The sequence below is a fragment of the Lithobates pipiens genome, unplaced genomic scaffold, assembly GCF_037356315.1.
Source record: "Lithobates pipiens isolate NorthernLeopardFrog02 unplaced genomic scaffold, aLitPip1_a1.2 Scaffold_8, whole genome shotgun sequence".
Taxonomy (NCBI): Eukaryota; Metazoa; Chordata; class Amphibia; order Anura; family Ranidae; genus Lithobates; species Lithobates pipiens.
The window spans coordinates 74522939-74811296 of record NW_027507903.1 but is presented as its reverse complement, the minus strand read 5'-3'; the positions used below and the strand labels follow the sequence as shown (position 1 = coordinate 74811296).

Genomic DNA, 288358 nt, shown 5'->3' with positions numbered 1-288358 from the left:
GGTAAACTGGATATTTTTTTTGCTCTGACATTCCTTGAGGAGATGTCAAATAGTTCCAGCATGTACCATGGTAAAAATGTCTGAAGAAGCATTTTTTAATACAAATTCCATGCTATTAACTTGGATCTAGATCCCCTATAAGTGGATGTTACTGTGTTGCTGGAAAACCAAATAGCATATCCCATTGGGTCTCCATCTTGGTGATGGTGGCTTTTTATATTTGGACTAAAGTGTCATTAACCGCTCAGCCAGATTTTTGCATATCATGACAAATGAATATACCAGTATAGGCATTTGTAAGTAGAACTGATAAAAAAAATTCCAAATACCTTATTTTAGTCTCTATATATGCTGGTCATGTGACTTTTGTTCACATGCTCTGCTCTGTGCAATCGGTGGGCAGAGCAACCATTAAACCTTTGACATATCCTGCAGAAATCACTGCAGGATGTTTTTTTTTTTTTTTCCCGTGGCTGCCCAGTGTTGATTGGCAGTCACATGGTTTAACTGAAGTTAGAAAGTATTCTAAATTAAATGAAAAAAATGTATAAATTAAAATGGTGTTAAACCTTTTTTATTTTTTTTAATGGGCCCTTCAGTGGTTTGTGCCATAATGTGCTAGTATGCACCACATATTAGCACAAACCTGTCAAACAATGCCCTCTATTGCTGCACTGTCATTGTTGCCGTTGGTCCTGGGTGCTTCCATCTTTGTTCCATTTTCCTTGCGGGTTCCATCTGTTTCTTGATTGGCCGGGCTGTGATGATGTCACTCCCCCACATGTCCACAGGGAGGCACATCATTGCTGCACAGATCTGATGCTGTACATGTACTCTGAACTGCCCATGTGTGGCTTAGTGTACATATAAGCGGACAGGCAGAGGGAAGCATTTATGACAGTAAAGACCAATAAAGTGTCTTCTGTCATAAAATCCCTATCTGGCAGCAATTTTTTGAAAATTGCATTAAATACTTTAAATAATATTTGTTTTATAATGGCAAAGCTGATTCTGAGCCCCAGTCATGGAATGATATGGGACAGCTTGTTAGGAATTAGGAAATGAATGGCTTCCCAACAGGCACCAAGGGGAGCATGCACAATAAGAGTAGCAATGTGGCACTGGATCGCCTGCAATGGTGTAGTCACTGACATTGGGCCAGTGCATAGGCATATTGCAAGGCAACCAGGTATTTCTAAAGATCAAACAGATGGATGGTAGCATGCATATGCACACTAGCATAGGACCTAATTTTAAAGACACATATACAAATAAATGTTTTGGTTTTAATGACACTTTAATACATTACCTCTATATACTCTATTAGGTTTGATGCACACTCAAGGCCCCACATAAACACCAATTTCTATATTTTAAATGTAGAACTTAAAAGATGCGGAACAAAAGAAAATGAATAGTGTCTCACATTATAAATATAGATATTGGACTTGTATTGTAATGGAATGCAATACTCCAGTTTTTTAAAATCAATAAATTATTATTAGTTTAATACATTTTAGCACGGTTTCAATCCAATCAGTGTTCTAGCATATAGAAGCTTCAACCTGTAGACTATGCAAAGCTTGCAATGAGGCTATAGAGTCAGGAGGGGTGTAAAGAAAGTAACGATCATAACCAACATTTTAAGTCTTCTATCTATCAAAAAAAAAAAAGGTAGCTGGAGTTAGGTTTTAAAAGAACAATGGACTTCTGGGAAATATGGTTTGCTAAGACCCATTTCACACTGGAGCATTTTGCAGGTGCTATAGCGTTAAAAATAGCGCCTGCAAAAGGCCCTAAGACAGCTGCTCCATTCACTCAAGTGTGAAAGCCCAAGGGCTTTCACACTGGAGTGGTGCGCTGCCAGGGCGTCAGAAAAAGTCCTGCCAGCAGCTTCTTTGGAGCAGTGAAGGAGCGGTGAGCTCACCGCTGCTTCCCATTGAAATCAATGGGGCAGCTCTGCGATACCGCCGGCAAAACGCCGCTCCGGCTGCACTTTGCGGGCGGACTTAACCCCTTTCCGGCCACTAGCGGGGGGTTAAAGCCGCCCCACTAGCAGCCCAATAGTGCCGCTAAAATGATGGTAAAGCAGCGCTAAAAATAGTGCCGCTTTACCGCTGACGCCGGTGGTGGCTCAGTGTGAAAGGGATCTTAGTAGGATAAGTCAATACCCCTTACAATGGGTATTTAGGACACAACATATCCAGACTTTGGTCTTCCTGGTGTGCCGTAGAGTTCTTTTGTTATAAATGTCCTCTGGTTTCTGCATAATTACAGTTTGCACATTTCATTTGTATTACAGTTGGTCAAATGGAGAATGTGTCTCCTGGTCAAATAGTAGATGAACCTATTCGCCCACTCAATATACCACGTAAGGAGAAAGACTTCCAAGGAATGCTGGAGTATAAGAAGGAGGATGAACCAAAACTAATTAAAAATCTTATATTGGGTAAGTATATGCAAATAGTATAGCTAGTATATAGCATAGTATATCTCCTATCTAGAAATTTAGAACTGAAATTGTCTACCAATATAGTCACTGTGAATTTGAATAATTAATGGAGAGTTGCCAAATTAGCAAATTGATCAGAAATGTTCAGTGTGTGGGGAATGGTCTACCTCATGTCTGCTTGGTGATAATGCACAGCTGTTATCATCTGCTTTGTCATTTGGAATAAATTGAAGATGATTTAGTAAACCTAGGCTACCTATACACTGCCCGCTATGTTTTAGCAGTAAGTAATTGACCTTTGCTTGTGATACTAAAGCAGTGAAAAGCTGGCCATAGATGAGTCCATTTTTTTTTTGTTTTTTTTGTTCAGCGAACCCCGCTGTGTCTTTGTACTGTGACAGCAGGGAGACTTTCACCCATCAGATTAAAGATTGGTGCTGCAAGCTATAGCCAGCAACACTGATCATGTGGTTAAAATCTAACAGGGTGGTTGATCAGTAGATTGACTTCTGTTCAACCACTGTGGCCATATATGGATTGAAATGTGGTCAGTCCCTGCTTCACCAGATGAATTTCGGACCATGTACGGCCAGCTTATGAGTAAGGCCTCTTGCACACAATACTCCTGTTTGAGCATCTATTTTTTCTGCCGTTTTTTTTTCGTATGCATTGCTGCGCATTTTCGCGCATATTCTTTTGTGCAATTTCGTGAATTTTCGCACATATGCACGCAAACTTATTCTTGCGTTTACAATATGTAATGGACATTTGTGTGCAAATGAGGAGTAAATTACTGACCAAAAATGCAGAATTTTCTATTTTTTAATTTATTTTTTACTGAAGAATACACAGTGCTTGTTTACGCTCATGTGTGCATAGGCACATTACAATTAGTGGGCTGTATTTTAGCTCAGTAAAAAAATAAGCTGTACTGAGATTTTTCAAGCTGCAATATGCAAGAGGCCTTATTGAGTACATGGTAATTGCAGCGAAACGCATATACATTGTCTGAGCCTTAACAAACATAATAGAAATTGCATAAAAAAAAATGACTTTAAAAGTTAAGTATGACCAAAGCTTTTTTGGGCACACTTCTCTTCCGCACTCCTGTGACCCAGAGTCATCCGACAGCTGACTTCACAGACCCGGTCCAGGTTCTTCAAGGATCCCGACTTTAAAGTCAAGATCCACCGGCGTGCTGCTGAGAGCCTGGACCAGCATCTCCTGCCTCCTTCACAGCCCGGCGTTCAGTGAGTGCTGCAGGGGAAGAACAAAGAGCGGATGACTGACCATTATCACTCTCTGCTCAGTGAACACTGAGGACTGAGCGATCAGCGGTCATATGATTGCTCAGTTCTCTGTTTTAGAGCCGGTGGGGGACAGCTGCACCCAGCCATATAGGTAAGTATGTACAGTATCTCACAAAAGTGAGTACACCTGTCATCACATTTTTGTAAATATTTTTTTCTCTTACGTTCACTGACTGACACAGCTCCTTTATTCTTGACCATTGGGGTTGTTACGCCACCTTCACGAGAGGACTAGGCAGAACATGTTAACATGTACAAAAAACAGAACTTTCTAGTTACACTCAAGGGGAGGTCCCTTCAGTAACAACCCCCCAGCCTGCTTCCTGCAGCCTCAGTTTTTTTCTGCCTAGTGAAGGAGAAGGACCTAGGAACCCTGCGGGCCCATCAGTCTGTGGATTTTTTATGCAGAAGTTTGCCTTTTGCGCAAGATTAAGATTCTGTGATCTGCTTTCAACAACCGGCAGGGTGAAAGGCTGGATACCATTATCCTTGTAGTCTCCCCAGCCTGGCCAGTGAGCGTGTGCAGACCAGAGCTCTGTACTGGGTTGGCCACGACATGCCCCCCAGGTTACAGGGGTGGCCGGTGAGCGCAATATTCCGGGGCACACATATGACTGGGCTACTGATGTCTACGTGGCGGGCCAGCAGCCACCCCGTACTGATCGGAGAGTGGGTCTGTGATGGAATGTTTCCCCAGTTGGTCAGTACTGGTAAGTTCAGCTCTCCCATTCTCGGTGGGGCTGAGCAGCTGGGCATTCCCTGGGAGGTCGATTCAGGGGTCCCTCATCTCCCTGTCCTCTCTCCCTGTCCCTATCTTCCTCCCCCCCGGGGGATGCTGTATGGGCTGTTGAGCGGTGTTTGTGCCACATAAACAGGGGCTCCCTGGGGGGGCTCTCACCTTGGGTGGGGGGCTGCGCTGGGTGGCTGTGCCCTGGATGTCTGTCTCTCCCCTGGAGGTCTGTGTCTGCTGATCACTGTAGCGCTGTTTGCTGCTATTTCCTCTGCCTGTGTTTCACTGTCCCTCTCTGTATACAGTGTTCGGCGGCTATTTTTGGTGTGACCAGGGAGAAGCATGGTCAGTAACCATCTTTCTGCAGTTCGGCGGCCATTTTCCCTGTGATTATGTCCTTTGTCCTGGACGCTCCGGCTATTTTGTTGTAGCCTAAACAAGTTTTCCATGCCTCAGCGTTGTTCCCTGAGGCTCAGCACAGCGCGGTTTTCTCTCGCAAGCACGTGGGAGCTGACACAGGCACACCTAGCTGGACAGCGCAGAACTTGGACAGGGTGGTGAGTCCTGCAGTGGGGGCCCCTCAGCCTGCAGCAGTTAGAAGGGTGGGACCATCACTGTCCTAACTCCCCAACAGGTGGCAGACAGGGTAGGGTCAGCATGGATTCAGAAACTGGTGTTTCTTCCCCCCGAAATCCAGGCAATTGCAACCAGTTCACCTGCAGACAGTGCAGTGCCTCTGGACGCTTGTCGGTGGTCCTTAACACGTTCGTTGCCAAGATGGAGGCGGGGTGGAGTACTGCGAGTACAGTCGACCCAGGTCAGGTGAGGAACCCAAGTTGCCGATCAATATGCTCGAATTCCAAGTGATCAGGCTTGCCTCTCCACATAGTCGATGAGACTACGAAGGCGTACGACCAGTATCCACTCAGACAACGCCACGGCAGTGCCATATGTCAACCATCAAGGAGGAACAAGTAGCTCGGCTGGAGCACGGGAGGTCACTCACATCCTTCAGTGGACAGAGCGACAGGTACCAGCCTTGTCGGCTGTTACATCCCGAGAGGAAAAAACTGGCAGACGGACTACCTAAGTCGCCAGATGTTGGGCCCAGGAGAATGGGCATTGCATCCAGACATGTTCAGCCTATTGTGCCTGCGGTGGGGCACACCAGACGTGGATTTCCTGGCTCCCATCTCAATCAGAAGGGGCTGAGATTCGTATCCAGGATAAGAGATCCTTGGACAGATGTGTCAATCGCGCGGGTGGCTCCATGGGATCAGTACCGGCTGATCTACGACTTTCCTCCACAAAAGCTACTACCATGTCTGCTCCGCAGAGTGGAGGGGGTTCCAGTAATACTAATGCCCCGGATTGGCCTTGGCGTCCCTGATGCACCGACCTAGTACGCCTGGTTGCGAAGGCTCTCTGGCAACTGCCGTTGCGAGAGGACCTTCTGTGTCAAGGTCCGATTCTCCATCTTGTCTTGCCATGGTGGTTTTAACTGTATGGCTGTTGAGAGCCAGATGCTAAGGTAGCAAGGTCTATCAGACTCTGTGATCTCAACTATGTTGAGAGCATGGAAATCTTATTGGAAGATATACCATCGTACCTGGGAGTCATACATCTCTATGTGTGAGGAGAAAGATGGCATCCATGCACCTATTCAGTTTCCAGGATCCTGCTGTTTCTACAGCGAGGAGTAGACCAGAAGTTGGTTTCAAGCACCATTAGGGGACAAATATCAGCCTTGGCTGTCTTTTTTCAGCGACCCCTGGCGTCTCACTTTCTAGTGAGCACTGTTGTTCAGGGGGTCCGACTAGTAGTTCTTCCAGTGAGTCCACCGTTACCCCATGGGATCTGAACCTGGTGTTATCGGGGCTTCAGAAACCGCCATTTGAGAACATCAGAGGAATTCCCTTGTTGACTCTTTCTCAGAAAAGAGGTCTTTCTAGTGGCCATTACATAGGCCAGGAGGGTTTCAGAACTGGCAGCCTTGTCTTGCAAGTCACCCTATATGGTTAACCGTAAGGATAAGGTGGTGTTGCATTTGCAACCTTCCTTTCTGCCAAAGTAGGCATACTACTGGTACATCAAGCCATACCAGAAAGGCAGAGGGAGATTAGGGAAGTAAACAAGTGGCTGAGGAGCTAATGTAGAAAAGAGGGGTTTGGGTTCCTGGAAGACTGGGCCGACTTCTCAGTCGGTCACCAGTACTATAGAAAGTACGGACTGTACCTAAATGAGGATGGTGCAGATCTGCTGGGAGTAAAGATGACCAAAAAGTTAGCGGTGTTTTTAAACTAGGCAAGGGGGGGGGGGGTCCAGAGGTAGAGATAGTCAGCGTGGAACATATTCCAGAGGGTAGTATTGGGGGCATTAGTGGTAGGTTGACTAAAGCACATAAACCCAAGGTAAGTATAATAAGTTCTAGTTGCAATCTCAGAACACCCAATAGAAGATAGTATTCAACCAGTCTAAACTACCAATGCCAGGAGCCTGGCGGATAAGATAGGTGAACTAGAGATACTATTGTACGAGGAGAATTTGGATTTTGTGGGAATTTCAGACACTTGGTTTAACAGCTCTCATGATTGGCTGGCAACCATTCAAAGGTATACACTTTATTGCAGGGATAGAGAGGGTAAAAAAAGGGGGAAGGGTATGCCTGTATATCAATAATAATGTACAAGTGAATGTGAGAGATAACATCACTAAGGGAGCTAGGGAGGAGGTGGAATCCTTATGGGTAGAGCTCCGAAGTGATAAAGCTAAGGGGAAAATAATACTGGGAGTATGCTATAGGCACCCTAACCTGAGGGAGGAGGGGGAGACGAACCTTCTATCACAATTTGATTAGCAGCAAGGATGGGAAGTGTTATCATAATAGGGGATTTTAATTATCCAGACATAGACTGGGTGGAGGGAACCACGCCTGCGTCTAAGGCTTGCCAGTTCCTAAATGTCTTGCAGAACAATTTCTTGGGTCAGATGGTAGACACACCAACTAGAAATAAAGTGTTACTAGATCTACTGATTACCAACAATACAGACCTGATCACGGATGTGGAAATACGGGGCAATTTAGGAAACAGCAATCACAGGTCAATTAGCTATATATCACACAAATAGGAAACCTAAAAGAAATACAAAGACACTGAATTTCAACAGAGCCAACTTCCCTAAACTACGAATCTTGCTAGAAGATATAAATTGAGATAACATCTTAGCAACAAAGAACACGGAGGAGAGATGGGTTCGCTTTAACAGCATATTAAATAAGGGCATTAGCCAGTGCATCCCATTGGGTAATAAAATTAAAAGAGCGAACAAAAGTCCTGGATGACTTAACGCCAATGTAAAAATGCATATAAAATCAAAAGAGAAGGTCTTTAAAAAATACAAGATTGAGGGAACATCATCAGCATTCAAACTTTATAAAGAATGCAACAAGAAATGTAAGGGTGCTATTAGGGTGGATAAGATAGAACACGAAAGACACATAGTGGAGGAGGGCAAAAAAAAATCCCAAGAAATTCTTTAAGTATGTAAAAAAAAAAGGCAGGACAGACCATATAGGCCCCATAAAGAATGAGGAAGTTCATCTGGTTACAAAGGATGTGGAGATGGCGAAGGTATTGAATTTATTCTTCAGTAAAAACTGCAGTGTTTATCCTCGTGACACATCACAGGAAGCTCCCTCATGGCTAACAGAGGACAGAATTAGAATTAGACTTGGGAAACTTAACATTAATAAATCACCAGGACCGGGTGGCTTGCACCCGAGGGTACTTAGGGAACTCAGTCAAGTATTTGCCACACCATTGTTCCTAATTTTCTACTAACTGGAATGGTACCAGCGGATTGTAGAAAAGCCAATGTAGCACCAATATTTAAAAAGGGCCCAAAATACACCCCTGTGAATTAGACCAGTTAGCCTAACCTCAATAGTATGTAAGATTTTAGTAATGAAAATTAATTATTAACAGTAATGAGCATGGATTCATGAAGAATTGTTCTTGCCAGCCCAATCTATTAACCTTCTATGCCATCTAGATAAAGGAAAGTCCGTAGATGTGGTGTATCTGGAAATTGCAGTGACATCACAAGTTGGAGTTTTTTTTTGCCAGCTTGCAGTACGCGGCCTTAGATCAGCATTGCATTCATTTTGTAGTAGTTGCACCATTTTATGACGCCCAAACTTTGAGAAGGTAGATCAAAAACTAAAATTTTTCTAACTCTCCTCCATTGTTTATACTGGCCTGCATTTTGTTCCCTTTCTGCTCTGTTCACCAGTCAGAGCAAAGTAAAACATAGTCCTGTGTAAGCTCTAAGTCAGTCTGAGCTTATCAATCCCCACTTGGCAGTGCTTGGGAATTGTGATTGATTACTTTACCGCCCAACACTGAATGGTGAGAAGGAAGGGTAGACCGTTACATGCACCTCATACACAAGAGTGCCAAGTATTTCACTTTATTTCAAAAGGCAAACAAAGGGTTGGAGGGAAAATATGAGCTTTACCCAAGAGAATATGCGCAGTAAATAACCAGGAACTTTAAATATACTTTTTAGTAATCGCTTTGTATTTCTTTACCAGACCTAAAGCCCCGCGGTGTTGCTGTGAACCTTATTCCAGGATTGCCGGCATATATACTGTTTATGTGTGTGCGCCATGCTGATTACCTCAATGATGACCAGAAAGTTCGCTCTCTTCTCACATCAACAATCAACGGTATTAAAAAGATCTTAAAGGTGAGTCTTTCATCCTTTCCCTCTGATCTGATCTATCTGATCCTTTGTTTGATTCATAACTAATATTTGAAATACTGGCAAGCAGCTAAGAATTGGATGAGATCTGGGAAAACTTGATATTAATTAAAAGTAACTTTGATTGCAGACGTGTAGTCTTTTAGGCCCCTTTTACACTGCCGCAACAGGAAAGTTGCACAATTTTGCAGCCAGTTTTATTGCAATTTTGCGGCCACAATTTAGCTACGATTTTGCAGCGATTTCCGGTAATGTCTGTGTAAACTTGAGGTCTATGGACCTCAACTCGCATCAAAATCGTACCAAAGTAGTACAGGGACTACTTTGAAGTCACACAGATATAAATGGTACCCCTTGGAAATCATGGGGTACGACTTGTCATGCAACTTTGCAGTCCCAAGTCGCAGGACAAGTGTGAAAGGGGCCTTAAAATGTTACAAATATAGACAGAAAGGGTGTGATCCCAAATCGTTGTTCCTGTCTCTTTAAGACAACCTTACCATCATACAATATAAAGTATATCTCAAATTATAAATGTCCAAAAATCGTGATCCAAGCAGTGGTTAACCACTTGCCGACCAGCGCACGACGATGTACGTCGACAGAATGGCACGGGCAGGCAAATGGGCGTACATGTACGTCCCTTTAAATTTGCCACCCTGCCATCGGGCGCGCTCCCGCGCTGGTCGGGACCCCGTGAGTCCGGTCGCGGGACCCGCGGACTCGATCGCCGCGGGCATCCCCGCAATCGTCTCACGGAGCGGCCAAATGAAGAAATGCCTTTGTAAACAGCATTTCTCCATTCTGCCTAGCAACTAGTGACACTGATCTCTGCTCCATGTGATTGGAGCAGAGATCAGTGTTCACTAAATAAAAGCCCAACCCCCCCACAGTTAGTAACACACCCCTAGGAACACTTAACCCCTACACTGCCACCCACTGGTTAACCCCAGTGTCATTTACACAGGAATCACTGCATTTATATAGCAGTGATTACTGTATAAATGACAATGGTCCCAAAAATGTGTCAAAAATGTCCGATGGGTCCCCCACAATGACACAGTCACAATAAAAATCGCTGATCGCTGCCATTACTAGTAAAAAAATTAAAATAAAAAATTATTAATAAAAATGCTATAAAACTATCCCTATTTTGTAAACGCTATAACTTTTGCGCAAACCAATCAATAATCGCTTATTGCGATTTTTTTTTTACCAAAAATATGTAGAAGAATACGTATCGGCCTAAACTGAGGGAAAAAAATGTTTTTTTATATATTTTTGGGGGATATTTATTATAACAAAAAGTAAAAAATAATGCGTTTTTTTTCAAAATTGTCGCTCTATTTTTGTTTATAGCGCAAAAAATAAAAACCGCAGGGGTGATCAAATACCACCAAAAAAAAGCTCTATTTGTGGGAAAAAAAGGACGTAAATTTTGTTTTGGAGCCACGTTGAACGACCGCGTAAGTGTCAGTTAAAGCGACGCAGTGCCGAATCGCAAAAAGTGGTCTTGTCTTTGACCAGCAAATTGGTCCGGTCTGAAAGTGGTTAAATAGTCTTTAAAATGTCCTTTGTTATATATGTGATTATATAAACCAGCAATTCCAGCAGTATCGTAAGAGGAGTTGGTATTTTCAAACGTGCACCAGCATAAATAGTGTTCCCCCTCTATGTGATCAAACATTCAGCATGCATAGGTGACTATCCCCTCACCCGATGTGCCCTCACCTGGGGGATAAGTCTAAGGCCCCTTTCACATGGGCTTTACAATCAGGTCCACTTGTCAGTTTTTCAGGCGGACCTGATACATGTCTGCTGACATCCGCTGATATCCGATCCTGTCTGTGAAATCCAGATGGACTGAGACCCTATTTTCCATCCGTCTGGCAGGTCGCATCGCATGGCATCAGATGAAAGTGGACAGGCAGTCCGTTTTCATCCAATCTCCCCATAGAGGACAACGGGGCTCTGACAGGTCTTTCTCAGCATAGTGAGCAGAGATGGACCTGTCATCCGCCTGCTCATTAGGGATCAGCGGATCGATCCCCCAGTGAGCAAAGCGGAGTCCACCAGGCTTACCGCCCATGTGAAAGAGCCCTAAAGAATGACCTATATGCTGAGGATCAGAAATGATGTTCCTCTCCTTATGGGTACCTCTGGATCTGGGTCCTCCTCTCCTATGGGTTCTCTGCACTCATCCACATCACCAAAAGAAAACGCTAAACATAGTGCTTATCCTTTTCAAAACAACCGTTTTTTATTTCAAATGCATCTATAGTAAAACACTCACATTTACCTGGTGCTGTAAGTGCACCAGACTGTAAACAACATAAAATCAGTATTGTCAAACTGCAGTTATCTATCCACCAAAATTCACGTTTACCGTAATTCTCGTGTGGTGCATGCCATGGCGTGACGTCTGACCCCAGGGAGGGAAATGGCTGCATTGTCGGACAGCCATTATGGGAGAAGCTATTCCCTGTCCAGCCTCATAGATAGCATTAGACAGTACATAGGAAGATGGGATGGAATGCTTTATATACTTTGTCCCCTGGGGATCATAACACAATAAAAATGGAAGAAGGGAAAACTCTTTGTAGTACGTTTCAAAAAAATAATAAAAGGTAGGTATTAGACTAATGTCTTTCATATAGTCCACCATTTATAAGAACAATATAACATCTCAGAAACTAACATTTTGAAACGTGAAATCTTTATAGAGTATATAAACCCAACAGTCATGTTCCTGATATGTGCCTGCTGTACCATGGACTTACCGTATATACTCGAGTATAGGCCGACCCGAATATAAGCCGAGGCCCCCAATTTACCCCCAAAAAACTGGAAAACTTATTGACTCGTGTATAAGCCGAGGGTGAGACATGGCTGTCCATCCCTGTGTGTCCGTCCATCCCTGTGTGTGTGTCCGTCCATCCATCCCTGTGTGTGTGTCCATCCATCCATCCATCCATCCCTGTGTGTGTGTCCATCCATCCATCCATCCCTGTGTGTGTGTGTGTATCCATCCGTGTGTGTGTGTGTGTGTGTGTGTGTGTGTGTGTGTCCATCCACTCCTGAGATTTTACACGGTTTTACCATATAGCGCAGACAGACTGGTGACCTGACATATATGTGTTGTAGTTAAGAAATACAGATAGGTCAACTTCCTGCCCTTAGCCTGTGAAAGGATTGTACAAAAAGCTGTAATAGTTCACGGTTCCTCCTGTTTTCTCCTCATCATATTTCTTTTCAGCACATGTACTGCTCACAACTCATTGGCTCTTAGTTCTACCCTTTCCTGTATCAGTCTGCAGTGCTGGGGACCACAAAATACCAATATCATGACCAATGCATGTACTTGCACATTGGTTGCATTTAAAAATACATCCATCCCTGTGTGTGTGTCCGTGCAGCCTACCTGTGTCCCGAGCCTCCGTCCCGAGCCTCCTCCGTCCCGTGCCTCCTCCGTCCCGTGCCTCCTCCGTCCCGTGTCGTGCCGATGGATCGCCGCTCTTCTCGGCGGCCATTCTACAATTCAAAAGCCGCGCCTCCGCCTCCGCCTGTGATAGGCGGAACACTCAATTTCCCAGCAGCCTGTGTTCCGCCTATCACGGACATCCTCTCATCGTCGTCCGTAGTATGAGAATGAGCGGATGTCCGTGATAGGCGGAACACTGACTGCTGGGAAATTCAGTGTTCCGCCTATCACAGGCGGAGGCGGAGAAGGAGGCGCGGCTTTTGAATTTTAATGTCCGCCGTCTGTCTGCTCGATACGCTGATCGAGCAGTCAGACAGCGGTGACTCGAGTATAAGCCGAGGGGGCACTTTCAGCCTCAAAAAAGAGGCTGAAAATCTCGGCTTATACTCGAGTATATACGGTATATGAAAAAGTATCCTGTTATCCTCTTTGTATTGCTTCCTTTTGTATGAAATCCCTGGTGCTTCCTATTTAAAAAAAAACTGACCACACAAGGCATGAGAGCTCAGCCTGGTCAGTTTTCTAGCTGTGTTGAGAACGCAGCCCCCTCTCTTTCAATAATCAGCCATTCATTGGGAAGATCAGTGAACTGCTGCTTTCGTCTCCCCCAGCTCTCTGAACTGTGTATGCAGCTAAAAACAGAGGCTATGTGATCACTTAAAAAAAGGGTATTTATAATGTTTCTTATATTTATACACAAATGTTTTGCCTTGCATATCTATTTTAAATTGAATGGGTTGTTTTGCAAGAAGAGGGTTTACCAAAGTACACCTCTATTGGTGATTCGTAGTAGTACACCGAAAATGGAATATGTATTCCAACCAGCGCTCCTTCTCAAACTGTCACTCCACGAGTAAGCTTGTAATCCACATGGTAACTTTGTAAGCAAAATATCTGATATTCGGCTCCTCCGGGGTAAACAATTTGACATGTTTTAAAGTATATATGTCAGTCAAAATGTGTGATGCCTCCTAGTATAACCAGAAGTTTGAAAACAGGAGTTACCACTTCATGGATGGCCTCGGGTGAACAAATTAAACCGCATTTCTATGCATCTAGTAATCTGACACAGTAAGAGAAAGCTGGTAATCAGTCATTGATTGATTCATAATTAGCGGTAATTACCAGCTTTCCTTATTCATAAATGTATTCCCAGATCTCATCTGGTTCCTTACTATTATCTTTTTCAAGTGGGATCTATAGTTTTGTTTGCAGATACTTGCTTTGCATAGATCGTGGCCATATAAGTGTTTGAAATATATTGGACTAAATAATGAAATTCCTTTTCTTGTGAAAAAAATAAATAAAAATGAAATTCCTCTTTAAACAAAGCCTCTTCAGGCCAAAGGTCTCAGTGATCTGTAAAGGCTTCTACTGATCATCCCCGCACTAGACTGAAAATCGAGATCAGGACTCGTCGGACCAGGCAACAATTTCCCAATCTTCTATTGTCCAATTTTGGTGAGCCTGTGCAAATTGTAGCCTCAGTTTCCTGTTCCTAGCTAAGAGGAGTGGTCTTCTGCTTCTGTAGCCCATGTGCTTCAAGGTGTTGTGCGTTCAAAGATGGTTTTCTGCATACCTTGGTTGTAACAAGTGGTTATTTGTGTTACTACTTTTCTATTATCTCAAACCAGTCTGCCTATTCTCCTCTGACTTTTCACATCAACAAGGCATTTTCCTCCACACAACTTCCGCTCACTGGATATTTTCTCTGTTTTCGGACCATTCTCTGTAAACCCTAGAGATAGTTGTGTGTGTGAAAATCCCAGTAGATCAGCAGTTTTTGAAATACTCAGACCTTCCCGTCTGGCACCAACAACCATGCCGCGTTCAAAGTAACTTAAATCTCTTTTCTTCCCCATTCTTAAACTCAGTTTGAACTTCAGCAAGTCGTCTTCACCACATCTAGATGCCTAAATGCATTGAGTTGCTGCAACGTGATTGGGCGTTTAGAAATTTGTGTTACCAAGCAATTGAGCAGGTGTATCTAATAAAGTGGCAAGTAATTGTATATTCAATCACTTGTGTTAATCCACTACTTTGTGCCAATAATGCTTAAAGTGTAAGTTTACCTTTAAAGAAAAATCTGTAAGGTGAGCTTTCACAGGACCTCCTCCTCAGCCCCCCATGTCCAACTGACCTGCAGCTCAGCGATCTCCTGTTCTGAGCCCCGGTATAGCCGCCTGGGCTGGGCACTGATAGGTGGTGTTTCGTCACATATGGCGACCCATCACATTTGGATACCCGCAGGAATGCGCACGCACAACGCCGCCATATGCGTTCCAACACTGTGGCGATCTATGCTTACGCAGAACTTTGTGGCCACACCCCTGAGTCCAGGTTCAAGCTCCACCATCCAAGTGGACATAGAGTTAGATTATAATTATGGCAAGCAAAGCTGTGCCCGAAGCGTGGCGAGCAAAGCAAGCCCGCGAGGGGCCCTGTGGCAAAGTCGTCTTACAACAATGTTGGACCGCATATGGCGGCGTCGCACGTGCGCACTCCAGCAGGCAGCAAAATGCGATGGGTAGCCGAATGTCATGTGACAGTGGCACTGATGGACACGTATAGGTGGCACTTGAGGGCACATATAGGTGGCACTGGTGGGCGGCACTGAAGGGCAGCACTGATCAGAGGTGCTGGCAGGCATCACTGATGGGCACAGAGTGCCATCCCTAATGGACAATGATTGTCATCCCTGGTGGGCTTACCTTGTGGTCATGGGTAGGCATCCCTGGTGGCCATGGGTGGACATCCCTTGCCGTCAAGGGTTGGCATCCTCAGGGGTGGGGTGACTGCACTGATAATTAATCAGTGTAGACCCCCCATCCCCCACCAGTAGAGCAGCTGATCAGCTCTCCTCTACTGGCATCTGTCAGCATGAGTAGAGGAAAAGCCGATGAGATGATCAGCTGTGAAAGGACATAGCTGATAACAGTGCGTTAGACTGACGCACCACACCGGCAATCGCTGCGCGCTCCCTGCGGGCGATCGCTGCGCGCTCCCTGCGGGCGGGCAGCGATCGCTGCTTATCCTGCTGGATGTCATATGACGCCCAGTCAAGATAATTAAACCACTTTCCGACTATCGTTTTGCTATTTGGCAGGCAGGAAGTGGTTAAAGTGGTTGCAAACCCTTACATATACCCAGTGAAGTGACTGGCTTTAGGCGATGCACAGAGATTAAACAAACCCTCCTACATAAGTTGCAGTCTTCTCTTCTCTACATAAGTCCAGAATTTATACAGCTTGTCTGAGCTGTCACAAAAAATGACAGAGAGCTCAAGTTACATTCTGCAGAGCTCAGTGAGGAGAGCTTTCTAAGCTGATTGGAGGGAAGGGACACGCCCCCTCCACACAGGAACAGAGCTAAGGCTGTCAATCACAGGATGTGTTTTGGAGCTCCCTGCCCTGTCACCTTTTTTCTCTTGGTGTCAGGAAAACTTTTCAGAAGTGATTCTTGCTGATAACAGAGGAAGGAAGCAGCAGACATAAATGACAGTTACAGTATCTTAATTGAGATCAGCACATACTATAGAGGGATATGCTTTGTTAATATTACATGTTTGAGGTTTACCATCCCTGTAAACGGTTCCTCCATCTTAAAAATGATAAGAAAGACTGGTGCTAGTTGTTTTAATCTAAAACATGTTCCAATCCACTAAATGGTTAATGAAATAACAGTGGAAAGTGTCATTAAGTCACATGATGTAGTGTTCACTGGACTTATTTAAAGCCATATACTGGGTTGATGATTTATGGGTTGTTACTATAAATCTGTTCTCTTCCTGCATGCAGAGTTTGCTTGTTGGCGGGTCTGATTGTGTGCCTTGGGATGAACATGGCTGTATGTGTGATTCATGTATGAATTCAGTCTTAGGGCCTGTACCAGGCTGGGCGCAGTGCTGCATGTCCACGGCTACAGGGAGTGAGACAAACTGTGGAGCCGAATTCTACCGTCTCAATGACTTCTGCCGAAATGACATGTTATGCATGATGGCTTCTTTCCACTACTGAACAATGGGCATGGTTGTATAGAGCACGCCTGCCAAAACGGCCTAGTCTGAAGTTACTCCCTGCTGTTTAACTCTTCTAGACGTTCTTCTGTAACATAATTCTTTAGTATCTGGGTTCTGACACTGAACAATACAATAGATTTTATCAGGAATTTATTCTGAAATTCTGTTCTGCCCACAAGTAAAATTACTGCAAAATGTTTGTGAATATGACAAATTTAAAAAAAATGCCAGGTTCAAGAGTAAAGTTGTTATGACTGCAGGATTTTATTCTTAAAGCGGTTGTATACCACTGTACGTTTTTTTTTTTTCCTTGAAAGGTAATGTCATAATATGCTAGTATGCATTGCATACTAGCACACTATGTGAAACTTATCTGAAAACAAAGCATTCCAGCAATGCGATATCATGGATGGAGGCCGCTTCTATCTTCACCCGTATTGCTTCTTATTGTTCAGAGACTCCGGCTTTGTGACTGGCCGGAGCTGCAATGACATTCACGGCACAGGGCTCTGAAAGAATGGCACAGGTGGCCCTTCAGAGCGCATATGCCAGTGATGCCACTGGCTGCATGTACAGTAAACAGTGGCGGCTGGTGCTACAGCCAGGGTGGGAGGCAAACAAACCACCCCCCAGCGACAGCAATCAGACCACCCGGACCCCCTTCCACCACCACCACGGTGGGTGGTACTCACGCAGTTGGGTGGCGTTGCAGAGCAGAGAGAACCCTCTGCTTCCAGATCTCCCCATGCATCCTCCCGTCCCCGATACCAGCCAATACTATTGCTTCTCCTCTTGGCCAATCGCGCTCCTCAAGTTTCCTGATTGGCTGGGAAGAGAAGCATGAAGACAATAGTGAATATTAATAAGCTATTGTCACACAACTGGGTGGCCTCGGGGCGCAGTGCTCTTCGCCCTGCGTCCACCCTTTTTTTAAGCCAATTATAGCCCCAGGTTCGTATCGCGTGCTTCAAAAAAAAAAAAAAAAAACCCCCATTGGAATCCATGCCCTGCATGCAGATTAGGGGGGCGGTGCCCCTACGCCCCCCGTATATAGCGGCCGCCACTGACAGTAAATATCTCCTAAATGTTGCCTGTTTAGGAGATTTTTACACTACCTATACGTAAGCCTTTTATATATATATATATATATATATATATATATATATATATATATATATATATATATATATATTACTCCTACTCTTAATGCCAAATATTTTTAGGAAAATAACAGTGTTCCTTGTGCTCCTAAATGTAATCATTCCTCTTGTATAATATCAGCTGCCCCTTTAAAAGTGTACCCTTACACGTATATACTTTGTGAATCAAATGAAAAAGTGTCACTATATACAAGCTAACAGTTACAGTGTGCAATAATCTCACAAAATACTCAACATGATAAGATGTTTTACATTTACATGCGCCCAGTTGGAAGTGTTGCCGCTCTGGTCGCACCTAGAGGCAGCTATGCGCTCCGAATACCGGAAATGATGTCACTGGAACAGAAAATGACATCCAGAAGTCCCGTCTCTACACATTTTGCCTATATGGTGTCCTCAGAAAGGAGTGGGGGTTCACAGCGGCGGAGGAGACAACATACAATTTGACACATTTTCCAGGACTTGTGTTGCCCTATGGATATTTGAATTAAGTGTTTGCACAGATATATTTTATTTCACAGTTTGTACATTTGAGTATTTTGTGAGAATATTTTATTGTTACTATTGTAACTGTCAGCATGTATAGCTCCAACTTTTCATTTGATTCACCGAGATTTTTACGTTTTTGATTGTCAGACATTTTCACATCAACGCAATCCACAAAATCATATTTACAAAAAGAGATCTTTTTTTTTCTTTCTTTTTTTTTTGTACATAATTACACCAAAAAAAAAAAATGAAACACCTATCATAAACAAAAGAATAGGCTGCCAATAATTTGTCTCATGACCATCATGGCTTTAGACAGACATCTTGTTTGAAATGCCTCAATCTACGAACATCTAAGCATTCTTGAAATGCTCCACTTCTTCAGAACTTATGGATTCATCCATGGATTTCATAATGCCTGGTACAAACATTCAGGTTTTTTTTTTTTCAACCCAGCGTGCTGAACGAAAAAAAACCTGAGAGATTGTACAGCGAAGTGATGTTAGTGCAGCAAACTCTCCACCCTCCCACCAGAACACACTAATCGGCGCTTGCAGCAATTGGCTGAGCTGATGCTGGTTTTCCAGCACGTTCCTTCGACAGAAGCTCTTCCTTAGACTGGCTTCTGTCAGATGGACAGCTGTACACATGGTCCAACTTTTTGCTGGTTCCTGCTGAACAGGCTGATATTCAAACTGTAAATACCCAGCTTGAGTCTTGAGGAAACGAGATTTCCAAACGAGGAATGTTTGATTGATTCTAAACTATTGGAACCAATTGGGAGGTCAACTGTATCACTATAATCCTATGGCTACCACCATATCACTATTCTCACATTGTCACACATACAATTACTCCTTAATGTATTTGTGAATATTTTATGCAGCTAGTTAACCAAGTTGGTGAGATTCAACTATTAATGAAACTTGTGTTTTGATTGAAGCTTGATGTATTTGTTTCTCTTACACAGAAAAGAGGAGATGATTTTGAAACCGTGTCCTTCTGGCTTTCCAACACCTGCCGATTTCTCCATTGCTTGAAGCAGTACAGCGGAGAAGAGGTACTTCACTCCCAAATGTTCTCTGTCCCTCCTGCTGATGCATCGTGCAACCTTGACCTCTTCCCACCCAGCTCCGACATCCCTTTAACAAGGTCTTTACACCCCGGGGGGAACGGGAAGGACTGCCCAATCATGTGACTACTGTGATCGACTGTTATAGTAGTCACATGATTGGGAGCCGATCCTGCTGTCTCCCAAGCAGTACTAGAGACCAAACAAACCCCTAAGAATTACAGTTGCCATGTAAACATTAGCTTGCTTAGTGTGTACAATGTAAGAATTATAGGAATTTGTGAACAAATAATTTTAAGGGCACATTCACATGCAGTGATCTGCATTTTTTCACACTAGATAAATGCAAGTCACATAGAAAACAATTGCTTTCTATGTACCCCGTTCACACCACAATGCTGGTGTGATGTGCTTTGCGTTTGCAGTGTGGAAAAATGCAACATGCCTGCATTCTTCTGCACCACGCTGGAGGGCCCTGCATGTCACTGGGCAGCAGTGCATTGACATGAATAAAGTGTCACTATATGACATGTCAAATAAAGTTGGAAAAAAAAATAAAAAAAAGCAGGCCGTGCAATGTACTGAAATAGCCATTGCACAGCTCTCTGCTGGAGCAGACTTGACACCGGCCTGCATAGTAAAACGTTGCACTTTACCATTCAGACTAGTGTTAACTTAGGCTAAAACTTACATTTTTTAGTTGCTTAAAAGCTAAATTCACAGCTGAGATGCCTGCCAAAGAATTTGTAATGTTGTGTTGCCAGTTCTGAAATTTACACAACCCTTCCAGACAATACAGTACAGTATTAGATGATAAAGCTAGCAGTGTTGCCAATCAAGCAGATTGAAATTTACTGGCATCGCCAAGTTTTTACTGGCATTTCCAAAAATTACAAAATTACAGTTTTAAGTATTATGGTGTCCTTTTATGAAGCAGTGAAATCTATTCACTGCTTCATTCTCCGGCATTCACATAGGAGATCTTTCTCCTCTGTGTGCCACTATATGAAGCGGAGTAGATCGCTTCACCCTTGGAGGAGTGAAGCGATCTACAAACGCTTCTAACACTGGAGAACGGCCCCTAATACTGGAATCTCGTGAGACTTTATGAGATTACAGTACTAGAAATTCACTGATACACAGAGATGTCAATATATTAAGCAGTGATAAATTATCACAGCTCAATACACTGACATGCGGTGTGATTAATGTTAGTGAAATAAAGCGTCCCCCTACATAATATATACATGTATACACACAGACATTATATATACATGTATATACACACACATTATATATATATATATACATATACACATTATATATATATATATGTATATATATGTATACACATACATATGACAGGGGGACATGGTTACAGTGTTGGGGGGTCTGAACGAGGCATAAGGAAGTTAATTATCTTCCTCTTTCCTCCTCAGATCCCCCCGATTCCCTCTTCACTACCCCGGTTCTCCACCTCTGAGTTGGTGAATCGGGGCGTGTGAATTCTGACACAGATCACCAGTGAAGCGCTGAGATCACAGCTTCATAAAGTGACCGTTACTGTGTCAGTCTATGTGGATTCTCCATGTGCGGAGATAATCGGCGGGAGAACAAGTTCAAACACATCTCCCCCCGATTATCTGTGGTTTATATACTGTTTATGGGCTGTGATCAGCGGCGATCCTCTGGATCTCCACTGATCATTGCTTCATAAACGGACACCTTAGGCTACAGACAAGTACAATATGCAATCAGCAATGTGATTTAAGGGAGATATTTAGGCAAAAACATATTTCCTATTTTATTTTCGATATAGTAAGTAGCTCAGGGACAGGACTCAGGAGGGTAATAAATTAGAATGGGCGGCACACATGAAGCTGACTCTCACAGTGACAGACAGCAGATGATGATGACACTTCCCCGACAAAACACGTCCCCTCCTGAGTCACAGTGATCTCTCCATGATTTCTGTCCATGCCAGGTGGTCCCTTCAGTCAAAACAGCACTGAAAGTCCCACTCCTGGCTTGCCTTACTCCCGTTCCGCAGACCTGCACATGAGACTCTGGCTGCTCTACTCCGCTCCCTTGCATGATGCCACACGACACACACTCGAGCACCACCTCTGCCAGACCCTCCCCCCTGCTGGCGCCGCTCAAACACACTGTAGCAGGCACTGAGATGGTCTTGGCCAGCTCTGGACTGGTACTGCGCATGTGCAATTCCAAGCCAAGCATCACAGCCATATTTTTTACTGGTAACCTTTTCCTGTTACTGGCATATACTGGCAGGAGAAATGTTACAATTTTTTACTGGCTGCCAGTAAAAATACTGACGGTTGGCAACACATAAAGCTAGGTCACCATTTTATGCCCAGCCTATGACTGGATAGTGAAATAGCAGCAGACCGATGAAAAATCAGCTTGTTCCCTGTCAGCACATATGCACGTGGCAGAGCCTGGCTAAGTACTGACCTTCCCTCTCTCTCTCATATCACTTACATTTTACCTTTAAAAAAAAAACCTGTGAAATAATTTTTTAAATAAATAAAGTGGATAGTACAGCTCTTTATTCATTTTTCCTCTTGCATTGGTTACACTCCTGTAGAAATATCCAGGGTCTTCCTGTCATAGCTATGATTGGGCTGATGTACGTCACTTGTTCTGCCTGGTCTTATTGGTGCAATAAAAGAAATGTAGAGCTATTGCAGACTTTAGGATACAGGTCTTTTTTGCTGAATACTTTTGGTATTTTTTTTTAAAAAGAGATGTATGGCCAAAACTTTTTTGGTCATACTTCTCTTGTGGATAAAGGGAGTAAACTTACTTTTGCCTTCCTTGACCCAGAGTAAGCTGATAGCAGGCTATTGCCTGCTATCAGCTGAAATGGCAAAGTTGCGCCAAGCTCTAAAAGGATCCTGTTAATATTGATGGGATCCACCTGGCTGCCTAATTGACAGCTGGCCCCACCTCTCAGTGTGCAGCTGAGAGCCGGAGTCAGCTGTACAAACCCCTCCCATGCCTGGTACTCCAGTGAGCACCGACTGACAGTCACCAATTTCTGCTATGAGCAGAACAAGAACTGAGCGATCAGTAGCCAACATGGGGCAGCTGCGGCATCACATTGATGCCTCAGTGTGGGGGGGAGTATGTGTGTTTATTTTTTTAAACCCGAACTTCTCCTTTTAAATAAAATTGATAAAATGTACTTTATTTTATATCTGCCTCAGTTAAGGTTTAACAGCTTCTTATTATTACTGTACTGTTCTTAAAGGCAGTGGTCATCAACCCTGTCCTCAGGGCCCACTACAGGCCAGGTTTTATGTATTACCTTGGGGAGATGCAGACTAGAATACTGCAATCACTGAGGTGCAAATGATATCACCTGTGATGTATTTCAGGTATCTTGCAAACCTGGCCTATTAGTGGGCCCTGAGGACAGAATTGATGACCACTGCTTAAAGGAATTGTCTGTTTTTACAAAATGAGAATTCTAAATTGTGTAACAAAGAGATATTGTGGGTAGATGCTGGCATTAAAAGTTGCTTATGCCTCTATGTATCTAAGAAACATTTTCAGATATTAGAAACCTTTGACAAATCTGAATAGATCAGCACCAATAGAAGATTCACTTTACTATGGCATGCAACAGTCTGGTTCATACACATTGAGCCATGACTTCCTTCAATCAAGTCACCCATGCACACTTAGTAACTTTGTTTCATGCAAATAATGGTATTACATTTCAAGTTATATCTGTCATATACATATATTAGGAAAGTTAAAATGTATGTCTATAGATTTGAACTAAGATTGTTTAATTGAAGCATTTGAATCAACATGATATTGTTTCTCTACAGGCATTTATGAAGCACAACACACCCAGGCAGAATGATCATTGTCTAACAAACTTCGACCTTGCTGAATATAGGCAAGTGCTGAGTGACCTGGCCATCCAGATATACCAGCAGCTTGTCCGAGTGCTGGAAAACTTCTTGCAGCCAATGATTGGTGAGTAATGGGGGATTTATAGAGCTCCCGATACCAAATATCTGGCAAATGTGAACCTGTTTTTCCACTGGGAAACTTGAGTCACTTCACTGAGCAAAGCAGATGATGAGATATGAATACACGGGCCAATTGTCTTTCTGTACATATTTATTTTTACATTGTGAGTAATTTGCCAGAAAAGACAGGAAAGCTGACAGGCATCCTCCACCCTTCCTCTCGACCCAATAATACATTAATATTTTATGCCTGTATCTGTCATCCTCTGTCTTCATTGAACCATGCCCATATGTCTGCTGTGGGACAGTATATCTTTATATGATGTGCCCAAAATATGTGTAGCATATCTTTGTACATTTCTGCCCTGCCTTATATCAGACAGGGCCATGACAAGGGGTGGGAGGGAAGGGTGGCTGCCCTGGGTGCAATGGTTTACTGTAGAGATGGAGGCGCCTGACAGGAGTAGTGATTCTGACAAGCGAGTGATAGCAGGGCGTAGAATCCCTTATGCTTGCAAATGAATAGTGTATATGGGGGGTCGCAGTTTGCCATCTTTGCTCTAGGTGCTGGCTAACCTTGTTCCAGCATAGGTATCAGGTTCCATAATACCATTGTGACATATTGTGACTGCCTGTTCAGAACATGCTTTAATCCATCATTGCTTGTTATCATGGTTTTCTTATATAAGTTTTAAATGAAATACTTTACAAGCCATTTTTTTCTGCTAAACATTGCTGTGTATGCCCTTTAGTTTCAGGAATGCTGGAGCATGAAACTATTCAGGGTGTCTCAGGGGTGAAGCCTACTGGTTTGCGGAAGAGGACATCCAGTATAGCTGACGAAGGGACGTATACCTTGGATTCCATAGTAAGGCAGCTGAACACTTTCCACTCGATAATGTGCCAACATGGCACGGATCCAGAGCTCATCAAGCAGGTGGTGAAGCAGATGTTCTACATTATTGGTGCGGTCACCCTCAACAACCTGCTGCTGCGAAAGGACATGTGTTCATGGAGCAAAGGGATGCAGATCAGGTAAGAATGATTTAATGCAATATAGTTTTGCAGATTTAGTATAGTCCAGTGGCATACCCAGTATTTCTGGCACCCAAGGGCAATTATTTTTCAACGCCCTGCCACCCCGCACCCTCACGCACATAAAAACAACTAAAGAAATAAAGTAGTAAATTGTAGGTGTTGCGCTTACAGTGGGTGGAGCCATGGTTAAATAAAACCTGTGCCTACTCACCGTATACATAGTACACATATGCCACAGTACTTGTACATCGACTCTCAGGAGTGAGAGAATGCAGGGCTCCAGTGTGCGTAACATAGAGAGTGTAACACACAGAGTGCAGAGCTCAGAAGTTAATAAAGTACAGGCCATAGTACAAAATACAATCAAGAATTACCCCCTCCTGCCAGTATGAATTTCCATCCCACCGAAAATTTTGAAAAGAAAAAGTTGTTTTTCTTAGTTTCTGTTATAACATTTTGCAAATAAATAAGTTTTCTCCTTCACTGACAGGCACTAATGAGGTGGTACTGATATGCAGCACTGATGGGCACTGATATGCAGCACTGATGGGCACTGATAGGCACTGATAGGCAGCACTGATGGGCACTGATAGGCAGCACCGATGGGCACTGGTGGGAACTGATAGGCAGCACTGATGGGCACTGATATGCAGCACTGATGGGCACTGATATGCAGCACTGATGGGCACTGATATGCAGCACTGATGGGCACTGATATGCAGCACAGATGGGCACTGATATGCAGCACTGATGGGCACTGATATGCAGCACTGATGGGCACTGATATGCAGCACTGATATACAACACTGATGAGGAGGCATTGACTGGCATTACTGATGAGTGGGCATCGTTGATGGGGCTGCACTGATAATCACTGCACTAATCAGTGCAGACCCTCCCCCCTGTCAGGAGAGCTGCTTATCGGCTCTTCTCTACTCACGCCCTGTCAGAAGTGGATAGAAGAATGCTGGTAACCAGCACTTCCTGGTAATGCTATGATCAGCTGTGATTGGACACAGCTGATCACATTGCAAAGAGCCTATGTGGCACTTTACAGTGTTTGGAGATACCACAATTGGAGATACTGCACTACCAAGAGTTGCGTTGCACGCCCCCTGGGGCGCCCACGAGTGGCTTGTTCTACACATGTATTTTAGCATCAGGGTTGAGTGACACTTTAAAATGCTTTAAAAACAACAGCTTCAGGAGGAGCCCAGTAAAACTGATGTTTCTCAATACAGTTTTTTGTCGTGTGATGCCAAAGATTGCATGTGATTTGCACCGCATTGCTGTGCAAATCACGTGTGATGTCTGTGCAATGCAAATTCAGCCATACAAACTGTATGGCTGAATTTGCATCGCATTTGGACCAAACTCGTGCAGGACCCTTTTTTTTTGTCCTCACCAGAATCAGATCTGAATTCCTGTCCAAATTCACAGTTCACCCTGCGATCTGCGAACTGATCTTGGGAGGTTGTCATTATCTTTGTATTGATACCTGCAACGGTTCACAGAAGGCATTGTGAACTGTGAGGTGGGCTTTAGAGAAAAACAGAAAAGGAATTGAGATCTCTGCTCCGTCCACATCCCCGGCCACCACCAGAGTACTTCTTATACAGGAGTTTGTCTCTTGCAGTTATTCATGTAATCTGCTAATCACACCAGCATGGTTACTATAGAAGCCACCAGTGTGTAGAGAGTACAGAAGACCCAGCAGTGCTCTGCTTTAATGGTAAATTGCAGTATGCCCTAATGGCTTTCCAAGAAAGGCTGCATCTTTCCATTGGTTAATGATTCATTAAAGAACTGTATAAAGAAGAGTGAATAACCCCTCTTTAAAGGTCAGTAAACCCAATGAGTATGTTAGTTTATGTTTAAGAGCTGTGAAGGGATAACAGAAATACACATATTTGGCAACTAAAACAGTTGATCAGTCTATTTTGGTGGTTTATTTAGCTTTTGTTTTATGTTCAGCAAGGCTTAAATCTCCTTGCTGCATTGGATAGTTGTAGACAATACTGACAAGTGATCTCACGGTTGAACAATGACAGGTATAGAGATATATGTTTTGGTTCAAGTTAGGACTTATAATAATGCCGACTTGCACATTATGGCTCCTTTATCCCCATTTAGACAAATTGGTAGATAGCGGGGTGCAGCAATGTATGCTTAGTTGTAATAAAGCTAATAACAAATATTCCAGTTAGGCATCTTTTGAAATTATGGTTTTTAAAGTTCTTTAAAGACTTTTTAAGTTCTATTACTTATATTTATAATATTCTGTGCAATTCTAGTTATTCCTGGTGAAAATAAACCATTTAAATGAAACCAAGTTTCAGTGTTACTTGTGCAATCACGGTTTTTAAAGAACCAAAACAGTGTCTATCTGGGCATAGGAGGGAATGGGATATATTGTTAATGATTAAGGAAAACCTGCAAACAGGATATTACGGATCATTCTTCCTATAAGGAGTTTGGGTGATTTTTATGTTTTTGGTTTTTATTATTATTTGTTACATTTAGGCCCCTTCCACATGGGGCGGATCCGTTTGATGGACTCCGCTTGCTTGGCGAAGGATCACTCCATTGATCGCCGCTGAGCAGGCGGATGACAGGCCCATCTCAGATCACTGTGCAGACAGTCCCGCTCTCCTCTATGGAGCAATTGGATGAAAATGGACCACTTGTCTGTTTTCATCTGATCCACCAGATAGGATCACCAGCTGTCTGGATTTGGCAATCAGGATCGGATATCGGCAGGTTTCAGCGGACATGTCACCGATGACATCAGCCACTCCATAGGGGTAAATGGATGGTCCGATGAGGTCTGCTTGAAAAACTGACAGGCGGATCTGATTGGACAGCCCATGTGAAGGGGGCCTTAGGCTTGTTTGACTGCCGTGACACAATTGTTGTGTGACTTTGATGCAACCTTAGGCTTGGTTCACACCTATGCAGTTTGGTTTTTATTCGTTTCTGCAGTGCATTTTTGCTCACAAGTTTTTGACGCATTTTTTGCTAGTTCTTTCAGTGCATTTTGCATTTTTTTAAGCATTTTTTGGCCAATTTGTTGTTGGGTGGATTAAAAAATACAAATTGCTGCATAATTGCAGCAAAAACGCACTATATTTTTTTTGCAGCTTCTCCATTAAAGTCTATTGAACCAAAAACTCACCATTTTGCTTTAAAAAAAAAGTTCTTGACCCTTTCCAAAGATGCAGCAGCTGATAAAAGCATGTGAACATGTCCCATAGGAAACCATGTTAAACGGATTGTAGTTCGTTTCTGCAAAAAACATTAGAAAACGCATAGGTGTGAACTAAGCCTTGGAGTCCATGGGACATAACAGTGCATCAGAGTAGTGCAGGGACCTTCTTTGAAGTTGCATAGATTGGAACGGCTGCATTTGAAATTAATGTGTTTCGAGCACTCAGAATCTGGTGCAGCTGTGTATGGTGACCAATCTGCTTGTAACTTCAGCTTGTTCAATTAAGCTTTGACAATAAAACCTGGAAGCTGATTGGTTTCTGTGCAGAGCTGCAGCAGATTTTGCACTCTCCATTTTTAGAGAATAAACCCCTATGCGTCACAAGTCGCATTACAAATTGCAGCAGTGTACACTAGGGCTTATTCATTGGATCATCTGTTGCATGTATTTAGAACAACTTTTTCCAACCAGGGTGCCTTCCGGCTTCTTCAGGGGTGCCTTGGCAAAATGCCTAAAAATTGCCTCAAGTTCCCCAAAAATTGTCAACAAGTAGATTGAAGAATATTATTATTGTCTAATATTCTGTATCTCAGAGGCGTTTTCGAATCAATAGCATTGATAGTCAAACTGACTTAAAGAAAGTGTGTGTTTATTTGTCACACAGTTGGCATCATAAATACAATGTAAAAAGTATAATAGTTCAGTTCAGTGTAGGTAAAAATATATAAAATTGAATAGTTGTCAAGCTGTAATAAGCTTATGGAAGCATGTGTGCTTTAATGGCTGCTGTCTTGCTGTCTTGAGTGTCCTTCAAGAAGAAGCAGGAAATGACGTTCTTAGACTTCTGGCAGAATTCAGCTGTCCCAAGCCATCAGTCTCTGTGTGAATATGTCAGGGTGTGTGTGTGTCTGTGAGAGTATGAGGGTACGTGTATGTGTCCGTTAATGAGTGCCCTCCTTCAATCTCGAAACATCTCGGCTTTTATGCTACATGTGAACGTCATAACCTCACAAATTTAGTACCTTGTATGGCACACATTCATATCTGCTAACTTCTGCAATGTAAGTAGATACTCAGAGAGTCATATGGAGCTTGATTGACAAGCTCACATGTAACACTCCATACGTGACATAATGTGCTGTTCATATAATGTCATAACCATACATTTACATAATATGAACACATGTTAACAACTTTACATTAAGTAACTATATACTAATATGTATTAACATGACTGAGACTACTCTAAACTTATTTTAACAAGATATAATCCACAATGTATCATTTCTTTAGCTACGTAGACACATGTCTATTTTTTGTCTTCTCATGACATTCTGTACCAAGATACCATATATGTCATACTCAAATTGATTACATCAGAAACTTATTACTAACTCAGCTTTCGATGAGGATATGTTTCACTGAACACTTGATCAAGGTCATTCACACATACTATTTATTATGATTAATCATAAAACCAAATATGATTTGCAAGCTTGCCATAAATATATTATAATACCTATAAGTGCCGAATTATGAATTTGGAATAATATTCTAACATAGATCAAGCCTGTCTTTCTGTTATACAAACCACAGATTTTTTTTGCTCATCATTACAATTTTGGGCACTCTGAGGTCCAGACACTGGCATCCTAAAAACTGATGATGTAATTGGTTGATAAGGAAGACATCCGATGCCTTCATCTTTGTTTGCCCTTCTCCGTCAGCACTGGGGGTCACTTTAGCTGAGTGAAGGGGAAGAGGAATACTGGAATACTAGTTGGTATATTTGTTTTGTAAAAATAAATCACCTCTAATGTTGGATGTCCTTGTGTAGCTGTTGGTCCGTTATGTAGATCTATTTGTTTAGTTTTACATTTTAGAGTGTGGTGCTTTAAGATTGTGTGGAAATTTAAATGGTGCCTTGACGGAAAAAAGGTTGAGAAACACTGACTTAGAAGATTGTCCAAGCTGTCAAACAACGTGTGTTTTGAAATAATATGAAGTATGAGATGACTGTACTGAAACTGACCCGGAAGGTGATGTTTTGTGTTGCACTGTACAGGTACAATGTAAGCCAGTTAGAGGAATGGCTGCGGGACAAGAATCTGATGAACAGCGGGGCCAAAGAGACCCTGGAACCCTTAATTCAGGCTGCCCAATTGTTACAAGTGAAGAAGAAAACAGATGAAGATGCAGAGGCTATCTGCTCGATGTGCAATGCTCTGACCACTGCTCAGGTAAGAGGAATGTATTTACTGTGAGGATATGAGTCCATCCAGAAGGCTGATGTTTGCCATATGGTCTCTGTGCTTTGTAACTTAAAGGGGTTGTAAAGGTAAAAGTTTTTTCACCTTAATGCATTCTATGCATTAAGTTGAAAAAACATCTGGCAGTGCCGGCGCCCCCAGCCCCCTCCGTTTTACTTACCTGACCCCTCGAAAATCCCACGCTCGACCCCGACATCCTCTTCGCCGCTCAGCCTTGCCGTTGATTGGCTGAAGTGGATGGATTGAAAGCAGCGCAGCCATTGGCTCGCTCTGCTGTCAATCACATCCAATGACGCAGCGTTCCGGGGGCGGGGCCAAGTGATACAGTGAGCGGCTATAGCCGCCGGCTATATCACGGGAGTGTGCCCGCAAGTGCTTTTCACCATGTGAGGGAGCTCGCATGAACGTGAGAAGTACTTGCGGGGAGAAGCCGAGACAGCCGTTGAGGGACCCCAGAAGACCAGGTTCGGGGCAACTCTGTGCAAAACGAGCTGCACAGTGGAGGTAAGTATAACATGTTTGTTATTTAAAAGAATTCCCTTTACAACCCCTTTAATGACCAGCTGCAAATTGATGCCACACATTGCTTATACAACCAGAATTTTACCTAGTGACGTTAATAGTCATGTTATTTTACAGTTTTTTCTGTATTGTTTTAAGTTATAGAGTTTGTTGAACCCCCCATTCCAAAACTATGCTCACTAATAGTGAGTCCCCCACCCTCCTTTGCAACTTAAAGTGGTTGTAAAGCCACTTTGTTATGTTCATACAATCCCCAGTGTTCGATAATGTTATGTGCCCCAGTGTATGTGCTTTATTTAAAAAAATGCCATTTTATACCTTATTTCATAGCGCCGCTCAGCACTCACGTGACTGCCCGCCTCTCTCCTCCCCAAATCTGACAGCTACAGTGGGAGGGGCTGAGAAACCCCTGCTGACGTCAGCCAAGAGGAGGAGCGTAAGAGAGCGGTGGGCGGTCATGTGTGCACAAACATTGGGCACATGGACAATGGGGACTGCATGAAAATTACAAGGTTATTTTAGCAGCAGGAGGGGAGGGGCGGGCAATGTCGAGAGCTGGCAGGGAGGGGAGGGAAAGGAGGACCGAGGAGAGACAGCAGATGACAGAGACACATAAACTAACCATGGTATCAGGGGCACAGCAGCCATGATAAACATGGTCCGTTTACAGGAAGGAAGGCTGAACCAAGCAGGATCAGCCAGGTATTTTAGATGCTAGAAAGAGTCAAATTACACAGCACAAGCACTGTGCTGTTATTCATGGTTTAGGATCCATTTTTTTTAGGGTAACCAATGCTTTAACAGCCTGCACTCTTGTAGGAAGGCTATGCCCATTACAGTACAACTAAAGTCAAAACCTTTTTCTTTTTTTGTTTTCTATACATATAGAGTAGAGATGGATTAGAACATCTATCAGTTTTTATTGCTATCTGTGCCCCTCTTAAGGAGATTCACCTTCTCCATTTGTCCTGTTTTTACCATTATCATTGAAAGTGAAAGTAAAAGAAAATCCCCAATTTTGGGTTGTCTCCACAAAAGTATTATAGGCGAAATCTTCCAATGGGGACACTAGTTCTGGTGATCTTGGGGTCCCTATAGGATTCCCCTAATTTGCAGGAATTTCCTCTTGCTTCCTGTTTTGGCTATGGGACAGGAAGTGTAGGGAAATCTCCCCAATGGGACACAGATGGCAGTTAATAAACTGACAGGGGTTATGACCCTACCTTACGCTATCCAAAATGAGAAAAAAAAATTGCCTATAGTTCTGCTTTAAATTAAAACAGTATTTGTCAAGTTTGGTACTAATGTTGGACAAGAGGACCTGTCATTCCAAGTCATTCCAAAAGTGTTCTGTAGAATTGAGGTCATGGCTCTGAGCAAGATAGTGGAGTTCCTCCACAGCAAACCTTGTCTTTATGGAACTGGCTTTGTGTGTAGAGGCACAGTCAAGCTAGAACAGAAAGGGGCCTTTCCCAAAGTCATTAGAAGCATGTCTAAATGACTACTGGTAAACTTTCCATATGGTTTGTAAAAAATTGAATTATAATGTCTTGTCTTTTTACAGATTGTGAAGGTGTTGAATCTCTATACCCCTGTAAATGAGTTTGAAGAAAGGGTACTGGTAACGTTTATACGCAACATACAGGTACAGTATGATTTTTATTGTTTGGTCATATATCTTCCACATGTTTTGATACACTTGAGAATGATTTATGACCTCAGCATAAATTACTAATATGTTTGTATTGCTGTGTTTGAGTTGGGTACGCAGTCATAAAAGGATAACATGGGAAATAGGAAATCTCTGTATTAATGGACAGTAAAACAACAAATACAATTTTTGTATTGGTAATAAAAGTGTACAGATTAATAATACAAGATGTGGTTGTACACAGAACACCTGGTAAGACATACAGACACACATGGCATATTAATTTTATATATATATATATATATATATATATATATATATATATATATGTGTATATATATATATGTATATATATATATATATGTATGATACAGTCGATGACCGTGTCAGAAGTTAAAATTTTCATTTTTTTTTACTTTGTAGAGAGAAAAAATTAATTATTGGTGTGAACGGTTATTGTTGCTACAATCTTCAAGTTTTGGGCGTTTATAGTCTTTCAATTTCATTGTCACTGAAATTCCTTGCACCCAAATATTGCACATAATGTAAAACGCTAAAGCGAATGTACCGCTTTGGAGGTGATAGAATTGTATTAGCTTGGTCATATTTAATGAGAATAATGGTTCAATCAAGTGGCCAGTGTCGGCTGTGTTTTTGGGGTGCACAAGACATTTTACTTGACACAATAGGCTTGCATGGAATCTGGATGGACACTCACATTATCCAAGGTCTCTGCCCAGTAACACTGTCTTTATCGGCAAGTGTCATGCCCAAGCATGAATATTGGGATCAGAGCACCTTTATTATAAAAAGTATGAAACGTTTGTAGGTCGGTAAGAAGGATGGATAAATAAGTCTTGCATTCTCTACAGCTATCCAGTTATTATTGTTATGATGACTTAAAGTGGTTCTAAAGGCGCAAGGGTTTTTACCTTCATGCATTTTTTATGCATGAAGGTAAAAGCCTTCTGTGTGCAGCAGCCTCCCAGCCCAATAGCGATCCAGCGTTGTGCACAAGAGCCTCGGCTTTCCAGGGACTCTCTGGGGACTCTGACTCCTCATTAGCTCAGACAGTCAATCCCAGCCAGTAAGCCAATGAGGTGAGAAAGGGGATGGGGCAGAGTTATGGCTCTCTTCCTATGAGGGCGCTCGTGCGGGCCCAATCTGGAGCTGGGATGTTTGCATCTATTCAGACACACAGCCTGGCTTGGCCCCACTCCCCGCTCTCTGCTCACAGGTTTTGACTGACAGAAGCAGGAGCCAATGGCTTCTGTTGTTCTCAGCCAAGCCTGTGAGAGCCAAGAGAGAAGCTGCTGCAGAGACATGCACAGAGCTGGACTGAGATTGGGCTCAGGTGAGTGTTTAGGGAGGCTGTGGGGGTAGCTGCATGTAAAATGTTTTTTACCTTAATGCAGAGAACACATTCAATTAAATATTAGTGTTGTTTAAGTCTTGTTATTTATTTTTTTCAATAACAAACATGTTCTACTTACCTGCTCTGTTGCAGTAGTTTTGCACAGAGCTGCCCGAATCCTCCTCTTCTTGGGTTCCACAATGGTGCTCCTGGCTCCTCCTTCCTAACAGAAAGCACGTACACTGTTAGAAATGACATTTTTAAAGAAAAATTTTCCATCCTGTTTCAAATTTTTTCATCACTATAGTCAAAATATAAAATGATTTGACCCACGAACAATTAGAATATTGAACAAGTGTTCCGAAAACAAGATTTTTACCAGTGTATGGTCAACTTAAAGCGTAACTAAAGTCCCAGTACTTGTCTCCCCTTTAGGCTTGGTTCACACTTATGCGAATTGTATGTGGGTTTCCTCGCATCCAATTCGCATGACAGGAGAGTGTGCCTGGCTCTTAATGGAGCCAGTTCATACAGCTCCGGGGCTAGTACGTAGCGAATTGCACAGAGATCCTGTGCGTCATTGGCTCCGTTTCAGGTCTGAATTTGGGCAACAATTGCACAGCGGTCGCCTGTTGTCAGCTGCATCTGAATCAAGTGTGAACGTATTTTTAAAGTGTTTGTAAAGGAAAAAAAAAAATAACAAACATGTTATACTTACCTGCTCTGTGCAGTTGTTTTGCACAGAGCAGCTGCAATCCTTCTCTCCCCATTGCTGAGTGCCCCCATAGCAAGCTGCTTGCTGTGGGGGCACTCTTGCTTGCTCGTTTCCGAGCCGACTCTCTGCTTCTATAAGACAGAGAGCGTGGCTCAGCCCCACCCCCGCCTCAATAGCTGTGATTGACAGCAGCCGGAACCAATGGCTCCTGCTGCTGCATCTCAGCCAATCAGAAGGGAGAGACCTGGGAGAGCCTTGGGTCTTGTGCACATTGCTGGATCGAGATCAGGCTTGGGTAAGTATTAGGATGGGTTGAAGTGCTGCACACACACACACACAAGGTTTTTTACCTTCATGCATAGAATGCATGAAGGTAAAAAACCTTCATACTTTACAACCACTTTAGAGATCCAACATCCCTTGCCGGCATCTTCTCCCCTGCTTCCTCCATGTGAGGCTGTGGTCATCTTCATTGGCTGTCGTGAGATGATATCACTCCTGCACATGTGCAGAAGTTCAGTCATCCTGGCACAGGACTCTGTGCCAGAATGTAAACTGAGCTGTACTTGGGTGCATGTCAAAGAAGACTGCCAGGTAGGTTTATTATATTGCAGAAAAGACCTTCTTTACCTCTTCTGCAACAAAAGCACGCAGGCAGTATTCAAATCTGGGACTTTTGTTCCTTTTGAAGACTTTCGTTCCATTTGAAGTCACAGGACTGTGCCTATTCTGAATGTGTATAACCAGTGAAATTGTGAAATACTTTGCTCTAAAATGATTTTGTCTATTTTCCCACAGTTGCGTCTAAGGGACCGGAAAGACGCTCCTCAGCTGCTAATGGATGCCAAGCACATCTTCCCCGTCACCTTCCCCTTTAACCCATCATCTCTGGCTTTAGAAACCATTCAGATCCCAGGTAGTCTCAGCCTAGGTTTCATCTCTCGTGTGTAAAGAAAGCCACACTGCCTCATATCATTTTGGATGGGAATCGCCCAGACATGTAAGCTGCACTGAAAGCATTATGGAGTCCACCACTGCATCTCTACATACATGACTTGTTCACCTTCTGCATTTTGTATATCATGTATAAGAGACTGATAGAAAGATGTCAGTTGGTACGCATACAGTGGAATTGTCCTTAAAGCCTATTGTTTAGGTAATTTGCCTTTATAATAAAAACGCCATTCTGGGTCACCAGTTATGTTCCTAAAATAGCCATTCCCGTCCTAATAGGAGATAGACAAAGGTTACATGTAATGTATTTAAATACATTTTCTTAGTGTAATTCCGCGATTCACTGGGAGCAGAAAGGAAGCTACACGTTCTTGTGGTAGACTATATGGTAATCGGTCATTTCATCACTATAGGTGTATGAATACCTGTGTATACTTGTAACAATAGCCAAACCACATCATTATTTATGTTAAAAGATTAATTCTATAAAAGTATTGGACGATAAAGAAATCAGCTTTACATGTAATGTAGATGATGTTTATTTGTTAGCACCGTGGTTTACTATGCATATAAAATGTGCTGCTGTGTTTTTGTGTTGCTCTAATGTTACGATATCCGTATTCGGCACTACACAATAAAATATTCATCTCTTTATTATCGAGTATGTTTACAGTCCAATGTGATCTGTTTATTAGGGTAAGCCACAGAATAGGCTGGATTCCTTATCTCTGGAAACAAGGAAAAGGCACCTTAAGCACATATGGATTACTGATAAAAATTGCTGTTTTTAAATAAAATAAATAAAATATATATAAAAAAAAATAATAGAAGCCTTAAAGAACAAATAGGTTCTCGTAATATATTGTTAAAAGGTTATGTATAGTCCTTCCTGGCATTTTTTAAGTCTATTTGAGTGTTTCAGTTCAAAACAGTATTTTTTTTTTTGCAGCTGATGGTTTTAAAGATGTTTACTCTGTTATTGGTGTTTCTTTGCTGTATTACATATTGTTATTCAGTGCTTTTTATTTATTTATACCCCTGTAGTACAGAAAAGAGGAGGCTTGTAGTGGGTTCATTAATTCACTAATGATAATTGCGTTAAGATGAAAGGGTAGATACAGTATTCCTTGTATGTGCATCACTCACTACTATTGATCAGCATGCAGAAAAAGAGGCTGTTCTACAGCAGAAAGCATGACATGTAAGTGCATGTTAGGACACTATTATACTGGGTAATGTGGTGTAGACTTCACCTGTCCACTGCATTTACTGTCTGCATTTACTGTCTGCATTTAAACTAGAGCGCTGGTGAGAGCTTGCAACACTTAAATACATAACCTATTGGTAGGTGTCCACGTTGGTGAGTGCTCTTTAAGGATCACATAGTGCACACCGTCACCTGTACTACCTGGCACAGATATTCCATGTTTCTGATTCTAAAGATCTATTATAAAAATGCCTGTTATACTTTACATTTAAATGTAAAATAATTTGATAGTAGACAGGAGTGTATTTAACATAAAGTCACTGATCGGCTATTACCTAGGTCGGCAGGGAATGGGGTGCAGCACCAAGCCTCAAAATGTAGAAACTGTTTTCCTCATTTTGTTTTCCTGAACAGTTGTGGCTAAATTCATAAATGTATGTAGTGCTGGGAATATTGAGGAGATTCTGAAGATTGCAGTTGAAGGAATATAAAATGATCTCTCCTTTTTCATTTTGTCGACAGCTGAAAAGTAGTAGTTTTACTAAAAATATCACATGCCACAGGGGGTGGATCTTGTACATATAGGCATCATCTTATATGGGTCTTTGGAACAGCATGATATCTAAATATGATCCTGTTTATAGGTAGAGGCTTGGAGGTTCAGCCATACACTGACTTGGCAGCTTCATTGATATTATTGCCATACTTCCCGAGTTTCTCCCTGCCCACTATAGGGTATAATGTCTTCTGCTACAACATTGGATTCTCTTTTTCACTATAAAAAAAAATATATAATAATAAAACTGGAAGACTGGACAAACCCCCCCACATAATGGCTGCATCAGGTTTGCAAACCCAGGAGCTTGAAGCCAAACTAAACACACCAATATATTTACCTCCACCTTCTAGCAATGCAGTGCTTACATCCCTTGGTGGCCACTATCATCTTCTCCCTGGTCCAAAGTTTACAGCCTCTTGATTGGCTGGCGGAGGATGACCTCATCCTGAACATGGGCATGGGAGTCAGGCATTTCGGCCCAACCAGAGTGTTCCGGTAATGTACATTGAGCTAAGCTTGTGCATCTCAGTGTGCATTCAATAGAAAACTGCAAACAGGCAGGTAAGTGTGTAATAATGCAGAAGAGACATAGCATGCCTCTTTTGCAATAAAGAGCTGTCTGCAGTTTTATAAAAGTTAGGTTTAGTTCTGGTTTAAGTTCAGAGAGATGCAAGAAAAGGTGAGGAGATCTAACACTGGAGCATCTCATTTCTAGGTAGACTAAACTTTTAGGCCACATTCACCTGGGGCGTATTACAATGTACGCCCCAAGTGAGGGCTGTGTTTACTCACACAGGGATGCGCTGGTGTTCCGCTCATCCCCACTTAGCAGATGCATGGACACAGCTACTGTTCTCAATTTCACATCAGTTGAGGGTGCATGGCCCCAAACGCAGAAGGTGAGCGTTCAGGGACATGCACATGCATGGATGTCAGAATGAGAGCAGTGGCTCTGCCCAAGAAGCTACTGCTTCCCAACTAACAATATTGGGATTGCCTGCATGGGATGAATGGAAAACCTGTGCATCCCATCCAAGTAAACACAGCCCAATGCACAGTGTGGTAGCTTGAAAAGTAGATGCAAGGTAAATACATTTCCTTCTGTTTTCATGCGATTTCAGTGTCTTAATTACTGTATGTCCATCTTGCTCTAAATATAATTATAAAAAAATCTATATGCTTTTAAATCCATTTTCAGGGGTGTAAAGTAGTTTAATCAATTCCCAGTTCTGCTTTCCTTTTTTGAGTACACTAAAGCTAGCCATAGTAAGCTCAAATTGTGTTTGATTCCTGCCGAATTTGCTAAAACTTGAGCCTTAGGTGAGCCCATCAGCACCACCTGGCTCGATAGAAATCAATGTAAAAATTGACTAAGTCAGTTGGAAAATTATCTGCGGAACAGTGATTCAATCCTGCCAGATACTGTCACTGTTTGAGTAGTCGGCTAGCTGCGGGTGTCACAGCTGTCAAAATACAAAAGCAAGCAAGGGAGATTCCTGTATCATTCCTCCAGCCCTGAGGGCTGATCATGAGAAGTCTAGTGTCCCAAACTAAATGTACAGGTGCCCAAGGCTCCACCAGGTCCTCTTATGTAGCAATCGCTTGGGGTGCAGACAAGGACAGAGCTCTAGACATCTAATGGAAAAGTTCTCAAATCTCTGCATAACCCTGTAAGAAGGTGTATGATAGCCTCAGCCTGGGCTCCAACCAGGCTATGCCTCAATGCATTTCACTACCCCCAGTGGGTGCACCAGCCTAGTGCATTACCCTCAGAACCGTTCTTAGTATAAAAAAGATAAGTCATATACTCACAAACAACAAAAGTACAAGCTTGACAGACAGACTTCCATCCTAAAACCTCCAATATGTCACATATCTCAGAGGGACAACATAGGTCCAAATGGCTAACACTTTTCAAAGGACTTTACATCTTCCTCAGAATTGGGTAGGTCCCTCAAAACGCATTAGCCATTTAGACCTACATTGTCCCTCTGAGATATGTGACATACTAGAGGTTTTAGACTGGAAGTCTTATGCTGATAAATGTTTTGAGGATAATGCACTTGGCTGGTGTGCCCTCTTGTTTGTTTTATGGTTGCAGTTTGTCCAGAGAACCCCGGGCTAGAGAGGGCAGCAAAGCGTGGCATATCCAAGGAAGCCAGGATAGGAGTGTTGGAATAAGTGTCTGCTACATCTGAAAAACCATGTCCAAGTGCAGGAGATTGTTGATTTGTTTGTATCTATGAGAAATCTAGTAGAGTATGGCTAGCGTTATTGATTGCTACTGTATTTGAGATTGAATGTAACAGGATCACTGACTACCCTGCTTTTATATGCAAAATTTTCTCTAGACCAAAACAACCAGTCAGACATTTGTTTTCACCTTCTGCCTTGCACTAGACAGATAAATACTAAATGGCATTGGTTTCCAAGAAGGCACTTTAGTAAATGATCTCTGATTTATTGATTACATGTGTGCAACCAGAACATCAAATGGGGGGGTGGTAAAATAATTCATCCCCAGATAAACCCACACGTGCCATCGGTTTTTCTGTGAACTGCACGTTTTAGTGCCATAGAAATCCAGCACATTGACATTTAGGTCCACCTAAACAAAGTTACATTAACATTTAAAGTCCCAGTAACAAAAAAAGACTGCCATACTAGACAAATCTAGCTTCTTTATGGGTGACATTATCATCTTTATAAGAAGGCTGGTAGCCAGAAACTAGGCAACATTCCGCCAGTGTGTACAGCAGCCTGTCTGATAGAAGCTGGCCTAATGTCCGGCTTCTGTGGAACGAGCTTGTTGGAAGACCAGCAGCCGATCAGAGCTAACAGCCAATGTCTGGTGTGTTCTGGCGGGGGGGGGGGGGGGGCAGTCTCCCTGTCAGAACACAACAGCTCAGTGGGGGAGATCGGTGTACTGACATCACATAGTACAGTGAGCTCCTCAGATTTTTTCGTTTGGCCCGCTAGGTTGAACGGAAAAAAAATTGTATGTGTGTACCAGACATTAAGCTGTCCATACACAGACCAAATTTTGACCAGTTCCCGATGGGCTGGCCAAAATGTGATCTGTGGGTGGCTCTGGCTGGTACCCCTGCTTGACATCCTTTAATTGTAAAGTCTAAGTAGCCGGGCAGAAAATAGCCAAACAGTACTTTCATCCAGCCATATGCAGGCCGGTGATAGCCACAGACGGAAATGTGTCCATCCATGTTTAGCAAAAAAAAAAATTGTGTGCATGGCCAACTTTAATTGCCAAGAGTTTTGATATAGAAGATCTTTAAACAGAAGTTACTATACAATATATTTAGTGTTAAAATGGCATTGTGATAAAACTACCAACTGTATTGGTGTCAATTTGCAAAAGGAATTGAGCATATTCACTCTACAAAGTAAATTTTCATTTTGTAGGGGAATTTTTTACTTAGCTTGGTGAATGTGTGGAGAATTGTTCTTGTTAAATTACCATTAATTTTCCTTTAGTAAACCAACCTAATGCGTATAATGCGAGCATCTCTTGAACTCCATATTTTTAAAGCTTTGATACTTAAATTTTGATAAAGAATTCCTCCTGCCAACCTCATTAAAGCTTTCTCCATACACCTGTATCTAGATTTATTTATATCCACCCTAAGTGGCTTCTTTTAGCAGCAGATACACATTCTCTTTTGGGTGCCTAATTCTGCATATATTACCTTCATATAGTTTTGGTTTTTTTTTTTGGGGGGGGGGGGGGGGTGTTCAAACTTGCTCACAAGGTTGTCAATCAGCAGCGACAACCAATCAAAAAAGAAAGTTAGGAAAGGGGAGGACTTGCATATATGTGATTGGCAAGCAGATGAGAGAAAGTCAAATTTGCAGCTAGGGGAGAGAGACCTTTTGAAACTAAGCTCTTAAGACTCTGTAGAGAATACGTCCATTAGTATAAAAATGGCTTCCTTACCACATTTAAGAATAGTGAGTATCAAATACTGGTTATCATTCCATGTGGATTGGTTGATGGCAAAAAAAAAAGATCTTTGAAATACATTGTTCACCATGCATGATCTATTCTAGTCAAGGTGGTCAATGCACACGGTGCATGATACGATGTTTCTCTTGTTTATTTTATCATGATATTAAGATGTAACTTATTCTTTACTAAACTAGGTACCAGAATAGGACTCGTTTCTTAATTCATACTTATACTTGAAAGAAAAAGGTTGTTGTTGCTGAATTTCATTTAGGCAATAATAATAATGAAGTCCATATGCTAAGAGTTATATTCTGTACTCTGTAATGTCATGCCTAGCAAATGTTTGCATCATTAACACTGTAACTAATAAGCTATCACTGCAAACTGTATAAAAAATAAAAATAAATTCAAGAATTTGTTGTCTAGCTATTTTATTTCACCAAAATGGTCTGTTTTTTTTTTTTCATGCTTGAACTGATTTTTTTAAGAATTTATTTAAAAACAGGTGCATAGTAATGAGTGAGCGCTCAGGGGGGTCCCCTGGGGATGTTTGTGCGCACAAAACGTGTTCAGTGGGACCTGTATGGGCTGACGTCACACTGTCGACTCCACAAGTTGGATTGGTGGCCTCTGGAGTGAGTTTATTGCATGTTTATATACTTTCCACGTGGATTGCTTATTTTATGTACTATTGGTCATATTTTAGTAAAATACTATACTATATACTTTTCCTGTCGCATCATGGCAGCGTACACCTATGGGTTGTAGCTCCGCCTCCACAACCTGATAGGACCGCGTAGCTATTAAACCTTGAGAAGGCCCCCACCCCAGTATTCTCCTTTTTTTCCTCACCTGACAAGACTGGACAGCATCCCTTACCGCTATCGCCCCAGCCAGGTTCAAGCCTCTCTTGGGTAGAAGTCCTACCTGTACAGCCTCTAAATTAGCTAAACGGATGGAACCCCCAGTCTGATGGTCTCAGGGGTATGTGCAAAACATCCTCGCTTACAAATCTTAAACAGATTTATCATGCAACGGCCTCCAACCTTTGTTTCCTGTGCATCGTCAACATTTTTAAAACTTTTCTGTACCTTTTTACTCCTGCTGGACTCTGTAGTTCCTCTCTCTCCTGTTACCAGAGCTCCGAGCGTTTCAGCGATTCAGCGCATGCGCGGGCGGCTAGTGAACTCGCCCATTATCTGTTTGCCAGCTTCTAAGATGGCGCAGGACCTTGCAGAGTGCTTCTGCGCATGCGCGAGAATGACGTCATCACTACAAGCAGTGGCGGCAAACTCAAAAACAGCACTCTCCCTTGTGTTTCTGTGGCTGCTACTGCATAGAGAAAGGAAACGTTCTGACAATTTTTCTTTCAGTATCACTCCCTGTACAAACCACCTGCTAATACCTGCATCCTCTTCCCTTTCCAGAGCAATCAAGTCAGTTTTTATTCTCTTCCCTTAGTAACTCTGCATATCTCCCTAGCTGCTTTCTTGCATACTGACTTTCGTATGTTTTAGGAATCACCCTTCATGGAGGCTGCTGCCCCAGCAGACCATCTCCAGCCTATAAGGTAAGAGGGGTCGACTGGTAAGTACTACGAGAGAAAAAGAGAGCCTGTCACTAACTCTTTCTAATTTGAACAGCCCTATCAGATCATTGCACTCAAGGCACTCAAAAGGAGTCGCTCAAGCCATAGACAAAGCCGCTTAGATCGTGGCAGAAGCCGTTCAAGCTGCAGGAAAAGTGGATCAAGTCGCAGGAGGAGCCGATCAAGATCCTACTCACGGCATGGTCACTCCTACCACAGGAGATCTCCTACGCGCAGGCATTCTCCACGCGCTCAGAGTCTCCATCCATCAGGAAATTCCTGCTGGATTTGTGGCACAGTAACGCTTCCAGATAATCTGTCGTACGTGCTTCAATGAAGCAACTAAGGACAGAGATCTAAAATCAAGCGACCCAGCCAAAGAATAGTCAATCCAAATCGCAGGGCCTGAAACAAGCAGACCTATGCAAGGCACCTCATCTGCTGCTCCCTCCTCATCAAAAATGTCAGCTCCCCTGTCTAATATTGATGACATAGGGACATCCACCAGCTTCGACTTCGCACTGATCGAGCCCTTCGTAAAATCAGTGAAGGAAGCAATTGATTGGGTGGAGGAAAAAAACTCCTCAAAAAGTGAGGAAATATTTCTCGAACCTCAAAAAAGACCCAGAGACCTTCCCGTTTATTGATGAGCTTGAAGATCTAATCAAAGAGGAATGGCAAAAGCCAGAGAAGAAAGCCAGCCTAAGTAACAGGTTAGCAAAGCATTATCCTCTGAAAGAGCCCAATGTCAACCCATTGGTGTCCCCCACAGTGGTGGACTCCTCTCGGATGCGCCTTGCCTGACACGTAACACTCCCAATTGAAGATGCAGTTACGTTTAAAGACGTGCTGGATAGAAATATTGAGCTAGATCTTAAAAAGTCTTACCTATCCACAGGGGGCACATGTAGGCCAGCATTGGCACTAGCAGCTGTCGGAAGGGCTATTTCCAACTGGTCCTCCAATGCCGAGAAGCTGGTAACAGAGGGAGTGGAGCAAGAGAAAGTAATCTCAGCCCTCCAGGAGCTGTCTTCCGCAGGTGACTTTTGTCGCAGAAGCCTCTGTAGACATAATAAAATCTACATCAAGGGCAATGCTGAGCTCAGTGATGGCCAGAAGGGTACTTTGGCTGAAGCCCTGGTCGGCGGATCCGTCCTCAAAATCAAATTGGTGCAAAATCCCCTTTGACGGGGTGAATCTCTTCAGAGAAAAGCTAGACTCGGCCATTTAAAAAGTTACCGGCGGGAAATCAGGCCTTATCCCTTTGGATGGAAGGCCTAAACAGCAAAGGCCGACAGCCTCCAGACCATCTCTCAGACAAATATAGGGAGGCAAAATCCTACAGACCAGGCAGAGAGTATAGGAGGAATTGGAAAAACCCCCAGTCATCCTTCCTCAAGCTCCAAAAATCCAAGACCCCTACCACAGGGGATCAGAAGTCTTTTTGAAGGTGCGCCCGTCCAACCAGATGTATTAGGAGCCAGGCTCATGAGGTACAAGCAGGTATGGGCGGAAACAATAAAGGATCCATGGACAGTAGCTACTGTCCAATTCGGCCACAAATGGAGGTTCCGAAAGCAACCAAGGGACCATTTCCGTAGTAACAAGATTACCGGCATCTGGAGAGAGGAGATTGCTGCTGACCGAATACATTCAAGGTCTGAAACAGAAACAAGCTATAGTGAAAGTTCCACTAGCCCAAAGGGGAAAAGGGTTTTATTCCCCTTTATTTCTGGTAAAGAAAAAGACAGGGGACCTATGCCCCGTTCTGGACTTAAAAAACCTCAATCGGTCAATCCAAGTAGAAGCATTCAAGATGGAGAGCCTGCAGTCAATTCTTCAGGCCATGAACATCATAGATTGGATGCTCCGTGTCGCTCAGGACGCTTACTTGCATATTCCCATTCAGACTTCATTCCAAAAGTTTCTCCGCTTTGGGGTAGGCAGTCAACATTTCCAATTTCAAAGTCTCCCGTTCGGGATCTCTACCACTCCAAGAACATTCACCAAAGTCTTGCTACCAGTGATAGCACTATTAAGGGAACAAGGCCTAAGAGTCCACCACTACCTGGATGACATCCTTTTGCTTGCGGACAACCAAGACTCCCTCCTACTGCATCGAACAATCCTAATCTCCACCCAGCAAAAATTCTGGTGGCTGATAAACTGGGGGAAGAGCAACCTAAATCCCACACAGAGAATGATCTTACTAGGGGCGGAACTAGATACCCGCCTCAACACGATAGAACTCCCGAAAGAAAAAATTCCCATCCTGATCCAAAAAGCAAAGAGACTACTCATGGCCACCACGATTCCCGCCAGAGAGTGTCTCAGCATATTAGGATCATTCTTAGCGACTATCCCAATGATCCAATGGGCCCAATGGAACACAAGGCCTCTTCAAGCATCACTTCTAAAAGAGTGGGACGGCGTGTCAATGTCCCAGCCAATCGTGATTCAGAAGGAAGTGAAGCAATCACTCTGGTGGTGGCCCAGATTGCACAATTTAAAGAGATGCAAGCGCATAGTCCTCCTTTCTCAGGAAATAATCACCTCAGATGCCAGCATGGAGGGATGGGGAGCACACTACTGTCACCATGCAGTCCAAGGTCATTGACCATTCAGAACGCACAATGTGATTTCCAATATATTAGAGATGAAAGCAGCATTCAAAGCACTACTAGCCTTCAGCCCCTTCCTGAGAGGGAAAGAAGTCCTACTGAGAATGGACAATCAAGTGGCAATCGCCTATAAACAGGCAAGGAGGCACCAGGAGTCGACCAGTCTTCAAATGGGCACAGCTAAATCTATCGGGGCTAAGGGCAACATATGTGCTAGCAGTCCAGAACCAAATAGCCGACACCTTGAGCCGAAAATGCCTATCCAACAACGAATGGGCCTTAAGCCACCAAGCTTTTTCCCTGATAACCAAAACCTGAGGGGTGCCAGATATAGATCTGGCGGCGACACCAACCAACACGAAGTGCCAGAGGTATCTGGCGAGAGTTCCTTTCCCATCGGCGGAGGGCACAGACTGTTTGCAACACAACTGGAACTTCCGCCTAGGTTATGTCTTTCCACCAACACCAATTATTCCAAGACTTCTATTCAGACTCAAGAACTCAGGGTCTACAGTGATAGCAGTCCTGCCTTTTTGGCCGAGGCGGCCATGGTTCACAACCCTGCTCCAGCTGAATACAGCAGAGTCATTACCGCTTCCCATGATAGCGGATCTACTCTCTCAGGGACAGCTTCTCCATCCGTACCCGGAAAGACAACACCTGACCGCATGGAGACTGAAAGGGCTAGGTTCGTAGCTCAGAGCTGCTCTCAAAAAGCGATAAACACTCTTCTCCAAGCCAGAAGAGCTACCACCAATAACACCTACAAAAAAATTGGGACAAGTTCCTCTCGGTCGCACAACAATCCTGGGACCCTTCATCTCCAACAATTGCTCAGATCCTAGAGTTTCTACAACTAGGTCTCCACAAAGGGCTTGGGTCAAATACCCTGAAAGTGCATGTGTCAGCTCTATCCGCCATGACAGGCGTGAAGTGGGCACAAGAGCTTCTTATCACTCAGGGACCTTTCGGTAGTGCTGGATGTCCTATCCCGTGAACCATTCTTCCCAGTTGAGGGAGTCTCTCTATGGGATCTAACTCTCAAGATTACCTTCCTGATAGCAATTACGTCAGCTAAAAGTCTCGAAAATGCACTCTCTGATGGCAAAGGAACCATACCTAACATATCTACCCAGACAAGGTAGTTTTGAAACCTTTGGATCGCTTCATCCCGAAAGTGGCATCCGCCTTCCATTTTAATCAGGAAATATGCCTTCCCACTCTTTCCACAGAACAGGGGAACCCACGTCCACTTGATGTTAAAACCAATATTCTGGCCTATCTCTCAAAAACCAGTAACCAGAGGAAGGTGGAAAATCTCCTGGTCATTCCACACTGCTCTAGAAGAGGACAAGCAGCAACCTCATCGCAGCGTGGCTGGTAAAGATCATTAAAAGAGCTTATTCGTCTAACCAAGCACAAGTACCTGAGGGCTTAAGGGCACATTCCACAAGGGCGATGGTGACCTCCTGGGTGGCCTACTGCAGGGTCTCTTCAGAAACCATCTGCAAAGCAGCCACATGGTCTTCGAAGAACACCTTTATATCACACTACAAAGTGGACTCCGCCAGGTTGTCCACGGTAGAATTTGGGAGAGCAATTATACAGTTCATTACCTCAATTCCTTGTAAATAAACTTCCTTTTTTTCTGCTCATACCCACCCAGTTTGCGAGGTAATTGCCCACAGGTGTATGCTGCCATGATGTGACAGGAAAACGGAAAATTGTATACTCACCTTCCGTAATTTTCCTTTCCTGTTGTATCTTCATGGCAGCATACAAATGCCCACCTGTCTGAGGTGAGGTATCTATATACTGAGAATACTGGGGCGGGGGCCTCTCAAGGTTTAATAGCTACGCGGTCCTATCAGGTTTGTGGAGGTGGAGCCACAACCCATAGGTGTATGCTGCCATGAAGATGCAACGGGAAAGGAAAATTACAGAAGGTGAGTATACAATTTTCAGTTTTTCTGTATGGGCTCCATGGTGTCAGCTTTATATGCAGAGGAAGGATCACCAGCAAGCTGCGTATGGTTGGCAGGTGACGGTGACAAGCTGCATCTGGGTGGCAGGTGACTGTGACCAGCTGCATATGGGTGGCAGGAGACAGTGGCAAGTAACGTGCTGCATGTGGTGGCAGGTGACAGTGGCAACTTGCAAGTGACACACTGCATCTGGATGGCAGGTGATGGTGGTAAGTGCCACGCTGCATCTGGGTGACGTGGTGGGTGACAGTGGCACGTGATGGTGATGAACAGAATATCGGCACCTGATATCGGCCTGAACGGCGGCCAAAAAAACGGTATCGGTCAACCCCTATACTGTATGTAAGTATTTATTTTAATCTTATTAGCAGGGTTTATTTGAAAAATGTTGTGATAACTGGGTCTTCAAAAAGCAATATCAGTCAAATCAAGCTTGCCAGTGGTAGCTTATTCTAATAATTTCAGGCTTTTACCAGTTAAACATTGCTTGATGATCTTGGCATATATATGAAATTGTTCCTATTGTTGAGTTCCATTCCATTGTATTCTTATTTGGGCATTGGGTATAATTATTTTTATTTTTTATAGAAATGCAGAAGATGTCTGTGCTCAGATCCAAATAGCATGCATTATTTATATATATATATATATATATATATATATATATATATATATATAAACACATGAGGTTATATATAAGGGTGTGACCACAGCAGATCACTAGCTTGAGCAAGTATTGCAATATTGTGACAAAAAAAAAGAAAAAACTCTCCCCAAACAGTAAATTCTATACTAATTCCTAGTGTGTAAAAGCAGCTCCCCAAAAAACTGTGAACCTATCACAGTGAAATACAAATTGGGTGATGGGGGGGCGCTAAAATAATTATATTATATTTCCTATATAACATAAATAAAAGTGAATACATGCATTAAAGTGCAATATTTTCTTGTTTCATACAAACACAAAGTGAAAAGATACATAAATTGCAATATATATATACATTAATCAAATTATGTTTATTAAAGTCCATAATTCCAATGATGTGTCTGGATTAGTAGACCCACACCAAAAGCAAAAGAGAATTCCTTCATCACATATATTGAATCCACCCAATGTGCTCCAAATTGAAAGATGCTCACCAGATGGATATGGTCAATTTATTTTGAAAATGGTCTAATGTGCTTTTGGGAAATCCTGAATTGTATACCCAGATACCCATATGAGTCCTCTGTAATATGACCTCCTCTCCACTACAATATCCCATATGGAAGAAACAAAAGGATAATTTCAATGTGCCTTACAGCCTGGCACAGAGGATAGCCTGCAGAGATTATATATGGAGCCGCTGGGCTCACGTCCAGAGCCGGGGTGTGTTCCACTCATGCATGGGAGAAAGCCGGAAGCTGGGACCTGGAAGTGACGTGACCGGAAGCTCTTCAACGTACGTTTCATAATTAATACGTCATCAGGAAGCATACCGATCACTTCGCATGCTCAACTTAAATGGCTAGGAAGTAGCGGTGATTGGTGGAGCCACAAAACTACACCTTCCACATCCGCAATTAGAATGTACAGTGACCCATGCACAACAATCCACTCTGCATTACCTGCTCGTGCTGGTAACAAATATTATATCTCTGACAACCACAATATTATAATATATCACAAAATGCAATTTAAAAAAATAAAATAAAAAATTATGTTTAATAAAACGATCAATCCTTCAATCATTAACCCCAATACATGCAAGCCCAATAATCATATTGGATTAAAAGCGATTAAAAGTATACCTAAATGCCTCTCCAATAATTATATATCTTATCTATCCCATAAAAGGTGAGTAATCTGGGATCTCTGTTATGGAATATTCTAAAGTGGTTTGATGCACTATGTTTCGTAAACCCGTTAGTAATATTAGTGACGTTCTCATTAATCCTGGTCCGTAGTCTACGCGTGGTCCTGCCAAAGTATTTTATTGGGTACGGACATTCTAACACATAGGTTACTTGGTCTGAATCGCACGTAATCAAAGACTTGATTTTATGTTTTTGTTTATTTACTACAGAATACTATCTCTCTATTTTTCTATGTTTTCTCTTTGTAGTTTTGCAAGCTTTGCATCTAGTGCAATAATAAAAACCTTCTCTATCTAGAAACATTTGGGGTTTTTAGGGGGTCTGGAATATTAGGTGCAATCTTATTTCTTAATCCTGGGGCTCTTCTATATATAAATTTCGGTGTTATTGGAAGGAGGGGCCCTAGATCTTTGCCCTTCAAGAGGATGGGCCAGTGTTTTTTTAAAAACATTTTCAACCTCTGTGAAAACCTGAAATGAAGGCCCAATCTCCCTTAAAATTCTTTGGTTTACTGTTATTTAAGAAGGACACTCTATCCATGGTAGATACTTTGTTCCTACAACGTTCTAATTCTTGAGGAGTGTACCCTTTCTCTATAAACATAGTTATGAGAGTATCTGATTGGGTATTAAAATCCTCTAAACTGTCACAGTTTCTATACATTCGCATAAACGGGCTTTTGGGTATCCCCCTAAGCCATTGCAGATGGTGACAGCTTTGGATGGGTACATATCTGTTTCTTTAAAAACCACTGGGGGCTGTATAGAGCACGTACCTTGTCATGCTTTCCATAGATCACTCTGTGTCCGCAGAAACCTGCAGGCTTCCTCCGGTGAAGCAGTCCCAAGCCTCCGATAAGATGTTGGGGGTAATTTTTTTCTAAAATCACCCCCCACCTGGGCAGAAGCTCTCCCCCTCTCCCACAGGAAAGTAGGGGGAAGCCCAGAATGATTGGCCACTGCTTCTGTACTTCTGTACGGCGGTCTGTCTTCTCATCTCCACACCCCCCCCCCCCACACACACACATGCCAATCCCGTCGGATCAAAAGCCTGGGAAAACGCTCTTTTTTCTAAAAGGGGGGGGGCATGGTGGGAGGACAGAGGGGGCGTGTCTTGGTAGTAGTGTATTGCAATGCTCCATTTGACAGATTGCAACTAACGGAGGGACACGAGCAGCAGGGGGCATGTAGGTGGTGACACAGGCATTCCCTTGGCACATTTACTGAAGCATCAGGCTGAGCATTAATATCGGCAGTTGCTGGACTATTTGCTCAAGCAGTGGGTGCAAATTCTTCTGGTAGTACCTCTGCATTTGTGCATTTGGCTAGAATGGGAGGTAGAAACACCCCAAAAAAGGGCCCAAAAGAGTCTCCCTCAAGCTCTAAAAAGCCTAAACTCATCTCTACAATGACATCCTCTCCCTGAGAGTTCTGGGGTGGCTGGTCAGAGTGAGCCATCGGGGCTGTCAAATGCTGCAACTGTTTCCAACACTGCAGCCCTTGTCTATATTACCGAAGAAGTTTTTTCCTCAGCCATGATAGGTTTGGAAAAAAGGTTAATGGCTTTAATCGCATCCTCCCAGAGTGGGACAAAATGCAACAGGTCCCCTTCCATTTCCCAGGACCCTCAAACAGAGGAACTGGGGGCGGAAGAAGATAAATTTCCCTTAGGAGACCGTGATGAGGCTGATGACTCCTCTTATGAGGGGTCAAATGCAGAAGGATCAGCTTCACAATCTGAAAGATTGATGGTACAATCTCTTACTGAATTGGTCCACCCCACCTTTATGCTACCCTTAACTGAGTTGGTTAATAAGCCCACTTCTTTGGGTTCGCTAAAGCCTCCTCAAGCTGTGCATGCCTTTCCTGTCCATTCATTGCTGGAAAAGCTTATAGTAAGTATTTTGAGTGGGAGCACCCAGATAAGCATTTTTTTTCCTCCGGCGGCCATTTTCTTGTAGCCTCAGCACAGTTTACCTCTAGCGCTGGTGACTGTATGCTTCCAGAACAGCAAAGTTTTCACTCAGAAACCTCGAGACTGACACGGCAGAGTGGACGGCGGCAGCACAGCGCAGTACTCGGTCAGGGTGGGGAGTCCTGCGGGGGCCCCTCAGTCTGTGAGCACCTAGGAGGGTGAGATTTTGTGTACCTTGCCTTAAGTCCCTGAGTAGTGGCAGGTGAGTGAGGGTCAGCATGGTGTCATAAGCTGGTGCTTCTTCCCCAGACATCCCTGCTATTGCAACCAGCTCACCTACACAAAATGTGGTACCTACGGACGCTTTGTCTGCAGTCCAGGAGTCCTTTGTTGCCAGGGTGGAGACGGCGTGCAAGGGAGGTAAATAAATGCCCCCTACCCCCCCCTCGTCTTCTGGGGAAAGCTCTAATTCAGACTCAGACCTTGCTGTGACAGGCGGCCCCTGTTCTGAGGTGTCAGAGGATGCGGACCAGGACCGTTCGGACAGTGTGGATGACTCTGTGTCCGGGTTAGCGCAGGAAAAAGGGCTAGTAAGAGCACTTATCACAGCGGTGCGGGATACCCTGAAGATACAGGATACAGCAGGGGCATCTGCAGAGGTGGCGGTCCCTTTTGGGTCCCACAAACTGGCCCGCACGCCTAAGGTGTTTCCGTATTTAACTTATTTTGATAAGTTAATTTACAAGGAATGGGGAAGCCCGGAACGGGCCTTTTCAGTCCTGAGAAGAATAGTGGTGCATTACTCTTTTGAGGAGAGCCTCCTGAAAAAATGGGCATCTCCTCCGGTCTTTGACCCCCCGGTATCCAGGTTGAATAAAGTAACCACGATTCCGGTAGAAGGGACTACTGCCTTCAAAGACCCTGCCGACAGGAGGGCCGAGGCAGTGGCCTGGTCCATGTTTACGGTTGTGGGGTCAGAGTTACGGCCTGTGTTGGCCATGGCCTTGGTGTCGCAGACACTTACTGAATGGGTATAGATGTTGCACTGTGAATTGGAGAAGGAAAACTCTTCCCCAGTCTGCGTAGAACTGGCAGATCAGTTGGTGCATGGCCTTAAGTATGTCTGTGATGCGGCCCTGGATATGGTCCCCCTGCTCTCTAGAGCATCAGTATCAGCAGTTGAGCTATGGTGCCTGTTTTGGCTGAAATGCTGGTCTGCGGACGAGGCATCCAAAAAAGCACTGGCGGATTTGTCCTTCTAAAGTGAGAGGCTATTTGGAGCCTCGCTGGATGACAATCATTAAAAATGTTACCGGTGGGAAAAGTGCGTTGCTTCCACAGTCCAGGAAGGGTAAGGAGCCACGCCGTAGGCAAGGGCCCTCTTTTTCTGCTCAGAAACGGATTTTTCACCCACCCGGGTCGGCAGGTAAGCGTTCTCAGTCCGACAAGGATCCTGCCGAAGGACAAAAGCTTCCCTGGTTTCGCAAGCCAAACAAGTCTGTGAGCAAAAATTTTACCACATGAAGGTTTGCCCCCACCCAACTCTCGGGTGCGAGGTCACCTTCGGGAGTTTGCAGCTCAGTGGAACTCCCTACTGTCCAACCAATGGGTCTGCGAACTGGTTTCATCGGGATACAAGATAGAGTTTCTTTCTTGTCCACCAAACAAATTCTTTCCCTCCAACCTTCATCTGCTTCCGGCTCATCGGGAGGCCTTGTTTGGGGCAGTACAGGACCCGTTACTGCGCGGGGTGATAGTACGTGTTCCAACGCTGGAAGGGTTTCACGGATTCTACTCCAATATGTTTTTAGTCCCAAAGAAGGAAGGGGTCCATCCAATCCTGGACCTCAAGGCCCTCAACAGCTTTGTGAAAGTGTAAAGGTTCAGGTTGGAATCAGTTCGCGCCGTGGTCACTGCACTCCATCAGTGGAACTTCCTGGTGTCCTTGGACATCAAGGATGCATACTTACATGTACCCATATGCCTCAGGCATCAGCGGTTTCTGCGATTTGCATTCAGGGAAGAGCACTACCAATTTGTGGCTCTCCTTTTTGGCCTGGCACCAGCACCCGAGTCTTCACCAAGGTGTTAGCCCCAATTCTGGCATTGTTAAGGCAAAGTGGGATCGCAATCGTGTTTGGTTGGGTACTGAACCTAAAAAAGTCAGTGTTGGTGCCAACTCAACGCCTGAAGGGAGTCTTTCTCCCTTCAGACAAACTGCAGACTCTTCAAGCTGCGGTGAGGTTATTGGTGAACCGCAGGTGGTCGTCAATGCTTTTCTGCATGTGAGTCCTGGGTCTCATGGTAGCCACTTTCGAGGCGCTACCATACGCTCAATTTCACACTCGAGTCTTGCAGATAGAGATTTTGTCAAAATAGGACAAATCTCCGTTATCCCTGGACTATCAAATTATCAAATTTGAGTGAGCCAGTTGGCGTATGTCAGCAAAGAGTGGATCAGAAACTTGCCTTAACCCTTTCATGACTAAGCCTATTTTTGGAATTTGGTGTTTACAAGTTAAAATCCATATTTTTTGCTAGAAAATTACTTGGAACCCCCAAACATTATATATATTTTTTTAGCAGAGGCTCTAGAGAATAAAACGGCGATTGTTGCAATATTTTATGTCACACGGTATTTGCGCAGTGGTGTTTTAAACGCAACTTTTTGGGAAAAGGGACACTTTCATGAATAAAAAAAAAAAAAAACAGTAAAATTAGCCCAATTTTTTTGCGAAATGTGAAAGATAATGTTACGCCGAGTAAATAGATACCAAACATGTCACACTTTATAATTGCGCGCACTTGTAGATTGATGACAAAGTACGGTACCTAAAAATCTCAATAGGCGTCGCTTTAAAAATTTTTTACGGTTACCAGGTTAGCGTTACAGAGGAGGTCTACTGCTAGAATTATTGCTCTCGCTCTGACGATCGCGGCGATACCTCACATGTGTGACTTGAACACCGTTTACATACGCGGGCGCGACTTCCGTATGCGTTTTCTTTGCTTCGCGAGTTCGCGGGGACGGCGGGCGCTTTGAAAAATTTTTTTTTATTTTTTTATTTATTTTATTTATTTTTAAATGACTAAATTGTTTAAAAAAATAAATAAAAATTTGATCACTTTTATTGCTGTCACAAGGAATGTAAACATCCCTTGTGACAGTAATAGGTAGTGACAGGTACTCTTTATGGAGGGATCGGGGGTCTAAAAGACCCCCCACCCCTCCTTTACACTTCAATGTATTCAGATCGCCGAAAACGGCGATTCTGAATACCGGATATTTTTTTAAAACCGGCGCCATTGGCAGCCGAGTAAACGGGAAGTGACGTCATGACGTCGCTTCCGTGTTTACGATGAGGAGACTGGAACGAAGCCGATTACGGCTTCGTTCCAGTTCCTCCCCAGCAGCCAGAGCCGACGGATCTCTAATCGGTGCTCCCGATCGAGCGGGAGCACCGGTAACAGCGGCGAGAGGCGGCGGGAGGGGGGGACGTCCCCTCCCGCTCCTCCGGCATAACAGCCGAGCGGCTTTTAGCCGCATCGGTTGTTATGCCTGGATAGCCAATCGCCTGCTGTAAAAAACGGTACCGGGATGATGCCTGCAGGTGCGGGCATCATCCCGGTATACCCCCCGGAAGCCGAGTACGCAGATGTGCGTACGCTCGGCGGGAAAGGGTTAAGCACCATCAAGTGTCAGATATCAGCCATGGCTGTCTTCTTTCAATGTCCCTTGGCGACTCACTCATTGGTGAGTACATTTGTCCAAGGGGTTTGACACGTAGCCCCTCCGGTTCGACCACCGCTGCCTCCATGGGATCTGAATCTGGTGCTATCGGTTCTTCAGAAACCGCCATTTGAAAAAATTAGGGAGATTCCCTTGTTGATTTTGTCTCAGAAAGTAGTCTTTCTAGTGGCCATTACATTTGCCAGGAGAGTTTCTGAATTGGCGGCCTTGTCGTGCAAGTCTCCCAACCTGGTTCTTATCAGGATAAGGCAGTGCTACGTCCACAGCCCTCTTATCTTCCGAAGGTGTTTTCGGCTTTTCATCTAAAGGAGGACATTGTGCTGCCATCCCTATGTCCTAAGCTGACACATCCGAAGGAAGTTGCCTTACATTCCGTGGACATTGTCCGGGCTCTACGAGTGTATCTGTCTGCTACCGCTCCTTTCCGGAGGTCAGACTCTCTGTTTGTATCGGTGGCTGGTCCGAAAAAGGGTCTGGTGGTCTCGTTGACCACCATCTCTCGGTGGATCAGAAAGATCGTGGTTCAGGCTTATGCCCCTCCTTTCCTGTCACGGCACATTCCACCAGGGTGATTGGAACTTCCTGGGCTTTTCAACATCATGTGTCTGTTTCCCAGGTGTGTAAGGCGGCAACTTGGTCGTCCGTTCACACTTTCACTAAATTTTCCAAAGTTGACATGAGCGCATCTTGAGATGCTTGCTTTGACCGCAAAGTTTTTTGCAGGTCGGCTGTGTAAGTGCACTTTAAGTTACAAGGTTGTTGTGAATGCATCTTCAAATGCATAAGTTGGCCGCAGGTTTTGCTGGCGGCCATTTACGTTGACACTGCTTGGGGATGTCCCTAAGGTCAATATTTAAAGGAGCTGTGTCCGTCAATGAACAAAAGAGAAAATGTTTTTTTTTTTACTCACCGTAAAATCCTTTTCTCCTGAAGTTCATTGACGGACACAGCACCCACCCCTCTTATTTATGTTTGTACTGCTTTTTGACGAACTAAGCTGCAGGAAGCAGAGTGAGGGGTTATAGCCAGTAGGACCTTCCCCTGGGCGGTGCTGTGCAGTTTTTCTGTTTTTTTACATTTTTTTTACATATTCTGCCTAGTCCTATCCTGAAGGTGGTGATATAACCCTAAGGTCAAGATCTAAAGGAGCTGTGTACGTCAATGAAGTTCAGAGAAAAGGATATTACGGTGAGTACAAAAATCCTATTTTCTTCATCAGTTTACGCAATATGTATTCTGCTACATACTTTTGGAAATAAAAATCGCAATAAGCGTATATAGATTGATTTGCACAAAAGTTATAGCGTCTACAAAATAGGGGATAGATTTATGGTATTTTTATTATTATTTTTTTTACCCAATAATGGCAGTGATCAGCGATTTTTAGTGGGACTGCAACATTGCAGCAGACAGATCGGAAATTTTTTACACTTTTTTTTGGGAGCAGTGACATTATTACAGTGATCAGAGCTAAAAATAGCCACTGATCACTTTATAAATGAAGCTAGTAGGGAAGGGGTTAACACTAGGGGGTGTTTCTAACTGGGGGGGGGGTGGACTGACAGGGAGTACAGAGAGATTGCTAGGCAGATCCCCGTTCTGCCTGAGGAGTGATTGCTGGTGGCTGGCGGACATCGCGGCCACTGGAAGCCGCGCATTGGTTCCTCCTCTGTGCAGCGGGAGCCGCCCTCAGTGACTCATGCACGAAACGACATACGGATATGTCGTTTAGCGGAATAGGGCCACCCTGCTACAGTATATATGCGGTGGGCGGCCCTTAAGGGGTTAAACCGCTGTGTGGTCTTGGCCACCGTGCTGCAGCTCAGTTTCAGGGTCTTGGCAATCTTTTTATAGCCTAGACCTTCTTTATGTAGAGCAACAATTCTTTTTTTTTAGATCCTCAGAGTTCTTGCCATGAGGTGCCATGTTGAACTTCCAGTGATCAGTATGAGAGAGTATTAACACCAAATTTAACACACCTGCTCCCCATTCACACATGAAACCTTGTAACACTAACGAGTCATGTGATACCGGGGAGGGAAAATGGCTAATTTAGCCCAATTTGGACATTTTCACTTAGGGGTGTACTCGCCTTTGTTGCCAACGGTATAGACATTAATGGCTGTGTGTTGAGTTATTTTATTGACACTGTTATACAAACTGTACACTCACTACTTTACATTGTAGCAAAGTGTCATTTCTTTAGTGCTGTCACATGAAAAGATAGAATAAAATATTTACAAAAATGTGAGGGGTGTACTCACTTTTGTGAGATACTGTGCATATATATATATATATATATATATATATATATATATATATATATATATATATAATTTTTTTTTCACAGTTTGCTAGGAATTTAGCTTTATGTAAAGACACTGAGCATTACATTTGCTGTGTTCACTTCTAACAGATCAACCTTGGTGTTGGTTAGCTTTTAATTTACCGAACCTATCCTGAAATTACTAAACTCAATTCTATTTCAAACACTTCTGAATAAGCATTTTTCATATAAGAAACTGACACTATCTCTCTTGTTGCTAGTGGAGCCAAAGACAACTGTTAGACCAGCCTTTTTTCATTTTACGGACCTGTCAGCAGCTCTAACCTGGATTATCTAGTTAAACAAGAAATTCTTGCTGAGCTGGAAAAGTAACTTGGAAAGACAGTTTTTCTTTCAAAGAGAAAACATCTATTCTTAATAAAATGCAATCAAATTTCGTGCATTTGTAATCCTGCCAAGAAACCTTCAAGCACTATCATTTGGCTATTTAAACTGTCCAGAAACATGCTTGTATTCCAAAGCACTTGTATATCAAAGCAAATCTCCCCATAAGAAATAATGGAAACTCAAATGATTCGTTCCACAACCATTTATTCATAAATCCTTCAGTTAATAGTCCATATAAAATGATTATAGCAATGTAATAGGTTGTGTAACCATAAAATGCCCATCCACAATGGCAGCCTCTACTAGGGGATTAGAAGCAAAATCCATAAGTATAAAAGAGAAGAGAGGCGCCTCTAAGTGTAGCAATATGGTTACATTTAATGAAGGTACAACATTTAGCAACTCACATGATTGATGATTAAAAGAGGCACATCTAAGTATGCAGGCATCCAGGGTAAAGCTATTCACATAGACCGTCGTCCTCACCACTGGCTCTCACTGCTGTCAGTCTGTATTCGTGACCGGGAAGATTACCCTACAGTAGAGCGATCTGAAAACGAGGCTTGAAACGTTTGTGGAGCGCAGCGTGGAAGGGACAACGTCAATGGCGATGAGGAGGAGGGTCTATGTGGACAGCTTTTCCCTGGATGCCTGCATACTTGGATGTGCCTCTTTTAATCATCAACCATGTGAGTTGTTAAATGTTGTGCTTTCATTAAATGTAACCATATTACTACACTTGGAGGCGCCTCTCTTCTCTTTTATACTCAGTTGTCATATGGCACTACTTGTATATCAAGACATTGCTTGTATATCAAGTTAAAATGTATTAAAAAATGTTGCAAAATGCTCTCAACCCAAGTTACTCTCAAACTAAGGTTTTACTGTATTTTGGTCAGCATGATTTTATTGCCTGTTCAGGAGATAAAAAAAAAACTTTTTACATTTTTTTTATAACAATGTTAAAATTCTTTAAAGAGTTTTTCTATGCTTCCTGTAGACTTATCCAGTAACCCTAGTATTTCTTGAATATTTCCCATTACAATGAAACACCAGATGTGGGCATGTGATGTCTGCTGAATGGGAGACACACTGAGTATACACCGATCAGCCATAACTTTATGAACACCCACCTAATATTGAGCAGGTTGTCCTTTTGCCTCCAAAATAACCCTGACCCATTGAGGCATGGACTCTAAAGTAACATCTACATGAATGGCAGAACCCAAGGTTTCCGAGCAGAACATTGCCCAAAGCATCACACTGCCTTCTTCCCAGGGCCGGCCATACCATGGGTCCTGAGGGGTCCATTGGACCCAGGCGGCACTTTGAGAGGGGCGGCAGAGGTGGCTCTTTAATTATGCAGTCGCCCAATGCCTTCCGCTCACAGGGGCCTCACGACTGCCTAATTAAAGAGGGGGTGGGTAGCAGAGCTCCCTGCTCTACCGTGCTGGCTGCTCTTTATTGATGGATTTGCCACCTGTGTGTTCGGCTGGCTCCTCGAGATCCCTCTCTTTGTCCCTTGCAGCGTCTCTCAGTTCAGTGTTCTCCCCAGCCAGAGTCTCGCCCCCTGAATCTGCTCACACTGAACTGCATGCTTCGTCTGGGCAAACAAACTTTAAGCACACAGATGAAGCCCTTTGAGTGAGAGCCAGCTACCCGGAGGACACCACAGACTTAACAGACTTGTCTGCCAGCCCCCCCCCCCCCCCCCCGTCATACACAGATCTCCCTCGGAGATATGCTGATCGCCTATTGTGCTGCTGCTGGAGGGAGCCCGGGTAACCATGGATGAGTGCCATGCAGCTTGGTCATGGTGAGTGAGACGATCCTATAACCCATACCCCACTCCATCTCTCCTGGACAGGGACTACTCCTCCCCTGGGGACAGGGTCCCCTTCTCCCCTGCTATCTCCCACCAGGAGCTCTTCCCCTACAGGGAGTGCCGGGGGACCTATTGCTGTGCGATGGGGATGATGAGACCTCTGAGGTGGTGAAACTCGCACAGCCCCTTCTCTTCTATAAGGCCAAGCTCAAGGAGCTCTATGTGAGTACAGCCCTGATAGAGACAGAGCACTGACACAAGCACTTTAAGACTCTTAGACCCCTTTCACACTGGGGCGTTTTTCAAGTGCTTTAGCTTTAAAAAAAAAGCACCTGAATGAAGCCTCATCTGCAATCCCAATGTGAAAGCCCGAGTGCCCCAGTGTGAAAGGGGTCTCAATACATGCAATTTATAGTTTATTTTTATCACTTGAATACATTTTTCCATTACGGATGTGAGTGGGGCCTCATGTCTAAGTTATGCCTAAGGCCTCTAAGCCTAGAGTCACCTCTGAGGGGCCGTAAAATTGACGCCCAAGAGGATTTTTTTCCAGCAGTTTTGTGTGTCAGTTTGCGGCGCATTACGGACGGATTTTATTTTTGAACACAGGCAGCACAATGTCTTGGGCCAGCCCTGCTTTTTTTCCATAGTGCATCTCTTCCCCAGGTAAGTGATGCATAGGTACCTAGCCATGCACATAATGTGAAAGAGAACGTGACTCTTAAGACCAGGCCACCTTCTTCCAATGCGCTGTGGTCCAGTTCTGATGCTCATGTGCCCACTGGGTACTTTTGGCACAACAAACTGTGATGCAATGTGTGTTCTGACACCTTTCTATAAGAACCAGCATTAACTTTTTCAGCAATCTACAGTAGCGCTTCTATTGGATTGGACTACACATACCAACCTTCACACCCCACATGCATAAATGAGCGTTGGCCGCCCATGCCCTGTTGCCAGTTCCTTGGTTTTCCTTCCTTGGACCACCGTTGTTCCTGACCACTGCAGACTGGGAACATCCCACAAAAGCTGCGGTTTTGGAGTTGCTCTGATTCAGTCAGATGGATTAATTTTTGTTAAATTAAAATAATCATAGTAGATTTACCTGTTCTCTCCAATGGTTTTGCACAGAGTCGCCCCAAACCTTCTCTTCTAGGGTCCTCCGCTGGCACTCTCAGCTCCTTCTCTTCTGTGTATGTCCCCATAGAAAACTGCCTGCTATGGGGGCACACCTGCGGGCTCGCTACTGAACCAAGCTGTGTGTGTCTATACGTCGTATCTTGGCCTTAACCCTCCTCACAGGAGCATTTACATAGCACTGAATGCTACATAAATGATAATGGTTCCAAAAATGTGTCAAAGATGTCCGATGTGTCCTCCATAATGTCACAGTTACCATTACTAGTAAAGTACACTACTAGTACAGTAGCCATTACTAGTAAAAAAAAATAAAATGAATAAAAATGGCATAAAACTATCCCCTATTTTGTAAACGCTATAACTTTTTCGCAAACCAATCAATAAACGCTTATTGCAATTTTTTTTACCAAAAATATGTAGAATACTTATCAGCCTAAACTGAGGAAAATAAATGTTTTTTATATATTTTTGGGGGATATTTATTATAGCAAAATGTAAAAAATAATGTGTTTTTTTTTCAAAATTGTCACTCTTTTTTTGTTTATAGCGCAAAAAATAAAAAACGCAAAGGTGAGCAAATACCACCAAAAGAAAGCTCTATTTGTGGAGAAAAAAGGACATCAATTTTGTTTGGGAGCCACGTCACACGACCGTGCAATTGTCAGTTAAAGCGACGTAGTGCCGAATCACAAAAAGTGCTCTGGTCAGGAAGGGGGTAAATTCTTCCAGGGCTGAAGTGGTTAAGAGGGAAGTTTCACAAAAAAAAAAAAATACATTTAAAAATAAAGAACTGTGAAGCAAAATAAGGGTCAGTGCCCATCAATGCAGCCTAATCTGTTCCCATCTGCAGCCTCACCATTGAAGCCATGCATTCAGCCTGATCGATGCCCATCTGCAGCCTCGGAGGGGACAGGGAGGGGGCTGGATGAGTGGCAACAGATTACATACAGGAGAATCTCCTGTTTATACGGTGGCCTCTTTAATACAAAGTCCCACCTCCTATAATAGACAGAACAGTTGTCTAATGCTGGCCCAGGAGATGGGACTTCTTATTACAGAGGCTTCTGAGTAAACAGGAGATTCTCCTGTATATAATCTGACGGCACTCGTCCCGCCCCCTCTGAGGAACGATAAATACAGTAGATATCTTTTATGGCCCCTGCGGTGCTCGGGGATTCGTTGGGGACCACAAAAGATATATATATATCCTAATTACCAGTGGGGCCATATGAAACAGGCTGGACTTTGGAAATGCCTGCTTTAGAACCACTTTAGGAAGAATCCAGCCAATAATAACAAGGTGGGGCAGCACAGTGGTTTAGTGGTTAGCACCTCTGCCTGGCAGCACTAGAGTCATTGGTTTGAATCCCAAACATAGCACTACCTGCCTGGAGTTTGCATGTTCTCCCTCTGCCTGTATAGGTTTCCTGTGAGTACTCCAGTTTCCTCCCACACTACAAAGACATGCTGGTAGGTTAATTGGCTTCTGTCTAAATTGGCCGTAATATGAATTGTATGAAAGTTAGGGACCTTAGATTGTAAATTCCTTGAGGGTAGGGACTGAGGTGAATGTACAATATATATATATATATATATATATATATATATATATATATATATATATATATATATATATATATATATATATATATATATATATATATTATATTATATTAGCAAAAGTATTTGTACACCTGCCTTTACACGCACAACAACTTTAATGGCATTATAGTCTTAGTCCTTAAAGTTCAATATTAAGTTGGCCCACCTTTTGCAGCTAAAACAGCTTCAGCTCTTCTGAGAAGGCCATCCACAAGGCTTAGGAGCGTGTCTATGGGAATGTTTGACCATTCTTCCAGAAGCACATTTGTGAGGTCAGGTACTGAGGTAGAAGAGAAGGTCTGGCTCGCAGTCTTGGCTCCTTCCCAAAGGTGTTCTGCCGGGTTGAGGTCAGGACTCTGTGCAGGCCAGTCAAGTTTCTCCACCCCAAACTCGCTCATCCATGTCTTTATGGACCTTTATTTGTGCACTGGTGCGCAGTCAATTTTGAACAGGAAGGGACCATCCCAAAACTGTTCCCACAAATTTGGGAGCATGAAATTGTCCAAAATTTCTTGGTATGTTGATGCCTTAAGAACTTCCCTTCACTGGAACTAAGGGACCAAGCCCAACCCCTGAAAAACAACCCCACACCATAATCCCCCCTCAACCAAATGATTTGGACCAGTGCACAAAGCAAGGTCCATAAAGACATGGATGAGTGAGTTTGGGGTGGATGCTTACATTTAAAAAATAATAATTTAACCACTTGCCGCCCGCCATATAGCAAAATGACAGTGGCAAAGTGGTTTTAATATCCTGACCGGACGTCATATAACATGACCAGGATATTAAGCCGCGGCGATCGTTGTTGCGGGGTGTCAGTCTAACACCCCGCAACTACGATCTCGGTAAAGAGTCTCTGACGGATACTCTTTACCATGTGATCAGCCGTGTCCAATCAGACCACCAGGGATGCCCAGCAACAGGTATGCCCCCCTAGACCACCAGGGATGCCAGTCAGTGCCCACAATGGATGCCAATCAATTCCCATAATGGATGCCAATCAGTGCCCACAATGGGCATCACTGATTGGCATGCATTATTGTTTGGCACTGATTGGCATCCATCCCTATACAATACTGTACACTACAATGCCCATCCATGCTGCCTATCAGTGCCCATCCATGCCCATCCATGCCGCCTATCCATGCCACCCATCCATGCCACCCATCCATGTCAATCCGTGCCACCTATCCATGACAATCTGTGCCACCTATCAGTGCCTATTTGTGCCACCTATCAGTGTCTGTGTCGCATATCAGTGCCATCTATCAGTGCCACTTCATTGATGCCACATCATTGGTGCCCATCAGTGCCGCCTTATCAGTGCCAGTCACTGCGGCCCCGTCAGTGCCCATCAGTGAAGGAGAAAACGTAGTTATTTACAAAGTTTTGTAACTGAAACAAAAAATGATGCATCAGTGATTACAGAGCTACAGTTTTAGTTAAATGCATACATCATTTGCTGTAATATGTCAGAATTCACATTTAATACATGTATATAGATGAAAACTTCTATTGCTGACCTTCCCTTTGGAAACTACTAGCTCCCTGGCTGTCACACTGGTTTAGTGACTTCAGTGCTTTTGTCCTAGCAAGCAGCTTAAGGGCCCATTCACACCATATGCGGTACAGGAAACGTGCATTTCCCACACTGCATTTCTCTTGTTAGACAAGCACGGGTCACATTAATTCTGTAAGCTTTAATGAGCAGGGCCCTCTGATACCTCCTGTATTGATTTGTATTGTAATTGTACTGCCTGCCCCATGTTGTAAAGTTCTGCACAAACAGTTGGCGCTATATAAATCCTGTATAATAATAATTATGTGTTAATGGCACCCCAAACCCATCTAACGCATGGATTTGCGACCATCAAAATGCATGGTACTGCAGTACCCTGCGGTTTGGTGCAGGCGTAATTTTAAAAGTCCTGCCTACTGTATTTTTTGTGCACTCCCACATGTTGGGCAACCCATTGAAATTAATGGACTGTCAAAACGGAATGTACAAAAATGCAAGCGTTCCAGTATAAACCGGCCCTAAGAGATCTGTATTTTATCTTATGCCGTGTACACAAGGTCGGACTTTCCGGGAGAAAAAGTCAGACAGAATCATTTCATCAGATATTCTGAATGTGTGTGGGCTTTAGCTGACTTTTTTTTCCCGAAAATTCTGACAGACCTAGAAATAGAACATGTTTTAAATCTTTCCAACGGACCAAAAATTACGCAAGGGCAGCTATTGGCTCCTGGCTATTAAATGTCCTTTTTCTAGTCCCGTCGTACGTGTTGTACGTCATCGTGTTCTAAACGATCGGACTTTGGTGTGATCGTGTGTAGGCAAGTCCGTTTCAGCGGAACTCCATGGAAAAAACCGTCAGAGTTTATTCTGAAGGAAAAAACGGTCGTGTGTATGCAGTATTACTTACCTGGTGTGCAAGATTGTTCCAGAAAGGCCAGATTTCTATATAGAACACACAGGCTACAACCTAGGATAGTAAGACCGGCACACAGCTACCCACACATCATGTTGCTGACTATGTCAGTACACCAGTACTGCCAGAGCCGCAAGCCACGCAGGGGGAGGGGGGGGGGGGGTCGGTAGGCACAAGTGGCTGCATTTGTTGGGCACAAGTGGCTGCATATGATGGGCACAAGTGACTACATTTGATGGGTGCAATGGCTGCATATGATGGGCACAAGTGGCTACATATGATGGGCACAAGTGGCTATATATGATGGGCACAAGTGGCTGCATTTGATGGGCACAAGTGGCTGCATATGATGGGCACAAGTGACTGCATTTGATGGCTGCAATGGCTGCATATGATGGGCACAAGTGGCTACATATTATGGGCACAAGTGGCTACATATGATGGGCACAAGTGGCTGCATTTGATGGGCACTAGTGGCTACATATGATGGGCACAAGTGACTGCATTTGATGGGTGCAATGGCTGCATATGATGGGCACAAGTGGCTACATATGATGGGCACAAGTGGCTGCATTTGATGGGCACAAGTGGCTGCATTTGATGGGCACAAGTGGCTGCATTTGATGGGCACAAGTGGCTGCATTTGATGGGCACAATGGCTGCATATGATGGGCACAAGTGGCTGTATTTGATGGGCACCACTGGCTGCATTTGATGGGCTCAAGTGGCTGTATTTGATGGGCACCACTGGCTGCATATGATGGGCACAAGTGGCTGTATTTGATGGGCACCACTGGCTGCATATGATGGGCACAAGTGGCTGTATTTGATGGGCACCACTGGCTGCATTTGATGGGCACAAGTGGCTGCGTTTGATGGGCACAAGTGGCTGCGTTTGATGGGCACAAGTGGCTGCATATGATGGGCACAGTGTCTGCATATGATGAGCACAGTGGCTGTGTTTGATAAGCACAATGGGTGCGTTTTATGGGCACAATGACTGCATTTGATGGGCAAAGTGAGGTTGCAATTGATGGAGTTTCAGTATTTTTAAGTTTGTTTGCGCCCCCCAAAAAATTTGAGCACCAGCCGCCACTGCAGTACATGCTGGACCAAATCAGAATTTGGAGACACTTCACTCTTCTCTTTTAGGTCTACATATAGTGGTGCATAATGGGCAAACAGACTCTGCTTGCCCTGTGTGGCTATGAAGTCTGATCCAACTAGTGTGATCTGATCCCACTTCCATCTTCTTTCCGGGATTGCAGACTTCGGCTGTGTGAGTGGCCGGATCTGCAATGCTACATTCAGTGTGAATGTCTCCTGAACTATGCACCTACCCTTTGCTGTACCTACTCCAGCCCCCAAACCCTCCTTTATCTTTTCTCATAGTTCTGTTAAAGTGACTGTGTTGCTAAAATTATTAATTAAAAAGAAACGTTTCCCTGTTGACAAGAGATTGAATAGTTTTCTCTCTTGCTGCCTGTGCCCCTGAGCTCTGAAGACATTTAATATCCTGGCCCCTGCTGCCCATATTTATTTAATCTACTGGCCCCTATGTCACTACTATGTCCTGTGTCAGTGGGAGGAACCACAGCATGCAGCAGGGGACCAGGAAATTGATGCTTCAGGAAGTTTTCAGGAACTCATCAGCCATGTAGCTGCCCATTTCCCTATTTGATAAAGGTCTCCCTGTAGGCTGCGGGTAGCCAAAGCTCCTAAGTATACTCACATATACCAGGAAGCATGCTGCTATTTTTAATAGAGAATTCTAGACAATTAGGCACAATTACCATTTCTAAACAGAAAATCTTCACGTTTAGAGGTAGTTTCCACTGAACACTTGACCTACCACCCTTGGCTTATCATTTCTGAACTTTTGGCAGGGGCATAACTAGAACGTTCAGGGAAGAAAACAATAAAGGGCCCCCCTGGCCGGGGCACGGTCACAAGTGTAAACTTTGCAACCCTAGTAGTTCCAACACTGGTGTCAGTCGTTTTTTTTTTTATTATTATTATTTTGTTACCACTTTATTTCTTTTTTACAATTGTATTTTTAATTATTTTTTAAAAACATTTTGTAGGAGCCCCGTTGGGGGGCTTTGGTGAGATATCAGGGGTCTAAACAGAACTCTGATGTTTCACCTTTGAGACAGAGAAATGAGATGGGGGGCCCGACCTTCAATCTCCATCTCTCAAGCCTCAGCAGCACAGAATGAATGGTACAGAGCTTCCCGCTCATTTACAAACTGAAGCATAGTAAAGACAGTTTGTTAAGGATCACTGACCCTATTCAAGACTATTCTGGATGAAGGGGGGCAGGGGGAATCCCACACAGGCTGGATGTTAGCAGAAGGTGGATAGAAGGGCCAGCGGGGGACATATAGAGGAACCGAGCCCTTCTGTTTTCCTCCTGAAGCTGCTGAAAGGCTGCCTAAGGAAAATGAAGGGGATGTTCTAGTCTAATCTGTTCCTCTATATGCCGCCTCGCCGCCCCTCCGATCCAGGTGTACAGGGGCCGGGTTGCATTTGTGACCCCTGTACGTGCGCCTCTGCAACTTTTGGTTTTATTATTTCAGTTAATGGAATTTTCTTCATCCATTTTTAGGGGTGTAGGTTGAAATGTTCTAGACCATTTAAGTAGAGAGGGCTGCACCGCAACCACCTCACATGTAATGCATGTGGTTGAAGCATGGTGCTTTGAAGGGTAAAACAGTCATCTAGGAGGCATAATGCTTCCAGTCAGCCTATCAACCGCAAGTGTAAAACCTCATACAACTTAGGTTACATTTGCACAGGTGGTTTTCATGCACACAGAATTGCACGGGTTTTGGACACATTCTTGCACTACATTAGTCTGAATGAAACCTTACTGAGTATGCTAATGTACCCTGACCTGTATATGTGATCATTTATTATATGGGGGGGGGGGGGGTGTGGGTCCCTGACACATCTAGACTACAGTATATGAAGAATTCCCCTGGAGTAAATAAATTGGAATGTTGTAGTCCAGGGTCAGTGGACCTCCAGACTATATAAAGATTTTCTCTGGAGCAGACAGATTGGAATATTGCAGTCCAGGGTCAGTGGACCTCCAGATTCTTTGAAAAGGTTCCTATGGGATAAGCAGGTTCAATGGACCTGGAGATTATATGAAGGGTTTCCCTTGAATAGACAAGTTGGGATATTCTTGTCAAGGGTCCATGGACCTCCAGATAACATGAAGGGTTTCCCTGGAGCAGACAAGTTCTAGTCCAGGGTTTATTGACCTCTAGATTATATGAAGCATTCCACTGGAGCAGACAAGTTCTAGCCCTGGGTCCATGGACCTCCAAATTATATGAAGGGTTCCCCTGGAGCAGTCAAGTTCTGATCTAGGGTCCATGGACCTCCAGATTAAATGAAAGGTTTCCCAGGAACGGGCAAGTTCTAGTCCAGGGTCCATGGACCTCAGATTATATGAAGGTTCCACTGGAGCAGACAAATTCTAGTCCAGGGTCCCTGGACCTCCAGATAATATGAAGGGTTTCCCTGGAGCAGACAAATTCTAGTCCAGGGTCCCTAGACCTCCAGATAATATGAAGGGTTTCCCTGGAGCAGACAAATTCTAGTCCAGGGTCCATGGACCTCCAGATAATATGAAGGGTTTCCCTGGAGCAGACAAATTCTAGTCCAGGGTCCATGGACCTCCAGATAATATGAAGGGTTTCCCTGGAGCAGACAAATTCTAGTCCAGGGTCCCTAGACCTCCAGATAATATGAAGGGTTTCCCTGGAGCAGACAAATTCTAGTCCAGGGTCCATGGACCTCCAGATAATGTGAAGGGTTTCCTTAGAACAGACATATTCTAGTCCAGGATCCAAGGACCTCAGATTATATGAAGGGTTTCCCTGGAGCAGACAAGTTCTAGTCCAGGGTCCATGGACCTCCAGATAATATGAAGGGTTTCCCTGGAGCAGACAAGTTCTAGTCCAGGGTCCATGGACCTCCAGATAATGTGAAGGGTTTCCTTAGAGCAGACAAATTCTAGTACAGGTTCCATGGACCTCAGATTATATGAAGGGTTCCCCTGGAGCAGAAAAGTTCTAGTCCAGGGTCCATGGACCTCCAGACCATATGAAGGTTTCCTCTGGAGTAGACAAGTTCTAGTCCAGGTCCCATGATGGACCTCCATCCGTCCTGTAGGAGTTCTCTAACAGTCACACCCCGCTCACTGTACAGTCATCCCACAGGGCGCGCCCACCTGCTCAGCTCCCGGGACAGGTGCAGCGCGGGCACGTCTCTCCGCTGCAGGCAATGCGGACATGAACGCGCACCGAGCACCCCATGGGCAACCCGTGAATGTGTGACCGATCGCTGCGGAGGATTAACCCAGAACAAGACGTGGGGCAGAGCAGATCGGGCGGACCGTCCACCCTGCGGACACCATGGCTCTGGCCGAGCTCTACACTCAGGTATGGTCTCCTCTCCCTGGTGGTCGGACCGCGGGGGGGACTGAGAAGCGGCTGCTGTGTAATCACCGAGCGGTGACGTCATAGGGGAACCAGCGATCCCCGCACTGTGCTGTCATCACCGATCATTCATTCCCCGGGATGATTGGAAACAATGTAACAGAGCGGAGGACTTCCTGTAAAGTACTGAGTACAATAGAGGCAGCCATAGGCGATCCTTCCTATTGTGTGCACTAAACTTTGTATCCATATGGTGTGTCCACTCTGTACATGGATCCCCGTAGAACATCTTGTGTTAAAACTTTAGTAAAGTCTTTTTTTTTTTCTACATGGGTCCCCAGTGATGTCATAATGGGCCCCCAGTGATGTCATAATGGGCCCCAGCACTGCGCTGTCACCCACCCCACAGGTCCTCAGTGCTTCCATCTTCACCCCATCTTCCTTCCATATTCTGGCTGCTTGAATCCCCAAATTATGATGACGACGACAACCCCCCCCCCCCCCCCATGCGTTCTTTAGTCACAGTACCACGGCATGCAATGGGTGCCGGAAATGTACGCTGAGCCACGCATGCACAGCTCAGTGTACATTGCAGCTGATTTCATATGTTTTCCCACTGACAAAGAAATGATCAGTCTATTATTCTAATGGTATAATGGTTTATTTAAACAGTAAGAGACAGAATAACAACAAAAATATCCGGAAAAACGCATTTCAAAAAAGTTATAAATTGATTTGCATTTTAATGAGTGAAATAAGTATTTGACCCCTTCGCAAAACATGGCTTAGTACTTGATGGCAAAACCCTTGTTGGCAATCACAGAGGTCAGACGTTTCTTGCAGTTGGCCACCAGGTTTGCACACATCTCAGGAGGGATTTTGTCCCACTCCTCTTTGCAGATCCTCTCCAAGTCATTAACAGTGATGGACGAACTTCCGACGGGACGTTTCACGAACGCAATCCGCGAACGTGCCCAAATGTTCGGTTCCCGGCAGACCCCATTGACTTTAATGGCAGGTGAACCTTAAAAACCTCCGGGTCATATTTTCAGCCAAAAAATACTTACCTAGTTGTGCACACATAGTCCCACAACATGGACACTGACATAACAAAAGTATTAAGTGAATCTGGGATCAACAACAACAAGCATTCTTTTTTTATCTGTGAAATTTTGACAATTCAGGAGCGCATGAAGGCCATAGAGGAGAGGCAAGGTCAGGCCAGGCTATGAAGGGGGGTGCAGGAGATGATCAGTGCCACAGTCAGGGCAGCGCAGCCCTGTGCCAGTGTCCCAGTGTGCCAACCTGTGCTTGAGCCCCTGACCCCTCCCTTTGCCCGGCCCTTACCTCCACCTATGCAGGGCTCCACTGTGGTGGTCCGGAGGTGCCAGTCCAGTGCTGATCCTCAGCCATGGTGCTGGCACTGCCTGCTGATTGGCTTCTCTGCTGCTATCTCCCTCACTGACACCAGCACTGAGATAGAACACTGACACCAGCACCGCGATAGAGACTGAGCACTGACACCAGCACCGTGATAGAGAGCACTGACACCAGCACCGTGATAGAGAGCACTGACACCAGCACCGTGATAGAGAGCTCTGACACCAGCACTGTGATAGAGAGCTCTGACACCAGCACCGTGATAGAGAGCACTGACACCAGCACCGAGATAGAGACCACTGACACCACACCAGCACCGAGATAGAGAGCACTAACAACAGCACCGAGATAGAGAGCACTGACACCAGCACCGAGATAGAGAGCACTGACACCAGCACCGTGATAGAGAGCACTGACACCAGCACCGTGATAGAGAGCACTGACACCAGCACCGTGATAGAGAGCACTGACACCAGCACCGTGATAGAGAGCACTGACACCAGCACTGAGATAGAGAGCACTTCTGCAATTTCCCACTTTGGCTCAATCCTGTTGCTCCTGCCCTACCCCTACCACCCCTGCGGAAGGGCCTGCCTCTTCCTCTGCCTGTCATTTTTTAAATTACCCTGTGACAAAAGTCTCTAGAGAAGTGCAGTATATGTGGAAGAAGGTATATTACACCCCGCTTCAATCTGTCGTTTTGGGGGGCCACTGGTCTATCACACCAGTTATAATACTTTTTTCTAATTGTGTTTGTCACTCTTTGTAGTATCACTGCAGAACCACTCAGCAGTCACAATGCTGCACAGTGGAAATGCACTATACTATGCTTTCTATATTTGAAAGTATTTTATATGTGTATTACACCCCTATATACTGCACACCAAATAGTACACCTATACCAGTCCTTAAACGGATGTTTGTGGACCTAATAGTAGCTAGCTAGTGAATTACAGACTGTCCCTGCTCCAAACAGCAAACTCTATCCCCACACTGAGAAAAGACAGCTGCAGAATCGGTCAGCACTGCAGTGCACTATAATATGCTTTCTATATTTGAAAGAAAGTATATTATAAGTGTATTACAACCCTATATACTGTACACCTATACCAGTCCTTAAAAGGAATTTTGTGGACCTAATAGTAATAGCTAGTGATTACAGACAGACTGTCCCTGCTCCAAACAGCGTCTTTTCCCTACACTGAGAACAGACAGCTGCACTGCAGTGCACTATAATATGCTTTCTGTGTTTGAAAGAAAGTATATTATACGTGTATTACAACCCTATATACTGTACACCTATACCAGTCCTTAAAATGACTTTTGTGGACCTAATAGTAATAGCTAGTGATTACAGACTGACTGTCCCTGCTCCACACAGTGTCCTTTCCCTACACTGACAAAAGACAGAATGTAAAATGGCCGCCAGATCAGGTCTATTTATAAGGTAGGGGGTATGCCCATGTGCTGAAATGTCTCAATTGGCAGTTCTGTACCCCATGATGGATGTGTTATGGGTCAAAGTTCTTCACAATGTAAACTAATATGTCCGCCGCGAACAGCACCAGAAGTCCGCCGGTTTGGCGAATCGCGCAAAGTTCACTGCGAACCGACCGCCGGGCGAACCGCAAGGCCATCTCTAGTCATTAAGGTTTCAAGGCTCGAACCTTCATCTGCCTCCACATACTTTCTATTGTATTAAGGTCTGTAGACTGGCTAGGCCACTCCAGGACCTTAATGCGCTTCTTCTTAAGACACTCCTTTTTTTCCTTGGCCCTGTGTTTTGGGTCATTGTCATGCTGGCATACCCATCAATGGCCCATTTTCAATGCCCTGGCTGAGGAAAGGAGGTTCTTAACCAAGATTTGAAGGTACATGGCCCAGTCCATCATCCCTTTGATGCAATGAAGTTGTCCTGTCCCCGTAGCAGAAAAACATCCCCAAAGCATAATGTTTCCACCTCCATGTTTGACAGTGAGGACGGTGTTCTTGGGGTCATAGGCAGCATTCCTCCTGCTCCAAACACTGAGTTGAGTTGATGCCAAAGAGCTTGATTTTGGCCTCATCCGACCACAACACTTTCACCCAGTTCTCCTCTGAATCATTCAGATTTTCATTAGCAAACTTCAGACGGGCCTGTACATTTGCTTTAATTGCGGGAGCTGCAGGATTTCAGTCCTTCACGGCATAGCATGGTCCCAGCTGCCTTGAGATCATTGACAAAATTCATCCATGTAGTTCTGGGCTGATTCCTCACCTTTCTCATGATCATTGAAACTCCACAAGGTGAGATCTTGCATGGGGCCCCAGACTGAGGGAGATTTACAGTTATTTTGTGTTTCTTCCATTTGCAAATAATAGTACCAACTGTTGTCACCCTCTCACCAAGCTGCTTGGCGATGGTCTTGTAACCCCTTCCAGCCTTGTATAGGTCTATTATCTTGTCTCTGACATCCTTGGGCAGCTCTTTGGTCTTGGCCATGGTGGAGACATTGGAATCTGATTGATTGCTTCTGTGGACAGGGGTCTTTTATACAGGTAACAAGCTGAGATTAGGAGCACTCCCTTTAAGAGCCAAAAAATTAGCTGATTAATAGGGGATCAAATACTTATTTCACTCATTAAAATGCAAATCCATTTATAACTTTTTTGAAATGTGTTTTCCTGGATATTTTTGTTATTCTGTCTCTCGCTGTTAAAATAAACCTACCATTAAAATTATAGGCTGATCATTTCTTTGTCAGTGGGCAAGCGTACAAAATCAGCAGGGGATCAAATACTTTTTTCCCTCACTGTATGGCAGAGCAAATTAAAAGAGTCTGTTCAGTCATAAAATAAAAAAACGTGCCTGTCCACAAGTTTTTAAAAAGTGGGGTTAAAGCGGGAGTCCGCTGGGACTCCGCGTTTTTTTTTCTTTTTTAAAAGCCAGCAGCTACAAATACTGCAGCTGCTGACTTTTAAAATAGTGACACTTACCTGTCCAGCGCGCCCGCGATGTCGGCACCCGAAGCCGATCTCTCGATCGTCTCTCGGGTGCTGCCGCCGCCATCTTGGGTATGGGAATCAGGAAGTGGAGCCTTTCGGCTTCATTTCCCGGTTCCCTACTGCGCATGCGCGAGTCGCGCTGCGCAATAAGGATGGACCCGCTGCCTCTGGGATCTGTGTGTTTCCCAGCAGGCAGCGGGAGGACTTTCGGAAAGGGGCGTAATCTACGCCCCTTTCCGCAGAGAGCTATCCCGGAAGTGGGTGCAGATACCTGTACTGTACAGGTACCTGCACCCCCCTCCCTCCTGAAAGGTGCCAATTGTGGCGCCGAAGGGGGGGAGGGTTCCGATGAGCGGAAGGTCCACTTTAGGGTGGACCTCCGCTTTAAAGTCATATTAAACCCAACCGCAAACATTTATTATATTGCCACTTACCAACTCTTAGATATGATGGCTGCATTCGTTTTCTTTTTTTGGGCTTTCTTTTTTCTATTTTCATCTGGTGATCCAGCCAACAAGTCTGATGTTTTTTTCAAAAACACAAGCTCTCCAGCAGAATGAGCTTTTTACATGGGTGAGACAAACCACTTAAACTGACAAGTTCTAGTCCAGGTCCCAAACCTCCAGATTACATGAAGGGTTCCCCTAGAGTAGACAAGTTATAGTTAAGGTCCCATGGACCTCCAGATTATATGAAGAGTTCCCCTGGGGTAGTGAAATTCTAGTCCAGGTCCTGTGGACCTCCTGATTATATGAATGTTTCCTCTGGAGTAGACAAGTTCTATTCCAGGTCCCATAGCCCTCCAGATTGTATGAAGAGTTCCCCTGGGATAGACATGTTCTAATCCAGGTCCTAATATCAGTTTACATGGATGAGAAAAACCACTTAACCCTGGCAGGGGTGCTTAAAATTAGGGATGCACCGATGCCAGTTTTTTAATACAGGTACAGGTACCGATACTTTTTCTCAAGTACTTGCCAATATCAATTACCAATCCCTATATTGTCCTTGGATAGCCCTAGTTCACACCAGTGTGGCCAGATCAGTGCAATTTGGACGTCCGATTTCATTGCAGCTTGCGTCTTCATTTATTGGAGGTCTATACAAGTAACAATGAAATCGCATTAAAAAAGTAGTGCAGGAACCTTTTTTAAAGTTGATGCGACTTCAGTGGCAATGATTTGAACTATTCCATTGCCGGCAATGCGATGCGACGTGTCATTCGATTTTGAAGGGCCAAATTGCATGACAAATCGCACACTTGAAGGTATCAGTTTTAGTATTGAAGCATTTGCAGGAGTACACTTGTAGTGCTTAGAATCGGCACCAGTGCAACCCTACTTAAAATGGTCAGCCTTTTTTATTCAGGTATAATCTTCATTCCAAAAGGAACAAAAACTGTTTGCTGTAACTGATTATAAAGTGTGAGCTGGAATTTGGCTTTGGTTTGTAAGTGTATCTAAATCTGCTAATACATTTAAAACTCCCCCCACCTCAGAATGTCAAGGCTGTTGTATGCTGTGCCTCCTGTGCTCTTTCATTCAGAATGGGTACCCAATAATAAAGGAGGTGTGTTACTGGCCAGATCATCAGATAGAAACAGAGGGAAAAATGCCAATGAAAAGAAAACCAATGCAGCCACCACATCTAATGATCGGCAAGCTGCAATATTTGACATTTTTGGTTTTTGGGTTTATTACCACCTTGATATCGCTTTAAAGTCTTTTTTTTTTTTAAGCAGGGTAGCGACCCCTGTCGGGTTTTCATTGCTGTAGAAATGAACCCATACATGGATTCTATATGATTCCCCCTCATATTCTATATCACAGTGTAAGTTCACACTGACAGCGGGAATGAAATGCTGCGAGTTCAGCTGAACTCGCATGATTTCATTCCTGCATGTCAGTCCCAACTTTGGGGTCGATTTCAGAGAAATCCGTGCGGGTTCCTGCACACATGTCTATGGAAATCGCACCCGAAGTCGCCAAAAGTAATAAAAACTACTTTTGGGAATCGGTGCGGTGCCGCAAATTTATTGGCGGCAGTTGCAGCTGATTTGGCATGCGATTTGACATGTCAAATCATATGCCAAATCGCTCCAATGTGAACCAGGGCTAAGCCTAGGTTTCCACTATTGCGACCTGAAAGTTGTGTGATTTTTGCCACAATTTTGATGTAACTTGAAGCAATGCCTGTGCATTCTGGAGGTCTATGGACCTCAAGTCACATCAAAGTGGAACCAAAATAGTACAGGGACTACTTTGAAGTCGCTGCGACTTGAAGTCACACAAATATGAACAGTACTCATTGGAAATCATGGCGTACGACTTGTCATGCAACTTTGCAGTCCCAAGTCGCATGACAGGTCGCATTAATGGAAACGGAGCCTAACATGGTCACTCAAATTTTTGTTTATTAATAATTATCAGATCCATAAACTGGTGTTAGTGGTAATCTCTCAGTACAGCAATTTTTTTGGAAGGTTCAGGCATCTGTAGGACATCCTAGACTCATCAAGGGAATAGCAATTGGTTGTTCTATCATTATTATTGGCCCACTGCTGTGGCTGCATATTGTTCCTTAGGCCGCGTACACACGGGCGGATTGTCTGCCCAACTAAGTTCGTCAGACAATCCGACAGACAGTCCGTCCAAATTTTGAATGAACGGACTTGACCACACACGATGAACAGACAGTCCGCTGAAAGCTTGCGCGATGACGTGTACAGCACGTACGACGGGACTAGAAAAACGACGTCCAATACACTGCAATGCAACCTTCGGCCGTGTAAATCCTTTCTGAGCATGCGCCATACTTAGTCCGTCCAACTTGCCTACACACGAGCGGACTGTCCGCTGAAACCAAGTTTGGACGGACAAAACCAAGTTTGGACGGACAAAATTACGGAAATTCCGAAAGACTAAGTCCGTCAGATTGTCCGCTGAAAAAGTCAGCTGAAGCCCACACACGAGCGGATTGTCCGCTGAAACACGGTTCAGCGGGCTAAGTTGGGCAGACAATCCGCCCGTGTGTACGCGGCCTTAGACCTGACACTGGAATGTAGCCAAAGCTGCATGGAGGATCACCGGATCTGGAGGTTTATCACATGAGCTTTAAAAATGTGGAATTGTTCAAGGAGGAAAGTGAGAGATACATTTTGCTTTTTAAGATTTTTCAAATTTTGGCCATAGTGACATACTATCTCTTTTTTTTTTAACCACTTACGCTCCAGAAGGTTTTACCCCCTTCATGACCAGGCCATTTTTTGTGATACAGCACTGTGTTACTTTAACTAACAATTGCGCGGTCATGTGACAATGTACCCCAACAAAAATTAAATGTCCTTTTTTTCCCACGGATAGAGCTTTCTTTTGGTGGTATTTGATCATTTTAAATTTTTTTTCCTCAATTTAGGCCAATTTATATTCTGCCACCATTTTTGGTAAAATTGATTGGTTTGCGCAAAAGTTACGGCATCTAAAACTATGGTTACATAGTTACATAGTAGGTGAAGTTGAAAAAAAGACACAAGTCCATCAAGTCCAACCTATGTGTGTGATTATATGTCAGTATTACATTGTATATCCCTGTATGTGGTGGTCGTTCAGGTGCTTATCTAATAGTTTCTTGAAACTATCGATGCTCCCTGTTGAGACCACCACCTGTGGAAGGGAATTCCACATAATTGCCGCTCTTGGGCCCCTTCCACACTGGGGTGGGAGCGGCGTCGGCGGTAAAATGTTTTAGCGGTGGTATTCTGTCGCTAGCGGGGATGTTTTACCCCCCCCGCTAGCTGCCGTGAAAGGGTTAAAACCACCGCAAAGCGCTGCTGCAGCAGCGTTTTGACGGCAGTCCAGCCGCGCTGTCCCCTTGATTTCAATGGACAGGACACACCGCTTCTTCACCACTCCAAAGGTGCTGCTAGCAGGACTTTTTTTTACCATCCTGCTAGCGCACTGCTCCAGTGTGAAAGCCCTCACTGGAGACACAGCAGCGGTTGTTTCAGGTTACTTTGCAGGCGCTATTTTTACCGCAATAGCGCCTGCAGAATGACCCAGTGTGAAAGGGGTCTTACAGTAAAGAACCCTCTACCTAGTTTAAGGTTAAACCTCTGTTCTTCTAATTTTCATGAGTGGCCACGAGTCTTGTTAAACTCCCCTCCGCGAAAAAGTTTTATCCCTATGGTATATTTTTATTTATTCATTTTTATATTTTGAATTTTCACTAGTAATGGTGGCGATCAGCAACAAATCAGACACCTTACTGAGACTTTTGACACTTTTGGGGGACCAGTGACACTAACACAGTGATCAGTGCTAAAAAAATATGCACTGTCACTGTACTAATGACACTGGCAGGGAAGGGGTTATCATCGGGGGCAATCAAAATGTTAAATGTGTTCCCTATAAGTAATTGCTAGCTGTGGGGAGGTGCTTTGACTGGGGGACTGTAACGATCCGTATTCACAGAATGGCGATCTACCTTGTTTACATAGGCAGACTGCTGTTCTGTCTTTCTCCTGAATCTCTCCAATCACCGCGGGAGTTGGTCACCGGCAGCGCACACGCGCACCCTAGAACTGTCAGATTACTTACCAGGTATGTGATCGGGCGCAGAGCGGTCGCCCTGCCGCAGTAAATATATGGTGGGCGGTTGCTAAGCAGTCAATCTATCTTTTTTATTGGGTTTTCAAGTGTATACAAAGGCTGAGTGTCCAAGCCCACATGGGGTAGGGTACCCAGCAAAAAACATAACACACAAAACAGACAAAACAAACCCTCGGTGGTACGTGGCTCATGCAGACAAGTTAGATATGAGAACACAAAAAAAGGGCCCATATTATAGATATATTGAGGTCCTTCACATGGGGTATAATATTTGACTAGGAAGGAAGAACATACATGACCAAACAGCTCAACAATAAATGATCAAGTCCTGCTAGCTATGAGGCAAGGCAGCTGTAGAGGCCTCCTTAAGCCAACAGGCCCATCCCTTAGGACAATATACCAAGGTCCCCGAAACCAACTTATGTCACATCGGGATGAGCTTGTGTTAGTTCTGAACCAGATTCAGATCCAAACCTGGAGATCAGCTATCATTCCTGGTCCAATGAGCGGTGGGCAGGGAATTCCCCACTCAGCAGCTGTTGTACACAGACAGGCAAGGAAGGCAAGCACAGTTGCATGTGTTCTAGAGTCTCAACTGGTAAGCCCTGAGCGGTTGAGCTGTAGATGGAGTGCTCATTGGCTTAAAGCGGTTCTTCACCCTAAAGGGGAAGTTCCGCTAATCTGATCCCTCCCCCCTCCGGTGCCACAATCGGCACCTTTCAGGGGGGAGGGGGTGCAGTTACCTGGATAATCCAGGTATCTGCACCCACTTCCGGCCAGACCGCCGCAGACCCCCGCAGACGCCCCCCCCCCCCGTTGTGTTCTGGGAAACACACAGTTCCCAGAGACACAGCGGGGGACCATAAGAGACGCGCAGCGCGACATGCGCATGCGCAGTAGGGAACCGGGCAGTGAAGCTGTAATGCTTCACTTCCCGATTCCCTGGCGATCGCTCGTCATCTGCCACCGACATCGCTGGACCCTGGGACAGGTAAGTGTGATTTTATTAAAAGTCAGCAGCTGCAATATTAGTAGCTGCTGGCTTTTAATATATATATTTTTTTATTTTAGGTGCAGAACCGCTTTAAGGCTCGGTTCACACTAGTACGACCCCATTGTCATGCAACTTCCAGTGCAACTATGCATTGTGACTTGCTTGTGACTTTCATGCGACATTGGAGTTCATGGGACTCAAAATTCACATCATCAAAGTAGTGCAGGGACTTTTTTGGAAGATGATGTGCCCCGCCAGAACTAGACCGGTCCACACAGCCTCTCCCCCCCACATTTCAGCAATCTTGGATCCTGACATCAAGACCAAGAAGTCCGGTTCAGGTTCTGTAGCCCTGCACTGGACGTGATGATGCAGAGGGACAGTCCACTGCTAAAGTGTGTGGGGGGGGGGGGGTGCTATCTGCCGGGGAGCAGAGGATTAGGTAAATAAAATGGTTCCTCCTGTTCCCTAGACAAAATGAGCTATGAACTCTTGCAGCCCCACTGCAAGGGATCATTCAAATTTTTCCTGCAGTTGGGCTTCAAGGTTGGTGACAAACAGTGAGGCTGAAATAAGATTTGATTGTACCAGAGCTATAGAACCAATGACTAAAAGAAGAGGAGCAACCAAAAAAAGTTGACTGACAGACTGGTAGCAGAGTAGAAAAAATAATGGGATTGGAGTATTAAAGTACATGCATAGCCAAAAACGTTTTTTTTTTAAGCGACATTAAATCATTTAAAAAAAATTGATTAACAAACATGTTATTCTTACCTGCTCTGTGCAATGGTTTTGCACAGAGCAGCCCCAATCCTCCTTTTCTGGGGTTCCCCCCCTAAGTTCCAGGCTCCTCCTCGGCGAAAGCCCCTTGTAAAGTGGCACCCGTGTATGCTCACTCACGAGCTGGCCAGTCTGCGTCTATTGACACAGACCGGGCAACTCGGCCCTGCCGTCCCCTGCTTCCTTGTCACAGCATTTGATTGACAGCAGCGGGAGCCAATGGCGCCGTTGTTGTGTCTCAGCCAATTAGGAGGGAGAGTCCCGGACAGCCAAGGCACTTGTGCACATTGCTGGATAGAGATGGGGCTCAGGTAAGTATTAGGGGGGCTGCTTCACAAGCAAGATTTTTTATCTTAATGCATGGACTGCATTAAGATAAAAAAACCTTCTGCCTTTACAAACACTATAAGAGAGTAAATCTCCCAAAGTGATGGGAATTCCCCCTGTAAACAGTTGTTTTCTCAATGAAAATAATCAGCAGGTCAAACAGAAGGGTAAATTTCCCCAGTGGGGACACTGGTAGCAATAAAAACTTGCAAACAACCCCATGTGCTGAAGATAGCTGCTTTGGCAATGGCGGACTTTTGATCTTCAGCAGCTTCAGCAGATCTTGCAGCCTTACGGACTGGGAGAAGTCCAAAAGGAACACTAAAACGGTAAGAACAGAGGGCGCACCAGCCTTGCGCATTACCTTTATAAATATTTTAACCACTTCAGCCCCGGACCAATAAACACCCTAAGGACCAGAGGTCTTCTTACAATTTCGCACTGCACTGCTTTAACTGGTAATTGCGCGGTCATGCAATGTTGTACCCAAACGAAATTTGCGTCCTTTTCTTCCCACAAATAGAGCTTTCTTTTGATGGTATTTGATTGCCTCTGCGATTTTTATTTTTTGCGATATGAATGGAAAAAGACCGAAAATTTTGAGAAAAAATTATATTTTCTACTTTTTGTTATAAGAAAAATCGAATAAACTCAATTTTAGTCATACATTTAGGGCAAAATTTATTCAGCCACATGTCTTTAGTAAAAAAAATGTCAATAAGTGTATATTTATTGGTTTGCGCAAAAGTTATAGCGTCTACAAACTAGAGTACATTTTCTGGAATTTACACAGCTTTTAATTTATGACTGCCTATCTCATTTCTTGAGGTCCTAAAATGGCAGGGCAGTACAAACCCCCCCCCCCAAATGACCCCATTTTGGAAAGTAGACACCCCAAGGAAGTTGTGGAGAGGCATGTTGAGCCCATTGAATATTTTCTTATATAAAAGTTTACAAAAAGTTGTCACTAAATGATATATTGCTCACGCATGCCATAGTTATATGTGGAATTGCACCCCAAAATATATTCTGCTGCTTCTACTGAGTACGGGGATACCACATATGTGGGACTTTTTGGGAGTCTAGCCATGTACGGCACCCCGAAATCCAATCACTGCCTTCAGGATTTCTAATGCCCCGTACACACGAGAGGGATTAAGTCTGACAGACCTCCAAAGGAGTTCCGCCGGAGTTTCGACGGAGTTCTGGCGGACTTTTCGACCGAACGGACTTGACCACACACCATCACACCAAACTCCGACGGAGTCGAACGTGATGACGTACGACTGGATTCGACGTAGGAAGTTCATAGACAGTAGCCAATAGCTGCCCTAGCGTCGGTTTTAGTCCGTCGGAGTAGCACACACACGAGCGAATTTTTCGAAGGGGACCGGGTCCGGCGGAGTTCCGTCTGGAAAATTTGAAGCATGCTTCATTTCTAAAGTCCGTCAGACTTTTGCGAAGCTAAAGTCCGTTGCAGCCCACACACGATCGGATAGTCTGACGGACTTAGTCCGTCGGAGTTTGGATGTCGAAAAGTCCGCTCGTGTGTACGGGGCATTAGGGTGCAAATTTTTGATTTCACTCCTCACTACCTATCACAGTTTCGAAGGCCATAAAATGCCAAAGTAGCACAAAACCCCCCCAAATGCCCCCATTTTGGAAAGTAGACACTCCAAGCTATTTACTGAGAGGCATGTTGAGTCCATGAAATATTTTATATTTTGCCACAAGTTGCAGGAATTTTACAATTTTTTTTTTTTTTTGCACAAAGTTGTCACTAAATGATATATTGCTCACACATGCTATGGGCATAAGTCAAATTACACCCCAAAATAAATTCTGCTGCTTCTACCGAGTACGGGGATACCACATGTGGGGGACTTTTTGGGAGCCTAGCCACGTACGGGACCCCGAAAGCCAAGCACTGCCTTCCGGATTTAAATATAAAACGCTACCAAAAAAAACTGTTAGCGATCGCAGGGATCAGGCCTGACTCTGCGAACGCTGCAGTTATGTATTTGGTGTTTTGTAAGTGACAGTGATCGATCGATACTGCACTTGGGTGGGCTGGGCGGAGGGGCAAAACGCAGGTGCCAGCAGGTATCTGGGCTGATCCCGCTAACAATGCGTTTTTTTGGAACCCTAAACTACTGGGGATGCTAGTATAGATCTGATCAGATCAGATATTGATCTGTTCAGATTCTATACCACTACGGGAGGTTTATGCTTTGCGTGCGGTACTGGCACTAACCTTGCGCTGCCTGGGGCGACGCAGACCCTGACCCTAAAACCTAATTGATATCACCCGCCGGGTGATCAGGGGGTTAAACCTTTATTGGGTAATAAATGGTGGGTGCCCTGATGCTATAAAAAGCAAACTAACCAGAGTCACCCGTAACACTTATACGGTGATCACTGGTGAAAGGGTTAACTAGGGGCAATCAGGGGGTTCAAATTTTTATTAGGTAGTATATGGGGGTCCCTGGCGCTATATAAAAACCTGACGGGGAACCTAAATAACTAACTAGCTAACCAGCGTCACCAGTGACACTTATACTGTGATCGCTGGTGAAAGGGTTAACTAGGGGCAATCAGGGGGTTAAAACCATTATTGGGTAGTATATGGGGGTACCTAGCGCTATAAAAACCTGGCGGTGAACCTAAAAAAATAACTAGCTACCTAGCGACACTAGTGACACTAATGCAGCGATCAGAAAAATGATCGCTTAGTGACACTGGCAAAAGGGGGTGAAAGGGTTAACTAGGGGCAATCAGGGGGTTAAAACCATTATTGGATAGTATATCGGGGTACCTAGCGCTATAAAAACCTGGCGGTGAACCTAAAAAAATAACTAGCTACCTAGCGGCACTAGTGACACTAATGTAGCGATCAGAAAAACGATCGCTTAGTGACACTGGCAAAAGGGGGTGAAAGGGTTAACTAGGGGCAATCAGGGGGTTAAAACCATTATTGGGTAGTATATCGGGGTACCTAGCACTATAAAAACCTGGCGGTGAACCTAAAAAAATAACTAGCTACCTAGCGACATCAGTGACAGTGTACCTATGTGTACCTATGTGTTAGAGTAGTGTTTTGGTGCACTTACTTTCTGTCTTCTCCTCGTAGTCCGGTCAAAAAGACCGCCCCGAGGAGAATGATATCACTTCCTTCTTCCTGTGTATACAATACACAGTGGGAGGAAGCTTCTCATTGGCCAGGAGCGATCGAGAGGGGGTGGCCAGAAACCAACGGCCATCCCCTCATCACGGATCGCTCCTGCAGCGAACCGGACCGCCGTATCCAGCGGGAGGTGGTCCGAACGGACCCCCCACCCGCTGGAAGGCAGGCACGTACATGTACGTGCTTGTGCCTGCCTGTGCCATTGTAATGACGTACATTGGCAATACGGCGTTCCTTAAGTGGTTAATGAAGAAATAAAAACAGTAATACTGTATACTCACAAACAGCATGGAATATAAAACTCATAAAAATGTCCAATCCACAGTGTCCTACATCGCCTGGTCCACTGCCCCAATCCCGACATAGCCATTTGAAGCATCTTCCCCATGTTGGGATTGGGACAGTGAACCAGGCAATGTGGGACACTATGGATTGGACATTTTTATGAGTTTTATATTCCATGCTCTTCGCGAGTATACTACTGTTTTTATGTCTCCATTAAAATATTTATAATGGTAATGCGCAAGGCTGGTGCGCCCTCTGTTCTTGTTGTTTTAGCATTAAAAACTTCTCAGAGAATATAAGCTTTCCCCACTCTATCCAAATCTAAAAAGACAAAAATTTTGCCTAGGTCAAATCCCGCATACTCTAATGCCTTATACACATAGTCGGACTTTCCGACGGAAAATGTGCGATCGGATCTTGTTGTCAGAAAATCTGATCGTGTGTGGGCTCCATCTGACTTTTTGCGACGGAAGTTCTGAGACACAAAGTTTGAGAGCAGGATCTAATATTTTCCGACAACAAAATCCGATTGTTTAAATTCCGATCTTGTGTAGACAATTCCGACGGACAAAGTGCCACGAATGCTCAGAATAAATTACAAGACAAAAGCCATTGGCTACTGCCATCTTTATAGTCTCATTGTAGGTGTTCTACATCACCTCGTTCTGAACGATCAGATTTTCTGACAACTTTGTGCGACCGTGTGTATGCAAGAGAAGTTTGGGCATTATACTTATCCAGTTTAATGCCCATCAGTATCTGAGGACTTATAGTGAGTGACCCAGGGAGTCCATATTTTATGAAATGTATGCATGGAGTTATAAAGAATTGCTGATAGCTTTTCATTCACTTAATACTATGCCTTTTTCTTCTTGTAGGCCAGTTAGTGAAGGTGGAGTTTGTTTATCTGCTGTGTTTATGAAGGTTATAAACTTAAATCAAGCAGTGCTAAAGCCTTCAGGTTTTCGTTTCGATAAGCCTTCCCAGGAATGTTCCCATACGCTTCTGCCCATTACTGTGTATATAAGTTGGTAAACCCCAATCCTGAAAACCCCAATCCTGAAAACCCCAATCCTGCAGCGTTTGCCTTTTGGGGAGCCCCACCATATGTGCAGGAGAGGGCCCATTTCTGGCAATCCACTCTTCTTCCAATTTTCTTTGATGATTTGTAGATGGTTACAACGTTCCTGCTGTAGCTGATTACTGTAGGCAGCTACAGCAGCAAATGTGTTAATGCAGCTACAAAATACTAATAAGAAGTGATCGTTAGTTGAGATCTGGCATGTTTTGATGCTTTTCCAACATGGTGGCAATACAACTTCTGGCCGTATACAGGAAATGAGGCCAGAAGTTACAACAGGAAGTTACTCACGAGAGAAGAGTGAGAGGATCTAGGTGTAGTAGGAGGGGAATAAGGTATACAAGAGAACCAGTCACGAGTGCCCCTAGGTTCTGAAGATGCCCAGTGGGAGGTGCAAAATGCGTAAAGCGGGGACGAGATATTGACGTCTATTCAGCAGTTGGAACTCACACCGAGGTGGCGAGTCCAAACAATATAAATGCTCAAACCTTTCTTTTTTTGTAAGTGGATTTGCTTTTCATTTTTTAATAAACTAAATGGAATTATACTATGGATATCTCTCTCTTGATTGGATTGCATAACACACCTGAGATGTGAACCTGGCAATCGAAGGAGAAAAGAAGGAACTGCATCCATCTGTTAAAGAGAAAGTAAACCCTGATGGGTTTTACCTCTTCTTTTTTCCCCTGCAAAGTAAAAGAATAATGGGCTAGTATGCATAGCATACTAGCCCGTTATGTTGCACTTATCTGCAAACGTAGCCCACGACGTCCCTGCGAGTTGCCACATCCATCTTCACCCCTCTTCCTTCCGGGGCTATGGATTCTGCCTCTGTGACTGGCGGGAGTTGTGTAACGCCAGCACATGTGTGTGGGAGCCGTAGGCCATGGCACAGGCCCTTAGGGAACAGCAAGATTGTGGCCTATCTCCAGTGCACTTGCGCCGATGATGTCAGCACAAGCGTATATGGTAAATATCCCCTAAACCGTGCAGGTTTAGGATACAGTGCCTTGCGAAAGTATTCGGCCCCCTTGAACTTTTCAACCTTTTGCCACATTTCAGGCTTCAAACATAAAGATAGAACATTTTCATTTTTTGTGAAGAATCACCAACAAGTGGGACACAATTGTGAAGTGTAACGAAATCTATTGGATTTTTGAAACTTTTTTTAACTAATAAAAAATGAAAAGTGGGACGTGCAAAATTATTCGGCCCCCTTGCGTTAATACTTTGTAGAGCCACCTTTTGCTGCGATTACAGCTGCAAGTCGCTTGGGGTAGGTCTCTATCAGTTTTGCACATCGAGAGACTGAAATTCTTGCCCATTCTTCCTTGCAAAACAGCTCGAGCTCAGTGAGGTTGGATGGAGAGCGTTTGTGAACAGCATTTTTCAGCTCTTTCCACAGATTCTCGATTGGATTCAGGTCTGGACTTTGACTTGGCCATTCTAACACCTGGATACGTTTATTTGTGAACCATTCCTTTGTAGATTTTGCTGTATGTTTGGGATGATTGTCTTGTTGGAAGATAAATCTCCGTCCCAGTTTCAGGTCTTTTGCAGACTCCAACAGGTTTTCATCCAGAATGGTCCTGTATTTGGCTGCATCCATCTTCCCCTCAATTTTAACCATCTTCCCTGTCACTGCTGAAGAAAAGCAGGCCCAAACCATGATGCTGCCACCACCATGTTTGACAGTGGGGATGGTGTGTTGAGGGTGATGAGCTGTGTTGCTTTTACGCCAAACATATCGTTTTGCATTGTGGGCAAAAAGTTTGATTTTGGTTTCATCTCACCAGAGCACCTTCTTCCACATGTTTGGTGTGTCTCCCAGGTGGCTTGTGGCAAACTTTAGACGAGACTTTTTATGGATATCTTTGAGAAATGGCTTTCTTCTTGCAACTCTTCCATAAAGGCCAGATTTGTGCAGTGTACGACTGATTGTTGTCCTATGGACAGACTCTCCCACCTCGGCTGTAGTTCTCTGTAGTTCATCCAGAGTGATCATGGGCCTCTTGGCTGCATCTCTGATCAGTCTTCTCCTTGTCTGAGCTGAAAGTTTAGAGGGACGGCCAGGTCTTGGTAGATTTGCAGTGGTCTGATACTCCTTCCATTTCAAAATCATCGCTTGCACAGTGCTCCTTGGGATGTTTAAAGCTTGGGAAATCTTTTTGTATCCAAATCCGGCTTTAAACTTCTCCACAACAGTATTACGGACCTGCCTGGTGTGTTCCTTGGTCTTCATGATGCTCTCTGCGCTTTCAACAGAACCCTGAGACTATCACAGAACAGGTGCATTTATACAGAGACTTGATTACACACAGGTGGATTCTATTTATCACCATCAGTCATTTAGGACAACATTGGATCATTCAGAGATCCTCGCTGAACTTCTGGAGTGAGTTTGCTGCACTGACAGTAAAGGGGCCGAATAATTTTGCACGCACCACTTTTCAGTTTTTTATTTGCTAAAAAAGTTTAAAATATCCAATAGATTTCGTTCCACTTCACAATTGTGTCCCACTTGTTGGTGATTCTTCACAAAAAATAAAATTTTTATATCTTTATGTTTGAAGCCTCAAATGTGGCAAAAGGTTGAAAAGTTCAAGGGGGCCGAATACTTTCACAAGGCACTGTATATTTCCAGTACCTACAGGTAAGCCTTATTATAGGCTTACCTGTAAGTAAAAGTGGTGTAACAGGGTTTACAACCACTTTAAGGATATATACCATGCTGTTATATGACTTTTACTGTCAGTGAGTGAGGAATTCAGGAGGGGAGCATGGCGTGACAGCTGGATTTTCACAAGAAAGACTGTCAGCACTGGCACTTTATTTGCATTTATATACTAGTAACTCTTGTTGAATGCTCTGGCACTTTTATATATTTGTGTTCACATATATAATGTATGTGGAAGCAGCGCTGAGTTTAATCTTTTTTTTTTTCTGACAACCTATGAGGTTATATGACCTTTCACTACAGCAGCAGCTTCAACTATTATTTTTTTTTTTTTACTAGTTTTTGACTATATTTTCTTGACAATATATTTTTTTCTTACTTTATTTCAATTTTGATATTTGTAGATCATTTCTATGTTATTTAATTTGATTTATCACTAGAAGGTTGGTGAATATAGTAGTTTCTTTTCACACCTACTATCATAATAGGTGAACAAGTGAATACCACACTTCACCATAGTGCGGGGTGAACACACATCCTTTTTCATTTGTAGTTCATTCTTATGGGTAGAGTTATGCACAGCTGTGGCTCCTGGGCACCACAGATACAGGAAAATTTCCTGCTTTACATCCATATGCCCACAAACATGCCCATGTGCATGAGCCCTAAGTCAATAAAAAAAAAAGACGTACCTTGGGGGAAGCCAGATTAAACATTCATTGTCATTGCTTAAGGACGGTTTTCTGTGTATCTCAGAAAGTCCTAGGAATTGGCCAAGTTGTCTACTCATACATACATGTTATCTCTGTGTTTGTTCGAGCAAGAAAGCATGTTAATAAATAATACATGTCTCCAACAAAGCTTTGGAATACCTTATTACTGGAGGTAGTTTATCAATAACTTGGAGAGGGGGGCTAAAGGAAAGGTGATACGTGTCACCTGAGGGCACTTGCAATAACTGGAAAAAAGCGACTAGGCCGTGAAGTCCACATTTGTTCTACTACACCATTGGGCAGACAATAGGTCAGGTTTTAGGAATACCCATTGAAGATATTCTGTCTTATGTGTTACATGGCTTTGTTCCTGATATCCAGTCCTGAGAATAACCTGTATTTTTGTTCCAGATTGATACCGGCAGGTCAGACCACCCTAGAGTTGCCACCTCATCCCTTTAACCACTTGCCGACCGTCGCACGACGATATACGTCGACAGAATGGCACGGGCAGGCATATGGGCGTATATATAAGTCCCTGCCTTCCCGCGGGTGGGGGGCCGATCGGGCCCCCCCCAGGTGCCTGCGGCGGTCGGTATTCGTTCGGGAGCGATCCGGGATGAGGGGGCGGCCATTCATTCATGGCCACCCCCTCGCGATCGCTCCCGACGAATGGAAATCCTTCGTGACATCACTTCCTCTCCTGTAATGTAAACACAGGCAGAGGAAGTGATGTAATCTCTCCTCGTGTCGGTATTTTTCGTTCCGGCACCGAGGAGAGAGGATCGGTGAGTTGCAACAACACGACACTTCACAGTAGAACATGCCAGGCACACTCACACCTCCCCTTTACCCCCCGATCACCCCCCCAATTACCCCTGCCCCCCCCAGTCACAGTGACACCAATGCATTTTTTTTTTGCATTGGTGTCATTTGTGACTGTAATAACTGTTAGGGCAGTTAGGGTTAGCCCCCTTTAGTTCTAATGTACCCCCCTAACCCCCCCCCCCAATAAAGGTTTAACCCCGTGATCACCCCCCGTCGCCAGTGTCACTAAGGCTGGGTTCACATTGCAGCGGTTTATGAGAACGGATGTGATTCGCACCGCACTGCAGTGCAAATCACATCCGATCTCTGCGATTCGAGTTCAGCCATTCGCCGCACCCGCCGCAAATTCGCACGGGACCCTTTTTTTGGTCTGCAGCAGAATCGGATCGTATTGGGTGTTCACACCATGCGATCCGAGTTTGCAGATCGCACTGCGATATGCGAACTGATCTGGGGGTGTCATTAACATTTCACTGACACTGCAGTTAGCATAGGGCAGTGTGAACTGCCGCCGGGAGGCATGCGATGCGGGAACCCGCCGCGGATTCGTGGCGTTCCCGCATCGCTCCAGTGTGAACCCAGCCTAATAAGCGATCATTTTTCTGATCGCTGTATTAGTGTCACAGGTGACGCTAGTTAGGCAGGTAGGTATTTAGGTTCGCCGCAGCTTTTTATAGCGCCAGGGACCCCCATATACTACCGCATAAAGCCCCCTGATTGCCCCCTAGTTAACCCTTTCACCAGTGATCACCATATAACTGTTACAGGTGACGCTGGTTGGTTAGTTATTTTTTTATAGTTTCAGGGCACCCGCCATTTATTACCTAGTCTCACTAGTGTACCCGTAAATTTAGGGGTGTCTACTTTCCAAAATGGGGTCATTTGGGGGGGTTTGTGCCATCTTGGCATTTTATGGCCTTCAAAACTGTAACGCCCTTAGAAAGCCGAAGGCGGTGCTTGGTTTTCGGGGCCCCGTACGCGGCTAGGCTCCCAAAAAGTCCAACATATGTGGTATCCCCATACTCAGGAGAAGCAGCAGAATTTATTTTGGGGTGTCATTTCACATATGCCCATGGCATGCGTGAGCAATATATCATTTAGTGACAACTTTGTGAAAAAAAAAAAAAAGTTTGTAATTTTCCCGCAACTTGTGGCAAAATATAAAATATTCCATGGACTCAACATGCCTCTCAGCAAATAACTTGGGGTGTCTACTTTCTAAAATGGGGTCATTTGTGGGGGTTTTGTGCCATCTTGGCATTTTATGGCCTTCAAAACTGTAATAGGTAGTGAGAAGTGAAATCAAAAATTTACACCCTTAGAAAGCCTGAAGGCGGTGCTTGGTTTTCGGGGCCCCGTACACGGCTAGGCTCCCAAAAAGTACCACATATGTGGTATCCCCGTACTCAGGAGAAGCAGCAGAATTTATTTTGGGGTGTCATTTCACATATGCCCATAGCATGTGTGAGCAATATATCATTTAATGACAACTTTGTGTAAAAAAAAAATATATTTTTTTTTTTGTCATTATTCAATCGCTTGAGGCAAAAAAATAAAATATTCAATGGGCTCAACATGCCACTTATCAATTTCCTTAGGGGGTCTACTTTCCAAAATGGGGTCATTTGGGGGGGTTTTGTACTGCCCTGCCATTTTAGCACCTCAATGAGATAGGCAGTCGTAAACTAAAAGCTGCGTAAATTCCAGAAAGCGTACCTTAGTTTGTAGATGTGACAACTTTTGCGCAAACCAATAAATATACAGTTATTGACTTTTTTTTTACCAAAGACATGTGGCTGAATACATTTTGGCCTAAATGTATGACTAAAATTGAGTTTATTGGATTTTTCTAATAACAAAAAGTAGAAAATATAATTTTTTTTCTAAATTTGCGGTCTTTTTACGTTTATATCGCAAAAAATAAAAATCGCAGAGTCAGTCAAATACCTTTAAAAGAAAGCTCTATTTGTGGGAAGAAAAGGACGCAAATTTCGTTTGGCTACAACATTGCATGACCGCGCAATTACCAGTTAAAGCAGCGCAGTGCCAAAGTGTAAAAAGACCTCTGGTCATTTACCAGCAAAATGGTCCGGTCTGAAAGTGGTTAAACCCAAACACATATTAATTACACAGGTTCTGAGGCGAATTGAATGCAGGTAAGACACTAAGTGAGTTTAGCTTCCACTTTAATCAGCCATGGAACCTGTGTAATTAATATGTGTTTGGGTTTAAGGGATGAGGTGGCAACTAGGGCCGAAACAACTAATCGATTATGAAAATTAATTGATTACTATTTTCATAAAGAAAAAAGTGGGACTTTAAACTTTTTAAAGTCCCACTTGCCCACTTTTTTCTTCATACAATTTACCCGGGATGGAAGCATGCCACTGCTACTTGGTACTGCGGCAGGTCACTTCTCTCAAATCTACTATTTTCATAATCGATTGATCGGCCAGTAACATAATGGGGTTAAAAAAACTAAAATTAGCCCTTTATAGTACAAAAAGAGCAAATAATCGCTACTGTAACCAAATCCCTTATGCCCTGTACACACGGTCAGACACTCCCTGGGTCACCCACTATACGCCCTCAGATACTGATGGGCATTAAACTGGAAAAGTATACTGCCCTGTCCACACGGTCGGACATTCCGACTACAAAATCCGTCTGATTTTTTCCAACGGATTTTGGCCCAAATTTGTCTTGCATACACACGGTCGCACAAAGTTGTCGGAAAATCCGATCGTTCAGAACAAGGTGACGTAGAACACGTACGACGGGACTTTAAAGAGGGCAGTAGCCAATAGCGTTCATCTCGTAATTTATTCTGAGCATGCGTGGCACTTTGTCTGTCGGCATTGTCTACACATGATCTGAATTTAAACGACCGGATTTTGTTGTCGGAAAAATTTAGATCCAGCTCTCAAACTTTGTGTCGGAAATTCCGATGGAAAAAGTCCAGTGAAGCCCACACACGAACGGATTTTCCGAGAACACGATCCGATCACACATTTTACGTCGGAAAGTCCGACCGCTTGTATAGGGCATTACAGCAGCGATTATTTGATATTTTTGTACTATGAAGGGCTAATTTTATTTTATTTTTTTAACTCCATTATGTTACGAAATGTCTAATGCTGCGTACACGCGATCTGAGTTTTCGTCGGAAAAATCTTGGATGGTTTTTCTGATGGAATTCCGCTCAAGCTTGGCTTGCATACACGCGGTCACACAAAAATTCTCTGAACTTTCGACCATCAAGAACGCGGTGATGTACAACACTACGATGAGCCGAGAAAATGAATTTCAATGCTTCCGATCATGCGTCGAATTGTTTCCGAGCATTTTGTGCCTAGGAATTTTGTGCGTCGGAATTACTACAGACGATCGGAATTTCTGCTCTGAACTTTTTACATTTGAAAAATAGAGAACCTGCTCTCAATCTTTTGCTGGCGGAAATTCCGATGGAGCATACACACGGTCGGAATTTCCGACCAAAAGCTCTCATTGGACTTTGGGTCCTTTCACACGGGGCGGATCAGTTCTGATCCGCCCCGTGGATATCCGTTTGCTCAGCGGGGATCACTCCGCCGATCCCCGCTGAGCAGGGAGATGACAGGTCTGTCTCTGCACACTGCGCAGGGACGGACCTGTCACAGCGCCGCTCTCCCCTATGGGAGATCGGATGACGACGGACCGCAGTGCCCGTCGTCACCCGATCCGATCCGCAGATGGATGGAAAAATAGCTTTTTCCTCCGTTACACTTTTTCGGATCGGAGCGGGTCGGATGTCAGCGGACATGTCACCGCTGACATCCGACGCTCCATAGAGCTCTATGGAGCACCCGTTCAGGTCCGCCTGAAAAACTGACAGGCGGGCCTGAATGGGACGTCAGTGTGAAAGGGGCCTTTGGCTGGCAGGTTTTCCGATTGTTTGTACGGGGCATTAGGCCTGGTTCCCACCCATGGGTTTTATGCAGAAACACACTACATATCATTTAACGTTCACATCCTATGCTTTTTTCAGCTGCTGCGTATTTGGAAAGGGTCAAGGACCTTTTTTAACGCAGAACAATGCTTATTTGGGTCTACTTACTTCAATGGAGAAGCTGCAGAAAAGCATGTAGTGTGTTTTTGCAGCAATTTGTGTTTTTTAATCTGCCCAACAACAAACCGGCCAAATAAAGGCATAAAAAAAAGCAAAAACGCAAATCGCAGCAAAATCACATGCGCAAATATCAACATGCATAGCAAAATGTACTGCTTAAACTGATCAAAAGCAAACTGCATCGGTGTGTACCAAGCCTTATGCTGGACACACGGATCAGTTTTCAGATGAGAATATTCATGCGAAAAATCTTTCAAAATTTTCCCTTCACTGTGGTTGAAAACAAACGTCAATTTGACCACACTAACGATTAGAAAATCGAACAAAGTTCTTAAAATGAATTTTTTTTTTTTTTGAAGGAAGACATTGTTTTTGTATGGCCAGCATATAATATTACAGTTCTGTTTGAAAATCTCCAAAACAGACTACTGTATATACTCGAGTATAAGCCGAGATTTTCAGCCTCTTTTTTTAGGCTGAAAGTGCCCCCCTCGGCTTATACTCGAGTCACCGCTGTCTGCCTACACGATCAGCGTGTCGTGCAGACAGACGGCGGCCATTCCACTATTCAAAAGCCGCGCCTCCCTGTCTGTGATAGGCGGAACACTCAATTTCCCAGCAGTCAGTGTTCCGCCTATCACGGACATCCGCTCATTCTCATACTATGGACGAGGATGAGAGGATGTCCGTGATAGGCGGAACACTGACTGCTGGGAAATTGAGTGTTCCGCCTATCACAGACGGAGGCGTGGCTTTTGAACAATGGAATGGCCGCCGTCTGTCAGACCAGGAGGAGAAGTGCGGCACGGCACGGCTCGGCACACAGAGGCTGCAGAAGGCAAAGAGACAGGTAGGCTGCGATGGACGGGACACAGGGATGGACGGGACACAGGGATGGACGGGACACAGGGATGGACGGGACACAGGGATGGACGGGACACAGGGATGGACGGGACACAGGGATGGACACATGTCTCACCCTCGGCTTATACACGAGTCAATAAGTTTTCCCAGTTTTTTTGTGGTAAATTAGGGGCCTCGGCTTATATTCGGATCGACCTATACTCGAGTATATACGGTAACTTATTTTTTTCTTTGAATAAAAAAATTTGATCTGAGTCTGATGACATTTACCAGATTCAACCTCTAATGCCCTGTACACACGGTCTGACATTCTGACAACAAAATCTGTCTGATTTTTTCCAACAGATTTTGGCCCACTTTTGCATACACACGGTCGCTCAAAGTTGTTGTAAATTCCTATTGTTCAGAACGCGGTGACGTACAACACGTACGACGGGACTATAAAGAGGCAAGTAGCCAATAGCTTTTGTCTCATCATTTATTCTGAGCATGCGTGGCACTTTGTGCTTCGGAATTGTCCACACACGATTGGAATTTAAACGATCGGATTTTGTTGTGGGAAAATTTTAGATCAAGATCTCAAACTTTGTGGGTCGGAAATTCCGACGGAAAAAGTCCGATTGGAGCCCACACGCGATCAGAATTTCCGACAACACAGTCCTATCGCACATTTTAGATTGGAAAGTCCGACCGTGTGTACAGGGCATAATAGTATATAGAGTATATCTCTTCTGTCTGTTATTCTCAGAGTGGATTAAAGGTTTTACCCCCTAACCATATAGTTGGTTATTTATATTTACCACTGCATAGCGATATTTATGAATAAATTGTCTTTTTTTAAACTTTACATATTAACTAAATTATACACCACATTTCTTTTTAAGGCTAATAACCGTTTAATTGATCGAAACAATAATCGGCCAACTAATCGATTATGAAAATAATGGTTACTTGCAGCCCTAGTGGCAACCCTATACCACCCATTGACATTCTTGTTAGTGGTGCGCCGAAATGAAAATTCTGGTACTGAAACTGAAACTGAAACTGAAAATTCAGGATGCACGTGGCTGAAACCAAAACCGAAATTTACGGTTTAAAAAAAAAGAAATTTTTGGGGGCTGAAATTTCAGTGCATCACTAATCTATGTGCCTGAGCTCCTGCTTACCTGTTACAGCTGTCATGGGGAGGGGGAGTCTTATGCCCCGTACACACGAGCGGACTTTTCAACATCCAAAGTCCGACGGAATGATTCCGTCAGACTATTCGATCGTGTGTGGGCTGCAACGGACTTTTGATTCGCAAAAGTCTGACGGACTTTAGAAAATGGAACATGCTTAAAATTTTTCCGACGGAACTCCGCCGGACCCGGTCCCTCCGAAAAATTCGCTCGTGTGTATGCTATTCCGACGGACTAAAACCGACGCTAGGGCAGCTATTGGCTACTGGCTATGAACTTCCTTATTCGAGTCGAGTCGTACGTCATCACGTTCGAATCCGTCGGAGTTTGGTGTGATTGTGTGTGGCCAAGTCCGCTCAGTCGAAAAGTCCGTCAGAACTCTGTTGGAACTCCGGCAGAACTCCTTCGAAAGTCTGTCGGACATAAGTCCTCTCGTGTGTACGGTGCTTTAAGCTGGCCATACATTATACAATTATCTTGTGTAACTTTCCCTTAGTTTTAAGAAAACCATATAATATGAGGTTAAACCTAAACACTTTCAATTTGTATGCAATCAGGCAGGCCCTTATATTACATGGTTGGAGGTAAATCTAAAGGAAATTGAATAAGAAAATGGTATAATATATGGCCAGCCTTACTCTCTCTGCTGGATTTGTGTTTCTGTTCACAATATGGGAAATGCAGCAGACGTAGTAAAGCTAGCCATATATTTCTAGTTTCCTCGTGTTCAGCCCTGCAGGCTGGATTAGAGATATCAGGCAATTCTATCATTCAGGTTAAACAGCTTGAATGGAGGACTTGCCTCTGCCAGCTATTGTAGTCAAATAGTCACAACACCCTTGGCTGTCTGAGTACCCTAAAGGTGGCCATACATGGATTTAAATTTAGCTTAGATTCAGCATGGACTGGCTGAATTTCAATCAATGTATAGGCTAGCTGGTTGTACACAAGTCAATCTACATCAGCCTGGGGCATTGCTAGGTCTACAAAAGATCTGGGGCTAGAGCCCACAGCAGCGGAGTAAAGAAAGTCATACGCTTGGGTGGGCATACACATGTCTATAATATATGTGTGTATATATATATATATACTGAGTCCCCAGAAAGCCCCCTTGCATCAGGGTCCCCAGAGAGCCCCCCCCCTTACATCAGGGTCCCCAGGGAGCCCCTCCTTACATCAGAGTCCCCAGAAAGACCCCCTTGTATCAGGGTCCCCAGAGAGCCCCCCACTTACATCAGGGTCCCCAGAGAGCCCCCCCTTACCTCAGAGTCACCAGAGAGCCCCTCTTTACATCGGAGTGCCCAGAGAGCCTCCCCCTTGCATCAGAGACCCCCCCTTACTTCAGGGTCCACAGAGAACCCCTCCTTACATAAAAATCTTCAGAGATTCACTTTTTGTGTGAATGAGTAAGGACCCCCCGACCCAAAGCACCTCCCCCCCATGTTGAGGGCATGTGGCCTGGTATGGTTCGGGGGGGGGGGGGGGGGGGGGTGGGTGCTCGCACGTCCCCTCCCTTTCCTGACCTGCCAGGCTGCATGCTCAGATAAGGGTCTGGTATGGATTTTAGGGGGAAACTCCACTCCATGTTAGCCAATGTGTCCATGCACTCTGTGGCTTTTTCATGAGTTTACAGGCATATGCTCTTAAAGAGGAAGTAAACCCTGGTGGGTTTTGCTTCCTAATTTTTCCCCTGCAAAATAAAAGCATAATGGGCTAGTATGCATTGCATACTAGCCCATTAGGTTGCACTTACCTGCAGGTTTAGGAGATATTTCCAGTACTTACAGGTTAGCCTTATTATAGGCTTACCTGTAGGTAAAAGTGGTGTGTAAGGGTTTACAACCACTTTAAGGAACAGTAGATACAAAGTTTTACATTGTTGCACAAAGAGACTTTATTTGGATTTTATTTGGTTGTAGTCACACTTTTTTTTTTTATAACATTATTTGATGCGTTTATAATTTGGTTATTCATGGAAGAGTGGAGTAAAAGCCTGATTCGCACTAGAACGCAGTGCTGGAAACCCTTGATCCGTGCACATTTCCTGCACTGCGTTAAATTCGCGCTGCACTTGTGATCTGCAGCCGGTGTCATTGCAATGTTAAGGACACCCCAAAGACAGGTTGCAAATGCAATGTGTTTTCCTGCACTAGATCACATGGTACAAAACTACCATGCGATCCAGTTGCAGTGTGCATTTCCAAAGGTAGTGCATGCACTACTTTGGTGCTATGCAGTGCAATTTGAGCTAATTCAAAATGAATAAGTTCAAATGACACCACACTGAATTGCATGTGAATTGCACAGGAATGCGCCTTTTACAAAAATGCAGGTAAATACGCTGTAATTGTGATCCGCATTTGGGGTATCGTTAAGCATGGTACGGGAAACATGCTCCTTTCCTACACAACATTTTGGTGTGACCTGGCCCTTATAGTAGACAGACATCCCAATTCTCCCACGAGGTGCAGGAGCATCCCACATTTCTGTGGCAGCTCCCGTACACTCACAAGCGCCTCGCAATTTCCTGGCAATGATCGGTGCGCCGGGGAACAGCTTTGAACACCGATCTCCTTTCTATAGATTTTTAGCTGACAGCCACCTCTCCTCCTCTCCCTCCCGCGGCTGTCAGCTTAAAAGCTATACAGGGAGATCGGTGTTCACAGCTGTCCCTCCCGCCGCACCGATCATCCCCAGCTGTTTCCTGTGTGCTCCTCCCCCGCCCCCCTCTGTGTCCTTCTCCACCCCCTCCCCGTTTGCCTCTGCCAATCCTGTCCTCCTCCTACGCCCCCCTCGCCCCCCGCAGTCGGCTCCTCTCCTCTCCTGCCAGCTGCAGGGGGAACTGTCAGGAATTGGACACAGTTACCGATATCGCTCCTGTGTCCTGTGATAACTGAGCAGAGTAAACTGTGTTTACTCTGCTCAGTTTATGAATGAACAGGAGCCTCCGTCTCCTATTCATTCATCTTAAGTGCTGAGAAAGGGACTGGGGAATCTGTGTCCTCAGTCCTTTACTCTGTCTCAAAGGGGAGATGTCAGGGGACCCCTGACATCTCACCAAAGCCCCCCCCCCCCCAAAAAAAATGTGATTGTAAAAAAAAATAAAGAAAATAAAAAAGTGTAAAAAAAAAAAAAAACTACTGGCACCACTCTCTCCTGCCCTATTAACACTGTCCACTACCCCAACCGCCTGCCCCCAAAAAGCATTGTGATTTTTTTTTTTTTTAAACAAATTAGATTGTAAAAAAAATCAATTATTAAAAAAAAAAAAGTTTTTGCATTTTGGGATGTCTGAGTAGAAGATGTGAGCTTCGATATAAAAAAGGGAAGTAGGGCTGCGTGTCATCGCTGTATTCAGTGGTTAAACAATAAGCAAAAGGCCATATCCCATCTAACCGGAGGAGGAAGGGACGTTATGCTGAAGCTATAAAATAGCAGTTGGGATTATATAATATTTGATTTGTTAATTAGCCAAGAAGACGCAGCTGATGTTTACACGTCTACTTTATATAAAGTGTCATGTAGCATATGCCAGGCTCAGACCAGGATGTACTTCTGAGAGGCTGGAGCTGGATTCACACACCTAATGCTGCATAAGGGGACTTTGCAAGACTGCGTGCAGGTAAGTCCTATAGATCTGGATTGTTGAAGGTCCATCCATCTGCTTGTGCCCGGGCTGGACAAGTCCCATGAACCGGGTAACCATTGTATGTAAGAGAATTACAGATGGCACCAAACTTTTTGGATTCTTTTCCATTATTTTCGGTGGAGCATTTGTTCTCTGGATCACTTACATTTCTTGTTGGGTCCTACATTGAACTGAGCGGCTTATGAATCTTGTAGTGATTTGTCCCCTCCTGACTTGTAGATGCTTGACCTTCCTTTATAATATAGCAAATTATCCTAAATTGGGGGTAGATCAAGGGTTCTTGCACACGGGTGCAAAATATGCCACATTTTTTTTTACTTGCATTTTTTTTTAACTGATCTGAATGCTTGTACAAAGCGTGTGCATGTACCTGTGGCAGTGCTCAGCTACCCGTGTCATTTTTTTTAACAACTTCTTGCAAACTAACCTAAGAAAAGGACAGCAAAAAATAGCAAGATTCGGCTCCCATAGACTTCAGTGAGGTTTGGGCACTGTTTGGGTATAGCATATTTTTTCATGGGTCGCCAAACCTCCTGCAGAGCCTTATTTGCTCTAGCTTGCTTCCAGCTCTGCAACTATAGGAGATGCAACTCTCAAAGGGTGAGTTTACACCAGTGGCAGAGGTGATCTGCGGTGGATCATTGGCGTTTGACAGGAGGTGAGGACGTGGTGTGTTGCCTTGCATGCAGCTGCTGGGTGGTTTGCAATGAGACGCTATTCGACCATGAAGTGAAGCATTGTAGCTGTATCTTGTATATTCCTCCATCTAGCTGTCTATGCATGCAGAAAAGGATGGTAAAAATGTGATCAACCATGCATTTTTACTGCTTCCCAATTACAAGTGTAAGCAAGCCCACACACAGGAGCCGTACTGTCCTTCCACTCTCGTCTATCCTTGTCCATTCACATAATACCTTGTATTCTGTGGACCATTCACCAAAGTGCTCATGATCGCAGCAACCCAGAAGTATAGCAAAGCTATCTGTCATCAAGGAGACTGTAAATAATAATAATATATATATATATATATATATATATATACACACACACATACAGTGGATATAAAAAGTCTACACACCCCTGTTAAAATGTTTGGTTTCAGTGATGTAAAAAAAAAAATGATACAAAGATAAATAATTTCAAAACGTTTTGCACCTTTAATGTGACCTATAAACTCTACAACTCAGTTGACCGACAAACTGAAATCTTTTAGGTGAAGGGAAGTACAAATTAAAAACTAAAATAATATGGTTGCATAAGTGTGCACACCCTTAAACTAATACTTTGTTGAAGCACCCTTTGATTTTATTATAGCACTCAGTCTTTTCGGGTAGGAGTCTATCAGCATGGCACATCTTGACTTGGCAATATTTGCCCACTCTTCTTTGCAAAAACACCAAATCCATCAGATTGCGAGGGCATCTCCTGTGCACAGCCCTCTTCAGATCAACACACAGATTTCAATCAGGTTCAGGTCTGGGCTCTGGCCGGGCCATTCCAAAACTTGAATCTTCTTCTCGTGAAGCCGTTCCTTTGTTGATTTGGATGTATGCTTTGGGTCGTTGTCATGCTGAAAGATGAAGTTCATCTTCATGTTCAGCTTTCTAGCAGAAGCCTGAAGGTTGTGTGCCAATATTGACTGGTATTTGGAACTGTTCATAATTCCCTCTACCTTGATTAAGGCTCCTGTTCCAGCTGAAGAAAAACAGCTGCAAAGCATGATGCTGCCACCACCATGCTTCACGGTGGGTATAGTGTTCTTTTGGTGATGTGCAGTGTTGTTTTTGCGCCAAAAATATCTTTTGGAATTAAGGCCAAAAAGTTCAACCTTGGTTTCCTCAGACCAGAACACATTTTCCCACATGCTTTTCGGAGACTTCAGATGTATTTTTGCAAAGTTTAGCTGGGCTTGGATGTTTTTCTTTGTAAGAAAAGGATTCCATCTTCCACTCTACCCCATAGTCCAGACATATGAAGAATATGGGAGATTTTTGTCATGTGTACCACACGGCCAATACATGCCAGATATTCCTGCAGCTCCTGCCAATGGCTCCTGCTGCTGTCATTCTATCCAATGAGGATCCGAGACAGAGACTGGAGCTACTGTGCTCGTCCCAGACGCTGGAACGGTCAGGCTTGTGAGGGTTTACAACTCCTTTAAAATTAAAAAAATTACAAAAATAATTCAAAATTTGTGCTTGTAGTTTCCCTTTCAGTTCCTAATAGGAACATCCTCTATTTGTGTAAATTACTTTTATGTTGCGCAGGAATGAGGAATAGAAAAACGGTGCGATAAGCTGACGTCAGGGACTTTCTGGTGGTAATGTCATGAGCTGTCTCATATTAGGTGAGCATAATGTGGAGATGACCTAGAGTGGAGTAAACATCCAGACACGATTAGTAGTGTTAAGCTGGCCATACACCATACAATTTTCTTATTAAATTTCCTTTAGATTTACCTGCAACTGTGTAGTAGAAGGGCCTGCCTGATTGCACACAAATTGAAAGCGTTTAGACTTGACCTCATATTATATGGTTTTGGTAAATCTAAAGGAAATCTATAGAAGAAAATTGTATAATATATGGCCAGCCTTAGAGTGCAATGTAAAGGTGGATTTGAATTGGGAACACATCATTCATTTACTAAGGAATTTGGTGTTCATGTAGTTTCTCCAGGGTGGTGTAACCAGAGACAGGCTAACAATACAGAGAACTCTGGACTGCGGCATCTCACCAGATGAGTCAGAACCAACCTGACGACTACAAACAAAATACACAATAGAAATAATTAGGAAGGTCCGGGCTGGAATAAATGACAAAAAGAATATTGGGGTTGGGGCAGGAACTTCGAACCTACAGTGCATCTGGAAAGTATTCACAGCACTTCACTTTTTCCACATTTTGTTATGTTACAGCCTTATTCCAAAATGGATTAAAGTCATTATTTTCCTCAAAATTCTGTAAACAATACCCCATAATGACAACATGGAAGAAGTGTGTTTTAAATCTTTGCAAATGTATTAAAAATAAAAAAGGAAAAAAAATCACATGTACAGAAGTATTTACAGCCTTTGCCATGGCGCTCAAAATTGAGCTCAGGTGGATCCTGTTTCTGCTGATCATCCTCGAGATGTTTCTACAACTTTATTGAAGTCCACCTGTGGTAAATTCAATTGATTGGACATGATTTGGAAAAGCACACACCTATCTATATAAGGTCCCACAGTTAACAGTGCATGTCAGAGCACAAACTAAGCCAAGAAGTCCAAGGAATGGTCTGTAGATGGGATTGTATTGAGGCACAGGTCTGGGAAAGGGTACAGAAACATTTCTGTAGCATTGAAGGTCCCATTGATCACAGTGGCCTCCATCATCCGTAAATGGAAGAAGTTTGGAACAACCAGGACTCTTCCTAGAGTGGGCCGCCCAGCAAAACTGAGTGATCGGGGAGAAGGGCCTCAGTTAGGGAGGTGACCAAGAACCCGATGTTCACTCAGACAGAACTCCAGCATTTCTCTATGGAGAGAGGAGAACCTTCCTGAAGAATGACCATCTCTGCAGCACTCCACCAATCAGGCCTGGATGGTAGAGTGACCAGACGGAAGCAACTCCTGAGTAAAAGGCACATGACAGCCCTCCTGGAGTTTGCCAAAAGGCACCTGAAGGACTCTCAGATCATGAGAAACAAAATTCTCTGGTTTGATGAAAAAAAGATTGAACTCTTTGGCCTTAATGGCAAGCGTCATGTCTGGAGGAAACCAGACACCACTCATCACCTGGCCAATATCATCCCTATAGTGAAACATGGTGGTGGCAGCATTAAGCTGTGGGGATGTTTTTAAACGTCAGGAACTGGGAGACTAGTCAGGATCGAGGGAAAGATGAATGCAGCAATGAACAGAGACATCCTTGATGAAAACCTGTTCCAGACACTGAGAGTGTGGGGCGAGGAGAGCCAATCTGTGCCATCTCCTCGCAGGGGACATCGAGACATGTAATCAGGGCACTGATCATCAGTGCCCTGATTTCAATAAAGCGCCACCAGTGCCAGTAATCAGTGCCCACAAGTGCCACCAATCAGTGCCCAATAGTGATGCCAGTCAGTGCCAGCTATCAGTGCCGCCCATTAATTCCATTGCTGCCCATCATTGCTGCCCACCAGTGCCACCCATCAGTGCTGCCTATCAGTGCCCATAAGTGTTGCCTCATCGTTGCCCATTAACGCAGTCTATTAATGCTGCCTTATCAGCGCACATCAGTGAAGGAGAAAAATTTCTTATTTACAAAATTTACTGACAGAAACTAAGAATAACTATTTTTTTTTTTTCAAAATGCTCGATCTTTTTTTTGTAAAAAATAAAAAACCCAGCAGTGATTAAATACCACCAAAAAAAGCTCTTTTGTGTGAAGAAAATGATACAAAATTTCACATGGTTACAGTGTAGCATGACCGTGTAATTGTCATTCAAATTGTGACAGCGCTGAAAACTGGCCTAGGCAGCGGGGGCGCGGGGGGGGGGGGGGGTTGAAAGTGGCCAGTAGGCAAGTAGTTAAAATGCTTCAGTATTGGACACTTCCTGGAGTGTAAGATGCCTGTGTCCACCACCATGCACTGTGGTTTTATCCTCTACATCGCCCCCTACAGTACATCACTACAAGGCACAGCAATGGTGTAGGTGAAGGAAAACCAGCATGAGCGTGGGTAGGAGATACAGGCCACCAGAGAGGTGAGAGGAAAGAGCTCTTCTATTGCAGGGCACCTTTATTTGGATTTTTCTCTTTAACAGAGCAGTGTGTCAGAACATCCTCCACTCTGTATAAACTTAGCATGGTGGCCTTCCACTGTATGAAGTGAGACTCATAAGGTTTCACTTGCTGTTTTATTTTGTACCTTAGAAGCATAGTTCACCTTTACAAAAACCTACCTGTGCAGGTAAGTGATGTTTGTAGATTAATACAAACTGCAGTTTTGACTAAAGATGAATAATATCCTTGCTATAGGTGTAGGCCATTTACGTACCTTATGAAGCCTGACTGGAATACTCCCAGGACGTTGCTAAGTGAGGCCTAGTCATCACTGCTCACCTCCACCATCATAGAAGTGAGTTCTTTCTCTGATTCAAACCCCCTCACATACTCTTTCTCCCCCTGATGAAGTAGCTCTGAGCTCTGAATTGGAGAGCTCATTCCTCTGATGATGGAGGATGACTAGGCCTCACTTAGCAACGTCCTGGGAGTACCTAGCAACTTCCTGGGAGTATTCCAGTCAGGTTTCATATGGTATGTAAATGGTCTACACCTATAGCAAGAGCTTTATTCCACTTTAGTCAGAGCTGCATAGTTTGTTTCTATCTATAGTTGCCCCTTATTTGTATAGGCAGTTTTGTGGTAAAGGTGAACTATCCTTTTAAAGTGATGATCACCTTGTAAAACAACCCATTCTGTTTAAAATAGAAATGAAAGGCAAAACATTTTTGTATAGCTATTAAAAACATTATACTTTTTTTCCCTTTTTTTTGTGAATTATAACATTCCCTCTGTTCTCAGCTGCTTAAGAGCTGGGGGGAGGAGAAGATGCAGCACACTGAGCTTCCCAGTGAATGGCTGTGCAATGGGGGCGTGTCAGGACAAGTCCTATCATTGAAGGAGAGCAAGCTAAGTTCCCAGCACAGCTAGAGAACTGACCACGATGTGCTCTCCTGCTTAGTGTGGTCAGTTTGTAATAGGAAAGCAGAGGGACTAGCAGGAATATCAGGGATTTCACAGAGGAAGCAATACAAAAAGAACAGGATACTTTCTCATACAAGTACATGATACAGCAGCCACATATCAGGAATATGAAGTGTTCGGGTAACAAATGCTTTAAGGGCCAGTTCACACCATAGAAATGCAGTCCAGATGCTTTTCTTCATGCGCATTTTTGATGCGTTCCAGTGCGGTTTTGATGCAGTCTAGTGCATTTTTCCCCCCACTTTTTTCTTAACCTTCAATAAGGACATCTGTGTTCTGGAACTGAAATGCACTGGTGTGAACTATGCCGTTGAAAACCATATAACCTACTTTCCATGTGTTTTTGATGCAGAAACAAAACGCACTGAACTGTATGTGGTATGAACTGGCCCTAAGCGCACAGATAATAACGAGTGTATTTATAACAAATTATTTGTGCAGAATGTAACTGTTTACGTTCATTCTGTGTGAATGGGGGCAAAATCAAATGTTATTGGGCTTTTCTCTCCAGGTTTAATGTTCTTCATTTAAACAGAAGAAAGTCAATCAGGAAAAATACAGCAATGTGGCCACTATATGGAGTTGATTATTTCCTATGATCCTCAGCTCCATCTAGTAGCCATAATGTTGTATTTTCCTGATTTAATGTATTCTGTTTGAATGAAGAACATGAGATCTGAACAGAAAATAACCTAATAACATTCGATTTTGTACCCATGAAAAGGGGCCTGGTCCTTTGGCTGCAAATTGGTCCGAGGCTTAAGTGGATAAGTTGAACAGGCGCACCTCTCAACTTCACTTATTTATTTATTTTACGCTGGTTCACTTTTATGTTTTTTTGTTAGCATTAAGAGAAACAAAATTAAGAAAAGAAAAATGCGTGGGGGTCCCCCGAAATTCCATACCAGACCCTTCAGGTCTGGTATGGATTTAAGGGGAACCATGCAGCAAAAAAAGAAAAAAGAAAATGGCGTGGGGGTCCCCTCAAAATCCATACCAGGCCCTTCAGATCTGGTATGGATTTTAAGGGGAACCCCGCTCCAAAAAAAAATGGCGTGGGGGTCCTCCTCAAAATCCATACCAGACCCTTATCCGAGTACGCAACCTGGCAGGCCACAGGAAAAGAGGGGGGACGAGAGAGTGCCCCCTTTGAACTGTACCAGGCCACATGCCCTCAACATTAGGAGGGTGCTTTGGGTGTATCCCCAAAGCACCTTGTCCCCATGTTGCTGAGGACAAGGGCCTCATCCCCACAACCCTGGCCGTTGGTTGTGGGGGTCTGCGGGCGGGGTTTATTGGAATCTGGAAGCCCCCTTTAACAAACAAAAGTACCCCTACCATTACACCAAAAAGTGTCAAAAATGTTAAAAATGGCAAGAGACAGTTTTTCGCAATTCCTATTAAAGTCTTCTTCTTTCCATCTTCTTTGGGTCTTCTTCCTTCCTTCATCCTTTGGTTTCTTCCTCCATCTTCTTTTTCCTCTGCTTCTTGCTCCGGTGTTCTGCATCTTCCTCCACGGCGTCTCTTCTTCCTCGCTTCGTTCTTGGGCAGCTCTGCTCAATGGAAGGCTCCCGCTGTGTGACGCTTCTCTTCTCCTGACACTTATATAACGGAACCGCGCGTCAGAGGGGGACATGGTCACCAGCTGGCCCCACCCTCCGTTATTTAAGAACTGTCAGAAGAAGAGAAGTGTCATACAGCGGGAGCCTCCCATTGAGCGGAGAAGCCCGAGAACGAAGCACGGAAGAAGAGACGCCGTGGAGGAAGATGCCGGACGAGAACACCGGAGCAAGAAGCAGAGGAAGAAGAAGATGGAGGAAGAAACCAAAGGATGAAGAAAGGAAGAAGGAAGAAGACCCAAAGAAGATGGAAAGAAGAAGACTTTAATAAAGGAATTGTCAAAAACTGTCTCTCGCCATTTTTTTAATTTTTGACACTTTTTTGGTGAAATGGTAGGGGTACTTTTTACCCCCCTACCATTTCATACGGGGGGGGTGGGATCTGGGGGTCCCCTTGTTAAAGCGGGCTTTTAGATTCCAGTAAGCCCCCCGCCCACAGACCCCCACAACCAAAACCATGGTTGTGGGGATGAAACCCTTGTCAATGTTGAGGGCATGTGGCCTGGTACGGTTCAGGAGGGGGGGGGGGCGCTTTCTCATCCCCCCTCTTTTCCTTGTTTTTTTGGCACGGGGTTCCCCTTAAAATCCATACCAGACCTGAAGGGCCTGGTATGCTCTTGAAGGGGAACCCATGCTGTTTTTTTATTTAAAATTAAAGTAGCCTGGCCTGGGGGCGACTTAAAGTTGTGTTGCAAGTCGCCCCAAGTCGTGCTGTGATTCATACTCAAGTCGTGTCCAAGTTGCCTCCCAAAGTCGCACTGGAAGTCGTGTTGCTCCTGTGTGAATGGACTGTTAATGATACGGCATGCGCTATTATCAATGGCATATTATTATCCCGTGCGCCGGCATATTATCATCTGTTGCGCTTATGCGTGCGCCGGTTCACACACTCAATTAATAATTTATCTGGCGCACAAATTAAGATAGAAACCGGCGCAGTGCATTCATCTTAGTAAATGACCCCCAATGTTACTGCTCTCCTATTTCATTGACATAAATGCAGACATGCAAATCTATCAAATACCAGTCTACTGAATAAGCACATTGTATTGTTTGCTAAGTGGAAAGTTATGCTATACAAATGATGAATTTATGAGGAACTTCCACTCTGTGTGGTTATAAATCCCGCCATACCTGTTTTTGCATTGAGTGCATTTCTTTTAGTCTCTTCCGAAGTTTTTGTTCACCCCATTTAATGCTTTTCTTGCTTATGCTGGCTCTCACATTGTGATTTCCTTTGAAGCTTTTCCTTTTTTCACCCCCCGAGGCTATTGAGCATTATCACTTTTTGTTGTAACTGCACTTTTTGTTGTAATTGCTTTGTGCATTCATAGGGCATTTTGAGATCATGTATTTTAATTCCTTAATAAATACATTATATCATCTTGACACATCATTCAGCACTTTTCAGCGCTCATAGAATCATTTATGTCATTCCTAGAGAATCATACCGTCTAGAATCATTAGAAGAGTCAGAATGTCACATACACACACAAATACTCAGGGGGCAGTCGTGATCATGCCATTAAAATAACTGGCCCCACATGTGACTCTTCCAAAGGACCACATACCGATGAACAGGTTAGTACACCAGAACCAGTATTCAAACCGAATCAGGGCTGTCTTCTGCACCACTCCTTTATATACTGATGTAGCACCCCCCCAATGTAGTACAGGCTGCTAAGTAGGGATGTGCGAACGGTCAGCCCGGGCATAAGTTTAGGCCAAGCATTTGCCTGTTCAGCCGTTCGTCGAACACCCGTATTTGCAGGGTGTTTGCCCCAACGAACACCCTGTAATACACTGAGCTCTGCACAGTGCATTCTGCGCCCTAATTGGGCAAAGCTTTGCCCAATCAGGGCGCAGTATAAGCTGGTTGTTAAGGAGCGGGGGCCGGGAAGCCGGCTGCAGTGTCCTAAACAACCAATGAGTCATCATCTCTCAATGGGTTTCCCCTCTGACAGTTGAATAAAAAAAGTGCCGGTTAAAAAAAAAGAAGAAAAAAACAGCATGGGGTCCCTCCCCCCAGTCCATACCAGGCCCTTCGGGTCTGGTATGGATGTGGAGGGAAACCCCATGCCAAAACAAAAAAAACAGCATGGGGTGCCCTCAAAAATCCAATGCAGCCTGGCAGGTTAGGAAAGGGGGGGGTGATTGAGCAGTCCCCTCCTCCTGAACCATACCAGGCCACATACCCTCAACATGGGGGAGTGGGTGCTTTGGGGCTGGGGGGGTTTGCCCACCCACCCCAAAGCACCTGTCTCCATGTTGATGGGGACAAGGGCCTCTTCCCCACAACTGTGGCCCCTAGATCCCCCTCCCCTATATGAATGAGCATCAAGTGCATATTACCCCTACCCATTCACCAAAAAAGTGTCAAAAGTAATAAAAACTAGACAAGTTTTTGACAATTTCTTTATTAATAAATTAAAAAATAGTGTCCCTTGATGTAAATCGTCAATCACGCTGCTGATTGATGATGGATTTACATCGAGGGAAACTATTTATTTATTTTTTAATAAAGGAATTAGCAAAAACTTGTCTCTTGTCTTTATTACTTTCTGACACTTTTTTGGTGAATGAGTAGGAGCATGATGATACTCATTCACATGGGGGGGTGGGATCTAGGGGCCCCTTTGTTACGAAAAAGCCCCCCGCGGGCAGATCCCCCACAACCACCGGCCACAGTTGTGGGGATTAGGCCCTTGTCCCCATCAACATGGTGACAAGGTTCTTTGGGGTGGGGCTAGAAGAGCCTCACCCCAAAGCACCCACCCCCCATGTTGAGGGCATGTGGCCTGGTATTTTTCAAGAGGGTGGGCGCTCGTTCATGCCCCTCCTTTAATAACCTGCCAGGCAGCATGCCCGGATAAAGGTCTGATATGGATTGTTGGTGTTTTTTTTATTTTTATTTTGGCGAGGGGTTCCCCCTAAAATCCACCCCAGACCCGAAGGGCCTGGTATGGATTGGGGGGGACCCCATGCCATTTTTACTTTATTTTTTCAATAGCCGGGTGCTGGCAATTGTGACATTTATACAGCAATCATAGCTAAAAATAGCCACTGATTACTATATAAATGTCACTGGCAGGGAAGGGGTTAACGTTAGGGGCAATCAAGGGCTTAACTTTGTTCCCTATGTGTGTTTCTAACTGTGGGGGGGGGGGGGGGGGATGTGGCTGACTACAAGAGGAGAGAGATCGTTGTTCCTACTTAGTAGGAACACACAATCTCTCGCCTCTCCCCTGACACTACCGGATTTGTGTGTTTACACACACAGATCCGGATTCTCGCTCTGTCACAAGCGATCGCGGGTGCCCATCGGTCATCGCACCCGTCGGGCATACGCATCGGCTCTGGGGACATGCTGCAGGCATCATGAAGAGCCAATGTACAGCTATGACGGCTTACGCAGCTGTGTCAACCTGCCGCAGTATAACTGCGGCAGCTGGTCGGGAAGCGGTTACATTTTTTTTTTAAATGATTGATACGTGCCCCCCAGGGCAGTACCCAGACCCCTATAACCCCTTTATGGCCAATTACTTGCATATAAGCCTTCAAAATGGCCACTTTTTTCCTGTTCCGCACCCATAGACTTCAATGGGGGTTCGGTGTTTGGGCTAGAACATTTCCCCCCTGTTGGTGGGGTGTTCGGCCAATGTCTACTGCTAAGTAAATTTAGTCTGGCTCCCCTGTAATCAGTGGAGCAAGGGCTGATTATCTAGGGCTGCTCTGTGTTTCACAGGCTGCTGCTCTGTTACTTCCCCCATGTTCTAGAGGATTCTAGAAGTATAGTGGGAGGTAGGACAGAACAAGCAGCCTGAATATTTATGGAACACCAGCCAATCCCTGGGGAGGTGTGCCCAGAAGGTGGAGGGAGAGCCCATAAATAGTCTGAGGCCTCAGCAGGTGAGGTGTTCCTGGGTCCATTCCTGCAGGAAGTGACCCCTGTTAGGGGGCTCTGCTCCCCTTATGCAGGTTCTAGAGGAAGTCATGAAGAAGTCACTGAAGTTCCAGCTAGGCTTAGCTGGGGGGCCTCTTTGAAGATCTGTGTCTGGGGATAAAGTTGAGTCTGGAGAAGCTCACTGGAGAGACCTAGGAAGAAGTTGGTGGGAAAGAGTCCAGCTGTCCTGTGGTTGTGTCAGTCTACATCTCCCTCACTAAGAAGAGCCTCCGAATATCGTCAGGAGTCAACTGATGTTCTTGTGGCTGAGTGAGTAAATGACCCCAGTGCTGAAGAATAGTGACAGTGTGTAGCTTTTAACTCTGGAAGAAGTACAAGTCACCAACATCCTAGAGATCCTGTGGGACATTCAGTAGTTTTGCGCAGTGCAGCCAGAAATTGAGTCCTGAAGTTATCCAGTTCTACAGTTTTCAGGGTATCCTATCCTCCCTCTTCCTATCCCAGTTCATTGTTCCCAATAAAAACCCTAAAAAGAACCACTAGACGGTTTTCTTAGCCAGTGGAAGAATGAGGAAAATTCTGTGTGCCTGGCTGTGTATGCTGGGAAAATAAAACTGTATTCACCTGCAGCTCCTACTGGGGTGTGCTACACTAGTAACACTAGTAATGTGGGCACATGCATAATGTTTTGCATTAATTGTTCTATATAAAAATAGAAAATATCCAACTTACGCGTTTTGCACAGTTGATGTCAACACCATCACAACCCTGATGATGTCATTTGTGATGAAACTCGTACAACGGGACTTATGACGTCAGCATGCTGGACGCTGTGACCATATTTTTGGTTTGAGACAAGTGCTGTATTTTCCATTCACATGTGAGTTTACTACCTAATAAATGTAAAGGTATTTATTGAATGTATTACACTATGAAAGTCTTTCTATCTATATTTTTATGAGGATGCGTCCTATACATGCCTGTTGACTCTTGCTGACCACTGAGGTATTGATTAAGCCCCGGACAACCGGTTGTTAGGTATCAATGTCATTGAAGTAAACAGGAGATCTTGATCTGATATCATTGAGCTTTTTGTGACCACTGTATAATCTGAGGGTCCACTACGTCTGGTAAGCTGCATGGCTAGATCACAGTGGTGCTGAGTGTTATCTTCTTCACATTGAAGCCGGAGTTGGGCTCTTCTTTTTCATCTATGGTTATTGCGGACTCATTTGTTTGAAATAATATCAGCTATTTTATATATTATATGGACACTTTATTTTAGCACAGCATCTATTGGTGTTTTTAATGCATTAATTGTGTGAATTAATTTTTCACCAACCTTATGCAATGTGTAGTAAATAATAGCAATGTACTTTAAAAATAATTTATGTATGCATGTTTAAGTATGTAAACTATGCATTAAACCATCACAAACTGCAACAATAATCCCCTATACATGAGTGAGATAACCACATAGCTCTATAGCAGGGGTCTCCAAACTGCGGCCCTTTGCTTGCCTTTATCCGGCCCTTGGAGCACTATTCCATCCACTGACACCAACAATGGGGCATCATTCATGTTGCTGACACCAACAATGAGGCACTATTCCTCCAGCTGACACCATCAAAAGGGCACAATTCTTTCCATTGACACCAACGTTGGGGCATAAGTCCTCCCACTGACACCAAAGATATAGTATTGTTTACTCTAGCTTGACACCTGGACATTTTCTACTCCCAATGGCCATGGTCCGGCCCCCCTAAAGTCTGAAGGACAATAAACTGGCCCCTTGTTTAGAAAGTTTAGAGACCCCTGCTCTATAGCAAAGGTGGATAATTCTCTCGAAGCCTCGCTGCCCTCTAGGACTGGGGTTGTCCTCAGAACTCTGTAAAGATAATGAAAGTAAGAGGGTGCTGGCCTAGTGCATTATCTCACAATATTTGTATTAGGTGTCAATAAAATAAAATAGGTACTAATCATAAAAATAGGTAGTATCAAGCCACTCAACGTGGTGGCGGTGGCAGTATGTGGTATATTTTTCCACGAAAGTGGAGCTGCCCTTTAAGCAGGTGTAAATTGGATAAGTTTAGTTTCAGGTTGTATTGTTTTCAAGAAAACGACTGCGTTTACAAATGATTGTTTATAACCGACACCACTAGAAAGGGTTGGCTAGCTGCTAATTAAAAAAATGGATTATCTGCAATCACGAACCATTTTTCGCTATCCAGTGATTGCTCTGACAGTAACGACACATCCTATAAACATAGAACTGCAACCCACCATTAAAAAATGTAACCCATTGACAATAAAACTTTAAAAATATAAAAGTTATCTTCTGAACGCTGCAAATAGCCTCATTCCCCAAAAAGATGCCCTACATTGCAGAAGTGGCAGGAAGAGGTGAACAAAATCATGAAGGCAGAGAGATGGGTCAATTTTACTAGCGATAGGGAGGAACAATTTAAGAATATTTGGTCTAGTTAGATGTATTATTTTCTTGAAATGGACAATCCTGTCTGAACACACCCAACATTAGACATGTTACCTTGATTATCCAACACCAATAGGTTATCTATCACCTCATGAACCACACACCCCTGGTCCTCGGAGCACTGAGCGAGTATTAGTAAACCAGTAAACCACGTGTACACTAGTAAGGTCTTGTTGTTTTCTGTAATTTCTTCCTTTCCTGGTTCTTGTCTTTTCTACTGTCTTCAGGTGGCGGCTGATGTTTTTTTTTCTGGGGGTGGCAAACAATGTTGTCTCCCCCCCCCCCCCCCCCATGTGGGTCGGTCGGTCGGCCCCGCTCTTATCCCATCTATGGCACGGGCAGAGCTTCCCTCCTGGTCCTGGCTTCTCCTACGTCTCCTCACGACAGCCATGCATCTCCTCCTACTAGGCCAATAGGATTGCTTCTCCTTTCGGCCAACCAGGAAACGGGACCAACTTCCTGATTGGCCCAAAGGAGAATCAGTGTGACAATAAAGAATATTCATTTGCTATTGTCACACAACTGGGTAGGCTTGGGGCACAGTACTCTGCGCCTCGAGCCCACCCTTTTTTAAGCCTATTAGAGCCTCAGACTCTAATCACATGCTTAAAAAAAAGGGGGGGGGGGCACCACTACTGTCTCCTAGACAAAGAGATTTACTACAGGTTCCCTTTATTTCCCAATTATACTCTACAGTGGATTGTGGTACGTTTTTTTCCCTCCACTGCTCATATAACTATCACACTTCACTAATGATACACAAGGAATTTGTGTATCAGATATGCGATTATTTACAACTTATTTTGTCTATGTTACATGATATAGGGAATTTATGATGTGTAATTCATGATATCTTCGTTGTTTCTTTCACTACTGAAGACAGTCTTTTTCCATTTTGTTTTTTATTTTCTACAGCAATGTTCTTTATGTATACTTTTGCATATAAACTTTTCAATAAAAGTTGATTATAGAAAAAAAAAAAAAAAAAAAAAAAAAAAAAAAATATATATATATATATATATATATATATATATATATATATATATATATATATATATATATATATATATAAAACGTTCTAAATCTTCCAGTGGTTGCTCTTGTGATACTTGTTTTATGACTGTTAAACCTGCATACAGCACTTCCCACCTGCATACAGAATTCTTCCCCAGTTAGGTGTATTGATACCGATGATGTCATCTGCTTGTGACAGTGAGCGTGATTTTATATCCTGAACACTAAACGGCTCCTAACGTACTCTGCGTATTTTCTGTTACCTAAGGGAGGGTGTCTTAGAATAGGGTGTAACATAATGCCCCTGATTGAGTAAACAGCTTAGTGTTGACTTGTTAGGCTGGGCTTTTTCAAGAAGTAATATTCACACGAAATGTACCATTTACCAATGGAGGCGTCGGGATCTCCGAAGAGAACTAACAAGTCACTAACTTGCCTCCTACATGCATTTTCCTGTGATCCCACTTCATTATGATTTACAAAACCTTGCTGAGTTGTTGGATGGCTGCATTTTTCTGAGCATATCATAAACTTGTTGCAAGTTTTTTTTTTTTTTACTGATGCTTGTGTCCATTGTGGCCATTGCATTTAGTAAATTTTCACATATATTTTATGGTTTTCGGCTACGTTATTGTATATTGTGCAACTAAAATATAACGATAAATAAATTTTTCCTTGAATTATACTTTTTTTCTTTCGTTTTGAATGGAGAGGAGAGGGTAAAAGAAAATCCCAAATTTTGGGTTGTCCCCATAACAGCAATAGAAGGGAAATCTTCCAACGGGGACACTAGTTCTGGTGACTCTGATACCAGCCAGAGATCCCACATTTGGGTGATTCCCTCACTATCGCGGGACAGGATATGAATGGAAATCTCCCCAATGGTTACAGATGGCAAAAAAAAAAAACCTTACAGGGGTTATATCCCTCCCATATTCTATGCAAAACTATAACAAAAAATGCCTTTAGTTCTACTTTTGAAAAAGAAATAACACCTGTAAGGAAATTGCATAAAATACTAGTATGCATTGCTGCCACCACTGAGAGGGCTTACATCTTCCCCCATTCTTCCTTCCGAGTTCGCCGGCTCTGGCTGTATGTGTGGCCAGAGCCGCAATGACGTCACTGCTGCACATGCTCGCGGGAGCCCTCAGCTCCTGGCGCGAAGCTCTGAGGGTAAAGTCACTGGCTGCATCCAGAGTAAATATCTTCTAAACGGTGCACGTTTAATCTTATAAGAAATCCTTCTTAAAGAGGAACTGCAGTCTGCTCACATAATTTGTAATAAAAACATCTTTGCCATTCTGAAGCTTCTCTCCAACCACTCTGCATATTATTTTATGTAGCAAGGTCCCAGGCCTCCTATAGGCTGCTTTCACACTGAGGCGCTTTGCAGGGGATAAAGTGCTAAAAATAGCGTCTGCATAGTGCCCTGAAACAGCCGCTGCTGTGTGTCCAGCATGAATGCCCGAGGGCTTTCACACTGGAGTGGTGCGCTTGCAGGGTGTTCAAAAAAGTGCTGCAAGTTCCATCTTTGGAGTGCTGTAGGAGCGGTGCATATACCGCTCCTAAAGCGCCTCTTCCCCTTGAAAACAATGGGGCAGCTCTGCAAACCAGCGTGCTTTGTGGGCGGTTTTAACCCTTTTTTGGCCGCGAGTGGCAGAAGCGCCGCTAAAACTACGGTAAAGCGCTGCTAAATATAGTGCCGCTTTACCGTCAGCGCACGCAATGCCCCAGTGTGAAAGTAGCCTTAGTCTAATGAGAACCTCCAGAGCCAGGAACAGCTGACATCCTTCTGTATAGAGTGGGTTGCAAGGCATAGTGGGTGTTATGTGAGGTAGATTCATAGGCGCCAGACATTTCTTGAATGCAAAGAGATTTATCTTCTCTTGAACAGACTTGTGGGAGAGGGTTTAGGGCCAGGACACCCTTAGGTAGTGGCAATGTCAATTGGCAGACTCCGAGACTTCTACAGGTAGACAGCCATGCAGGGAAAGGCATCCAGCAAGGCACCACATTTGCATGTGTAAGAGCGCTATCTCCTATGGCAACAGTTTTAGAACAGTTTCTAACACACATTGTAACAAACTCCTTTACTTTTGCACAATCACTTTTTGTAGCTCCTCAGCCCACTGAGCTCCCAGTCTCTCTCACTAGACTTGCTGATTCACTGACACCGAATCCTATGAGCTCTTCTAATCTTCCTCAAGCGTCACCCCCGCTTCCCGGCTGGGTCCCTGGCTTGGCACTCCACCCATTTTCACATTTAACATTTAGTTAAATGTGCAAATCAGATGTGCTCTGTCACATTAGCATCCATGTAAGGTCAGCAGGTCAGCATTTTCTGCTGCTTTTAAAATGTAACATCTAAACAGTCCGTCGGATTTACAAATACTGTATTTAAGTATATAAGCTCCGTTTTGTGTTGAAATTAATTGTGAAATCTAAAACTCCGGTGGGTGTAACAAGATTTGTCTTGCTTTTTTATTTTTTTTATTTGTTGATCTGAAAAATGATCCGATCCGTGACTCTGATCCGAGGAACGATCCGATCCGTGAGTTTTTTCATCCGTTGCACCCCCACTATGTATAGACTTACATGTACCGTTTACGGTTGTTCCTGGAAGTAAGAGAACGTTTGGTCTTCTTGGACCTCAAGTTGAACACTGTTGACTATCTCTGTCTTTCTCATTGTTGTTAGACAAATAGACTGACTGTGTACCTGCTATTATTCAGTCTCTCATGTACAGTAGGTGTGCCAGATTTTATATTTTATTTGTTGCTCTATTGTTTCTGTTTATGTAAGAGGTACAGTGCCTTGCGAAAGTATTCGGCCCCCTTGACTTTTCAACCTTTTGCCACATTTCAGGCTTCAAACATAAAGATATAAAATTTTAATTTTTTGTCAAGAATCACCAACAAGTGGGACACAATTGTTGAGTGGAACGAAATCTGTTGGATATTTTAAACTTTTTTAGCAAATAAAAAACTGAAAAGTGGTGCGTGCAAAATTATTCGGCCCCTTTACTTTCAGTGCAACAAACTCACTCCAGAAGTTCAGCGAGGATCTCTGAATGATCCAATGTTGTCCTAAATGACTGATGGTGATAAATAGAATCCACCTGTGTGTAATCAAGTCTCTGTATAAATGCACCTGCTCTGTGATAGTCTCAGGGTTCTGTTGAAAGCGCAGAGAGCATCATGAAGACCAAGGAACACACCAGGCAGGTCCGTAATACTGTTGTGGAGAAGTTTAAAGCCGGATTTTGATACAAAAAGATTTCCCAAGCTTTAAACATCCCAAGGAGCACTGTGCAAGTGATCATTTTGAAATGGAAGGAGTATCAGACCACTGCAAATCTACCAAGACCTGGCCGTCCCTCTAAACTTTCAGCTCAGACAAGGAGAAGACTGATCAGAGATGCAGCCAAGGGGCCCATGATCACTCTGGATGAACTGCAGAGAACTACAGCTGAGGTGGGAGAGTCTGTCCATAGGACAACAATCAGTCGTACACTGCACAAATCTGGCCTTTATGGAAGAGTGGCAAGAAGAAAGCCATTTCTCAAAGATATCCATAAAAAGTCTCGTCTAAAGTTTGCCACAAGCCACCTGGGAGACACACCAAACATGTGGAAGAAGGTGCTCTGGTCAGATGAAACCAAAATCCAACTTTTTGCCCACAATGCAAAACGATATGTTTGGTGTAAAAGCAACACAGCTCATCACCCTCAACACACCATCCCCACTGTCAAACATGGTGGTGGCAGCATCATGGTTTGGGCCTGCTTTTCTTCAGCAGGGACAGGGAAGATGGTTAAAATTGAGGGAAAGATGGATGCAGCCAAATACAGGACCATTCTGGATGAAAACCTGTTGGAGTCGGCAAAAGATCTGAAACTGGGACAGAGATTTATCTGCCAACAAGACAATGATCCCAAACATACAGCAAAATCTACAAAGGAATGGTTCACAAATAAACGTATCCAGGTGTTAGAATGGCCAAGTCAAAGTCCAGACCTGAATCCAATCGAGAATCTGTGGAAAGAGCTGAAAACTGCTGTTCACAAACGCTCTCCATCCAACCGCACTGAGCTCGAGCTGTTTTGCAAGGAAGAATGGGCAAGAATTTCAGTCTCTCGATGTGCAAAACTGATAGAGACATACCCCAAGCGACTTGCAGCTGTAATCGCAGCAAAAGGTGGCTCTACAAAGTATTAACGCAAGGGGGCCGAATAATTTTGCACGCCCCACTTTTCATTTTTTTATTAGTTAAAAAAGTTTCAAAAATCCAATAGATTTCGTTCCACTTCACAATTGTGTCCCACTTGTTGGTGATTCTTCACAAAAAATACAAATGTTATATCTTTATGTTTGAAGCCTGAAATGTGGCAAAAGGTTAAAAAGTTCAAGGGGGCCGAATACTTTCGCAAGGCACTGTATATTCATCATGGCATTGTAGGGTTGAGTTTTGTAGCCTTGTATTTGACTGCTACTCAGATATGGCATTGTACTCTTTATGTGACTACCTATCCTAGTCTTTTTTATTCAATAAAGCACGCCTGATTTATATAAACATAAATAATAATCACAAAGTGGATTTTACTACCACTTTAATCTCACTCAAACTTATCCTGGCCCGTTGGCTGATGCTAAGAAAGTTCCTGGAACTTGGTATTGATTTTCTGGATCACTATAAATCATTATGGAACCAGACAATTTCCATAATAGCAAATTATGGTTAGCAAATGCATAACTAACGTTATTGACAGGTGTATAAAAGTAGTTTGCATAGAGCAGCCATTGGTTCCTCTAGGTTTCTGGGGGGTGTCATAAGCTGTGGCTGATCTCTGTTTGCTGGTACCTGCATAGTTCCAGGGTCAACGGCACTTGGCACCTATTATCTTTTCAATTATGTTTAAAGCTGGCCATACACTAATAGGGCTCTTTCAGACAGGCGGTAAGCAGGCGGTAAGCCCACTGCCCTCTGAAAAGCGATCCCTGGAGAAGAGCGCTCCGACAACGTCTGGTAATGCCTGAGCGGGTGACGTTCGTACGTAACGTGACGACGTTATTTCGTTACGTTCAGGCACGTTCAGGCTAGTAGCCAATAGCTTTGGTCTAGGAATTTGATCTGAGCATGCGTAGCAATTTGTCCGATCGGAATTCTCTACACACAATCGGACAAAGTCCGATTGGATCATGTTGTCGGAAAGTTTTATAGCCCAGCTCTAAAAACGTTGTCTGTCGGATATTCCGACGGAAACAGTCCGATGGAGCCCACACACAGTCGGATTATCCGACAACACGGTCCGATTGGACATTTTCCGTCTGAATGTCTGTCTGACTGTGTGTACAAGGGCTAAGACTATGTGGGTGATCTGGGGGGGACAGTAAAACTTTAGCTTAACCACCTGTTTTTACTGTCCCAAGGCTGCCCATGTTAAAGAGACCTTAGAAAGTGAGGAGAAATATCCCCAACATGGTAATAAAAACCTGACACATTTTTGAACCTTCCTCAAGCTAGCCCATACTTAAAAAAATTTTTTGAGAGGATTTATACTTAAAATACAGCAAAACAATTAAAAAATAATAATGCTTAAAAAATTACTTCTTATGCCGCGTACACACACAGACTATCAAGTCAGCCGGACCAGAGTCCGTCGGACAATCCGCTCGTGTGTGGGCTCTGGCGGACTTTTTGTTCCCAAAAGTCAGACGGACTTAGAAAGAAGTTTTGACTCAAAATGGTCCGCTGGACTTTTGAAATGAACGGACTTGCCCACATGTGGAGAAAAGTCCGTTCATCCCCCCAAAGTCCATTACAGGCCCTTATCCGAGCACGCAGTCCGGCTGGTCAGGAAAGGGGGTGGGGAAGAATGAGCGCCCCCCCCCCCCCTCCTGAGCTGTACCAGGCCGCGTGCCCTCAACATGGGGGGTGCTTTAGGGAAGGGGGACCCTGCCGCCCCCCCACCCCAAAGTACCTTGTCCCCATGTTGATGAGGACAAGGGCCTCTTCCCGACAACCCTGGCTGTTGGTTGTTGGGGTCTGCGGGCGGGGGGCTTATCGGAATCCGGGAGCCCCCTTTAATAAGGGGGCCCCTAGATACCGGCCCCCCACCCTATGTGAAAGAGTATGGGGTACGATGTACCCCTACCCATTCACCTGGTGAAAAAAGTGTAAATAAAAAACACAACACAAGTTTTTAAAATAATTTATTAGACAGCTCCGGTGCTCTTCCGTCTTGGGGGGTCTTCTCGCCAGACTCCTCCACTATTTTCTGCTCTTTTACTAGCTCTTTTACTAGCAGAGGAGCCCGGCTTTCTTCATCGTCACCGCCATCCGGGGTTTTTCTTCCGACTTCAGGGTCTTGTCCCGCTCTTTGGGGGTCTTGTCCCCCTCTTCGGTTCTTCTGCCAGGCCTCCACTATCTTCTTATAGCTCTTTTACTAGCGTTGAGCCGGTCTTCTGTCGCTGTCACTGTTGCCTTCTTCTCCCTTGCGTTGTTGACATCACACTCTCTCTGGCCGCAATGACAGGGACGTGTTGTGCGGCGACTTATATAGGGATAAGGGGCCGGGTCACTGGGTTATGTCACATGGTGACCCCGCCCCCTTATGATATCACAGTCCCAGCATCCTCCGGGACTGTGACATCATAAGGGACTGGGTCACCATGTGACATCACCCAGTGACCCTGCCCCTTGACCCTATATAAGTCGCCGCACAACGCGTCCCTGCCATTGCGGCCAGAGAGAGCATTGTGTCAACATCACAAGGGAGAAGAAGGCGACAGCGACAGGCAACAGCGACAGAAGACTGGGCCAACGCTAGTAAAAGAGCTATAAGAAGATAGCGGAGGCTCGGCAGAAGAACCGAAGAAGGGGACAAGATCCCCAAAGAGCGTGACAAGACCCCGAAGTCGGAAAAAGACCACCGGACAGCGGCAAAGACGAAGAAGAAGAAAGCTGGGCTCCTCCGCTAGTAAAAGAGCTAGTAAAAGAGCAGAAGATAGCGGAGGAGTCTGGCGAGAAGACCCCCCCAAGATGGAAGACCACCAGAGCTGTCTAATAAATTGTTTTAAAAACTTGTGTTGTGTTTTTTTATTTACACTTTTTTCACCAGGTGAATGGGTAGGGGTACATTGTACCCCATACTCTTTCACATAGGGTGGGGGGCCGGTATCTGGGGGCCCCCTTATTAAAGGGGGCTCCCGGATTCCGATAAGCCCCCGGCCCGCAGACCGCGACAACAAACAGCCTGGGTTGTCGGTTCATCAACTTGTGGACAAGGTGCTGTGGGGTGGGGTGGGGACACAACTCTGGAGGAGTGAAAACAGGAGGCACAGCAGACAGCAGCATTGTTAGTCTAGAGGGGAGGGGGGTAGTGTATAATGTATTAGCAGATTTAAGTACACTAAGTATTTGAAACCAAACTCCAGATCACACTTTATGACCAGTTACAGCAAACATTTTTTCCTTTTGGGATAAAGGTTTTGCATGAATAAATAAGAGTTTGTGCTGTGAAAAACAATAGATTTGCTGGCTGGATCAACAGATGAAAATAGAAGGGGGAACTAATTCAGCCGTCACATAAATTGGTAATATGCCATATAATAAATGTTTGTTTTGGGGTTTATTACTGCTTGAAACGTATTAAGCACAGTGCTACAGTACAGAGGTGTAGCTTAAAGCTTGTGGGCCCTGATGCAAAAGTTGACCTACACCCCCCACCCCCCCCACTACTTCCAACATGAGTGCAGGTACATCCACCGCATGCCAAGATACTCAAAGTGGCTTAAGAGTTTTGAGTTCCCAGAGTTCCTCTTTACATCAGAGGACAGGAATCACCACTGGAGAATCAGAGGACAGGGATCACCGCTGGAGAATCGGAGAACAGGGATCACCGCTGGAGAACCGGAGAACAGGGATCACCTCTGGAGAACCAGAGGACAGGGATCACCTCTGGAGAACCAGAGGACGGGGATCGCCGCTGGAGAATCAGAGGACAGGGATCACTGCTGGAGAATCAGAGGACAGGGATTACCACTGAAGAATCAGAGGACAGGGATCACCTCTCGAGAATCAGAGGACAGGGATCACCTCTCGAGAATCAGAGGACAGGGATCACCGCTGGAGAATCAGAGGACAGGGATCACCACTGAAGAATCAGAGGACGGGGATCACCTCTGGAGAATCAGAGGACAGGGATCACCACTGAAGAATCAGAGGACGGGGATCACCTCTGGAGAATCAGAGGACAGGGATCATCACTGGAGAATCAGAGGACGGGGATCACTGCTGGAGAATCAGAGGACGGGGATCACCACTGGAGAATCAGAGGACAGGGATCACCCCTGGAGAATCCTTGTGCTCCTCTCCATTCAGGAAATGGCTCACAGCTTTCCCAGCCAATGGGAACAGAGGGGTGTGGATTGTGGGAGGCAACATAGAAGCCCAATACTGGGGTGTGGCTGTGGGGCCCTAGAGGCAGATCGGAGCTGGATTTTCTGGAGGATATGATAACATGAAAGGGAGTCTGCAGGGACACCCTGGAGCTAGGGGCAGGGTTGCAATTGTGACCCCTGCAACCCCTTATGCTATGCCCATGCTACAGTATACATACGTAAAGTGGAACTACACTTTATCTGAGCATCGCAAGTCAAAAACGCTATGTAATTCATTTTTAATACTCAAAGCAAACTCCCTCATCCATTCAGGTCTCTATGCTTTATTTTGCTGAGAAACCACCTTGAAAAATACCCCCCTACTGTTTAGACAGGAGGTTTCCCTCCTTTGTTTATGTGTCTTTTTTGTCTCTTATGCGCCAGTTCTAGCCCCCACGCGGGCAGTCTAGGTGTCTTTGACATTGTTGTATGTTTTAAACATCAAAAAGTTTATTAGAAAACACGAAAAATGTTTACATCATTTGCATATGTAGAAAAGAAAAACAAGGCATAAATGGTACAAAAGCGCATTTAACATGTTCTATTGACCTTTATATCGCTGGTCCCCCACTTTCTATCTGCTTCAGGATGGTGACATAACCTATGGGGTGCAAGTCCTTGAATATAATTTGAATGATATCTCATTACTCCCATATTGGCCAATGTGGGGGTTCATGTAACAGTGTCATTTCAGTATGAGACCTCTTGAATTACACTTTGGCTCTATAACTAATACTTAGAGCCGGTTCACACAGGGGCGACTCAGATCCGACTTCAAGTCGCCCCAAGTCACCTCAGGTCGCACAACATGTAGAAATCAATGTAAGTGAATGAGAGCTGTCTTAATGCACACTACTGAAGTCGCTCCGACTTCAGAAAAGGTTCCTGTACTACTTCAATCCGACTTGTAGGCGACTGGTACTCATTGATTTCAATGGAGGTCGCCTCCAAGTCGGATCTCCGTCTATACGGAGGCGATTCTCAGAGAATTATCAGCTCTCAAAAGGAGTTCCCCCCTGAGAGCTCATTCTCTGATTGGCCATGGCAAGTCGCCTGGCCTGGGGCGACTTAAAGTAGTGTTGTAATTCGTGTCCAAGTCATGTCCAAGTCATGTCCAAGTCGCGTCCAAGTCGCATCCAAGTCGCCTCCAAAAGTCGTGTTGAAAGTCGTGTTGCCTCTGTGTGAACCGAGCCATTCAGTTTTTTTGCTAAGCATCTTATCTCCATACATATAGAAAGAAGAAAGGGAAAAAGTAGAGAAAGAAAAAAAAAAGAAGGGGGGTAGGGAAAAAAAGAAAGCAGGTGAAAAAGATACTTATAGACAAGAGATCCATACAATAGAGCAATTACAGTTAACTTCCAGTTTATCATAGCGTAACTTTCATTCAGTACATAGTATTAAAATTTGAAGAATTTGTTTTGTGTTCTTGAGCATTCATTGCCAGATTTTAGTTGTAACCTCACACCAGGCCACTGTAGGACTCTACAGGAGTTAAATGGCCAAGTATCCCTCCCTATTAGGTTGAGAGCTTATTTGCTTTCAACTCCTCAGACAGCCTGGAATAGAGGAACTCAAACCAAGGGGACCAAGTTTTATAAAACCTTTCCAATCTGTCATAAGACTGCACCAGTGTATCCTCCATCGCACAGATTTCAGAAACTCTGTCCAACCACTTGCCCACCGTTGGGATGCGAGTGGTTTGCCAGAGAATCGGAATCAGCACTTTAGCAGCGTTTAGTAAATGCTTAGTCAATGAATTTTTGTAACGTTTAAGTGTAGAATTAAAGATGTGTAATAAACAACAGGCTGCATTAAGTTTAATGTTCGTCTCTGTTCTTCGTACAATGATTGCCCTAACCTCGTCCCAGTAGGTAGTTAAGAGCGGACAACTCCACCAGACGTGTAAAAGGGTACCTACATCACCCCTGCATCTCTAACATTTGTCAGGAATCTGTGAGTTCCATTTGTTCAGTTTTGCAGGTGTGAGGTACCACCTAGTTTCTATGCGGTTTCCTGCATTTTTATGCTAAGTGAACATTTATATTAGATTGTAAGCTCTAACGAGCAGGGCCTTCTGATTCCTCTTGTACCAAATTGTAATGTAACTGTAATGTCTGCCCTCATGTTGTAAAGCGCTGAGCAAACTGTTGGCGCTATATAAAACCTGAATAATAATAATAATAATGTGACAATATGCAAGCATTTCTCCATTGGGCCTCTGTTATATTCATCTCAAGAGCGCTTGGCCACTTCCTCCTAAAACCCTCTTCCTGAAATGCAGCCGCACCCTGTAACCATGTATAGGAGACTGAAGTCACCCTATCACAGTGATCACCAGATACACAGACCGCTTCAAATTCCATCAGAGGCCTAGTAAAATCCTGTCTGTGTGTCTTATTGCTAATGTAGCTGCGAAGTCGATAATAGGACCACAGTGGTAAATGTGTTATCCCACTGTCTTTTTTTAATTGTAGTGAGATCTTTAAGTTTGCCATTGAGAAAACAGTCATCCGCTATCAATGGTCTGTCTATAATATGGTTTTGAAAAGCGAGATTCACAATTCCTGGGATAAATTCTGGGTTGTCCTTCAGGGGGGTCAATGGACTAATGGGTGAAGTCACTTGGCAATGTTTGGCTATGCTGTGAAGAGCTGCCATGGTTGTCTCCAGTAAAGGGTGAGGTTTTAACAGCCTCCTGAGACTTTCCCATGGAATCCATGGGCTGAAGCATAATGGGATGGGACTCAGACCCGCTTCCAACTATACCCAATCTTTGGAGTCACCGTGCCAGTCAATCACCCTCGTCATATGAAATACCAGATGGTAGTTCTTAAAGTGGTAGTAAACTCCCCTATCGTTTTCAGCCAAGGAAGCTGCCATCTTTGCCTCTGTTTAATCTTCAACTGCTATGGTGCTGCACATGTGATTCGTTATGACACCAGCCATTGGATGGTTTGATAGTTTGGCTGAGAGCACAGCCAATGTGCAGTTAGCATTCCCGGCATGGCTTTTTTTTTTTAACCGTTTAAATCAATGGGTTTACTTAGACTTTAAAATTAGGTAAACCCATCCCTCCTTTTTTTTTGGTTTGGTCAACAATGAAAATTTTATTCTAGATCTTGTGTGGTTCCACAGGTATTTAAAAAGCAGTGAGTGTAAGTTTTTGAAAAAGGATGTAGGATTTGGTATAGGCAGAGCCCGTAAGAGATATAGTAATCTGGGTAGTGAGGATTGCTGCCCGACCAAACCAAGAGAAATACCCTTTGTGCCAGGCTTTGAGGTCTTTTTCTATTGTTCGCAACAGTGGGGGGGAAATTTTGCTCGAAGACAGAGGAAATTTTTGGCGTAAGCCAAATTCCTAAATACTTGAGTGCCGTCCTTTCCCACTTAAACGGACAGATATCTTTTGGTTTTCATAAGCTCTTCTCCTGCCAAATTAATATTCATTGCCTCTGACTTTGTGTAATTTAAAATAAATAAAATTATGGAGAATAAAATATACATAATAATGGCATAATATATATAATAAAATATGGAGACATGTCCAAAGTGCGTAAAAGCCTTAATCAAGTTGAGTATTGTGGTGTGTGGTTGAGCAAAAAGAACAGCAAATCGTCTGCATATGCTGCTATTTTGAACACTCCGTCTAATAACTTAAACCCCCTGATTGAGTCATTTCTGTTTACCATTCTAATAAATGGCTCCAGCGATAAGAAAAACAGTAAAGGGGATAGGGGGCAACCCTGCCTAGTGCCATTAGTTATGCCAACCCTCTCCGACAAGGATCCATTTATTTTCAACCTGGCGGAGGGGTTTTGATAAATAGCAGAAATCCAGTCCATCATTTTGGAGCCCAGGCCTACATGTTCACACGTTGCCAACATAAAGTCCCAGGAGACTCTATCAAAGGCCTTCTCCACGTCCGTGGACAGGAGAAGACCCCTGATATTTCTGGTGTGTGCTGTATGTGACAGTAAGAGAGCTTTAAAGCTGGAGTCCACCGGGACTCCGCGTTTTTTTTTTTTCTTTAAAAGCCAGCAGCTACAAATACTGCAGCTGCTGACTTTTAAAATAGTGACACTTACCTGTCCAGCGCGCCCGAAGCCGATTTCTCGATCGTCTCACGGGTGCTGCCGCCGCCATCTTGGGTATGGGAATCAGGAAGTGGAGCCTTTCGGCTTCATTTCCCGGTTCCCTACTGCGCATGCGCGAGTCGCGCTGCGCAATAAGGACGGTCCCCGCTGCCTCTGGGATCTGTGTGTTTCCCAGCAGGCAGCGGGGGACTTTCGGAAAGGGGTGTAATCTACGCCCCTTTCCGCAGAGAGCTATCCCGGAAGTGGGTGCAGATACCTGTACTGTACAGGTACCTGCACCCCCCTCCCCCCTGAAAGGTGCCAATTGTGGCGCCGGAGGCGGGGAGGGTTCCGATGAGCGGAAGGTCCACTTTAGGGTGGACCTCTGCTTTAATGATGTTATCCTTAGCCTCTCTCCCTGGCAAAAAAAACCAACCTGCTCTGGTCCAATTAAACCAGCTAAGAGTGGGCTCAGTCTAGTGTTGATGTTTTAATATGATTTCTGCAATAAAAATGTATTGAACCAGAAAAACACCCCATTAGCATTTCTGGCCATGGCCATCTTGAGTAAGGGCCAGATGATCCATGTAGCATTTACTTCTTGGAATCCATCTGCCCATAGCTCAAGCATCCATACAGGTTAGTGTGCTTATCTAAATATAATAAACATTCCTATCTATTTACTAATGCTAGCAGCATAAGAATTAAAAATAATCAATGTTGATTGGAAGAGTGAAGTTCCACTTAAAAAAAAAAAAAAAGTGCTGGCAGAAAGTATAAAATGACTGCAGTTGGATGTTTGTTGGTGTACATGGTGCAGAAGTATTGTCTGAATGTAGTTGTGTCGTATTGTATAATTAAAAAAACAATTTTTTTTCCTTTTCTTGCAGTACAATCGGGTTTGGATCCCTGATGCAGATGAAGTTTGGAAATCTGCTGAAATCACAAAAGACCTGAAGATCGGGGACACTGTGCTTCACCTACGCTTAGAAGATGGCTCTGTAAGAAAGATGGGGGAGGGGCATTGATAAGTGAATATATTTTAGTAGAAGTTGGATTTGTTGCTTCTCAATGGTGACCATGTTATGATTAATTATAATACAATAGATAGAGTCACCGTTGCCTTTCACATATTTTTATAAAGGAGCGATTAAGTTATATTGGCATCTCCCTTTCCTCATAATGGGAGACACCTATTTACTCTACCTGATCACTCATAAGTGTTAAAAGGAAATTAGATACAGTGCCTTGCGAAAGTATTCGGCCCCCTTGAACTTTTCAACCTTTTGCCACATTTCAGGCTTCAAACATAAAGATATAAATTTTTAATTTTTTGTGAAGAATCACCAACAAGTGGGACACAATTGTGAAGTGGAACGAAATCTATTGGATTTTTGAAACTTTTTTAACTAATAAAAAAATGAAAAGTGGGGCGTGCAAAATTATTCGCCCCCCCTTGCGTTAATACTTTGTAGAGCCACCTTTTGCTGCGATTACAGCTGCAAGTCGCTTGGGGTATGTCTCTATGCCCACGTACACACGGTCGGAGATTTCCACAACCAAATCCGTCGGATTTTGCCCGTCGGATTTTGTCCGTCGGATCTTGTCCGAAACTGTTGCATACACACGGTCGGGCCAAGTTGGCGAAAAATCCGATCTTTCAGAACGTGATGACGTAATTTCGTTACGATGGGACTACGTTCAGGCTAGTAGCCAATAGCTTTGATGTAGGAATTTGATCTGAGCATGCGTGGCACTTGGTCCGATCAAAATTCTCTACACATGATCGGAATATGTCCGACCGGCCCAGTTGGTCGGGAAATATTTCCAACATGTTGGAAAATTGGGTCCGACGGAGATTCGGACGGAATCAATCCGATGCATACCACACACAGTCAGATTATCTGATGACACGGTCCGATAAGACGCATTCCGACAGATTATCCGACCGTGTGTACAAGGCTATCAGTTTTGCACATCGAGAGACTGAAATTCTTGCCCATTCTTCCTTGCAAAACAGCTCGAGCTCAGTGAGGTTGGATGGAGAGCGTTTGTGAACAGCAGTTTTCAGCTCTTTCCACAGATTCTCGATTGAATTCAGGTCTGGACTTTGACTTGGCCATTCTAACACCTGGATATGTTTATTTGTGAACCATTCCTTTGTAGATTTTGCTGTATGTTTGGGATCATTGTCTTGTTGGAAGATAAATCTCCGTCCCAGTTTTAGGTCTTTTGCAGACTCCAACAGGTTTTCATCCAGAATGGTCCTGTATTTGGCTGCATCCATCTTCCCCTCAATTTTAACCATCTTCCCTGTCCCTGCTGAAGAAAAGCAGGCCCAAACCATGATGCTGCCACCACCATGTTTGACAGTGGGGATGGTGTGTTGAGGGTGATGAGCGGTGTTGCTTTTACGCCAAACATATCGTTTTGCATTGTGGGCAAAAAGTTTGATTTTGGTTTCATCTGACCAGAGCACCTTCTTCCACATGTTTGGTGTGTCTCCCAGGTGGCTTGTGGCAAACTTTAGACAAGACTTTTTATGGATATCTTTGAGAAATGGCTTTCTTCTTGCCACTCTTCCATAAAGGCCAGATTTGTGCAGTGTATGACTGATTGTTGTCCTATGGATAGACTCTCCCACCTCAGCTGTAGTTCTAGGCAGTTCATCCAGAGTGATCATGGGCCTCTTGGCTGCATCTCTGATCAGTCTTCTCCTTGTCTGAGCTGAAAGTTTAGAGGGACGGCCAGGTCTTGGTAGATTTGCGGTGGTCTGATACTCCTTCCATTTCAAAATGATCGCTTGCACAGTGCTCCTTGGGATGTTTAAAGCTTGCGAAATCTTTTTGTATCCAAATCCGGCTTTAAACTTCTCCACAACAGTATTACGGACCTGCCTGGTGTGTTCCTTGGTCTTCATGATGCTCTCTGCGCTTTCAACAGAACCCTGAGACTATCGCAGAGCAGGTGCATTTATACAGAGACTTGATTACACACAGGTGGATTCTATTTATCACCATCAGTCATTTAGGACAACATTGGATCATTCAGAGATCCTCGCTGAACTTCTTGAGTGAGTTTGCTGCACTGAAAGTAAAATGGCCGAATAATTTTGCACGCACCACTTTTCAGTTTTTTATTTGTTAAAATTTTTTAAAATATCCAATAGATTTCGTTCCACTTCACAATTGTGTCCACTTGTTGGTGATTCTTCACAAAAAAATAAAATTTTATATCTTTATGTTTGAAGCCTGAAATGTGGCAAAAGGTTGAAAAGTTCAAGGGGGCCGAATACTTTCGCAAGGCACCGTATCTGTCTCCATCAATAGTGTCATGCTGCCAAATCCAACATTACTTCTTTTCCTCAATCTTGCTGTTATACTTGCATTTCAAACAAGAAAAGGGATGGCCACTTACTGGAGGCATAGATTTTCTGTTCATATCCAATCGGTAAATGCTGGATACTCCTTGAAATTTTCCACATTTTGGCACGTGTCAACCAAAAACGTAAATGCATTTTGTTGGGATTTTATGTAATAGACCAACACAAAGTGGCACATAATTGTGAAGTGGAAGGAAAATGAAGGAAGGAAAATGAGAATTGTTTTTTCAAATTTTTTTACAAAAATATATTTGAAAAGTGTGGGGTGCATTTGTATTCAGCCCCCTTTACTCTGATACCCCTAACTAAAATCGAGTGAAACCAATTGCCTTCAGAAGTCACCTAATTAGTAAATAGAGTCCACCTTTATGTAATTTAATCTCAGTATAAATACAGCTGTTCTGTGAAGCCTTCAAAGGTTTGTTAGAGAACCTTAGTGAACAAACAGCATCATGAAGGCCAAGGAACACACCAGACAAGTCAGGGATAAAGTTTAAAGCAGGGTTAGGATATTAAAAATATCCCAAGCTTTGAACATCTCACGGAGCACTGTTCAATCCATCATCCGAAAATGGAAAGAGTATGGCACAACTGCAAACCTTCCAAGACATGGCCGTCCACCTAAACTGACAGGTCGGACAAGGAGACCATTAATCAGGGAAGTAGTCAAGAGGCCCATGGTAACTCTGGAGGAGCTGCAGAGATCCACAGCTCAGGTGGGAGAATCTGTCCACAGGACAACTATTGGTCATGCACTCCACAAATCTGGCCTATATGGAAGAGCGGCAAGAAGAAAGCCATTGTTGAAAGAATGCCATAAGAAGTCCCGTTTTTGCAGTTTACAAGAAGCCATGTGGGAGACACAGCAAACATGTGGAAGAAGGTTCTCTGGTCAGATGAGACAAAAATTTTCCTTTTTGGCCTAAAAACAAAATGCTATGTGTGGCAGAAAACTAATACTGCACATCACCCTGAACACACCATCCCCACCGTGAAGCATGGTGGTGGCAGCATCATGTTGTGGCAATGCTTTTCTTCAGCAGAGACAAAGAAGCTGGTCAGAGTTGATGGGAAGATGGATGGAGTCAAATACAGGGCAATCTTAGAAGAAAACTAAGAGTAGAGAGTCTACAAAAGATTTGAGACTGGGACGGAGGTTCACCTTCCAGCAGGCAATGATCCTAAAAATACAGCCGGAGCTACAATGGAATGGTTTCGATCAAAGCATATTGATGTGTTAGAATGGCCCAGTCAAAGTCCAGACCTAAATCTGACTGGGAATCTGTGCCAAGACTTTTGCTGTTGACAGACATTCTCCATCCAATTGGACAGAGCTTGAGCTATTTTGTAAAGAAGAATGGGCAAAAATGTCACTCTCTAGATGTAAAAAAGCTAGTAGAGTAGAGCTGCATGATTCGTCCAGAATCGTTATGGCAATTTGTTTCCCGTTGACTAAAGTGTTTCACGATTCTTGCTATGCAAAGAATTCTGCACAGCCTTCAAAAGAAAGAAGGAAAAAAACGGTCAGTCTGCCAAGAATCACAACATTCTTTATCAGTTGAACTTAAAGAGGAAGTAAACCCTGATGAGTTTACTTCCTCTTTCATTCCCTGCAAAGGCAAAGCATAATGGACTACTATGCATCGCATAGTAGTCCATTATGTGTCACTTACCTGACACAGGAGCCAGCGAAGTCGCCGCTGTCCCCTGTAGTCCGCCGCATCCATCTTCTTGGTGGGGTCTCGCAGCTCCGCCGCTGTCATTCGGTGAAGCCGCGATGACGTCACTCCCGCGCATGCGCACGGGAGCCGACACGCGCGGCAGCTCCGTCGTTGAGAATGCCGCGCTAAGTGCGCCTGCACGCCACTGTCTACGGCGCATGCGCCGTAGACAGCAGTGCCTGTTTTCGGGCAAAAATCTCCTAAACCATATAGGTTTAGGAGATATTTCTTGGACCTACAGGTAAGCCTTAATCTAGGCTTACCTGTAGGTCAAAGTGGTTTGTAAGGGTTTACAACCACTTTAAGTAGAAACATTCTAACAATTTGTCAATGTAATAGGCTGTGTGTGTAAGTGGAATAAGTTTAACCACTTAACACTTAACTTAAACACTAAACCTCTTTCTGTCATTTGTTGGTTTCAAGTTAAAATAATTTTTTTTCCTAAAAAAATTACTTAAACCCCCCCCCCCCCCCCCAAAAAAAAAATTATATATTTTTTTAGTAGACATTCTGGAGAATAAAATTCTTATTATTATTATTATAAACTATTTATATAACGCCAACAGTTTATGCAGCGCTTTACAATGTATAGGGGGGGGGGGGGGGGGACAACACAATTACAGTACAGTTCAATACAAAAGGTACAGGAGGGCCCTGCTCGCAGAGCTTACATTCTAAAGGGAGGGGGTGCTGATACAAAAGGTAATAGCTGCAAAGAATGATTTGATGGGGGTGGCTCGGGGACAGTTAAGTGGGTGTGGGTAGGCTTCCCTGAATAAGTGAGTTTTCAGGGATCTCCTAAAGGGTGACAGGGTAGGGGCTGATTGGACAGACTGGGGCAGGGAGTTCCAGAGGATGGAAATGTTGGTTGTTGCAATATTTTACGTCACACTGTATTTGCTCAGTGGTCTTTCAAATGCAATTTTTTTGGAAAAAAATACTTTAAAGAATTAAAAAAAAAAAAAAAAAACTAACCAGTAAAGTTAGCCAATTTTTTCTTTTTGTATAATGTGAAAGACTTTACGTCTCAAGAATCGGGAGATAATTGTGATCTTTTTATTCTAAGCAAAAAAATCGTGATTCTCATTTTGACAAGAATTGTGCAGCTGTATGGTAGAGACATCCCCAAAAAGACTTGCAGCTGTAATTGTAGTGAAAGGCGGTTCTACAAAGTATTGACACCACTTTGTGTTGGTCTATCACATAAAATCCCAATAAAATATATTTATGTTTTTGGTTGTAACATGACAAAATGTGGAAAATTTCAAGGGGTATGAATACTTTTTTAAGCCACTGTACCTAAATTTGTCATGGAAGTCAAAGTCAAATGATGTCTACATTTCCCATTAACATAGATACACCGCACATCCCACTAGATGCTTTATTCTCGGCATTTATCCAAAGGATGTACTGAACGGCATCCATGCAGGAAATATACACAATCCCAGGAATGAGTGAAATATTTCATGGCTATTGTGCACTGATGTATAGTATATGACCCATAATACAGATGTATGGCACAGGGGAGTTTAAAGCGGAACTCCGGGCAACCAGCTAAATACAGCAGATAAATATTATTTTGCCTTCCACAGGAAATGCCATACCACACAATAAGATCACTCTCCTGGTTCACCTTTACAGCTCCCTGGGTTAGCTTTCTGCTCAATGTGTGTTGATGTTGTAGATTCATTCTCCAATGAGCAATGTGGAGGCAGAGGCTTGGAACTGGAAGCTGCAAAGTCGAATCAGGTGTAAGGTGTGTCAACTACCTGGAAGGGTAGGATTGCAGAAATGTGTAAATTACAAGATTGGCTTAAAGTGGAGTTCCACCCAAAAATGAAACTTCAGCTTTAAGCACTCCTCGCCCCCTTACATGCCACATTTGGCATGTATTTTTTTTTGGGGGGGGAGTGGGGGCTTCATTAGGAGGGGGACTTCCTGTCCCACTTCCTCCTTCCGCCCAGGGACCGCCAAGGCGACTCCTCCTTTTGCCTGTCCACTCCGGGAGTGCAGCGCGACTCGCTCATGCACCGTGCGTGCCCGGCCTCGAAGGCGAAAGCTGTCACGGCCGGGTGCCCAGAGTGGCAATGGAGGCGCTGGCGGGGAGGAGGGGGAGATCAGCGACACCCTGTTCGGCCGCATCACTGGACCGTGGAACAGGTAAGTGTCTGTTTGTTAAAAGTCAGAAACTACACTTTTTGTAGCTGCTGACTTTTAATAAACATAAAAAGCCTGGAATTCCCCTTTTACAGACTTACAGATTCTTTGGGAGGTTAAACAAAATGTATATGTACTGTAATTAAACCAGAAGGTCCGCTTTAAAAAAAGTTAAGCATTTTTGCATAAAATAAATATTTTAAAAACCAACTGATAGTGTAGTTCTACTTTTGCTGTCAAATTTGAGAATAACCCCATTATATGTTTAATATGTGATTACCATTCACACAGCATACCTAAAAATGTAGTTTTTTATCAAAATGTTCTTACATTTTGGCTCAGTTCACACCAGTGCGCTGTGTGACCTCGCTTGTGATTAGCGATGTTTGTGCAATGCGAACTCAGCCACACAGATTGTGTGACTAGAGTTGCATCGAATTCGGACCAATGTCTTGCAGGACCCTTTTTTTAGTCCGCACCAGAATCGTATCGCATGGGTGTTCACACCCATGCAATCCGATTCATGTCCAAACTGACAGTTCACACTGCGATATGCAAACTGATTTGGAGGTGTCATTAACTTTGTATTGACACCCACAGCAGTTTGCATAAGGCAATGTGAACTGCCTTGCAAGTCAAGTGCGATGCGGGATTTGCAGCATTCCTGCATCGCACCTATGTGAACCGAGCCAACAAATATTTCTGAAGAAAAGGCCTCTCAGCCAAATGCAAGCATTGTCTTGGTTCCAAACTTCCTAAGTGATTCCTTCATTAACATACAATGCAGCTGGTCAGCTTCTTTATCAGTTTACAACTGGTAATGAAGAGCTGCCAGCACAGTATAGACAGGGATAATTGCTTTAAACATTACTCCCCTACCCCATGCTAAATACAAAGCAATGATAGCTTGGTAAGATTTCTAAGCAAAAAAAGAAAAACACTTAAAAATGTAAATAGCATTTTTTTTCCGTTTTGCTATGTTAATGGGAACAGGTAAAATATATAAAGCAGGTGTTATCCCTGTTTGGCTGAAGAAGTGGAAATACACTTTAGGTCATGTTTTCTTTAGAAGTGAGTACTGACAGAATCCTAGTCAGTCTAATAGGGCAAACAACTAATGCTCACTGGGGAACACTAATTTGCTGTTATAAAGGTATACATAAAGTAAAATGTTTAGAATCACTGGTTAGTGGGCATCAAATACTGCAGCAAATATTAAAGGCAGGTCTCTATTATTGTGGTTACAGTGGGGAAAATAATAATTTGATCCCCTGCAGATTTTGTAAGTTTGCCCATTTACAAATGAAGGGCCTATAATTTTTATCATTGGTGTATTTTATATGATAGAGACAGAATAGCAACCAAAAATCCAGAAAGAACACATGATACAAATGTTATAAATGGAGTTATAGTTTGGTGAATAAAATAAGTATTTGATCCCCAAGCAAAACATGCCTTAGTACTTGGTGGAGAAAGCCTTGCTGGCAAGAACAGAAGTAAGCCCTTGTACACACGGCCGGAGAATCCGTCGGAATGTGTCCTATCGGACCGTGTCGTCGGATAATCCGACTGTGTGTGGTATGCATCGGACTGATTCCGTCGGAATATCCGTCGGACCCAATTTTCCAACATGTTGGAAATATTTCCCGACCAACTGGGCCGGTCGGACATATTACGATCATTTGTAGAGAATTTTGATCGGACCAAGTGCCACGCATGCTCAGATCAAATTCCTACATCAAAGCTATTGGCTACTAGCCTGAATGTAGTCCCATCGTAACAAAATTACATCATCACGTTCTGAAAGATCGGATCTTTCGCCAACTTTGTCCGACCGTGTGTATGCAATAGTTTTGGACAAGATCCGACGGACAAAATCCGATGGGAAAAATCCGATGGATTTGGTTGTGGAAATCTCCGACCATGTGTACAGGGGCTAAGACATTTCTTGCAGTTGGTTACCAAGTTTGCACACATATCAGTAGGGATTTTGGTCCACTCTTCTTTACAGATTTTTTCTAAATCCTTAAGGTTTCTTGGCTGCTGCTTGGCAACATGAAGTTTCAGCTCCCTCCCTAAATTTGCTTTAGAATTAAGGTCTGGAGACTGGCTGGGCCACTCCTTGACTTTAATGTGCTTCTTCCTGAGCTACTCCTTGATTGCCTTGGCAGTATGTTTTGGGTCGTTGTCATAATGGAAGACCCATCCACAACCCATCTTCAGTGTTCTGGCTGAGAGAAGAAGGCTCTCATCCAAGATTGTATAATACATGACCCTGTCCATTGACCCCCTAATGCGGCAAAGTTGGCCTGTACCTTTAGCAGAGAAACCGCCCCAAAGCATAATGTTTTCTCCTCCGTGCTTGGCTGTAGGGATGGTTTTCTTAGGGTCATAGTCATCATTTTTCTTCCTCCAAACACGGCGTATCAAGATAATGCTAAAGAGCTCAATTTTATTCTCATCTGACCACAGCACTTTCTCCCAATCCTTCTCTGTATCAATTAGATGTTCAGTGACAAACTTCAGATGGGCCTGTACACGTGCCTTCTTGAGGAGGGGACCTTGCAGCCGCTGCAGGATTTCAATCCATGGCAGCGTATTGTGTTACCAATGGTTTGTTTGGTAATTGTGGTTCCAACTGCCTCTAGATCCTTCACAGGCTCCCCCATTGTGGTTCTGGGCTGATCCCTCGCTCTTCTCATGATCATCCTTACCCCATGAGGCAAAATCTTGCATAGAGCTCTAGACAGGCAAATGATGATTATTTTTTATTTCTTCCATTTGCGAATAATTGCTCCAACAGTTGTCTTCTTCTCACCAAGCTTCTTGCTGATGGTCTTGTAGCCCATTCCAGCCTTGTGCAGGTCGACAATTTTGTCCCTGACATCCTTTGACAGTTCTTTGGTCTTACCTATGAAGGTGGGTTTGAATGGAAGAAAGAGATTCTGTGGACAGATGTCTTTTATACTCATAATGATTGTAGCTAGGAGCACCACAGGACTAATCTGTGTAGCAAATGAACACATACTGTAGTCAGGCTGTGAGAGACAGAATTATTTTGGTTGGTAGGGGATCAAATACTTATTTTGCTCACTGAACTGCAACTTAATTTATAACATTTGTATCGTGCTTTTTCTGGATTTTTTGGCCAATATTCTGTCTCTATCATTTAGAATACACCTATGATAACAGTCATAGACCCTTAATTTAATTTGTAAGTGGGCATACTTACAAAATTTTCAGGGGATCAAATAAATAGTTTCCTCACTGTATGTGTTTTATTCTATTTTCTTAAACGTATCTCAGTTCCCTGTGGTCTATATGAAGACATCTCTATGCTGAACATATAAACAGTGCATGTAAACCCTAGATCTAGTTTTCTTAAACTTCTAGTTCACCTTTACGTTCCATACAACTCCCCATGCACTGTCAACTGTCAGCTTCCCATGCACTGTCAACTGTCAACTTCCCATGCACTGTCAACTGTCAACTCCCCATGCACTGTCAACAAAATCCCCCCCCCCCCCCCAAAAAAAATAGAGCACCAATCTGCAAAAAAAGTGTTCCTTTGTAAATTCATATTTGTAGGCCATACATGGCCTGTCCACAAAAAAACAGCTGTAGGTGATGCCCCCCTCTGTCTTGCCTGAATAAAATGGCAAAGGAACATTATTTTTTTCTAAGTGCTGAAGAGTTGATTGTAATGTGTTAGGGACGCTGCACTGCATGTGGGGAGAGGAGGAGGAGGAATGTCACTAAAGGTGACCTAACACATTAAGGGAAGAATCAGTATCATTACCATGTGCACTTCTTCCGGTAGCCATTGGGCTATCTATAAGGTCTCAGATAGGCAGCCCAATGGTCAACAGGAGGAGTGGACATGTATGCATGCATGTTGACTGCTTCTAATTGCGAAGTAGTAGCTTAGCATTGTCACCCTGCAACAGGAAGCACTATAACTGGCTGGATCTCTAGGTAAGAATTTTTGCAACAGATTCCCAAAAATAATTTGCTTAAAGTAGTATTAAGCCCCCCCCCCCCCCCCCCCCCTATTTGTGAATAAGAAGATGCCAGGAAAAATATATCGGTATGTTTTCTTTTTTAAATTTGCCCCTAGTCAGTTACTTCTGGAAACTTGACAAGCTGCATCCTCCTTGCCCCACCACCGCTCCCTGAACTCCTGGCCAGGAGGGTGCCTGCTGTAAACATTATCAAACAGATACATAAATGCCAGCAGCAGGACTACGTGTCCCATGACCCTAGTGCCAGTTACATCAGCTCATGCTTGGCCAGCATTGAATTATAGCTGGTCTCTCTGAATACAGCTGACAGTCATTCTCTGGAGAAGAAGCTGGGAAATAACCCATCCATAGGGTTCTGGGCTGCCTGTGCATATTGGCACGTAGGGCTGCGATGCCAGGCGGTTGTGTGCTTTTAGTGGTCAGACGCTAGGCAGTGTTTAAATGCAAATAACAGGAGACATTTTTTTTTAAATGGAAGGTTTATTAATACTGTAAGAAAGTTGTATACAATGAGACATGGTGCCAAGCATACTGAAAAATAGATTTTGGGCTTACGTACATTTTTACATTTACATTTGTGACCAATTTTTGTGGACAGATCTCTCTGAGAAGTAGTAGAACAGTGGCAGCATAAATGAATGTGGATAAGATTTATTACTGCTATTATTGTAGGACATTAAATACGTAATTGAGAAGAATCTGCCGCCTCTCAGAAATCCGGACATTCTTGTTGGAGAAAATGACCTCACTGCACTCAGTTACTTGCATGAACCAGCTGTTCTCCACAACCTTAAAGTGCGATTCATGGAGTCCAAACTTATCTACACCTACAGTGGTAAGCAAACATTGTGTCACAGCTGCTGGAAGTTTTCTTCATGGTTTAAAAGATTAAAATGATTAACTCGCATTCCTCTGTATGTTGGGTTGGCTGTTCATAAAAGCTTGAGATCATTCATATTCAAATAATCAGATGTATGTTTTAAGATGATGGCCTCACCTAGAGATATAGGGAACAGTTAACTATTTTTTTTACAGCAAGGCAATGATAACAGGAGCGTGACACAGATTGGGCAGTAGACTTACTTACAGGTCACAACTTCATTCATGAATTCCTCTCTTAGCACTACAACAGAATGAAAACTGCACCTGACCTCTGAGAACTTGGCTGTAGGGCTGCTCTAGTACACAGTGGGAATATGAACCTTGCAAGCATAGGGACACCTGCTTTTCGGGATTTGTCCATTACATATTATATATAGTAAATGCTGTTTGAGCTCCAACTACCTAGACATTGTGTCTGTTGTGACAAGACAGAGCCATGTCATAGTGTCATAAGGGTCAGATACTATCCAGGGTTCTCACCCATGCAGGATGAGAGGCTCCAGGTTGTTTTTTTGACCAGAAAAAATGGCTTTACAGAGTTAGCAAATCCTTGTATGGGTCCTGAAGCCCAGAGGCTTTGCAAAGTGTTAGGTGAGATGAAAGATCCAACCCTGGGTCCACGTATTAATGATGGCCAGCACCTTTTGATTGAGTATGTGTGCATATGCCTTATGGCTGCTCTTTTCAATCTTTTTACCCCTGGATAACCTGTGTAATATTTTTAAGGTCTCAGGGAACCCGTTAAAATGTATTCATTGGCGGTCAGTGGGAATAATGCCCCTATATTGGTGGTCAGTGGAAAGATGTCCATCTTACAATAAAGGTCAGAATGTTACTATCACAGACAGCTAAAAATATCATTGGTGTCATGCCGCTGGCTCTGGCAAATGGCATTGGACACGGAATTATGCAGGCACCATCAGTTGTGGAAGCTCAATCAGCCGCAGCTAATGAACCCCTAGCAGCCAATGGAGCAATCCTAAGCTTCTGCAGAACCCTATTTGAGAATGTTTGCCTTATGGCATGGGAGCTTACTAGAGTTCAGGGCTCTACCCTCCCAAGAAAATCATTGTCCTGCCAGAGAGCAAGCAGCATGTTCACTGACACACTGGGAGTGTATGACTAAATACTGGCCTGTCTGTTGTTAAAGACAAGTGACATTACCAGGCCATAGGCTGTGAGGAAAAGTTTCAGTTTGTGTGGAGCTAAACTGAAGGTTGGAGTGGATCTCAATAGCTAAGAAGCTGAAGCGTTCTGCAAGAGCATCCTTTTTTATTCTTTTCCTTTTGCATAAAAGTGGGAAAAAAGCCATTAAATGTTCTTTACTGGTTGAACTGGAGTTCATGAAGGGTGCTACATTTGAGCTGAACCCCCACACTATGTATATGTAGCACCCTCCTAGATAGGATCTAGGATTAGATAGATAGATTTAGTGTTGGCTCACTGTGTTCTGTGGAGCTGTGTTTTGGTAGGTAAATTTAGCTTGTCCCAGTGCTGTCAGGAACCATGAATCAGACTGAGACAGAAGTGCAGTAAAAATCACACTATTTAATAAAATGATAAAATGGTATAAACAGAGCAAACGTAGTCAAAACAGAGAAACAGGGGTCCAGGGATCAGCTTAGTCAGGTGCAGCAAACAGGATCAGGAACCAGAAGGGAAGTCAGCCAAGCAAAAATCTATCACAGAAAAGCACAGCAGAGAGAGTCTGGATTTTTTCACCAAGGCAAAGGCACAGACGATATGATCCAGGAAGTTTATATAACCAGCAGCTCTGCTGACGAGCAGGAAATGAAGACCAGGTATGTCACTCTGGAATGAAGAGTCTTTGGCAATTAACTTACAGCTGAGCACAGAGCTCTGGGAAGGAAGGGCTGGGCCCAGCTCTGACAATTGCATTCAGTGTGGCTGCAATTGCTGTGCTAGGTAAATTTAGTTGCTCACTGTATTCAGTGAAGCTGCCTTTGACTAGTTAGATCTGCTCAGTGTTTCAGCTTCTGTTGAGTTTGATTGTTTCCACTGCTGTCCAAAATAATGTTGAACTCTCTAGAACATAGGTGTAAAGCAATGCAAATAGCAGCATGAATATTTATACAGCCCTGGCCAATCCCAGGGAGCAGGGCCATGAAGGCTGCTGGGAGACTGTATATATTATCTGAGCACACTGAGATTGTGTTTTTTTTTTTTCCTGGAGAGGATCAGTCCAGCCTCGAGGGCAGAAGCCCTCCAGGGTAGGGCTACCATATGCTTGTTCCTCGTGTGGCCTCAGGTGAGTGACCTGGGGGCCTGGATGCTAAAGCTAGTCTGGTATCACTGGAGGAAAGTGTTGCTTTGAAGCTGGAAGGAGTTAACCAGCGTTTTCTGGAGAGAGCTTAGAGTCTTTTTGGCTGCTGCCACCCCTTTTGTGCTAGAAGGTCAGCTGTGTGTTTGCTATGTTCTATTTCTAGGTCCGTCAGAATAAAAAAAAAAAAGTCTGATGAGGCATACACACGATCGGAATATACGATCAAAATCTTCCGTCTGACTTTTTCTGTTGGAAATTTCGCTTGTGTGTACGCGGCAATAGGACCAGCCTGGTAATTCAAGTCCTCAGCAGTGTTCACAGCACAGACAATGGTAAATACCGCATACCTCCACCCATATCTACACACTTATTACCAGAAAGAAAGATCCAAACATAGAGATCAATGAGCGCCTGGCTGCTTAGAAGCTAAAAAAAATTCACGCTAACACGATCACACAGCAATCTCGGAAGACATATCTTCCCACAGAAATCGATATATGCCTGTCTGCTTGGCAGTTAGAAGATATCCTGCTGTCACGATCACATAGCAATCTCTGAATTAACATTCTCGGCAGAGACATGTAAAGAAAAGAGGAATACATCCTATAGTATCAATTGCTGGACTTTATTAAAAATGCACTTAAAATGACGGGAGGCAAAATTGCATGCGTAACATCAAACAACATGTCCACCTTCCACATCGACATGTTTAGTGTGTGTAGATATCATGGGGCAGTCTCTTCAGAACGCATTTCTCCTGAAAAGGCATAGTCAGGGGAACAGAGCATCTATAGGGGGATAGGGGAAACAGTGGGGATTTTTTTTAGCCTAATGCAGGGATGCATTAAGGTAAAAAACAATTAGACTTTAGAAACACTTTAAGTCACAATTCAGAAATTTTCACATACATTTCCTTTATAAGTGCAACAAAAAAACTCACTTGAACTTCAGTGAATAAATAGTTGCAGAACTCCTAAACCAATACACCTGAACAAACATTATAATTTTCACACTGTGGTTCGCTTTGGGTGACATAATTACGGGATTTGCAATCTAATTCTGCAGGATTATTTTCTTGTCAACAATTTAGTTACAGTTTTGGGTTAAAATTAAGTTTCTTTCTGCAGGTGTGTTGTTTTCAATACTTCGTAATTAATAAAACAGTGCAGGGAGATGACATAGAATGCCAAAACTAGAGCAATGGCAGGGCAGGTAAAATAACATGATTAGGCATTTAATAAGAAGATATACAACTAATGTATTTCCATGTAATAAAGTAGTGCTCACTGATTAGGTGTAATGTCTTGCTGATTATTTTGATGTTCATTTTCTTTCGTTCACTTATTCCTGTACATACATTTTCAAGAAGTCTAAAAGTAAGTTAAAGAAGAATTCCAGGTACGGCATTTTTACATTGGTTCAGCTTGGACCAAGGCATCTATGTATATACCATACCACTAGGATCCCTCTAGGATAGTAGTCTCCAAACTGTGGACTGGATGTGGTCCTCTGCTTACTTTTATCTGGCCTTTGGGGCACTATTTCTCCTACTGATATGAGGCTCTATTCCTTCCACTGACACCAATTTGTCCTCTAACTAATACCAGTGATGGGACATTCGTTACTCCCACTGATGCCAAGGCATTTTCTATTCCAACTGACCACAGTCCAGCCCCCCTAAAGTCATAGATTGGAGATCCCTGCTCTGAAAGCAGGAAATCATGGTAGAGGGCATGTATGCCTTGTTGTATTCTGAACAGAGGAGGTTGGCCACTCAGCACAGACACCATTCAGATAATGCTGTACATTTTATGAATAAATGCAAAGTGTTCTCTGATTGGACAAGGTGGAGAGGAAGGGCAGTGACATCATGCTTGTGCTGAATGGCCAACCTCTTGTTTTTAAAATACACCAACAGGTAACCGCTTTCTGTGATGTTACATGTGAACAGCGGTGGCCACTGTCATCCTGTCATTAGTTTAAATAGGCTGAGCAGCAACAGCTATTAACATGCCCAGGTAATTTCAGCTACAAAAATCTGCTGACTCTTGCCGCAAAAATCCAGTGGCTGTATGTAAGTGTCCGTGTGAAAGAGACCAGTCATGGGTACTTGTGGGTGTCCAGCTGTGGCCAGTGCTGGTTAAATATTGCTGTGCAGGGCATTCATATAGGTACAGTACAGATGAGATACATTCAATGCAGGCCGACTGATGTCTCACTGAGTATGAGTCCTCAGATTCATTGCTTGGAGTACTGAGACAAGAAAACTTTACAATACTGAAAACACTTAAAGTGGTTGTAAACCCTTACAAACCACTTTGACCTACAGGTAAGCCTAGATTAAGGCTTACCTGTAGGTCCAAGAAATATCTCCTAAACCTACACGGTTTAGGAGATATTTACTAAAAGACAGTCACAGCTGTCTGCGGCGCATGCGCCGTAGACAGCGGCACGCAGGCGCACTATCGCCGTTAGCGGCATGCGATATGCCGTTAGTGGCGGCTCCCGTGCAGTGATGTTATCACTGCACCGGCACTGTGAGTGGCCGGAGCAGCGATACCCAGAAGAAGATGGATGCTCCGGACTACAGGGGACAGCGGTGACATCGCTGTCTCCTGTGTCAGGTAAGTGACACATTACGGGCTAGTAGCCCATTATGCTTTACCTTTGCAGGGAGACAAAGAGGAATAAACCCATCAGGGTTTACTTCCTCTTTAACCCCAATTCTTTAGGAATTGCCATTCAATCTTGCTAACTGAAAGCCTTTTCGTCTTGATAATATACAGTAGAATACAGTGAAATGTATTCATCTGAGTGGTTTAAATGGTTTTAGCGTTTTTTCAAATATATGGTAAACTGGACATATCGTATTTCCCTTCTTCAAGGGACACTGCTTGTACCTTCTATTGAAAATTATTGAAAATAAATATATGTTAAATAAATGGAATGTTTTTTAAACCCTGAGAACTTGGCTGATACTTTACTTTGAAACATAAGTAAAAAATATAGAAATAAATGTTTTGGAAGGAACAATGATGTAGCTATATTAATAGTTACAGTATTTCTCATGTTGTTACAATGATTAATTCATATGGAGAAGATAATAACATTATCTTCTGCATATGAATGAGAAGATAATAACGTGTCCTCAATAAAGCTTTCAAGGACCAAGCCTGATTTTTGGGAGCCAGGCCATGCTTCGTGGTCAAAACCAAAAACACATAGCTGGATTTTTAGGCTAGGTTTACACATATGCGGGTCAGGGAATGTGTGCTAATCACATGCGTTCCCTGACCTGTAGGCAAAATGCAGTGCTCTTTAGCGACGTGCAGGGTTCCATTCATTTTTAATAGTCCCCCCACACATTGGAAAATGCGGCTCGGTTTCTAGGGTGTTTGAAACCACATGGTGCTAAGGCCCCTTTCACATGGGGTGGACTCTGTAATGCGCATCTGCCTGCTCAACAGGGGATCTCCTCGCTGTTCCCCGCTGAGCAGACGGAGGATAGGTCCGTGTCCGCTCTGCATAGCCCCGCTGTTCTCTATTGGGTGGTCAGATGGAAGTGTGAAATTGGTTTTACGCTTCATCAAAATTTTGACAAAATATCACTATTTAGTCTAAATGCATTGGAGTTGATGCAGAAGGTGAAATAAATTAGTTTTTTCATATTTTTTAGGGGTGCAGTTGATTTTAATGTCTCTTGAGAATTAGGGAAGCTAAGTACCTGTTTGCTCCAGAAAATGCCCCTTTATTATTTGGGAACATGACTTTAGCTGTAACAATTAATCTTTCAAATGATGTAAATTATTTTTTAACAGTGGAACAGAGATGGAGCTTCCATACTGAACACTATATTTTCACTTAATTTGCTTGGAATCTGGCAAACGATATATATAGTAGGGGAATGAAGATAGGCTGTCCACTTGATGTCTATTCTTTACTTTGACTCTGGACCACACCCAAGTTTAACTGCACCGTTTGGAGTTTGGAGCACTATTTTATGATCCTCAGATAAAATTGAATATAAATTGTATAAGACTTGGCAGCAGGAAGAGGCACTAACACAGCCAGCAGTTTTACATGTATGGAACAAATTTATAGACTATTGGTAGCAGTCTTGGATATAGAAAGTTGTCATCAGAAGGAAAGACACACAACACTTCGACATGAACACACTTCCACTGATTCAATTAGAATGCACATTTTATATCATTTTTAGCAGGCAGACAGGATGACACAGGTGGCAGCACCTCTAGTTGACTAGCCTCCCAGTGGCTCAGACATAAACTATTTCTTTAAGCCCATCTCTGGGCAAGTCCAACTGTGTCAGTAGAAAGTTACCATACATGGTGCTTAAGATTACATTTTCATAAGAACAGAAAAGACAGTGAACTTCAGAACTTATTGTCCTTTTGTTGGACTTAAATGTGGACATTGAGTAACAATTTACCTTTTTCCTGAAGGTATTATCTTGGTTGCAATCAATCCTTATAAAGAACTTCGAATTTATGGAGATGCAATTATCCATGCTTACAGTGGACAAAATATGGGAGACATGGACCCACACATATTTGCTGTTGCAGAAGAGGCATACAAACAGATGGCCAGGTATTTGTGGGACATCTAAAATAAATCAAGGTTTTTGATCCTAAGTAGTCTTTTTTTTTTACTTGACCTTCTAATTCACTCTACGGTGTTTGTATCAGAACGTCTAGGCTCTATGGATGCTGCTACAAAAATTGGCAGCAAAACACAATTTTCATGTATGCCGACACTTATGCATGATCTGCTTGTACTAGTGGGTGACTCATGAATTGATAGGAGCCCGGACCCATGGTACAACTAATCAATCACTGATCATGGGGTTCCATTTTTCATGTAAATACTCTGTATTAAGTAAACAAGGCTCTTACCTTAGTAACAGTTTATTTCACTCTTATGTGAATAATTGAGGGTAGTAGTGGTTATCTTTTCAACACTGCATGAAAAAAAGATTTTATAGTCCTAATTAAGGTACTATTTCTCAGTCACACTATTTGTTCTAGCTAAGTAACGTCTTCTATTGTGTGACATGTTAAATTGTTAATTTTTTTTTTTTTTGTTGTGGATAGAGTAGGAAAATTATACATTTTTATTACTTATCTTTTTATGCATTTCGTCCAATGACCAGGAAAAATAGGAATCAGTCCATTATTGTAAGTGGAGAATCTGGAGCTGGAAAGACAGTGTCAGCAAGATACGCCATGCGCTACTTTGCCACAGTCAGTAAATCAAGCAGTAAAGCAAATGTGGAGGACAGAGTACTGGCATCCAACCCAATAACAGAGGTAATATGGCTCAATTATGTCATGTGATATATTCTTATATTGTATTAGTACCTTCCAATTTCTAGAATTCACAGTTTTTTCTTGGCTGGGATATATGGTTGGGATATAAGGTGATAGAAGATATTTAATTATCATCCTTTCTTTCCAAAGTTTAAAACATTTTATTTTTTCCTTTTTAAGAATTGTAGGTTTTTATTTAATTTAGCCCCAATCAGCTATTGAAACTTTACAAAGTTTCTTGACATTTGGGATTTACAGGATTAGCAATGTTTTTGCACCCAACAAATAAAAGAATGTACTAGCACAGCTCTCAGTTGATGTATGCAATATATGTTACAGTGAGGTTATGTTTCCCAGCCTTTCAAAATTATTATTAAATTTAGAAATTTCCAACATGGACTTGCAACTACAAATTTTAGCTGAATTCCGAGGACACCTATAGCAGACATATTTGCTGTAAATATCTTGTTTAGGTATGACATTCTAATTTATTAAATAATGTTTCCTTTTTTATCAGAGTCTCATTTAGTAGATTAATGCATCACATTTTTTTACATTATATTTATTTTCTTTTTTTTCATAGGCAGTAGGAAATGCAAAAACGACGCGTAATGATAACAGCAGCCGATTCGGAAAATACACTGAAATTAGTTTTGACAGAAGATACCAAATAATTGGTGCGAATCTTAGAACATATCTTCTCGAGAAGTCCAGAGTAGTGTTTCAGGTAAAAACAACAATTTGATGTGAAAATATATATTTCATGCACACAATTTTAGTTTATGTTGATTTTAAAGTATATTTTCTTTTTTGTTTAGTCAGATAATGAAAGGAATTATCACATATTTTATCAACTCTGTGCATCAGCTTCCCAGCCTGAATTCAAGAACCTTCGTTTGAGTATGTATAAAATCCGCTGATTTACATTTTTCTTTCTATTTTGGGTTGAACTGGATGGACTGTTTTTTTAACTGATTAACTATGTAACATTCTTTTTTAAACTGGGGCACCTGGCAATATCGAGGTACCAGCATTGTAATACATTTTGGCTGTTATGCCTGTGCCAATATTAAAGATAGAATCATCCTTCCACTTCTTTTTTACCTTGAGCATTGTGGGATTCATTTACTAAAACTGGAGAGTGCAGCTCTGCATAGAAACAGCTTCCAGGTTCTTTTGTCAAAGTTTAATTGAACAAGCTGAAGATTGTCTGCTATGCAGAGCTGCACCAGATTTTTCACTCTTCAGTTTTAATAAATCAACCCCCCTTGATCTAAAGTCCCCAGTGTATTCTATGGCTGTTTCTGGATCCTCCTAGCTGGATAAAAGGAGCATTCACATGAATTTACATCAGTTCCAGAGTCTTGGGCATAAAGACTAACTACTGTAAATGTGCTAGCCAGGACTTTTTTCATCAGAGAATAGGTACAGGAACTTGTGATGTCCCTCCACCCCCCCCCCCCCCCTTGAACAGTGTGAGGGTCATAAAAGGGCTTTGTTAAATAAAACTAGGAGTGCAAGGTTTAGGGGTTCAGCAATACACAAAATACAGATTGCAGGGTTCAAGAGTGGACTACGCACATGGTGCAGTGTTTAGGAGTGAATTATGCACACGGTGTAGGATTTAGGAGTGCATTATGCACATACTGCAGGGTTCAGTAGTGCATTATGCACAGAGTTTTGGGGAGGGGTTCAGGAGTGCGCTATGCATAGAGTGAAGGGTTCAGCCCTCTTCCACAGCACCTTACCTGTACACGCCCCACCCAGCACTCACTTATGCACCCCCCCCCCCAGTACACACCTCTGTATACTATACACCCCCCTTCACTGCCCTCATCTTTGCTCCCCCTCCCCCTCCAATGCTCCACTATCTTCCACATGCTTACCTCTGCAAAAAGAACCTCTCAGCAGCTGACTTGGATCTAGTATCTCCCCCGGCCAAGGCTTGTTTTTCCTATACAGGGTACACTTCACCTTTCTTAGATTGGCAGCAGAGGCAGCGAGGACATCATCACCAGGCAAGAGTTGGGGATCACAGAAGGTGCAGCTCACCATGCAAGGCCCTCATGCGGGGACAAGGAGGGTTCTGTGGGAGCCACTAGGCATGGTGCGCTCTCACTTTTAAACACAAAAGGTGGCTGAATGGAGTTTCCCCACATTCTGGTTTAAAAAAAAAAGCGTTGCCTTTTGCAAACTGGAAAAAAGTGCAAAGGAGCATGGGAAAGAGCAAAAAAAATGTATACTCCCTGAACATTGAGAGTGCCTTACTGGCCAATGAGAACACCTCCAAAGTGCAAGGAAAGGAGCTGCTGGGACTTACCTTAGGATTTAGGTTCAATTAAACAAAAGGACATAGAGAAGGAATTTCTGGATAGTAATTATACTAACCATTCTTTTGTAGAAACTTTAAGACCTTCAAATGTCTGACACACATTCATTTACAACAATTTTGTACCTTTTTTAAGATTTGTGTGTAATTGTTCTACTGATAATTATTTGTAGTAGTGTTGATCTATGTGTTTATGTATTATATTTCTAGTGAGTGCCGAGAACTTTAAATACACAAGTATGGGTGGCCGCATAGAAATTGATGGCGTCAATGACAGGAAAGACATGATAGACACACAAAAAACATTCCAATTACTAGGTAAGGATGTTAAAAAAAATGATGCATTTCCTGAAAACTGGTTTGTAGCTTCAGTAGCCTAGAAAAAAGAGAATTAATATCACCTGAAATCCAAGTATTAGGGAACTTTTGTAAATGTTATTAATGCAGAAGGGCCTGGGAATGACCATCTTCAGGGAGGATTTGAAGGGTTTACAGCTTTGGAAGTCCTATACCATGCACATCTGTTGACTTCTTGCTTGCCATCATTTTCCTATTCAAACCTATCCATTTATAGCAGGGGTCTCCAAATTTTCTAAACAAAGGGCCATTTTATTGTCCTTCAGACTGTAGGTGGCCAGACTATGGCCAGTGGGAGTAGACATTTTCCTGGCATTGGTGGGAGAAAATATTGGCCTATTTGGTATTAGAGGGAGGAGCAGTGCCCCATCATTTGTATAATTGGGAGGAATAGTGCTCTATTATTGGTGTCAGTGAAAGATATTGTGATCCACTGTTGGTGTCAGTTGACAGAATAGTGTCTCGTATCAGTGGGAGGAGTAGTGTTCCAAGGGCCAGATAAAGGCAGACAAATGGCCGCATTTGGCCCCAGGGCTGCAGTTTGGAGACCACTGATTTATAGCATGAAGCCAATGGAATTGTCAACCTTGTAGGAAAGGGTAAACTGGGATTTCCAGTATGTTATGGTGACTATTTATTTTTATTATATATATTGTTGCTTTTTTGTGTTCATGTTAGTTTTGATTATATTAACTGAAAACCTTTTGACTCATCTCATGGATTTATGTGGACAGATTTTCTCCCAATAAAAATAAAATAAAGGATGTTATTTTTTTTAACCAGATTAACCTAGACTTCCTTCTTTCTTTGTGGCATTTGGCGCAATGTTTAGGTTTCAATATTGACTTTCAGATGGATGTATTCAAGGTTCTGGCAGCTATCTTGCATCTGGGAAACGTAGAGATCAAACGTGTTAGTGATGACAAGTCATCAGCCAATGTAAGAAATTCAAGCTATTGTAAATTAATCCAATGATCAACTTCTGGTTGGCCAATGAAACATTTCTCAGTTGAAAACAATAGCAGATAAACTGATGTTAACTCGTCCATTAACTCTTCTAGATAACATTTGGGTAATCTGATATAATTACCAAAATAAATTTTCTGTGTTTTAACTTCAGGTGTCTAAGACTATAACTATCTGAATATTTAGTAGGTTATGGATATTAATTTTGTGCATATATATACGTTTTCCATTATTTTACTAAACACTCCAAACTGACATTTGGACCTGATGTAATGAAAATGTATGCAACAAAGGGTCACCTATATGGGCAGCAAGCTGCATTAAGTATATTCAAATTTTTTTTTATTATAAAGAATGGTACTGTCATTCACACACAGCAGTCTTATGCCGCGTACACATGACTGGACTTTTTGACGGACTAGGTCCGATGGAATGAATCCGTCGGATATTACGATCGTGTATGGGTTCCAGCGCACTTTTTTTCTCCAAAAGTCCAATGGACCTAGAAATAAAACATGTTTTCGACGGACTCGTGTCCGGTCGAAAAATCCATTTGTTTGTATGCTAGTCTGACAGACGAAAACCGACGCTAGGGCAGCTATTGGCTACTGGCTATGAACTTCCTTATTTTAGTCCGGTTGTACGTCATCACGTTGGAATCCATCGGACTTTGGTATGCTTGTGTGTGGCCAAGTCTGTTCGTTCGGAAAGTCTGCCGGAAGACCGTCGGACCTAGTCCGTCGAAAAGTGTATGTGTACGCGGCATTAGTCTTTTTGGGGTCATGGGTAGTCCAACTTCTCCATGTATACTTCCTTAAACACTTTGGTGTCTACTGGACAAATAGCTCTGTTCAACTTTAAATACTAAGAAATAAGCATTGTATCCAATAACTGTTCTTTAAACACCCATTTTAATATCTTTATAAAAAAAGATGGTAAATATATAGTTTTTGTTTTAATCAGAGGAGACTTAATGAACAAATTAATAAAACAACAGCAGTGCTTGCACTTTCATATTTAATGCGGGTTATATGCTAAATAATCCATTTAGCTGTAATTGCAATTGTTACTATAGATACATTCTGCTTTCTACATTTGAAGAAATTTACTCCAACTACTCTTCATTCATTTTGTAGAAAAATGACCAGCATTTGCAGATATTTTGTGAACTGCTGGACCTCGACATAGAAAAAGTGGCACAATGGCTTTGTAATAGGAAAATAGTTACAGTATCGGACACCGTCATCAAACCCATGACAAAACATCAAGCTGACTATGGAAAGGATGCTCTGGCTAAGAAAATCTATTCTCATCTTTTTGACTATTTGATTGAAAAAATCAATAAAGCACTGAGGTTTCCAGGAAAGCAGAATACGTTTATTGGAGTGCTCGATATTTACGGGTAAATAGAGTTTATTGCTTTGTTCTTACATACATAAAATGTCCCAAGTTTTATTGAGCTCATGTATGATGTTAGTTTGGGGAAACCATTATATTACCTCCGGAGGTTCCTATGGACTCAAGTCAGTGTAATTTAAACAAGACCAGTTGTTACTCAGACATCTGTCTTCAGGGAAGAAAAGTCAAGAGGTAAGATTACTCAAGTCTTAGTAGTTTCACTTCCACCGACTAGTGATGGTGTTTCACCCAAACTACCTGCCATTGTTAAAGATAGATTGTATGCAAAGAGCTAAATCTAGAGCTAAAATACAAATTTGGGAGCTGTCTTATCTGTCAAAGGATTTGTATTTCTGTCCCATCTAGTCCAGAGATTTAGCCAGCCCTGATACAGCATAGCATGTCTGGTGACCTTATTTTCTCTGCTGCAGGTAAAGCGGAATTATAATCATCTTAATTCCTGTGCTAAGGTGTCCTGGCTACTGACATTGGATAGTTTCCTTACAGGTTCCAATCTTCGGCTGTTTTGATTGGCTGGGCTGAGAAGACGTCACTTCTGTGCATGCAGGGGAGTTTGTTCAACTGAGCTGTGTGTATGCAGTTCAATGTACAGTGCAAACAGGCAGAAGCTTCAAGAGGAAGTAAACCCTGATGAGTTTACTTCCTCTTTCATTCCCTGCAAAGGCAAAGCATAATGGACTACTATGCATCGCATAGTAGTCCATTATGTGTCACTTACCTGACACAGGAGCCAGAGATGTCACTGCTGTCCCCTGTAGTCCGATCGCATCCATCTTCTCGGTGGGTCTCGCCGCTCCGCCGCTGTCATTCGGCGAAGCCGCGATGACGTCACTCCCGTCATGCGCACGGGAGCCGACACGCGCGGCATCTTCGTCGTTGACGATGCCGCGCTCAGTGCGCCTGCGCGCCGCTGTCTACGGCGCATGCACCGTAGACAGCGGTGCCTGTCTTTCGGCAAATATCCTGAGCCGTACCAGGCCGCGTGCCCTCAACATGGGGGGGTGCCTTGGGGAAGGGGAGGGCCACGCGGCCCCCCACCCCAAAGCACCTTGTCCCCATGTTGATGAGGACAAGGGCCTCTTCCAGACAACCCTGGCCGTTGGTTGTCGGGGTCTACGGGCTTATCGGAATCCGGGAGCCCCCTTTAATAAGGGGGCCCCCGGATACCGGCCCCCCACCCTATGTGAATGAGTATGGGGTACAATGTACCCCTACCCATTCACCTGTAAAATAAAAGTACAAAAAAAAACACAACACACGAGATAAAATACTTTATTGTGACACCGCCCCTTGTCCCTATATAAGTGGCCGCGCAGTGCGTCCCTGGCATTCCGGCCGGAGAGATCGTCGAGGCAACATCTCCTGGAGAAGAAGAAGAAGAACGGAAGGCGGCGGCGGCGGCGACAGAAGACCGGGCCACCGCCTGTAAAAGAGCTATAAGAAGGCACGGTGGCCCGGCAGAAGAACCGAAGAGGTGGACAAGACCCCCGAAGTCGGGAGAAGAGGCCAGGAGCGAGGAAGAAAGCCAGACTACTCCGCTAGCAAAAGATCTACAAGAAGATAGCGGAGGAGTCCGGCGAGAAGACCCCCGAAGACGGAAGACCCCCGGAGCTGTGCAATAAAGTATTTTATCTCGTGTGTTGTGTTTTTTTCGCTCGCCCCCCTTTCCTGGCCGGCCGGGTAGCGTGCTCGGACAAGGGTCTGTTGTGGACTTGGGGGGGACCCCCACGCCGTTTTTTTTCGGCGCTGGGGTTCCCCTTTAAGTCCATACCAGGCGGCGGGGTCAGCGACGTCTCCTTCGCGGGCCCCGCCTACCTGGAGACGCGCTCGAAATGAGCGGACTTTCCTCCGCGTGTGTGGGCGAGTCCGTTCATTTCAAAAGTAGGGCGGATAGTATGGCGGACTTAGTACGCCGTATTAGTCCGCTCAAAAAGTGGTGTGTGTGGTCAAGTCCGTTCATTCGAAAGTATGACGGACTGTCCGTCGGATTGTATGACGGACTAAGTAGGCCATACAGTCCGCCCGTGTGTACGCGGCTTTAATCTAGGCTTACCTGTAGGTTTACAACCACTTTCAGTGCAGAACAGACATTTAAAATCTTGCCTGCCTGGTCTATAATGCTTGCATCAATCTTCTAAACATAAAAAAAAGTGATCAAATGCTGCTAGTAATTAACAAACGGGGTCCTAAAACAGAGACTGTAGTAGGCAGCACAGATAGACCGGAAGCAGGCCTATCTGCTTACTTAGCAAATGCCACTCCCAGCAGTGTCTTTAGCCATTATAATGGTACAGGAAGGTTAGTTGATTCCCTGATATCTATTAAAAACAGAGGTGTTAGTCTTATATATTTGCAAATCTACAGTGGGTATAAAAAAGAATCACCTCCTTTAAAACAATCACATTTTGTTTCTTTGCAGCCTTAAATGAAGACGGACACAGTTTTTGTTTTATCTGGCTATATTTACTAGTGAAACTTATAACATCCAAGTGAAAGATAAAACACTAACATGTCAGAAAAATAACTAAAAAATTCAAAAACAGAATCACTGAGTTGGAAAAAGGATCACCCCCATTATGTCAGTATTTTGTTGAACTACCTTTTGCTTTAATTACAGCCTTTAGTCTGTTGGGATATGTCTCTACTAACTTTGTACATCTAGACTTTGCAATATTTGCCCACTCTTCTTTGCAGAACTGTTCAAGTTCAGTTCAATTTGATGGTGACCGTTTGTGGATTGCAGTCTTCAGACTACAAGTCATTCCACAGATTTTCAATGGGGGTTTAAGTCTGGGCTCCTGCTGCTTTCAGTCAAACTCTGTGACAAGGGAGTGGGGGGTGGGGCTGTGCCCCCATAGGAAGCCACTTTCTATGGGGGTACTGGCTAAAGAGGAGGAACAAGGTGCGCCAGTGAGGGACCCAAGAATTGGGGCTGCTCTGTGAAAAAACTTTGCACAGAGCATGTAAGTATGATATGTTTGTTTTAACTAAAAGAAAAAGCGGAAGCTTTACAATCACTTTAATTCCTCCATAAATGTGCAGAGACAAGTTTTTTATTGCTGTCTGTGTCGGCCTTTGGGAGGTCTGCCCTCACTGTTGTGGTGTCAGCAGGATAGACGTAAGGGTTAATCCAAGATTTTACAATGATCATTGTATCAGAACAGAAGTATCATTGTATCCTTGTATCAGAAGTAAAGGTGATGTCTTCCAATGGGAACATTTATACTGATGACAACTGTCAAGGGTGGGATTTCCCATCATTTTCCACTCCTTTCACTGTCATGTCTCAGTTATAGGAAGTGAAAGGAAATCTCCCCAATGAGAGCATGGGTGGTATGGTTGTCACTAAGACAGGAAAACATGGACAGCAATAAAAACATGACATGATTTATTTTTTTTCAAAATAGCCAAAAATGAAAAATGCCCGTAAATGGTAACTCGCATTTAGCCACGTTTAGCAGTGCTTGGCGTCTGAAACGTTGGAATCTTTGGCGTCTGAACTCATTTTTTGACTTCAAAGAAAGGCCTAAAAATGCAACTGCCTAAAAACGACATTAAACGAACCTGTGTACATGAACACATAAGATAACTTTGGATGAGTTCAGGGGCAATTGAAAAAAACATCCAACTGCCTCTGAACGTTTGTTTACCAGCAGCAGTGTACATGAGACCTTAGAAATAAAACTTTCACACTCTACCCAACACTAACAATTGGGTTTTGATGGCTATAGTCTTTTTTTTCTGACAATTTCATGAATAACAATGAGTTTATTAAAACATACATCTCTTTAATGCAGGTTTGAAACATTTGACGTCAATAGCTTTGAACAGTTCTGTATAAATTATGCGAATGAGAAACTACAACAACAGTTCAACTTGGTAAGTACTCAGAACACAATGTCCAATGCAGTAAACCATAGAGACCAATCGGGCATCATCTTTTGAAGCGAGAACCTTTGTGGCAGGATCTCCGAGTAATACTTTAAAGGAGTTTTAAAGGCAGAAGGTTTTTATCCTAATGCATTCAATGCATTAAGATAAAAAGTCTTGTGTGTGCAGCAGCTGCCCAGCACCCCCTAATACTTGAGCCCCTTCTCTGTCCAGAGATGTCTGGGGCTCTCCCTCCTGATTGGCTGAGACACAGCAGCGGCGCCATTGGCTCCCGTGGCTGTCAATCAAAGTCAGAAAGCCAATCGGGGAGAGAGGGTGCGGAGCCAAATGGCAGCTCCGTATCTGAATGAAAACATGGAGCTGCAGCTCGGCTTGGGTGCCCCTTTAGCAAGCTGCTTGCTGTGGGGGCACTCGACAGGAGGGAGGGGCCAGGAGCAGCAAAAAGGCACCCAAGAAGAGGAGGATCCAGGCTGCTCGGTGCAAAACTAACTGCATAGAGCAGGTAAGTATAACATATATATATTTTTTTTAAAACAAGATGTTACAATCACTTTAATGAAAGCTTGAAAACTTCTGACATTACATTAAAATGTTAAAGCAAGTATCTATTTAGTGATTGCATTTAGATCTACTTTAACAATAATATGATTGTTTGCTGTTGGTTATTGTTTTAGGCTGGCCATACTCCAGTAGAATATTGGTTGAAATTTTAATTTTAGAAATGTTTGATTTTTTCCTGGTTAGTTGGGTCAAATCAACATTTGTTTTTTACTGCAATGTCAAGAACATTCAAAGCAGCAGAATGGAAAATGTTTCTGGATTGAACAAGTCTCTAACAGCGTTATGTGTTTCTTTTCCGGGAAAGTCAATTTCCTCCAAAATCGAGTGTTAAAACTAGGGACGCACCAATACCATTTTTTTAAGACCGAGTATGAGTACCAATACATTTTCCTAAGGACTCGCTTATACCAATTACTGATATCAATTTTTAGTGTAATTTGACACTAAACTGTGTTTTTTTAGGACTCGTTAGCACACCGTACATGCATAAAAACGAATGGGAAAACCACACAGATTTCATTTGCAGAGACATCAGGTTCAAATCACATCATTACAGCCTGTTCATATTTGTGCAGGCCGGCCACAGTGCGATTTTAAAAACTGCCCTGTGTGATTTCAATCCGGTTCAGGCATGATTTCTAATCTCAAACACTATATTTTGCATTGGAATCACACCTGAACCGCTGAACATCATAAAAATATGTGAACTGAGAGGTATCAGCTTTAGTATCGGAGCATTTGTGCAAGTACAGTGGAACGCTAGTTAAAACCAAACAACATTTTGAAGTATTGTCGAACATAATTTATGAATCATGAAGTCATTAAATATATTAAAAATGTTTATACAAACATTTGTTTAAAAAGCTGTTAGTGTATGGCCAGCTTAACTATGCACCATTACTAAGTAAAGAACATACCGGTGTAAGGCAGGCCGTACATGGGTCGAATTTTGAAATAATTTTCTTTCGGAAATCTAAGCCCTTATACACACGTCGGACATTCTGACAACCAATCCGTTGGATTTTGTCCGACGGATTTTGTCCGAAACTGTTGCATACACACGGTAGGACAAAGTTGTCGGAAAATCCGATTGTACATAACGTGATGACGTTATTTCATGACGACGGGACTGCGATCAGGCTAGTAGCCAATAGCTTTTGTCTAGGAATTTGATCTGAGCATGTGTTGCACTTTGTCCGTCGGAGTAGGCTACACATGATCGGAGTATGTCCGATGGGAGCATTTTTTCGGAAAAATTTTACGGATAAGTTGGAAAACTTGGTCCGTCGGATACTCCGACGGAAACAGTCCGATGGAGACCACACACAGTCGGATTATCCGACAAAATGGTCCGATAGGACACATGCCGTCGGAATCTCCGACCGCGTGTACAAGGGCTTAGAATTTTCATTCGTATTTAGCACTATTAGTGGGCTGCAGTAACAGCCGATTTTCAGGTGGCAATCAAATTTACGTAATCAGACATGTTGGAAATTTTTTGAAAAAAATAGATTTTCTAATCAATGATGGGAGAATCGTGTGAGAAATGTAATCGAAAAAGAAATGCGCATGTGCAAGAAAAGAAAATTCCCGTAAAGAAAAGAAGATTCCTAGGCACGAAAATTATTTTCTGTAGCACCAGGAGGTGAAATTGAAGGCTTGGTTGGCCGAATTTCGAAAATCAATGGTGGCACCATCGGATCAAAAAACGCACGGATTTTCTGATTTTCTAAAGAAAATTCTTTTGAAATTCGACCATGCCATTTGAATGTCTTATTTTTTAATATTATATATAGATAGATTTCATTATCCATTTAATAGTTTGGTTTGAGTAAAGTGTACATTGCAATAATCCATATCAACTATTTAGATGTAGTATTTTAATTCCTTTGACTACGGTAAACCCCGAACTGTGAGGCTGCATTCACACCTCAGCGTTTTGAATCACAGTCTGATTTGCTGTGATTCTGCCTGTGATTTCAAAAGCGCCATGGTATGAGTCACAAATTGCAAAATGCACATTTGAGTTGCTATTCATTTGAATACCACCTAAAAAAACAGTGTGGTTCTACCATGATTTTCGCATGATAAATCGCGCTGCAATCACATCAACCTGCATCGTGTGAAGCATGTTGCCCCGAAAAAAGTTCAGGAACTACTTTTGGGAGACATGCTTCATGCTGTTGCAGCACAATTTATTACATGACAATCATGGGAGAACCGCACTGCGATTTTAGGTGCCTTTCAAATGAATGGCATCTCAAATATGCATTCTGCAATTTGTCATTCACACCTCAGCGATTTGAAATTGTGGGCAGAATCGCGACAAATCGACACGCAATTCAAAACGCTGAGATGTGAATGCAGCCTGATTGTTTGCTATAAGTTATCTATACTGCTAACATATTCTATTTGTGTACATATTTCTTTATTCATTCAGTACTGGGCTAAAAAACTGACCTGTCACAAAGACCAGAGTGGTCTGCAAACATTGTTGGTACACCAAATTATTGTTTGTTTGTTTTTTTAATGCACCAAAGTATAGTTCTTTTTGGATGGTTTGCATAGAAAGGCGTGCACCAATTGCTAAAAATTCCCAAGTGCGACTTTTTGCAACAAAAGTTTCCCAATCTGTGCCACATAAATATTGGTACAGAAGATGTTCGCTGTCAATATTCAGTGCCAAAAAGATCAGGTACACATTCTACTACGTGCCAGATAAACAATATTACTGCAGCATAATAGTTTATTTTACATGAAATGCTCCAAAGTATGTTGTCACACGCAACAATTTGTACTCTTAACAACTGCCAGTCTAGATTTATCTGACCTATTGTGTTATAGAAGCACTCTGTATTCAATGTTTATCACCAAATTGAGGATTTTAGAAAAGTAATAAAAAAGATACTTTAAAAATATAAAAATATAAAATAAAATATTTTTAAATATTTGATGACCTGAAACATCTACGGATCAGAAGTTCTGCTTTTATACAGTGCCTTGAAAAAGTATTCACACCAAATAAAATTTTCCACATTTTGTCATGCTACAACTAAAAATGTAAATGTATTTTATTGGGATTTTATGTGATAAACCAACACAAAGTGGCACATAATTGTGAAGTGGAAGGAAATTGATAAATGTTTTTCAATTTTTTTTACAAATAAATATATCTGAAAAGTATGGCGTGCATTTGTATTCAGACTTGCATACAGCTGCAAGTTTTTTTGGGGATGTCTCTACCTGCTTTGCACATCTAGAGAGTGACATTTTTGCCCATTCTTCATTGCAAAATTGCTCAAGCTCTGTCAGGTTGGATGAAGAGCTTCTGTGAACACCAATGTTTACGTCTTGTCTTGGATTTAGGTCTGGACTTTGATTGGGCCATTCTAACACATGAATATACTTTGACCTAAACCATTCCATTGTACCTCTGGATGTATGTTTAGGGTGGTTGTCCTGCTGGAAGGTGAACCTCCGCCCCAGTCTCAAGTCTTTTGCAGACTTTAACAGGTTTTCTTCTAAGATTGCCCTGTATTTGGCTCCATCCATCTTCCCATCACCTCTGACCAGCTTCCCTGTCCCTGTTAAGGAAAAGCATCCCCACAACATGATGCTGCCCCACCATGTTTCATGGTGGGGATGGTGTATTCAGTGTGATGGGCAGTGTTCGTTTTCTGCAACACTTAGCATTTTACTTTTAGGTCAAAGAGTTCAATTTCGGTCTCATCTGACCAGAGCACCTTCTTCCACATGTTTGCTGTGTCACCCACGTGGCTTCTTGCAAACTGCAAATGGGACTTCTTATGGTTTTCGTTCAGCAATGGCTTTCTTCTTGCCACTTTTTCTTTTTTTTTTTATTGCGCTACACCAAAATGCTTGGTACTTTGTTACCATGCATTTTATAGTACAATTTTGCACGTTAGCAAGGTGTGTTGGGGTGTTATTAAGAATTAATGTAGGAACGCAAGAGATTTTGCCATTCCTGTATCACACAAATGTGAACCTATCAATAAAGAGGAATTTTTCCAAAGGTGCTTTTTTAACCACTTCCCACCCGGCCAATGTACATATACGGCCGGGTGGGAGCTCTCTACTTCTGATAGGACGTTCAAGAACGTCCTTCAGAAGGAGGGGGATCGCGCGCGCATGTGCCCGCGCGCGTGCCCAGACACGGCGCATCTCGGATCAGCAGGAGTGCTCTGTGATTGGCCCTCCTGATTACATGACGGCCGTGTCCAATCACGGCCGTCATGTGATGTAAACAAACAGCCGGTTGCTAGGCAATCGGCTCCTCCTCTCCTCACACAGAAGTCATCGCTGAGGAGAGGAGAGCAGATTGCTGCAGCCGGCTGGTGATCAGTGAGTATGAGCTGTTTTTACAGCTTTTTACTAACTGATCACCAGTCTAGTGTAAACACACAACACACCACACAGTATAAACACAATGTCCCCACAATACACATGTCACCACACATGTCCCCAAATAATAAAAAGACATGTCCCCAAATAAAAAAACACATGTTCCCCCACATATGTCCCACTAAAATCACATGTTTCAATGATTATCTGCACACATATGTCCGTGATCACTTGCACACATATGTACATGATCATTTGCGTACATATGTCCGTGATCACACAAACCAATTATTATACACTTAACTGAATTTTTTTTACCAAAAACATGTAGCAGAATACATTTTGGCTTAAATTTATGACAAAATTTGATTTTATTGGATTTCTTTTAAAATAGAAAAAAGAAAATATTGTTTTTTTTTTCCAAATTTCCGCTTTTTTGCGCTTATATCGCAAAAAATAAAAAAACGGAGTCGTGAATAAATACCACCAAAATAAAGCTCTATTTGTGCGAACAAAATGATAAAAAAATTCATTTGGGTACAGTGTAGCATGACCGCGCAATTGTCATTGAAAGTGCGAGAGCGATGAAAGCTGAAAATTGGGCTGGGAAGGAAGGGGGCGAAAGTGCCCAGTATTGTAGTGGTTAAATAGGCTAGATAATGGTGACAAGCAGTTCAGTAATAGTATGCTGTATTATTGGATTATAGTTTCCCATAGAAGCCGTTATTAAAAAAAAAGTGTCATTACATGCACTGTTTACTTAAATGGGCGTGTATCTTCATGATAACTGTGATCAACTGAAATATTTCATTCTGAAGACACCAGGAACAGTTGAAAAACAGGTTTTGTAGGTTATGTAATATGGCATCATATTGCTTTACACTTGAAGTGGTTCTAAAGCCTCAACATTATTTACTTTAATGCATTACTTGCATTAGGGTGAAAATTTTTAGGTATCAGTTTGCCCCCTCACACCCCCTTATACTTGAGCCCTCACGTGATCCAGTGCTGCGCCCACCTGTAGCGCCTCTTTGCCTTCTCCTCGCTCTCATAGCTATTGGCTCCTGCTGCTGTCAGTCAAATCCTGTGACAAGGGGGCAAGGCCGAGCCATGCTGTCTGTGCCTATAGATGCTGGCAGTGTGCCTCGGGATCGAGCCCGCAGGTGTGCCACCATAGTAAACGGCTTCCAATAGTGGCACACCAAAAAGAGATGGAGCCAGGAGCACTGGTGGGGGAATCAAGAAGATGAGAATTGGGGCCACTCTGTGCAAATCCATTGAACAGAGCGGGTAAGTACACTCACCTGACAGTAAAAACGCCCGACTTTGAAGCTCTCAGGTGTGAATGCAGCCTTAACGAAGTGGATGAATGGGAGTAACTATAAGCCTTTTGGAGAAATATAAATAATACATAAAAAAGAATAATTATAATAAAAATATATACTGTCATATCCCTAAATTGTTGTATTCCTTACAAAACTAACATGTATTATAAATATTTTTCCAGCATGTCTTCAAGCTAGAGCAAGAGGAGTACTTTAAGGAAGATATCCCTTGGAATCTCATAGACTTTTATGACAATCAGCCAGTCATTGACCTCATTGAAGCAAAGATGGGTATTTTAGAACTGCTAGATGAAGAATGTCTGGTAGGTAGTTTTTTGGCCACATAAAATGATGTATTTCCTATTCTGTTTTACTATATTAATTAGTGATGTCCATGACTGATAGTTATTCTACATTAACCTATCACACTTTCAGTATTTAGAATTTATTGTAGTTGTAAATACTTACATGTATTCATTTATGTGACTAGCCTCAGGTGGTACAAAAAGAGGAAACAAATGCTGCTACATAAGTTGTACATGTTTACCTACAGCTCTCCCTTCTTTATGGCCTTCTATAGCACATAGAGCAAAGGTTATTTCTAAGCCTAGAGGAGGAAGAGGCCGGGATCTGATGTCACACACTGCACAGCATGAAGCAATGAGCTGAGTGTAATCTGACACCTGGGTGGAGGGAATAAACATACCCACTCTACACAGTCTCAAAGGAAAACAAGCTCAGCTGAGATTGTCAATCATAGGCAGGCTGGGGGGGGGGGAGCATCTCCCAGGATTGTCTAATATGGGCATAGACTGTCAGAAGGGCCTCATGCAGATAGCAGAAGATTGAGAGAGGCGACAAAAATCATACTGGGTGTTTTGGATTGAGGCAAGTACACACTATAGAAGGATATGCTTTGCTTATTTTTAATTTCAGAGGTTTATGAGACACCCTTTTTCCCACTGACACCAACAGTGGCGCATAATTCTTCACATTGATACCAACAATGGCGCATCATTTTTCACATTGACACCAACAGTGGGGCGTATTTCCTCTCACCGACACCATCGGTGATGCACTGTTCCTCCCCCTGTCGCCAACGATGAGGCAGTATTCCTCCCTTTGACACCAATAGTGGGGCATAATTCCTTCCATTGACATCCAACAGTGGTGCACTACTCCTCCCAATGACACCAACAATGGCTCTCTTACACCAACAATCAAGCACTATTCCTCCCACATACACCAACAATAGAGCACTCTTCCTCCCACTGACACTAACAATAGAGCACTCTTCCTCCCACTGACACCAACAGTAGAGCACTCTTCCTCCCACTGACACCAACAATGGAGCACTATTCCTCTTTTTTACACCAACAATAGAGCACTATTCCTCCCACTGATTCCAAAAATAGCGCATTATTTTTCCTTCTCAAACTGACCACACGTGCTATGTCATTTTTTTACTCCCACTGACCACCAAGCCTGAAGCATTGTTTACTCCTGTTGACACCTGGGCATTTTCTCTCCCGCTTGCCACAGTTTGGCTCCCTGAAGTCTGAAGGACAGTAAACTGTAGTGTTTGTAGAAGGTTTGAAGACCCCAAGTGTATATCTTGGTATGGGATACTTTCTTGTAAAGGCAGAAGAGTGGGACATCTTCAGGTTTGCCCTTTGTAAAAATGAGGTGCCCTGCAGCAATGCTTTGCATAGGAAAGCTCTGACGGGCACCTGGTGCTTAGCATGTGAATGGTCGTGACACCTTTCCTTGAAGACACAGCAATTTTTGTTGATTCTTTTGTTTTTCTTGTGGTAGATTGTTACTGTACTCCATCTAGTAGATTTTAGCTACATTCATTGCACTTTATTTAACAGCTACCAGGTGGTACAGATGAAAACTGGCTACAAAAGCTGTACAACAATTTCATTAATAAGAATCCCTTGTTTGAAAAACCAAGAATGTCCAACAGATCATTCATCATTCAGCACTTTGCAGATAAGGTAAGCTAGTAAAATGGGCACCTAAAAAGAAGATATGCCTACATGTAATTCAAGGGGTATAATGAACGAAATGCATTTAAAGATTTTAGGTGTGCTGTACAGTTTCCAGCGTCGCCGCAGGCAGGGGATGTATCAAAATTCGATTATGTTTGCTAAACAGGCCATTTGCATTATCTTTTTAGTTTCCTTTCTGGCATAAGTACCTATAAATTAAAGAAGAAGTAAAGTTCAACTGGTTATTGTCATATATGTGTTTTTTTTTTTTTTTTTTCATAGGCCTTATGCATACCTGAGCGTTTTTAGGCTTGAAACTCCAAAACGCTCCATATTCAAAATTGAACGGTTTTCAATTGTGCCTATTCATAACCGAGCATAGGGGTTGATTTACTAAAGGCAGATAGACTGTTGCTTCATAGCTTAAAAAATAAAAATAAAATGTTTGCTTGCACATGATTGGATGATGAGTCAGCAGAGCTTCTACTCATTTACTAAGCTCTGGAGCAACCATGTTTATTTTCACCTCTAGGGATTTTCACCATGTTCAGTGCATCCAGAAACTATTCACAGTGCTTTACTTATTCCACATTTTTTTATGTTACAGCCTTATTCCAAAATTAATTAAATCATTTATTTTCCTCCAAAATTCCAAAAACAATACCCCATAATGACAACATGAAATAAGTTTGTTTGAAATCTTTGCAAATTTATTAAAAATAAAAAAGGAATAAAATCACATGTACATAAGTGTTTACAGCTTTTGCCATGACACTCAAAATTGAGCTCAGCTGCGTCCTGTTTCCACTGATCATCCTTGGGATGTTTCTACAACTTGATTGGAGTGCACAAATTCAGTTGATTAACCACTTTAGCCCCAGAAGGTTTTATCCCTTTAATGACCAGGCCCTTTTCTGCGATTCGGCACTGCGTTACTTTAACTGACAATTGAGCGCTCGTGCGACGTGGCTCCCAAACAAAATTGACGTTCTTTTTTTCCCACAAATAAAGCATTCTTTTGGTGGTATTTGATCACCTCTGCGGTTTTTATTTTTTGCGTTATAAACAAAAAAAGAACGACAAGTTTCTGCTATAAAACATATCTAATAAAAAAACTGTAAAAAAAAAAAATCTAATTTCTTCATCAGTTTAGGCCAATATGTATTCTGCTACATATTTTTGGTAACAAAAATCCCAATAAGTGTATATTGATTGGTTTGTCAAAAGTTATAGCGTCTACAAAATAGGCGATATATTTATGGCATTTACTGGTATTTACTTGTAATGACGGTGATCAGCGATTTTTAGCAGTACTGCAACATTGCAGCTGACAGATCAGACACCTAGCAGACACTTTTGTGGGAACCAGTGAAACTATTACAGTGATCAGTGCTAAAAATATGCACCGACACTGTATAAATGACACTAGCAGGGAAGGGGTTAACATCAGGGGCGATCAAAGGGTTAAGTATTCCCTAATTGTGATTTCTTACTGTGGGGGGGGGGGGGGGGGTGGGCAGCCTGCTTGTTTACATTGGCAGACCGCCGTTCTGTCTTTGTGGGGAGCGATTGCTGATCGGCTCCCCCTGTGGCCAATCAACGCGCGATTGCGGCTCCGGCAGGATGCGTGCCCCCAGTGCATGGGCACTCTGATCCGTGTTCCTGCTTAGTATGAACACTACATCACAGTATCCATACCTGACAGCACGACAGTCTGCTTGTTTACATCGGCAGACGGATGTTCTGTCCTTGTGGGGAGCGATCGCGGGTGGCCGGCGGACATTGCATCTGCTGGGCTCGCTGATTGGCTCCCCCTGTGGCCAATCAACGCATGATCGCTGCTCCGGCGGCACGAGTGCCCCCAGTCGCTATTGAACAAAATGACGTACAGGTACGTCTGATGAAACAAAGATTGAACTCCTTGCCCTGAATGCGAAGCGTCATGTCTGGAGGAAACCAGGCACCCCTCATCATCTGGCCAATACCATCCCCACAGTGAAGCATGGTGGTGGCAGCATCATACTATGGGGATGTTTTTCAGTGGAAATAACTGGGAGACTAGTCAGGATCAAGGGAAAGATGAATGCAGCAATGTACAGAGACATCCTTGATGAAAACCTGCTCCAGAGGGCTCTGGACCTCAGACTGAGCAGAGGTTCATCTTCCAACAGAACAACGACCCTAAGCACACAGCCAAGATAACAAAGGAGTGGCTATGGGACAACTCTGTGAATGTCCTTGAGTGGCCCAGCCAGAGCCCAGACTTGAACCCGATTGAACATCTCTGGGGAGATATGAAAATGGCTGTTCACCGATGCTCCCCATCCAACCTGATGGAGTTTGAGAGGTCCTGCAAAGAAGAATGTGAGAAACTGCCCAAAAATAGGTGTGCCAACCTTGTAGCATCATACTCAAAAAGACTTGAGGCTGTAATTGGTGCCAAAGGGGCTTCAACAAAGTATTGAGCAATGGCTGTGAATATTTACTTCATGTACATGGGATTTTTGTTTGTTTTTTTTTTTAATAAATTTACAAAGATTTCAAACAAAAACTTCTTTCACGTTGTCATTATGGGGTATTGTTTGTAGAATTTTGAGGAGAATAATGAATTTAATCAATTTTGGATCAAGGCTGTAGAATAACAAAATGTGGAAAAAGTGAAGTGCTGCAAATACTTTCCAGATGACCTGTATCATGTACGCACTGTTGGAAGTGCAACATCATCTACTATGCACTCCGAACTATAGATGGTGCTGTATTGATATACTAGCATCTGTGTATTTGCATATGCTTGTATATTCTGCACAGGAAGGAAGTTTTTTCTATCTGTCCTCTCCTATAATACTGTTTTCACACATGTATTCTTTTTCCCTATAGAAATAAAGCTGAAATCTCCATTCCTCAAGATCTCAGACCCTCATCTTTTCACATAACCAACCCCTACTAGTCCAGATAATATAAAATATATGAAACATCTGTATAGGAGATCTGTGATTGTATAATGATAGCTATAGTTTTATAAAGGATTGCAAAATTACTGATCTGGGAATATTATTTTGTTTTATTATTATGTAGGTATTTGTGTATTTGACACTGTCAGTATTAGAAATGACAGTACAGATGTAAATGATTTGAGTGTAGGCTTTTGTGCATCATAATATATAATACTGTCTAAAGATATGTGTTTGATCTGCACAGGTAGAATACAAATGTGATGGATTTTTGGAGAAAAATCGTGATACCGTATATGAAGTATTGATTGATCTGCTGAAAACTAGTAAGGTTTGTGTGATTCACTTCCTTGTTCTTTATGTTGATTTGCATTGAGAAACTTGGAAAATATGAATTCATAGACACAGGTTTTAGGAACAATAGGAAGGTCTTGTACATACACTACTGTGCAGGGAGGCTTCCAGTTAACATATAAATCCTGTTAATATTGTGTACAGATCTGTGTAGAAGTATGGAGCATCATATATAGAAGCCCATAAAGTATAACGCCAAAAATATAAAAAAAAAAAAAACTAAAGACCAAACTAAGACAATACCCAAGTTATGATTTTATATATATATTTGTAACTAAAGGCAAAACTTCTTTAGTTTGGGATAGGGTGGAGAGGGATTAGAACACCTGTCAGGTTTATATGGCTGTTTGTGCCCATTAGAAAGATTCACCCTCTCTGTCTTGTGTTATCACCACAAATGAAAGTGAAGGAAAATCCCACATTTTTGGTTGTCTCCAGAACAGTAATAGAGGAGAAATCTTGCAATAGGGACACTAGTTCTGGTGACATCACATTTGTGACAGTCAGGCCTCCCTCCCTTTGAAAGGAATTTCCTCTAATTTCCTGTGTCGGCTGTGGGACAGAAGGAAGTGAAGGAAAAACTCCCCAATGGTCCCCCTTTCCTCTATCCAAAATGGAAAAAGGGTTTTCCTTCCTTTCTACTTTAAACGCATTGGGTCAATTTATTCAAGGAGTAGAAGCTGCTCACCAAGCAAAGTAAACATTCACTTTGAAAAATGTATGTTCGCTTAGCTTAGTAAAACTAGTGCAGGATAAATGGAAAACAAGACTTTGTCTTGCTGTTGAAACATCCATAATAAACAGTGCTACTCCAGACCATTCAAGCCTCAGATGCCCTGCTCCTTTCCTCCACCGCGGCCACCCTGGTGCCAGCACAGAGAACCGATCCCTGCTCACAACTGAACAATGGTAATGAATGTGAACCACCAATGATGTCTCTTCCAAACACTTGGGCTCTAATAAAGGCATTTGGAAGAGTTGACATTGGTGTGTGGCCTTATTTTGTCCTGGAATATAAGGTATATAAAGTGAGGAGAACGACAACGAAAACCTGGCAGAAGTTCACACTTTTTAAAACAAAGCTAAAACCTCTAACTTCACCATTGCTATCACTTTAAAAGTTTGTTTGGGTCAAGCAGTGAATGCAAGGCTTCCTTTGATTGGCTGTAACAGGCAGATGACATCACATTCTCCATCTCAGTCATTCAGAGGAAGCCTTGTATTCATTCATAAATATACAAAGCTTCCTATGAATGGCTGAGTAGTGCTGAGCCCATCTCGAGTTTGTACTAGGAGCGGGATGGGAAGTCCCCATACCGCTGCTGGAACACAGCGCTGTATACTGTATGTATCTGTTACCACATACAGCTTATACAATGCTCACAGCGGCCACATGTATTAGTAAAAAAAATTGTATGTTTGGGCTGACTTGGCCTAAACAAATTATTAATAGTCATTTCAAATATGGAGTTAGACTTTAAAGTTGGAGTTGGGCTTTAAATTACGTACAAAAAGAACAGAGAGAGAGGGCGCACTGGCCTAGTGCATTAACTTTTAAGGTTCTGGTTGTTCTCCATTTTTGTGATTGCAATGTGTTTGGTAAGTTTGCAAGGACAAGATATCTTCTAGAAAATGCTTCAGAAAGAAAACCTAGGAATAAAAAAAAGGAAAGAAGATTATATTTATGTTACATTGAAGGTTTTGATGTGTTTTTATCTGCACAATTTATTTTGTGGTCATTATCCACGACTTTCTTTTTTTTCCTCTTAACAATCCTAGTTTGGCCTGTGTGCTAGCTTTTTTCAAGAGAATACACCCAGCACTCCACAATATAGTGCTGCCATCAAGGTGAAGTCTGCACGGCCAGTGATAAAGTCAGCAAACAAAGAGCTCAGGATGACAGTTGGCAGCAAGGTACGGTCTATACAAAACACTCAACTCAATGCTGTAATGTTATCATAGTCACTTTTTACTTGCCCTGTAACTAAGTCTTAAGTGGAGAACATCAGAGTAAAAACATTATGTCTTTATAATAGCTTTACAAGCACTGTAGGTAGACGTACATCAGTGAGGCTCCTTTCATACTCATGGTGATGTTTACAACTACCCTGAAAACAGATCTGCAGTAGATCATTTTTCAGAGGATGGTGGAAGGAGGTTTGCAGGTGTTCACGAGGCAATACTGACGGCTTATGATGCCTGTTTTTTTTATTGCTGAATGGCAGTTTTACATTACGGGACCATGCCACAACTATGAGCCAATCGTTTAGCTCATTTTTGCAGATCAGACCTATTCACTCTGCATGGAAGAGTCTGACAGGTGGTGCCACCTGTCAAACTTTGTACGTAGGGTTAAAACCGAACATAACTGCATCTGAGCACCACAAACTAAAAATGCAATTTCATTTATTTGTGATATTCAAAGCAAACTCACCCATCCAACCATGTCTCCATGTTTGATTTTGTTGAGGAATCTCTTTGAAAAACACCCCCCTGGCATTTTTAGCCACAGCCATCTTGAGTAACAGAAAATGATTCATGTAGCATTTACTTCCTGGAATCCATCTGCCTTTAGCACTGGCATGCAGACGCGAAGCTGTGCTTAGCCGAGAAAGTCCCTCCTCCAGATAAAAGAAGAAAATAGGCGATGAACATACATGGGATGTATGACGTCATTTTGGCCTAAGCCAGCAACCAGGAAGCAGCTGAAGAAAAGTAAAAAGAATTGAAAACAAGTAAATATAATATCTATTTACTAAGGCGAGCAGTATAACGATTAAATATAGTTAAAGTTTATTGAGAGCATTTCGTTCTGCTTTAACCACTTGACCATTGCGCTATAGCATATTTATGGCTACAGCACGGCTCTCCAGTTCTGGGAGGGTATCCCTGGTCGTCCTCCCAAGAATGTGCTTCCTATGCGCACCCTGGAGCACACATTGCAAAATATCTGTGATCCCTTGTCCCTTGGACACAGCGGATCACAGATCTGGGTAAAGAGCCAATCACAGTGGCCCTGTACCATGTGATCAGCCATGTCCAATCACAGTTGGTCACATGTAAACCGTCTTGCCGGTTATCAGGTTTCCACACACAGACAGCTTGTGAGGAAAGGAGAACTTAACTGACAGGGCACAGTGAGTACAGCATGTACACTGTGCCCTGATTATCAAAGTTGCCTCTCAGTGCCCATCAGCGCAGCCCCATCTATGCTCATCAGTGCAGCCTCATCAGCAAACATCAGTGAAGAAAAAAAATTACTTATTTGCAAAATGTTATGACAGAAACTAAGAAAACGGTTGTTGTTTTTTTGTTGGTTTTTTACATTTTGGTCTTTTTTAATTTATTTAGCAAAAAACAAAATCTTCAGTGGGGATAAAATACCACCAAACGAAAGCTCTAGCTATCTCAAAAAATGGGTACAGTGATGCATGACCGCACAATTGCCATTCAAAGTGTGACAGTGCTGAAAGTACCTGGCATTGAGGGGTTTAACATTGCCGTACCATGATGCAAAGAATCACAGCCATGGTAATGGCACCATGTCCACTTGTAGGAGGGCAGTCAGTGGACAGTAAAAATGTGGATCAACCACCTGTTTTCACCACTAATGTGACAGAAACCCTACCAGCATGATCTGTTATGGTAGCCATACACGGCTCAAATTTAGCAGGAATCACCAAAAAATTGAGCTGTGGCTGGCCCTATCAGCACCACCTGTTTTGACAAATGTCAACTGAAAAATTAAAGGAGCCAGGTGGAAAACATGTTAATGGTAGTCAGAATACAAAAAACAGCAGGGGATATTCCTCCATCCACGCTGTTTAGGGTGGTGGATTGAGGAATCTATTGATTTCTCTCCTTCAGCCTTTAATTTCAATTTCTCCAAAGCTGGCTACACACACTATGATCTGCTTACACAATCTACTTAAGATTTACCAACAAGTATGGAGAATGAAAGTCTACCTGATTGGATATAATCAGACTGTACAACTGGTTTTAGATTTATTTGAATTATATGAAGCGTGGGAATCTATAAATGTAATAGATTGTTTGGGTAGTTTGTTGGACTACCAAGTTATTGGTAACTACAGTGCCTTGAAAAAGTATTCACACCCCTTGAAATTTTCCACATTTTGTCATGTTACAATGAAAAACGTAAATCTATTTGGGATTTTATGTGATAGACCAACATAAAGTGACACTTAAGTGTGAAGTGGAAGTAAAATGATAAATAGTTTTCCAAATTTTTTTACAAATAAATATGTGAAAAGTGTAGCACGCATTTGTATTCAGCCCCCTTTACTCTGATACCCCTAACTAAAATCTAGTGGAACTAATTGCCTTCAAAAGTCATCAAATTAGTAAATAGAGTCCACCTGTCTGAAATGTATTCTCAGTATAAATACAGCTGTTCTGTGAAGCCCTTAGAGTTTTGTCTAAACCCTTGTACACACGGTCGGACATTCTGCCAACCAAATCCGTTGGATTTTGTCCGACGGATTGTGTCCGAAACTGTTGCATACACACGGTCGGACCAAGTTGTCGGAAAATCCGATCATTCAGAACGTGATGACGTTATTTAGTTACGACGGGACTACATTCACGCTAGTAGCCAATAGCTTTGATGTAGGAATTTGATCTGAGCATGCGTGGCACTTTGTCCGATCAAAATTCTCTACACATGATCGGAGTATGTCCGATCGGACCAGTTTGTCGGAAAATATTTCCAACAAGTTGGAAAATTGGGTCCGACGGATATTCCGACGGAAACAGTCCAATGCGTACCACACACAGTCGGATTATCCGACAAAACGGTCCGATAGGACACATTCCGTCGGAATCTCCGATCGTGTGTACAAGGGCTTAGAGAACCTTAGTGAACAAACAGCATCATAGGCCAAGGCCAAGGAACACACCAGACAGGTCAGGGATAAAGTTGTGAAGCAGTTTAAAGCAGGGTTAAGTTATAAAAAAATATCCCAAGCTTTGAACATCTCACGGAGCTGTTCAATCCATCACTCGAAAATGGAAAGAGTATGGCACAACTACAAACCTACCAAGACCGGAAGGAAGCTGGTCAGAATTGATGGGAAGATAAATGGAGCCAAATACAGGGCAATCTTAGAAGAAAACCTGTTATGCCGCGTACACACGACCGGACTTTCCAGCAGACAAGGTCCGAAGGGATTAGTCTGTCGGACAATCCGATCGTGTGTGGGCTAGTCCGAGTTTTTCGTAAAAAAAATCAGACAGACCTAGAAATAGAACATGTTTCAAATCTATCCGACGGACTCAATTCCAACGGACTAAAATCGGGAAAACTATTCGTCTGTGTGCTGGTCCGATGGAACAAATACAACGCAAGGGAAGCTATTGGCTACTGGCTATTGAATTTCCTTGTTTAGTCCCGTTTACGTCATCACGTTCAAAATGAATGGACTTTCGACGGACTTAGTCCATTTGTGTGTGACCAAGTCCGTTCGTTCAGAAAGTCCGTAGGAACTCCACGAAAGTCCATCGGGAAGACCATCGGACCTAGTCTGCCGGAAAGTCCGGTCATGTGTACGCGCCATTAGAGTCTGCAAAAGACTTCAGACCGGGGCAGATGTTCTCTTTCCAGCGGGACTACGACCCTAAACATACAGCCATAGCTACAATGGAATGATATCGATCAAAGCATATTTATGCGTTGGAATGGCCCATTCAAAGTCCAGACCTAAATCCAATTGAGAATCTGTGGCAAGACTTGAAAATTACTGTTCACAGACGTTCTCCATCCAATCTGACAGAGCTTGAGCTATTTTGCGAAGAAGAATGGGCAAAAATGTCACTCTCTAGATGTGCAAAGCTGGTAAAGACATACCCAAAAAGACATGCAGCTGTAATTGCAGAGGAAGGTGGTTCTACAAAGTATTGACTCGGGGTGGCGTAATACAAATGTACGCCACACCAATGCAAAAGGGTGCAGCAAAGGATCTTATGTTGGTGAAACAGGACAGAAGTTGCAAGCGAGGATGAATTTACACCATCACACCATCAAGGAACATAAAGAAGACAGTTTATGCACACCTGTGGGACATCACTTCTCACAACCGGACCACACTATAGAAGACCTCAGTGTTTTAGTTCTTAAAGGGAATTTCAGAACTATCCAGTAAAGGAAAACCTTTGAACTAAGAATGACAATTCTTTTTGACACAAAAAATAATGGCCTGAATTTAGATATAGGTTTCCTTACCCATACTAAAGTTTTACGACCCCCTCTGTGACTAGCATCCCCCCTCCATTCTATAGCTCTCCCTCTGTCTTATCTCACTAACTCTGCTGCTATCTTTATTACTAGGCTTGTGCAATTCGTTTCGTAACAAATCGAAATTCGGCTGAATTTTGCATCTTTCGGACATTCGGATGCATCCGAATGTCCGAATAATAAAATTACGAATTACAACGAATACGAAAGAAATATAACGAATGAATTCGAATGAATTCGACATGATTCGGTAATTCTTTAAAGATCTAATGAAACAAAAGGTCAGCTCAAAGTAAATCTTATAGTCCAATCAGCTAATTAATTTTGTGGCGGAGGATGGATTACTGGCAAAGTGCATTCCTGAGAACTGAGTTAGAAGGATGTTGTATTGTTGTTGTATTGTATTTGAGCCGAGGAGAAGAGACGTTGTCATTGTGTGTGTTAAAAGATTCAATAAACAAACGACTTTCCAAACTACGAATCATTATCACGAATGTCTATACATACATAAATAGCGAATTTCAACAAATACGAACAAATTAATTTGACACTCTACGAATAATAACGAATGATCCGAAAACGTATTAACATAACATAACGAATATAACAGAACTAAATGATGTATTTTACAAATGACAACGAACCGAAACTAAACGAAATTTTCCATTGTGCACAAGTCTATTTATTAACAGAGATGTGTGTTGTTTTTTTTTGTTTTGTTTTTTTACATTCTGCTTAAAAATTTGTAAATCAGTACTGCTTGGACCTTGAAGAAGGGGACATACCCGGAAAGCTTGTCCTGAAAAATTGTATGTTAGTGCAAATAAAAAAAGTATCACGGACAGTACTCAATTTTCTCTGTCAGAATTGAACTAATATGGCTTCAATCACATTAACCCCTTGCCGCCAAGCGTATGCAGATGTGAGTACTCGGCTTTCGGGGGTTGTACTGGGATGATGCCTGCAGCTGCAGGCATCATTCCGGTACCGTTTTTTAGAGCCGATGACCAGCTTTCCAGCTATAACAACCAATGCGGCTAAAAGCCACTCGGCTGTTATGTCAGAGGAGCGGGAGGGGACACCCCCCCTCCCGTCACCTCCCACTGCTTTTACCGGGGTTCCCGTTCCATTGGGAGCCCCGATCAACAGTCCGATGCCTCCGGTGCCTAGGGACAGACTGTAAGCGGCTTCATTCCAGTGTCCTGATCGTAAACACGGAAGCGATGTCATGACGTCACTTCCTGTTTACTCGGCTGCCAATGGCGCCGGTTTTAAAAAAATATACAGTGTTCAGAATCGCCGAAAACGGCCATCTGAATACTTTGAAGTGCAAAAGAGAGACTTGGGGTCTTTTAGACCCCCGATCCCTGCATAAAGAGTACCTGTCACCACCTATTACTGTCACAAGGGATGTTTACATTCCTTGTGACAGCAAGAAAAGTGATAATTTTTTTTTTTTAAAACAATTAATTAATTTTAAAATAAAATAAATAAGAAAACATTTTTTTTTAAAGCGCCCCCCGTCGCAGCGAGCTCACGCAGCAAAGAAGACGCATACGGAAGTCGCGCCCTCATATGTAAACGGTGTTCAAATCACAATTTTTGGGGCCCATGGGACATTTTGTAGCACACAACTTTGACAGCCCTGACCAATATTAATATTGCATTGATATGGAATTGTGTGTGATTTTTTTATTGCAGGAAATAGTTATATAACTTCAAAAACCCTTTATTTCTCGTAGTTTATCTAAAGAAACATTATTTTCTTTCAGCCTCTAAATTTTGCTTTTATCAACAGACACTTTAGAGAGCTCTATAGTTATATATTTCTAGGAGCACAATTTTGTACAACAATTTTTTGTGATGAAAAAGGGGGAAAAAGGGAGGGAAAAATGGGATTTTAAATGGAGCAAGTAAATAGATGGATGGATAGGTAAACTTAATATTAATTCATAAACGAGGTATATTATGGTAATAATATATCAAAATCCAATTCGATCCATCCATTGTAATGATACATAATCAAATAAAGATCATGATATAAAACAATTATTATTATTATACGCGATTTATATAGCGCCAACAGTTTACGCAGTGCTTTACAATGTAGAGGGGGGACAACACAATTACAGTTCAGTTCAGTATAAAAAGGTACAGGAGGGCCCTGCTCGTAGAGCTTACATTCTAAAGGGAGGGGGTGGTGGTACAAAAGGTAATTGCTGCAGAAAATTATTTTATGGGGGTAGCTTGGGGACAGTTGTTAGGTGGGTGTGGGATAGGACTCCCTGAATAAATGAGTTTTCAGGGATCTCTTAAAGGTAGACAGGGTAGGGGCTGATCAGATATATCGGATAATTATAATACAAAGTTTGGCCAGTATGATCTGGGGCTTCTCTAATCCCCAACATTTTGAGTAAACCAAGTTATACAATACAGTGATACATAGTCCAATGAAGTCATGTACCGTATATGCCGGTGTATAAGACGACCGGGCATATAAGACGACCCCCTAATCTTACTGTTGTTTAAGCATTTTTTTCTTGTACCTACCGTATAAGACGACCCCCTTCCAAGGCTTCCGACGCTTGATATTTCGTCCTTCTTGCTGGAGCAGGAGCTGGCGCCATATCCTTCTTCCTGCTTTTGCTGGAACCAATCACGGCGAGCCATGTATTCTATTAATGAATACAAAGCCTGCTTGGATTGGCAGAGGCTGTATCATCATCAGCCCGCGCCTCTCTCACTCTCAAAGCCAATCCGAGCAGGCTACGCAGAGGTTGTTACTCCAATCCGAGCAGGCTCTGTATTCATTTGAATACATCGCTCACTGGGATTGGCTCAGTGGTATATACTGTATGTAGCCGAAGCTACATACAGTATTACCGAACCCTCAGCAGGCATCGGAGGGGCTGATCCGGCGTATAAGACGACCCCCGATTTCCGGCCAGTTTTTTTAAGTGTAAAAGGTCGTCATCTTATACGCTGGAAAATATGGTATATACACACACAAATTTAACACAGTGATGCCCAATATGTCTGAAGCCTCACTGATCCCTATCATTGATAGAAAGTTGATAAAAAAAACAATAAAAAGCAGCCATACTATAAGGAATTGATATAAATACCCATGGAACCTAATATCAGGGTAGTATGCATAAAATGTTAGAATTTATATATTTAATAAAACACGGCATCTGTATCTCTATGCGTTTCATGGCTTGGGCCAATCTTCAGGAGCAAATCACGTGATGTAGATCTAAGATAGATAAAAGTTGTGATATTATAGTTTCCAAAAAAATTAGGAATTGATAGATGGCAGCGATGGGATGGGATGGATATAAAAATCCCCCTAATGCCATGTACACACGACCGGACTTTTCGAGGGACTAGGTCAGACAGACTTTCGACGGAGTTCTGACGGAGTTCTAACAGAGTTCTGACGGACTTTCCGAATGAACAGACTTGGCCACACACAATCACACCAAAGTCCGACGGATTCGAACGTGATGACGTACGACTGGACTAGAATAAGGAAGTTCATAGCCAGTAGCCAATAGTTGCCCTTGCGTCGTTTTTTGTCCGTCGGACTAGCATACACACGAGCGGATTTCTCGGTAGGAACTGGGTCCGGCGGAGTTTCGGTGGAAAAATTTGAAACCTGTTCCATTTCCAAAGTCTGTCAGACTTTTGCAAATCAAAAGTCCGCTGCAGCCCACACACAATCGAATGGTCTGCCAGAATCGTTCCGTCGGACCTTTGATGTTGAAAAGTCCGGTCGTGTGTACGCAGCATAAGGCTTGTTACTTACAGGGTGTAAGTAAGACACTGTGTATAATGGTATGGTAATGAAAGCTGCAGATCCCCCCCCAGGAATGTAATTTCTGGGAGCTGAGGTGGCATGCCAACCAATGCCAACCAACGCAGGACAGCATCCAAGGTGGGTATGTGTCAGTAAAGATAATACTGGTGAACTTGGGGTGGGTAGTAGACCAATCAATAGGGGCCTCTGTGGGAAAATAATATAATGTAGGAATGAGTTAATAATGTACAGTGGCCCAAACACATGATTGGGCTATCATAAATATGCAACTGTGGTTAGTTAAAGCGCAGCTGCTGAAATAAAAGGGCAAAAGTGAGTGAATCACCCAAAACAACCAAAATAAGAGAAAATAAAACAAACCTACTAGGTAACTATTAGGCCCCTTTCACACGGGACAGATCAGTAATGATCCGCCCCGTGATGATCCACTTGCTCAGCGGGGATTGCTCCGTTGTCCCCGCTGAGCCGGCGGCAGACAGAGCGGTCTCTGCACACTGTGCAGGGACCGCCCCGTCAGCTCTCCGCTCTCCTCTATGGGGATCGGATGAGCATGGACCGTCTGTCCGTGTTCATCCGATCCGCTCTGCAGACGGATAGAAAAATAGGATTTTCCTCCGTCTGCAAAATCGGACAATTGCGGAGGCGGACGATATCGGGAGTCTGCGGATGTTCATCCGCAGACACCCGCTATCCCATAGGGATGCATGTATGTCCGTATTTCATCCGCAAATGGATGGATGAAATACGGACATACTGTCCGCATGTGTGAAAGGGGCCTTAAAGTCTTAAGCTGCCTCGTTATAAAACGTTATAGAACGTTGAAGTAAGAAATCAAAGAGATGCCAGTGTCCAGTTTAAGAGGATAACATAAGTGCCAGGACCACCTTGGAATGATCCCACACTGGTGGCACCGCAGCACAGCACCAACGTAATGCAATTTTTGTGAATACATTTTTATTTATAAAATACAGTAAAAGATTATAATGTGCAGTGGGTAAATCTAGCTGGCCAGTGTGGTAAGTCTTTTAATGATTTTATTTAATTATTTTTTTCTATAATGCATAGTAAAAAAAATACAACATGCATTATGTGTTAGGTAATTGACCCCCCACTATCTTTTTTTTTTTGTGGTGTCATACTATGTTTTCCTGTATTTTCAGTTCCGCAATTCTCTCTGTTTACTTATGGAAACCCTAAACGCCACCACTCCTCACTATGTGCGATGCATAAAACCCAACGATGAAAAGATGCCATTTGAGTAAGTATGAAATTAAGGTGCTGATCTGTTTAAAAGCAGATTTACAGTATATGCCAGGGTGGGATACAAAAATATATGCAATACTGTATATCTCAGCCATAGGTGCACATTTTCATGAGTTTTATTCCGTCAAAGGTGCAAGTGCAGAAAAATACCTATTAGTCTTCTAGAAATGCGCTCAGCTTTTAAATCCTGTTGTGGGCTGAAAACACACAGCATTTTTGTGAATGGAGTATTGTCAGACCTTCCCATTTTTGTTTTGCTCAACTACTCAGACCTACCTACTCTCCATCCCTAATCCCTTGTACACACGGTCGGACATTCCGACAACAAAATCCGTCTGATTTTTTCCGACGGATTTTGTCCGAAACTGTTGCATACACACGGTCGGACAAAGTTGTCGGAAAATCCGATCGTTCAGAACGTGATGATGTTATTTCGTTATGACGGGACTATGTTCACGCTAGTAGCCAATAGCTTTGGTGTAGGAATTTGATCTGAGCATGCGTGGCACTTTGTCTGATCGGAATTCTCTACACATGATCGGACAAAGTCCGATCGGATCATGTTGTCGGAAAATTTTATAGCCAAGCTGGAAAACTTGGTCCGTCGGATATTCCGACGGAAACAGTCCGATGGAGCCCGCACACGGTCGGATTATCCGACAACACGGTCCGATCATACATTTTCTATCGGAATGTCCGACCGTGTGTACAAGGGCTTAAACATACGTGTATTTATTTAGTAGTCCCAGGATAATAAATGGGAGGGCTAATTATTCTCCTTGGTATAACACAGGAATTATGCACAATACACTGGGCAGTTCAATTATCAAACAGATATATCAAAACTCAATAGTTTATTTAACAGACCAAAAGGTCAGATAATTCACTGTTAGGGTTAACATTTTACACCTTAACCCAAGGCAGATAAATTAATGTGTATTTAATGCAAAGAATTCATTTTTATAGCATACAGTACCTTATGTTGGATCAGACTACACAGGCCAGCCTTAGCTCCACACGTGCATCAATGAGCCTTGGCTGTCCATCACCCTGTTGCCGGTTTTCCTTCCTTGAACCACTTTTGTTAGGACCGGGAACATCCCACAAGAGCTATAGTTTTGGAGATGTTCCGACCCAGTGCTTTACTCATTACAATTTTACTCTTGCCAAAGTCATTCAAATCTATACGCTTACCCATAATTTCTGCTTTCAATGCATCAACTTCAGGGACAACGTGATCACTTGCTGCCTAATATATCCCACCCAGTTTGAGATGACATTGTAACGAAATAATCAATGTTATTCACTTACCTGTCAGTGATCTTAATTGTATGGCACAACGCCATCTGAAAGACAAAAAGAACACCAGCAATAGTCCAGCAGCTGGTCAACGACTTACCACCTTCCGTTCCTTTCTCTGGCCTCTCTCTTACCTTTCCCTTTCCAGGATGACTTGTTCCCTTCACGTGCTTTTACTAGACTTCTGTTGGTGATGAGGAGAGGCTTCTTCATACTGTACATAAACATGGACATTGTCAAAAAGATGGTGACAGATGAAGAGATAATGGCCATTGATTTCCAATTTACAAGCATTACATCACTACCTACCCTTATTCAAGGTGGAGTCCAATCAATAGCCTGTTGCCGCAGCATTTAATATGCTTGTATCCAGATTCATATCACAAAACATTATTGTTTTGCAACATGCTGGAGCTTTCAAGCCATCCACTAGGAGCTTGAAAGAGTTCCTGAAAGGTTGCTTTTTCAGCATTGTATCTGGTTTTGAGCCAGCTTTCAGGGGGTCATAGCCCTCAACCCCCAACAGTTTTATAGAAGTTTTTCCAGTTTTGGTGCCCAATTGCCTCCAATCTGTTATTTATAGCGTGAAAATACATCTCTTATTTCATTTGTCAGCCAGAGATAATACTTGTTAAAATTTTCACCTGTCAAAATGCATGTGCAATTTCACTATTTTATTTTAGAGACTATTTTATGCTGATTTTTGCTGATTTTGTTCTTTATTTCTACCATTTCTATAGTAAACAGCCTTTTGCTGCATGACTGTATCACAATTTTCTGCTTTTCTGTATCTTCCCAGTGAGAATGTATCATGTGTAGTGAAAAGGTTCAAATTTAGCACTATAGCAAATTCCTTGCATTAAATATGATTTTACAGTATATTAAGTAAAAAGGCATTTTACTATGAATATTGCTCATTTCAAGGAGAAATTTGTATTCTGATTATTTTAAAAGGTCTCTCATTTAGTATTTGGCAGTATGGGGTAATAATGCATGTGTTACTGACCTTAGTGAATGAACACCTGTGTTTTATTCTCTATATTAAATGAATTAGAAATGAAAATTATGTTTCCATAGAACATAATAAACATATGTTTTACTTGTATACTGTATGTTAATAATAATTTTACTTTATCCCAGGTTTGACCCTATTCGAGTTGTCCAACAGTTACGAGCGTGCGGTGTGCTGGAAACAATCCGAATTAGTGCACAAAGCTATCCTTCCAGGTAATTCTTAATTTCTTAATTTACTTAAAAACGAAACGTTAGCTATGAACCTTTAACTCATTGGGTTTGTGTCTTTCTAGGTGGACATACATCGAATTTTATGGTCGCTACAGCATTCTCATGACACAGCAGGAATTGACTTTGCATGATAAAAAGCAGATTTGCATGGTTGTATTGCAAAGATTAATTCAGGTATATTCAATATGTGATACAATGGGGCTGATTTACTAAAGGCAGATAAGCTGTTCACTTTACAATGGAATGTGCACTTTGCAAGAGAATTTACCCTTAACTTAGCAAATGTGGTGAAGCTTCACCCATCATCCAATCATGTGCAAGCAGCAGATCATTTTTAGTTTGTTTTTTTTACTTTGGTTGTAACGGGGGGGAATATGTTTTGTTCTTCAGATGCAAGTATTTTATCTTGCTTGCGCATAATTGGGTTTTCTTTGCAAAGTGAATTTTCACCAAATTTATTAAGCTAAGGGAACATTCCCTTGAAAAGTGCCATTTCATTTGCATAATGAACAGTCTATTTTAATTTAGTAAATCAAGCAAGTGTATGCTTTTTCAGGTAAATATAGATATGTTTAGATACTGTGTATATTAAATGATCACTTTCACAGATTTCATGGTAATTGTGTACGAGTATTTAACAGTTCTAACTAGGTCAGTATTTTTCATGCAGTCAGTTTTTTAACCAGTAGGTGGCCTGCAAACCAAAGAAATATTATAGCAGAAATAGTTATAGCTCAAATTAATACAGTAGTTGCTATAAGAACAGAATGTGTGGCTGCTCAGGGACCTATGTTCACAATGAGGCTGAAAAAGTTCTGCACTTAAAGAGGGATTCCCCCTACAAAAAAATATTAAAAGTCAGCAGCTGTTGACTTTTAATAAATGGACACTCACCTGTCCCAGGGTCCAACGATGTCAGCAGCCGAGACCGATCGATCGCTCGGCTCTCGCCTGCTGCCGCCGCCCTTCTAGGTGAGGGAATCAGGAAGTGAAGCGTTCCCAGTTCCCTACTGTCCTACAATCGCGCAATGCAATAGGAATGGTTCGCGCTGTCTCTAGGACCCGTGTGTGTCCCAGCAGACAGCGCTCCTGTGGAAGTCTATGCCCGGAAGTGGGTGCAAATACCTGTCTTAGACAGATATCTGCACCCACCTCCCCCCTGAAAGGTGCCAACTGTGACACCGGTGGGGGGAGGATTCCGATGAGTGGAAGTTCCACTTTAGGGTGGAACCCCGCTTTAAGCAATGTTTGTGTAAATTTCAATTTGCACATTGTAATCGGGTTGTAACTTAGGATTGTTATCACTTTCACATTTACTGACTTCTATGTGTGGATAAGCTTTATTTGCAGTGCATTCATCAAGCATTCAGAACCCCTTCACTTTTCAGTTTGGATATGCTGCAGCCTAATAATACAGTTGTTTAAAAAAAAAATTCTCATTAATCAACACTCAGAACCCCATAATGACAAAATGAAAATAGAATTTTAGAAATGTTTGCAAATGTATGAAAAAGGAAAAACTAAAAAAATCACATTGGCATAAGTATTCAGACCCTTTGCAACAACACTTGAAATTTAACTCAGGTGCTTCCTCTTGATCATCGCTGAGAGGTTTCTACACCTTGATCCACGCCATGATTTGGAAAGGCACACACCTCTATAAAAGGCCTCACAGCTGACAATGCATACTGTCTCAGAGCAAAAGCCATGAGATCAAAAGGGAACTACCTGCATACCTCAGAGACAGGATTATTGTAAGGCACAAATCTGTGGAAACAAAAAAACTGAACGTGCACAGTAATCCACAAACGGGAAACGTTTTGTGCAACCAGGACTCTTCCAAGAGCTGTTTGCTCAGCCAAACTGAGCAATCAGTTGAGAAGGACCTTAGCAAGAGAAGTGACCAAGAACCTGGTAGTCACTCTGAGCTCCAGAGATCCTGTGTGAAGATGGATAAAGTTCTAGGACAACCATCACTTCAGCCCTGCACAGATCTGGGCATTATGGCCACTCACTAGACGGAACACTCTCTTCAGTGCAAAACACATGAAAGTGCGCTTGAAGTTTGCAAAAAAAGACCTGAAGGACTCTCAGACTGCGAGAAACCAGATTCTCTGGTCTGATGAAACCAAGATAGAACTGTTTGGCCTTAATTCTCAGTGTTATGCCTGGAGGAAACCAGGCACTGCTCATCATCTGCCCAATACCATCCCAACACTGAAGCATGGTGGAGGCAGCATCATGCTTTGGGGGTGTTTTTGAGCACCAGGGATTGGGAGACTAGTCAGGATCGAGGGAAAGCTGAATGGAGCAACGTATAGGAATATCCCCAATGAAAACCTATATCTATACAGTGTATATCATACACACATATATTTTATGATACTGCGCTTAACAGTCTCATTGTGTTCATGATTTTCAGACTGAGGAATGACATTCAGGTGCTTACTAGGAAAAATAACTTGAGATTGAGTTATGTTCACATTGACCTGTATGAAAGTACACAAAGAAACTCAACACATGGCACAAACAAGTGTGTATAATTCTATAAATTCCAGTTTAAGAATTGCCTTGCAGATTGTTCAGTATGGCTTCACAAACTCTTGTCAGAAGCAAAATGCTTGACCTTGGCTAACAGTCTGCAGAATGATTTCTACCAGCTGGGCACAAAACATAATTAATGATTAATAACTCAATAAACAGTCCATGTGAATTCATTTTATTTCACAGAATGTATTTCAAATATACAATATTTCACAAAAGTGAGTACACCCCTCACATTTTTGTAAATATTTTATTATATCTTTTCATGTGACAACACTGAAGAAATTACACTTTACTACTTCTTGTAGCCTAGGCCATCATAATATAGAGCAGTGATGGCGAACCTTGGCACCCCAGGTGTTTTGGAACTACATTTCCCATGATGCTCATCCACACTGCAGAGTGCATGAGCATCATGGGAAATGTAGTTCCAAAACATCTGGGGTGCCAAGGTTCGCCATCACTGATGTAGAGCAACAATTCTTTTTTTCAGATCCTCAGACAGTTCTTTGCCATGAGGTGCCATGTTGAACTTCCAGTGACCAGTATGAGAGAGTGAGAGAGATAAAAACAAATTTAACACACCTGCTCTCCATTCACAGCTGAGACCTTGTAACACTTATGAGTCACATGACACCAGGGAGGGAATTTGAGACCATTTTGGACATTTTCTCTTAGGGGTGTACTCACTTGTTGCCAACAGTTTAGATATTATTGGCTGTGAGTTATTTTGAGGGGACAGCAAATTTACACTGTTATACAAGCTGTACACTCACTACTTTACATTGTAGCAAAGTGTAATTTCTTCAGTGTTGTCACATGAAAGGTATAATAAAATATTTACAAAAATGTGAGAGGTGTACTCACTTTTGTGATATGTTTTACCTAAATAACACCATTACAGTTGTCAAGAGTTTTGACAGGTTAAACTGTGCCTTACTATAATGGTAGTCCTTTTTTAGGCTTCATGTACACTGTGCTATTTGTAATGGTGCATGAGATTGCGGCGTTTGCTGCGGAAGGACAGCACAGGTGCACTGTACAGCCTCGCTGTTGGTAACCTGTTAAACTCTATGAGTTGAGGCTGAAAGCTGGACGGTGCAATGAGTGATATGAACATTGAAGGCAGTATGCACCCAGGAATGAATACTCTGAATGCAGACTGCTTTTGTTCGGGCATTCATCTTTGGGCCCACACTGCTCTAAATGTTAATAGCACTCCATACCCAACTAATTGGAAAATATCTGACCGGGAATAGATATCTCTAAAGTACTACTCCTACTGTACTATGGCTCAGTCTTCTTTTCTTTAAAGACTTGCATATGATGGCACCACCAATGGTGGATGTGGTGGCAAAATAGTCCTTCACTCTACCATCATATGCAAGTCTTTAAAGAAAAGAAGACTGAGCCATAGTACAGTAGGAGTAGTACTTTAGAGATATCTATTCCCGGTCAGATATTTTCCAATTAGTTGGGTATGGAGTGCTATTAACATTTAGAGCAGTGTGGGCCCAAAGATGAATGCCCGAACAAAAGCAGTAGAGGTGATTCAGTTCGCATTGTGCGCTATACAAGTATTTCATTCATTCATTCATTCATTCATTCTACAGTTTGTCTGTTTTTGGTTTCACCTTGTTTTCAGGACTCCAACCAGTATGTGTTTGGAAAGACTAAAATCTTCTTCAGAGCTGGCCAAGTGGCATACTTAGAAAAACTACGATCTGATAAGCTGAGAAATGCCTGTGTCATAATCCAGAAGAATATGCGAGGCTGGGTGCAACGCAAGAAGTTCCTACGTGCAAGAAATGCCGCCATTGTCATTCAGCAGTATGTCAGAGGACAGCGGGCTGTCAGGTAACCCCAACTTTAAATGAGTTCAGAGCCAACCAGATTTGTGTTTTCATTTTTATCATTGTTGATTTTTAAATTGAAAGCTCCTATGTTTTTTGCTAGTGCATGATTGCTGTGACTTCCCATAAAGAAGAAACACACCTTTTACAAAGAAAAAAGAAAAGTGCCCATTTTGCAAAAAGCACAAATGTGCATTTATTATTTTTTTGCAATTGAACCTGCAAAACATTGCAGCAGCGATCAATGGATAGTGGGTGCAGTGATGTGGCTCCTGCAGACCATTCCTCCAGCTCAGGTCTGTATGAAGGTACCAACCTTCTATTACAGGGCTACAGGAAGTATCATTGGCTAGTGAATAATTCCAGCGCTATGAGGACCTCTGGGGTAATCCAATAGAAACTACAAAAACAAAGGGAAAAGAAGGAGCACTCACCTAGTGCATTATCGAAAAAAACATTTAATCAATGTAAAAGCAAAAAAAAAATGCTCTTAAAATTGCAACAGACCACACAATGTCAAGCAGCGCAGACAACAGATGTTGTATACATTAAAGGGATGTAGAGCTGATGCACCCTCTTCATCAGAGCTTGGCTACTCTGGACACCACAAGGCAAGCTATTTATATAAGAACAAGCTATTTAAATAGAGTGGGTTGGAGAGAGGGAGGGAGAAAACATATTCATATATATATATATATATATATATATATATATATATATATATATATATATATATATATAGAGAGAGAGAGAGAGAGAGAGAGAGAGAGAGAGAGAGAGAGAGAGAAAAAATACTTTACTTTAATAAAGAAATAGTACCATGAATACCATGTATTTTCTATCTATTAAAGTACCGTAATTTTTGTGCAGCAATCCCACCTCTCTTTTTTTCTATATTGTGGCCCTTTGGAAGGCCTGATTGCATCTGCACATACTTTTATGACCGACATGCACCTCGCCCTTGGAATTTTCATTACCACAATGACAGTGGAATGACAGTGGACCTATATATATATATATATATATATATCTACTGTCATTGAAGTAATAATGCTAAAAGGGAAGATAGCTCACCCCGTGTTGCCATCATGGCTGCTGGAACGTAAACTGGGGCGCCTATGGACACAAATTTTGGGGTCATATCCATCCAACCCTGATCAGGCTCTATCATTAGATGTGTTCTGGGCCAGTAAAGTGGCAGAAAAGATTGGCTCGCCCACTGCAGGAAAACGGGCCCTGGACCAGAGTGTCCCCTCTGATAGCGCTGAATGCTGCTGATGATGTCACCACTGGCTCTTGGTAGATGCAGCGGATAATGTCACACTCATGTTATATATATATATATATATATATATATATATCTGTAAATATATATAGGTATATATACATATATGTTTTCTCTCCTTCCCTCTCTCCAACCCTCTCACCTTTCGCTCCACGCCCCCCCCCGCCCCCCTTTGGGGGAGTGGGCTTCTTTTTGGTGTTTTTATATATAAATAGCTTGCCTTGCGGTGTCCAGAGCAGCCGAGCTCTGAGGAAGGGGGTGTGCCCCCAAAATGCATCAACTCTACTACACCCCTTTGATGTATACAACATCTGTTGTCCACACTGCATGACAATGTGTGGTCTGTTGCAATTTTGTAAGTATTTATTTTTTGCTTTTACATCGATTAAATGTTGTTGTTTTTTTTGGTAAGGCACGTGCACCTTCTTGTCCCTTTGTTTTTGTAGGAAGAATCATTGGGCTACAGATGCAGTGATATCACCACACTTGTGCTCCATTAAGAACTACAATCCCTCTATTGCAGGGGGGCTGTGTGTGCTGGCAATGCTTCATGTTACACCCTAAATATGGGTGTACCATAAAACACGATCAGAAAAGTAGAATTACCTTTTAATGGCCTGGAGGAAATGAGAATTCTACATGACAACATAAATAAGTGTAGTCTGAACTTAAATTTGTTTTTTTTTATTTCTAGACAAGCAATAACTGCAACTGCCATTAAACACACCTGGGCTGCTATCATCATTCAGAAATACAGCCGAGGTTTTCTAGTTCGCCGTATTTACCAGTTAATACTAGTAGCTACTGTGACCATACAAGCATACACACGAGGTTACCTGGCCAGAAAGAGGTATCGCAAGGTAAGTTTATGAGACTGCCCTCATATGTGTCAGCTGGCAGCATGTTTTCCATGAATATGATACAGACTTTTAGAGATTTCATTCTTATCATTACCTTTGTTACTTTGAGTGTGTGATTGAGTGCCCTCTATAATAACTGGAGAGGAGGGCAATTAGGAAATAGTTAGCTCTCCCCCTAGCAAGGAGGAGAAATTAGATTTTAAAAATCCCCTTTGTATTGGTGCTTTTGACAAGGGCAGGAAAATTATTAGATATACTAGCAAAAGTGTGATCATTCCAGAAGTAAGGGTGTGGATATTACACACAGTGCTAAATAATTATTTTAGCAGAATCAGCAGAGGGTATGACAGCAGCCAGTATACTATATACAGAATAGAGGAGGGTATGACAGATGATGTACTGTATGTGCAGGAGAGGAGTGCAGGGAAATGCGAGTGGGCATAATGTGCTGCAGAGGAGTCCAGAGGGTATGACAGCAGGCAGTCAGTATAGAGGAGGAGTACAGAGAGTGCAACAGTGTGCAGTATGTGCAAGACAGGAGTCCAGAGGTTATGACAGTGGGCAGGATGGGCAGGAGAGAAGTCAAGAGGGTATGACAGTGGGCAGTATGGGCAGGAAAGGAGTCCAGAGGGTATGACAGTGGGCAGTATGGGCAGGATAGGGGTCCAGAGGGTATGACATCACACAGTAAGTATAGAGAAGGAGTACAGAGAGTGCGACAGTAGGCAGTATGTGCATATCAGGAGTACAGCTTGTATGATAGCAGTCAGTACGTACAGGTAAGAAGTACAGCAGGTATGACAACAGGCAGTATGTACAGGTAAGGAGTACAGAGGTTGTGACAGAATGGGCAGTATGTGTAGATCAGGAGTACAGAGAGAATGAAAGTGGCAGTATGTGCAGATCAGGAGTAACGAGGGTATGACAGCAGTCAGGTAAGGATTTATCAGACAGGTAGACACACACTAACATGTCCCATCTGTTCTGGAGCATTAGGAATAATTTTGAACTTACTTTATATTGATATACTTTGACCAATCTTAATAAAATTTCCCTTAAAAGATGCGTGAGGAGCACAAGGCGGTGATACTACAGAAGTATGCACGAGCTTGGCTTGCACGGCGGAGATTCCAGAACATCCGGCGGTTTGTAGTGAACATTCAGCTGTCCTATAGGGTGCAGAGACTACAGAAGAAGCTTGAAGATCAGGTAATGTTTTATATAACTTTGAGAATTTACCAGAGCAGCATCCCCTTGATGTCAGGATAGTAAACACCATTTCAGTTTTCAGAGAATGTCTTCTAAAACTATGAACAAGGCGTGCATTTCTTAAGGATCTGCAAATTGGAAACCTTGCACTAAACTTAGTATTGATGACTTGGAAATAAAATCAATGTAGACATGTGGGACAATTAAAGCATGGTACATTATTGCAAAACCCCACAACTTTGGGAGGTGCAGGCTGGAGTATATGTGTATAGTGCCCATGACATCTTGTTCATCAGAGCTATAAAACAAGCTCAAATATAAAGTATAAATAAAAATTCAAATTGATTCATTTTAAGTTGGGCGTGTTCTCCTGTCCTAGAGACACCACAGGAAACCTCTACAAATCGAGGGGCGTTGTCTTCTTAGACAGTTGTCACCAGGTGTCCCCACTGAAAGTTATATACTTACATATCTTTATGGTGACAACTGTTTCATTACTTTCTCTCCCGGTGACAGGACAAATAGAGAAGGTAAAACCACATAGTGGGGACACAGACAGCAATAAAAATTGACAGGGATTCCAACTCTTGCTTACCTTATCCAAAACTAGATTAGTAGGCTATGGCTACATGAGAGCTTGTAAATCCAAATTGGAGGAATGATTTAGGAATTACAGCTATTAAGACTAGCCATCACCCCCTTTTCATGGGACCAAAATTAATTGGACAATTAAATCAAAAGCTATTTCATGGCCAGGTGCTGGCTACCCCTTTGTTATTTTTTCATCAATTAAGCAGGTAAAAGGTCCGGAGTTGATGCTAAGTGTGGTATTTGCATTTGGAATCTATTGCTGTGAACCTACATCAGGAGCTATCCATGCAAGTGGAACAGGCCATTGTAAGGCTTCAAAAACTAAATCAATCAGAGAGATAGCAGCAACATTAGAAGTGGCCTAATCAACAGTTTGGTACATTCTGAGGAAAGAAGAACGCAGTGGGGAATGATCGCAGGATCCTTTCTATGGTAAAGAAAAACCCATTCACAACATCCAGACAAGTGAAGGACACTCTCCAGGAGGCTGGCGTATCATTGTCAAAGTTTGCAATCAAGAGAAGATTTCACGAGAGCAAATACAGAGGGTTCACCACAAGGTGCAAACCATTCATAAGCCTGAAGAATAGAAAAAACAGATTAGACTTTGCCAAAAATCTAAAATAGCCAGACAAGGTCTGGAAAAGCATTCTTTGGATGGATGAAACTAAGATTAATCTGTACCAGAATGACTGGAAGAAAAAAGTGTCCAGAAGGCCTGGAACAGCTCATGCTCCAAAGCACACAACGTCATCTGTAAAACATGGTGGCGGCAGTGTGATGGCATGGGCATGCATGGCTTTCAGTGGCACTGGGTCATTGGTGTTTATTAAGAGACAGAAGCAGCCAAATTAATTCAGCATTTTTTAGAGATACGGTATCTCACAAAAGTGAGTACACCCCTCACATGTTTGTAAATATCACCAAATTTAACACACCTGCTCCCCATGTGTGTTGAGTTATTTTGAGGGGACTGCAAATTTACATTGTTATACAAGCTGTACACTCACCAATTTACATTATAGCAAAGTGTCATTTCTTCAGTGTTGTCACATGAAAAGCTATAATAAAATATTTACAAATATGTGAGGGGTGTACTCACTTTTGTGAGATATTGTGTGTATATATATATATATATATATATATATATATATATATATATATATATATATATATATATATATATATATATATATATTGGACTTGATGGACTTTTTTCATTTTAACCTCACCTACTATGTAACTATTATGGAGAGGCGGTGTGTATTAGCACCTTCAGCCTGGTTTTTGCAAAGACAGGCATGATGATTGCACACCTGTGGGCTTGGTTTATATTCCTCTTAGGAAGAGAGCTCAGGGCTCACACTTGGGAACAGCTCCATCCTACAGGCAGGTGGCCTCGTGTAGGATTCGGGTGGGCTTTTAGATGGAGATGGCTCCACAAAAGAGAGACGGGGCTGTCTCTAGGAGTCTCAGTCTACAGGAGGCAGATGTGGCCTGCGACCAAGAAGCACACAGCTGAGCAAGTAAGCTCCAGGAGGGAGTTTGACTAATGCCGCGTACACACGATCAAATTGTCCGGCAGATTGTTTGCCGAACCAATTCTGCCAGACAATTTGATAGTGTGTGCGCATATAACAAACGGACTTGGCCACACACGGACACTCCGAAAGTCCGACGATTGCTAACACGATGACGTACAGCACGTACGATGGGACTAGAAAAAGGAAGTTCAATAGCCAGTAGCCAATAGTTTCCTTCTCGTACTTTCTTCAGAGCATACGTCATTCTTAGTCCGCCAGACTAGCACATTGACGAACGGATTGTCCGCTGAAAGCCAAGTCCGGCGGATATATTTTGAGTCAAAACTACTTTCTAAGTCTGCCGGACTTTTACGATGAAAAAGTCCGCTGGAGTCCACACACGATTGAATTGTCCGGTGTACTGTGGTCGCCGGACAATTAGATCGTGTGCATGTGGCATTAGAGTGAGTGAGCCAGGAGGCTTAAGTTTTCTGTTATGCAATGATGGTGGAACCTCCTGCATGGGAAGACTATCTGTGAAGTTTGTTTCGTTTAAATACAATTGGGCTGCCATGCCCTTAAAATTACAGTCTGGACTGAAGTTATATATATATGTATATATATATATATATATATATATATATATATATAGTGTATGGTGTTCAAGTCAACTTTTGAGTTTATATAATGAAAGAACAAATATAATCTGAAAAACAATATCATGAAAACGAATATAATTCTCTTAAAAAGAATATAATGAAAGAACAAATTTCAAGGAGTGGAAACTGCTTTTATTCTTCGACATACTCCCCTGCTACATTTATACACTTATCCCAGCATTTAAGGAAAGCTTTGGCAAAGAGAGATTTATCAGTACGCCTGAACCATCCTAGGACAGCCTGCTTCACTCCATCCTCAGTGCTGAAATGCTGACCCCAGAGGAACTCTTTTAGGGGTCCGAACAGGTGGAAAACACTTGGAGCGAGGTCCGGGCTGTAAGAGTGATGTGAAAATACCTCTCAGCCAAGTTGCTGTAATGTGCACGTAGTGGCGTGAGCAGTATGAGCTTGTGTGTTGTCCCAGAGAAACAGGACGCCATTAGTGATCAAGCCAAGACGTTCTTTCCGCAAATACGTATTCACATCACACAACATTAATATTCACTGTTGATAATGGCACCACGGGTAGAAAATCCACAGGAATAATGCCACATTTGTCAAAGAACTTGCTATCACTTTACCTGCACAGGCAATTGTTCTAATTTTTTTGGTGGTGGTGAGTCGGTGATGGAGCTGTTCCATGCACACTGTTGTCTGCCATCTTCATTAATGGTCTCTGGACTGGCCCATAACATGTGCACCACCTACCAGTAATACAACACATGCGACATACTACTGCATGTAGTACCGCTACGCTAGCATTCCTTTTTATACCTGTAAAATGAAAATTCTCGGTTTGATTTGAATGCCACTCGTATATATATACACACTTTAATATTGCATAAGTAAATGCCTTAAAGTATATTTAAACCCTAACCTTAAAACAACCTATTCCATTTTAAATAGGAATGAAAAGCAACACATTTGTGTATACATATAAGAAAAAACATTATAAATACCTTCTTTTGCCCTTTTTTTTTTTATAAATGATCACATACCCCCTGTTCCTCTGTTTTCAGTTGCATAAGGATCTTAGAGAGTGTGGTGGTGGGGGGGGGGGGGGGGGCAGCATCACACTGGTCTTCCCAGTTAATGACTGTGTGTGTGGGGAGGGTGTAAGCACACATCTGATCATTGGAGAAGAGCAGTTCTCGTCACACTGAGAACTGACCACACTAAGCTCTCATGCCTAGTAGACAAGCAGAGGGACTGGCAGGAACAACAGAGATTCCACACAAAGGAAGCAATACAAAGAGAACAGGATACTTTCTCATAAAAGTACATGGTACAGCAGGCACTTATCAGGAATATGAAATGTTGGGCTTACATATTTTTTTTACTTTTCAGAACAAAGAAAACCATGGATTAGTGGAAAGATTGACTAGTTTGGCTTCCACTCACGCACAAGATAATGATAAACTTCATAAACTTGAATCAGATCTGGAAAAATCTGTTACTCGGTTGAAGTCACAGGAGGAAAAGGGGAAGAAATACAGAGATGACACTGAGCAGGTCAGTGGCTTTTGTTCTCTATAACACCGCTCTTCTATATAGCATGGTGATATCTGGAGGGAACATTGTACTGTTGTCTTCATTTTTTTCATGTAAATATTTCTGCTGCCACTAGAGGGCACACTCATCTTCATGTCAGACAGCATTTGTGTATGTGATTTGGCTGCGAGGCTTTGCTTATCATGTACACAAATCTTTCTGTATAATACAACTGAAATCAATCTGTTTTTGTGAATAAATTATAATGGCCTGGGAATGAACATCTGATGATTTGTATATGGCTATCGTCTAGATATATAGATATAGACGGGATAAATCAGTTTCATAACTATATTTAGCCATATATATATGTAGAATTGGGACAAATAGGATTCTTGACCATATAGCTGGATCTGTCCATGTATGCCCAGCTTCATTCTGTCATGGGGAACGGCTCCTGTTTTACCTGGGATTGTAGACCCTCATATCTGATATGTAGATTCATCTACTTGTGCAAAATAAACAACTTGCTTTAATAAATAAAGCAATTATCAATTGTAATTTCATATTTGCAACATATAGTGGATATAAAAAGTCTACACACTCCGGTTCAAATGTCAGGTTTCTGTGATGTAAAAAAAAGAGACAAAAATAAATAATTTCAGAATTTCCTCCACTTTTAATTTGACCTATAAACTGTAAAACTCAATTGAAAAACAAACTGAAATCTTTTACGGGGGAGAGCAAAAATAAAAATTAAAAGAAATAATGTGGTTGCATAAGTGTGCACACCCTCTTATAAAGGGGGATGTAGCTATGTTTAGAATTAGGCAATCACATTCAAACTCATGTTAACCACTTCAGCCCCGGACCATTTTGCTGGCTTAAGACCAGACCACTTTTTGCGATTCGGCACTGCATCGATTTAACTGACAATTGCGCGGTCATGCGGCGTGGCTCCCAAACAAAATTGGCATCCTTTTTTCCCCACAAATAGAGCTTTCTTTTGGTGGTATTTGATCACCTCTGCGGTTTTTATTTTTTACGCTATAAACAAAAATAGAGCAACAATTTTGAAAAAAACGCATTATTTTTTACTTTTTGTTATAATAAATATCCCCCAAAAATATATAAAAAAACATTTTTTTCTCTCAGTTTAGGCTGATATGTATTCTTCTACATATTTTTGGTAAAAAAAAATCGCAATAAGCGATTATTGATTGGTTTACGCAAATGTTATAGCTTTTACAAAATAGGGGATAGTTTTATGGCATTTTTATTAATATTTTTTTTTTTTACTAGCAATGGCGGCGATCATCGATTTTTATTGTGACTACGACATTATGGGGGACACATCAGCCATTTTGGACACATTTTTGGGACCATTGTTATTTATACAGCAATCACTGCTATACAAATGCAGTGATTCCTGTGTAAATGACACTGGCAGTGAAGGGGTTAACCAATGGGTGGCAGTGTAGGGGTTAAGTGTTCCTAGGGGCGTGTTACTAACTGTTGGGGGCTGGGCTTTCTTTTAGTGAACACTGATCTCTGCTCCAATCACATGGAGCAGAGATCAGCGTCACTTGTTGCTAGGCAGAACTGGGAGATGCTGTTTACAACGGCATCTCCTAGTTCAGCCGCCCCGTGAGGTGATCGAGTCCGCGGGACACGCGACCAGACTCACCGGGTCCCGACCGGCGCGCCCACAATGGCAGGGTGGCAAATTTAAAGGGACGTACAGGTACACCCATTTGCCTGCCCGTGCCATTCTGCCGACGTACATCGGTGTGCGCTGGTCGGGAAGTGGTTAAATAGGAGTCAGTACACACCTGCCATCTTTTAAGGTGCCTCTGGTTAACCCCAAATACAAGTTCAGCTGTTCTAGTAGGTCTTTCCTGACATTTTCTTAGTCGCACCCTAAAGCAAAAGCCATGGTCTGCAGAGAGCTTCCAAAGCATCAGAGGGATCTCATTATTGGTAAAAAAAGTTCCAAGGCATTAGATATACCATGGAACACAATGAAGACAGTCATCATCAAATGGAGAATATAAGGCACAGCAGTGATATTACCAAGAACTGGATGTCCCTCCAAAATTGATAAAAAGACAAGAGGAAAATTGGTCAGGGAGGCTGCCAAGAGCCCTACAGTAACATTAAAGGAGCTGCAGGAATATCTGGCATGTATTGGCCGTGTGGTACACATGACAAAAATCTCCCGTATTCTTCATATGTCTGGGCTATGGGGTAGAGTGGAAGGCGGAAGCCTTTTCTTACCAAGAAAAACATCCAAGCCCGGCTAAACTTTGCAAAAACACATCTGACGTCTCCCAAAAGCATGTGGGAAAATGTGTTGTGATCTGATGAAACCAAGATTGAACTTTTTTTGCCATAATTCCAGGATATAAGTTTTGTGCAAAAACAACACTGCACATCACCAAATAAACACCATACCCACAGTGAAGCATGGTGGTGGCAGCATCATGCTTTGGGGTGTTTTTCTTCAGCTGGAACAGGAGCCTTAGTCGAGGTAGAGGGAATTATGAACAGTTCCAAATACCAGTCAATATTGGCACACAACCTTCAGGCTTCAGCAAGAACTTCATTCAGCATGACAATGACCCAAAGCATATATCCAAGTCAATAAAGGAATGGCTTCACCAGGAGAAGATTAAAACTTTGGCATGACCCAGCCAGAGCTCAGACCTAAATCTTATTGAAAATCTGTGGGGTGATCTGAAGTGGGCTGTGGCCCTTTGCTGATAGACTCGTACCCAGAAAAACTGAGTGCTGTAATAAAATCAAAAGGACCTTTAACAAAATATTAGTTTAAGGGTGTGCACACTTATGCAACCATATTAATTTATTTTCTTTATTTTTACTTCCCTCCACCTAAAAGATTTCAGTTTGTTGTTAAATTGAGTTGTAAAGTTCATAGGTCACATTAACCGCTTCCAGACCACCAACCGCACATTTATTGCGGCAGGGCGGCCCGGCTGCACAAAATAACAATGTGATTGGAAACCGCGGGACACTCCGATCGCTGACAGGAAAGGCAGAACGGGGGTCTGCTTTGTTTACATAGGGCGACGTTCTGTCAGAGAGGAAGATGGAGATCTTTTGTTTCTGCTAAGTAGAAACACAGATCCCTTTTTTCCTCCAACTAAGCCATCCCCCACACAGTTATAAAGCACTCCCTAGGAGCACACTTAACCCTTTGATCGCCCCTGAATTTAACCCCTTCCTTGCCAGTGTCATTAGTACAGTAAGAGTGTGTTTTATTTTAGCACTGATCACTGTATTAGTGTCACTGATGTCACTGGTCCCCAAAAAGTATCACTTAGTGTCCGATTTGTGGGCCGCAATGTGCCACTAAAAATCACTGATACTAGTAAAAATAAAAATGCCATAAAAATATCCCATTGTTTGTAGACGTGATGACTTTTGCATAAACCAATCAATATACGCTTATTGGGATTTTTTTAACCAAAAACGTAGCAGAATACATATTGGCGTAAATTGATGAAGAAATTTGATATTTATTTATTTTTAATTTTTTTTTTTTTTTTTTTTTTTAATTGTCAGACTTTTTTGTTTATAGCGCAAAAAATAAAAAACGCAGAGGTGATAAAATACCACCAAAAAGCTCTATTTGTTGGGAAAAAAGGACAGATTTTTTTGGGGTACAGCGTTGCATGAATGCGCAATTACCAGTTAAAATAGCTCAGTGCCAAGTTACAAAAAAATGCTCTGGTCAGGAAGGGGGCGAAACCTTTCCAGGGCTGAAGTGATTAAAGGTGGAAAAGGTTCTGAAATTATTTATTTGTCTAATTTTTTTACATCACAGAAACCTGACATTTTAACAGGGGTGTGTAGACTTTTTATATCCACTGTAACAAACAATTTAAGGGCACATTTATATTGTTGTGGTGTGATAACATGCATTGTTTTGCTTGCTAAAGGTGAGGTGTTATGCAAATTATCATGCATTGAAACAAGAACATTATTGAAGAATTCCAGATAAGGCATTTTTTTTTTTTGGATGAGATGGAGAGGTGGGACAGTGACATACTGGAGCGGTGCGCTTGCAGGATGGGAAAAAAAGTCCTGCAAGCAGCATCTTTGGGGCGGTGCGGGAGTGATGTTTACACCGTTCCTAAAGCACCCTGCCCATTAAAATAAATGGGCAGCCCTGCCAAAGCGTTTCAGCAGCGCCTCAAGACAGGTGCTTTTAAACCTTTCTTCAGCCACTAGCGGGGGTTAAAAGCTCTCCGTTAGCAGCCAAAAAGCGCTGCTTTAACAGCGGTAAAGCACCACTAAAACTTGCGGCACTTTACCGCTAATGCCCGCACTGGACCAGTGTGAAAGTACCCTTAGTGTCAGGAAGACATTTCAACAGTAATTCATGACACATAGAGGGATATGCTTCATTCATATTTCATATCTGAGGTTTACAAGCACTATCATTTTGAACAAGCTCTCAAACCACTGTAACCCAGGGAAAATCACACTTGCACCGTTTTTCCAACACTGTGCACCACAAAGGAGTGTTCAATTTGTGTTGTGGTGCACTATAATGCAGATATATTGCAGTATGTTGGCGTACCATTAAAAATAAATGGTACTTCAGTGCAATTTTCTTATAACTGTGCACTAAAGCACGTTGTACACCCACATGTTGTACTGTGGGGGAGATTTACTAAAACTGGAGAGTGCAAAATCTGGTGCAGCTCTGCATATAAACCAATCAGCTTCCAGGTTTTATTGTCAAAGCTTAACTGAACAAGCTGAAGTTAGAAGCTGATTGGCTACCATATACAGCTGCACCAGATCCTTTGTTTTACTTGGATTTTGTAAGAATAACTAATGTATTCCCGGATGTTTTGTCATCAATGTGATTATGAAAATGTCTTCTATTAGAAAATATCAAAACTACAAGCTCAGAATGCTGATCTTCAGGAACATAAGCAAAGACTGGAGACCCAACTACAGGAAAAAACCCAAGAGATGAAGGGTAAAGTGTTTTCAGACTGATAGAACTTTTATATTATTATTAGGTTTGTAAAAATAATTAAATTGTGCTGCTTTCTTTTTTCTGCACAGATAAAATGAATGAACTTACCAACCAGCTGTTTGCAGATGTTGAGAAAGAGGGAAAGCATAGAGTGTATGTATAGCTATTTTCATTTGTGATGACTCTACTCTCTTATCATGAATAAAGAAACAAACCGGGCTCCGTTGTTGGACATGCTGTGTAGGGTTATGGAGGTGGAGCTAATTTCACATACAATCCTTACCTACCTAGATTTTTTTGTAGGTTGCTTTTCATAATTTTTCTATTAAAGGAATATTAAATTCACATTCATTACATTAAAGAGGAAGTAAACCCTGATGGATTTACTTCCTCTTTCATTCCCTGCAAAGGCAAAGCATAATGGACTACTATGCATCGCATAGTAGCCCATTATGTGTCACTTACCTGACACAGGAGCCAGCGAAGTCGCCGCTGTCCCCTGTAGTCCGCCGCATCCATCTTGCTGGTGGCGTCTCACAGCTCCGCCGCTGTCATTGGGCGAAGCCGCGATGACGTCACTCCCGCGCATGTGCACGGGAGTCGACATGCGCGGCAGCTCCATTCTTGGAAATGCCGCGCTCAGTGTGCCTGCGCGCCGCTGTCTACTGCACATGCGCCGTAGACAGCGGTGCCTCTTTTCGGGCAAATATCTCCTAAACCATATAGGTTTAGGAGATATTTCTTGGACCTACAGGTAATCCTTAATCTAGGCTTACCTGTAGGTCAAAGTGGTTTGTAAGGGTTTACAACCACTTTAAGTATCAATAAAGAGATTTAATCACTCACTCAAAACACTGACTTAGCATTATTAAATAGTTTCCTTCCTTGTGTGTGCGTATCCTCGTAGGGGACATGCAAAAGTGAAAAAGAACATATCCATGGGCACCCTTTATATTTGCATGTTCCAGGGGGGGACCTGGCCACTTGCTGGTGCAGATTTTAGCTATGCATTCTGCCCTTGTTTCTTGGTTACATTCTATCAGACCTGCTTCTAGAACAGTAATCGGGTGACTGATCAACACAGCTAAGGTCTGCACTATCCAGTGACCAGCAGGGAGGAGCATTGCTCATTGAAAGGGATGCTGGGGTTATGTTCTTTAATGCAGGCTCATTACTCATCATCACTTATACTTTCTGCTGTCATTGCATCTAAATGCATGGCTACAAAGGGAGATGTTGAAATAGCAGAATGAATTGTAGACACAGGCTTCATAGTTTCATAGTAAGGTTGAATAAAGACACCAGTCCATCCAGTTCAACCTGAGTGAGTGTCTACAATTGTCCCTGTACATTGCACACTTACATTGGCCCCTGCCTCAAGGAGCCCACAATCCAAGGTCCACATTCATATACTAAGGCCAATTTTGGACAGAAGCCAATTAGACTACCTGCATGTCTTTGGATTGTGGGAGGAAACTGGAGTACCCGGAGAAAACCCACACAGGCACAGGGAGAACATGCAAACTCCAGGCAGGTGGTGTTGTGGTTGGGATTCAAACCAGCGACCCTTCTTGGTGCTAGGTGAGGGTGCTAGCCACTACACCACTGTGCTGCTTACCACCACTGTGCCGCCTAGGCTTAAAGGACCTTAATGCAGATGGGGATCTTATGGGGATTTCATGTACACAAAGGCTGAAAAAACTGAGAACTGAAACTTGAAGCATATATGTATTTTTTTTTATTTGTTAAGCTTTAATGATATTAATAGTAAATATGTCTTATTTTAATATTCCCAAAGTCACCTGCGGGACATATACCCTGTTTCCCCGAAAATAAGACCTAGAGTGATTGTCGGTGATGACTGCAATATAAGCCCTACACCCAAATAAGCCCTACCCTGTTTCCCCAAAAAAAAGCCCTGCCCTGAAAATAAGGACTTTAACTAGGGCTTATTTGGGGGGTAGGGCTTATATTGCAGCCATCACCGACAATCACGCTAGGTCTTATTTTTGGGGAAACAGGGTATGTGTTACAGAGGGGGCCGGTACTTTCTTTTTGGATCATAGATATTGATTTAGGTGTAATATATATGTCAGTTATTGCTGTTTTTTTGTTTCCATAGGAAGCTTGAAAAACATTTTGAAATCCAGAGAAAAGATTATGAGAAACAGATAAAACAACTGAAGGAAGAGATTGAGATCCTGAAAGGAAAAAACAAAAAGCTAGTAAAAGAGGTAGAGGAACAGACAGCCCATAATGATGAACTACAACTGCAAGTAGCTCAGCTCTCTAACCAGGCAAAGGTAAGAAAAGGTCAAGTCCTGATGTCAGTCTATGGGGCTGATTTGCTCAAGGCAAATAGGGCGTTTACCTATAAGTTTGCCTATAGCTTAGTGAATGTGGTGGAAATTCGCTTTGCAAAGAATACCTAAATATGTGCAAGAAAAAAAAGAAAAGAAAACTTTATTCTTGCTTGCTCATGATTGGATGATTGAATTCAGCAGAGCTTCATCTCATTTCAATAAGCTAAGGGAAAATTCCCACGCAAGGTGAACAGCTTATTTGCCTTTAGTAAATCAAACCCTATGAGGTTGATTTACTAAAGGCAGATCTACTGCACTGCAAGTGTTTTTGCTCTAGACCTGGGGGAAGCTCTGAAATGAGGGGAACCTCTGCTGGTTTCTATAATCAAATCATGTACAAACAAAAATGCAGTTTTTTTTTATTTTCCTTGCATGTGATTGAGTATTCTTTGCAAAGTAAAGTGTTACCTCATTTACTAAGCTCTGGAGCATGTGCATTTACTATGTACAGTATATTTGCCTTTAGTAAATCAACCCCTATGTGTTATGCCCTTCTTATTGCATGTACAACATGGATGTATGAAATTGCTATCTTTCTATAATATTCTAGGCAGAGTTCCAACACATACAGACATCGACTTTATTGTTATGTGTTAAAGAGACACTGTAGCTATTTTATATATATATATATATATATATATATATATATATATATATATATATATATATATATATATATATATATATATAATCAAGTCGATTTAAACCACAATTTAAATCGCTAGCAAAAAGGCTTGAGTTAAATCAACTTGATTTAAATCATATTTTTAAAGAGCAACTGTCATCTGTGTCTCAGAGCAGATCCTCCTCTGACCCGCTGTTGACTCACCGACAGTCACATTCACTTTAATGGGACGGCTGGTGATGCGGCAGTGACACAACAAGGTGAGGTATGTGGCAGTACCAGGTGAGTGGATGCCAGCTAATAGGCGCTGCCATGATGGATCTGAAATGGCAGGTTCTCTTTAAATGTAAGGACTCATTCTTCCTGGTAGTTAGAATCTTTAATATGTGCAAACAAAATGAAGGTTTCCTATTTAGAATAATAAGCTGTCAGGTTACTAAAACAGCGATATTAGAACTGATTCAATCATAAAGTTTGTAGTGTACATAGATTTTCAAAACAATGGGATAAAGGAATCTTCCTGAACTTTGTTTTATCTCATGGTTACTGTGAAATTGTGTGAATGCATCAATGCAGTGCATGTTATCTCTGCTTGCAGAGCTTGGATTCATTGAATGAGTTTACAAATAAATATTACAGAATATACAGCCTCATGCTACATAACTAAGCTCCATTTCATGCTGAATAAACTAAATTATTAATATATCTTAAATAGTAAACTATCTTTAGATAGATTTTAAATTATATGAACTGCATACAAATCGGTACAGATAAATCAATCAGAACGCCATTATCAAGAGAGAGGGAGAAAAGAAACATACCTTCACAAAAAGTAGACAAGGAAACCAAGACTTTCCATGTCTAGTGTTATTGCAAAAGCAAGAGAGGAGAGCACTAAAGCATATGGACCCACTATATTCCAAAAAGGGGATGGCTGCAATATGACAGAAAAACCTACAAGGAAAAAGCTGTCAAAAACCCATCCTATACAGTCAGAGTATCAAAGGAAAGAGCAATGTGAGAGTCAAAACTCACCGCTTCCAATTACATCTAAGGAACAAGGATAACATTCATTAAGCCCAGATATGAGGCAGGCCCAGAATTCAGCAGTCCCAAAATCATTTGTACTCAGAGACTCTTGTAATAATTAGGGAAAGGGAAAATAGAAGAAAGCTGAAAAGGTGGCCTGGGGTGTGCCATGGTCACAAGGTCAGTATGCCTAAAAGGGGGCATGCCCAAGTAGTAATAAAAAATGAGAAGAGATGAAAAAAAAAGGGAATGGGAGGGTGGGACAACTGACGAAAAAAAGCCGACAGGTCAGGGAGGACCCAGGGCCGGCTTATAACAGTGAGACTCCTCCTACAAATTCAGGCGGGCCTACTCCCCTCCTTCCTACTTGTACTCAGAGACTCTTGTAATAATTAGGGAAAGGGAAAATAGAAGAAAGCTGAAAAGGTGACCTGGGGTGTGCCGTGGTCACGAGGTCCGTATGCCTAAAAGGGGGCAAAAAATACAAGACAGTAGGATGAAAATGCAAAGGAAGTTTATTTGACAAAATCACAATTAATCAGCCAAATGCAGAAACGCTTGAGACATCTCTAAGAGCGGCTCTGGGACGTACCTGGAGTAGCATGATGACCTCCACCTGCCTAACCTTTTAATGACGTGAACAGGGACCCCCTGGCTTCCTAAAAGAATGACCTGAGTAGGATTTGTGGTTGAGCCCCAGATTCCCCAAAAGAGTGTGGCAGTGCTTGATGAAAAGTGCAGAGGTGAGAGGGGCCCCATTAAATGGCAAAAGAAGACTATCCCTGGGTCTATCTGGCAGCTGGGCCAAGAGAAGATCCAAAACCATGACTGGGCACCAACCAGTCTCGACCCTGGAAAACCTGATATCAGTACCGGCCCCAGTTTGCTGTGTCTTACATGCCTCCAAGTGTAACAGAAAATGGTCAGGATACCTGACTAATTGACTGATGGACAAAGTACGAGACCTTGCCCCAGTACAAGCAAACTCCCCTGGCCTAAGAAAACCGCAAAAAGCTAAATCGCCGCTTTCAGCACCAGACTAGGTAGGTGCCCAAAAGGAGACTTAGACAACATTACCGACATGGCTCAGAAAATGTCCCCGGAGATAGGAAGCCTATTATTGGGGCCCGGAGGCTTGCTCTTTTGAATACCCCTAAGGATTGCCTTGACCGAATAAGCTGCAAACACTGAAGGTTTACCGGGACATTGTAAGGAAAAGAAATGTTGGACACCTGCCAAGTAACCCTTGATCGTACCCTGAGATAGTTTGTTGAGAATGACAGTATGCCACGAAAGCCAAAATGTATTGATTATCAAAACAATTCGACCTAGGGTACAAAGTGCGAAAAGTCTGAAAGGTTCTCCAGGCTGTGCAGTAAGCCCTCCTAGTGTTGATGGACAGTGACCTGTCGATCAACCCTAATGCACCTGCCCAATATGTACCTAATCCATCCTCAGGAGCGAGAAATGCGGGGACAGGGTGGCCGAGATGTCTGCGTCCGGAACCTGATGGAAAAAGGATGAAAAATCAAAACGGGATAGAGCGTCTGCTGCTGAATTTTGCACATCACTAATGAAACTGCAGTGTATGTTGAGCCTAAAATGTAGCGATAACCAGGTGAGTCTGCGTATGAAAGACATGAGAAATGAACTAGATCTACCTTTATTGATTTCCGAAATTGCCTGATTGTCTGTGAAACATGTAACAGTGTTACCTGTCCATAAAGGCCACTATGGGGTAAACCTCAAATAACACAGACGTCTGAAAAAACCTGGGAATCGTACAACATTCATCTGGCCATGGACCTGCCAGCCAATGTGTGTTAACCACTTCCCACCCGGCCAATGTATATATACGGCCGGGTGGGAGCCGCCTGCTCCTGATAGGACGTTCAGGAACGTCATTCAGGAGCAGCGGGATCGCGCGCCCGCGCAGCGGCGCGATCCCGATGTGCTCGTGTCACCCGGACACGGCACATCTCAGATCGGCAGGAGGGCTCTGTGATTGGCCCTCCTGATCACATGACGGCCGTGTCCAATCACGGCCGTCATGTGATGTAAACAAACAGCCGGTTGCTAGGCAATCGGCTCTCCTCTCCTCACACGGAAGTCACCGCTGAGAAGAGGAGAGCAGAACGCTGCAGCCGGCTGATGATCAGTGAGTATAGGCTGCTTTTCACAGCTTTTTACTCACTGATCATCAGTGTAGTGTAAACACACAACACACCACACAGTGAAAACACAGTCCCCACATATGTCCCCAAAACACACATGTCCCCAAAACATACATGTCCCCAAATAATAAAAACACATGTCCCTAATAATAAAAACATGTCCCCCACATATGTCCCACTAAAATCACATGTCCCAATGATTATCTGCACACATATGTACGTGATCACCTGCACACATATGTACATGATCATTTGCGTACATATGTCCGTGATCACACAAACCAATTATTATACACTTAACGGAATTTTTTTTACCAAAAACATGTAGCAGAATACATTTTGGCTTAAATTTATGACAAAATTTGATTTTATTGGATTTCTTTCCAAATAGAAAAAAGAAAATATTGTTTTTTTCCCAAATTTTTTCCCAAATTTCGGAGTCGTGAATAAATAACACCAAAATAAAGCTCTATTTGTGCGAACAAAATGATAACAATTTCATTTGGGTACAGTGTAGCATGACCGCGCAATTGTCACTGAAAGCGCTAGAGCGCTGAAAGCTGAAAATTGGGCTGGGAAGGAAGGGGGTGAAAGTGCCCTGTATTGAAGTGGTTAAAGATGGCCGCATAGCCTCTAGAGGGCGTGGCATCAGTGACAACCTGTAAGGAAGACATTGAAACAGCTGGAATAAACATGGAAACGCCGTTCCAGTGGTGGAGGAACTCATCCCACATGCGTAAATCCGACAAAGCCGCTGAATCTAATTTGACCCTGGAATCAGAGTCAGGAGCTGTGGGTAGCAAAGCCAGCAACTGTGAAATAAAAGACCTGCCCTGAGGAATGATCCTCATGGTGAAGTTCAACATGCCCAGTAGTGACTGTAGATCTTTCCTGGAAGTGGCTTGAGAAACTAAAAACCCATGGATCCCTTCTCTGATTCTGACCAATTTATCTGCTGGCAGGTTAGCCTGCATGGTCTGAGAATCTAGCACGATACCTAAAAAGGTCAGAGTAGTAGCGGGGCCTTCCATCTTCTTACTAGCCAAAGGAACGTCAATAGCAGAAAACACAGCCACCAGTTTCTGAAGATCTGAAGGTGCTCGGCCTGAACTTTCAAGCAGGAGGTAATCGTCTGGATAATGTATGACCTCCTGACAATGCCCCCTCTGAGTGAGAATACAATTTAGCGCATCAGCAAACACATTGGAAAGCCAAGGACTACTTTTGGACCCGAAAGTGAGTTTAGTGGCGAAATAATACATTTCCCTCCACTTGATCCCATGCCACTGCCAGAGAGCAGGCTGAATAGGAAGGAGCTTGAAAGCATCGGAAATGTCAGCTGTGGACAGCCAAGCATTGAATGAATGAATGAATGAAATACTTATATAGCGCACAATGCGAACTGAATCGCCTCTAGGCATTCCTTCCTATGCAGATGATGCGCTGGATAGGAAGATCCACAGATGCATATTTAAGCGAAAATTCCTCAGATGGAACTAAGGAATTTAAGCTAGGCACATGCGAGCAATGAGGCACTGACAAATCGTAGATTATTCCTAATTTTTTTGAGAATTTGCCTTTGACCAAGCCAAGGGGGTTAACCCTCCACTGGTGATAAGGAGGTGTGGAAAAAGGCCTGATGATAAAGCCCTTGTCCAGCTCAGATTAAAGTAGCCGATCCACCGCCTCCATGTCTGCCTGTGGATAACAAATTCTTGCATTCAAAAGTGCCCTGAGGTAATGTGATGAAACCCTCCACCAAAAATTGACATAAAGTGGGGGAAAGATGGAACTCCAAACAGGCCCCCAAAAAAGACACATTGATACGGCTTAGTCAAGAAGACTTCCCTTCCCGATTTGGCATGCGCCCTAAAACAGCTGGCACAGACATGGAGGAGGCGACACTGGCTGTAGTTGCATGAACCCTGGTTGAAGTTGCTACATATCTATGACTTACCCAGAAATTGAATGGGGCGGCCAAGTTTATCGAAAGAAGTTGAAAGGCCCAGTGTTGGCAACAAACTAGAGGGCACCCTGGAGGTACCTGGCACAGCAGGGGGGCCCATGAGAGGGCACCAGTAAGATATACCGTATATACTCGAGTATAAGCCGAAATTTTCAGCCTCTTTTTTGAGGCTGAAAGTGCCCCCCTCGGCATATACTCGAGTCATCGCCGTCTGACTGCTCGATCAGCGTATCGAGCAGACAGACGGCGGACATACTACAATTCGAAAGCCGCGCCTCCGCCTGTGATAGGCGGAACACTCAATTTCCCAGCAGTCAGTGTTCCGCCTATCACGGACATCCGCTCATCCTCTGTACTACGGACGAGGATGAGACGATGTCCGTGATAGGCGGAACACAGGCTGCTGGGAAATTCAGTGTTCCGCCTATCACAGGCGAAGGCGGAGGCGCGGCTTTTGAATTTTAGAATGGCCGCCGAGGCGCCGACGAAGAGCGGCGATCCTGGCAAGGCACGGGACGGAGGCAAGGCAAGGCACGGCACGGGACGGGACGGAGGCAAGGCACGGCACGACACGGGACGGAGGCAAGGAGGCAAGGCACGGCACGGGACGGAGGCAAGGAGGCAAGGCACGGGACGGAGGCTCGGGACACAGGTAGGCTGGACACACACACACACACACACACACACACACACACACACACACACACACATGGACACACACACACACACACACACACACACACACACACATGGACACACACACACACACACACACATGGACACACACACACACACACACACACACACACACACATGGACACACACACACAGGGATGGATGGATGGATGGAGACACACACACACAGGGATGGATGGATACACACACACACAGGGATGGATGGATGGAGACACACACACACAGGGATGGATGGATGGATGGAGACACACACACACAGGGATGGATGGATGGATGGAGACACACACACACAGGGATGGATGGATGGATGGAGACACACACACACATGGATGGATGGACACACACACACACACAGGGATGGATGGATGGATGGACACACACACACACACACAGGGATGGATGGATGGATGGACACACACACACACAGGGATGGATGGATGGATGGACACACACACACAGGGATGGATGGACGGACACACAGGGATGGACGGACACACAGGGATGGACGGACACACAGGGATGCACGGACACACACACAGGGATGGACAGGCATGTCTCACCCTCGGCTTATACACGAGTCAATAAGTTTGCCAGTTTTTTTGGGGGTAAATTGGGGGCCTCGGCTTATATTCGGGTCGGCCTATACTCGAGTATATACGGTATGTGCAGAAGACTGGCATGTGGTGCAAACAGGAGCCCTCAACCTGGCAAAATTACGACAATAAAGTTTGGTGTCCACGTTGTTCCAGTCAGTTATTACCTGGTGCTGAGCAAACACCACCGCCGCTTTAGCAGAAAAGGACCGATGATAGTCATAAAAAGCCGAACCGCCATACTTTTGACCCAGCTCAACTACCGCGTATAAATAAAGGTCAAGCTCCTTCCTCCTCTGGGGACGGACTAACTGAGCAAAAAACATCCCTGAAGATGCTGAAAGCCAGAACGAAATCAGGGATGGAAAGGCTGAGCCTGTGGTCCCTGGTTTTGACCACCACGAAACATCGCCACAAGCGTATGATTTATTGTCCTCAATGCCATGAGCTGCAATCAAAAGGGAGGCTATGTTAACGTCCTTACCATCCAAAATATCTTTTTTGATACTAGCCGGGATGAAATGGGCTGGAGTGACAGATAGTGAACTAGCGCTTTTATCTGATGCTGCCGGAACGACCAAAGGTAACACGGGGACAGCTTACGTGTCGGGTATCGCAGGTGCTACTGGTGCCGGGCACGGAGGGTTTTCCAAGACCTCCACCCTGGCTCGTAACTCCTGAAAAGATGCTGCCAACACATTGAGAGAGGAGTGAATTAACATGAGGGATGCACCGACAGAATGAAGGGTAACTTACTCGGGGTGGACCCTTAAGCACTGGGGAATAACAGTTTCAAAAGTCCTGCCTTGCATGCTGAAGCCGAGTAAGCGACGCCCTTATGTCGAAGTTCTACTATTAATCTGGGAACCGTCCAAGACCTCATGGAGGGCATGCTGCCCTGTTCGGAATTTCCAGCCTGAGTAGGAGGGATTATTTCAAAAGCTTCGATGTCTGCGGCCTGAGACATGATCTAATTGACACAAGTGACAACGAGTTAGGAAAACACCATGACAGGCCTGTAACCACGACCGTTTGTGACATCGAAATGGCGAGTGAGCAATAAATCCGTGAAATGATAACCCAGCCCCTGAACAAACATTCTCCTTGTTACATATAAATTATTACTCCCGTGTGCAGGTTGTGACATTGTGAAGAAAGGGTACTGGAAACGTGTTAGTACGTGAAATGGATAGAGCCAAGCCACCTGTGGTTTTAGCTGGTAATTAAAAACGTACACTCAGGCACTGTAAACCTGAAAACGTGTCAGGTGAGATATCAAGGTAGTGAAATGATGATGTATGACGTGTGTGAAACGGATGAGGGGACTTGCCACCACACAGGACAATAAAGAAACGATCCACTCAACCTCTGTATGTGCTTATAGCATGATGGGCAGCTAAGTGATGGTGTAATGCCGTGAAACCCAAACAGGTGACACCCAGCCCTGATGCGATTAAAACTTAAACTCAAGGTAAACAATCACATACCTACCTGAAGTAAGCCAGAACCGTAAAACCAAAGAAGAAACCCTGTTGTCCTGATAGACATGCAGAAAGATTGACAGTACGCAGTACAGACTAAACAATGGGAATGAAACATGCCAACAAATAACCGTGTGAAACACAATAGGAGCAACAGGAAAACAAGTTCTGAAATGAGCATCAATATAACTGAATCAAGCAAGATTGTGTAAAAGCAGACACCGTAAGACTTCCTGGTGACAGAGGACATTTGGAAACCATGTACAAAGTGCCCCCCTTCCTTAAAATTGAAAGTGGGGTTCCCCAAGTGGAACTTGTAGGTGCCCTGTGAGCCCCTCCCACCTGATGTAGTATATGAAACAAACAGAATAGGTGACACCGAAACATGACCTATGATCCAGAATGAGGCCCAACAACAAGTAATAATACCAAGTTTAAAAGTGTATGAAAACCCCCTAGATACAAAAGCACATAATAAATCCATAAAGAAACGCCACCCCCCCCTCTCAAACCCCTGCTGAACCCTGCCCCACATCCCTTTGGGAAAAGCGTGTGCGTCCTGCCTGGGACCTGTAACCGGACCGTGGCTAAAAGGTGAAATAATTCAAACCAAAACCTGAAAAGAAAGTACAGGCACTTACTAAGCTTATTGACAAATAGAGAAAAATCGGATTGGCTGATCACACAAAAAACACTCCAACCAGCTCCTGGGAAAAAAGAGAATATGCATGAAATGCGACATCGCAAGATGATTTGAGAAGCGAAAGCCCAAAACTATGAAATATAGAAAGGTGCTAGAACCCGGGAATCTGTCCGCCGGTCTCGCATAGCCGGGACCAGCGAAGGAGGCGTCGCTGGCCTCATCACCTGGAGACGCGCTCAAAATGAGCGGACTTTCCTCTGCGTGTGTGGGCGAGTCCATTCATTTCAAAAGTACGGCGTATAGTCCGGCGGACTTAGTACCCCATATTAGTCCGCTGCAAAAGTACCGCGTGTGGGCAAGTAGCTCGTTCGGAAAGTCAGGCGGGAAGTGTGTACGTGGCATAAGAGAACCTTAGTGAACAAACAGCATCATAGGCCAAGGCCAAGGAACACAGCAGGTTAGGGATAAAGTTGTGAAGCAGTTTAAAGCAGAGTGTATGAAAACCCCCTAGATACAAAAGCACATAATAAATCCATAAAGAAACACCACCCCCCCCTCTCAAACCCCTGCTGAACCCTGCCCCACATCCCTTTGGGAAAAGCGTGTGCGTCCTGCCTGGGACCTGTAACCGGACCGTGGCTAAAAGGTGAAATAATTCAAACCAAAACCTGAAAAGAAAGTACAGGCACTTACTAAGCTTATTGACAAATAGAGAAAAATCGGATTGGCTGATCACACAAAAAACACTCCAACCAGCTCCTGGGAAAAAAGAGAATATGCATGAAATGCGACATCGCAAGATGATTTGAGAAGCTAAAGCCCAAAACTATGAAATATAGAAAGGTGCTAGAACCCGGCAATCTGTCCGCCGGTCTCGCATAGCCGGGACCAGCGAAGGAGGCGTCGCTGGCCTCATCACCTGGAGACGCGCTCAAAATGAGCGGACTTTCCTCTGCGTGTGTGGGCGAGTCCGTTCATTTCAAAAGTACGGCGTATAGTCCGGCGGACTTAGTACCCCATATTAGTCCGCTGCAAAAGTACCGCGTGTGGGCAAGTAGCTCGTTCGGAAAGTCCGGCGGGAAGTGTGTACGTGGCATAAGAGAACCTTAGTGAACAAACAGCATCATAGGCCAAGGCCAAGGAACACACCAGGTTAGGGATAAAGTTGTGAAGCAGTTTAAAGCAGAGTTAAGTTATAAAAAAATATCCCAAGCTTTGAACATCTCACAGAGCTGTTCAATTCATCATCCGAAAATCGAAAGAGTATGGCACAACTACAAACCTACCAAGACCGGCTGTCCACCTAAACTGACAGGCTGGGCAAGGAGAGCATTCATCAGAAAGTCCGCCAGAATAAGTCCGCCGGATAGTCTGCTACCTGTGTACGCGGCATAAGGTATGCAGTATTGACGTAGTGGCAAGCAGCTGGAACCACAATGGAGACACATTAGTAACAAAGCGGGTGGTGTGTGCACTGTGGGCATCAAAAACACCCAGACATGTTGAATGCTGAGGAATCTACTAAACCTTTTATCTCTACAAAATAAGAAAGATTTCATTTACTGCTGGTGGTACTATAAGTAGTAGTACTCTACTTTTAGGCCTCTTTCACATGGGCAGCAGTGTTAACTACCCCCCAAAGAGTGATCCGGTGTGATCTTTTACAGCCAATTGTGGACTTTGCATGATAGTATTGTGTCGTACCTGGCGTAAAATTTACAGATATGGAATGCTAATGCCTATCGAGACTGGGGCGCAAAGGTTTGCTTCCAACAAGACACAAAGGGAGTCTCCTTGGAATACCACTGTGTCACTTGGGTGAGATAAGTTGCCTGGTAGTACGTATAGAGAAGGAGAAGGCCTAGACATCCTTGAAGCTTGGGTCTATGTAACATTGTTTTAGCCTCTTAAGGAAAGGTACCCTTCCAGACATGATGTAAGATTCGGCTCTGCATTACTGGAAGCCGGTAGGATGTTATAGGGATAGGCAAGACTTGGGCAAGGTAAAGAAATTTTTCTAACAACATCATATTTACAGCCATGATCCTACCTTGTGGAGTTGTTTTAGACACGTTTGTGCTGGTTAACTAAGATTAAGCCCTTGATCAGGGGAAATGCATTAGTGAATTGTGGGAAACATCAGGTTTTTTGGGGATGGTTATTTCCATTTATAAACAATAAAGATGTTTGAAACGCCCAGATAATGCGCTTAGTGCAGCCATGAATTTTTCGTGAAATCCTGTCTCTTCTGCAGGTATCTAAATGTGTAAGAAAGCATAGATAATAATATGTTGAAACAGGAGTGAATCTAATCTCATTACATGCATCACATACGCTGATCAGTACTGGCCCCTTACCTAGGAGTAGTATGAATTTGAAGAACATTCCCTCCTTAAAAAAAAAGTGCTGTTGTTTATACCTTTTGTCTGGATTAACTCTAAGGCCGCGTACACACGGGCGGACTGTTCGCCCAACTTAGTCCGCTGAACAGTGTTTCAGCGGACAGTCCGCTCGTGTGTGGGCTTCAGCGGACTGTTTCAGCGGACAGTTTGACGAACAAAGTCTTACGGAATTTCCGTAAGACAGTCCGTTCAAACTTGGTTTTGTCCGTCCAAACTTGGTTTCAGCGGACAGTCCGCTCGTGTGTAGGCAAGTTGGACGGACTAAGTATCGCGCATGCTCAGAAAGGGTTTACATGGCCGAAGGTTGCATTGCAGTGTATAGGACGTCGTTTTTCTAGTCCCGTCGTACGTGCTGTACACGTCATCACGCACGTTTTCAGCGGACTGTTCGTTCATCGTGTGTGGTCAAGTCCGTTCATGCAAATTTTGAACGGACTGTTTGTCGGATTGTTTGACGAACTTAGTTGGGCGAACAGTCCGCCCGTGTGTACGCGGCCTAACACTTTCTAAAGCAAATCCACACAATGTAATGCCCGCTTACAAATTGTACTTTCACTGCTATTAGCAAAGACAAAAACTGCACACCTACTCCAGCCTATTCCAGGACGAACCAGTGAGTGTGAGGAATGTTACATAACTGCCCCACATTGCTGCCAGGAGTTGTATGTATTGTCAGTGTGCATCAGAAGATTCCCTCTGGCAATATCAGTTAATCAGTAGGATAATTTCCATTATATAATCAGCTTGTTAGGTGAAAGACCCTTCCTTCCCTTGGGTGACCTGTTTCCATTTTTGAATGATAATTACTCTTTAATGTAAGGTGCAGCTTTCATCATTTGTGGATAAACATATGTTTGGTTAGTGGGTGTGCACTGTTTGTAGGCCAGATTGATAGTTCAGGTTAATAGAAGGTTGATGATATAACTTACATTTGTGCATGTTCAGAACGGCTATGCAAAAGTGCGGTAAACCATAGCAACCAACAATATACACAGACTGTATTATCTGAGCAAAAACATTAACATTCAGACTCATTCATATTTAGAGATTACAATCACTATAGTAGCTGAAAACTGAAGGTGCTGACGTTTTACTGATTATTTTGCCTTTTTTAAAGTGTCTGTTATTTTTAATAAAAAATAAAAAAACGTTATACTTACCGGCTCTGTGCAGTGGTTTTGCACAGAGGAGCCCAGATCCTCCTCTTCTTGGGTTCCTCTTCTGTGCTCCTTGCCTCTCCCTCCTCTTGAGTCCCCCCATAGCACGCAGCTAGGGGCATCCAAGCCAAGCTGCAGCTCCCTGTGTCCATTCAGACATGGAGCTGTGGCCCGGCCCCCCTTTCCTCATAGGCTCACTGACTTTAATTGACAGCAATGGGAGCCAATGGTGCTTCGCTGCTGTCTAAGCCAATAAGGAGGGGGAGTTCCGGACAGCGGAGTCTGTCGTGCAACAACCCTGGATTGGGATGGAGCTCAGACAGCCCATCCATTAGGGGCGCAAGTGCGCCGCCCCCCTAATCCATGCGTCTGGGCTCTAATCTACATGCAGGGGTTTTTTTTTTGTTGGTTTTTTTGAAGCATATGATTCGATTAATAACATGATTAATTGGCTTCAAAAAAGGGTGGGCTCAAGGTGCAGAGCACTGCACCCTGAGCCCATCCAATTGTGTGACAATAGTGAATTAATATTCGCTATTGTCTTCCTGATTATCCTCCCAGCCAATCAGGAAGCAAGTCTTAAGACCCGATTGGCTGAGAGGAGAAGCAATCATATAGGCTGCCGAGTGAAGCCACTGAGGACAAAGCTGGCGTGAAGCCGCTGGGGATGAAGCCGACACCGAGGGGGAGGAGACACAGGAAGGAGCCGAAACTGCTAGAGGGGGTAAGTGCAGGGCTGGTGTGGGGACGGACAAGTGAGCAAGCGACCGGGTTGGGGATGGTGATGGGTGTCTTGTTTGACGCCCCCCCCCAAAATATACAGCACCAGCCACCACTGGGCTCAGGTAAGTATTAACGGGGGCTGAGGAGGGTTGTTCCACACAGAAGGCTATATCTTAATGCATAGAATACAAAAAACTTCTGCCTTTACAAGCATTTTAAACATTATACTATATAAATGAATCATTCTGTCTTGATGCCAAAATTCCACTGCTGTAAGAACTCTGCATGGAACTGTAGGTTATTGGTGCTGATCAATCAGGTAAGGTACAGTGGTAGAGTGGGGAATTCAATAAAGCAGTTTTGGGGTGGTATGACCCCTTTAAAACAGGCTGCACCTAATTCAGTAAAGCTTTGCAACAGGTGTGGTAGTAACAGGTACGTCCTGTTACTACCACTTTTGAAACTCGTTGCTTTGGCTGTGACAGATTCAAAATGAATTACCACCAGTTCACAGGTTAAGCAAACTGACAATAATTAAGACCAAATATGAAACATAAACAAACAGAATTGCAGTACTCCCAGTACATAAATTAAATAATAAAGTCCATCTGTGCAAAGTCCATGTTAAAATACAGTGCTCCTTTAAATATGCAAATCGGGAGTAATGGCAACTCACCAGAATCAGGTGCTGTCTCCCATAAGAGAACAGCTAACACACATTATGCAATTCAATGCAGATGTATTCCACAGTGCTTGTTCCCATCAGGTATCTTATGTTGTCACCTCTGAAAAATCCTGTGATATAGAAACAAGCCATAAAAGATAAAATGGTCTTATAGTGTACTAATTAGTTGAGAAAATCAGAAGTGTAGCGCTAAATACAGTAATAGGACTGTAATAAACTAAAATAATAAATCGTGCCAAAACATATGTTGTAAATAAATGAAAGTCCAATGTTCACATGTGTGAACAAAAGAATGTGAGAGTTCAAATATAAAAGGAACTACTGAAAAAACGTGTCCATCTAATACATGACTTGTGAGTCCTCAATAAAAGTGATGGTGATATAAATAATGTATGACTGGCTGTGAAACTGTTGAAACAAGGAAATCCTCTGTCACAAGCGTATGAGTGGGTTCTCTTACCGGATAAGGTGGACCCACTTACCAGCGGTAGTGGGTCAATCAGGCTTGTGTAGGCCGAATGCCTCAGGGTTAAGAGTTGGCAGAAAGGTTACTCCACATGGGATGGACCCAAGAACGTATCAAAAAAAGGAACAGTGGCGAATCAGTGATCTACTACAGCAAGACGAGAATACTATTGTTTACAATAGATCAGACAAGGTGGAAGGAAGTGTACATATCACTGGTGGAACAGAGATAGCACACGCTGTGAGAATGCCTCGGCCGGCCTGTCTGGGATGCCAGTTTGCACAAGCTAAGGTGTACACCATCGACCTCCAGACGGCTCCCCTATTGGGTGGAGGTTCCATGCTTCTTTGGGATTCATTGTACTTTTTGAATTTTCCACTGGGCTCCTCCCCATGCATCGAAACGCTCGCAGGAGACAGAGCCCAGAACACAGAGGCATCGGGCAGAGGACACAGCCCGAGGACACAGTGAAGGAACATTGCAGGATTCTGGGGACAAGGTAAGTTACATATACCAGGATCCTGCAATGCAATCCGGAGTGTGGCTCGGGGTTACCACTAATGGTACTGAAATTTTCCCCCGAGCCACACTCGGGAAAACTGCCAGGGAGGTTAAGGGAACAGAATATATTTTTTTAGGGTAACAAACACTTTAAAGAAATAGAATAAAGGGAAGTGCAGAAAATGGAACAAAAAAATAAACAAAATGTGTTAAGAGAAAGGGAAATAATGGAACCCTGGTTGCCAGATTGAAATAAATTTGTCAGGGGTATCTTTTAAGATAGCAGTTAGTTTTTCGTTATCTAATGTGCCCTGTATCTTAGATTTAAAATAAAAAAGAAATAAGGAATAAAAAAGAAAGTGGGGAAGAAGGGTGGGAGAGAAGGGACCCACAGAGGCCACATGAATTGAAACACAAGAGAGGAAGTATTCCCTTGTATTCAAAGTTGCATAAGACATTGAGAGTGTGAATTAGCAACTTTGAACCAGATTGTTCATTTTTTTTCCCCATGTTGAGCCCCTCCAGCACAGCTTCTTCTCAGTTGGGGCATTGGAGGAGGCTAGACAGGGCCATGAGACTTGTTGGTTATTTGTTTTTTGACAGCGAATTTACCCCTTAACACTGTATATTAGTCTATTTCAACAGGATTGGCATTTGCCAAGAATAGTACAATGTTGGTTGATGTCTAATAGTAACTGTTACTAATTGTATTCAATGATACTGTATTGTATTTGTTAAACTCCAATAAAAATTATATCTAAAAAAAAAAAAAAAAAAAAAACTGCATAAGAAATAAGGGGGGAGAATTACTAAAACTGGAGAGTGCATCATTTGGTACAGTTCTGCATAGAAACCAATCAGCTTCAAGGTTTTATTGTCAAAGCTTAATTGAATGAGTTGAAGGTAAAAGATGATTGGCTACCATGCACAGCTGCACCAGATTCTGAGTGCTCCAGTTTGAGGTAAATCCTCTCCAAAATGTGTTAAGAGAAAGGGGAATAATGGAGCCCTGGTTGCTAGATTGAAATAAATTTGTCATGGGTATATTTTAATATAGCAGTTAGTTTTTCGTTATCTAATGTGCCCTGGATCTTAGATTTAACCTCTTCAAAATGAAGGCATAAAGATTTCCACACGTTGGCGATGGTTGTTTGGTGGCTATAAAAATATGAGTAATAAGAAAACGACTACACCGAGTGATGTCATTTACTGGTTTGTGAAGAAGGGCCTCTCATGGGTCTTTGTGAATATTGACCTGTAATACCAAGTTAATCATTGTTTTGAACCCTATCCATAAATGATGCACCTTTGGGCAGGTCCACCATATGTGAACTTCAGTGTTATTTTATAAAGGAACAGTGTCAGCCTTTTTAAGTCAACGTTATGAATGTTGTGAGTCTACCTTATGCCTTTCTGGTGACCTTGAAGTGAACAACTTTCTAGTGAGTTTATTATATGGACATATAGGGGGAGATTTACTAAAACTGGAGCACTCAGAATCTGGTGCGCTGGACATGGTAGCCAATCAGCTTCTAAATCAGCTTGGTCAATTAAACTTTGACAATAAGGCTCGGTTCACAAGGCCACGACTTAGGACCAAGCTTGTGAGACCCCAAGTCGCATGACATGTCAAATTCATTGTTAGTCAATGAGAGCTGACTTAATTAACAATACTGAAGTCGCTTTGAGTTTAGAAAAGGTTCCTGTACTACTTCAAGATGACTTCTATACAACTTCTATTTTGTACATCTATCAAAGTAGTACTCAAGTCATGAGGAAGATGCCTGGTAAAGTCGTACCGCAAGTGATGTAAATTTCAGGTTGTGGTAGTGTGAACCGAACCTAAATCCTAGTAGTTGATTGGTTTCTATGCAGAACGGCATCAGAGTTTACACTCTCCAGTTTTAGTAAATCTCCCCATATTGTATTTTTGCCTATTATTATATTGATTTAATTTTTTATGGTGTCTTTTTAGCATTGTTATACTCAAATTTTTAGACTAATTATCACAATGTTAGAATGCAGAAGGATAGTAAAGTGCTATCCATGAAACCCTGGGTAAGAACATGTCTGGTGGACAAAACTTGTTACCAAATTTGTCCGTAAGTAACAGACTGTTTATCCACATATACTGTATGATTCAGTAGATGCTTGTTCTTTATATGGAATGTTTAGTTAAAAAACAAAACAAAAAAACAATATACTGGTATGTTTCATTATGAAAAACTTGTTATGTTCCCTTCGGTATTTTTAGCACACTCTGATCTCTGTATCTTGCCTGACTCTATCTGCTCTCTTTTTGTCATGCATCATGACTGCACAGTCTCCAAGGCTTCATTAAGAAGATTAATCCGTATGTAATAAAAATATATGACTACAGTTAGTGCATGTTATGAAAACCTAATACACCATGATGTACATTGTACAATGTCCTCCACAGAAAATACCAGAGTTTCAATCACAGGTTGAACTTCTTGAAACCCAGAATAAAGAGATTGCCAACCAGGCCGTGTTACAGAAGCAAGAAATGCGGGGTAAGATACAGCATTCTACAGATTTCCTAGTTGAGTCTAGTAAAAGTACAGTGTTTTATCACTTCCGTGAAATGTAACATGTTGTATTGGGGAGGTGAATATTTGGCAGAGCATTTATACATTAAATTTAGGCTTTTTTAGATATTGGATTATTTTTTATTAAAATACATTTTCAATATCCATACTCAATATATTGTATGTAGAAGTTGGAATGGACAACCTATCCATTCAGAACTACCAGGATCATATTAAAAACACCAAGCAACCAATGTCTTTGCATTTTGCTCACTGGTAAGCTTAACAGAAAATCTATATATTTGCCATCAGAAGATAAGGCTTACTATAAAGCCCCGTACACACGTGCGGACTTTTCAACATCCAAAGTCCGACGGACTGAGTCCGTCAGACTATTCGATCGTGTGTGGGCTGCAACGGACTTTTGACTCGCCAAAGTCCGAAGGACTTTAGAATATGGAACATGCTTCAAATTTTTCCGAAGGAACTCCGCCGGACCCGGTCCCTTCGAAAAATTTGCTCGTGTGTATGCTATTCCGACGGACTAAAACCGACGCTAGGGCAGCTATTGGCTACTGGCTATGAACTTCCTTATTCGAATCCAGTCGTACGTCATCACGTTCGAATCCGTCGGAGTTTAGTGTGATTGTGTGTGGCCAAGTCCGCTCAGCCGAAAAGTCTGTCAGAACTCCGTTGGAATTCCAGCAGAACTCCGACAGAACTCCTTCGGAAGTCTGTCGGACATAAGTCCTCTCGTGTGTACGGGGCTTAACTGTTCTTGGGAACACTCCCCCTCCTCCTACCTCTTCAGGATACCCTGTATAAAAAAGTTTGGTGTATTTACTTTTTATTAATCTGCTCCTGTCACATGATCCAGCAGCTCTAGCTCCCCTCTTAGCCCTTGTACACACGGTCGGACATTCCAACAGAAAATGTCCGATCGGACCATGTTGTCGGATAATCCGACCATGTGTGGGCTACATTGGACTGTTTCCGTCTGTCAACGTTTTAGAGCTCGGCTATAAAATTTTCCGACAACATGATCCGATCGGACTTTGTCCAATCGTTTGTAGCAAATTCCGATCGGACAAAGTGCCACGCATGCTCAGATCAAATTCCTAGACGAAAGCTATTGGCTACTAGCCTGAATGTAGTCCCGACGTAATGAAATAACGTCATCACGTTACGTACGATCGGATTTTCAAGAGAAATTCACAAAACATGGCCTGTTGGGGTTAGTTGAGGACTGAAGTTGAGAATCACTGCTGTAGTTTACCAAAAGACAACTGGGCAGGGCTGACACCATTTCTTGCCATTTTAGTCCACAAATGCCATGTTTTGTTAGCCCACAACAGGACGTCGAAAGCTGGGTACATATTTCTGGCAGATCAACAGGCATTTCCCTACTTGAAGTGTCTGATAAGTTGCATGTGGTAATGTGCATGTATTGCAGAGATTTACTGTGTTTTTTATTTTTATTTTTGCCTTGAGATACATTTTAATGGGATAATCTTGTTACAGAAAAAATGTCTGAAATGGCCAAACAGCTTCTGGACAGTTTTGAAGTTGAAGATGTTAAAAACAGGTATTAAAAATTATACCAATTTTATCAATAATTCTACTTTGACAGTGCAGCCAGGTGCGTTCAATACTGCATAAGGTGTGGGATCTTGTGTCATGCTAGTGTCCTTGTTAGTGTTACAGTGGTTAGAAGACAGCAATACAATTGTAAGGAAATTGTCCACTGAACTATTCATATCATGCAGTTAGTTACTGTAAGACCCTTTTTACACTGAGGCAGTTTTCAGGTGTTTTATTTCTAGAAATAGCCTCTAAATAGCGCCTGAAACCCGCCTCCCATTCATTTCAGTGTGTCTGTTCACACTGGGGTGGTGCGCTTCCATTTCATTGAAATGAATGGGCAGCACTTCCAAAGCGGCTAAAAAGCGATTTGGAAGCATCGCAACATGGGCGTTTTTAACACCTTCTTTCAGGTTAAAAGTGCCCCGCTAGCAGCCGAAAAGGGCAGCTAAACTTAGCTGCGCTTTAACGCTAAAATGGCGATGGCCCCAGTGTAAAAGGGGTCTTAGGCTTCATTCTCAGGAGGTGGATCCGCTGCCTCGGAGTTCGCCTCTGTCCACCAGCTCAGCGGGAGATCTCTGCTTGTCGAGCACCACTGGTTTCTATGGAGAGATCCATTTTCATCAGATCTCAACAGATCCGCCAGGGACACATCCGAAGATAGGGCCATCCGTCTGGTTTTGGCGGATCGGACTGGGGGTCGCTCCCTAGAATAGCATGGAGTGCCCGTTCAGATCCGCCGTCAAAACTGACAGGCGGACCTGAACGGTCCGACAGTGTGAACGGGGCCTTATGGTCTAATTTTTGGGCTTGTTTAAGAAGCAAGTGGTGTATTTGTTTTATAGTCACTTTCAGCAGTTTTCAGAACTCTTCAGAGTTCTTTTATAGCTTGGATGACATTTTCATAGAATTTTGTCTTTTTAAAGCAGAACTAAACAGCTGAATGAATGGCCTCCCTCTGCCCCTCTTCTGTGCTGCCATCATATAAAAAACTCTGGTGCATGCGCATATGTAAAAAAAAAATAGAATAGTAATTTTAAGCATTTGTGTAAGAGGGAGGGTAATGGGATAAAATAAACGAAAAAGTTTGGTCCTGTGAGTTTAGTTCCACTTTAGACATGTATTTGCAATGTAATTATAACCAGGTTACGTTTTATCAAATTTTTTAATATCTTTTATAGTAGGGTTTAGAGTAAGCTTCAGAAAAAATCTACAATGTGCCTCAAAATAGGAACTATCCTGACATTTAAGCAAATCCTTTCCAGAAGTTCAGTAAAACTGTGGTTAATGAAATTATATAGAAAGTTGACAAAAAACATATGGTAGTTTTCGCATGTGTCGTGTTGAAGTCACTTTACTGTCCTTGAAATTTGTTAGAAAGATTTTAGCTAGGATAAAAAAACTTAAATAATGTATGTTCACCCAATGTTCACCCATTTTATATGTAATGCAAGCAACCCCAATATGGCTACTTCTCGCTTTCGGTACATCTTTACACAGACTCTTTAAACTTAATTTGTAAAAATGCAGCCCTCATTGCGTTGGCCTTTCTCATCTGACTTAGCCCATGCAAACCTGCGCAAACCTAATAAAAAACAAAATAAACAGCAGCTACACAAGAATGTGACAAATATTCAAATAAAATAGTGTAAATAATGTAGCGCTAAAGCAAATTGTGCAATAATAATACATTTAAACTACTAAGACATTCCCATATTCAAAATGAAATAGTAGAATCCAACTAAGTGCAATAAATAAACATCAAGACAAAATTGAAATAAGAGTCCTGTGACATAAATCCAATCTTGTGAACAAAGAATGTATATATGTATAGACGTCCAACAGTGGAATGCCAATCTTCCAATATGAAATGCAATCCAAAACTGGTGAATCCTCAAAATGAAAGATTGAATACTCTTACCAGAGCAGGTGGATCCGGATGTCAGCGACACCGAATCAGACAAGCATGGATATCCAGATAGGTGGCTCTATTTGCTTTAGCGCTACATTATTTACACTTCCATATATTAAGCATTATTATTGGGCATGTAAACTTATACAAGTGGTGGACCGGAATCTGCATGCAGCCCTAAAGGACTGGGTACCTTTGAAGCACTTGTTCACTCTTCTGACACGGTTTAATGGCTTGATCCATAGGCAGTCCTCAAAGGATTGATTGTACATTCACCATTTACAGCTTCTGTATGGTCTGCTTAGCATTCTCCCTCTAGACAGTACCAAGCCCCTTGACTCCTCTTCAACACAATCTACATTTGTCCCCTTTTTTTGGAAACGACTGGACATGACCCACAGTGGTCACTAGACACTTCTTTAAAAAGGGACTTTTTCAAGACTGCCTAAACCTAACCAACCATTCCCAAAATGAACCATTCCCTATGTGGTCTTATCTTCAGAAAAGGCATTTCTTGAATCAGCCCCATGTTAAAGCGGTAGTAAACCCACAAATTATTATTATTTTTTTTAAACCTGCAAAGCAAAAGGCATAATGAGCTAGTATGCACCGCATACTAGCTCATTATGAAATACTTACCTTAGAACGAGGCCCCGACATCTGGCCCGATCCACGCCGAGGGAGCTGACATGCTCCCTCTGCGTTTCTTCCGGGTATCGCGGCTCCGGCGCTGTGAGTGGCCGGAGCCGCGATATCGTCACTCCCGCGCATGCGCGTGGGAGATTTCATTCCGGCCGGCCGGCCACTGCCGGATTTTCAGGCCGAGAATCCCCTTGTGCGCATGCGCCGCTGCAGTCAGCAGCGCATACCGAGGGGAATATCTCCTAAACCGTACAGGTTTAGGAGATATTTTTTTTACCTACAGGTAAGCCTTATTATAGGCTTTCCTGTAGGTAAAAGTAAAAAATTTGAGTATACAACCACTTTAATTGTATATTTAGGAGAGTACCAACACCATTCAAGTCTCTTGTCTTTTGGGTACCCAGCAGCGGCACCTTACTTACACAGTTTATGCTTACATGGCTGCCGACCCAGCAAGGCATGGGAGAAAGATCTATGCATCAATTTCTTCCATGACTATCGCAAATGTTTAAATACCACCATTCTTAAATGTTTCCTTAATGTCAATGTCCAAGAAAACAGCTACAAGCTTCATACGAGGTAGTACAGAATGCCCTCCATACTACACAAAAATCTTGCCAATGCCAACAGTTCTAATCAATGCTGGCAACAAAGGGAGAAATGCTTTTATATCTATGGTGGCTTTGCCCTATCCTTCAGTGTCGTACTGATTGAATGACTGAATCATCAAGGCAGTATCTACTTATACAATGAAGCTATACTCACGAGCTAGAACTCTGTGGCAGAGACAAGGCCGATCTGTAACCACTAGTCTTACATAGAGGGTATTCATACCATATTGGAGTACAGATAAGAAGACAGGTAGCCCAAGGCCGCGTACACACGCGGGGACTGTTCGCTCAACTTTGTTCGTCAAACAGTTTCAGCGGACAGTCCGCTCAAAATTAGCATGGACGGACTTGCCCACACACGACGAACGAACAGTCCGCTGAAACCGTGCGCGATGACGTGAACGGCACGTACGACGGGACTAGAAAACGACGTCCTATACACTGCAATGCAACCTTCGGCGTGTAAATTCTTTCTGAGCATGCGCGAGACTTAGTTTGACGAACAAGCCTACACACGGGCGGACTGTCCGCTCAAACCAAGTTTCAGCGGACAGTTTTTCGTAATTTCCGAAAAACTTTGTTCGTCAGACTGTCCGCTGAAACTGTCCGCTGAAAGCCCACACACGAGCGGACTGTCCGCCGAAACACTGTTCAGCGGACAAAGTTGAGCGAACAGTCCCCGCGTGTGTACGCGGCCCAATAGATGACCCCTGCCGCAGCTTGAGAATCCCTTGAGGACTACCCCTCTAATCCTAACCCCACCCCACCCTGCCCTGTTTGGTTTCTATACATTTCTATTGTTTGTATAATTACTATGCATTGCACTTGAGATGTACATATATTTCCATGTTCTCCTGTTTTACCTCTGTGAAGTAAAACCCTGTTTTACCTCTGTGAAGTTTAACCTCCCTGGCGGTATGATTAATTCAGATTTTAGGTGCTGAAAGTGGTACCATTATTTTGCATGGAAATTTGGCGTTTTATATTGTAGTCCTGTAATTCTTAGGAATAACTCACTTAAATCTGTCTAAACCAGAGTCTAGCAGACATCCCCGGTATGATATTGTTTGAAAAATGAAATCATAAATTATAATATAATAAACTATAAATAATTATACCAAATAATAATATAACAATAATAAAAATGATTCAATAATGTAATCAAATCAAAAACACTTAAATTTGTTCAGTTGCAGAATTGTCACTGTCATTACTTTTCAGTATTTGATGACGGATCTCCCCACAAATCGCTATCGCTTAATTCTGCAAGTGATTCTAATTTATTATCGCTGTTTTCTAGCTGATCTAAAAAACATTTTTGATGTAAAGGGACAGTTTTGGTTTCTATGGGCAATCCCCAGTTTCTAGGCATAAAGAACAGTTTTTATAAGATAAAACTGCATGCAGGTCACTGGGCAGAACACTAGGGACAAAGGGGAAGTGAAATAATTACATACAGCAATGTAATCTGTAAGATTACATTATACTGTATGTATACTGTGTGTTTTACTTTTTGAATTTGGCGCCGTTCTCCGTCCCTGTGCGTCGCAACGCTCGCAGGGAACGGAGATCGGCTCCATGATAGATCGAGCAGAGCACGGCTCGCTCGTACAGCGGGGGGGGCATCGCTGGATCCAGGGGATAAGGTAAGCAAACCCTCCCTGCATTCAGCGATGTGATCCCGAGTCTCGCTCGGGGTTACCGCTTTTGGTACAAAATCTCCACCCCGAGCCAGACTCGGGAATACTGCCAGGGTGGTTACTGCTGTTACTAGGTCACATTTATCAATGTCAAATAAATGTATGGAAAGAAGAAACTTAACAAATGCATAACAATATCTATCTTTACATGTAGACTTGCCCAAGAAGATTTAGGAAATATAAATGAAGATGGAGAACTTTGGTTTGCTTATGAAGGCTTGAAAAAAGCAACCAGGTGAGGCATTCTTGCAATATTAATGTAATTTTTATGGTGCTCCCACCATATTGCACAGCCAGTTTGCAATAAATAGCACTGCCTATTTACACATTACAACTACTGTACATAACAGCAATCACCTGATGGAGTCAGAACTTTTTCGACCAATATCCTTCCAATATAAATACAGAGAATCTGTATTCACCTGACCTAGATCGATGATCACGATAACTAGAATATATCTTTTTAGTGATCTTCTAGATTGTAAGCTCTAACAAGTAGGGCCCTCTAGTCCCTCCTGTATTGATTTGTATTGTAAGTGTACTGTCTGCCCTCATGTTGTAAAGCGCTGCGCAAACTGTTGCCGCTATATAAATCCTGTATAATAATAATAATCTTACACCATACATAATAAAGAACCTATGAGGAGGAGGCTCAGGATATGTGGGGGCAGGGTCAAGCTTGACTTTTTATGAAATGGTCAAACTGTATATTGTTAGTGATATAGTTTTAAAATTATGTTTTCAAGTTAGAAACTGTGCTCAGTTAGAAACTGGTCAAGTTTGTGAAAGGTGTATTTTAACAATAGCTACACATGTACCTAACTATTTCTATAAAATAACCAAATGTAATGTAATGAAGATAACACATGTAAGTCTTTGAATAATACAAGGTATCAAATGCTGATTGAAGGAAAGGTGTTTTAGGAAATATATGACTTTATGAATTCAGGTGTGACAGAAACTTGACGAGTCTATAATGCACAAAATAGTGCCCTTAGACTACCACTTTTATATAGGTGGGACTTTTGCATTACTTTTGTGGAGAATCTGCTCAACACAATTCAATTTTGTTTTGTAGAATCCTAGAAAATCACTTTCAGACACAGAAGGAAAATTATGAAAAGGAAATCGAGCTGTTGAACTTTAAAGTAAATCATTTTAGTGGCGACATAAAAAATGTTCAAAAGTCATTGCAGGAAGAGAAGGACACAAATGATGCCCTCAGACAAGAGATCATAAGGCTGACATCTGAGAAAAAGGTTTGGATGACTTTAAACTAGGAAAATTGCAGTTTTCATTTTTTTTGTTAATCCTGTGACATATTATTGAAATCCAGTGAAGCATAGTGTTTATTCTGCAGCAGTGGATCAAAGGGAATGGCATAGCGCTGGTAGTAAGCAGGGTTTTTTTTTAAATAATATTTGATACAGTGCCTTAAAAAAGTATTCACCCCCCTTGAAATTTTCCACATCTTGTCATGCTACAACCAAAAACTTAAATAGATTTTGTTTATCAATAATGTTTATTAATATTTTCACAGAAAAGAAAGAAATACAATTAAAATTGCATTGTAGTGACATTTCGATTCTATGCCACGGATCCTCTCCCACACAATACAGTATATCCAAATGGTTAACAAGAGGTTACTACTGACATTTTATTTCAATATATTGAAACCAGGAGATAAGTTAACTTCCAAATTGCAAATTATACAAGTAATGGAATACAATTCTAACCTTTATCCCATTTAGCAATTATGATCTGGTTAAAACAGGAGGAACTGCGCCAGGAAAATAAATTTGAGCCAAGTATCTTGGCTCTCCTAGTATGCGCTGCAGCATTCATAGCCTCCTTAATTGAGGGAGAGTAATCCTATATTTTAAATAGAAGCATCTAACATCCCCCTAAAACGAATAGGGACGTTCTGCAGTGTAGAAAAAAGACAGATAGAGTATAAGAAAAGAAGGAAAAAGTAAGTAAGATAGAATTCCTGCACACCCACGCTCCTTTCTCGGAATGGGTTAAGCCAAACCAGCTCGGGAATCACCAGCAATATAATTGATCCAGGGGCTCCAGACTTTCTCAAACTGTTTAACCTTATCATTCCAAATGTTTGAAAGGCATTCATTTATCATAATCCATTTGAGTTTCGCCTTAAAGTGGTTGTAAACCCTTACAAACCACTTTGACCTACAGGTAAGCCTAGATTAAGGCTTACCTGTAGGTCCAAGCAATATCTCCTAAACCTATACGGTTTAGGAGATATTTGCCTGAACACAGGCACCGCTGTCTACGGCGCATGCGCCGTAGACAGCGGCGCGCAGGCGCACTGAACACGGCAGTTCCAAAAATGGAGCTGCCGCATTTGTCGACTCCTGTGCGCATGCGCGGGAGTGACGTCATCGCGGCTTCGCCGAATGACAGCGGCGGAGCTGCGAGACGCCACAAGCAAGATGGATGCGGCGGACTACAGGGGACAGCGCGACTTCGCTGGCTCCTGTGTCAGGTAAGTGACACATAATGGGCTACTAATGCGATGCATAGTAGTCCATTATGCTTTACCTTTGCAGGGAAAAAAAGAGGAAGTAAACTCATCAGGGTTTACTTCCTCTTTAAGTAAGTCAAAAGATATGATAGCTGACCCCCATGACCTAGCGATCGCAATCTTTGCTGCCATGAATATGAAGGTAATTCATTGTTTAGAATGTCTCTGGGGCATTTTCCACCGGGCTGCCTAATAGTGCTTGTTTCGGGAATAGCTACAGGTGGGTGTAACCTGGGTTAACCTAAATATATTTTATTGGGATTTTATGTGATAGACCAACACAAAGTGTCACATATTTGTGAAGTGGAAGGAAAATGATAAATGGGTTTCAATTTTTTTTACAAATAAATATCTGAAAAGTGTGGCGTCCATTTGTATTCAGCCCCCTTTTACTCTGATACCCCTAAGCTAAAATCTAGTGGAACCAATCACCTTCACCTAATTACCTAAGTCCCCAGAGGTTTGTTACAGAACCTTAGTAAACAAACAGCAAAATGAAGGCCAAGGAACAAACCAAACAGATCAGGGTAAAGTTGTGGAGAAGTTTAATCACTTGCCGACCTGCTCACGCAGATATACTGCAGCAGGTCGGCTCTCCTGCATGAACTGATGTACCTGTACTTCATTCTGCAAAAGCAGGATAGCAAGCACGTGGCCACCAGTGCGTGCCCGCGGGTTCCGCAAACTCAATGTCCACAGGCATGGAGAGGCAGAACGGGGAGCTACCAATGTAAACAATGCATTTCCCCGTTCTGCCTAGTGACATGACAGGGATCTACTGCTGCCAGTGATCAGGAAACGTGATCTATGTCATGTTTCAGTAAGCCCATCCCCCCTATAGTTAGAACACGCTGAGTGAACACACTTAACCCCTTGATCGCCGCCTAGTGTTAATCCCTTCCCTGCCAGTGTCATTTATACATTGATCAGAGCATTTTTATAGCACTGATCAATGTAATAATGTCACTGGTCCCCAAAAAGTGTAATTTAGGGTCAGATTTATCTGCCGGAATGTCGCAGTCCCGCTAAAAATCCCTAAATCTATCCCGTAGTTTGTAGATGCAATAACTTTTGCACAAACTGATCAACATACGCCTACATGCGCAATTTTTTTTAACCAAAAATATGTGGAAGAATATATATCGGCCTAAACTGATGACTAAATTAATTTTTTTATATATATTTTTTTGGATATGTGTTATAGCAGAAAGTAAAAAAAAAAAGTTTTTTTTTTTTCAAAATTGTCAGTCTTTTTTGTTTATAGCGCAAAAAATAAAAACCGCAGAGGTGATCAAATACCACCAAAAGAAAACTCTATTTGTGGGAAGAAAATACATCAATTTTGTTTGGATACAGCACCACATGACCACGCAATTGTCAGTTAAAGCGACAAAGTGCCGTATCGCAAAAAATGCACAGGTCTTTAAGGGGGCAAATCCTTCCGGGGCTGAAGTGGTTAAAGCAGGGTTAGGTTATAAAAAAATATATCCCAAGCTTTAAACATCTCACAGAGCATTGTTCAATCCATCATCTGAACATTGGAAAGAGTATGCCACAACTGCAAACCTACCAAAACATGGCCATCCACCTAAACTGACAGACAGGAGAGCATTAATCAGAGAAGCAACTTAGAGGCCCATGGTAACTCTGGTGGAGCGGCAGAGATCCACAGCTCAGGTGGGTCCACGTGACAACTATTAGTCATGCACTCCACAAATCTGGCCTTTATGGAAGCATGGCAAGAAGAAAGCCATTGTTGAAAGAAAACCATAAGAAGTCCGTTTGCAGTTTGCAAGAAGCCATGTGGGGGACACAACAAACACGTGGAAGAAGGTGCTCTGGTCAGATAAGACCAAATTAGAACTTTTTGGCCCAAAAGCAAAACGCTATGCGTGGCAAAAAACGAACACTGCACATCACACTGCACCATCCTCATCGTGAAACATGGTGGTGGTGGCATCATGTTATGGTGATGCTTTTCTTCAGCAGGGACAGGAAAGCTGGTCAGAGTTGATGGGAAGATTGATGGAACCAAATGCAGGGCAATCTTAGAATAAAACCTGTTAGAGTCTGCAAAAAGACTTGAGACTGGGGCTTAGGTTCACCTTCCAGCAGCACAACGACCCTAAAGATACAGCCAGAGCTACAATGGAATGGTTTAGATCAGGGGTGACCAACCTTTTGAGGAATGAGGGCCATTTTTGCGACTTGGTAACCTGTCGTGGGCCACATTGAATGAAAAGGGCAGATGACAGGTCCGTGTCCACTCTGCCTATGCAGAGCAGACACGGACACAGCCCACTCTACTCTATGGACCCTCCGATCTGATCTGCCCAGACAGAAGGGGACGGATCCCCTTTTGTTTTTATAAGTGGATCGGATTAGAGATAGGCGGGTGTAAACGGACGCAAGTCCGTTTACATCTGCCGCTCTATAGAGGTGAATGGAGGGTCCGACTGGGTCCACCTGAAAAACAGGCAGGCGGACCCAATCGGATCAATCATGTGAAAGGGGACTAAGGCTGCTTTCACACTGATACACTGCTTTTTACCTGCACCTCAACTGACCTCAATCTTCACTTCTTCCTCAGGATTCCTGTTGGTGTTGCTGGCTGCTGTTGTCCCCCAGGCGGGTACGGCTGGGGGCTGCTGTTGGCTGTCCTCCAGGGCTGGTACTGCTGGTGGGTACTTCTGACTGGTACTGCTGGCTGGAAATGCTGGTGGGTACTTCTGACTGGTACTGCTGGCTGGTAATGTTCGCGGGTACTGGTGGCTGGTACTGTTGGTGGTTACTGCTGGTGGGTACTGTTGGTGGCTAATGGTATTGCTGGCTGGTTCCAAACCCACCATCCCCGAGCAGCAGTATGACAGGAACTGGCACTAGAGGAAGCATGTGGTTGCAATAGAGAGCGGAGCCAATGCCTCCTGTATTGTTCCTGTCACAGGCGGAGTACATTTGATATCACTCCGCCTGTGGCAGGAGTCAGTGATATATAGGAAGCATCGGCTCTGCTTCCTCTAGTGCCGGCTCCATTCTTCAAACCGATTCTCGGGGATGGCGGGTTGGGATCTCGCGATCTGGGCTTGTCGGTCTGCCATCCCAGAGTAGGAGGTGGCGGTTGGGTGCCCCTGATTTAGGTCAACGCGTATTCATGTGTAAGAATGACCCAGTCAAAGTCCAGACCTAAATCCAATTGAGAATCGGTGGCAAGGCGTGAAAATTGCTATTCACAGATGCTCTCCATCCAATCTGACAGAGCTTGAGCTATTTTGCAAAGAAGAATGGGCAGAAATGTCACTTTCTAGATGTGCAAAGCTGGTAGCGACATCCCCAAAAAGACTTGCAGCTGTAATTGCAGTGAAAGGAGGTTCTACAAATTATTGACTCAGGGGAGCTGAATACAAATGTACCCCACACTTTTCTCATATTTATTTGTAAAATATGTTGAAAACTATTTATCATTTCCCTTCCACATCACAAATATGTGTCCACTTTGTGTTGGTCTATCACATAAAATCCCATGAAAATACATTAACTTTTTACTTTAATTAAGTTTTTGGTTTTAACATGACATGTAAAACATTTTAAGGGGTATGAATACTTTCTCAAGGCACTGTATGTAGCAATAAATATATTTGATGTTAACAACTTGCAGCCAGCAGGCAGTATGCTCTGAATGATCTGTCTCCTGACAGAGGTGGAAACATGCAAACTCACGCAGACTGGGTTTTATGATAAGATAGTCCAGCATGCTTTGCAAAAAGCACCCTATAAGGCATTCGTTTTTAAAATAAAAAACTCGATTAAAACATAAAATAATTTATTACCAATATGAAATAAACATCCCATTATAACCCCACATCTTCTCAGTACCTTCATTATCATTGGTGCAATGGGGGAGATTTACTAACTGGTGCACGCAGAATCTGTTGCGGTTGTGCACATTTACCAATCAGCATCTATATTTTATTGTCAACACTTAATTGAATAAGCTACAGTTAGAAGCTGATTGGTTACTAAGCACAATACTGTTTGCTCCAGTAATAGTAAATCTCCCCCTATATTTGTTAAATAGATAACTAAATCACATTCTTTTTTGCATTTACTTTCCAAAGGTCATAACGTCTCTAAACGCTAAAATCTCTGAACTTGAAAAGGAAAATCTGGACCTCCAAGGCTCCCTGTATGAACAGAGCATGAACATGCCAGGTATCAATGCATGGGCTGTTATTACACAATTATTTAACGTGCTTCCTGTTTTGTTTTTTTCAGGTCTCCAAATGCCATTACATGAAACCGGTAGTGGCAGAAATATATAGATTGCCACGCAAAACTTTCCTTCTGGAAGTATCCCACCTCCTGCATAGATAATTACCTTTCCCATACTCCCCCATTGTTCTATTTCCCTATAGGAGCCATGAGAAATGCCCAATATTTCCAGTAATGGGAAAGCATGCGACTTCCTCCCCTTCCCCATAAGATGCCACACTTGGCATCCCAGCAGTCAATATTAAGATTCAAGCATTGTCAAGTGGCAATGGAGGAAGGATCCTTACTCTGTGTAAGCTCTGACTATGATCAGCCTGATGATTACATGAAGCTTTGATTTGAGTCTACTAAGCACAGGAAGTTTTAGTAGCAGAGGAGGCAGGCTATCAAGCCAGTCTATTCTTTTTTCTTACTGGGCGAAGTGCGTTAATGTTGCATTAACCAATTCAGCTCCGGAAGATTTACCCCCCTTTATGACCAGTTAATTTTTTTGCGATACTGCACTGCACTACTTTAAGACTGCTTTCACACTGAGGCACTTTACAGGGGCACCGTGATAAAAATAGCGCCTGCATAACGACTGTAAAGAGCCTTTCCTGTCTCTCCAGTGTGAAAGCTTGAGTGCTTTCACACTAGAGCGGTGCGCTTGCAGGATAGTAAAAAAAAAGTCCTGCAAGCAACATCTTTGAGGTGCTGTAAGAGTCGGTGTATACACCGCTCCTAAAAGCGTCCCTGTCCATTTTGGATAGGGTATTTTTTTTGTGTATTTTCCCCCCAAAAATTGCATTTGAAAGACGACTGCGCAAATACAGTGTGACAGAAAATATTGCAATGACCGCCATTTTATTCTCTAGGGTCTCTGCTAAAAATATATATATAATGTTTGGGTGTTCTAAGTCATTTTCTAGCAAAAAAACGGATTTTGTAAGCAACAAATGTCAGAAAAAGGCCTGGTCTTCAAGAGGTTAAATTTAGGCCAATAAGAATTCCGCTACATATTTTTGGTTAAAAAAATTAGCAATAAGCGTATGTTGATTGGTTTGCACAAAAGTTATAGCATCTACAAACTATGGGTAATTTAAAAAATGTCCGACATTCAGCTCGTGTGTATATCGGATGTACATGCTGGAAAACCAGCAGCCGACCAACTCCCGATCAACGCTCTCAGCCAATAGCAGAGAGCACTGATTGGAGTGTTCTGGTGGGGAGGGGGCATCCCCCTCTCAGAACACAACAGCTCAGCGGGGGAAAATTACTGAACCAACCTTGTAAAAAATAGTGTGTGTACCCGGCATAAGGGTCATTCTTTTGTACTCAATGTTCTAAGGGAGATCCGCTATTCTGTGTTCAGCACCTGATCTGTCAGTGCATTTTATCTCTGTGACATTGCCCTGTTTAACCACTTGCCATCCGCGCTTTAGCCGAATGATGGCCACAGCACAGACCTGAATTTCCCCTCCCCTTTGCATGCTCCCTACGCATGCTGTAATCCCTGTAATCACTGAGACTCGGGTGATCAGATCCGATTAAGGGGGCGGTCCCGGTCCCTTACCACGTGATCAACTGTCAGCCAATGACAGCTGATCACATGTTGTAAACAAAAGCTCGGTAATCATATCATTTTTTTTTCTCGAACAAAAAAGCAGATCACCGGCTTATCTGCAAGGGACATCGGTTCCCAAAGAGGCAATTATGCCTCATCTGTGCCCACCAGTGCCACCTGCCATTGCCCACCAGTGCCACCTATCAATGCCCATGAGTGCCACCTATCAATGCCCACAAGTGCGACCTATCAATGTCCACCAGTGTTGCCAATCAGTGCCACCTACCAGTGCTGCCTATCAGTGTAACCAATCACTGCCCATTATTGCCACCTATCAGTGCCCATCACTGCCACCTATTGGTGCCAATCAGTGCCGCCTCATCAGCGTACATCAAGGAAGGAGAAAAATTACCTGTTTGCATAATTTTATAAGAAAATATGAAAAAAAAACATTTTTTTTTTAAATATCCAGTTTTTATAAATATTTTTTAACAAAAAATAAAAACCGCAGAGGTGATCAAATACCATCAAAAGAAAGCTCTATTTGTGGGAAAAAAATTATAAAAAATTAATTTGGGTGAAGTGTTGTATAGCTAAATTGTCATTCAAAGTGCACCAGCGCTGAAAGCTGAAAATTGGTCTGGACAGAAGGGGGTTTAAGTGCCCAGTAAACAAGTGGTTAAATATATTGTTTGTATCTCAGCGGCTGTGAAATAATTGTTTTGGACATTTTTTGGGGCAGACAGGAATCTAGCTACACCCAGTCTTCAGGTTTACTATTATAATGCCAACACTACTAAATATAAGAACATCCGTGTATTCCACAATGTGTTGACTTTGTACACATCTTATGAAATCATTTCTGCAGTGACATAGCTATTATTTTTCTGTGTGTTCTTATTCACCTATGTTATATAATGTTTTAAATATTGCAGACAAAGGAGACAGGATTTTTAACCATAAACATCACTACCTGGAAGAGGAAGAATTGTCAGAAAAGTAAGTGATTATGTCACTGTTCCTGTATGTTCACCCTCTGCCCTTCATCCACATATCACCGCTGCATAGCTGTCCACTTACTAATCTGACAGCCCTGCAAATACAAACAGGAACAGATAATAGCGTCACATGACTTCCACAGCCTCGCCAAGGAATATTTCTGAATAGAGTTTGGAGAAAATAATTTACAGAAGGAATTTTTCTAGGCAAGTCAGCAAAAAAAATTGGCACACATATACTGCAAATCAGGCTGCCTCTAATTTAGCAAAGTATACAGCAAACAGCCTGCAGAGGTCTAATGCCCTGTAATGTGCAATCGGAGCTTGTTGTGAGAAATTCCGACCATGTGTAGGCTCCATCAGACAGTTTCCATCGGAAATTCGGTCGCACAAATTTTGAGATCTGGTTCTCAAATTTTCCGACAACAAAATCCGTTTGCGCATATTCCAATTGTGTGTACACAATTCCAACACACAATGTGCCACGCAAGCTCGGAATCAAGCAGAAGAGCAGAACTGGCTATTGAACTTCATTTTTCTCGGCTCGTCGTACGCAGTGAACGTCACCACGCTCTTGGAGCTCGGAATTTCAGACCAACTTTGCGGGACCGTGTGTATGCAAGACAAATTTTAGCCAATATCAGTTGGAAAAAAAACAGGATTTTGTTGCCGGAATGTCCGATCGTGTGTACAGGGCATTCAAATGTTAAAAATAGAACTGTAAGAAAAATATCCATTTATCCCATATACAATAGAACCTTGGATTGAGAGTAACTTGGTTTGAGAGCGTTTTGCAAGACGAGCACATTTTTTTTTAAATTTTGACTTGATAATCAAGTGATGTCTTGATATAAGAGTAGCTTCATGTCACAATGGAGTATAAGGCCTCATGCATACTGGACGTTTTTGGACATTTTTATAGCTGCTGTTTTTGGCTTCAGACGTTTTTTTCTACAGTCAATAAACTCTCCAGCATGTTATCCTATGTGTCCATGCAAACATAGGCTGTTATCAATTGTTTTTGGCTGGGGTGTTTTTTGGCTGGAAAAAAAAACCCAAAATAGTGTGTTCTGAGTGGAGTTTTTCAGCTGTAAAAACACTCTAACTTAAAAAACCACTGAAAAACGCCCAAAAACGCAGCTCACCAATGTTTTTGATCCATTGAAAAAAAAAACATAAAGACGCTAACGCTGAAAACCGCAAAAAAAACACTAAAAACCGCTATTGCAAAAATATTGAAAAACTCACTGGGAAAGCCACTGGCTTTTTATAACATTAATATAAGGTCCAGTATGCATGAGGCCTAAAAGTGAAAAGAGGCGCCTCTAAGTGTAGCAATATGATTACATTTAATGTAGGTACAACTCCTATGGTTGATGATTAAAATAGGCACATTTAAGTATTCAGGGATCCGGGGTAAAGCTGTTCACGCAGACCGTCCTCCTCACCGCCATTGATGTCATCCCTTCCACGTTGCGCTCCACGAGCGGTTCAAGCCTCGCTTTCAGTTCGCTCTACTGCAGGGTCGTTTTCCCAGTCACAATTACAAACTGACAGCGGTGATAACCGGCGATGCGGGGGATGGTCTATGTAGACAGCTTTACCCTGGATGCCTGCATACTTAGATGTGCCTCTTTTGATCATCAACCATGTGAGTTGCTAAATGTTGGACCTTCATTACATGTAACCATATTTCTACACTTAGAGGCACCTCTCTTCTCTTTTATACTCTGTAGCTCATGCTGGATTTTGCTTCTACTACCCTTGTGGAGGCTTCCATTGTGGATGGACCTTTTTTTGGTTACACTATCACATTGCTATAATCTTTTTATAAGGACTATAGACTGAAGGACTTATGAATAAATGGTTGTGGAACGAATCATCTGAGTTTCCATCATTTCTTATGGGGAAATTCGCTTTGATATAAGAGTTCATTAGATTACAAGCATGTTTCCAGAATGCAATCCAAGGTATTACTGTATACATTTAGGTTTTAGACAATTGAATATTTGTCACATAATTCAAAGTAAGTGTGTAAGACTCTTCACATGTAAATTTACTTAATTAACCCCTTCACGCCTAAGGGTAAATCAAATGTTAATGCCCAAGCACAATTTTTACATTTTGACATGTGTTAGTAAAACCGTATACAATAAAACCTTGGATTGTGAGCATAATTTGTTCCAGAAACCTTCTTGTAATCCAAAGCACTTTTATATCAAAGCAAATTTCCTCATAAGAAATCTTAGAAACTCAAATGATTTGTTCCACAACCATTTATTCATAAGTCCTTCAGTTTATAGTCCATATAAAAAGATTATAGCAATGTGATAGGTTGTGTAACCATAAAATGTCCATCCACAAATGGAAGTCTCCACAAGGGGATTAGAATCAAAATCCAGCAAGAGCTACAGAGTATAAAAGAGAAGAGCGCCTCTAAGTGTAGCAATATGGTTACATTTAATGAAGGTACAACATTTAGCCACTCTCATGGTTGATGATTAAAATAGGCACATGGCACAGGCATCCGGGGTAAAGCTTTCCACATAGACCCTCCCCCACACCCCCGACTCTCACTGCTGTCAGTCTGCAATTGTGACCGGGAAGACTACCCTGCAGTAGAGAGAACTGAAAGCATGGCTTGGAGCACTTGTGGAGTGTAGGGATGAGCTTCGTGTTCGACTCGAACATTGGCCGTTCGGCCGTTCGGCGAATTCCGAACGTTTTGGCCGTTCGCGTCAAAATTCGAGTGACGCGCGCGCGGACCACAATGCACTGCGTTGGCGCAGTGCATTGCTGCCCGATGATTGGCCAAGCATGCACTGTGACCCCGCATGCTTGGCCAATCGCAGCGCCGGCAGCGAGGAGAGCCATGATTGGCCACAGGCATCCTGCCTGTGGCCAATCATAGCTCAGGCTGTGTAGTGCACGCCCCACACTATATAAGGCCGCCTTTAAGGCGGCCTCCTGTAGTGTGTTACTTTGCATCTGAAGCAGTGGGTGTTCTGTGTACCTTCAACACAGTACACACCAATCGTTTTTGGCTGATTTCCTATCTTGCTGCTGTGTAGTGGTTGTTGTCTGTGCCCTGACTGCAGTATACACCACTATATTCACCTCACCTATATAGCTAGTGATCTAGCTTTAACCACTTAACAACTGCCCATTGCCGATTAACGGCTTCAGGGCGGTTGTTTAACTCAGAGAGGCCGTTAATTAACGGCCTCCCAGAATTCTGCTCTCGCGTGCCCCGAGGTGTGCGCATTTGAGAGCATCCGTGACCGCCGGGCCCATAGGACCCGGCGCATCACGGTAAATGGCCGCTCATAGCGGCCGTTTACCACGTGATTGCTCCGTCAAATGACGGAGTGATCACTTGGAAACAAACCGGCGTCATGTTATGACGCCTGTTCCTCCCTCCCCTTTCTGTACCGATCGGTACAGCGGAGGGGAAAGAGATCGGTGTCAGCAGCGATGTGGGCTGCATCTGCAGTGCCCACATCGCTGCTCACCGAATTTAACCCCTCAATTCCCTGCCAATACTCTGCAATACCAGTGCATACTCTGCAGTACCCTGCCATTACTCTGCAGTACCCCGCCATTACTCTGCAGTACCCCGCCATTACTCTGCAGTGCAGTACCCCGCCATTACTCTGCAGTACCCTGCCATTACTCTGCAGTGCAGTACCCTGCCATTACTCTGCAGTGCAGTACCCTGCCATTACTCTGCAGTGCAGTACCCCGCCATTACTCTGCAGTACCCCGCCATTACTCTGCAGTGCAGTACCCCGCCATTACTCTGCAGTGCAGTACCCTGCCATTACTCTGCAGTGCAGTACCCTGCTATTACTCTGTAGTACCCCGCCAATACCCCGCCAATACTCTGTAATACCCTGCCATAAATTGCCATACCCAGCCATACTCAGAGATACCCAGCCATACTCGGTGATACCCTGAAATACCCAGCCATAGACGCCCCCCACCCCTCACCGCCCTCCGGTGCTTCTACCAACTCGCCAGTACGATCAAAGCCAGAATCTTTTTTTTTTTTTTTATTTCAGGCTTCCCAGCCTAGAGGTGAGATGTGGGGTCATATTGACCCCCCAGATTTCACTGTAAAGAGGACCTGTCACCCCATATTCCTATTACAAGGGATGTTTACATTTCTTGTAATAGGAATAAAAGTGATCAAAAATATATTTTTGGGAAAAAAAATGTCAAACTAAAATAAATAAAGTAAAATGAACAATAAAAAAATAAAATAAAAATTAAAGCGCCCATGTCCCCATGTGCTCGCATGTGCCACACATGTGAGGTATCGCCGAGAATGTTAGAGCGAGAGCAATAATTCTAGTCCTAGACCTCCTCTGCAACTCAAAACATGTAACCAGTAAAAAAATATTTAAAGCGTCGCCTATGGGGATTTTTTAAGTAGCGACGTTTGGCGCCATTCCACGGGCATGTGCAATTTTGAAGAGTGACATGTTTGATATCTATTTACTCAGCATAACTTCATCTTTCACTTTATGCAAACATTGGGCTAACAAGTGGTTAATAATAGAGCTTGCAGTCAGTAGTGTTAGGAGATAGTGCGTGCTGTCTGCGTGCTCTGTACCCAGTACATACCGCTATAATATAGGGCAGGCCCCTACTTTCAAACATCCAACTTACAAACATCTCCTACTTGCAAACGCAAGGAGACAGCAGCAAGTGAGATGAAAAAAGATGGACGACAAAACAAATTATACAGGGGTGATAACCCTTCCCTATGTTTTCCAAAAAGCTTAAAGATAGTTTTTTTGACTGGAGCTACACTTTAAAAATGTACCGGTTGAAAATGACAAACAGATTCAACTTAACACAACAAACCTACACAGTCCCTGTCTTGTTTGCACCGCCTGTATACTGCTGTTCTGAGTATATAGGGCCTGGGGGCCACACGCATTTCCTTTTTTTAATATGGGTACGGGGTTCCCCTTAATATGCGTACAAGACCCAAATAGGCTGGTAATGGGCAGGGAGGGCTACCCATGCCATGTTTCTCAATGATTTTCAACCATATTGCAGGAACTAGATATAACATTAAAACCGCAAGCAGTTTTAAATGGTGTTATTTCCGTTTAATGTAATTTTGTGCAGGGACTGTTCTAAACACGGGAAACACGTGGCATCTCACAGGCATACTACAGACACCCCGCAGGCACCATATTTAAAGGAATATTTCACTCTTTTTTTTTCACTTTAATCGTCATTAAAATCAGTGCTCCCGCCAAAACGGTAGTTTTTAAAACTTTTTTTTGCAGTGACCCATGTCCCCTGAGGCAGGAGGCAGGTCGCCAAACCCTTTTTAGGACACTATCTTGCATATTAGCCGTTAAAATGAGCACTTTCCAATTCGAACGTTCGAGTCCCATAGACTTCAATGGGGTTCTAACGTTCGTACCGAACGCGGGGGTCGTTCGCAAGTTCTGGTGCGAACCGAACCGGGGGGTGTTCGGCTCATCCCTAGTGGGGTGCATCGTGGAAGGGATGACGTTGATGGTGGTGCAGAGGATGGTCTTTGTGAACAGCTTTACCCCGGATGCCTGCATGCTTAGATGTGCCTCTTTTAATCATCAACCATATGAGTTGCTAAATGTTGTACCTTCATTAAATGTAACCATATTGCTACACTTAGAGGCGCCTTTCTTCTCTTTTATACTCAGTTGTGACATGATGCTACTCTTATATCAAGACATCGCTTGTATATCACGCCAAAATGTATTAAAATATTTTGCTTGTCTTGCAAAACACTCTCAAACCAAGTTACTCTCACAACAAGGTTTTACTGTATATCACCACAACTACTTTATGCATCCAGGTCGATTGTACCCTTTTATTTTCAGGACAAATTGGGCTTTTATTTGGTGGTAAATGATAATTGATATCTCCTGATTATTTTTTATTATCAAAGGAAAACTGGCCCAAAATTGTAAACAAAATCATTTTTTTAGCTGTATATTTCCTGTTACTGCCATAACCTACCGCCAAAGAACACTCCAAAATAAATTCTGCTCCCAGCGATTTCAGTTATACCACATATGTATTGGTTGTTTGTACCCATAGTACAGCCTCCAGGTTTTATTGCCAATGCTTAATTGAAAAAGCTGAAGTTAGAAGCTGATTGGTTACCAAATGTACCTGCACCAGATTCGGATTGCACCAGCTGTAGTAAATCTCCCCCATAGTATACTAGAAATAATGGCAAAACAATGTGGACATTCATATAACATTTTTAAATTTGCCCATAGATCCCTGGTGCCCAACCTGTGGCCCAATGGCCGTATGTGGCCCTTTGCTATATGATGTGCTGCCCTTGGACCTCCGCGGTCTGTAGTGGGAACATTAATTATGGTAAAAGCATTGATCTCTACTGGCCTCATGTAACATGTTCCCAGTTTCATATTGTATGGTTTAGGAGATATTCCCCTCGCAATGAGATGCTGACTTCCGCAGCGCATGTGCTCCGGGGAGTCTCGGCTGAAAGCCCAACAGACGCTGGACCTTGCCGGAAAGAAGTCTCACGTGTGGGAGTGATGACATCGCAGCTCCGGCCACTCACAGCGCTGGAGCCGCGATACCCAGAAGATACCCGAAATGTCAGCATTCTCTGCGTGGATAGGTGCATACTAGCTCAAAAAGCCTTTTCCCTTACAGGTGTAGGAAAAAAAAAAGTCAGCGGCTTTACTACCGCTTTAAACCTTATCTTTTCTTATTTCTTGGACACTTTATAAATACATTTTATGACGTCCAGAAAAATTAACATACTATACATGGGAATTACATAGCATATGTGCACTAAGTTTTTTTTAGGGTTTTTTAAATATATTTTTTATTATTTTTTAAGCACAATAGCAAATGTAGTACAATGCAGGGTTTTGCCAGTAAATTGTAATATGTTGCAGATTTTATTCTTCAGTTCTAATTCCTATTTTTCACCCTGTCAGTGGCATGCAGATGCAATATTCGCAGTCCATTTTTATCATTATCTCTAAGAACACTCTGGAGGGAGAAGGGTAGCTGACTACAGAACATGACTAAAAAGGTTTCTTATCTTATTGTAAAATTTAAGATAGACTGGGAATATTGCACAAGCTAGTACATAGCAGAAGAGTGCATTTTCTTTAGCAAAACAACACTGAATGCTGAGATCCCTAGGGCGGAGGGAGGGGGGAGTTAGTTGCTTTCTTTAGGAGTTCAGTTAATAAATTTTTCACTGTCAAATAAAAAGGAAAAACGACTATATGGAAATATGGGAGAATAGCAATAACTTGAATGGATCGGTACTGAAAATTTGATGTCTGTACAGTTATTTTTTTATGTTCCTTTGTTCATTAAGTCTGAATGTAACATCTCTAAAATGCCCTGGATGTTTTATTTATATGCATAATAAAATTATTTTCATTTTTAGCATTATCAAATCTTTTGACATCTATCGATTTCTATACATTACTTCTATGTAAAACATTTTTTTCTGCTATATTTATTTTATACATATATTATGACAGTAAAATCAATCTCCTCTTTCTGTTAGACTTTACAAGAAGCAGACAAAACATGAAAATGAAGAACCTGATGGCAAACAAATTCAAGAGGGTGGCATTTTCTTAAAAGAGCAAAATGAAATGGACAGCCAGGTAAATGATCAAGACTCAATTCACAAAAGCGTAACACCTTTGTGCTGTGAATTAATTGCTTATTTTAAGACTCATATTTTGTTATGTTCAGTTCCAGTACATGAGAGATACATTTACCACACTGATTTACAGCACCCATGTTGATGGGGACAAGGGCCTCATCCCCACAACCCTTGCCCGGTGGTTTTGGGGGTCTGTGGGTGGGGGCTTATCCATACAAAGGGTTCTCTGATTGATGAAGTGAAATTCGTGATGTCATCACCCCTCCTTTTCATCTCATCCAGTGAGTGAACACCTTGTATTTTATGAAAAAAAAATACAAGACCATATATTTGATGAAAAAAAAAATTCAAGACCATAGGTGTGTGCTTGAGGTGTGCCAACTCTGCCTGGGCACACCCTAATTACCCCATGCGCCACTGGCTCCAGAGGGCCCCCGGCAGCATGGGAATTATTACCATAGCATAATATAGGCTACCTGCACACAGCTCCAACCACATAAAAAAACACTGATTCACACTGTACAGGCCACAGCACTCATATGAATGAGCCCCAAGACTGTATTCACACACAAACACAGAGCTTTATTTATTACTCAATACAGTTTTATCCTTTAGATTTAGCAGGAATTTGTGTGTGTGTGTGTGTGTGTATATATATATGTATATATACTCATGTGTGTTTGATCTTTAGGGTGCACACCTTAATACAACAGGCTGTGCACACCTAGGTACTAGACGTTCTGTAAATGGCAACAGTGCCAAGTGAGCAACCCCCTGAGGACATTGTGCAGAAGGAAACCCACTGAGCACACACCCTGGAAGATAGCGGCTGCCACTGGTAGTGCCGATTATTACATTGATTGTCATATTCCCCAGCTGCCCCTCGGGTATGAGATATGTATACTTACATTGTGCCAAGCTGGACAAATGCAAGCATGCAATAAAGATCATACCTGAAGTTCAGCTTTAAAACAATCTTTTATTTAAGTTTTTGTTGTGCTATTATGTGTTATAATGTGCTATAACTCACTAAGCACTTTAGGGTTTGGATCTTGCAGAAGGGTATGTAGCGTTGAACTAAAACATGGTGTTCATTAAAAAAGTTCAAGTGCAAAAGATAGTTCTTTTAGCAACCCATCACATTTCATCTTCTACTCGTTTGGCTTTAGTCATCCAATCAGAAGTAACTGGCTTTAGTTATCCAGTTAGTCAACACACAATCAGAAATGGAACTAAATGTAAACCAAAAAGAACATACGGTAAGAACACCTTACCTGATGAAATATCTCCTTAATATAATGCTTATATTACAAAAAAGTAATAAAATACTTCAGTGGTGTAATTCTGTGCATAACCATTCACAATAAAGCATTAGGACTGGTAAACAATGAGGTTGATTTACTAAAGGCAAATAGACTTTGCCAAGTGCAGTTGCACTCTGCAAGTTGCAATTGCTCCAGAGTTTAGTAAAGGAGGTAAAGCAATCTCATGCAAGGAAAATAAAATAAAAAAACAGCATTCTGAGCTTCTGCTTATTTACTAAGCTCTGGAGCAACTGCTCTTGCAGACTTCAACTGCACTTTGTGAACTGCACAGTCTATTTGCCTTTAGTAAATCAACCCCAATGCGCTGTTAGTCATGAGGATGTAGTGTAAAAGTGGATTCATGCCCAAATGTGAGCCCAAAATTAGATACTGAACTGTGTAATAAATGCACCATTGCTAAAAAAAAAAGCCACATTATATTTGGATTTATTTATATTTGTTATATTATATTTTACATTCTTTTATGTAATATTTAGTTATATTTGGAGATTTTAGCATTAGCATTATCATTTGGTTATGCTAATGTCAACTAAATTAGATTTTGTAAGTTGATTGATTTCTTTTTTTAACTTCTACATAGGACTTTGAAGAACAAGTCGATAAAAAGGATAGGATTATCAAGAAACTCCAAGATCAGATCAGAGCTCTCACAAAAACCATGGAAGTTGGTCAGTGTGTTGTATGAAGACGTCTTGTTTTGCACTATGACAACAAACATTCACTGCACCACCTTGTCTGGGCTGCAAGATTCTCAAATCCACTAAGAGGACCTTTACAATTTGTAATGGGATCACAGTCTGCTTGACATACATTTTGTGTACATAACACTGATTGTTTACATAGAAACCTTAAGTGCCCATGAAACATCACATTTGCTGCTCAGGCAAGCATTAGAAGAAAGATCTTAGACAAATTATAGACGGACAATTGTAGGGGGGATTTACCAAAACTGGAGCACCAAGAATCTGGTGCAGCTGTGCATTGTAGCCAATCAGCTGCTAGCTTCAGCTTGTTCAGTTAAAGTGATACTAAAGTCTTTTTTTTTTTTTTAAATAACATGTTATACATGCTTTTCCACAGAGTAGCCCAGATCCTCCTTTTCTCGGGTCCCTCTTCGGCATTCCTGGCCTTTCCCTCCTCTTGAGTGCACCCACAACAAGAAGCTTGCTATGGGAGCACCTGAGCTCAGCTGCAGCTCCCTGTGTCCATTCAGACACAGTGCTGAGCCCGGCCCCATCCTCTCTCCTCATCGGCTCACTGACTTTGATTGACAGAATCTGGAGCCAATGGTGCTTGGCTGCTGCCTCAGACATTGAGGAGGGAGAGTCCTGGACAGCTGAGTCTCTCTTGCCACATCGCTGGCTTTATAAAGGCTTTTTATGTTAATGCATAGAATGCATTAAAGTGACTGTAAGGGTTAATTTTTTTTTAAATAACAAGCATGTCATACTTACCTCCACTGTGCAGCTCGTTTTGCACAGAGTGGTCCCGAACATCCTCTTCTGGGGTCCCCCGCCTACTCTTGCGACTCCTCCCCTCATCCGATAACCCCCTAGGAGAAGCACTGTCCCGGGGGATTACCTTGCGGGTGCTATCCTGAGTCCTGCATTTGCGTCCATAGTCGCCGAATGCTGGACTTGGCCCCGTGCCTGCATCATTGGATTTGATTGAAAGCAGTGGGAGCTAATGGCTGTGCTGCTATCAATCTATCCAGTCAAGAGCCAGGACCCCGTGGAGAGCGGGAAAGCGCATCACCACCAATAAAATTACGGGGCTCAGGTAAGTAAAATGGTGGGGGGGCCAGGTGTTTTTTCACCTTAATGCTTAGGATGCATAAGGTGAAAATCAGGAAGGTTTACTACCCCTTTAAGATAAAAAAAATCTTCTGTCTTCACAACCACTTTAAGCTTTGACAATAAAACCTGGAAGTTGATTGGTTTCTATGCAGAGCTGCACCGGATTTTGCGTCCTCTACTCTTAGTAAATCAACCCCAGAGTCTCTGAGAACATCAACTAGTGAGACAGATAATTGCTACATGACCATCACCCAATGCAGTGCTCTATCCAGCTCAGCAAAAGAGCAGCTATGATGCAGATGTAGTCTTCTTCACTTTTCTGTATAGGATTTCCTAGTGCCTGTCCACACATACATTTTCTAGCTTTGTGCAGTAGCAGGCACTTCCTATGGTCAGAAATACTTGTTACCAAAACCTTGGAATCCCAAGCAATCACTGCTCCCTAAAATTGGCCTATATACATATACAGGTATAGGCACCTGTAAATAGATCTGGCCATATACGGTATGCCTAAATACAAAATCTGGAAACACAGCAACAAAACAAAAGTTACAGATAACCATGGTTGATAAGGCAGTGCTTGTTGACCACATACACCTGCGTTTTTATTACATTCTGCACAATATAATCCAGCCCTTGGTGCCACCCAAAGCAGTGATTTTGCTGCTGTCTCCTTCCACTTCTTCCCAAATACCCAGTTAGGATCATTAGTTCCCATCCTTTCTCAACCCTTCCAACATCCTTGTTCTCCTTGCTGTCATCTCCCCCTTATTTTACAGCTATCACCTTTGTCTCAGCATCCTCCACTATAGATTTGTTGGTGGGCATAGTTATACCAGTCATGTTCTCTCCTGTCTGTTAAATATGATTCTCACCTTGATTGATACCTTAAATCAGCCATTCTCAACCAGGGTTCCTCCAGAGGTGGCTAAGGGTTCCTTGAGCTGTTTCTAAATGATCTATCATGTGATGGTGCCTGCATAGTTCCAGGTCCAACACCACTTGGCAGAGCCATGTCTGTAAAGGGAGCATTCTTCCCACTGTCCACCACCAATGGACGGGGCAATTTCCCAAAGACCATCAATGGACTACTTTTAGCAGGGGTTCCCTGGGACCTGAACATGATTGCAAGGGTTCCTTTGGGGTACAAAAGTTGAGAAAGGCTGCCTTTAATAGTTGTGTCCATGTCAATAAACTGGAGAGGTAAGGACATCCAATAACATCTAACCAATGTGCTTTTTTTCAGAAAACCAAACAAGTGTGCCAAGTGTTTTTAAAGATTATTTGGGAATGCTCGAGTTTTCACCAGATGAAGAAACAAAGCTAATATCCAGTCTTATCCTGGGTATGTGAAATCATCATTTTGTTCCAATATCAACAGAAAAGTCTCACATGAATGTCAAATAAACAAGGCTTATTATCTCTACTAAAGCATTGAAACAAATAATGTAATAGTGTTTAAATAGAACCGTAGGCAAAACTTTTTTTTCATTTTCGATAGAGCAAGGGAGGGTTATGACCCCTGTCAGATTTTTTTTTTCCGAAAAAAGTTTATTAAGAAAAAAAAATATTTTACATACAATTCAAAAACATCTCATACATATGACTGATATTAAACAAGGATCAGCATGAACACCAGTGCATGTACAACAGAATACGGAGCGAAAAACTGCTAATGCATAGACATTTTTAAAACATGAAAACAATGAATATGGATCAGCTACTTGCTAGTACCAGACATCTGGGGCAGTCACAGCATGTAAAAAGAAAAGTTATTTGAAGGATCTGCAAAAATAAAAAGACATCTGTCTGAGGGAGGAGGATGTGGTCGGTGAACAGTAGGTGGAAAGAAAAAGATTGTAAACTATGGCCAACAGGACCTTCCTGTGTCAAATTGTTTTTCGCCATCTGTGTCCCATTGCAGAGATTTTCCCTTCACTTCCTTTCCCATAGCCAAAACAGGAAGTGAGAGGAAATCCCTGCAAATTAAGAGAATTTCTTGGGGACCCTTTGGTCACCAGAACTAGTGTCCTCATTGGAATATTTGCCGCTTGTGACAACCCAAAATTTGGGATTTTCTTTTCCTTTCACTTTTAATGATAATGGTAAACAGGACAAATAGAGAGTATAAATCTCCTTGACAGGGCCAATAAAAACTGACAGGTGTTCTAATCCTTCTCTACTCTATCCAAAACTAATAAAAAAAATGTCTAACTTAGGTTGATCTAAGGCCGCGTACACACGAGAGGATTGTCCGTCCAACTAAGTCCGTCAGACAATCCGACAGACAGTCCGTCCTACTTTTGAATGAACGGACTTGACCACACACGATGAACAGACAGTCCGCTGAAAGCTTGCGCGATGACGTGTACAGCACGTACGACGGGACTAGAAATACGACGTCCAATACACTGCAATGCAACCTTCGGCCGTGTAAATCCTTTCTGAGCATGCGCCATACTTAGTCCGTCCAACTAGCCTACTCACGAGCGGACTGTCCGCTGAAACCAAAGTTGGACGGACAATATTACGGAAATTCCGAAAGACTTAGTCCGCCAGACTGTCCACTGAAAAAGTCCGCTGAAGCCCACACACGAGCGGACTGTCCGCTGAAACACGTTTCAGCGGACTAAGTTGGACGGACAATCCTCTCGTGTGTACGCGGCCTAAGGCCGCGTACACACGCGCGGACTGTTGGCCCAACTTTGTCCGTCCAACAGTTTGAGCGAACAGTCCGCTCAAACTTAGCATGGACGGACATGGCCACACACGACGGACGAACAGTTTGCTGAAACCGTGCGCGATGACGTGAACGGCACGTACGACGGGACGAAAAATACGACGTCCTATACACTGCAATGCAACCTTCCGACGTGGAAATCCTTTCTGAGCATGCGCGAGACTTAGTTGGCCGAACAAGCCTACACACGAGCGAACAGTCCGCTGAAACCTTGTTTCAGCGGACAGTTTTTCGGAATTTCCGTAAGACCTTGTTCGGCCAACTGTCCGCTGAAACTGTCCGCTGAAGCCCCACACACGAGCGGACTGTCCGCCCAAACACTGTTCAGCGGACAAGGTTGGGCGAACAGTCCGCGCGTGTGTACGCGGCCTAAGACTACAAGAATGAACCACACAAAGCTAGCTGGGCTTGGGCTTGACCCTTAGACTATATTTAAAACATTTGCCCATAAAAACATTCAGCAAATCATACAGATATTAATACCCTTATTAGTCTCCTCAGTCAATCTTCCAGAATATATAGGGGCAACAGCAGGGCTCTAGTCCTGCAGAAACACATGGGAACAATGTTCCTGTACTTTTTCCACTGGATCCCTCCTGTGTGTCCCAGTCATTAGATCCCTCCCGCACAGTGTGGACTCATCCCCCAGCCAAGCGGACGTGCTACAGGAAAAGACTAAGCTCCGCTGCTGCCCATATCGTGGGTACAAGCTACCCCCTCTCTGCCCGACTCCTCCCTGCTCTGATTTGCATTCCCTCTGACCATGCCAGGCTATCTGGTGTCCTTTCTGGCACTGTCCTCTGCCCTCTACTGACCCTGTGTGGGACCCTTCTCCTCTCCCTGAACCTCCCATCTACCCCGCACCCCTAATCCCTTTTTGATCTACCCTTCAGAACCCTGCCACTTCACTGTTCACCCTGCCCCCCACCTCATAGAACCCTGCCCCCTCACTGTTCACCCTACCCCCACTCCATAGAACCCTGTCCCCCACACTGTTCACCCTGCCCCCACTCCACCCTATAGAACCCTGCCCCCCTCACTGTTCACCCTGCCCCTACGCACATCCCATTGTACCCTGCCCCCTCATTGTTCACCCTGCCCCCACGCACATCCCATTGAACCCTGCCCCCTCACTGTTCACCCTGGCCCCATGCACATCCCACATAACCCTCCCCCCTCACTGTTCACCCTGCCCCCACCCCATAGAACCCTGAACCCCTCACTGTTCACCCTGCCACCATCCCATATAACCCTACACCCCTCACCGTTCACCCTGCCCCCACACCATAGAACACTGCACCTCTCACTTTTCACTCTGCCCTTACTCCAAAGAACCATGTCCCCTCACTGTTCACCCTGTCCCCACCTTATAGAACCCTGCACGCCTCAACCTGCCCCCACACCGAAGAACAATGCACCCCTCACTTTTCACCCTGCTCCCACCCCATATAACCCACCCTGCACCCCACACCCTGCCCTCACCCCATATAAAACTGCACCCCTCACATCTCACCGTACCCCCACCCCATGGAACCCTGCACCCCTCACCCGCCCCCAACCCATAGAACACTGGACCCCTCACTATACACCTTGCCTCCACCTCATAAAACACTGCACTCCTCACTATACACCCTGTCCCCACCTCATAGAACCCTGCTTCCCTCACTATGCACCCTGCACCACCTCATAGAACCCTGCACCCATCACTATGAACCCTGCTCCCACCCCACCTCATAGAACCCTGCTTCCCTCACTATGCACCCTGCACCACCTCATAGAACCCTGCACCCCGCCCCCACCTCATAGAACACTGCACCTCTCGCTATACACCCTGCCCCCACCTCATAGAGCACTGCACCACTCATCGCTCTGTGTTATCCACTGTGCCCTTACTCTCTGACCCAAACTCTTGTAGGTCTGCAGTCTCTTGTAGCATGTCTGCACACTCTCTGACCATCTCCTGTATCGTGTCCGCACACTCTCTGGCCAGCTCTTGTAGCATGACTGCACACTCTCTGACCAGCTGTTGTAGCATGTCTGCACACTCTCTGACCATCTCCTGTATCATGTCTGTACACCTTATGACCATCTCTTGTAGCATGTCTGCACACTCACTGACCATCTCTTGTATCATGTCCGCACACTCTCTGACCATCTCTTGTAGCATGTCCGCACACTCCACACACTCTCTGACCATCTCTTGTAGCATGTCCGCACACTCTCTGACCATCTTTTTTATCATGTCTGCACACTCTCTGACCATCTCTGAATTAAATACTTGTATCGCGCACAATGCGAACTGAATCGCCTCTAGGCGCTGTGGCGAGCTTTGATCATCTGCTAAAAGAGGAAGGTCTTGAGTTTTTTCCTAAAAGCCAGGTGATTTTCTTCCTGGCGGATGTTGATTGGTAGAGCATTCCATAGCCGAGGCCCTTGGACAGCGAATCTCCGATCACCCTTGGATTTATACCGGGCTTTGGGCACGAGGAGGAGGTTTTTGTTGGCTGATCGAAGACTGCGGTTTGGTGTGTAATTATTTATTTTCTCCATTAGGTATTGCGGAACTTCTCTATGCACGCATTTGTGGGTGAGGCACAGGGTCTTGAACGTGATCCGATTTTTTACGGTTAGCCAATGTAAGCTCCTCAGTGAAGGAGAGATGGATTCCCAGGGTTTTTTTCCTGTTATCAGCCTTGCCGCCGTGTTTTGGATCAGTTGTAATCGCGCAAGTTGATATTGTGGTAATCCTATGTAAAGCGTGTTTGCGTAGTCCAGTCGTGAATTAATGATTGTTCCAACTACCACTGCTTTGTCATTCTTTGGGATAAAAGGGATGAGTCTGCGAAGCATGCGCAGCAGATGGTGAGATCGACTGACTACAGATCCTATTTGCGCATCCATTGACATTTGTGCGTCTAAAATAACCCCGAGACTCTTCGCTTTGGTCTTTGGGGAGATAGTCTGCCCAAAAACGGTTGGTGGAGACCAGGAGGTTTTGGTTGCGGGCTTATGATTTGGGTGTAAGATAAGAAGCTCTGTCTTTGATTCGTTCAGCTGGAGGGAGTTGGTGGTCATCCAGTCCTCTATTGATTTGAGGCAGTTTTCAAGTTGTTGTTGGTGATCTTTTTTTCCATTGATCCGGAAATAAAGTTGCGTGTCGTCAGCGTAAGAGTGGAAGCAGAGATCTGAGCATCTGATGATTTGAAGGAGTGGGCGAATGTAAATGTTGAAGAGAACGGGTGACAACGGAGAGCCTTGAGGGACTCCGCAGTTGACTCTTATAGCGTGTCCACACACTCTCTGGCCATCTTTTGTATCATGCCCGCATACTCTCTAACCATCTCGTATAGCATGTCCGCACACTCTCTGACCATCTTTTGTAGCACGTCTGCACACTCTCTGACCATTTCTTGTATCATGTTTGCACACTCTCTGACCATCTCTTGTAGCATGTCTGCACATGGAGTACGTATTATACTGTATATGTGCGTATATATATATATATATATATATATATATATATATATATATATATATATATATATATATATATATATATATTTATTATTTTTTTAAACTTTTTTCTTTTTGAGGTGGGGGGGATTTTGGGTGAATTTCTCACACTTTTTTTCCCCTGGCCTTGACACCTGGGCAACAGTAGTGGTCAAATGTTGACCATATATCAGCAGATGCAGTCATTGTTTAAATTTCTACCTAGCCTGTTCACTATAAACACAAGCATGGGCACTATATATCGGAATTGTAAAAGGGTAAGGTTGTATCACATGTCCCGTAGGCTATCCTCCAGAAATTTTTCAATTTGATAAATATCCTTTTATTTTTTTCAATTGTCTGAGAACAAAGCTGATTTGTTACTGCTTATATATTGTATTTTTCCATCTATAGGCATGTTCATATTTTTCAGAAATTACTTCCACAATAACACAAATCATAGATTTAACATTACAGTCCAGTTAATATTGATGCCATACAATACCAGCACAATATCTGATCTAGTGCAGTATATGCAGGCAACAGAAAAATAGGGTATGGAGGGTTCTTTAATATATCTAACATAGGGCAATGTATAAATACAGAATTGTTTTTTCATCAACGGAGCCCGTGGACAAGCAGTCTTTGTTGCCCAAAAAGTATCCCTCTAAAGAGAAATTTTTTTATAGAATGCTGTCCTGCTGACTTTTTCATTCTGCTGCATATAGCCTTGGGTTTACTGCACCTAATGATATATATCTATATATATATATATATATATATATATATATATATATATATATATATATATATATATTTATATATCTATATATAGATATATCTACATATAGCTATATATCCATATCATAAATCTATAGCATATATAGCATTGGAATACAATATATGTTTGTATTTATTTGTAGGGTTTCTTGACTTGGGATACATATATGTATTTGTATACTTTGTTTAAGTTGCATTATTTACTCTATTGTAACAGATCTAAAACCACGTGGAGTTGTAGTGAATATGATCCCAGGTTTACCCGCTCACATCCTATTTATGTGTGTTAGATTCACTGATTACATTAATGATGCAGACAGAATCAAATCTCTGATGAATGTTTCAATTAATGGCATTAAACAAGTTATTAAGGTAAGGTGAAATCTTTTCAAATTTTACAGAAGCCTGCAAACTTATGCTTCTTAATGCAGAGGGCAAATGTATAGAGTCTTGGTTCTTACAACATGCATTTTCTCTATAGAGGGCCTATTCTGACATATAGCTGTGTCATACAACACTTCATGCCTGTCCAGACCTCTACACTCTGGCAGTCAGCATGTCATACCCAGTGGTGGCTCGTGCATTGTGGGTGCCCCCCGTCCCTGCTGCTGCCCTCCCTATCCATGCTCCCGGCCCCTTTCAGGACGCGGGGTGCATGAATTACAATTGCGGGGATAAGGGGGGGGGTGTTTTTGAAGCACCTGATTAGAGCCAAAGCTCTAATAGGCTTCAAAATAGGGTGGGCTTGGGATGCAGAGCACTGCGTCTGGATCCCACCCAGTTGTGTTAGAATTGTGGATGGATATTCGCTATGTAACACCTAGCCAGCTTCGGGTCTGTATGGCAGCAGTGCGAGAGCACCCCGACGCCAAAGTTCTCCCAGCAATCGCTCACAGCAACAGAAGTGACCCCTCTTCTCCCTAACCACCACCCACACCTGCCTTACCCTCTCCCTGCTATGTACAAGGGTGGGTAACTCCCGCTCCAGGCCACAAAACTGATTTCTACCTGCCGGCCAGGAGCAGGCTACAACAAAATGGCGACGGCCCACTCCACAAGAGACACACAGGCCTTAGGCAGCTGCAGCTGGGAGATGCACTTTAGAGCCTCTGCAAGGATAAGATGTGCCCAACACAGCCCAGGCAAGTGGTGAGTGTGCCCTACCTGATAGTGGTAGGGGGTGGTAGAGCAGTGCCACCCCCCCCCCCCCCCCCCCAAAAAAAAAAACACCAGCCGCCACTGGTCACACCAGAGATACCCATCTTTGTACATTTAGCATGTCTGTCCACAGTCCACTTAGAACAAGGATTGAGCTTGGGTTCAGTTCAAACTCATGTTTAACCGAATCTGGAAGGCAGTTATCAGTGCTGGTCAATAAGCTGTAGATGGGGAATACCTCATCCCACGGCTGCACATATAGAAAAGAACATGGTTACTCATGACATAATTGACCTAATATGAGCACAAAGCCATATTAGGTCAATGGAACTTTCACCTAATATAGCCATGTGGCCATATTAGGTCAATGATGTCACGAGCATCCTCGCTCCTTTGCGTGCACCCAGATGCGAGGTGGGGAATCTCTGCAACTCATTGGCCTGGAACTGAAAGCTGCCTTTCAGTGTTTGGACCAAACCCAAGTGCATCCCTCCTCAGAACATCCACAGAAAAGTATGAGACAAGAGGAACTCACCACCAAACTAATCTGACCACCTGGTGTGCTTATACAGAGGTTTTTTAATGGGAAATATGTGGTGTAGCGTATTTTAAATGCATATATTACACAAAGATAAAAGAGAATACAAAAATATACTGTATATTAAATTCATAAAATAGTACTACTACTCGTCACCATTTATTAACAGTTACAACATTGTCATAACACCACCATTAGTCTGGACCATTCCCATCATGTTACCGGTGGCTATTTAATTAGAACAGACACCTGAGTCATAGCTAAGTGGAAATATCTACTTAGACCTTCATTTCTCCAAGAATATGGAAGTGAAGCCAAACTGAATTCCACCCTAATCGTCACAATAGAGTTCTAGAACCTGTCCTCTAGTACCACCTTATCTCTACTAGAGGATCCACAAAAGGAGCTTGGCAGTGGGAGTCGGACCAGTGCCCACAGAACATCTTTGCAGACTTCAAATCATTGCAATAACATGGATGACTCAAAATGGAACAGGAGAACTCCTCCTGTTGTGTTTTTTTTATTGCCTGCATACTAAAATATTATAATATAACCAACAGTGGCTGTGAATTTATTACATAGAAATGCTTTCCTTACTATATGGCTTATGTATTTATTTTACTTAGGAACATGCAGATGATTTTGAAATGCTGTCCTTCTGGCTGTCCAATGTACATCATTTCCTTAACTGTTTGAAGCAATACAGTGGAGAAGAGGTAGGACGTTTCTCAAACCTACTGTATATTCTGAAAATCGAAATGTATGAAGAGTAATGTGGTTTCAGACGACCCCCTTCTCACTGTATAGTTCAGTGCTCCTATCTCAGCTCAACTGTTACTTTCTAGACACCTGCCTCTGTCACAGGGGACTTGCACGTTTCATGTCTACTTTGCAGAGGACAAAGTCAAAGTGATATTAAACCCTCCTTTATTAAATGTATGTTTCTTGTCAATAACCTTATCCAATAAGTCTAGACTGATGTTTGAAAGCTCTTCCCTTTGTTAGAATTTTTTGTCGTTTGTGAAGCAGTTCTGCCTGTCTTCTATCATAAGGTGCCTACTATCCCACAATGATGACTGCGCATGCACAGGCATCCCAGCATCTGAGGACACTGCAGCTCCACCTCTGCTCCGCCTTCCCACAGATACCATTGGCAGAGACTCCGGCTTCAGCAACAGAAACTATGTCTCCAATATGCACTGATTGACAGCTGCCCTGGGGATGGTAGCAACAGCTCTACTTCTGCATTGAATCCTCTCTAAGGCTGGCAGGCAGAAAAGGGGCAAGTCAGAGGCGGGCAATGGGCATGCCTGGGAGGCAGAGACAGACATCCCAAGTCTCCCATGAGGTGCGGGAGCCTCGCGCATTTTGGGGGTGGCTCCCTGACACCCGCAAGTGCTGCCCGATATCCCGGCTGTGGGGCTGATCCTGGATGGTCCCCTGGTTCACAGTCGGGGATGATTGGTGCAGCAGGAGGGACAGCTGTAAACACCGATCTCCCTGTATAGCTAACATCTGCTTTTTCTTCTCTCACTCCTGCGGCTGTCGGCTAAAAAGCTATACAGGGAGATCAGTGATCACAGCTGTCCCTCCTGCTGCATCGATCTTGCCGACTGTTCCCTGTATCCTCCTCCTCCTCCAGCCACCCCTCCGTGTCCTTCTACCCCCCGTTCTTCTCCTTCAATGCTGAGAAAGGGACTGGGGAATCTCTGTCCTCATCCACTTTCTTTATCTCAAAGGGGAGATGTCAGGGTTCTGTTTAGACCCCTGATATCTTACCAAAGACCACCCCCCAAAAAATATTTTAAATTTTTTTTATTGTAAACAGAGATTATAAAAAAAATTATAAAAAATATATAAAATAAATAAACCCCTTCCCCTAAAAAGCATAAAAAAACAAAAAATGTAATTGTAAAAAAAAAAAACAATATGTAAAAATAAAAACTACTGACACCATCCACTGCCCTACTGACACCATCACCACCATATACTCCCCACCCCTTCTCCAGAACCGCTGTGAAAAAAATATTTAAAAAAATGATTTAAAGAAAATAATAAATTACACAATTGTAAAAAATAATAGAGAAAATAATAAAAACAAAAAACTACTGACACACTGCTCTACTGACACTGTCCACTACCCCCACCCCCCATCATTGTGAAAAACAACAAAATAATAAAAAAAATAATAATAATTAAAGAAAATAAAATTGTAAAAAAAAAATATATATATATATATATATATATATATATATATATATAAATAAATAACTACTGACACCATCCACTGCTCTACTGACACCATCCTGCACATACTACTCATTGCTGCACAATCCACACTCCTCACATGCACATTATACCCACAAACATACACTCCGCACTGAACATTCCCTATTTAACATTACTACATTCTGCACAATGTAAGTCATCTCAGACTCTATAAAACCACACCCCATTAGCCACATGCAATATGTAGCACGGTTTAAGCCACACCCACCTCCCTGAAATTAGTTTTTGCAGGTTGGGATGTCTGCAGAGAGGTGGAACAAATGCGCATGAAGAGGAACTCATGCGCAATAGCACAAAGCCTGTTGGTACATGTAATCCCAAAAGCTGGGCCACGCAATACCCAGGAACATACTCCCCAGGTGGGAATTATTTCAATTCAGTGCCATCTTCATAGAAGATGCAGCCCATAAAACATAGACATATGTGATGTTAGGCACATTATTTAAAAAAAATAATAATAATCATGGATTTAAGCTTAATGTATCTAATAGATCTACTTAACCCCTTCCCGTCTGCCCTGGTGTCCCCTTTAAAATTTCTTAACACCCAGGGGGGTGGGAAGGGTCGGCGATCATGTGATTGGTGATGTGAACTGTGATTGGCTGTCACAGTGGTCACATGATGAGAAGCTGGCCCCTCCAGCTACCAATATTTCCCCAAGACAGATAGCCATTTTTGGCTCCCAACATTGCCTGCCCAGCGACACATATGTGGGAGTTAAAGCCCAGCTTTTTTTCTGCCACATATATGGGTTACTGGGGCATAAAAGGGTCAATGTAAATTTATATGAGGCTTTAGAATCACTTCAAAGCAAATTGAATTAAACCTTTTATTTTAATGCAGGTCATTATGCTTACCAAAATTTAATTCTTGCACTAAAGTGTCCAATTAATATATATCACCAACTTAATTATGCTAAAAAAGAGAATAATGGTCAAACTGATCACCAACTGTCAAATCATAAAAACATACATATATATATATATATATATATATATATATATATATATATATATATATATATATATATATATATATATAAAACAATAAATATGATGAAATAGTGTTATCTATAAAAAGTTTCAAATTCATAAAGATACCCAAACAAATCCAAAATCCATCCATTTGGAGGCTTATTTTCCATGCATCCATCCATTCACTCATTCATTCAGTGGGCTCATTGTGGGACAGTAGAAGATTGTCCATCTTGGGATTTCTCCCAAAAATGTGATCAGATCTCCAATATTTTGAGGTCTGAGGGTCAGGTAAATGGCATTAAGTTATATGGTGGAGCGGTAAAGAATCCTTTAAACACAGGACCATTTGGGTTGATTTTAGGTAATTTATGTTGCCTATATATTTTGTAAGAACTTTAAAAAAATATATTTTTAACCTGCTTACTATTAATCTCACATCATCCTTAAAAAGTAACTCCAGCCAATACATTTGTGTAGATTGGCAAAGAGTGGGAACCTCTGTCAGTTTTCTTCTCATTTCCTGTGCCTTTAACATTATTGTAACTGGACCAGTAATAGAAGGAAATGTTACAAAAGAGGCAGAGATAATAATAAAATCTGACAGGGGTCTAGCCTGTCCCCACTCTACTGTTTTCTACTTGAAGATTTCCTTTCATTTCCTGTCCTTGCAACATGTTGTTACTGGGACTTGAAATAAGGGGGGTGCCCCCTACAGGCACAAAGAGCAGTAAAATCCGACAGAGGTTCTAACCCTTTCCCACTCTATTCAAAAACAGAAAAAAAAAAAAGTTGGGCTGGTGATACACTTTAACCACTTACCACCAAATCACGTACTTGGTACATCATTTGAATTCAAGTGGTTGTACTGGGCTGATGCAGGCATCACCTCACTTTTTTTTTTGTCCACACACACACACCTACACAGGTTGAACTGGATGGACTGTTGTCTTTATGTAACTTTACCAACTATGTAACCTTGGTACCGTTTTTTTAGAGCAGGCAGTCAGCTCTCTTGTAATAGCAACCGGACCGGCTAACTAGCCACCCTGTTGCTATTACAAGCAGCGGGAAGGGACATTCCCCTCCCTTCGCTCTCTCGGTATATAATGTTTGGGGGTTCTAAATAATTTTCTATAAAAATCAAACAGATTTTCACATGTAAACAAAAAGTGCAAGAAAATGCCTGGTCTTCAAGTGGTTAAAAGGAACGTGTGCTGGTAAAAATATAAAGGACACCATTGCTGATTTTTTGACCGGCTCTCATGTTGGTCCTATGGGTACAGTATTTTCTGATTCATTGACTTAAAACAAGATTTCAGGTCATGTTTTCTGACTTCACTGGCTACGTGATGCAGAAAGTATTGACATTGCTAAATCAGCATTACTGCCTGGCAAAAAGAATTTCCAGATGAAGATCAGCATTGGCAGTCTCTGTATTCTTCTCAGCACAGGTTTGCTAAATGAAATTCAGTGGGTTTCAGTGAGGGATGAGATGAGTTTGGAGAATAAGTCAAAGTACATCCCTTTGTTAATGTGTCAATCCAAATTCATACTTTCCAGGCCTCCTATAACTTCTCACAGTAGCTCCCAGTTGCAGAGAGGCCTATGAGAAATCTCCAGTGACCACATAGAGAAGATGGAGGAAGACAGGGCATCAGTGTCTTAAAGAAGAACTGCAGTCTTCTCACATAATTTGTAATAAAAACATCTTTGCCATTCGGAAGCTTCCCTTCAACCACTTTGCATATTATTTTATGCAGCAGTACCCCATAGGGGCTGCTGAAAGTTGTGGCTCACCTGTCACCCTTCCCAGCCCGGCATTCACTTCCCCATCACCTTGCAGACAATAAACAATCCAGATTAGGGTTGTCTCAATAACCACTTTTTTAAGACCGAGTACAAGTACAGATACTTTTTTTTTTCAAGTAATCGCCAATACGGATTACCGATACTTTTTTTTAACCACTTCAATACCAGGCCCTTTCTGCCCAAGCCAATTTTCAGCTTTCTGCACTGTCACTGTTTAAGTTAGACAATTGTTCAGTCATTCTACACTGTACCCAAACAGAATTTGTATCATTTTTGTTCCCACAAATAGAGCCTTCTTTTGGTGGTATTTGATCACCTCCGCGGTTTTTATTTTTTGCAAAACAAATAAAAAAAGGCCGAAAATTTTGAAAAAAAAAAGTTTTGCTTTCGTTTCTGTTATAAAATTTTTATAAATAAGTAAGTTTTCTCCTTCACTGATGGGCACTGATAAGGCGGCACTGACGGGCACTGATAAGGCGGCACCAATGAGTGGGCACTGATGGGCACCGGCAATGGGCACTGATATGCGGCACTGATGGGCACTGGTTTGCGGCACTGATGGGTGCCACTGATATGCAGCACTGATGGGCACTCATGGGTGGCACTAGTGGGCACTGATGGGCACTGACAGGCAACACTGGGCCTTTTATGGAGGGATTTGAACTCATATAGGAGTATATGGGATGCCCAGTAGAACGAACAATTGGTTGATTGTATTTTCAGTTGGGACACTATATACACTTTACAGCTCCGGTCTCCTCCAGCACAACACTTGCTTACAGACTGCTTCTCTCTCTCTCTCCCTCTCCCTCTCCTGCACAACACTTCACTTCCAGGTACAGCTACCACATGGTTAGACCCGACACTACCATTGCAATACTTACTGGCTCAACACCCAGCTCTAACTGTTTCCTCCCAGTCCTCTCTGGCATGCCTCTGCAGTCCTCCCAATAGCACATGTCACTCACCAGCCCTCCTGACTGCACACACCAGTGGTTCCCTCCTGATGACTTGCCCTGCAGTACTAGCTCCTGCTGTCCTCTCTCTGACTCCTCTCTGTGCCTTCTGTTCAGATCTTTTTTAATGCGTTCTTGAATGGATCCGTCTTGCACCCAAGTCCCAGGCCCAAGGTCACCCACTCAGAATGGGGAGCACCCGCAAAGGCCCTAACAGCCTCGCACTTCATCCTCAGTTCTTCCAGCCGACAACTCCTTCCCAGTTGGGCTGACCCTGGGTGTTTCAAGGAGGTCTGCCTCCTGGCAATCCTAGTTGGGGATGGGTCAGGGCTCCCTGAGACACCTCAGACAGCTCCACCTCTCTTCCCCTCTTATAGAATCCTCTAGAAGGAAAATGGAGGGGACAGTTGAGTCACCTCCATTTTCCTTCTAGAGGATTCTATAAGAGGGGAAGAGAGGTGGAGCTGTCTGAGGTGTCTCAGAGAGCCCTGACCCATCCCCAACTAGGATTGCCAGGAGGCAGACCTCCTTGAAACACCCAGGGTCAGCCCAACTGGGAAGGAGTTGTCGGCTGGAAGAACTGAGGATGAAGTGCGAGGCTGTTAGGGCCTTTGCGGGTAAAAAGCCTAGCCTCTGTGAGTTACTCCTGTCTAAATTTACCTGCACTCACCAAAAATCTCACCTATTAGCATAGCACCTACCTAGGTAGAGGGTGCTACATTTATATATACTGTGATACTGTATTTGCCAAATATGCTGCAGAAATCTCCCTCCACTAAGTCTAGCTGCATCCATTTTAACTGTGGGCAGCTGAAGCCGCTGCCTGTTCACTTCCTGGATTTACACAGACACACAGAGGCACACCTCCAGCTCTGCAGCCCTGCATCTCTCATTGGTCCTGTTATGACTCACCCCCCCCCCCACCCCTCATTTTCTGCAAATTCTCACTAGAGTAAGAGAGAGAGAGCTGTGCATGATGTCATAAGCCTAGGCTTTTTACCAGACAATAAACAGGAAGTAGGCTGTATAAGGTATTTACTGGCAGAATTTATTTTTTAACTATCCAAAGTTAAAACAACAAGGACAGAAGATTTAATAGATGGGAAGTTGAACAAATGACTGAAGGTCCCCTTTGAGTATAAGAGCTGAACACTTAAAGAGGAGAAAATGCTTGAAGCTATGCCTATACCCAATCAAGTAGTTTTGCTACTTTTGAAATTTGTAGTCTTCTGATGGTGCTGATGAACCAGGTTTGTCCTGTGCTTTCTGTGGGATTTACTTAATATATAAAAGAGACACATAATTAACAGGGCCAAAGTTCTCATGTTCATAATTCAATACTAAAAAGATGTGACAGTTTAAGACACTGGGAGAAAACTGGACCTTGAGGTAAACTCTTTAAAGCTGAACTCCAGTGGAAACTAACATTCACTGTAGTAGTCGGCACACAACAGTGATAACCATGGTTTTCCCTCTCCTGTATGAAGCAGTATCCCCTCTGCACCACAGGGGGTTGCTTGTTCAGCACTGCCATCATAGAACACCTTGTATTTTTTTGAATGAATACTTGAATGAAGGTTTTGAATGAAGGGGTTCTCTGCTTGTACAAGGTGTATACCTGGTAAAGAATGATGTGGTCCAAGGTACCAAAAGTAATTGGCCTCCATCAAGGTGTATAAGTGGTGACATTATTATCTCTGCCTTTTCCGATCAGTGAATGCCTTGTATTCATTAAAAAATACAAGACGTGTGAATGGCGACAGTTCCAAGGGAGCAATCCCCTGTGGTCAGTGTGCAGAGAAGTCAATCAGCACAAGACCCAGAAGATTGCAGCTTTTGCTGCAGTGACACCAAATACTACAGTAATTGGCAGCTTTGTCTGAGGCCCCTCGGGTATGAGATATACATCTGTACAATGTTCCAAGCTTGACCAATGTAAGTACGCAAGAAAGATCATACCTGGAGTTCAGCTTTAGGCCTTCCAGCAAATATATTTTCACTTATACATACAAATGTAGGTGGATGCTGTGCTATAGCATTTTTTTGTGAGTAGACCGTAACACTACTGAGAGTGAAGCTTAATGTCTGAAATCACTGACACTTGTCACTATCCTTTCTGTTCACTCTGTCATCTCTGCTAATAATGCTCATGTGGTTCCATTTTGCAGGAGTTCATGAAGTATAATGTGCCACTTCAGAATAAGAACTGTCTAAAGAATTTTGATTTATCAGAATATAGGCAGATTATTAGTGATCTGGCTATTCGTGTCTACCATCAGTTCATTACAGTGATGGAGAACAATCTCCAGCCAATGATAGGTAAGGCATCATCTTGAAAGTCTATATCATTTAAAATGGGAAATACTGAGATCAAAGAGAAATGCTACATATACGATGTTGTCAAACTGTGTATGGAAGAGAGTGCATTAACCCATAGCAACCAATAAGACTTCACTCTACTGAAGCCAAACCAGTACAAGGTGGACTGTTACTGATTGCTGTGCAAACATCTGAAAGTCATGTGACAGGAGAGCTCAGGATGAATGTAGGCATGAAATAATTGCTGATCTAATCTGATGGCATTGTCATACTGTGCCCTCTAGTAGAATTGGTAATCTCCCTTTGCTTTTGGAGTTTTACAAACAATCCACTCTGCAAGCACAACAGGAACCAGTAAAGTTCATTTAGACTGCTCATCATGACCATTGGGGTGCTTGTGAAGACTTATAAAGAATCCACTCTTGTGCAGTCCCTTAGATTGCTCCCCATGGCCATTGAGATGGTACCTAGGACATCGTTTATATGTATTACATGAGCAGAGGAACCCCCTGAGTGCTAGGTGTTATAGTGAATAACCATCTCTCATCAGGTGTGCCTCAGCAATGGTGGCATTGGTGGTAATGATAATATGTATTTGTGTAGTTAAATACTGTCTGATGATGCATTATTGCAGTGCCCGGGATGTTGGAATATGAAAGCCTTCATGGAATATCGGTTGCAAAACCCACAGGATTCCGCAAACGCTCATCTAGCATTGATGACACAGATGCATATACCATGACGTCCATTCTCCAGCAGCTGAGTTATTTTTATACCACCATGTGTCAGCATGGCATGGACCCTGAACTTCAGAAACAAGCTGTGAAGCAACTCTTCTTCTTGATTTCCACTGTCACACTAAATAGCCTTTTCCTGCGTAAGGACATGTGCTCTTGTAGAAAAGGAATGCAGATAAGGTATGGACATTAATCATGTCAAATGAAGAGATAAAGATGTATGCTTGGCTACAGAAAGTTTTAATAACAACTATGATCTTCTTTATGGAGGACACTATGAAAACCTTAATTTTTACTGTACTTGTTTTTTTATATTTGAATATACTATGCAAATTTTAATGACAAAAATACAACCCTGAGCAACTACGTTCGTTTTTGGAGAAGTCCATATACTGCCAGGAGGCCTCCCTCCCTATACATTGTGTGGGTACATTGAGCACCCAGAAATCTCACATAAAATGGGAGCAATATTTAATCAAATGTTTTGAAGTTCCAATGTGTTTGGATAGCTATTGAAAGGAAAAGTTCTCACATGTTTACCATGAGCAAATCATTTTATTTTTTTTTGCACCATATTGGCACAGAACCTGCAGAGATTTGGGAAAGTGTGGAACACTACTAGTGTAAATAGTATAATCAGGTTTAGGGAGTGTTATGCCGTGTACACACGACCGGACTTTTCGGCAGAAAAGGTCCGACAGTCTTCCCGCCGGACTTTCGGCAGGGTTACGACAGACTTCCGAATGAACGGACTTGCCCACACATGAATGGACTAAAGTCTGTTCGAAAATCCGTTCGTTTTGAACGTGATGACGTACAACGGGACTAAAAAAGGAAGTTCAATAGCCAGTGGCCAATAGATGTTCTTGTGTCATATTTGGTCTGTCAGACCAGCATACAGACAAATGGGTTTCCCAATAGGAATTGAGTCCGTCGGACAGATTTGAAACATGTTCTATTTCTATTTCTAGGTCCGTCTGAATTTTTTAAAGAAAAACGATTGGACTATCCCACACACGATCGGACTATCCGACAAAATCATTCCGTCTGACCTATTCTGCCGGAAAGTCCGGTCGTGTGTACGCGGCATTAGGAATTAATTTTCAGTTAGAATAAGGCTTAAGGTTAGGGAAGAAAAGTATTTAAGTCCTTTGCACTACTGGGAGTAGGCCAGATAGGTAAATTTATAAATCTAAAAATGTGATCACAAGTGCTGCAAAATCGAACAGTGTTCACAATAACACCAAACAAGGGAAGAAATATATAAAGTGATTTTGCGCAAATAAGAGATAAATCACAAAAAAAAAGCAGTGAAAACAAAATATATATATATATATAAAATATATATTGTAAAGTAATAGGTGACTAATAGGTGACTAATGTGCAAAGAATAGTAAAGTGTGATGGTCCTCTGTGACATGTAGGTCAATGTGAATACAGGTCAAACAAAATTGTCTCTGTGCATACTGTGCAAACAAATGTCCAAAAGGATAATTCAAGTAGAAAGAAGCCAAAAAAATGGATAAATCAAATAAATTAAAATAAATTTAATTAAAATTAACAAAATAATGAAGGAATAAATTAAGTAATATATATAATGAATGAAGTCAAAAAATAAATGAATGAAGTCAAAAAAATAAAAAAATACCAAAAAATTCAAAAACTAATGTGGGCAAGATAAGTACATCCTACAGATAAATGTAGTAAAGTAAATAATTAAATGAATAAAGAGCAACGATAATCAAGATGACAGTAAATAATGTAAATTAATGACTAGATGGAGTCATGAAATAAGTTGATGGTAAAGTTCATAAAATGTTCATTAATGGGTTCAGATGAGGAATCTTCCTGGATTATGGTCTCACTGGACTCTCACCTTAATAATCTGTAATGACTCACATTAACCATCAGTCTAGTAGATACTTCTGTCAGGGTACTGTGAAGTAGGTATATACCGCAGATCAGGTTTCTAAGTATTACTCCTCTCTCTGTTCCTCCACAAGAATATCCTAGATCGCTCCAGTATGAGCCAGGGAAGAGAAAGAGAAAAGAAGCCTCCACTAGTGTAGTAAGTTTCAAACAAGGTGCAGAATGTTTATTAAGTAGCTAAAGGTGGTCTCTTACAATGTATCAATTTAAAAGCGGCAAAGATAAAAACAGTAAAGGATGGCATTCGCGTTCGCAGCGCCCTCTCACTCGTTTCTTGGTGCACGTCCATCTCAGCCAATCCCAAAGCATGGTTCAGTTCAACCATGGCCAGTGTGCATGTACCCTAAAAGTTCCATATCTTATATACAATATGGTACAAACTGACTTGCTTCTGGTTTGAAACATTTTACCCACATGAATGTCACTCTACTATGAATATGCTGGTTCTTGATGGACAATGATGATATTTCCATGGAAAACAAGCCTTTTGTTTATCTGTAGATGCAATATAAGTTATTTAGAAGAATGGCTGCAGGGGAAGAATCTACAAGGAAGCACAGCCAAGGAGACTCTGGAGCCCCTTTCCCAAGCTGCATGGTTACTGCAGGTGAAAAAGATAAAAGATGAAGATGCCAAAGAAATATGTGAGCGATGTACAGCCCTTTCCCCTCTGCAGGTACGGTTTACTCAATGAGTAAATCTTTAGTATCAATTTGTATGCATGTATGAATATGGCCATATGAAGGCAATGCTGCTTTTTGTTATGAAGATATTCTCTTTTTTAAAGAGTAATTTGAATGTTATAGATAATTTTGTCTTGGTTTTTGTATTTCTGTAGATTGCAAAGATCCTGAACTCTTACACTCCGATTGATGATTTTGAGAAACGCGTCACGCCTTCTTTTGTGCGCAAAGTTCAGGTAAGACAGATTGTAAGGTATTATTCCTGGGGAAGGTTGGCTATGCTTAGTAGGTACAGCTTCTAAAACTCAAATAAAGAACAATGCAAATCATACTGCTTTAAACAGTTATTACATTTTTCCGATAACACACACACTGCTCACTGAAAATGTCTGTCTTTGTTAGTAAGAAACACACATACTGTATAATTTGCACATAAGATGTGGTTGTAATTATATACTAAAATCCTCAACTTTCAATCTCACGAAGCTTCACTAAAATATTTGAACTTCAAGGCTGGAGGGTGTATGTTATCCAGCAAACGTGCCACTTTGCCATGAGTGGGTAAAATACAGGTGCAATTTAACTGTTGTCTTTTTTTTTTTAAAGGTAACCAAAGTGAAAAACGTTTACATAGACAGGTAGTATAGCATTAAAGTGTCCAATAATTACAAAGCGATCACATAAAAAGAATTTTGGAATAACGACCATAACAGAGCATGATATAGTGATATACTGGATCAAAAAATAAATAAGGGGGGGGGGGGGGAGCAGCAGAAACGTATTCCAAAAAGAACATAGTAATAGTGAAAAAAACAAAAAATAGGAGTGCCCTCATATTGCGAGTTATATATACCAAGTACATATTCAGAACATATATGATGAAAGAGATACCACACACTTCAGGCATTATAGTATGTTCAGATTCTACCCAAAGGGACCAGATTTTGTGAAATCTTTTCTGGCATCCTCTGGCCTCATACAGTAGGTCATCTTATATAGTGGAATTGCTTGATTGATTAATGTAATCCAGAAAGGTGCATCAGGGGTAATTTGTGATTTCCAGCATATGGCTATGGATTTTTTGGCATAAAAAAAAGACTAGGTGTAGAAAATTTTTAGTTCGGTTAGGGATGCTACCGTGTTTCCCCGATAGTAAGACACCCCCGATTGTAAGACGTATCGGGAGTTTCAGAGGGGTCGGCTAATATAAGCCGTACCCCGAAAGTAAGACATATGTCTTACTTTCGGGGAAACACGGGGGTATTGCCGCTTCCAGTGGCGTACTAAGAGTGGGGCGGGGGGTGCGGGCCGCACCGGGTGCCACACCCTGGGGGGGGGTGCCAGGCCAGCGCCCTCCCCCTCCGACTGAAGAGACAGCGCCGTTCTGATCAGTCTCGGGCAGCGGCTGTCACTCACAGCCGAGCAGAGTGAAGCCGCCTCCCCCTCCTCTTGTATGGCTACACAGTGCTGTCCATGAAGGAGAAGGAGGGGGAGGCGGCTTCACTGAAGCTGCCTCCCCCTCCTCCTCCTCCATACACAGCACTGTGTAGCCATACAAGAGGAGGGGGAGGTGGCTTCACTCTGCTCGGCTGTGAGTGACAGCCGCTGCCAGAGACTGATCAGAACGGCGCGACGCAACCACAGAGAAGGGGATTATTGCGCCAGGTCCCGGATCACTGCCGACAGGTGTCACTGGCTCTGTGTCCTCCCGGTACAGGTCAGTGCTGGTCATACAGAGAGAGACCAAGGAGGGGGAGGGGGAGGGGGGGTGTGAAGAGATTCTCTGCAGCTCTTATTATGTAACCGCAAGATGCAGCTGAGGAGGACTACAAGTCCCAACATACCGGGCTGTGTGGGCTTACAGTTCTCCTCTGCTGAGCATTGCAGCTTTGTATGCTTGGACTTGTAGTCCTCCATAGTGCAGCCTTGCATGCTGGGACTTGTAGGCCTCCTCTGTAGTACAGTGCAGCCTTGCATGCTGGGACTTGTAGTCCTCTGTAATGCAGTGCAGCCTTGCTTGCTGGGACTTGTAGTCCTCTTCTGTAGCGCAGTGCAGCTCTGCATGCTGGGATTTTTTTCCAATATAAGACATACCCCGAAAGTAAGACATAGTGGGGCTTTTGGGGATAAAAAGAAAGTAAGACACTGTCTTACTTTCGGGGAAACACGGTATTGTCATCGATTTACCTAAACAGACATCGTAAAGGGTAACAGGTGGTAGGCGATTGTGTGAGACTGCTAATGAAATCCGTAACTGCAGACCAAAAGCTTCAGATTGGTGGGCACTCCCAGACTGTATGGTAGATTGTGCCATCAGCTATGGAGGTTTTGGAACAGACAGGAGAGGACAGCCTGCCAACGCAAAAGAAAAAACAAAACTGGGTGTATAGGAAGATCTATGTAAAAATTTGGTCTGGACAACCTTGTTCCTTGAAGAAATAACAGTGGGAACCAGTAGAGGGAGAATTTCCTGCCACAATTCTTCTGTAAGGCTCGGAACATCTGCTCTCCAGCGAGATTGTGTGGCCAAAGGCCTTCGGTTTTGGAATATAATAGAGATGATTAATGCCCCATACACAAGGTCGGACATTCCCACCACAAAATCCATTGGATTTTTTCCAATGGATTTTGGCCAAAATTTGTCTTGCATACACACGGTCGCACAAAGTTGTCGGAAAATCCAATAGTTCGGAACAAGGTGACGTTACACACGTACAACGGGACTACATAGAGGCCAGTAGCCAATAACCTTCGTCTCCAAAATTTTCTGAGCATGCGTGGCACTTTGTGCGTCGGAATTCACTACACACAATTGGAAAAAGTCAGATCGGATTTTGTAGTCAGAAAATTTTAGATCCAGCTCTCAAACTTTTTCCATCAACATAATCCAATAAGTGGACATCAATTTATGGGAAGGGTCACATATCACGCTTTCCAGTTTGGAAGGTTTGAGGGACACATTATTCTAACCAAACTGTGCCTCTGCAGTGTGTTGTAACTGAATGTATCTAAAATAAGCAGTAAAGAGAAGATTATGGTTTCATTGAAAATCAGCAAAGGGGTAAAAGGCACCTGAAGAAAATGAATGAGAAATTAATTTCACCCCACATCTAGCCCAAAACACTCCATCAGTGCCAAAGATGAGCATTAGGGGGATATTCATTATTTGACATAGGTGTGGTCAGTTTAGAAAATACGCAATGTCATAGGCAATATGCTAATACTATCCCTGCCCATAGTAGACTGACGATGCACTAGCTTTTGCAAAGATTTAAAAGAAGTAAGGATGGCTGCTTCCAGAGACGCAATTTAATACAAGTTTGTATATATACTCCTTCACCTCCCTTAAGCAAGCCATAGATGATGCAATTTTTACAATGCTGTTGGGGAAATCCCTCCCGCAGCATATCCCGGGTAGATATGTTTTGTAACAGAAATAAAGCCATTTTTTTCCTATATATATATATATATATAATCATTTCCATTTAGGTACAGTGTTGCATGATGTAATTGTCACTCAAACTATCACAAGACTCAAAACTAAAAATGGCTTAGTAATGAAGGGGGTATTACAAGCTGGTACTCAACTGGTTAAAACACCTGAAATAAGAAAAAAAAAAAAAATATATATATATATATATATATATATATATATATATATATATATATATATATATACACACACACATTTTTTTCAAAGGGTCTTCCATCCATTCTAATGATGCCATGAGTCCTTCCTCATGTACTGAACAGCTTACATGTTTTAACATGTGAAAACCATTCAGTGACATTCCCTAGGGGACTGGTCCATGACAGCTTAGGCCCAGCAGAAGTTAATTGAATGATGATGGCTGTCATTCAACCAGGAAGAATGGTGGCATCAAGTAGTAGAAAAAGATTATTGTGGGGGACAGCTCTGGATTAGAGGTGAGCATTGCAGGAAATATAAAAAAAAAAAAAGCTGAAACTTTTAATGATGCATGCTTTGTTCAGTTTAAATTAAAAAAACAGTTCTACATTGAGTTAACTTACAGTGATTTTAAAGATTCCCTTATAAAATGTATTATTTTAGTGCCTTAATATTTGTAATATTTGTGTACATCAGAACATGCTAATTTTGCTTTTTTTTTTAAACAATAAGTGACTTCTTGCTGTTTCTTGTCTTAATGAAGCAAGCACTGGTTTAATTACTGGAGTGTGACATTTAAAGCAGCATACAACTGTCTTCTCAGTTCTGGGTAGTGGCCCACACTTTATTCATTGATGTGTTAAAATCAGTTAAGGTGAACAGGTGCAACAATACCTAATCCAAGTAGCTTATTTTAGATATGTCTTCCATATATAGTACCAATAAGTAGAAGCTGTTCGTGTGATGCATCTATTTTACAAAATGATCCTTCCTAAAATGGAATAGTTATTATTGCAGATGCTACCATAAATGCTTAGAACTTAAATGATATCTGGAGCAGCCTTTCGGTAATAATCAGCTTGTTATAGAACACTTAATTTCAGATAGGGGCTCAGATTTTACACAGCCCTCTACTCTTAGTGAGCTGAGGGTGTTAAAGCGGTATTAAACCCCAAACTGAAAATGTAATAAATTGCAGCTTACCAGTTTTTACCTGGTGATCTGGTCAGTAATGGGCTTCCTGTTATTAGAGTGCCCCCACTCTGGATGAAGGAGCACAGTGGCACCTTTGGACAGCAGCATTTTCAGTCGGGGGGGGGGGGGGGGGGGGGAGTGTTATGCTGGCCATACGCTATATGAAAAGTCGTCCGAAATTCGGTCATTTAGACAGTTGGTTTGTTTTTTGGCTAGTTAATGGGCACAAAATCGATAATCTTTGGGATGTTTTTGAGCCAAAAAAAACGCAGGATAAGTTTGGAAATTTTCTGCCGAATGAACGATAAATTGAAAGGTTAATGTGTTTCCAGTCTGAACTGTCTGCACTATGTATTTGTAAAAAAAAACAAAAAATGCAATCATTATGTCCACTGAATGATTTATCGGTCATTACATGATGGCACTATCATTTGCGCTCACGGCCGATTGTTTGTTTTTGGAAAATGGGTTCAGCCGATTTCTCGTATAGTGTATGGCCAGCATTAGATATACTTACTAAAGCTTTTTTTTTTTCTTTTAAGATAAAGGTTTTAAATGAATAAATAAAAGCTGATCATTGTAAGCACCCCTGCCAATTGTGAATGGTTTGTCTTATTCCTCTAACTGCTACATGTGTAGGCCCCTGTACACACGGTCGGAGATTTCGACAACCAAATCCGTCGGATTTTGTCCGTCGGATTTTGTACGTCGGATCTTGTCCAAAACTGTTGCATACACATGGTCGGACTAAGTTGTCAAAAAATCCGATCATTTAGAACTTGATGACGTAATTTCGTTACGATGGGACTACGTTTAGGCTAGTAGCCAATAGCTTTGATGTAGGAAAATGATCTGAGCATGCGTGGCACTTGGTCCGATCAAAATTCTCTACACATGATCGGAGTATGTCCGATCGAACCAGTTGGTCGGAAAATATTTCCAACAAGTTGGAAAATTGGGTCCGACGGATATTCCGATGGAATCAGTCCGATGCATACCACACACAGTCGGATTATCCGACAACACGGTCCAATAGGACACATTCCGACGGATTCTCCGACCGTGTGTACAAGGGCTAAGAAAGCTTGTTCTTTTGAAAAACAGACTTACTGGTAGAATAACTTGGTGAAAATAAAGAAAAGTAAGCCTGAAAAAGAAAACAAACACAACCATTACATCTAAGAATTGGTAAACTGATATATAATAAATGTTTGCTTTTGGGTTTAATATCGCTTTAAATGACTGTGCAACATCCTCCCAAACTAAGTGTGATGAATTAAAGTGAACATCTAGTTTTTGTTGAAAAAGATCACAATAAACGTCTTCTTAGTTTCCTCCCCCATCTCCACCACAAACAGCTTTTATGGTTTCCCCTACTCAACCACAAACAGTTTTCACTCTGCTTTTCTTTACTGCAACAACTTTTATCACCTCCCTCAAAAGTCACAATCAATTCCCACTTTGCCCCCACCTCCATAACAATCAGCTGTTGCTCTTCCTGCTGAACTACCATTCCTTTGATTTGACCAGTACCCACTCTAATGCCACATACACACAATCAGACATTGATTGGATATTCCGACAACAAAATCCATGTATTTTTTCAGACGGATGTTGGCTCAAACTTGTCTTGCATACACACGGTCACACAAAGTTGGTCGGAAATTGCAAACGTCTAGAACGCGGTGACATGCAACACGTACGACAAGCCGAGAAAAATTAAGTTTAATAGCCAGTGCGGCTCTTCTGCTTGATTCCGAGCATGCGTGGAACTTGGTGCGTCAGAATTGTGTACACACAATCGTAATTTCCGACAACAGATTTTGTTGTCTGAAAATTTGAGATCCAGATCTCCAATTTTGTGTGACGGAAATTCTGATGCAAAATGTCAGATGGAGCCTACACACGGTCGGAATTTTCATCAAAAAACTCCCATCGAACATTTTCAGTCGGAAAATCCGACCATGTGTATGGGGCATTACTATTCTACTGTGTCCTTGATCAATAATCAGTATTTAATCCACATTTTCTAACACCACCAGTCCACTTCCCCTCTGTTACCCTGACCATGATCAGCTTCCTATCTGCCTCCACTCTCTTCAATCCTGGACCAACTCCTGCTCTGCATCCTCACCAAATAGTTCTAAGTGAGTATTTGCCTCTTCCTACCAGCAACCATCAGCTGATGTTCTGTACCCTCTGTCTATAGGCATCTTACAGTCTACCTTCTCAGTCATAAGTCCATATCTTCTAGTGGTCCACAATAAGCTTCTACTCAGCCTCCTATATCTCCTTTTTCATGATTAGCTTCCTCTGCCTCCACTCTTCCTAAGTCTACAATCAGGTACAAATCTGTCTCTTCTCCTGACTTCCGAAAATTAGCTTTTTTCCTTCATCCCCGCCATGATGAGTTTTCCTCTAGCTTCCTCTCCCCTCTCGACCAACTCCTACTGGTTGAACTAGATGGACTTATTTTTGGTGTCTTTTTTCAACCAGACACTATGTAACTTATCATTCTATTCTATTATTAAGCTATCATTCTGCCTACTCTTATTCCACTCAGTCCAAAACCAGCAGTTGATCTGAATTTTCTTTCCATCCCACATGGTCTACAATCAGCTCCCATGTGTCCTCTTTTCCCAACCCAGTGTTTCTTAAAAAGTTGACACAAGGTTTACCACTACCAGCCAAAATCATTCCCTGCTTCCTATATAACCACCGCCTGTGTCCACCACTAAAATCAGTTCTGATCACATACCACAGAGGGTCACTGGAGTGAGGAACACTTGGACCATGTAGAGGTGTAAGACAAAGAGAAACTGGATGCACACCACCACGGAGCTATTTGCAAAACAAATCCTTTGTCTTCAGAGCCAGAAAAGCAATACAGGACAATATGTTGACGCGTTTCACACTGAACTCGTGCTTAACCACTTAAGGATCAGGCCTCTTTTTTAGACTCGGTTTTTACAAATTAAAAACTGTTTTTTTTCCTAGAAAATTACTTAGCCTTAATTACCCCCAAACATTATACATTTTTTTCTAACACCCTATAGAATAAAATGGCGATATTGCAATACTTTTTGTCACACTGTATTTGTGCAGCGGTCTTACAAGCTCACTTTGTTTGGAAAAAATTCACCTTTTTGAATAAAAAAAATAAGACAACAGTAAAGTTTTTATATTGTGAAAGATAATGTTACGCCGAGTAAACTGATACTCAACATATCACGCTTCAAATTTGCGCCCGCTCGTGGAATGGCTTCAAGCTTTTACCCTTAAAAAATCTCCTTAGACAACGTTTAGAAAATTCTACAGGTTGCATGTTTTGAGTTAGAGGAGGTCTAGGGCTAGAATTATTGCTCTCTTTCTCTAACGATCATGGCTATACCTCACATGTGTGGTTTGACAACCGTTTTCATATTGCGGGCGCTACTTACGTATGTGTTCACTTCTTTTTTCTTATTTATTTTATTTTATTTATTTTTACACTTTAAAAAAAATAATAATAATTTGGCTTACTTTTATTCCTATTACAAGGAATGTAAACATTCCTTGTAATAGAAGAAAGCATGACAGGTCCTCTTAAATATGAGATCTGGGGTCAAAAAGTCCTCTGATATTTGGACTTAAATGCAATAAAATATAAAATAAAAATAAAAATTTGTCATTTGAAAAAATGACATTGAAAAAATGTGCTTTTAAGACATATGAGCGGTCGCTTCTGCCTTACTATGGTATGGAGACGGGTGGGAGCCATCTTAGCCTCACTCATCTCCATACCAAGGAAGTGATAGGACCCGATCGCCTCCTCCGCTGCCAACGGCTCCGGTAAGCGGCGGTGGGCGCGGGAGAGTGGCAGGAAGGGGGTGGCACCTCTCCCGCCACTGATAATGGTGATCTTGCGGCAAATCCACCACAGAGGCCACCATTATCATTTACCGAACCGCCGTCTGAAGAGATGGATACTTCAGTTGTGGCAGCAGCTGCTGCCGTTACCAAGATATCCCTCTTCATCAGGTTATTTCTCACACACAGCATATGCATACCACAAATTACACCCCAAAACACATTCTGCTATTACTCCCGAGTACGGCGATACCACATGTGTGAGACTTTTACACAGCGTGGCCACATACAGAGGCCCAACATGCAGGGAGCGCCATCAGGCGTTCTGGAGCACCCAGGACAATTCTGACATTTCCTACATGTAAAAATCATCATTTATTTGCTAGAAAATTACAGAGAACCCCAAAACATTATATATATTTTTTTAGCAAAGACCCTGGAGAATACAATGGTGGTCGTTGCAAATTTTTATCTCACACGGTATTTGCGCAGCAATTTTTCAAACGCGTTTTTTTGGGGGGAAAAACAGTTTTGTGCTTAAAAAAAAACAAAAAAACAGTAAAGTTAGCCCAATATTTGCATAAAGTGAAAGATGAAGTTATGCTGAGTAAATAGATACCTAACATGTCACTCTTCAAAATTGCACATGCCCGTGGAATGGCGCCAAACGTCGCTACTTAAAAAATCCCCATAGGTGACGCTTTAAATTTTTTTTACTGGTTACATGTTTTGAGTTGCAGAGGAGGTCTAGGACTAGAATTATTGCTCTCGCTCTAACGTTTTTTTTATTGTTCATTTTACTTTATTTATTTTAGTTTGACATTTTTTTCCCCAAAATACATTTTTGATCACTTTTATTCCTATTACAAGGAATGTAAACATCCCTTGTAATAGGAATATGGGGTGACAGGTCCTCTTTACAGTGAAATCTGGGGGTCAATATGACCCCACATCTCACCTCTAGGCTGGGAAGCCTGAAATAAAAAAAAAAAAAAAGATTCGGGCTTTGATCGTACTGGCGAGTTGGTAGAAGCACCGGAGGGCGGTGAGGGGTGGGGGGCGTCTATGGCTGGGTATTTCAGGGTATCACCAAGTATGGCTGGGTATCTCCGAGTATAGCTGGGTATGGCAATTTATGGCAGGGTATTGCAGAGTATTGGGGGGTACTGCAAAGTAATGGCAGGGTACTGCAGAGTATTGGGGGTACTGCAGAGTAATGGCAGGGTACTGCAGAGTATTGGGGGGTACTACAGAGTAATGACAGGGTACTCCAGAGTATTGGGGGTACTCCAGAGTATTGGGGGGTACTGCAGAGTAATGGCACGGTACTGCAGAGTAATGGTAGGGTACTGCACTGCAGAGTAATGGCGGGGTACTGCAGAGTAATGGCGGGGTACTGCAGAGTAATGGCAGGGTACTGCAGAGTATTGGGGGGTACTACAGAGTAATGGCAGGGTACTCCAGAGTATTGGGGGGTACTGCAGAGTAATGGCAGGGTACTGCACTGCAGAGTAATGGCGGGGTACTGCAGAGTAATGGCGGGGTACTGCAGAGTAAAGGCGGGGTACTGCAGAGTAATGGTGGGGTACTGCAGAGTATTGGCGGGTACTGCAGAGTATTGGGGGGTACTGCAGAGTAATGGCAGGGTACTGCAGAGTATTGGGGGGTACTACAGAGTATTGGGGGGTACTCCAGAGTATTGGGGGTACTGCAGAGTAATGGCAGGGTACTGCAGAGTAATGGCGGGGTACTGCAGAGTATTGGGGGGTACTGCAGAGTAATGGTGGGGTACTGCAGAGTATTGGCGGGTACTGCAGAGTATTGGCGGGTACTGCAGAGTATTGGGGGGTACTGCAGAGTAATGGCAGGGTACTGCAGAGTATTGGGGGGTACTACAGAGTAATGGCAGGGTACTCCAGAGTATTGGGGGGTACTCCAGAGTATTGGGGGGTACTGCAGAGTAATGGCAGGGTACTGCACTGCAGAGTAATGGCGGGGTACTGCAGAGTAATGGCGGGTACTGCAGAGTATTGGGGGGTGCTGCAGAGTAATGGCAGGGTACTGCAGAGTAATGGCAGGGTACTGCAGAGTAATGGGGGGTACTGCAGAGTAATGGGGGGTACTGCAGAGTAATGGCAGGGTACTGCAGAGTATGCACTGGTATTGCAGAGTATTGGCAGGGAATTGAGGGGTTAAATTCGGTGAGCAGCGATGTGGGCACTGCAGATGCAGCCCACATCGCTGCTGACACCGATCTCTTTCCCCTCCGCTGTACCGATCGGTACAGAGAGAGGAGGGAGGAACCGGCGTCATAATTTGACCCCGGTTTGTTTACAAGTGATCGCTCCGTCATTTGACGGAGCGATCATGTGGTAAACGGCCGCAACGAGCGGCCGTTTACCGTGATCCGTGACCCGGCGGTCACGGATGCTCTCGAGTGTGCACCCCAGGGGGCGCGCGAGAGCAGAATTCTGGGAGGCCGTTAATTAACGGCCTCTCAGAGTTAAACAACCGCCCTGAAGCCGTTAATCGGCAATGGGCGGTTGTTAAGTGGTTAAGTGCACATCTGATGAGGATGCACCTGCAACAGCTCAAGTGTCTGACTATCTGCTGCTGATCATGTGAACACAATCATTTAAAATCATTAATTAATGAGCATGAGTATAACCAAAAAGAAAAGAAAAAAAAGTATGAAAAAGAAACATTGAAAAAAATAATGTTTTTATATAAAGTGTATAAAAAATATGACTAACATAGAAACCATGAAAAGGATGAAAAAATGTGAAAAGCGATCTCGAAATTTCATGTGACAACACTGAAGAAATGACACTTTGCTACAATGTAAAGTAGTGAGTGTACAGCTTGTATAACGATGTAAATGTACTTTCCCCCTCAAAATAACTCAACACACAGCCCTAATGTCTAAACCGCTTGCAACAAAAGTGAGTACACCCCTAAGTGAAAATGTCCAAATTGGGCCCAAAGTATCAATATTTTGTGTAACAACCATTATTTCCAGCACTGCCTTAACTTCCTGGCGTTAATCTGGAGTGTGGATTGGGGTTAAATTTCAGTACCATTAGCAGTAAACCTGAGCCACTCTCAGGATACTGGTATAGCTTACTTACCTTGTCACCAGGATTCTGCAACCCCCCACCCCCGGTGTGTCTGCGGGCTGTGTCTTCTGCCCGAAACTCTGTGTGCCTATAGTTATTTATTATATTATAATTTATAATTTTGTGTTTTAAACTTTATCATACCCGGGATGTCTACTAGACTCTTGTTTGGACAGATTTAAGTGTGTTATTACTAAGAATTACAGGCCTACCATATAAAACGCTACATTTCTATGCAAAACAATGTACCGCATAAGGAGACACAAAAATCTTACATAATCATACCACCAGGGTGGCTACCCCTCTTGGGCATGGAGTTCACCAGAGCTTCACAGGTTACCACTGAAGTCCTCTTCCACTCCTCCATGACGACATCACAGAGCTAGTGGATGTTAGAGACCTTGTGCTCTTCCACCTTCCATTTGAGGATGCCCCACAAATGCTTAATAGGTTTTAGGTCTGGAGACATGCTTGGCCAGTGTATCACCATTATCCCCAGCTTCTATAGCAAGGCAGTGGTCGTCTTGAAGGTGTATTTGGTGTCATTATCATGTTGGAATACTACCCTGCGGCCCAGTCTCCGGGAGGGAGGGGATCATGTTCTGCTTTACTCAATGAACTGTAGCTCCCCAGTACCGGCAGCACTCATGCCCCAGACTATGACACTCCTACCACCATGCTTGTCTTTATACTCCTCACCTGGTTGCCACTACACACACTTGACACCATCTGAACCAAATAAATTTATCTTGGTCTCTTCAGACCACAGGACAGGCTTCCAGTAATCTATTTTCTTAGTCTGCTTGTCTTCATCAAACTGTTTGCGGTTTTCGTGTGCATAATCTTTAGAAAAGGCTTCCTTCTGGGATGACAGCCATGCAGACCAATTTGATGCAGTGTGCGGTGTATGGTCTGAGCACTGACAGGCTGACCTCTTCAACCTCTGCAGCAATGCTGGCAGAACTCATACTTCTATTTCCCGAAGACAGCCTCTGGATATGAGCATGTGCACTCAACTTCTTTGGTCGACCATGGCGAGGCCTGTTCTAAGTGGAACCTGTCCTGTTAAATCGCTGTATGGTGTTGGCCACCGTGCTGCAGCCCAGTTTCAGGGTCTTGGTAATCTTTTAGCCTTCTTATAGCCTCTTTATGTAGAGCAACAATTCTTTTTTTCAGATCCTTAGAGAGTTCTTAGCCATGAGGTGTCATGTTGAACTTCCATTGACCAATATAAGTGAGAGCGATAACACCAAATTTAACACACCTGCTCCCCATTCACACCTGAGACCTTGTAACACTAACAAGACACACCAATTTGTACATTTTCACTCACTTGTGTTGCCAGCGGTTTAGACATTAATGGCTGTGTGTTGAGTTATTTTGAGGGGACAGCAAATTTACACTTATACAAGCTGTACACTCACTACTTTACATTGTGGCAAAGTGTCATTTCTTGTCAATTAAAGATTGTTGTCAATAAAAAGATAGAATCAAATATTTACAAAAATGTGAGCGGTGTACTCACTTTTGTAAGATACTGTATTAGTCGTGCACTCCACAAATCTGGCCTTTATGGAAGAGCGGCAAGAAGAAAGCCATTATTGAAAGAAAGCCATCAGAAGTCCAGTTTGCAGTTTGCGAGAAGCCATGTGGAGGACACAGCAAACATGTGGAAGAAGGTGCTCTGGTCAGATGAGACCAAAATTTTACTTTTTGACCTAAAAGCAAAATGCTATGAGTGGTGGAAAAATAACACTGCACATTACCCTGAACACATACTCACCATGAAACATAGTGGTGGCAGAATCATGTTGTGGGGATGCGTTTCTTCAGCAGGGAAGCTCGTCAGATTTGATGGGAAGATGGATGGAGCCAAATACAGGGAAATCTAATGCCCCGTACACAGGAGCGGACTTTTCAACATCCAACGTCCGACGGACTGATTCCATCAGACTATTCGATCGTGTGTGGGCTGCAATGGACTTTTGATTCACCAAAGTCTGACGGACTTTAGAATATGGAACATGCTTCAAATTTTTCCAACGGAACTCCGCCGTACCCGGTCCCTCCGAAAAATTCGCTCGTGTGTATGCTATTCCGACTGACTAAAACCGGCGCTAAGGCAGCTATTGGCTACTGGCTATGAACTTCCTTATTCGAGTCCAGTCGTACGTCATCACGTTCGAATCCGTCGGAGTTTAGTGTGATTGTGTGTGGCCAAGTCCGCTCAGTCGAAAAGTCCGTCAGAACTCTGTCGGAACTCCGGCAGAACTCCTTCGGAAGTCTGTCGGACATAAGTCCGCTCGTGTGTACCGGGCTTTAGAATAAAACCTGTTCGAGTCTGCAAAAGACTTGAGACTGGGGCGGAGGTTCATCTTCCAGCAAGACAATGACCCTAAACCAGTGTTTCTCAATTCCAGTCCTCATGGCCCACTAAAGCCTCATACACACGATAGGACTTTGTACAAACTTCCCCTTGGATTTTTGTACAAAGTGCGTCAGCCCTGAACTTGTATTGCATACACACAGCAGGACTTTTTCAGCCAACTTTCACCAAATCACGTGGTTTTTCTGCTCTTTACTGCCACCTTTGGTCAACTTCTGTATTGTTGTCTGATCTTTTGCATTGGTTCTGAGCATGCCTGTTTGTACTTTGTACAAAAGTCCTATGGTTTTCTGTACACACGATCAGACTTTGCTCCATCAGACTTTTGTTGCCAGAAAGTTTGTCCGTTCGCACAGCCAACAAAAGTCAGATGAAAACCAAAAAAGTTTGTCCGATGGAGCGTACACACGGTCGGATGTTGCTCCAAAACAGCTAATTTGCATGTTTGTTGTCAAAAAGTCTGATCGTGTGTATGGGCCTTAACAGGTCATGTTTTCAGGATTTCCCTCAGATGAAACAGCTGGGGTAATTACTAAGGCAGTGAAACTGATCAAATCACCTGTGCAAAATAATGGAAAGCCTGAAAACATGACCTGTTAGTGGGCCATGAGGGCTGGAATTGAGAAACACTGCCCTAAACGTACAGCCAGAGCTACAATGGAATGGTTTAGATCAAAGCATATTCATGTGCTGGAATGGCCCAGTCAAAGTCCAGACCTAAATCGAATTGAGAATCTGTGCCCATACTTGAAAATTGCTGTTCACAGACATTCTCCATCCAGTCTGACAGAACTTTAGCTATTTTGCAAAGAAGAATGGGCACAAATGTCACTGTCTAGATCTACACAGCTGGTAGAGACACACCCAAAAAGACTTGCAACATTAATTGTAGCAAAAGGCGGTTCTACAAAGTATTGACTCGGGGGGGGGGGGGGCAAATTCAAATGCACCCCACACTTTTCATATATTTAAAAAAAAATTAAAAACCATTTATAATTTTTCCTTTTACTTCACAATTATGTGCCACTTTGTGTTGGTCTATCACATAAAATCCCAATAAAATACATTTATGTTTTTGGTTGTAACATGACATATTGTGGAAAATTTCAAGGGGTATGAATACTTTTTCAAGGGACTGTATTACCAAGGGACCATAAAGACAAAATTCATATACTGTATATAACCAAATGCCTAGGTGGCATTTCCAATTCATAACCAACTGAATAACAATAAAGGTGTCTATAAACCTCAATGGATAGACAAGTAAATACAGCATAGTTAATTAAAAAATAAATAAATGTAGGGGTGGATGTCATAAAGGCATAAATAAGGGACATAAGAAATCAAGTGTGCAAATGATCTCCAAAAGATTACAGGAATACCCCACTTTTATGTACAAAATGGGGTGTATATACTAAAGCTGGAAAGTTCAAAATCAGCCTCACTTCTGCATAGAAACCAATGAGCTTAATTGAACAAGCTGGGGTTAGAAGCTCATTGGTTTCTATGCAGAAGTGAGCCTGATTTTGCACTTTCCAGCTTTAGTAAATAAACCCCATTGTGTACTTAAAAGTGGGGTATGCCTGTACTCAATAAGCATATTGAAGACAAAGCATACATGTTGAGCATGAGTATTCGGAATCGAAATATAAAGAGTTGATATGAATACAGTAAGTATTATAGTGGGGGAACGGGGAACAGAGAACAGGAAAATGTTTCGGAGAAGGAGATTATTCCAACATGTTTTTATTGATTTTCTTAAATTTTATACAAACAAAAGAACGGAGAAGGAGATTAAACACCTATCACTCGTAAAAATGAGTAATGTCCCCTTCATGGTTCAATCCATGTGGGATACGAGTTGTAGAATAAAAAATCCAGACTCTTTTTGGTGGACCCCCTTTCTCCAGAAACCTAAACTCCCACTGCTGAAATGTCACCTGCCCTATTATTAATAAAGTGGACTGATTTTTCTCATTACTATATAAGTGGTCATAAAATTGAGATTGGTAAGATTAAAGAGATTGAATAAACACCTGCCCACCATTTTTGAGAATCAGATTTGTGCTCATCTTCTCAATGATGGGATCAATATTGTCCCCAGAAAGGCTCCCACATTGGGGCACCCCTTATCCCCCAGTTTTTGTAACTCAATGGGAATACAATCTACTACATGGCTTCACTTCAAGAATTTGCCCTTACTGTAAACATATAAGTAGAGGAGACATTGTTTGCTCCACTGTTTGCATTCTTTCTTTAATTATAATGCAAGTTATGTAGCCTGTTATTACCTGCAAGATTTGTCATGTGCAATATGTAGGACGCACAAATAGGCAATTAAGAGATCGATTTTATGAACACTTCTATAGTATTGAGAAAAATCCGTCTACTAATGTTGCACGCCACTTTATTAATAATCATGCAGGTGACATTTCAGCAGTGGGAGTCCATCTTCTGGAGAAAGTTCATCCACTTAAATACACGAATGCTATCCTATACTCACCTATACTCACCTATACTCATCTAAGTGGTACCATATACACACTTTATTTGAATAATGTAGAGGTGACGGGATCACTTGGGGACACACTCTCTGAGTCACTAGGAGACACAGGGAACTTAGCATCAAGCATGGAGAGTGTGGAACAGTTGAATGCAACAGTAATACTATTTTTCGAATTGTAGTTTATGTTTCTAAGATACATTTTTCCATAAAATATTTCCACGAGAACCATTTTAATGGCTTGTGTACACAAATATCAGATTCAGAATCAAGAAAACATGTTTTTTTGGTGCTTTCAGAAAAGATATATTGCTACTGTGACTCATCTATTATATGTATTCATAATACATTTTATAACACGTTTGCTATGGATTTGCATAGATTTATCCGTAGAAATTAGAACAGGTAAGATGCTGAAGGTAAACAGGTATTTTTGTAATATACATCCTTGTGCTGTTCAGTAAGAGCAGGGGTCTCTAAATTTCCTAAGAAAAGACCCAGTTTATTATCCTTCAGTCATTAGGTGGGTCAGACTGTTGCTAACAGGTGTAGAAATGTTCCTGGCATCAGTGGGAGAAAACATCACCACATTTGTTATCATGGGGAGGAATAGTGCCCCATTGTTGATGCCAATTGACAGAATAGCATCTCAAATCATTGGGATGAATAGTGCCCCAAGGGCCAGATAAAAGCAAGCAAAGGGCCGTGTGCGCCCCCTCCGGGCTGCAGTTTGGAGACCAATGAGTGAGAGTACTCTGCTGCTTCCATGGTCAGCTCCCTACTCACTGAATTGTTATTTTACAACGAGGAGGTCAGAGGCAAATATGATATAGAAGAAGTTGCACGGCTGAACCCACAATATACAATATTTTGCTGTACAGAGGAAATGTTTTCCTGGTGTTTTTCTATAAAGAAAATATTGAGTTTACAAATGCCAATGGGATACATAGCAAAGCACAAATTAACATTGCTCCATTCAACCCAGTTGCCAGGTTTTAAAAAAAGTACATTTAAAGGAGATGTAGAGCCAACGCTCTTTTGGCCCCACTTCTCCTCTGGGTCACAGGAATACAGATAGTTCTATAAGCCAGATTCAACTGATGGTGGGCTAAAGTCTGATGATGGCTTACATCACTCAGCCAGTCCAGTCTCTGGAGAGAACCTGACTTTAAGGTCAAAATCCACCCAGATTCCTGACCTACCAGCACCACTGATAGCTTGAGCCAGCCACTCCCACCCCCTCCACAGCCCAGCGCTCCAGTGAGTGCTGGAGGGGCAAAGCAGAAAATCAGTGACTGACAGCTCCCAGCTGTCTGCTTACTGAAGACCAAGAACTGAGTGATTAGTTGTGTTTGATCATTCAGTTCTCAGTCTTAGCCCTTGTACACACAGTCAGACATTCCGACAACAAAATCCGTCGGATTTTGTCTGAAACTTGTGTTGCATGCACACAGTCGGACAAAGTTGTCGGAAAATCCGATCGTACATAACGTGACAACGTTATTTCGTTACGACGGGACTACGTTCAGGCTAGTAGCCAATAGCTTTGGTCTAGGAATTTGATCTGAGCATGCGTGGCACTTTGTCCGATCGGAATTCTCTACACACAATCGGACAAAGTCCGATCGGATCATGTTGTCGGAAAGTTTTATAGCCCAGCTCTAAAACTTTGTCCGTCGGATATTCAGATGAAAACAGTCCGATGGAGCCCACACACAGTCGGATTATCCGACAACACGGTCCGATCGGACATTTTCCGTCAGAATGTCCGACCGTGTGTACAAGGGCTTAGAGGAGACAGGGGATAGGAGCTATGCTGCATCCACCTATGTAAGTACGTGTGTTTTTTCTTTTTTCATTTACATATTTATTAAAGGTAAATGTGATGCAGATAACATAATTTAGTGTGTCCATTTTCTTAACAATAACAAAAAGAAACATAATGACATTTGACATGGGTGATCTTTTAAGTGGAATTACCGGTAGACTAGTAACAGCTGTGCATAGGACATTGGAGAAACAACTAGCTTAAATTTGTTTCTCAGCAGTTGATTACAGCAGTCATGGTTCACGGAAAGTATATGGTGTGTTGTACAATAATATCATACTTATTTCACATTATTTCGAGTAAAGGAAACCTGAAACATAAAGAGAAGTTCTCCTTTTTTCTCGGATTGTCCTAGAATATATAGAATGTTTTTCAGATCATTTATTTTCATACATTATTTATTGTTTGTTCTTGCAACATAGTTATTAATGTGTATTTATTATTTCAGTCCATGCTAAGCAATCGTGAAGATGGATCCCAGTTGATGCAGGACAGCAAATATCTCTTTCAAGTAACATTTCCATTCAGTCCGTCACCCCATGCTCTGGAAATGATCCAAATTCCCAGCAGCCTCAAACTCGGCTTCCTAAAGAGGATCTAGAGCCTGTAAAGACTGCACTTCCTCTATCCGCAGGCTCCTGGGAACCATGGAGGAGTGAATCTGTGGATGAACTGTTTACTGTTCTTTATTTGGGAGTATTCAATACCTATGACGGGAAGCCCCCAAAAATTTTATTTTTAATTGATCTTTTACAAAAAAAATATATATTTTTAAATGAAGGATTTTCTGAGAAGAAATTACAGCATTTCATGTCATAACGGATATTTTTCTAATCCTAGCACAACAGAAAAGCTCCACATTACCTTGTGTTACAGTGCTATGCATCAGTTGCTGCCCATTAGAGTTTACAATGTATATGTTTTATAAATGGACATGTTTTATGAACTGAACATAAAGTGATACTTTTCAGTTTATGTGCGTATTCGTGTTTTGTTGTGCTTGTAGGCAGATCTTGTTAAAGAATATCTAAAATTCTGGAGAAAAATGTTTTCTACCTATTATATTGATGTAGAGATAAAGATATAACAATGGCAGTGCTACAGATCACATTAAATATTACCTGTCACTAATCTTACTAGATAAGGCTACTATTTATACTATTTATGATTTTAGAGTTTTTATTAATCTGGTATACAATGTTTTGTATATATATTCAGTGTATTTTGGCTTTTTTTAAATCTTTCTAGATATGTTACTTTTAATTCTTATTAACATGTGCTGATGTTATTACAATTATTGGTATGTTTGTGATATGTTTTCATTGAAGATTATCCATCATTCCCCATTTAGACTCTTCTGTTTATTTAAAACAATTTTTGGCAGGATCACTATTTTTTTATTTTATAATATACTATGTTGTCTATTCAAATTGTTCTCTTTCATAAAAAAAATATTGCCAGACCATTTATTTAACCACTTAAGGACCAGGCCTCTTTTTCGGACTTGGTGTTTCCATGTTTAAAACAGTTTTTTTTGCTAGAAAATTACTTAGAACCCCCAAACATTTTATATTGGTTTTTTTCTAACACCCTAGAGAATAAAATGGCGGTCATTGAAATACTTTTTTTCACACCGTATTTGCGCAGCGGTCTTAGAAGCGCACTTTTTTTGGAAAAAATTCACTTTTTTGAATAAAAAAATAAGACAACAGTAAAATTAGCCCAATTTTTTTTTATACTGTGAAAGATAATGGTATGCCGAGTAAATTGATACCCAACATGTCACGCTTCAAAATTGTGCCCGCTCGTGGAATGGCGTCAAACTTTTAGCCTCAAAAATCTCCATAAGCGACATTTAAAAAATTCTACAGGTTGCATTTTTTGCGTTACAGAGGAGGTCTAGGGCTAGAATTATTGCTCTCGCTCTACCGATCGCGGCGATGCCTCACATATGTGGTTTGACCACCGTTTTCATATGCGGGCGCTACTCACGTATGCGCTCGCTTCTGTACGCAAGCTCGTCGTAACGGGGTGTTTTTTAAAAAAAAATTTTTTTTTCTTATTTATTTTAATTTATTTTATTTATTTTTACACTTTAAAAAAAAAAAAAAAAATGGATCACTTTTATTCCTATTACAAGGAATGTAAACATCCCTTGTAATAGAAAAAAGCATGACAGGTCCTCTTAAATATGAGATCTGGGGTCAAAAGGTCCTCAGATCTCATATTTGGGCTAAAATGCACCAAAAAAAAAAAAAAAAAAAAAGAAAATCTGACATTTCAAAAAAAAATATACCTTTAAGAGGTATGGGTGGAAGTGACGTTTTGACGTCGCTTCCGCCCTCCTATGGTATAGAGACGAGTGGGGGCCATCTTAGCCTCACTTGTCTCTATGCCCAGCCGACGGAAGGACCCGATCGCCTCCGCCGCTACCGACGGCTCCGGTAAGCGGCGGAAGGTGCGGGAGGGCGGCGGGAGGGGGGGTGGCACCTCTCCCACCGCCGATAGTGGTGATCTCACGGCGAATCCGCCACGGAGACCACCGTTATTGTACAGCCGACCGCCGCCTGAAGAGATGGATATCTCGGTTGTGGCAGCAGCTGCTGCCGTTACCGAGATATCCCTCTTCAAAAAATGGACGTACATCGTCGTGCGGCGGTCGGCAAGTGGTTAAATAAAAACCTTCCCATATTATTGTAAGCGCATTTAAAGCAGAACTTCAACCCTAAAGGGAAGTTCTGCTTTTCTGCCTCCTCGTCCAGCAAACTCCCCATCCCCCCCCCCCTTCAACTTTTGGACACTTTTTTTTTGGGGGGGGGGGGACAGGTACCTGGTTATGACAGGTACCCGCTCCCACTTCTGCCCGGATCAACTAAGCGATCCGCGCAAAAGTACAGTCCCCTACAATGCCAGCAGCCTCTTGGGACACATCACCAGATCCAGAAGGCTGTGGGACCATTAGCAGGGCACAGCACGGCTCATGCATGAGCCACGGAGAACAGTCTATGAAGCCGCAAGGATTCACAGTGGGTTTCCCACAGTTAGCATGGTGGCACTGGAAACCCAAAGACCGGTAAAGAACTGGGCCAGTTGTGTACAGCGCTGGATCTCTGTACAGATAGGTGTCTTTTTATTCAAAGTAAGCATTTGCAGCTGCTGAAGAAGAACCTCTTTAACATATTTTGTTGCATGGTATGGACTTTCCTCTTTTGTGTAGACATCCCAAACCCCTGAGACTGCTACTGGGTGCTACCATCTGGAGTGTGATGTCAGCAGCCCAGGAGACTCATTATGCACACTCAAGTGACACATAATTATATACATAAAAGCTTACATACAGAGGTGAAGGAAGGAGTGTAGGAGCTGGGCCAGCACACAGAGTAATTAGACCCTCCCAAAATAGGAGAGGGCTAAGAAGAGCATGGAGGAAGATGGCTGTGTTATGAAAATTTACACTTTCTAAAGTAGCCAGATTTTTCAAAGGAAAATTGCAGGATAATAAAAAAATCACTTATGGAAAGGAAGAATTGCAAAAAACCCTTTAAAGTAGAACTATGGCCTCCCGTTTAAAAAGTGGGATGAAAAAAATGTTGCAAGGGGTTGTCACTGCTAATGTATGTATAGATACACACACACAGGGGCCCAAAAAATGTATACAGGCATACCCCACCTTTAAGTACACAATGGGGTTTGTTTACTAAGGCTGGAAAGTCAGCTGCAAAATCAGGCTCAGTTCTGCATAGAAACCAATGTGCCACCTACACTGACTGCACTATGGGAAGAAATGGATACATCATGCAGAGCAATTCCTGTGGATGCTCTAGTCAATGTTATTCATGCACTAGTTCCCCGAAACCAAAAGTGTCTGGAATCTGTATGCTAATGGTGACCACTTTGAGCACCTAATGTGATTGCATAATTCAAACATGATGTATAGCTACCCCTTGATGTTTATATAAATCTAGCAATAACATTTGTCTGCATATATTTTTTCATGTTGAAGTGTGTATACATTTTTGTTGGCCCCTCTGTATATACAGTATATTGTACTAGAAATATTAATATATAGCAATAAGTTGGTACTGGGCCTTTCACACTATGCCTACACACAGAGGTTGGTAAGGTAGCTTGGTGCTGATTATTTACTTTTTTGTGGAGAGATAGAAATTCAATTCCATTTTGTGCTATGCAGCCATAAAACAGCCACGTCTAGGCGTGGAGGATTGTAGTGGGTCTCAGAGGTCAGTCAATGTGAGAAGAATGGGAAGTTTCACTGTCTGTGTCCATCCATGGCTAGTCGCAGTTGGATGCAGATTTTAGTGGATTGCTGTTCATTAAAGTCCTGCCAACTCTTTTTTTTATGGTGGGTAAAGGTTAAATAATTTGCTGTTTGTGACCCTGTTCTCAGAAATGTATGGGATCACTATGGGTTCATTTAAAGATAAGATCCTCTTTGTGTTGTTTTTAAGCTGCTGTGAATATTTTTGTTATTCACTGCTTGTGGTAAAATCCCTGGCCTGCTGCCTATACCTAAATATAACAGAAATCCTTTGTGACTTTATACCCATCATCTCAAATTGGCTGAATACAAAAAACTAAATACTGTATGATTTAGTAAAAACTGGTACTTTCCTTTTTGATATTTGATTTATTATTTTCTATTCTATGGGTTATACAAAGGACAAAGGGACATCAACTGCACATGGAAGAAAGATGGGAAATTATTAATTATATGAAGAGTAGATAAAGCGGTAGTAAAACACACAAAAACAAAAACAAATCTTTTTCCTGCATTACAAATGAGCACATTAGGAAAACGAAGCCCTCCAGTGGCATGCTGTCACCTCTGCCAGGGCTAGCATCTTCACCTGGTCCTCCTTCCAGATTTACAGGCTCTAGCCGTTTGAATGGCATGTGGGTGGGAGTCACGGCCACGGCACAGCTCTATCAATGGATGGTAGGCTGTCCATTGAGAGTGTAGTGCGCATGCGTCGATGACGTCCCTGGCTGCTACTAAAGTAAATATTGTTTATGAGATATTTACTGTACCTACAGGAAAGCCTTATTATAGGCTTACCTATAGGTTTTTAGAAAAACAAGCAGAGGTTACTACTGCTTAAGCATAGCAATGAAGTTGAAATTGATGGATCTGTCTCTTTTTTTATTTAGCCCATGTTACTAATCTCTCTCTCTCTCAGCATTTTTAAATAAATTGCAATGAATGAAAATGTATCATCCAACTCATAGAAATTTTCATCCAGATGTGGTCGCCTGAAATTTTTTATTCTGTGTAGGTCATCCCTAGAAGTCAGAATTGCTAGTATTTGTTGGTAACTTTGTTCAGATGCAAATGGAGAAGGTAAAGCCAAGTATCTGTGTAAAAACCCTTATGCCCTGTACACACGACCGGTTTTCCTATCAAAATAAACTCTGAAGGTTTTTCCGACAGAATTCCGCTGAAACTGTCTTGCTTACACACAATCACACCAAAGTCCGACCGTCAAGAATGCGGTGACATACAACACGTACGACAGGACTAGAAAAAGGAAGTTCAGTAGCCAAAAGCTTCCGTCTCGTACTTGCTTTAGAGCATGCGTAGTTTTTGGTACACCGGAACAGCATACAGACAAGCAGTTTTCCCGATAGGAATTGGTTCCATCAAAAATATTTAGAATATGTTCTATTTCTAGGTGTCCGTCAGAATAAAAAAAAAAAAAGTCTGATGAGGCCCACACACGATCGGAATATACAATGAAAAGCTTCCATCTGACTTTTTCTGTCGGACATTCCGCTCGTGTGTACGTGGCATTACCCTACATATATAGTAGCTTTTTACATCATTAAAAGTATTTATTTGTTTTTCTGTGTAGCCTGGGTACATGTACCAATGTATAGACAGGAACTACTATTATTCCTTATAGCTGTTTCCAAATTCACTCCAGAACATAATGAGGAAAAATAAATATGACAGGAGTTATAACCCGCCCTTATGATATCCAAAATGAAAAAAAAAATTTTGCCTACTGTTCTACTTTAAATAAAGATTTCAATCCGCCGAACAGAGGCATGCAACAGCAACATTTAGACTGGATTCACACTGATACAATGCATCACATGTGATTTGCACAGGAATT

The 288358-nt window shown here is 42.7% G+C and overlaps 2 protein-coding genes across 8 annotated transcripts in view; both read left to right on the top strand.

Annotated features, from left to right (window-relative positions):
• The window catches only part of MYO5A (myosin VA), a 285827-nt gene extending 249978 nt beyond the window's left edge, over positions 1 to 35849 (top strand). For all 6 annotated transcript variants that reach the window (XM_077474307.1, XM_077474306.1, XM_077474309.1 and 3 more), the window contains 8 exons: positions 2303 to 2449; positions 9087 to 9241; positions 19375 to 19464; positions 23337 to 23487; positions 24236 to 24518; positions 29795 to 29969; positions 32086 to 32166; positions 35040 to 35849. In XM_077474307.1, coding sequence (XP_077330433.1) covers positions 2303 to 2449; positions 9087 to 9241; positions 19375 to 19464; positions 23337 to 23487; positions 24236 to 24518; positions 29795 to 29969; positions 32086 to 32166; positions 35040 to 35192 — 1235 coding nt within the window. In that variant the 3' untranslated portion in view covers positions 35193 to 35849. The remainder of the gene's footprint in view (positions 1 to 2302; positions 2450 to 9086; positions 9242 to 19374; positions 19465 to 23336; positions 23488 to 24235; positions 24519 to 29794; positions 29970 to 32085; positions 32167 to 35039) is intronic.
• Positions 35850 to 68550: 32701 nt separating this feature from the next.
• Positions 68551 to 283199, top strand: MYO5C (myosin VC). 2 transcript variants are annotated; one of them, XM_077472579.1, is made up of 41 exons: positions 68551 to 68771; positions 126577 to 126687; positions 137641 to 137803; positions 144598 to 144742; positions 145305 to 145461; positions 146045 to 146188; positions 146280 to 146361; positions 148001 to 148108; positions 148980 to 149086; positions 150250 to 150515; positions 154330 to 154411; positions 160854 to 160994; positions 162546 to 162671; positions 165864 to 165947; positions 167750 to 167884; positions 177204 to 177301; positions 179746 to 179832; positions 179913 to 180024; positions 184040 to 184251; positions 186227 to 186392; positions 187455 to 187601; positions 191722 to 191886; positions 196786 to 196879; positions 196969 to 197032; positions 199002 to 199182; positions 216824 to 216917; positions 218454 to 218517; positions 223533 to 223613; positions 224457 to 224637; positions 230039 to 230132; positions 232671 to 232734; positions 240307 to 240409; positions 242317 to 242404; positions 244779 to 244877; positions 250762 to 250916; positions 252867 to 252956; positions 260440 to 260590; positions 261225 to 261507; positions 263758 to 263932; positions 264095 to 264175; positions 282673 to 283199. In XM_077472579.1, the coding sequence occupies exons 1-41, from the start codon at positions 68745 to 68747 to the stop codon at positions 282823 to 282825; spliced, it is 5160 nt and encodes a 1719-aa protein (XP_077328705.1). In that variant the 5' UTR covers positions 68551 to 68744; the 3' UTR covers positions 282826 to 283199. The 2 variants fall into 2 exon arrangements, with proteins under 2 accessions (XP_077328705.1, XP_077328704.1); XM_077472578.1 differs by lacking the exon at positions 68551 to 68771 and adding an exon at positions 98181 to 98381.
• Positions 283200 to 288358: the final 5159 nt, after the last annotated feature.

Bases quoted from the DNA above. Each gene is read 5' to 3' on its own strand.
- MYO5C (XM_077472578.1), top strand. From the start codon at position 98,346: ATGCTGCATAAGGGGACTTTGCAAGACTGCGTGCAG. The intron at 98,382-126,576 runs GTAAGTCCTATA...CTTTTCTTGCAG, and splicing joins CTTTGCAAGACTGCGTGCAG to TACAATCGGGTTTGGATCCC. The intron at 187,602-191,721 runs GTAATGTTTTAT...TTTACTTTTCAG, and splicing joins AGAAGAAGCTTGAAGATCAG to AACAAAGAAAACCATGGATT.